Here is a 243,793-nt window from a genome sequence, read left to right on the forward strand (position 1 = left end):
TGCAAATACAAAATTTCCCATACCTGATATGAATAGAATAACATTGGAAAATGAAGTTGGACACATTTGAGGGTAAACGTGTATTTGGACATGAATGAGCCTCAATTGCAACTGCTAAATCACCGAAAGTTGTTATTATTGTTCTAAATATGTTCGTAGTTATGGTGCTATTTGCTATCATAGAGAAGCTCAGTGAATTTGAGCAATTCGTCGAATTGACGAAATACATTAGCAAGCCTTGAAAAGCGTGTCCGACTTTGTAAGCTACAAAAATAATACAGGTTTCGCTACTGAGGTCTTGAGGTCAATATGATCCTGACATCGTCCAGTTTTCCAGGACCTGCTCCTCCAATTCGGAAATGTTGCCCCGTCCTTGGCGACAACGAAAAAGTATTTGACAAAGATTTCTTATAGAACTATACTGCTGGGTGAGAATCCAGAATTAACTCTGAATGGTGTATATGGACCGTCACCTAGAACTGGTTTTTCGATGTCCAGTTAGAGAGCCACGGCTGTTAGTCAATAACTAATAGGCAAATAAAGAATTTTAAATTTGATGTTTAAAAGTACATAACACTCGAGCAAGGACAGCTACATCAAATACCTTCGTAATTGACACAGACACTTTGAGTGGTGGTTAACCTTGACTGCGAGTTACTTCACATGCAATTTAGCACGGCATTGAAGAACCAGCACTTAGTCGACCCCTCCAATTAAAAAAATACTAATTGAATTGGTGGTGAGAATTTATTGCCACTTAATAATAATGTAAGCTTTAATGAACTTATTAATAATAATTATCAATATTACTTCGTTATTTTTCTTTTTTATTGTGCGTCCTGCCGAATACGAAAAAGAACAACAGCAGCTTGGCAAACCATCTTTCTGGAGAAATAAAGCAACGAAGTCTATCGACCGTGTTCAAATCTTGGAACGAGTGCATTCGAGCGCTATCGGACCAAACCACAACAAAAATAATAGCCGACAAAAGGGAGTTCTGCGGGAAGATCGAAAAATTTGGCACAGTAAGAGAGCCCCTATAGTTTCACGAGAAGGAAAATTTCTGCCAAACTGCCATTTCCCATGCAGTTAATTCCAAATGGGGACTAAAACCCACGCCCTCAGGGTCGGTTAAAATCACCCAGCAAAGCGGACATGGAATTCTCTAAAAAGGTAGTTAAACCATCTGTACTAAAAACTGTAATTTCATCTTCTCAACCACATAAACCTCCTGGTGAAAATGGTTGGTTTAAGGCTCCTCGGGGCAAGCTAGCCTATTAGTAGTCAGTAATCTCACGGCAAAGATCAGTCAATCGTATCACCCGAATAATCACACACAGCGCTATAGCACGGTCCCAAAAGAACCAAGCAAAAGATCATCGTGGTGGCAAAGCTGTTCTCTGCATAGAGGCGAATGCCTGCGGAGCGGTAGTGGGATCGCCGAAATCCTTGATAGAGCCGCGGTGGAAGTCTCCTTTTGTGGGGTCTGGAGATATCTGATTGCGTAGCGAAAGAGGAGCTCCGACGTGGAGCGAACTGAGATCTCAGGAGCGTCGAGTGTAGCGCCCCCCAGGAGGGTGGTAACGTGACCGTTAACGAAGAGGTCTCTTGTACTGCCCGGGCCATTTACACCTGTTCTTGGCACACATGCACAGAACGTCATACGAATGAAGATAACCCAGTGGAAAAAAAGTCAAAACCACCCTATCTTTGCAAGGCAGAACTTTGTCATAACTCCCATCTTCAGATTAAGTTGTAATTTACTATTAACACAAAATGGATATCTATCTACAAGCGGCTGCTCCTGTAGGTAGGTACCGATTGCAAATGTCGTACCACGATAATGACTACTATTGGCCTGTCGCGATGTTATTTCACTGATTGGCATTTACATTGCCTTTGACCCAATTTTCGTAGTTCATTACTACTGTTAAAAAATATTATCAATTGTCCATTGGAATGATTCACGGATACTATTATTATTGATGCGTTCCTTTGATATTGTAATTATGTGACATTTGCAGGGGACAATACTAAAAACACTCTTACAGAGGTAAATAATAAAATATGCAATAGTTCAATGATTGGCAAAATACATCTGACCCAGAATTAGTCGCATACCTACACTACTAACAGTTCTGTAAATTGTTAATTAATCGAAATCCAAACTGAATAGACCTGTCACTATTACAATCATTATTTCAACCTCAATGTAAATGTCGCCCGATTACATTTCAATAAATTTATCCACGAACGAACTTTCAATAGGCTAATTGAGTTCGGGCTTCTTTATTTCCAATCCCAGGCAATTGATTACGCTAATTAACCAATCCCCCAATCGATTTTTGTTTAATTCTGCATTTACGGGAAACTGTAGCTGTTCTAAAACGGCTTCAGGCTTCAAAGGCCTGTAAAAACACCTGACCTAAATCCGACGCGTTCCGTGTTCCATTCGAGAACAAAACTAATTAAAAGGCGACCCTAAACCACTATTAACTGATATTAAGCCCAGAAATTACCGTTCTGTTTTTTGTCGGTTAAGTGTACTAACCCGCCCCTGACTTGAGTTAGGGGCAGTTTTTGCCACCCTAGTTAGTTAATGAAACGAACGGAGGTCGTTCTTTAAAAGCCGTATGCGGAAAATTATAATCTTTGTGTATGTTTCTAGAGCAAGACACACTATACGTGCGAGATAAACTCGAATTGAATATATGCATGAAATTTACTGAGCTCAGCAGCCGAGCGGTTGTATAACAGGAAAAACTGAACATGACAGAAGTTATGCAGATCCTGACATGAGGGGAGTCGTGTTTCATTAGATGAGGCACGTGTTTCATAAATATACATATGCATGAAAAGTCAAATGGCTTTCTACCTTCCTACAATGTTACAGGAACAATTATTATATTCAGCCGATACAGCAATCTAACAACAATGAGTAACTGTACAGAAAGATATCAGGTCTAATGGTTATTTGACTGATGGATTATAGAAAATTACCAGTTTTGAAAAAATGCACTTGTAGGAAGTTACAAGTGGAATGCAAAGCGTAAACCCAAAGGTCACTGCTAATTTTGAGAGCGCCGCAGCAGGGTTTTTCACTAAAAACATTATTGAGGTTTACAAGGAGTTTTTAAAAAAAGGGTGTAGGAATGAAGGGTGTAGGAATGAAGGGAGTGATTCTTTGGCCCATTTGAAGAAAAATAGTTCCTATTAACATAAGTCCGCAAACGCACTGTTTTCGAGATACAGGGAGTAAAAAAAAAAGATTTGTCCAAAAAAAACACGATCAAAAACAGTTTTAATTTTTTTTCCTTACTTAAATAAGATGTCCTACATGTCCACCAATCATTTGTACACAGAATTCACATTTTAGCCGAAAAGAAGCTCTTATCCTTTCGAACAGCCCCGGGTTTTATCTGATTGTTTGGCACTCATTTCCTATTCGCTGCTGTAGTTCATCCACATTATTAATTGACCTCGAATGTACCAGTTGTTTACCAGTTGTTGCCAATTGCCAAATAACATTTGCAAAATTACTTTTCCATGAACAGAAAGCAATAACGACAACAAAGCACAGCAACACCGGTATTTTTTTGACACTCTGCATCTTAAAAATAGTGCGTTTGTGGACCCATGTTAATAGGAACTTTTTTCTTAAAATGGGTCAAGGAATCACACTCTTCATTCCTGAACCCTTTTTTTTAACACCCTATATAATTTTGCAGTAAAGCATTTCAACCAACCTACAACAATGAAAAAAAAGTTTATTCCTTTTTTTTAAATTAACATGTACGAGAATTTGAGGTAGTCTCAACTCACCTCTTATGTACAAGATGTCCTCGAATTACGTGCACCTAACGACATCCGGAAGAAACGAAAATTTCCCGAAATGAAGAACCGAGTTAAAGTTATCCTGCTGCAAAAAGTCAGTGGCGTAGCACACATATTTCCGAAGTGTGCATATATATATATATATATATATTTTTTTTTTAATCAGTGAGAGATTTGAGAAATTTCATTGCTTGTCTGGTTGTTTTCACTTCTTTGCTACTAAATCAAGTTTGAAGATTCACGAATTTAAGCTGGGTCCTGTACAGCTAAAAAGCTATTCTCATATAAAACTTCGGTGGCGTATAAAGTTTTTTTCAGATATCTATTACTCAGAGTCTGCACTCGGCCCCCGACAAGATTGCTGGTCTCAGCTTCACTTCAGTCAAACCTCAACGTAAAAAGGCCCGCTTTTACCCCTAGGAACACAGACTACCATAGATGGACACTAATAATCGAAACATACAACTCGAAAACACAATCTCTGAGGACAAATTTGCAAAACTTGCGAACGGAATAAGCGCTTACAATAAATTCCTGTCATATTTTCGCCCAGAGCATCGTGCATTTTAATATTAGTTCCAGCAGAGATAGCTGCTACTACACACGAACATACCCAGTTCCCTCATAGTTGTTAATTTTTAGTGCCTTTATCTCCCTTAATATTATCCCGGGAAACGACGTTTATGTGTTGCCCTAATGACATTGCTAACATTAGATTGTACTATATTTTTTCATTGAATTTCCCCCCGAAATAATGTTATCCTTCCATTCCAAAAGTTCAAACTTCAGAGAGGGAACCCAGGATGTTGAATCAATGCTCCAGCCATGTTTGTTAAGTCAAGTACTCTCGATTTCTTCCCTCCATGATGGCGCATTAAAGACCAACAAACTTCAGCACAACCCCTCAGATTCTGTGATTGCGACCAGTGGTGGAACGCGCTGCTATTCAGGTTCATTTAATTTCTTGCCTGATTTCCAGACAACCGGTTTAACAAGATAATTACAAATTTCTTGACAGGCCCCTGATAATTCCCAATTTATACCCAAATTTAATGCTGGAAATTACTAAAAGGTTTGTACCTTCCTCCGCCCCTGGCCAACAAAACCAAAAAATAATCGCTTTGAATCGTTAGCAATTTCCCAAGCTGAGATCAAAACGGACCTGACATGAAAGGAAATTTTTTTGAGGGACCACTTCATGGCCGAATTCAGACTCGCTTGCATTCCTCTGTACGTGTCTTATTAAGTTTTACATAACAATGTGCCAAAAAACCTGGAATTACTGTCAACCTGATGCTACATAATGAGCACATGTGCAATAGTGAAAATACCTGCGTGCTTGAGGTGAAAACAAAAGATCCCTAATTAGTTGATAAGTCGAGTAATTAATTACCTTATGTCCTACAGTCCAAACAGTATTTTTCATCTGTTGATTAAATATTCAAAAGAAATAACAGACATGTTAGGCTGATAGGAGTTTTAGCCTCTGCTTCCAGGTAAGTTGTACAACTTATGGCTATTCACATTAAAAGTGTAGTTTATGCGGAAACTCTCATTAAAGTTAATTGCCATTCGCGATTAATAGCTTGTCACAATTTATAATATAATAAGTTTAAAATAGATTTGTGCGCCTTATCAGATAATGGAGATCTTTAACGAACCTAAGGCTGGAAATTTGGTTTCCTAAACCTAGCAAGACTGAAAAAACTGCCAATAAACTTTAAATGACTCATGTTGTCGTTGGTCGAGATTGCCTTTAAAGCCAGATGACATATCGCGTTTTCAACGAAGTCTGAAGAAGTGCTCCAGTTTGGTTATTATTGAAATACAGTGCTTCAGATCAGCGTGGAGCAGATAAGCTTAATGGGTTACATGTATTGTGTCTGTCTATATCGTCCGAGATGGCTTCCATTGATTAATTGTTGCACACAGCATTACACGGTCGAACGAGGAAGAATCCGCTGACTTTCGGTTTTTGACTTGCCTAAGGTCAATCAGGGTAATCGTATTTTATCTGAGAACGAAAATGATAGGCATGAGAAATGTTGAAGCTTAGCATATTCGACAGCTTTGGCCCGACCTAGAGCGGCCCGGGAGCAAAAAAGTCTAATAAACGATTATACATCCAGACCTCCATGAACAAAAGTGGTTAATAAATTTGGATTTTTTGAATTTTAAATTTGGAGTAATCCGTTCGGCTCTACATCACTAGATTGTTCGACTGCAATCAGCGTGCGGTCTAAATCCACCACTCGCTAAAAGTACTTAAACGTATTAGATTTATTGATGCAATATATTACATTTCTTCGACGAAAGGCTTACATTACCGGATACATGACCTAAATTAAAAATTTGAAAACAAAATAAAGATTCTCGCAGTCGCCTCGAACCGAATTTGGACCATAAAACACAAGCCAGAAACTGCGGAGCTTTAGCAGCCAATTTCCATGAAAAATGTCCGTGTGCATTCGTCCTAATATCACGGCGTTTCATCTAAAAGCATCGTAAATACCATTTATGTAAACGCAGGGCTGAAGGGATGCACTTTAATCAAAACAATTTTTAGCACAAGATAAATCACACCCAGCAATGCCACCATTTATATAACTCAATGCACGGTGTCAACTAGATTTGATATTGTGTTTGGTGCCGCGTAGAGTCTGGATGATGAATTATCTGAACTTCCATTTTTGATGCGACTGTATAGAATATGATATTTGTGCCAGACACAAATGGGTATAGATCCCGGTAATGGGCGCGGTGATTATGCTAATGTGAACGTGTTAAATACAATTAAGCCGAAGCTGGTTAATGAAACTGAATATTTGGCCTGGTTTCCCGCAATGAAATTAGCTGCATCGATGTGGACAAATCACCTGTTAATGGGCAGTCCAGCGTCATAATTCAGCTCCGTTGGTCAATAACTATTATCCCAAATAGGCTAGGGATAAATTTGTGTGTAGGAACGCTAATAACCAATGTTGAAAACAAATGGGTACCCATGGTAATCTAGCGTTATAAATATTTTCATATGCTAGTCGCTTATCCGCTTCCCCATCTGATGAATGAATTCCGAAAGATCATTAAAACCATCCTACCGTATCGATAAGTCAGCAGTAATGATAATCATCTGCGGCGAAAGAAAATAATTGCGAAACAGGTTAAAATGGCTGTGTTATTAGCGGCTGCGATCCTAAGACCAGGATGATTGTTCTCATTTGCAGCGTTTATTGTGTTGACTCGAAATTGGCTAATAAATTCCCAAATGAATAACTTAGTTTCGCCAGGTGGTCCGAGATATGTAAAAATTTTTATTTTTACGTAATCAAATTTTAAAAAATAGCAAAATTTTAGAAAAAGTGGCTCGAATTAGTTAAACATACGCGGTAAGGTCCTCACCCTCGAAAATTCTCTGCAGCTGTTAGAGTCGCCCTAAGTTGGGTCCCGGATCAGAGGCATGGGAAAGGCACGCAGATCGCACAGGTGGAAAGCGAAAACCCAAAAACTCAATGGCAGAGCTTTAGGAAGTGAAGGTACCTACTTCCATTACGTGGCTAGTTGCGAAAAAACATCCATTTAGTCACCGGTTTAATTTTTAAAACTGCCAAAAATGGTTGCTATTGTACGATTTTTTGGAATTCCTTAGCGGAGGACTGGCCATGGCCTGGATGCTAGATATTATCCGCAAAGCTAAGCTTTTCACTTGCGGGTGGATGAATAAAATAACTTGTTAATAACTAAGCTTTAGAGAATCTGCTTCCATTCCCGCTTATCGATTAGTCCTGGTGAGTGGAAGAAAATTTTCTATCGCATTTAACCCTTTTACTCCACCTCACCATGAAACTTTCCCCTCTACCGCAAGCCACTTTTTCAAAATAAATTAAATCAGTAAGGCCTGAAACTACAAGTCGCAAATTTTAAAACTTCCCATTTCGCATAATATGTAATTAACTATTCACATGGATTTTGGATTCATTATTAATTTACTGCAGTCAGGAAGTTATAAACATTCTAACAGGAAAAGTTGCCGTAATAAGGTACTACGTCAAAAAGTTTATTGGAAGCTGCCTGACTTAAATATATGAACGGTATTCTTGATGGGTTTGCAGACCACGACACAAATAGCTTTCCGCCTTAATTAATCTTTAAGGATCTTGCTGCTTGTTTGCTTTATAGAAAGGAGGCCAGGGAGGCTCGATGTCTAAAAAAAATCTTTTGCCAATTTTGATTGCATTCTTGCCGAATAAATACCAATTATTCGGTTTCTTTACATGTTACCTTTGTGAGCAAAACAGAATTTTAACTATTACTTCACAGCATTTATTTAGCAGAAAGTTCTAATCAAGATCCTTTCTTGTAATTTGCAATGCCCGAAAGTTTCGGTAGTTAATGTCCTACACAGGGTTTCTGAACGTGGAAATAGAAAATCTAATTCAATACTTCGTTTGAATAAGTGAAAAAAGTCGCCATTTGAAGCCATCGTAATTTATTTAACCAACGGTAGCTTTCGATATTTAAAGAAAGACTTTGTTAGCGCAGGGATAAATGCTATTTCAATTGTAAAGTCGGGCAAATGGGACTTGGGCCATAGAGAAGAATTTTATTTACTGTGGATTTATCGGGCTTTAATACAATTTTTATCGAAGTCGTTACATTCCGCTTTTTCCTTCGGTTTTCAGCCGGTCGTGATGACGGTGAATCGATTAAAAGCGATTGGATTTAGCATGCTTTTTGCGATGTTTCTGGACAATTTCGTGCCTGAAAAAAATCGGCGCGATTGGTGAATGAAGGATATTTAGACAAAAAGCCGGATCCGAAAGGAATTTATGGCCAAATATATCTCGGCCGTTATACTTTTAATGTAGCGTAAAGACTTAATGGGATAGAGGCCCGCGGGACTTTGGCCACCTAATATCATTAACGAAAACGGCTCTTTTTATGCCGCTTTTCCCTTAATATAGAGGTTTAATTTTTCTGCTCATTTGTCAGCAAGTTTTTGTGTTGATTTTTTTGCTGGCCGGCATTAAATCGATATGACTTTCTTCTGTTAATTAAATTCGAGTTTTTTTCCCGAAAGAAGCCAAAAAGGCTATTTTTTACCATCATTAGAACCCTGCCGAAAGACTTTATGTGCGCTGTTGGCCTGCATTAAAGTGGCCCATGCTTTGCAGGACTTCAGTAAAGTGGGTGGTTTCATAATAAATTGTCTTTGAGGTAAACAACCGAAAAGTTGTATTCCAGTCAGAGCAACTACTATAATAACTCTCCTGCTAGCATGATAACTAAAACATTCGTAAAAAGTAGCCTATTTAATCCTGCAGAAGTAGCGCTTAGTCTTCTACACCTCGTCAGACCTGAACGTTTCACTGCAAAGCCAACAATACCAGGAGCCCAACGCAGAATGATACAAACCTGCAGACGGTATCTCGCTCCATCCAGATTGCTGTCTGGTTCGTTGTTCGTCCAAATGATCAGGTTTGCAGGAACTTTTAGACTGATTAACTATCAAATAGCTTATAAAAAAAGTGGGGTAACTGCGAGTGGGGGAACTAACTAAAGCTTCTGAAAGTTCAGCGTTGATCCTAGTTGTATAGCAGAGGCTTCCTTGTCACAAACCTGTTCTGCCTTTCTCGAACTTCTCGACCAATTTCTGTAATTTGCGATTAACTTTAATTTAAAACATGGGAACCGGACTGGCCATTAATGGGAGAATGGCCGTTGTTAAGCTTTCCTCGAGAAAGCCCGAGCCTGGATATGTCCCTCAATGGATAGATTTTTACGTCGGTTTCAAATTTAAGCTTAGAGAATGATACCCATCCTTCTACGCGAATTTCTGGTGAATACTGACCACTCTTCTGCAGCCAATCACGTAACCGTCTGGCTCAACCTAACAAGCAACAATACATCGATCCAATCACTCTACGTAACATATGACACGTAGTGGCGTCCATTATTTCAAACCCATGAGTTATAGGCAATCCGTCCGTTAATTGGGCCCTGTTATTTAATCGTTTATTACTTGTTTGTTGTTCTGTCCGCTCTTTGTGCCCTATGCTTTGTCCAATCATGCTAATGTCCCGTATAATAGGTTAAACTGTCCTCTGGTTATTTATTTTGTATGCGAGTGCGTATGTCGATCATATTAGGACGGTCCGCCATTGTTTTCGCATTCGAATAAATTTTGTAGGATCGTTTAAATAAATTATTAGTTTAGGGAATTCCGATTGGGAATTTATATTTGCTAGACTCTCACATGACCTGGACCAGTATGTTTATATTCATTTATTATTCAGGATGTTTTAAGTGTGTCCACAAATTAAAAGTATTTACTTGGAACGCAAAAAGTAATGGAAAATATTAGGTGCTCGATAACATTTTAATAGGTAACATGAACAAAGCTTTAAATCATGTTATATATGGTCGTATATTACGGAAATCCATTGATGAAAAGCGCCTTCTGGCTTTTAATGGAAAATGGGGTATATCAACGAAGCTCCGGGACAATTTTGTGACAATTCATTCCGACTTTTAATTTAAATGTAAATTTAATCCTTTCACTGCTGGCAAATCCAATGCAATTTAAACTAGGAATCATTTGCCAGTGTAATTCAGAACGATAGTCATTTTTCTGACATTAAGCAATTCCATAATATTAAACACAAATTATGCTGAATTTTTCAATAAACGATTTTGATGTGATGTTTGATGACGATCCTCGGCATGATTCCCCTGCCACATTGAAGACAATCGATTTTCGTAGCGAATCGTAATCAGGACCGTGCAAAAAGGTGTAAATATTATGCAGGGCCGGGCACAAAGGGCCTGCCCACGTGTGTGGATTTAATTATAGCTTGGGACGTGCCGGCTTTATAAAGAAGTGACGATGCGACTATAATACACCGTACTATATTATATTTTTAATCGCAACCTCTTCATAATACGTGGGAAACTTTGGGAACTATTTACGCCTTTGGTCTCATAATTCCGTGCTTTCCGACGCCCACGCGAATTGAAAAGACAAGAGAGAATACTTATACAAAAGATCTTGTATAGCCCAGTTGATGAGGACGTAAAAATGTGTCTTCACCAAGCAAATTTAATCCTTATACGCCCATTTTTGAGAGTTGAAGTGAATAATAAGAAAATTCTGCCGGGTGGAAAAGCTTCGTGAAAGGTCGCACATACGATTTTTTTTACGTTTCCGTGGAGCTCTGTTCGGATTCATGAGGAGTTTTGAGTTTCAAACGAGGTATTTGCGAGTTCACCATTTTCTATTCTGAAAAACCTTGCACCTCCTGCAGATGTATATTTATTTTGTGTAGGAATTTTATTCGCGATGTTTGAGGCTTAAAAACAGATTTTACAGCTTGAAAGCGCGAGAAACCCAAAGTGGGACGCTATTGCATCAGTGCTCCCTTTATCGTTTTCGTTTCGGGGAACTATGGTTAAGTGAAAATGCCTCTTAGTTGCTATTATGATCTATAAGAGGATTTTTATAGTCTAAGCTACTATCATTTAAGAATAACATACCGATGAATGTAACCACAACTCTGGTGATCCAAGAACAGCGCTGCTTGAGGTTGAATATCAGAACTTTGACTACTTTCAACCTCCAAATCACCACAATATTTCCTTTCCCTCAGGTTAATTCAAGTGGCCAGGCGCCTACTGAGAAACGCTTATATTGATCTCCTGCCTTGAGACTGGGTTTCATTCAATTCTAATGTATATTATATTATATTATATATTATTTATGTTATATATTATTTATATTATATATATTTATATTATATTGTATATTGAATATGTACATGGTGTAACACATCATCATGGAGATACTTCAGGGAATGGCAGTACTCAGCAACATAAAAAAACGCTAATAGGTCAAAAACGCACCATTTTCGATGTAAAGGATGGCAAAGTTCCACATTTGTTCTCATATTCTGTGTTTTTTTTACGTATGCCTTGAGTTCATTTTTTTAAGTTCAGTGCACCTATTTCCTTGAAGACCCTCTACAACAAAATGTCAAAATCGTCAGTAGCCTTATACGGGGTGTTATGTTTTTTTGGGCCATGTACTATTTTGCACTTTTAATCTTTTTTTGAAACACCCTGCATAAATTCTGACGCCAGATTTAAATTTCTTCTTCCATTCTTTAGCTTTTTGATCTCATGCAGTATTTTCGTATCTCTTACCGTTTTCGTACAATTTGCAAAAATATCTATCCATGCAAATTAAGAATGTAAAGGAGGTAATGAAAAAGGTAATCATCCAGCTAAATTATCAACTATCTGAAGCAATTCATAACATTTAATCAAATTTCTTAAAATAAAAATAAACCTAAACGAAAACGAAATTATAAAAACTGTTGAAAGTGTCCTTTAAACAACGTGTAACTTTGCCATCCCGTATGTCGAAAAGGGCGCGTTTTTAGGGTCTATTTGCAGTTTTAATTATTTTTCAGAGTGCTATCAGCCCCTGAAATATCTCCAGGATGATATGTAATTTTACATTACACTCCGTATTTTCAAAGTAATTTGATTTGTGTTTGATGTAGTAATATGTATGAAAGTTGAAAAAATTCCCAGCAGCTAACGGCGTTGATTTCTCGAAAACAGGCCAAATAAACCTTCCACATCACAAAGTATCCACGTTTATACAGGTTGTAACTAATCGTAAACGAAACCCGGTACTTGAAAAGTAATCAATTTGAGTTTTGCATGCAGAAGTATGTTCGGTAAGTCAACAACGAGGTCCAAATTACACAGTTTAGGCACTTAACATTCAATGTAAACAGAACTGGCAGGACTTCGACGTAGGTACGGACGTTAATGACGGCCCTCGATAATACCCGGTATGGTTTGCAATGATGCGAACATACACGTTGAATGTATAAGTTGATGGTTTTCGGTTTGTTTGTCTTGTCTTGGATGGCACTCGTATCGGATTCGCAGATGCGTTGTCAAAGTTATTAAATGCCATTTGAGATGCCCATTGCTATTCAAATATAACGATTTTTTGCAGGAGCCACATTCAGTGCTACCGTCATTAGCATTTGAAGTGTTGAATAAACGATCTTAAAATAAAATTTCTAAACAGTTATTCGCGTTCCCTTCCCGTGCTATTCCGACAGGAAATCTCCATAAGACGGCCTTCCTTATCCTTCCTAGGTGCAAAGATACCTCGGCGCGCTATCCAAATATCCCGAATTTGCAATTCAGATGAGCGTGCACACTTCATTAGCTCCTGGAACAATCTCCAAATATATCAGGATGTTTTTGTCAGGCCCCATCTGTTTGCCTTTCCATCACCCCAGAAAAAATCCCCCTTCAATTTTTGCATATTTAAGGTTAGGGAACATCAGTTTCCAAACGAATTATCTGTTACGTTTAACGGTTGATATTACTACTGAGAGCATGAGTTATGGATGAAGTGGAGCTGATGGTAACAAAGTAGCTTAGTTCTAAGCCTAACCGGAAATGCCAAGAATCTTTGTATGATTTAGCGTTCAGGAGTACCCGGTTTGAATTAAACCCCTACTTATTTCGACAGTTCAGGCAAAGAAGAAAACCTACGAAATGAAGTTACTGAAATCGCCTTTAATCTTCTAGAAGCCATTATACACCGTGGAAATTTCTAAAGCTCATATTTGTCCAAGGCGTGGCCATATTCTAGCGGTAATTACGATCCGAAAGCTTCCACTTTCGAAGTTTAATTAGGGCGAAATTTGCGTTCCCAGCTTTAAACAAAGGAGGGTATTACAGTAAACATGTAAGATGCAAGAATGTGCACTCATCAGTTTGGCCCTTAACGTCTTCGGGATATTCCACAAAAAGTTGCTCAGGCGTTCCCGAATAAAAGAATCGAAGGGATTTTTGCGAAGACCAGATCGTAGGGGGCAATGTTGTATTAGCACTAAAGAATTTTTCTATGATTTTCCGCAATGGTTTTTAAGAGAATGTCTCCACTAACATAACAAGGATTGCCTTATAAGAGGCACACTCCTATTTTCTCAAACAAGGCCCTTAGAGCGTGTTTCAGGAAAACTGGGCCGTCATTAAAGCGTTTCATTTTGCATAAGCGTCATCGTTAAACCTCACATTTTACTGCAGAAAGCTCGAAGAGAAATTCGAGCCAACCTATTATCAGGCTGATTACCTAACTCACATTCCTATCACCACACCATTAACATTTCAAAACCCTGCTCTCGTTCGTCCTACACGTACATATGCATATGTTCCTCCAGCCATAGTAATATTTGCAAATTTATTAGAATTTAAATGACTAATGCCTTAACTCTCATTTCAAGTGAGTTGCATAATTTATGGTAGCTGCCTGGTACCGTCGCCATATTAAAATTCATTTCGCAACTTGTACCGTATCCAGTCGGCCACAATTAACACTGTTTACGTGGGTGACACTATCTGTGCCTAAAATCGCTCGAGACAAAGGCAAAGGGAGCTTTTTCCTATTTTTTACTCATATTATCTTACCTCATGGCAGTTGAAACATGCATTATGATTTGTATGGGTGCAGTATGGGGCACAGATATGCTGGCTACTTTAAAAGGAAATAAACTTCAAAGTTTCTAACATCGAAAAACTTGTAGATGCGGTCTCATGTGTCCCTGTTAGAATGAATGTGAGCCTTTAACTCGAGATATTGATGTCGATTGCACGGGCAAAATATCTTCGGCTAGCACTTTAGCCGAGCTAACGCAACTATGTCAGTTGCGTGTAAAGTGTTAAAAACACGCAAAAAGTATATGCAGTATATCACGGCAGCGTTTACACCTTAGGTGACCGCCTGTCAAATAGATAATATTTTGATAAATGGAGCTCACTGTCAACATTAAATTCGATCATGCATTTCGTGATCTGCATTACGGGAGCTGTTACGAAAGGATCTTGTACCAGCCAAGGCAGATAATGAAGTAAATGAATTGATCAGTCATTCCGGCAGATTTTTAAGTTCAACAAGTTATCTATTTGGGTTATGAATGTGGACACACATTCCTGAATGACTTTTGCTATTAGTTCCATGTAAATGTTCGGAGTTAATTTCAGCGAGAGCTCCCTACCTAGATGAAAACCGCAGAAGTAACGCTTTTACTGCCTAGGTAGCAAATGTGACACTTTACAGCCTGATTTTCGTCATTAATCGGCAGTAAGTTTCTTACTGTTTCGCTTAGTGAAACAAGTAACTATTGTGTCATTGTTGATTAGAAAACACGACCGACACACGAAATGGATGCATTTTGAAGGCATGCTTAAGAATGTATTTTCAGGTTTTTTTCTTCCGAAAAATTCATATCAGGTAAGTCTCTGTGTGAATAATGGTATATTGTTGGACGAGCTTTTAATGAAGCTTATATGAACCGGGGAACCCCGTCGTCCAGGTCCGACCGGGGGATTCCAGCCGCCCACATTATCCAGTAATCACTGAAAATTGATCCTGGCGTAGATGGAATGGGGGGATTTAAGGAAATGAATGTGATATAAAAAAGATATTAACAACGTCTCCAGTACCTGAAAGAATGGCTATGTTTTCTGCTAAAACTTTTTACCAATTCTCTATAAGCAAAACCTATAAATTTATTAGGCTCGGGGCAACACGTGTAGAAATTGGAATCAAAGAACCCTCTTGACATGGCGAATGCTGAAAATACTTGATCAAAACTGATGCAGGCTTTGAAAGTAGTAAAGTGTAGGGTTTCGATGTTTACAAACTTGGTACAGAACAAATCACCGTAAAACTTCAAATTGAAAGTTGAACAAAGAATTTACGTTAAACTTTTGCGGAATTATTGGAAATCGAACAAGACTGTCAGTTTCAGAATCTCAGAGGGCTCTTATAGGGTTTATCTAAAAATTTATAAAGATGGAGCACAGTTGCTGCGACTCCTCTAATATCGTGTGAGATAAAGCCTTACTCATCCACTTATTCTATAGATGAGAATATACATATTCCTCCAAATACTGAAAAATCAATTTTATGCTTTAAGAGCTGCGTGCAAATCACCAAAATATCCTCAGCAGAAAAACTGAATTAATTTTCTGTGACCATTAAGGGCTTCTTTCCTTCATATTCATGGTACTTTTGCGAAACTAAAAAATGGAAATAAAAATATTTATCGTTGAAAATAAATCTATTGATCAATTAACAAAGTTGATATCATCCTAACACTTTAATCAGGATCTAAAAGAGGATGAAAGCTATAAGAGCTAAAATCCTATGTTCAGTTGCTACAAATTGCCAGTTATCAATGTGTGCAAGCACAAATCCTGCTGAATTGTCTTGTTTCAGAATCTGCGCTTAAAATATAGCGAAACATTTATCTTTCGGAATTATTTTAAATGGGTTTCCTCCTCCGTGTTGTAGTTAAATACCTCGAAAGAAGCATTATTTCACCTCTAACATAGAGATAAAAATTGATATTCCTTCTGCATCGTTCCCCGGTAGCGAAATGCTCAACTACAGGTTCGAAATGTGGAAGAAACTCTGGCCAAATCATATTTTACGGAGTGTATCAATTTAGTATCTCCTCTGACAAGAATTCTAAACACCTTCTTAAACGGCGATGTTAAATTGCTTTTCATGCCTAATTTTCCCTGTTAGATTTGACTTGCAATTAATTAGAGAAAAAGTTAGTCATGAAATAATTCATATAGCATAATTCAGTTTCTCCCTTTATAAGCAGGACATGTTTCTGCCTTTCTTGTTCTCAATGTAAAACGACCGGAACATGCATAAGTCGTTTGTTTGCTGACTGGTTTCATGGTAAATCAGTTGCATGCCATTCCGATTTTATTGCTTCCAAGACAACGTAGATTTGGAATAATTGATATCTGAAACCCGCAACTGAATTGTGGAATGTGGTAGGCTCTAGCTAGACAATGGAAAGTTGTCTAGGCAAAGTGGTATGTAGGTTATCCATAAATGTCGACTAAGATTTTTCTAATTCTAATTTTTCCTTGTAGCCATTGATCGATAATCGTGCCTCCTTCCCCCCTTGCCTTCAGCAATCGCTTTGATTTCAACTTGTAAACGATTAATGACAATTTTAATTAAAACTAGGAAAGTGCCAATAATTGAACTAATTCCATTGAGGATTAAAATCGTTCGATCCCAAGTAATGCAATCATAAATCCATTCTGCTGTTAATTTAAAGCCGATTGCCATTTCTGGGTTAAATATAATGACGAACCAATTCTCATATGAATTATCTAAATGGCTGAATTCAACATACCTAAACCTTTTTTCAGAACTATTCCAATTACAGTCGGTAATTCCATGAAAGTTATCTGGAAATATATGTCAGTCTTTGTGCCTAATCCAGACGTTTATAGGCTATAAAGTTTTCGTTATTTACGTATCCTAAAATTGCTGGAATTGCTCCAAGCAAACACGAGTGCTAAGATATTACTAAGGTGAAGAACATCGTCAAGAATGTCCGGGATTTATTGAGCTTTAATATTACAAATTTTCACCTCTTTAAAACGTCTTACAGTCTTAAAACCATCAGGTACTTGGCACAGTTCCATTTTTGTTTTCTAATTAAATCCTATTAGGTCACAATACCCCAGGACAAAGGTGCCTGACTGATCGAAAGTACACGAAAATATTAATTACCTGTTAGCTGGTATAATTAATGATAATTAGAATCTAGGACATATCCGATACTATCGGGGCATTTGGAGTTGGGACCTCGATTGAAATCGGACATAAAAATGATTAAAATGATTGAATGACTGACATAATGGTTGCGGAAATATCAATTGCCAAGAGATAATCGAAAGTTATTTCTATGGGTGTGTTTCTGCTCTTTTGTCGCAATACCGATTTTGAATCGATCTGAAACGAAAGACTGGTTTTCGATTATGTTATTGCCGTAAGGTTGCTTGTGAGAGAATTCAATAATAAATAACTGAGGTATTCTATGACAAAGCGGACATATCAGAAGTTGCTTATCATTCTTGTTCAGATTGAAAAACGAAGGCAGAAATTTCATATATAGTTTTGAATAAGATTCCGCGTGTGATGGATTAAACGCTTTTGAGCACGAATCGTACGTCTTGTGAGGAAACAAAGATCCAACAATTTATTTCCTGCTGCCATTGGGACGAGCCGAAAGACAAAAATCCGCTAGATAACGCAATTGGATGCAATTTTTGGGAGAATGACCCCTAACTAATGGCATTATAATAATATATTTAATAGTAGTAAAAGCAATTTATTTTTTCGCAATAAATGCAAATTTAATCTTATTAGAAGATAAAGAATCTGCAGGTGATTGCTTGTTACACACCTGTCGATTTGAGCATTAGGGTGGGAAACCAGCCTAAATGTCTCGGTTAATTTTATTAAGAAGGTCAGCTAAAAATCAGCTCCCTAATGTCATAATCCAATAAGCATTCGTTATATTTCGGTTAACTTATTGTAATTTTCTGGCGTCGCAGGTCGGTATTCGAAGCATTGAAGGTCGGATGTGTGTCTGAGAGGCAGAACAGCTAAGAGAAAATTTGGTAATATCAGTGTGTGGGCCTCAAAAAATCGATGACATTGTAGAACCACGTGTTTCGGACTTATTTTGAAAAATAAGTTTTGTCAAAATATCAAACAAAATCTGTCAAAATAAGATTTTGACAGATTTTTGAATCTTAATTTGCCATCAGACTCGGCAGACACCTTCGTCTCAGTAAACCGATCTTAGAGCTTTCTTTAACCGAACCAGAGAGACATTCCAGCTCATTCAGAATATTTATGAAAAAAAATGGGTTTTTGAAGAATTGCGTTGGGAACCAATTAAGCCTGCAATTTTCTTTAGACCCTACACAGACTAATCCGGTCCAGTTTTTACTTGAAGACATAATTTCAAAGTCGCGATTTCAACGATCTCCAATCCAGGCGTAATTTCATTATTCTCGGTCCATGATTCGGATTAGTTCAAGTGGTTCGGGAAACTCACAGAGATATGTAGTACCTGCACCATTTTCATAAGTTCATTGCTGGCTATGCCTGTTATAACTTTAATGTGCACGACTCGAACCGTTGTCAAGATTAGCGACCGTCGACGCTAATTATACCACTTGAATCTAATGCGTTTAGCTATAATATTAAATCATCGAAATGAAAGCAACCTGCCCCGTACATATGATGAGGGTCCATGGCATTAATAACTTATGATACCATCTTACTTCCGACCGTCAGCTACGAAACAATAAACTGCTATAAATGGGACCGTGTGAGTTTCGGACTCACTCAATGTTCACAAAGACTACTTCAATTAGCTCTGGAACTGAATATGTTTCAATGTACAAAAAGTTGACAAATTGATTGCAATTTGTGCATTGTGACGCTATTGCAGGGCAGTTACCTACATGCGAATGCTTTTTGCAGTATGACTATTTAATAGTTGTTTAATAGTTTTTAATTAGGTCATACTTCTACTGCATTAAGATATAACAATAACGTTGCACATTTACATGGGACAGCCTTGATTGCGCTTTTATCGCATGTTGAATGAAGGACATTAAACAGTCACTTTTTGAAACTATTTTGGGACCAGTAGAATGTATTAATAGTCCATGAAAACATGACCACCAAGCCCATCCACTTAATCAAGTTAGATCCATTTTTTATCATCTTCAACCCCAATGCATGCAGATACGCGCAATAATATGCTCGTTAGTGTGATATGGTCCCCTTTTTATAAGGGAGCGCTAATGATTCCCTAGCCAGGCTGAGGGGGTTGATAATATCATTTTCAAATTTCCCCCCTCCACCATGCAGAGCAACGTGCTCTTAAATAGGATTTTTAATAATTTAAAGAACAGAACAGTCAAAGGAACTTAAGTCACGAACTTGCTCCGGTTTGAGACATGCCGCATCAACATCCCCACTTTGATATAGCATTTTTATTTTCGTTTCAATGTACAGGATGTCTCAATTAGTCATGGGCATGATTACAAGCCGGCGTTGAGCCTGTGTGACTTTTAGCGGCACGAGATCATGTTAAATTTGTCTCTTGTTAAAATTGTTCCAGCAGAGATTAAGGGTGGTTACCAAAGTTTTGTGACTGTCTCTTGCATAAAGAAACTAATTTTAGCTAAAAGTGTACGGCACTAAGGCAGCGATTTTACCAAAGAGATGGCTTAAAAATGGATGAAAGATTCAATAAAAGCTCGATTCAAAAGCAACGAAAACAAACTAAAGCGTTTGCCTTAAAGTTTTCGTGCTGGCATTGTTTTTACATGTTTCAACAGCTGTTCGTTTGTAACATAATAAATCATTTTTTATTTGCAATTAAATCTTCAAGTGTATGTTTGTCTATACACGAAGCGCGGCGGCGGCAAATGAACCATTTGTACAGAATGACAAATTGTCGGGAACTGTTTCATTTTTGTAAACGTCAAGGGTTATTAATACGGTTTTAAATTAGTTTTCGTAAATGTTCTGTTTTGTCGAGGCGGGGGAAAATGCTTCGATGACGTTTGTAACAATTTGCTTATTTAACAATTAAAAATCTTCGAGAAAAATGTAACATTGTCCTGACGTTCCACCACAGGAAAGAGAATCGAGTAAATCTGGATAAATGGATGAGATCTGCAGACCTCCACTCCGGAAGAACTGGCACGAAAAATTCTTTTGTAGCGGTCTTTTCTGTGGGGAGTTTACGTCATCATCAAACTGCTAACAGTGCAATGGAACAGCCGTAGCAGTTCCGGATTAGAAAAAAATATTTCTTTTAAATGGAAAAAAGCGTTTAAGAACAGCGGAGGAATTGGAAATAAAGAAAACTGAGTATTTGCCACTTTTTTTTTATAGAGGAGGGAAACCTTCCGAAGGTACCCGGTCTGGTTGCAGGGCGACCAGGTTATGTGGGATTCAGCCCTGACGGGGACGCCTACCCACTAAAACCCTCCTCTCATCACCCTGGACCCCCCTGGAACCGCCGTAAGGCATTAATTCAGGGGGGAGGTGGTACCCTTACTCTCTTCATGAGTATTTGCCACTAGGTAAAGACTGGAGACAAAATAAGTTAGAAAAAACAATCTCGCTCCGATCATCACGCGGAATCTCACTCCTTAGTCGTACAGAGCGTTTCCCAACTTGTTACATAAATAGCTATTATACGACTTTTCAGAAGATAGAATTATGGTTGCTTGGGCAATTTTTATGTATTTTACATAACGCAACTCAAAAACTAGAGGACATTCATTTCGAAATCAACCACGAGTTCATAACATATTCAATAAGAACAGTTATAAAAATTGTTACTCATTATTACTACCAGCATTAGCATTTTTTCAAATCTGAAGCATTTTTTTCCTTTGAACAAAGCTGCGAGCACTATCATTACCACGAGAAAATTATGTTATTGTAATACTAATACGAGCGAACAAGGTCATCTATTACGTATAACAATTAGCCTTTATTAATAGGCTGGGCAACGATCAAAAGACATTTTTATCGTAAAATATTCATTTGCAATTGCGCTCGATATAACTTTGCCTTTGATAACATCGACCATTCTTGGAATAGTAATAAACAACGACTGATTTAACTGAGGATAAAACGCAAATACCTTGGCAAGTTTTTATTGTGTGCATTTCTTACAGCAAATACCCTGAATAATCATAATAATTGGGCTGATTGCAATTTATGGTGCTCTACTGGGCGAAGAGTAGCCCATGGCACTGAAACTGCACCTCACGCACCGGATGTGCTACCGAAGATTCGAAACCTACCTGTAGATGCTCCGCAGATAAATTAGGCCTTTAGGCCCGCCGCACAGAAAGATAAAACTATTTTCATGCAGCTGCCATAAAGAGAAAATTCTCTACGTTAAAGCACACACGTTCATGTATAACGTAAATACCAATTCAAGCCCTTCATATCTAAGGCACTTGAGAGTTGTAGCTGGCAGAAAATTCAGAGGGTGGAAAACTAAATTTAGGCAAATGTAATAATAACAAAATTGTGTACAAGGGATGTCGCAAAAGGGTCCGCTCCAACTCTTTGAAGGGTTTGTATCAAAAGAAATTAGGTGCTTATGAACACAGACAGAAATTAGTTTCTCTGTGAAATTATGCCAGAATCGAGTTAAGTTCGTAACGCAATTGGACTTGTTTTGCGAGGGAATGTTTCCGATGTGCTTTAAATAAGGGGGAAAATTATTTAAAACACCTACATAACAGGAGGCAATTATTTGCCATTTTTCCCTTGCTTGGCAGCTTTCAGCAGCAAAGCAGCAAATCCCCGTTTTTATCGCCATTGAAGTGAGGGTGAAAACAGGAAAACAAACACATCTTGTCGCAAACATTCCATACGTCCTCTATGAAAATGTAATCCATTTTTTATCTCGACAAAACAAGTTCCTAATGCATTTTCCCCGTGAAAATGATGGAAATTTCTTTTCCCCTTAGATATGATGTTCCTCTAGGATTTGCACTCGCTTTTGCCGACGTGTGTATGGGAATAGAGCGGCTTTACACACAAACGTATTGCCGAGAAAATTCAATTGACAATGAAAAATCTTCTATAAAGGGAAAATGGCTCGAAGCGAATACCATAATCTCTCAGGTTTCGATAAACAAGATCCGCCTAGGTTCGGGTCAATATGGCGATTTATGTCGAGATATATAACACATTACTCACGTACTTACAGAAGATTAGTCAGGGCTGTCAAAGAACCGGCGGGAATGATTGTACCACGTTACCATGTTACGTAAAGGTAATTTTATCGGTAATATGATCTGTTAGCAAACTCAAGGTAAAACACGAATAACAGTTAATCGAAAAATAAATGAGGAACCCCCACAATTCGAAAAGCGATTGCGACCAACCAAGGAGACAAATAAATTAGCTTTTTGGCCTTAGATTATTTCGATATCTGCCCGCAGGTGATTCAATTTAATATATCACGAAGTACCTTGATCGGTGTATTAAATTTGCGGTTTAAATGCAGATGAATTCGGTGGTACACTCGATCTGAATAAATCGGGATTTTTTCTTTAAGTAATTACTTGCCATCTCCCGGCATCAGAAGGCCATAGCTTGTGATGCCCTTGGAGTAGCTGAAATACGAATAATCTCAGATGATTCTAGAATCGACTCTTCTAGGGTGTAAGTCACGTTGAATCCGAACTCATGAAACTCACTGAGGCCAAATTTAGCAAAAATCCTGATGGTCAGTTATTCCGTAGGGCTGGGTGTCCCAAAATCGACCCTCGACGCGACGATCTCGAAAACCACTCGATCGAGATACTGAATCGGTCTAATGAAGACAAGGTTGTGAGTGAGCTGGCTGGTGTAGGTGAACCGTTAGCTATTGCAGTGTTTAGTCAATTAATTTTAAAAACATACAGGGCGGCCACCATCTAATGGGCCAAAACGCATTTTCTCCTTTCGTGAATAAAGGAGGATCGGGGTTCTTGCGGTTAACTTAGCAGCTGGGCGTGTTTTCTAAAGAGAATGAAGAACTGGGCGTGTGGATTTTCCTGAACTTGGCTGACCCGATTGACCTGAACTAGCACTCGTCGATTAGATATAGTAATCTAGGGCGTTTGAGAGATGCACGCACATACAATTCCCTCAAGGCCGGCTTACTCAGTTTTTTGACATGCAGATAATCTAAATACACGGCATTACTGAAAACAAATTTCCCTGGTTGGAAAAACGATTATCATGTTCACTGCTCAGTGACTAGCCCATGACTTTTCTTCTTTTTTATTTCCGACTATTCACCGCTGAGCTCGCCTTGGAATTTAATGCAGAAAATAAAAAACAAATCCAGAATAACAATTATATAAAATAATTATATGTTTCCTCGGACGGTATTTTATTTAATCTTCGCGTACGTTCAGATCCTTTTAGATAAGGCGCTCTTACGTTGGGGCAATGCACAGATAAATCAAGAACGAGAGACTGCTGAAGAAGTGTATATTAAATCTTTACATGCAGGTTTTTGCAATTTGATTGTAATTCCTTAAAACACTTGAAGGTTATATTTTCAGTAAGAGGATTTCGATTGTCCTTTGTGCTGGGTAGACGGTTCCTGAGATATTAACATACAATGCCTGCTTGGCCCTCTCTGTCTGAATAATTTATCAGTGATATCAATAATATATTGATAATTAGTTTCTCAAAAGACTGATTTTCTTAACAATGCAATTATATGGGAGGAGACATGTTTGCCTTTTCAAAAGGGTCATTTACATTTTTGTATACCGAGTGCGCAGGGTGTCCGCCACGAAGACAATGGTACTGATTCTATTATGTGGGCAATTTTTTCGTCGATTCGATTCACCCCGTATATTTATTTAAGTTAATGGTTAACGTGGTCTGACTGAAGGTTATTGTCATGACAGACTGCATACGCCTATTTTGAATACCTAATACAACAATACAGGTGCTATATTTACTTTTGCGGTGCAAAATGTCTGTCACGAACTGTTCAATATCAAAACCTTGAGGAATATTGATTAGGCCTCAGGATGCCTTTCGATATTTGAAGTACGTGACAACTTTCTATTTCAACAGTAAATTAGATAAATGCCAGATAATGTGCTGGTAAGTTCCTACGCCATGCCACATTCGCACAATTACATGCAGCATTATTGCATCAAACGTGTTCTTGGATGCTGCAAGGCATGAGATTTGCATAAAAATCGAACGGGGTATTTTATCAAACAAGATAAATATCTCAGTATTTTTGCTTTTGTAATCAAAAGCATTCTCACCTTTTTGTCAAGACTCAAGATGTTTTGTTGCTAATATCGGCTAAGCTTTCTGTGTGTACCGAAGGGCAAACCCTTAAAAGCATACTCAAAGTCCCCTCTGTGAAACAATTTTTCCCCCGACAAAGTATGAAATTGCCCATTAAAACCATATTACGTTTTTAATTTGGCCTTCAATCAAAACACCGGCCTGTTTAATAAGGGACAAGTCTTAAATGGGCCCTTTTGTTTGCTAAAATGCGGCTGAAGTATGCAACCATGACGATACTTTTCTTGATTAACTTCATCGATAGTTAGGGCTTTTACGAAATTGCCTTTGTGTAAAAAAGTCATGTGTAGTGCTTTTTATAGGCATTTTTTCAGGCAATTTGAAATTAATTTACGGCCCATCTGAGGAAGCTGGAAAGAAACGTAAATTAGAGAGTTAATTTTTTTGTTTCAAAGAGAAACGAAGTAATATAAATCACCATCATGCGCAATCAATCGAGGATTGCCCGTACGTAATAGAATATTGGGAGGTACCGCAAGAAAGAACATACATATACACGTTTGTTGATATAGTTTTGGGTACTTCTAACCCTATGCAGTTAGTACAGCTAGCCCAGCTCCCCACCCCCTCAAATCCACATAATAATTATACATTCTCCATTAGTCTCAACCGTCTCGAGAATTCAGGAGAGGGGATTATGCGTCCCTCTATTCTCTTAAGGCCCCGACATCGACCTCCGGATAAGCCATTGATTCTCTCCCAATTTGCCGGACTTGCCCTCGTATTAACAGTCGGGCTCTTAGCTTACCCTGTAATCCAGTCGCTGCCTTATTGTAATTCTAGTAATGAATTAGTGGAGACACGGCTTTAGATTTGCTTTGTTTTAAGCCCTCCTCCGGGCGGGTTTCAACTTTTAATGTTGCAGGAAAATTTCCAACAGTCGTAATTCGCATACGAAGACATTTCGGTCCAGATAGAGCTTACTGCCCTGGATGGCACGTTAACACTAAATCCGTGGTCTTTATATTTGTAAACTGCACCCAGACAAAATCGAAACGGCAGGTTTTCAGGCATTTTGGAGCTTTCAAGCATTTTGAAGCTTTCAGGCATTTTGAAGCTTTCGGGCATTTTTGAGCTTCGGAACAGAAAAGACTCCGAGACTCCGCTTCCTTTAGAGTCTTTGCCGAACGCTTTAATTTATTCCCAAATACATTGTTGTCATAATGAACTTACTTCCTTACTATTTAAACATTTATGTTCTTTACAGCCATATTTCCCCGAATTTGCGACGAACCTCTTTGTAAAATCACTCCAGTCGGGATCAGACACACATTTAACGTCATGTCAAAACAATTATAGCTCTATTTTCCCTCAGACATTGCATTACTACTCTTTGACAGGCCGGATTAGTTATCCCGCCTCGTCCCTTGGGGGACACTTATTCCCGGTTTCTGGGATAAGCCCTTGATTCTGTCCCAAATTAGAGGATTCCCAGCAAGGACTTTAAGGTTCACCCCGGAAGCCCGTCCTTGTTTCGTATGCTACAAATGTACAACTTTCGTATAGATTAAAATTTCGCACACAGGAGTGTAATAGAAGCGATAAACATGTGTAGCTAAATTGAACAATAAACACCGCATCAATGTATCAAATTGACCATTATCCGCAGGGCTATCACTTTGACAGTCCACCTAGCTAATTATAAACCAATATGGATGCTTTTGTCTCGTGTGCGCTCGTGTATAGAACACCGGAGACAATTATCATATCTGCCATTAACTATTTGTCCCTGTTATCCCTTATTGGGACTCCAAAGGGTTTGTTAGTGCACAAAGCGCAGTTGGCGAGTTGTTGTCTTGGATTTGATTTCACTAATTACTATTGAAGCCAATTGGAGTCGGGAAACCAGTTTTAATTGTACTTTAATTAAAATAACATACATTCTGTCGATGACAAACAAATATTTTACGAACTCAGAGAACCACATCAAGAAGGTCTTCCAATAACCATTTTTACTCCTGCAGTGACGTTTCCATTGAATATTGTATCAGCACCATCAAAGACCCTGCGTCTGGCACGAACCTCAGTTCCTAAATTCGTTTCCTCTTTTGATGGCCGTTTCTTATCGTTTCTGGCGGAGTTTCGTTCGTGGACGTCCAGATCCATAATCCAGAAGTTGCAAAGCTTAGATCCGCAAGTCTGACAATACTGCACATCGGTTTGCTTTTGGCAAAAGTCTGGAGAGTCGGTACAACCTCTTCGGACTGCTGGGGTTCCCTTATCGTCGACTGTGGAGAAAAACACAATTTTTGGCGTTTTAGTGAATATCGGCGACTTCTTTAGGGATTTTTATGTCTTACTTTGGGTCAACGCATAGCATTTGGCTTGTGGTGCGTTGCAGTGACTGACTCTAGGCCGGAACTTCCGTTGTCCAAGTCTGCATTCGCTGCTTATGTCTGAAGACTCGCAGAGAAGGCACTCTAGAGCGGCTCCTGTAAGGATTTAGAGGTACGAAAGAAGTAGATATTTTCACATTTTTTCGTAATTTCTTTTAGGAGAAAAACGCTCATAGAGAAATAGGAAAATCCGATACACTTACCTAGATTTGCCAAGGCTATCAAGCAAATAACACCACACAGGAACAATTTTAGGTGGCCAGACATGTTGATCTGCTGCTTAGAAAACCCAACACTGACCATGGTCAAAATTAGAAGTCGTTAAAAACTTGAGCCCATAACTATGACGTTAAATCCCGTCATTAAACCTGGCCATTATAGGAACAGGTTTTAAACCAGAATTTGTTAATACCTTTGTTTTTATTACAAATTCTTAAATGTTAAGTGTGTTTGCTTCAAATACTGTAATCTATAAATTAGTGTTAATATCAGCTTATACAGGGTAACTCTTAAGTAATAGCGCACAGAGCAATGGCAGATTTCTCAGGTTAAAATATTGCGACATTAAACCTAATCCAAAAATTTATATAAACGAATATTCAGGGCATCAAGTAAAGTTAACTTAAAATAATATGCGAAAATGAATTAATTTAACAAATTATTGTCCCTCAGCAATCTAATAAACCATATGCTTTTTGCCAATAAATTGTTGTCTCATGGTGTATTAACACGTGTTAACTTGACTTTTTGTGCTGAAGACAATGTGACCCTTTACTTAAGAGTCATCCTGTACATAATACAATATTGAACTAAAATGTAAACTTATGTTTTCGCATGGCGGTTTCATGTGGGTGGTGGTATTTACGCCCAATACACGTGCCCTTCGAGGGATTTGAAGCAGCCCCGAATATGAATTAAAACAGAATAAACACGGGTTAAGGGACTAAATTGCCGCGGGCTAAACATACAGCTTATAGAGCAAATCTCTATTCGGAGGCGCCATGTAGTTTTGGATGTTAATGTATACTACTCAACCATTGAAATAACACTGAACAAATTATTCTAACTCTTCTGCTTGATGAATTATTCAGGAAACTCCTCAGTTACGACTCTACACTCTAAATGCTCCAAACTTGGCACTTAAGCAAACTTAAAATATTTCTCGCTGAAAATAAATCTTCTATTGAATTGTCTTGAAGTAATCCTGAAAATTTGATTATTTTCCCAAATTCTCACGTTCGCTGCAGAACAAGTCTGTGTGCCTAAATACGAGCATTTGTAACATCCTAATTAAATAAAGGATTTTTTTTGCTAAACCTAAAGAGACTTTCTCACGTCATTTCCGAACACCCTGTATGTACTTTCTAAAACTATTTGTGTAACCAGTCAAGAAATACATAATTTTATATAACGAGTAAGATTTTGCCGGATGAGAGAAACGAGGTTTTCATATATGATTTTGTCTAATTTTACTCAGCTATGAAGAAATCTTACGAAAGTGGCATACATTTGAATCATATGGGAATGGCATGAATCTGAGTATATTCAAGCTGCGTCTTGTGTCCGAAAAACTGAAGCAACCATTGCTGTTGCTGGTCCCATTGGATGAGTTATGAACGAAGGTACTTGTTTCCATTACATAATCAGTTACGAAATGAAAGCTGTTTAGTCGCCAGTTTTGATTAAAAAAGCAGTCACTGTATTTGCGAAAATTTGAAAAATATATTTACCTTGAAAGTAAGTTTATTTCCTGACACCTGGAATTACCATCTTATTGTCATTTTGCTAGAGCCCACAACGAAATTTCCTCATATACCTAAGCCACTTTGACACACTTCAGTAGACACCCAGTTTAACTGTAAACTATACATACCCGCTTTGAAGTAATGTAGGGTTGAAGTTAATCAAAACAAATTACATTTTGAGTTTAAGCCTCAAAAGCCGAAGGCTGTAGAGGAGTTTTGGGATTGGGCGCAAATATTTGCCACTATTGTTAAGATGGGGAGAAGTTGAAAGAATGATTACTAATTCTATTGTTATATCCCTAGAAATTATACTAAAATCGCCTCCTTTTAATGTGACCAAAAGTGGTTAAAAAATTAACAGGCGTTAATTTCACATTACGGCCCGTTGTCAGTAGCGACGGGCCGTACAAATATAACAACGCCCGCTGGTCGTAAATTCATTGTTTCCTCCATGGAAACCAAGAGTTAAATAAACAGTTCCGATTCATTTGGGCCCAAATCCATCTATCTAATTATCCTCATCTTATTAGCAATTATCATAATTTAAGAAAATAACATTTACCCTTTACTAAGGGCTTGGACAAACACCAAAAATCAGTAGAAAAACGAAAATACGCAGTAAACAAAAATGAACGAGAGGCGAATATCTAAAATGTGTGGAACACCGAAATTCCGTTCCTCAATAGCTGAGGAATTGCGATTTTTTTGAACGCAGCCTTATCATCATTCCTAAAGGTTGATCTGAGGTATGTAATTGGTGTTTGATCATTGTACCGAATTAAACCTGTCGTTTTTCTGCTGCTTTTCGTGGGTTCTGAAGGCCTTAACAAGAGCGTTCGTCCATGTAAAGAGGGAATTTTATTATCAGTTGGTTTTAACTAAGAATGGTGTTCAAATCCACAACTCCAACCACCTCTCCTTATGCGTGAGGCGTTATTATCAAATAACAAAAAAAGCGTCGAGACGATGAAAGTAATGGAAAACTTGGGGATGGAAGACTGGATGTTTTGTTTATTCCGGACAATTTCAAGTGAGTATTTAATAAACAGATCATCCAACGACCGATAGTTTCACCAAGATTAACCCCGCCCTCAAAAGGCGATCGCGATATTATCTCCTTTACTTCCTCTCCATCATATACAGTTACTAAAGCAACAAATCCCAATGGAGAAATTCAATAGCTCCGAACGGTTTCAGGGCAGATAAATCATCCATACGCCGACTAGACTAACACTAAGCAGTAACATCGAACCTATATTTAGGCAAATACCCCGAGGCCCTTCTAATATAAGGCGATTAACCAGTCATGGCAGCATCAAACTTGCCCCGTCTTAATATTTTACAAACTATTTGGTGGCTTCCATTGCAGCCGCAGGCCCGAAGTTAATCTAATAGGGAGTTTAGATCGAGAGCAAATATTAAAGGAGTTTTTGCAAGAGGAGTAATAGATATCTTTAAAAATGCCAAAATCGGACCTATAGGCGCTAAAATTTGAGTTGAAGTTTCTAGATGATGCCACAGTTATTACATAGAAAACCCTTAAGACAATTCGTGTCGTTTAACATGCTGCCTAGGAATGCATAACGTGGTACAATAGCCAGTTGCAGGATTACTTCCAATCCATATAGTAAAGGCAGGGCCGGCTTTAGTCAGTCTGGCGCTCAGGGCGAAATTTTTTGTCTTCGCCCCTGCCCCGAAGAAAAACCGCCGACCAGGAAAATTCCCCGCCCTGGCCGTCGCCCCACCTCGTCCCCCATAAGGCCGGTACTGAGTGGAGGGTAACCGAGATAAGGTTGTCTAAAGCGGTCCATAGTTCATTTTTAAAGTTCTTAGTTTTCTGTGCCTCACTCTCTATTGAACGCATGCGGAACATGGAAAATAAAACGCCAGCTCTTTGATTTGGGCATTACTCACTTTGCCTCGACTTCGAAGCGATATCTCTTTGATGTCGAAGCCTAAAGAATATTGATACTTCACAAATATACGGTGCTCAGATTTATTTTTTAAATAAATGATGCGTTGGCAATTTAAAAATCTGGAGTCTCTATACAGGGTGTCGCAATAACACCAAGAACATTTTCAGCCAGATTTTAAGTCCCGAAACGGCTCGCTACCTAAATACAGTGTGAAAATCTGAACATTCTTCTCAACGCGTTCTTTACAGCTCTCTGAGCCTTTAAGATAATTCGATTTGGGGTATTGACTTCCCCTAAGGATATACACGTCCGCGATTACGTTAAGTGCATAATTATGCTACGACTGAGAGTTACTTGCCGGAAAAAATAATTCGAAGAATAAGTGAGAAAAAATGGGGGCTTGCCAGAACGCAACTATCACCCTGTAGATTGTCACCATCCGTTGATACGTCACATCGAATGTTCCCTGAGTAGCATTCGCCACAGACTTGAGCTAAATATTTGATAAACTCTAGGAGCTAAAAAGAGAAGATTGAGAAGAAGGGAAAGTTGAAAATCCTGCATTTCAATAACATTTTCGCATTTATGTTTTGATAAGAATTTTTTTTGTTTTTTTGCCGTGGACTCTGTTAGAGCTCTTTGAGCGACATTTTGAGAAATTCTTGTATGTCTACATTGGGTCCGATAAAAACCTTCAGAATTTAAAATTGAGATTTCATTTCATTGTTAGCTTGTCTAACCAAAGGAGAAACCTCAGCTAAACTAACCGCACTCGGCCAGAAACCAGAATAAACTGTAGTAAAAGCGAAACAAAGCGCACGACACCTTAATTGTCGGCCATAACTTTGATAAACCCAGACTACAGACTGTAAATTACGTCGGTCTAGTTCAAGCCACATTTTTAGCACGTACGTTCGCCGGTAATTAAAATATAAATTAGCCCAGTAATTAGAGGAAGAACGGAAACTATTCCTTTGTAATGAAATTAGCGAGCTCTACTGAATTTTAAAAACGTGTATCTTTTCGTGGCTGAAATCGCTCTCAGACCTTTAAAATTATGAAAGAAGCTTTATGCAAGTTCACTTCTTTAGTTGTTCGATTAACAAAGCCTGAACAAAACATCTTAGTAACATGGAGAGCTGCATTTATAGGTGAGAGATGGCTCTATAACGATTCTACGTTTATCGCAATGGCTGAAAAAATAAGTCTGTATTACTGAGAATGGTAGGTGAAGCATCGAAAATTTTGAAATACTTGTTAGAGCCCTGTGTTTTCCTAAACGGTCGTCTCTGGAACTTTGAAAAAACTTGAAAAAATTTTGAAAATGCCAAAGTTTCTCGGAGTTGGGAGAAGCACACGAGAGCCTATGAGATATTCTTCAAGAGCTCAAAGGAGGACTCCTCAAACCTGGGGAAAAGATACGAAGAAAAAAAGAAACATTCAAAAAACACTTCTCAATCTAGGGCAAACTCTGAGAGCTGCCAAAATTCCGCTTAATACGTTCAAGATTCCCTTACACTTTCCGCTCTTAACATTTTTTAGTTGGAGGGTCTAGAAGTTTTTGCTTGTTTTAAATGCTCTATAATGGAACAGATTTGCCTTCAATCTTAGAGCAACCGATTTGTCAGGATACTGATTCAAATTCTTTCTTTCAGAATGCCGATTAAAATATGTTTTGGAAGCAATGTCGGAAGTACTATCATTTTGTATCAAACGGTTTATTAGTTTTTGTAAGACGTTTTAAGGAAAAATGAGGCCAAATGAGGTCATTTTACTGACTTCCAAATGGTATAACTTTTTTATAATTTAACCAACCTCGCATGTCTTATTCTTTACGAGATCCCCACGCTGAACATCCTGATGTTGGACACTACATAATATATGTATGTGGGAGTGAAAAATGTTTTTTTACCTTATAAATTTATCTATTATTTATATATTTACTTACTTTAAGAATACCACAAAAAATTAAAAATACATACTTACCTTTTCCTTAACATCCCTACTCCCACACTATTCAAACATTAAATGTCAGAGACAGTCATATGCTGCCCTCTGTCCGCTAAGGCCCGAAGTATTATAGATGTGGCTAGCTAACAATAAAAATTTTCTTCACCCGTTTTTTGTTTATCCGCGCGCACCATCTGTACTGCGGAAACTGTAGGACCAATCGCGCCGAACAATAAACTTAGCTCACTGACACCTAGATGGCAAAGCCATCGCTGAATTACATTCTTACGTTGTAATTTTCCTCCGCCACCGTCTTATGCGCTCCTAATGATGAAAAGAACCGAAGTTTTACCAACAAAGAAACCTACAAGTGCGAAAAAAATATGCATGCCGTAAAAGCGCATGAAGACAGACAAACAATAATTTGCAAATTGTGAAATTTTCCTCAGTGACAAAGACCGCTGCTAAAGTTCTTTCCTTTCAGTTTTACGGTTTTGGATTTTCGGAGTTTTTTGCAGATTTTTGGGTGGTTTGCAAAACTCCTCTTAAAGCGCAATGTTTTTCTTGTAGTTCGAAAACTAGCCAGTTAAATAACGCAAAATTCTCAAAAGTTCTTTTACATGCAAAGACTGAGGCAACGGGACCCGTTGAAGCCGGAACAACTTACTCAAGTAATTCATACACCCGAGCTTTTAGTTTTTTAATACAAAAATAGGTGGAAATGGCATATGATGCCACTTGAATGGAACAAGTAGAAAAACAAATTCTGCAATGGTATTATTAATTACACATTGCGTAGCATGATGATTACGTACGTACATATTATCTTTTCTCATGGGATCAGCAGTTTTCGTATCGAAGGAGCATTGAACAACTCTTTTCTATCCTGCTACCCTGTCCTAAAGACTGCCAAAAACTCTTACTAACCGCGTATTTTTCATACTTCGAATTCTAGCAGACATTCCAGAGAAAATGTTTCAAGGTTCCTGTCCATTGGAAAATCGAAAAGACTTTGTTATCGGTTTAATTCGGTCTGGAGAAGAAAGAAATCTACTTTCAATCAGGAAGTCGTGGCTGAATGATAATTGTAGTTCCGGTTTAATATTTATTAAGTATAAATAAGTGTAGAGAATTAAATTCGTTAATTAAAATTAAGAGAAAATTGGAAAAACAATGAAAAAAAAACTTAATCTCTCTTTCCCCAAAATTCGGTAAAACCCATAAAATAGGGCTGCGCCCTCTTTTGACTAGGAAACAACTCACTACCTTGTAAATTCAGCTATTGGCGTCGAGATGGTGCGGAATGCCAGAATTCATATGGATCTCTGAAAACCGTACGAATTCACCTTAAGCCTCTTCTGAGCTCCTGATAGAAAGGTGGAATAAGTTGAAACCTGACTTTTGAGGGAGCTTTCTTGGACAGGCGTGTAAAGGAATATATATATATATATATATATGACGATGAAGAAGAGCCTGTCTGACTTGTTTTTTGATTTGAAAAAAACGGAAAAAAATATTTTTATCGTTGAGTTAATTAAAGCTACTGGCTGAATACAAAAGGGTGCGAATAATTTTTTTTTTATTAAAAGATTTTTGACTTTGCTTTCATCTTCGACGATATGAATAATCCAAGGCCCAATACCAGCACGTCAGTTTTCTTTCACATTTCAAGTCCATCTGGCTCACAACACAACGTTTTAATTTTTTTATCATCACAGCTTCTGTCCTTTTTGCTCTCACCGAGAAACATAAAGAAACCCTACTATGAACATAAACCCGGCTTAACTGTGGGAACTATGTGGTTCAATTTAGGCACCTCCTGATCAGGATCTCATAAGACGCTCAGGCAAATATGTGCCGCAGACACCGGAGCGAGGTGGCATACACATATTTTTTCAAAATAATTTGGTTTTTATGATAAATCTTTAATATACCGTTTCTAGCATTCTTTTCCTAATACTAAATCATTGGTTTGCCGCTATGCGATATCTGCTGACTAGATAACTGAAGAAGTGATGGAAATAGACTAAGATTGTCATTAATGTCATATTACTAGTTTTTCCCTTGCTGGGCGCGCGCAAATTCTCGTCCAACAAGTAATAAACATGCAAAGGAGGACAGAAGAAATATTATTTAATGAGTGCTATCTGCCTATTATTATCGCTCGGCAAAGTTGTCTGTCCATGGAATAAACTGATTTATAAACATTCTAATTTACTAGGGGAATATAAGTGATCCTTAGTAAACGACTTTTCAGGCAATGAATCATAAAATGCCTTCTTTCTTTGAACAGGAAAGGCCTTCTAATTAGCTACTTCCCTAGTTGGGCTTCCGTTTTTTGGTCACTTACACACCTCAAAAGGACCTCGATGAAAGAAAAAGTCGGTTTTCTCTTCTAGTCTAGTAAAAGAAAGAAGTATTGGAGGATATTAAGAAGTATGAATAGGTCGAACAGACCCCGCCCATAGGAGGGTTATGGACTACAAAAATCGAAAAATACCATGGGGGGACTCGATACTTTTTAAAGCGACATTTCAGGATTCGCCAAATCGTCACCCATACATCGATTTATTTGGGTTAGCCCAGGTTACCTTTTTTTTGTTAAACTGAAGGATCATAATATGATGCACATAAATCAGTAACGATGATAGAGGGAGGGAGAGTCGTCGTCGGTGAACGAACGAGTGAATGAATGCCCAATATACGGCTCTCTAAGGACTTTCTTGTAGCAGGAGAGCAGAATAATACAGGGAAATAACACATATTGAAAATGCATATTGGCTCTGCTGCTTCTCATCGATCCTTCCTTGAAACTGTGTATGTAACACATGTGTATTAAGTTAACGAACGTTATGAAATACGATGCAGTTCGCACAATGCGACAAAAGCAACACTTCGTTGCTTTTGCACTCAAGCGGAACAAGTATTAAGACTTTTTATCGTTCCTTCATCGGACCTTTCTAAATCCAGAAAAATGTTCTATTAGACATGTGTTTCTAGCCTTTACAGGCTTTTAAATAATGGGCGTGCCGAGTGAACACCTCCCCCTGATGTGACTTGTGAGAGCTAGCTCTTCATCTGGTAATTTACCAACAGAAAATTCCTCCACCTTATTCTCTATTGTACCAATAAATAAATAAATCTAAACGTATGGAAGATTGTCATAAGCACAATCGAACAATATTGGAACGTAACGTTGGAAAGTGATCACTCAACCGCAGACGGTCAGATACAAAAAGTGTTTCTGCGCATGCGTTAAGTTTGGCAGAGTACATTGCTGGTGTACAAAAATTTGCTCCAATAAATATGCATCATATTTTGCAGAATATTTTCCGCAAGAAGTATTAGGAATGTGCATATTACTTGTGTGGTGCCGTGATGGTTCCAATACAGCGGTCATATTATGTACAGAAATTTCGTATTCCGGTATTATAAATTAAATTTTATACACCTTGCGCGCATGTGGAACACTGTTGGGCTTGACAGTCTTGACAGAGACGAGCGTTGACATGTCGAGGCTTTCTTAAATGGAGGTTCAATGGCTGATTGGTGTAAATGATTTTGCATTTTACTTAATTTTACAGAAAATTTGCTGGTTTTGATCAGGGGCCCGGAAGTTTTGTGATTGTTAGGTTTGTTTTTATTAATATCCGCTATGCCTTTGAGGCCGATTGTTCGTTTTGCCTTTTATTTAACTTGGGAATAACGTCTCACACATAAGCTGGGGTTGTGGATATTCACAGCTGAAGCTAGCTGAAAATAAGCTTTTATTAAAAACTCAGACGAAAATTCTGGTTAACGTATCGATGACAGATTCGTGTTTTCAGAATCAATGAAAAAATTAGAAAAATTCCAGGTCTTATCACTGAGGAATGACATTAGTCGCTGAAGTAAATGATTGGTATTTTATCATTGTAGACTTTCATAAATCAAATGTATGTTAATATCATTATCAATACCCATTCTCAAAGAAGTATTAACTCAAGGAAAGTGCAGATGTTTTTATTAATAAAAACCCATTTGTGGCCTCTTGTTCGGTGAGCATAGATAGCACACAGTTAACCATGCTTGAGGAAGAGGCGCAACTCACATACATAAAAAGAAACTAAGTACTGACAATTATTACTTAGAGTAATCATCAACATGTAATAAATTTAAAAGAAAATAAATTAAATTAATTACAATGATCAAGCAGCAATTGCTTACCTCCAACCAACTTATTGCAATGATAACAAAAGACAAAGAATTTTCAAAGCATTTCACATACTTTTTATACTCATAATGTGTAGACTTCAGTTTTGTTATTTTCGCTTTTTTAATAATTGATTCCTTAATTCTCCAGACTATAATAGATTCACCATCAAAATGTGAACAGGATTTTTGTCTGAGTCCTCAGTAAAGGGTGAATTTTAGTTTTAACCTAAAATAGTGTGCAATTCAACAGCTCCAATATCCCCTACTTGTGTGCGAGACATTAATTTAAACAAAACAAAAGAAAAAGTTGTTTTGTTGTTGTTTGTTGGACATATGAGAGATTGAAAGTAGCATAGTAGCCTTTTTCTGGCTACATTACCCAAGCTGTGCTATGCAAGATCAATAACAATTGGTGTTATGTTTGCCACCTGGTACACAGGGTTTTATAGCATATACATAAATTAGAAAGCTTATGACCACATCTATTTAAATCAGTAAAAGTGGTTATAAATGGCAATTGGCTTAATAAATACTCAAAATCATATTTCATATGCAGGGCAGAACATTTCATGACTCCATAGACTTAGATGGTTCCTTGGTCAATCAAAAGTTGAAAATGTCTGATACACATATACCCAAAACTTAGCATTAAAGAAATTGCTAGCTATTAAAGTTGTAGATAATAGTTCTTGGCCTTAATTTTAACTCTCCGTGTAAACTAGCAGCAATAGTATATTCAAACTTTTTAGTACACTTTGATATTTTATTTAATAATTTATTATAATATTATTAATAATTTTCAAAACATGTTTCTGTGGTGTCCACCTATGTCTTACACAATCTCTTGTCTTTGCCAAAAAAGAGCTAGTAAAATTCTCCACTTAGAGAAGTAAATGGCTCATCTGCAACTGAGCCGCATATGGTTTTATTTCTTATCTAATATAATAGCACCCAAACGTAATTACATATCCATTACTATAATATCCTTATTTTATCCTAAACCAAATTTCTCCTATTTCCTGATCCTCTAATTAACACATACGCAAATTTTGCTCTATGCTTGGCAGCATAATTTTTTTAGACGATCAAGGAGAACACCAGTCTTTCTCTCGTTCGTTATAAAATTAATACATTTTACTTTTTTACAAAATAGTGCCCCACCAAGCTTTGTTGATGTCATCTCTGTGAAGTTGAGGTGAAAGGAGAGAAGACGTGTAATTCTAATCAGGTAAGTTGCACCAACTTTGCAATTTCATTCTTTCAAAGCTTATGAGCATATTGAAAAAACTTGGAGAAACCTAATTCCCCTTTCCAGTACTATCAACGAAAACCTACTTCCCTACCCTAGAACTATACAAAAATTCTTATAATGCGGTGTATGAAGAGACAGGTTTTTTATTCTTAGTTAATGGTTAAGTTAAATTCTGACCAGATTTCTGGAAAAAGTTAAGAAGTTTGTAGTTATAGCAATTCTGGTGCTAGATCTTTCATCTGTATTAAGTCGGTTGTCATATGCATGTGGAACTCCGATTTCGTATTACTTTCAGGCACGTTTCTGATCTCCTGCTAGGTAGTTCTCCCTAATGAGTCCCACTAGGCTCTTTAATATAACCTATTCTGTATGTGTATGCCATGTAACTTTGGATTTCGCTCAGACGGTGTGTATCTGTGATGGCTACCCAACAGTATATATTAGTGCCTGTGATAAAGCAAAAATGCCTTACAGTCCGAAAAAACTATGTTTTACAGCACTAACAGATAAGTTAAATTTTTTTCTGATCCAAAATTATTGAGAAAATTTATAAAATAAAAATTCACATCAATTATACATTAAATATGTATTGCCTGATTAACGTGTAGAATGCCGCAAAGAAGCTGTGAAGTAGATATTTTCAAGAAAGTTCTTTCAATGCGCCATCTACATATGAGTATCCAAATTACCAATTTAAGTTCTATACGTGGTCTTGTGCGTTTTCTACTTAGTAGTGACGACTACTAGTAGCTGTTCAGCCTAGATGGCGCTAGCCATACAAACAACAGTATAAACAGGAATTCGAACGCGAATAACTTCATTGCTTACAGATCCTTTATGTTCTCCTGATCGAGTGGGATTTGAATGGACCGCCATACCACGTGCGTCCCAGGAAATACGGCTTGAATAAGGTGAAGGTTAAGGATTCGCGAATTCCATCAATTTAAATTTGGGCTGCGATAAAAAATAGATTCAATAAATAGCTTTTTCATGGAAAAAGCAACACCAGCGGCGTGGGCAAAAAACTGTTTTGGTTTGGTATTGATTGCAACAAGGGGGGATAAATTGAGAACCTTGGATGCGTATGTTTATGTTGATTTGGGGATTATCTACAATGTTGTGCGTGTTAATAGAGTCTTGTGGTGGTGGGAGATGGGTCTTAAAAAGGGGAAAATTAGTAGAACGTATTTGCAAAATTTTTTATAATAGGAGCTCAAAGTTATAATTTGACCATATTTTTTGTCTTCATGGCCGACCAGTTCAGGTACCTACGACATATCTGTTACCTCCCAAATCTCGAGCCCCTTAGAAGCCCTTCTCTTTTGGGAACTTCATAACCAAAATGACCGAAAACAAAAATATATAAATAAACATCTTCTGTCATATTATAGACGAGCATTCATAAATCCCAATTACGGAGAAAGTAATACCTCGATTACGACGCCCATGATGCTAAAGTAAGGAGACGCTTGAAGTCGCCCCAGAGACGACTCGTGAATTTAATAAGAAATTAATTGGGACGATAAAGAGTTCATTTTGTGCCGTGATTAAAGCCGTAATTGATGTGGCTGTTAAGGCGTTGCTGCTGAGACATAGCGGCTTCCGTGTTTGGCTTTTACTTTTTAGTTCGGCTATGAAAGTTTCAATTGTACTCAGTTCAGAGATTCGAATTTTACGTTATTGGCTTGAGTTTATAAAGAATGAACAACGGGACGTTTGGTCTGTGGGTTGAAAATCTGATGAATTGGATAGAGCATGGCCAAAGGTGGAAGGATTCTTAAATCTCTATTTCTAGTTCGGCATTTTCTGGAACGAAAATTGGTTTCTAACTTTCGTTGATGATAGGAATTTCTGATGGATCTTGTTATCTCTCTGCTTCCCTTTATTCATCTCCTGTTAGGCTTCTGCTCGTATTGTAATACTACTTTTAATTCCTTTTTTCGTAATCTTTTCAATTTGAATCTGCTGTTTTATTTTCTTTGGATTTTCACTTCACGTGCCAGTAGAGAGCAATGTTGGAGCTGCCCGAAGAAGCGTCCCAATAAATAAAAGAAGGAATGAGAGGTCCGCCTCAAATTTATAGAACATACATATTTAAAAAACATACATAAAAGAAAAGAAATTTGATTAGAACAATTTCTTCAGTATTCATTCGCTCTATCTGACATCCAATTCCTTGGTCGGTTTGAGATGATTTATGCAGTTGAACTGAACTTATTTTTACATATTCCAGTTCATGTTCGGTCAAGATTCTTCAGGCCCCGGAATATATCAAACCGTCTCTTCCTTTACAGGAACTCAGTTGCAAAAGTACCAATGCACCTCTAAAACACAATAAATGCCTTAACCTAAAATCCATGTTAGCCAGTTAAAAGCGAGCTTCCTTTGTGTGTTAAGTGTTTGCTGTTCTTCTTTAGTGTTTGCCAACTGCATATCTCTAAAACAGTGGCCTTCCTATTCAAACAAACGGGTAATTGTTTGGTTACCATTTGTTTTTACCTTTTCTTCTTGTGTTTGGTATACCTACGTTGATGTTGACGGCAAATATTTGACCACCTTGAAATACTTTGTAGTGTTAGTTGCAGGTACTAAAAATTAGTTGAGAGTTAGAACTATCGTGGTTTCGGATGTATGATAATGATGTTTTAACGTACAGTTATTTCCAGAATTCCTGAACGGCTCTGAGTTTTTACCGTGAAACGATCTGTTAAATATTTACCAGATCCCGGGAAGATTTAGTCAAAAGGAAAATTTATATACTGTTTATGTGCCACATCTCGGTTTCGGTCTTGCATCGCCCAGAACTGCTGAGCATAAATCACTGGCTTTAATTATATTGTTAAGGCAACTTTGTCGTTTATTTAAGAAAATTCAGAGAGTTTTCTTAGCTCTACCATAAAACATGTCATTAGGTTGAATAACACAGTTTATTATTATCTGCATTATTGTTAAGCTTACACTCTAGCCTTATGTGACATTGGTGCTAAATCTCTGCAACTGAATTGATATCATTGATCACTATTATATTAAAGATGAGTTAGATGGTAGTTCATGAGTTTCAGGTGAAAACCAGGGCTTCAGCATTGCGAAAACTGATGCTGCAGGGCTTAATATAATAAATAATGCACTATCGATGAATCCTGTTAAGCGTTCTTTTATTCAGTATTCCAGCTTTTCCTATTAATTATGGAATAGTTTCAAGCGCCGCTAACAACGGAATTATTTATTAGGTGGCTTACTGTGTGCTTTTAAACTGCACCTAATTGGCTACCGTGTTCTGACCACATTTTTCTTTTCTTGCTTGACCCCTCGGAAGGACTCCTGGTGCACTCTGTGGTTAGAGGACATGTCATCAACGGTATTAATCCAAAAAGGCGATGGTATCTAATAGTAATCGCATTTCATAAACTTTAAACGTCCATTCCTTATTCATACACTATTGAAACACTCGATTAGTATTTAACTATCAATTCATCTTAATTAAAAGCTATTAGGAGCCAATTCCGGGATGTTTTGGCTTTAATTACTTGTCGTTCCATAAATAAGTAAATAAATGGTAAACAGTTCTCAAAGATGCTTGATCCCAAGGTAAATGGCAGTTAAGTTTTATATTATATATTAAAAAGACGATTTACATAACAGTATGATAGTTAATTACAGAGCACTTGCTGGTAATTGCTCATTTTCTGTTATAGGTCATTCTAACGTTACTTGTAATTACTGCCAGAGGAGAGGAAAAATAATTTTTGGGCAGAAAGTTGTTTTAAAAGAAAAAATTTTGCTAAAAATGTTTGAGGTATAACAGAAACAATATTTTTATGTCCTCTGGGCGACTCTAAATCTTATGAAGATAAATTTGTTTTTATAAAGAGGTGTATGGCCATTTGCTAACCTGAACAGCACAATGAACACTTTTCGGCTTCTTCTTTCGAATGCACGAATATATGAATAAATACAAACCCTAATTACGAATTTATTTAAAGAAGAGGTTGCTCTCACTAATTCAAAACCATATGTTTTATTAGTTTCACGTTATTCTACAGAAAACTCCCCATCGATCCAGTGACTAAGCCACACTCCAGCACATATGCATATTATTTCTTTGAAGTTCCCATTTAATTAAAATTTGATTGGGTTTAATAGGGTTCATGAAACCAAGCTCTACCAGTTCATGGAATAAAGGAATAATTGATGGCGTCGTTATCTGAATTAAAAAGGAGTTAACGTTCATTAGCCATGCCGAGGCTCTTAGCTTAATCGAAAACAAATATTGGTAAAAAGAAAACTCAGGGATTAAAGCATCTGACTATTGTTATCAACATCAAAAATCAGCTAAGAAATTAAATAAAGTAAACAGCGTAGGGGGCAAATCAACAGCACTTATTCTTGAGGTTGTAGCGTGCGAAGAGGTGATATTTTAAATTTTCTAGCAAAAAGCAGATTGATATCGGGTATTTGTGCTCTGTTCTTTAATCAACAAAGCCATAATTAATATTCAACATTAAAAGCAACAAAGCACAGGAACCTTCAAGGACGTATAAAGGGTGCTTTGAGTGTTAAAAGCGTGTATTTAATATGCAGACCGTGGTGAGGAGCTACAATAAATTCGTGTTTAAGGTTTAATATGCTTATTAGTTTACGCTCTAAATTTATTACAAAAAAGGAGAGATGGGATCTTCAGTCTTAAAATTTGTGTTCTTTGATATGGCAAGATTCACGTGCAGTTCAGAAAGGAAATTCACACTAAATGGAATTTACTCAGACATTTGATAATGAGCAAATATGCAAAACTAGTCGTCATTGGGGACATTCTAATAGGGGGACGAAATCTTTCATAAGCGTTCTTATATTCTAGTTCCTCTTGACGTCAAGCTCCGCCCTTTTTCACAAATTTTATTCGCGTACGCCCTTGTTCCTCCTCAACGTTTCCTCACTCATTCATTTCTTATCTCGTCTATTCATCTGATTCAGTCTATTTTCCCATATTTCGATTTTTCTTTTATCGTACCAACCATCCCCGGACTCTTCACGCGGCAAAATATCAAAAGTATTTATGTCTTTCACCCTTATGGTTTCGTAAGGACTCAGAATCTTTAGTGTAAACTGTCGATGAAGTCTTAGGTAGGTCTTATTTATAGCAATTAACGTTGGATCTTTTCTACTTTTGTGCTAGGAAACTTGTCTATAGAACGTATGTAAGTGCGCCAGTCCGAGAGCGATACCTACATGCATATAAAGTATATGTATAAAGTTCTAGACCCATTTTTCGATCAGTAATCAGATCTTTAACGTCAATAAACTCTTAATGTAGAAGGGCGAAGAGATCTTCCTGAAGTGTGTGTTTTATCCTTTCAATGCAATGCTCTTTCAATCAAATGCTCACTCTATCTATCAACAACCTTACTACCCCTCTATTATATACTGGGTGAGATTATACACAGAGAATCGTGTTAAACTTCAAGAGCGTATTATACATGAAAAATTAATGTAAAAAACTGTTGTTATCCGATTTTCATTTGTTTATAAGTCATAGCGTAAATAAAATTAAAACATAAATTGAAAAAAAATTATAAATTTCATAAATTAACATTTTGGTTATCTTAACGTTGTGTTAATAAATATTCAATAATATCGCCATTGACTTCTAAACATTTTCTATTTTGTCTATGAAAAGCATTCGTTATGGTCCTGATTGTTTCATGTCTGTCTTTAATATCAGCTGTAGCATTTTAATATGTTGATTGAGTGCATCTAGATTTCGTCTGATCATACATGACAATTATGTGTTTTATCAACGCCGTCACGGGTGAATGTTACTTCATCCGTAAAAAGAATGATTGATACAATAACATGGTTATTATTGATCCATCCACAAAATTCCCTATGTTTAGCATAATCTTGCGGTTGTAGGTGCTGTACTCTCCGTACATGATGGGGATATAAGTTTTGTTCGTGGAGTGTGTTTATAACTTTTTTTTTGTGGAATGCACAATTGAGTGGCAATTCTTCATGAGCTCGTCGTTGTATCCCCTACTGGGTCCAGAATATTTTCTACCTCTTCCAAGCTTTGTTCACTAGACGTTCAGATGATGTTCGCAATAGGAGGTTTTCTGGTCTAGCACAGATTGTTGAAAGCTCGGATAAATACGTTTTTAGAAGGATGCCTTTGATGAATGAGGAAACCGTTGACAATATTCTTTAGCAGCAGCTCTAGCATTTCCATTACAAAAACCATAAACAAAATATATCGTGAATAACAAAGGTACTTTTATCGTAAATAAAACGCTAGTTAAAAAAATTATCTACGCTATAAATTGTAAACAAATGATAATCGGATAACAATATTTGAGTTTTTTTTACATTTATTTTTCATGTACAATACGCTCCTGAAGTTTGGCACGATCCTCCCGACTCACCCTGTATATGTTCAGATTAGTATATCTCGTCTACTTTTCTCGTTTTTTCCTCTATTTCTTTGACACGTTTCAACCACTCATGATGCACAACCTTTCTCCCTTGTCCATCTTCATCTACCACATTCTTCTTTTTTGCAAATTTGCAGGTTAGTACTGACCAAAATCATTTTTTGTTAACATTTTTTGTGTTAGTAGAGGATGTGAATTTATTGTTTAAACCCCATTTTAACTGATGAAATGAAATTCGCTCTGGCAATTTCCTCCACGAAGCAATCTAATACGAACTGTCAAATGCTTGTCTCCAGTGTCTCTTTAGCTTAAACGATTTAATCCCCGGAACGTAATTTTTGCCTCAGCTATTTCGCCGGAACGTATAGTGATAATGAGTAGTAAAAACAAAGCGAGCTCGGTCTTATTCGGACTGTTGGGCCTTTATTTTGGCTTAGTTGCATCCATTCCGTCGATTGTTGCAACAGGAGTAATCCGGAATTACTGGAGAGTGCACGATATTAAGTCTGTCCTGGAAATTCTGCCGAGAGTTAAATAATTAAATCTGCATTTTGAGATGGTTGAGATCGTGTCTCAGTAAACGCGGATCGAAACACAAAACTGAAATTAAAAACACATTCATCGAAAACATCTCAAGTAAAGTGAAGACAGCCGGAGATGTATTTTTGTTAACGTGCATATCAAATTTCTTAGAAGCCGAAAAATGTGGTCTCAATCATTGTTTTTCTTTTAACACTCCGCCGGGGAATTCTTTACTAATTGACGTCAATCATGTGAAAAACGATAGTCGAATAACTGTAGTGTTAGTTTTTAACAGTAATAATTAGAACCTTTTCAATACTATTAATTCATATGCGTTTTGAATTTTATATGATCTGGTTCCTGCATCAAGTCCATTTCTAATGCATAACACTGTAATTGGGTATATGCAATAATGTCCATACAATGGAGATTGACGGATCTCAGTTTATAATTGAAATACACCTGTGTTGTAATGAAAGTATACATTATTGATAGGAGCTATATTAGAATATGAAGGACATTTCAGAAGGCTTCAAATTGTATGAGAACATTCTTACTTATTTATGTAGGGACAGTAGAATATCTTACCCTCAATCGTACTCGATGTGCTATATTGTCCCATTTGCCATGTTGCTAACATGCGAAAAGCACTTAATAAACATACAGGAAAGCCTTGGAAATAGTCAGTAATATATCAAACAGTAAGAACCGAATACTAGCTTGAACTAGCAATATAAATACTAACCTGAGTTAACCTGAATTTCTCAAATTTCTGATACTTAATGCAAATAATGGATCAAGAGTCCATTACTTTTCGCACTATTCACATTTCATTTCGCACTTGCATTACATTTCGCATATTCTCATTACTTTGCGCACTAATATGCATTCACCAAGAGGACTTTTTACGTTAATCACATAGTCACACATCTTCCTATTGTATCATTTATTTTGTTTCGCTTACTCTATGATCAGTAACCTGAAATTCGCGTCACTAAAATAAACCGTTAAATTAATATTCAGTTAACGATTTTTCCAATTTTCCATTTCTCTTCTAGACGGGTCTGCTCTCCATCATTTTTCTTGTATAACCTCTTTGTCAACGACGAGTTTATGTTTCATCGGAGTGACATCATTTCAATGAATATATTCCGGACAAGAACATCAACTGTGTTCGTTCATTCCTTTTTTAATCCCGAAAAATTTCTGATTGAATAATTACTGGAATAAAAAACCTGAATATCCACCCAATTTCCCACCCGAAACCGACGGAACGGAAGGAATAATTTAGCGAAAAATGCACCTATAACAATTGAGCAAATAGCTCGATGAAAATTTAAAATGTGTGCACTTTAATTCGTCCATGGATTGTTTTACAGGCAGTTCGACGCTTTGACAATCTACCTTGAATAATTCACCTACTCAGCGCATACATCTCTCTAAAAGGATTTTTAGGTGCAGAGATGTATTTCTATACCTGTTATTGTAGCACGATATCTCGATCTATTTTAGAGGTGTAGAAGGGAAAAAATTCCCAAAGGTAACTGATACTTTCTCATGACACGCAGTGGAAATTTTGAAAGGCATTAAGTAATCACGCAGACAGGCGGAAAAATTCGGGACATTTAAATACCCTTTTATTGGCCACTACCAGAGTTTAGATCGTCGGATAGATATAAAGTTATTTTAGCTACATGCGATGAAAGGATTTTATAAATTGTCATGACAGTTTTGCTTCTCTGACCAAAACTGAAATCGTGCTGTTATAAAAACGTGTCTAAAGAGACCGCTGCAATCGTACAAAAGACAAAAACAACCCGGTGAAACGAAGTAATTAAAAAGAACAAAGTGGATCGCCATCAAATCAAATTTGAGTCACCGCATATACAATTGTGTTCTTTATAAGGATATCGACTATTTTCTGCTTGATTTACTAACCCTATCGCTCTTAAGACAGCAAAAAGTTTTCGACAGTCATGTCCATTTTACATGCTAAGTTGCCACACATTTCACGACAACTTTTTCAGTCACTCCGGGAACCGTTCATTCATCACCGTGCGGATCGTTTTTGTTAAGTAAATTAGCTAAAGTTGATCACAATAATTATTGTCTGCTTTTTACCCAGCTCGATAATTTCTTGCACTTTGCCCAGTGGAGCATAATGTAATTATTCAAATTTACTCCTTACTCCTTACTTCAATCTAGGATTTGTGTTAGGTTATCCACCCGTCTTAGATATCCCTTAACAGGACATATAAATCGTCCTTGTTTTTCCACATCAACCTTCATTATATAGACAGCAGAGGTCTGATTCATCAGAAAGGGCAATAACTGCTCCTCGCATAGAAATATTACTGCTAATTTTTTTCTTTACTGACAAATACTCATTCAACTTGCAGACTTCATTTAGAGTTTGTTCCGCTTAAGTATTCAAGATCTAATTCGGAAGGCCATACGCTAAACAAAATTCAGAACTTCGGAGAGTCGACTTCCACCCGGGGATTTAGAAATAAAGTTGCCACTCTGTCCCCGCGGACCCTGAACTGGGAAAATTTTATCTGCGAACTGTTGATATACAAATAAAAGTTTCAAACTTTAACTACGACAAAGTATTATGCTACACCTAAATTTAACGATATATATTCAAGGAGTTGGGTCAGGAAACTCTTTTAAAACTCCGGCGGACGGGGAACAAGTTCATCGTTCCATTGGGGAATTCCTAAATTTAATTTGGAGATGATCGTGTCTTGGTGTTAAATCCATAGGTGACAGGCATGGTATATTCTATACAGTAAACCTGAGTTTGCCGCCTGCCTAGTGTAGTAAATATCTGCCAAAGTGCTTTAAATTTCCAAATTTATTTACTGCAGCACAGAAAATTTTCATGTCATAATTTCATTTAATTCATTATTGTTATCATGCATTATCATTATTAATATGAATAGTTTCATAATTAACCCTGAAATATCATATTACTTATTATGCACCATTGCACTGAAATATACATATATATTATCTGTAGACTACTTAATATGCAGTAGGTGTTTTAACGTGCAACATAGGCTTTCAGGTGTTAAAATTTCAAGCCCACGTTAGCTTCTATTCTGCTGGAAATAAAGCTATGGAACTTGGCAAATGTTAATCTGCCACTGCTAAAATTTATGCTAATAAATCAATTAAGTCAACCAAACTTCCAAAGTCCTAGAAAATGCAAATTTTAAATCTGCCTCGAATAATTTCAAACTTCGAACCAAATATACTGTACATATATACTAACCTGGTGCTATTCTGTAACCTGAAGTGTAAATATGAGACTGTTATTTCAACGTTCCAGAGGAAGATACGGAAATCAAGTAAATGAATACTAGTCTTATGTACGATAAAAAGAAAAGGAGAGAAGATAATTTAACGAAACTTTCCACATTATAGAGCCGATATCCCCTTTAAAAAATTTTGCCTATAAGTTATGAAAATGCAAATATTTCCAGCTTTTCCAAAACAGCAGCATCTTGAAACGTGGTTTCTAAATGAATATTTACAACGTTATTTACATAACAAGTGCGGAAAGTGATATTTTATGGCACGCTGAGGGGTCAGAATGCTTGTGTAGTAATAGAATAGAATAGAATACTATGTTATAAGCGTAATGTACATTCCTGTCTTGCGCGCGAATATTGCAACTTCAGGAATGCTGAAAGCTGCGATCACGTAAAAGTGGCAAGTGTACTTTCGACTCATAATATAGACGATAGATCTTAATGATCGACCATTAGTTCTTCATCAAGTCAAATTGAAAAAATAATTTTAACCTTTAATTTTATTAATTTATTAAGACCAACATTTTATTTTAACTGTAATAGCAATTCTACTTTACTGCATACTGAATCTCGGGTCATCTCAATCACTATTCCACATTGAGGAATTGGAAAGAAAGCTTCTCTTCTTCATTTCCTAGTGGTTTTTACTACGGTAGTTTCTAGCTAGCGTCCATATTGCTGCTACATATTTTAATGCGCTGGTATCTTGTAATCAGAACATTCAAATACTCGTTTTTGGCACTTTTTGAACCATTTCTATGCTTGACGTACTGAGGTGTACTCACTCCTGAGCTTTAATTTTTTTCGCAGAGATCTAGCTCATATATCTTTTTATTTTTTTGCTTATTCGAACCTATTTGATATACCTGTATAAGCTGTAAGGATCCATGAAATTAAACTAGAAACTCGAAAGCCCTTGAGTTGATGTGTACAATCTTCTTATCTATGTTGTGTAGGATTGTCTTCAGCATCCCGAAAACTGTTTCGAGCGATAAATCTCATCTATTCCCCTTATACACTCACTTTCACATGAAATGCGCCATCCAGTAATAATAATAATTAAGTCTTGTAATTTTGGCAAAATAATGCTTCATAATAGAGTATCAAATGATCAGACTTTCAGTAAAAAAGAAAGAATGCTAGTGGTTTTTTTGTCATCGACCTATTAGATTTTTTATTTAATTGTAAATAAATAAAATAATATTTACATGGAAATATCAGTTTATTTTGTTGTTGAACTGTGAACAAGACATCTCAAAATGCCCCCAGTGAGACAGCGTCGAAATTTTTCCCACGTTTCGGATTTTGAGAGGACGAATTATCGGCATGAAGGAGGGTGGACTTTCTTTTCGTGAGATTGCCCGAAGAATGAATCGGAACCACACCACGATTGCGAGAATATGGTCTTCGTGGTCTGAAAAGAGGGTTCAGCGACATCGTCCAGCTGGACGTCCTCCCCGTAGCAGCAACGCACGTGAAGATCGACTTCTTAAACAGATGGCCATTGGTGATCGATTTCAAACAACAATGTCTGTTGCAGTAGATTGGATGGGAGCTCTAAATCGTCGGGTGTCGATGGCAACAGTTTACAGAAGAATTTCGTCTTTTGGCCTGCATTCATACCGCCCAAATCTACGACTGCCACTAACCGCCCAACACCAAGCTTCCAGATTGGCCTGGTGTCAAGAACGAATTGATTGGAATTATGAGTGGAACAATATCGTCTTCAGTGACGAGTCGCGATTTTGTTTATGGATCAATGATGGTCGTAGAAGAGTCAGACGATATCGAGGTGAAAGAAGAAATTTGCAATTTTCTGAAAGGCGCCACACAGCTTTAACACCTAGTGTTATGGTCTGGGGTGCGATATGTGTTGGCCGAAGATCTTCTCTTGTGTTCGTTCCAGGCACCCTAAATGCACGTCGCTACATTGACAATGTTCTGAGGCCAGTATTAGTACCTTTCATGCAAACTTTACCAAATGGCATTTTCCAACAGGATAATGCAAGACCACATAGTGCGAACATTACTCGAAGATACCTGGAAGAAGCAAAATTGGAAATACTGCTTTGGCCTGCACGGTCACCGGACCTATCACCCATCGAACATCTTTGGGATATGATGAGTCGCCGTCTTCGAAATTTACCGAGGCGTCCAAACAATGTGGATGACCTACGACATCATCTTGAGGTAGCATGGAATGAAATACCCCAGGAAGATATTGATCATTTGTTGCAAAGCATACCGCGAAGAGTACGTGCTTGCATTGCCGTACGAGGCGATGTCACTCATTATTAATTTTTTCATTATCAAATGTTGTATCTTTTAACTGAAAGTCTGATCATTTGATACTCTATTATGAAGCATTATTTTGCCAAATTACAAGACTTAATTATTATTATTACTGGGTGGTGCATTTCATGTGAAAGTGAGTGTATATTCTCTTATAAATAATATATGTATGTAGTAATTACGTTATGTTGCACGTAGTCATTGTATGAATTCGAAGATCATTCAGGAATTATTTTCACAAATAAACAGCATATTGATAAATGCCAGTATGAAACTCAAATATAGCAAATTTCATTTCCACCCCGACAACTCTAACAAGACTTAATTGAAGTTGCAGATAACAATCAGTTTGAAATTTTAATCATATATATTTTCACCTTATTATGCGATTAGCGCGTCAAAACCAAGGCCATTTTTCACTTGAACTATTACTAGCTTAAATACAGTTTGCCCAATTGTTACAAGTTCCCCAGTGGGGTAACACAATTTCTTCAATATTATTATTTATTTTCTTTTCTTGTCATACCTTTACCACAAAAGGAAATATTTCAGTAATGACCCAGGATGTAATAAACTTTTATGTAATGGTTTGGAAAAACTTCATCATGAGTATAATAGAGTTTTTCTGCTGTTTTAGAGCGGAAGCCTCTGACTAGTCGCGAAATACGAGTGTTATCATCTAAACCGATCACTCACGCAACAGGAAAGTAACGAACAAACTATAAGCTTTATAGTTGGCGAAGTTTTTGCATTAAGGGCCTCCACGTCGACATGCAAACATGGAAAGAATTTTTTCTTCCATTTGGCTAAAGATAAAAGTGCGCACTATTGGGGGAACGAAAAAATAATGGGGTTGGCGATATGTAAATCCCTAATGGCACACATTAGTTTACAAGGCTAAATAGGGATTATCACCACCATTTCCAACACTACCAATTGGTATAGATGAATTTAAAAGGTTTGGATATAAGAGCGTTGGACTCATATATCTCAATTAAAGTTAATCGAAATCTTATCAAATATTCAGTTCGGGATACAAGAATCTCCACTTACACTCCATCAAAGCCCCATCGAATCAATTTCCTGACTCTCGATGATCGTTTATCAAAAAGTAATTAAATTTATTTACACTCTAATAAAAACGCCATTTGCAGCCATTGGGCCAACACACGCCGAAGGAATAATATTAAAACTGGGGCTAGAAAAATGCCTCCCGCATATTACTTAAAAAACGGGAACCCCTCGACAATAATATCCGTAATAAAGGGCAGGCAACACGAAAAAATACTTCTGTAAATGATAGGAATAGGGGGAAGGAACGTTATGATGGAAAACACGTACTTTTCACGAAAATATGGCGCATCCTTATTTAGGACCAACCGATAGATCTAACGATGGAGTCTGCTTATTCTGGGTGACTCACAAAAAGACACTGAATCCAGAATAAATTGATTGCGATGATGAATCGAAAAAGAGATTTTCAAATTGACTTTTGTAACATCTTAGGGGAGTAATATCCTTAAAAAGTGTTTATTTTTTAACCAGATAAATGAGAGAAATGGTAAAATAACGTAACTAGTGGAAATCAAACATAAAACAGCTGCCATTTAATTTGTTTAATCAATGCAAGCAACTCAGTAACTTTCTAAATAACACCAGGTACAAATAGAAATATGCCACGAAACTGTTTGGACTTTTAGAGATTTTCATAGCTCACCAACAAGCTGAAAAATCTAAATAGGGCGGATTAATCTAAAAATCCAACAATATTATAAGGTTTAAAAAAAAGTTAATTTTGGGACTTAAATTTTTTAAAAGCAATTACGTATTATTCCATATAAAGTTAGGATGTGTCTTTAGAACCCAGCCACAGTGCCACCAAAACGCAAATCAAAATGTCAAATAAATTTTCTAGAATTGTCTGCATTCTATAGGCTGGGCCACTCTGTACTACGAAGAGTTTTATGAAGAGTTCAAATATGCACCGCCAACTCCTATAACATTGAACAGTTTTGAGACATTTGCTGTAATATCTCTAGCTTTTATGCTTTTCACCAATATTGGTGTATATATTTGGGAGAACTATCTTAGATATAAATTTGACGTAATAACGATTTAACTTTTATATCTCTATATATTACATATTTTTTGTAAAATTGAATTTTCGAAGCTCCATAACTTTGAATGCCTATAAAACGAAGTTGAAATATGAATGTTGCGGGTTTCGTTTGCAAAACTGTATACTTTTTCATAAAAAAATTAACATTTCAGTGAATTTATTAAATTTTTATTTTAGTCATATCCATTGGAAAAATTCCATATAAACAAACATTAGAAATTTTTATTTAAAATATTTAACAAATATCAAAAGTTGACGGCCGTACTATGTAGAGGGTTTGCAACATCAAGGGCTAAAGTTCCTATATTAAGAGTAGTGCAAAGTTTAGTTGATGTTCACGTGTTGATTTTGAACAGCCGAATTATTGTGTCTTGTGGGCTTTATTACTTCGTGTTAAATGTTTAAGTTTAAGCGAAGTGAAGTTGAGGCGGAGGGTGTACTTCACTCACAGATGAACTCCATTCTTAATTACTACACGTGCAACTTAATTATAATGGGTAGATAATAACAACTACCTATTTTCCCCGTTTTTGAATCATAAGCGTAATCATGTGGCACACTAATTTTAGGTTTAAACATGGGCTTTCCATTTTTAACGTTAAGCTGCTCGTCCCTTTGACGATAACCAAACACCCATATCGAAAATCCACCTGTAAAATTAGATCGAGCTGTCGCATGTAAGAGATAAAGTCCGTCTAGAATACATTAAAAAGACTGCCTTCTAAAAATTTATCCTCCGCACAATGGAAGTAACCCATTCAGCTGGTTAAAGTCCCCGCAAGCCGGCAAACATCTAAAGATGCATCGACTAATTCCGCCTATCTATTACATCTGGTAACTCTAATAATACCCCTCCTAATCCCAGTGTTTCTAAATTCTAAGGCATTTCACGTCCGCTTAAGTTGGGAGATTAATTTTTCAGAAATTAAACTGTATTTGACTTGACAGACGTAAAGACGACTTAAGGAGAAACCGACCGGCGTTTGAAAGAAAAGAGAGACACGAGATTGGAGTGTCTTTCGAAATGAATAATTTTGTCGGAATGAACGTATACATAGAGGAGTTATAACGGAATCATTGAGCCTAAAGTCTTCATTAACTTAAGCGTTTTGAGGAATATTCTATGGGGCACTAACAACGAGCCTGACAATTTAAATATCCATCAGACATCCACCACCGTACAATTAAACCACGTGGTTCTTCCGTTTCAACCCGGCTTCAACAAACAACAAAGCAGAGCTGATTATGGCTTTTGTGGTAAAAAAAGATAAATTATGCAAACTGGTGGGCGGTTACCAGTTCTCTTGTTTACACAACCTAATTTGGCCGTCATCGTGATCGTGGATCATTCCTTGATCATCTTGTTAATTACGGTACGTAACGCCGCCCTGGGCATATCCGTAGCTTGTGTTTGATGGTGGTCTTATGTAATTGTACAGGGTGTTCTACTGAGAACCCTGGGTCTTAAGAGATATAAGTAGGTTTAGTTTGCGTTGAGTTCTTCTCATTTCACGGCTCGAACTTTACTTTGTGTGTTTGTGGAGAGTAAACCGTTCAAAAACATGCTTGAGCTAAACATTTTCATGTTCTACTTTCACGGTATTACAGTCTCTTCATGAAGTTTTTTCACGGGTTTCACTAATAATTAATCTCCGTGAAACGGCCCCAAATTTTTACTCTTCGATTCTTCAACACACATCTATAACGCGATGCAGATTTAACGATGCCTGGAAACATATGCCATGCAAGTCTGCCCAATTAAAATGTGAAATACTCAAATTGAGAGCAAGAAAATCGTCTCTTCCCTCGCAAAATAAGTGAATGCCTGCAAGCAGGTTGGATTTTATTCAGATAGCTCGTAGCTATGCCATCACATTTAATCAGATTGTTACCATTTCATAGGATTGCCTCTACTCGCTCACGTTTCCTTTAATTACCCCCGGAGAAAACCCATGCTGCAAGTTAAACTACATTCAGGGGCGTACAATATCTTAAGTTTGCATACGAAAGGAATTTCTTCGTTTCTGCGTCGCAACAAATGGAGGCTATAACATGTTTATCAATACAACGCGAAATGGTGAGTAAAGCCGACACGTACAGATTCGATATCCCCTTTCAGGATATCAAGAGTCCATCACATTTCCACAGATGGATCCGAAACGTTGTTGAAAGATTTAGGTGTCGCAAAGTCAATGCGTTTCCATTTTGTTTGCCAGACATTTACAGGATTCCAGGATTTATTCGATATCATTTTGGAAAATAACTTTGTTTATCCGGCTTTTGGGGCACAAACCCTTCTGAATTTCTCCCTTTAGAACTTTTGTTATGACCCTGGAGGCAAAAGTAACGCCAAGTAAATAAAGAAGGTCAAGTCGTGAATAAATTTTACCTTGGATTTCAACATAACTCATACCTAAAATTGATTTACAACATATGGGTGGTCCGATTGTAATTGAATGTTGACCATACCCCGACCTCAAGTCGATAATTACAGGTTCCTGCCATACCTGCTGTATTCGGTCCGTGTAGGTCTCAAATTGCAGGATTAAATTCGAAAAATTGGCTGAAAATTAAACTATTGACACTGGAGGCAACAGTTTAAATTTTACCGATTTTTTTTGTTTTATTTTTAGCATTTTAACGGATCGAGTTTATCCGAGATCGGCGTTTAGACGGCATTAGCATATTGTGAATAAATATTTATTATAAATGTCACCAGTAACGGGTTTCCATAAAATGTTGCCCGCAATAACATTAGCGAACAGTGCTTCTAATAATGAATTTATGGACATTTTAGTTTTAATTACGAATCGAGGATATAATTTATATACCTAATATTTAACACGCGAACATAAATTAATATAATTAGTTTTGTACGGGGAGGGTTTCGATAGTCGACCTGCAGCTCAATGTAGTGAAGTTTTACTGTAGACTTTAAGTGTGGTAAAATTCGATGTTAAAAATATTACAAGAACAGGCGAGACATTGCACAGCTGCGAGCAGTTGCGGGCCAGAAAACTGAAATACTTTTACTGTTTTGGAAAAAGGTCGATTAAACACCCAATACGAATACAAACAGGCCCTTAGGGATTCGCAAAGGAAAACTGGAAGAAATTCTTTACGGGCATTATGCCTCTAACAACACGCACGTGTTGGGATCGGTGCACTGGCACGTCCACATGGGAACTGTACATCCATTGCCGATGAAACTCAGCACCTTTGATCCAGAGACACTTTCCAGATTTTCAAAGAAACGCCACCCCACTGCCGGTGACGATAAACTGCATGAGCTTCTTACTGAATACTAAAGAGGGTGATGGATCGGCATTTGAAGCAGGTAATCCTAGTCAATAGGCCTCTCCAAATAAGCCAGTCGGAACATTGGCCCAGACCAACAGTAGAGATTTCCAGAAGCATGGCATTTATATAACTGAATTCGATGATAGAGCGAGTGTTTCTGCAACGCTGGACAATTGCTCACGGTATGCGGCAAGCTAGGGGACATATAGTCATCCCAAATGCCTGAAAGGTGATCCTTCTCTTTATGCTTGGAACGAAGAAAATGATAGAGCACCGTCACTTCCAGTGACACTAAGATCTGATGGGCATTCCCGAAGCTCCTAGTGCAGGAAAAACTTTATTGCATGCCAGAATCCATTGCTTGGGACAACAAATCCTATCGATCCTATGAAGCTATAGTCCCATAGCCTAACGAGATCCAAGCGTTACACCCCAATAGACTTTCCGGCTTCATCAAGTAGACGGAACTACTGAAAGTCCACTTAGGCGGGACGTGACGGGTCCAACAAAGTAGCGTATACGTGCTAAAGGCATTTTCGTGCCTTCTGTCTTTCTCTCATTCATTCATTCATTCAAGGTCGATTAGAAGCGTTGAATTGACCATAAAGTCGGATCTGATCAGAAATGAATGAGTATGAAATACATAGAATTTAATCTTGGAAAAAACTGAAAGTTTTCATATTAAAAAAATATTATCAGTTATAAAACGCACTTCAGGAAATTTACCGTAAAATCAATCGCCGATATTTAATCTTATTCATATTGGTATATATTCTTCAAACTGGTCTCTAATTAAATTGGCGTGTACCAAGCAGCCTATTAGAAAGATTGAGAAATCCTCAATATATACTAAGTACTTTTCACCTACCAGTATATGGTTTAGACTCATTTCTTTATCGAATTTTTCTGATGATCGTCTTCGCCTTATTTGTGTTTGCTTTGGACGCCTAGGTATACCCTCCTCCCCCTCCTTATTTTTCGTTTATTTTTGTTACCAATTGCCACTCCATGTAATCATTCGAACTCAAACGGTCCTGAATTCTTGAAATTCGAATGAGACAATTGCGTATTCAAATGAAATCAAGACTGACAAGAACTTCATTCATTAGATATTAGGAATTCTTCGAAGTGCGATATTCTGACATTATTCGAATCGACCCCCTGGAATACGAGCTCGAATGATTGTTAATTCGTTAAAGTTATTTTCATACATTCCCTTCACTGAAATTTTATTAAGGTTTATTAATTATAATTTAATTTCGAAATGGAATGTTTGTTTCCTCGCAGAAACCCTTAATATTCAAATAATCCCCCGGCCAACTCTATCAGCCCAACCACACTTTTAAACGTTATTAAACTAAGCGAGTCCTTAACAAAGTATTTTTCAAGTTAGTTCAATTTAAATTCTTCTTGTAGTTGCCGAGGAATTCGAAATTCCGAGGAAATATTGAAAACATCCGATTTATTGCATACCGGATTTATTGGGGACTATCTCTCTGGCTTATATACGTATATGAAAGTTAACTATCCCTGGATGTTTGAAAGCACTAAAAACCGATCACGAGACAATAAGGAGTGATTATAAATGCCAAAATGAATTCGGTATACGTGGGAAAACCGAAATTACATTCCGGGACGTAATGATAGTAATAATGATGAAGCCATATCGGGAATATTATGGAGTATGGCCAGTTCACTAATTGGGCTAATTAGAGAAACGTGTCGTAGCCACCCTCCGTTTCATTTGACAACTTCACATGTGCTGGAAATTTATGATTTTAATAGTTCCAATAAATTACGTTTACACACTTTGGCTAACAAAAGCAATATATTGGTTCACGTATAAAGCTCTACAATTATTCGCGCGAACGAGTTCTCGATGTTTGGCAGATATTCACGTATTCTGGACCGGTCGAAATGAATTAAATACAATAAGGCTAAATCGAATTAGCAACGCTTATCTTCTTGGGAAAATGGCTCCCTTCATATCTGGTATTCTTTGCGAGTAGACAGAAGGGTTGGGTTCGATATGGGGGCGAGACCTAATTGAATAAGTCTGATAGAGCGACAGGAACGATAGGCATATCAAACGCGATACTGACGAATTCTATTATTTGATTTCCGATTTAATTGGTTTAGAGCCCAAAAGAGGGAAGTTTTGATCTCTAGCATTAAAAGAATATTTCATAATCGGTTATGCTGGCGGTTTACGAGATGAGTGTATTATACGTTAGAAGTCAAGAACTTGTATGAAGCTCAACTACATTGCTTTATAAAGCTCGACGACACGCACCTGATGCCTACAGGGCATTTTACCTTTTTGAGCCCTCTAAATAATAAAAAACGATCGCTTGGAAATGCTCGTTGAGGCATGTCTGTGTAAACAGGCAACTTTCTAAATGCTCTTATTGTTCTCCTAAGTTTGGGTTTCGCCTTAGGGTGAATAAAATGTTTCTTAAAAATCTAATATGGTTTGGGTATGTTTATGGGAGAGGGCACAAAAATTGAGCTAAGAAAGAAAAGGTAATACGAGGGCGTATAAGACTCTCGCGAGGATAAGAAAAATTGCTGATGGCACAGTATTAAGGTGCAAACAATGCTTATGGAGCATGGCATTTACATTATACTATACGTGTGTAAATGATTATTCAATCGCCTTAAACCGTTCCAAATATTCCCGGACACTGCCATAGCAACAAACAAATTTGCCCATGTTGATACCAGTGCAGTGGCAAATTGTGGTTCTTGGTCGATGGGAAAATAAAGAAGTTAAATTTGAACAGTGAATACAACTATGTAAAGCTAACGCTAAAACGTTCTTTGGAGTTTTATTTAAATAATAATTATCTTAATTATTATTTAAATAAAGTGTCTCGTAACAATCTGTTCAAATTGAGGGGAGTGTTCCACATTGGAAGTTTCTGAAAAGAGCAATTGCGCCTTACAAAACACTCCGCTGCGTGTCGTGTATTATAATGTGGCGCGTGCTTTAAAGGTCTTATGCGTTTGTATTATGATATACTATTATTAAATTTCTATAAGTCTCTAAAATATTAATAGGTTCTACTGCGTCCGTTATATATAAGTGCAACAAAATAATGCTATGGATATCGAAGAAATATGCAATATTCATGAAGTCAAATAATAATTATTCTATCAGATGGTCGAAGAACTTGACTTGAAAACAATTTCGTAACCTCCTATAAAATGAAAAGTGGATGCAGCAAAAGCAAAATGGGCAAAAGCAACGCTTTTATTGCGATCACAAAGTCTCCAGCAACTCTAGAGGAACTGATGGCAATCAAAATAAAAACCGTGCATTGTATTTTCATTTGGGTTTAAGCGATGGGCAATTCTTATTTAAAATTAAATATTTAAAGATATTAGAATATATCGATGTTTAAAAATTTTATCGTCCTATCTAACAAAGCGAAGCGAATGAGCTGTTTCATAGGAATTTATAAGCGAAGTACAAAGCCATAAGGGAAAGAATTACGGCATACTCATTTTATAGTTAAGCCTTAATGCTAGGTTAAACCGAAACCGTTTTTCCTATAACGTAACCCAAGTGCCCTAAATAAATAATTCAATCTTCCCGCTAATAACTTCATCCGCCGATAAATTAATACAGCCGAGAAAATCCACTTTTCCCAAGAATTCGATAATGAAATATCCGCTTTCAGTATTATTTAAATAAAATTCCAAATGCCTTTTCTTTTATTCGTCTTATTTTCAAATTCGTCCGGATAATTGCATTAAAATATCTCGAAAATACGCTGCTGCTGCTGCTGCTGCTGCTGCAAAGCTAACGAATTTTTCAGTTAATTTTCCCGGGACTCTTTCTTAGCCTTAAGTTTGGAGGGATTCGGTATTGCGGATTAAATTAAAAGGATAATAGCTACTGAAACTAATTCAGTCTTCCACTAGAATGAAGATGAAGCTTTCTAATCTGAAGACAGGGAAAAAGTACGATCAGTCTGTGCGATGTAATGCAAATAGAGTGTGTATAGTCAGCTACAAAGCTCATCCCGTGTTAGATCGCTGTTCAAACAAGTAAACAAGATTGCATGTTCAAATATATATGCACTATGACCTATTTCCACGAGATCAATAATCTATGTTGTTCACAATGTAGATAATTCATTTTCCATTATTGTCTTAGTAATTATTGTCAATTTGGCGATATGGATTCTAGGCTAAAGCAAATTTGTGTGTATCAGAGTTCCTGTTCACATAAATTCTTGATGCTGATATATTTTCTTCGAAAACTTATGAACATGTTTTTCCTTTAATGTCACTTTTAACCCATAATCTGGGTAGTATAGAACCTTACAGTATAAAGAACCCCTTCAATTTTAATTGACACTTATTTCAACGACATTAAGGCCTTGTCCGTCCGATTTTTGATCGATCGTCTCCTGGCCAAAATATTTTAATGGATACACACGGCTCATTGTCGCTTTAAAATTCCGATTTTACACGGATACAAAACGGGTGAACATACACAGAGTCTCTGAATCAGATACTGTCAAACATAATTTATTTAATAAAGCCAACGACATGGTGCCATCGAGGATGAAAATAGAGACCTATCGCACACAGGTTTTCCATGATATTTTAATGGTATACCAAAGGTAGATGCTTCGTCGTTCCTCTTGTCCAACATTAATTTACTTTGTAGATTCTTAGATTGACAGGATTTAAAGTAATTAAGCCGCTCTTCCCCTCATTTCTCCTAGGTTCACAGGCTGAGCTTAATAACTGTAATAACTATGCATACATATAGAGTCAATTTATGGGAATTTAAGCCGCACTAAAGGTCAAACTCAGCTTGTGGAACCTTAGAGAATATGGGGTTAAAGTTGTCATCTTGAGCTTTAGCTACATGCCCCTAATATTATTTATTCTTATTTTCCCGCACGATAGATATCATCTCTTATAATGAGGTATTGGGTAAACAAATGTAGTCCGTTTTGCTTATTCGTTCCAGCTGAAAAGATCGGTTGATACAAATTTGCGAACCGATTTGCGCCCAATTAAAGGCTATGTGATATGATAGCTATAGTTTTTCTTTTCTTTGCGAGTCAGTGTCCGCTTAAGCGAGGCGAACAGTGATGAATGTCTGATTTTATCTCTTTGGTTGGAAGTCCGGCATAATGTATTAATACGCACGCACCTAAAAAAGTCAGACAATGATGCACACAATGGAGGATCATACGCTCGATCAAGTGTTTCTATTTAAATATGTAATTTCTCAATAGGACCGACTACAAAAGCTTATTCAGTAAAGAATCTCGGATTGACACTCGGATACGCATCTAAATAAGCAAACAATAACCCAATAGGTGTTGCTATTTTCTATGTTTTTTTCTTTTTGTATACTTGTTACGCCTACCTAACTTTTTTACTTGTATAAGTTACAACGGATTATTAAATCACTGTTTTTTTCAAGCTTTTCCCAACGTTAGCCCCCAATTGGTTCAGAAAAAAGGGAAAAACCATATTTTATACAAACATACCTTCATTACACTTATATCCCTTTCTAAATACTGTTTTTAAATTTTTTGTAAACTTATGGAAAGAGTATTTTGGGGACATCCTGTATATTCCACCTCATTAGCTTTATCTCCAGAATAAACAGAGGCCACATTACTCCCCTTCTTTACTCTTCGTAAACTCACCAGAATGTTAAAATTAGACATCCCTGGCAATACTAAATTAGCCCCGACTTATGAAATTTAAACTAGACGATCCTTGTAAAATGGCACGAAACTGACCCTTTTAAGTTTTAAAAATGCCCAGAGCGATGAGGACGCAAGTCACGTCCTCGCATAGCTGCCAATATACGGAATAGCCGAGTGGTTGAAATATATTACTCGTTGCTCGTGGTCAAGAAACTCGCCATTTGAATTCACTTTTATCCCGGTATATCATGTCCGGGAAACTGTTACCTTCAGGAATAACTCCCGGGAGAAATCTGGAATGACCACAAACAGACTGTAAGAGAAGAGGGAAATCTATGTATAAGACGGATCGCTTTGAAAGATTTAGGACTCTCCAAGACAAACTGCACTTGTGAAATATTCATCCGAGCAAAGAGGGTTTTTGTTGGATGCAGTCACGGCGACACGGGCTCTGGAAAATGATGGACGACGTTTCCGGAATCCGGACAAGAGACACTGGTGTAATTTTAATAAGCCATTCTTTGATGTTAACTTTAGGTTTTGAGGCTGGCAGAGAATTATATATTATCAAACAAAAAAAGAGCAATGTTATTCACAATTTTGTCAAAATTGCAATTCATTATATATCAATAGCACTCAATCACAATTGCTTTTGTATGTATTTCGGTTAGACGTCATATTGAATTATGGTTTTAAAATGACAAACTTTCAAATCGCAGGTTTCATGGCCTGAACTAATCCGGGTATTGTGTGCTACCAGTGTGTTGTCTCTACCTAATAGGATGTTTTTTTGAAATCCAAGGCATTTGGTGAAATATATTTCATCCACTATTATTAGTTAAAATTATTTCACTGGCGTGAATAATTGGCTTATGATCACCAATCAGTTACAAAAGTTTCAGTGCACATATTTTGCTTATAATTTGTGAACTTATTTTTATATTATTTTATTGAATACGCTATATGTATATTGTTTTAATTGTTTCAGATTTCCTCTTCTCTATAGACAATCGGTTTTTCTTCCACGGTAATGGAAATTTAGGTGAGTACAATACCACTTTACCATAATTCACTTTTAGCTTCCACCATTTGTATCCAATTCTGCAGTTTTTATTTCCTAATTTATTGCATGATAACATCCGAACATCTGTCAAACATATCTTGGCACTTCGCCAAATTAAAAGTTTTAATTTTATTCACCGCAAACAGGGTATCAGAAGCATCCCTAAGCATTGTCAAAGGGGAATCGGGGCACAGATTGGCCGCGGCCATACACTACAAATTAAAGTTAATACTTTTTATGGGACTACGAATAAATCTTGTGTCTTTATGTTTTGACAGGGAGACAAGCCTCGATTTGCAGTTGTAATAAAGCGAATCAAACCTAAATGGGTGGCTTTCTATACCGGAGGACTTTGAGACTAACTCCAAAGTTCACAGTGGCGTCTAAGAATATTTTTCTGACAAAAACAAAAATTTTAAATAGAATTAGTCAATAGAGGAAACTACTGACCACTGTATCTGCAGGAACATTTTTTGGAAAAATTCTTTAAAAAACAATATCCTGCAATTATTTCCTATTTTTATGCAAACATCTATCTTGGTAAACTTACTCAGCTATAGATTTTCGGAACTTATTATGTTGAGAACGCCGCTGTACCATGATGCCAAAATTAACCTCGAGGGTGACAGATGTTTGCGTATAAAAAATGAAGTTCCCTTCTGTTTAGGCCATGTCTACTCCCCATGTGATACTGTTCTCTGGCTTAACTCGCCGTTTATTTGCAGATTAGCTCTGTTGTGCCCTTTTATTAAGGATACTTTAACATTAAATAGTGTGAGCAGGGGAATTGGGGATCAAAATCAAGCTTAAAAATAAAATTTGCTTCTTAATCCCTGCTCGGAATTCAACCTAAAATCAAATGAGCATAATGGTTGTTTATGTAATTTACTTAATTTTGAACAAATTTCGTTCGGCGAGGGCTTGATTTATAGCCCCGTCAAATTCGTACTCGATTTTATTATCAAATTAATGAATTTTCAAATTTATGCTCTCGGATTTTAGTATCGCGCCGTTTTGGGTGTTTATGCACACTATTAAATGTCCTTTCATGGGAACAATGCCGCTGATCATTAAGCAATAGAAGAAGACATTTTCTCAATTTTTTTTTAGCGTGTTTAGAGTAAGTCCTAAAAGCCTATCTCCCCTAATAAAAATGTTAATAAAACAAGTACTAAAGCGAGTCTCCTCCGAAGCGCCTCTCCCTTTAGACCTTCGCTCCGAACGTAACGCTGTAATTAAGCAAGTTCCATCATGGCGGTAATCCCTGTTAATGTGCCGAAGCGGCCGAAGACGTGACCGCAAACTCCCCGAAGTATCACTTGTTTCATTTACTATCGTTGATAAAGAGCTAGTTGAATAACTCCCGGATACATTACCTAAGAGACATTAAACCGCGAACTTTGCTTCGGGTGTCTTCCTCTACGTCCAGGTCTCTGGAGAAGTGTGCCGGATGATTTAAGTCATGCTTAGCAACTCCGTTTGAGATTCTTGAATGTGGTTTTTGCACTTTTAGCTGGAATGTTTAAAGGTGCCGGTTTAAGTGATGAAAATTTCGAGCACTATCTCTTAAGAAGCATAATTTAATTATCAGTTATTTGCTTCACAAGGCAAAAAAGTGGCACATTAACTGTAGCAGCCCCACTCAACGAAATGTTAGGTTTTCCATAAAAAGTTATTTACTTGCAGAATCTATTGATATCCAGAATTCCTGAGAATCTCTTATATATCCTCATGTACTCATATCCTCGTATTCGAGTTGGCTATGAAGGAAACTAAGGGAGTAGATTTGCATTTTCGTCTAGTAAAACACATCATTTCGTCGCTGCTTGAAGTCTATTATTATGCAAGCAGAGTAGTGAGAGTAGGCCATAGGTCATGAAATCTTCCTTGAACGACTGGCAACGATAATTGACATTTGCCAACATGCCATGGAACATAGAAGCTATTGTAGTTAGAACAACTCGCTAGTGTCTCTATCCTTTACTGCCTTAATATCTATTAACTTATATTAACTGAATGTCTAACGAGCTTCTAGGGAATCCTAGATTGTTTGAAATTCCTCAGACTTTCCCAAGGTTTCCGGATATTCATGGATTTAGTGTGCATATGGAAAATAACTGTTTTTTTAAGGAAAACCTAACATTTCCGCGAATGACGAGCCTTATCTTGACTGAAAAACTTTTTTGCGAGTTTTCATGAAATTCTGAAAGTCCTTAGAAATTCTTCAGTAGAAATATTTCATAAACATCAGGACTTTTTGTAGATGTGCAGTAGAGAGCCATAAACGCGAATTCCTTTAAGATATAAACATACTACTTGGGACTATCATTTGATAGAGATATGATTCTGACACTAAAACTTGCACTGAACGTGCTACCATATCCTCGGCAGAACAGTAAAAACTGTTATATTCTCAACATATTTATCTTTATTGCCATTTATAAAATAAGAAAACCTGTTGAAGAAGTTGCTGAAGTAGAACTAAATGCAACAAAAATGTGGTGCATGGTATCACTCCTGGCAAAGAATAATGGCTTTTAAATGGCACTTTTGGGGGGTGTTTTTGCAACTGCGGTGGCCCACAAACCCAATAATACCAACCGGACAATTGAAAGCGCAAATGCATTAGGCCCCACATGAATTGACTGTTTTGGGCAGATGAGCCCTAGGTTTGCACTGAGGTCGTTTATTATCCCCGAAATCACCGTTATTTAAACAGAGCCTTATACTCGAGCATGATACAAAGTTAAAGCAAATTGGAGCGAAACGTAATCACCATCTAGATGGCATATAAGAGGTATAAATCCTCGAATGTGAGCTATAAAATAGCCAGTATGTTAAAGATTTAACGAGGGAACCATCGGTAGCGTTTACCATAGGACATAAAAAGAGAATTGAGTTAATACAAGAACCCATAAAATGTAATTGCTCGCGGATTTTAAATGCCCGCCTCTGATTGAATTTTTCACTTAAACTCAGCCAGAGGCTTCTATAAAAATGCCTCTATATTACGGTACTTTATTGTTATTTTTTTTTGCCGCAACAAAGTCAAGAAGCAACACTTTGCGACTCGAGCTTTCGCCGGGAAACATTCCCAGAACGCTTTCATGTCAATTTGCAAAAGCAATTCCAAAAGAAAACTTTGTGCATATTGCATGGCGTTTAGAAAATCCTTTACAAGAGCAGACTTCAAAGGAGTGAATTCCTTTTTCGGACGTCCGACTACAAAGAATGCATTTTCGAAATTCTAGCAACGTCGAGCGGTCATTTCTGCGTGTTATTGCGGATTTTTATCAGTTTTAGTTCTGGAGTTTAAAGAGAAATTCGGTTTTCTTAGCGAAGCTCAATTTGAGGCAATAATTGAGTCTTTGTTCATATAAGATTTAGTTCATATAGCTACAACTACAAATGTTTCTTGCAGGAATGCGACATTATGAATGGACCCTGCCACCGTTCTGTAGCACAATTCCAATTTTTGTCCTGGGGACTTAAATTTATAAAATAACGTCATAGGGAGCCTTATCTCATAACGAAATCCAAATGTTATCAGCCTATTTAGATTAGAATGATATAACTATCCGATTTGAATATATGCATAAAAGATGAAAGGAGGGCTGAAATATGGTAAGCGCAAAGGAGATAAAAGCAATTTCGCTTTTTAAAAATATTACTTGGCAAATTGATTTAGTACGGTTTTGCGATACCAATTTACGGCTTGGAATTGGATAGGAAATTATGGAGGGCTTTGTTACTTTGCATAAATTATTGTTTTTCTTTTATTTGTTGCGATCTAAACCTTTTTATGTAGATTTGCTTCCTACTTTCTGTGGCATATCCTAAAAGCACCAACGGTATTCGATCGATATAAAAAGCCTCTAATGTGTTAGCTTTTCATATTAATTCCAAGGTTCGCGTGCAAAGTGGAGAATTTATTATACCAAATATTAGATACGTTTAAAAGGGCAAGTGGCAGATATACCGATAGCGGCGGAATGGCGTGACATAATCAAATTGAGGATATTTACTTGTCGACAGCTTTATAAAAGTTACATTACCTCAGTGTGGGCCATTATTAAAGCTCTCTCAGCTCGTTAATTTGACTGGATAAATAATGTTTAGCAGGATTTCGATATGAATTTTTAACGTTCTCCTTACCAAGTCAACATGATGCAAATTTGGCGGCACCATTCAAAAGGAAATTAACAAAAATCTCATCAAAACAGACTGCCCTTTTCACCCATATTTCAAGCTAAGTTATGTTAGCAGTTTTTAATAAAGACTGACGACAAACAGTAGAACAGCCACACAGTCATATTAAATTTTTCAGATCCTATCTCCAAATGCAGCAAAAAATGCGCATTTGCATACATATTAGAGCAGAAGCAAACGGCCTGTATGCCAACGGATTTCGAAGTGGAGATATTAGGGGCCCTAAAATTTTTAAATTTACTGTATAGAGGACGCTTTTCCTCGCAAAGTTTATTAAACTGCTTTGTCTCCATGATATGTGATGCGCGGGGATTTTTTTTGACAGAACTTTATAGTCGTTAAGCGATCTACAGGATATCAAAAAAGTCTGGAAAACCATAAATATTTTCTCAAATAGCACTTCCTTACTGAAACCTGGAAAGACCTTGGAAGAGTTAAACGTTTATAATGTCAGATTTTGATGATACTGATGTGGCAAAACTTCCAACTTCTGCTTCGCTAATTGTATTTATTAATTTTACGGGGACTGGTAAACAAATGCTAACACACGCGTGTGTTAGTACTTGTTTTCGCTAACTTTGTTGGTTGTCCCCACTTTCGCAGGTGGTCTGGGGAAAATAGTATATGTATAATACACCAAGGTTGTGAAGTGCATCATTATGGCCACAATGTAAAGTTTAAATTCCCGAGCGCGCAGCGCTGAGGGATCTAGGACGTGAGGGTTATAAGTATTTCACAAGCGCATTAATAAACTAAGAATAAAAACAACATAAACTTTCCTAAATTGAGCCAATAAAATCCGAAACAGAAATATAGCGCGTCTTGAATCATCAACATCAATGGTAAAGTTTCGTTCGACATCCATTTTCGTGGCAATATAAAACATATATAAAACAACAATACGGATAATTACGATATTTTGGTTTAAAAACTCTACTCCTTATCAACCTATATTTAACAAAAAATGCCATTAGTCAAACCTGAAATAGTTATTTGTGGATCAAATGCGCGAAATACTACTTGGCGGACGAGATCGAAAATTTTGTGAATAGGCGTGGCCCAGATCATAAATAAGATTTCACTATTTCACACATGAGCTGCCAACGATATTTTTTCTCAAACTAATGACTAACTAACTGCAAAATTAGCTTTTACATGCGACGCGGGTTTTTGACACTGTTTTAGCATGAAAAAATAGTAACACTGACAAAACGCGGCGCTGTAGATATTTTTGTTTTATCGTGTAGCAATACAAAAAAATTCAGGTTTAGAATTCATTCGAAAATGCTTTTTTGTGACCTCGCCCTGCTCGTCTCACAGAATTCACGTTCATTACCCAACGCGATGCATTTCCTTACTAGTTATGTATATCAACAATTTTATGGTTACTAGAGAAACAATATTAGAAATTTCAGTTTCAGTACGTCTAAGCACTTTGAGAAATTCGTAACACACATTAACACCCAAAAGCGTCAATTACTTGTAACATTGATGCGATGGTAATAATAAATATTCTACAATATTCATGTATAAACTCCTTTAAAGCTCTTACGTCTCAACAGAGTGTTTTGCAATGTATCGCGTGCCTTAAAGGCCTTCTTATACACTTACATTTAAATTTTTTTTTCTTTTCTTTATGGGTATTCAATGTGTTTCGATTTTGAGGTAGAATTTCATCTGAAATCTATGGTCCTTGTTCGCAGAATTTGTAAGCAGTAAAGAGCTTTATAAAGATGATTATTTAATTTTTTTTTACCTACTTTCTTTGTGGTTCCTTAATAATTGTCTCCACATCATTAGAGTTATGGTTTAACTTGTAAAAAAAAAAAAAATATATATATTATAAATTTTTTCAAAGAAATTAAATTTAAACCCAAAAATGAATACCACTTGAAAATTCCTAATTCTTTTTTTGCAACTACATAATTGTGCTTCTGGATCTTGGGAGATGCTCGTATCTTGGTAAATATATCCTAATCACCTCTCGATATGACACCGGATAAACTGAGAATAAACAAACGTTTAGGAGATCATATATCCAAAGAATAAAAACTATACGATTTTTCCTTTCACGCAATATATCGTTGCTTAACTAACCGCGAAGCATTCTTTTGTAAGGAAGTCACAGAAAGAAGAAAACAGCCCTTTATTTTCAGTTGCTGCTTTTGACATGTATCTCTGCCATGCACATGTATATAAAATGACCATGTACGTGGAACGAATGTCACGGGGACATTCCCTTAAAAATACAAAAAAAAAACAATATAAAACCCTAACGTTGACTTGATGCAAATTCATACCAGTCACAAAGTCTTCTAAATTCATTGAAAATAGTTGAGTTCTGCGAAGCTTACAGCTTATTTAAAATTTGGCTATAAGAAAAGCTAGGTAAACATCACCGCGAGGCAACATTTCATAGTTACAATATTAGAATGAAGGCATTCTTTAGAGATATAAGAAAGCAATTTCCCTTTTTCCAGCGAACAACCCGATGGCAATTTTTTACAAGCTCCATATTTGCCGGGAGTCGGTGTCACATGGATTTCTTGATGTTAAAAGGCGAGATTCAAATAAACGGGGGCAAACAGACACAGGGGTGAGCAGCCCTTTTATCTGGCCGTCTGGGGTGCGTCCGTGAAAACTTCAAGGGTACCGCGTGCTCTTTGTGATATTTTCTCGTTGGACAGTTTCGCTACTGCACTTCTGTCCTGCAGATTTAATAAAATTCTTCCAAAAGTATATTTTAGCTAGATCTAAAAACTAATATTAAAATGCTAGGAATACCTGGGTAAGGAGATGGGTCGACTGAGATAAACAAAAAGTTTAATAATTCAACCGTATATCTTGGTAGACTGTGCCTTGGTGAAACGATTTTTTAATGAACAGCCACCTGTACAGTCCTAAGATATGCAAGAAGGGTTTACTAATGGCATACTTTCTTTTCTAATCTGAGATCGGCTTTGTGCCGTGCTAACAAGACAAATGGGCTTCGATCAGAAGAGTCAATGTTGGGTGTAAAGCTAGATCACCTGAAGATAACTTTTAATTGATTGATTTCTAGGGTTCTCGGAGAAGGGGTGAAATTGTATACAGATGCTTTTGGAAGCCATAATATAAAGCAGCATATAGAATGTTCCCAATATTATCTGTCAAAGCAAAGTAATAAATATCAGTTGCCAAATTCAATAGTCAATACATACACCATTAGTTATCACTCCTCCATTTGATCTTATTCAAACGAATGATAAATAGCACAGGCTGCGAACAATGCCTGTGGCTTCCGGAAAAAATTTCACTTATTCTGCGTAAAGTCAAAATAGGTATTTAATGTTCACACGAGGGGTGCTACCATAGAAGCAAATGGAGTATGTTTACTGCGTTTGCTTGATCGGTGGAAGTAGAGTAAATGCCATTTAAAAAGAATTTTAACTCCTCGCAACTCCCCTCACAATTCTGAAGTGACCGCTAATGCTCAATGAGAATTCCTAGTTATTCCACAAAAACGCATCATGGGAAATATAAAAAGACGGTTCTAGATATTCTCTTATAAGTCAAATGATCTCTTGTTTTCTTTTCAAGGGCAAAATAACTGGTTGTATATTATAATGGAATCTCTTGAGATGAAGCCAGACTGTGGGATATATAGTTCATCGTGGAAAATATCCAGAAGCCGGATTTGCGGGTCATATTTCAAAAGGGAACTCCATGGAAAATGCAATATTGTCGCGATGTTAATTCAAAGCTAATGCAATAACTCCGGTCTGGCACTAAGTATGGCAAATTTCGCCACCGCCTGGAAAAGTTCCACGTTGAGATTCATGAGTCAATTTAGTTGCGCTGACAATGAAGCAGTGCCCGGGAGTTCATTCCATGTGGAATGCCGTTTGTCGACGATTTGCAAGTTGTCTTTTTCCATTTTCCCTAATATGTTTCGGTTGCCGTTTTTCATTGTCCCTTCGTTCGTTCAGGCCGAATAACTCGGATTTTTAGTTGGCGGATTTACGAATTTCTGCTCTTCACATAAAAATTTCCAGGAATTCCACCTTAATTATACTCGAATTAATTTTTAAAAGTCAAAATCGTGTTCTTGGCGAAATTATCGTATCAAATCTTAATAGAGCACCAAAACGGAATAATAGGCAATAAACTATGAACAGATAAAAACCCGTTGCTATGATTTATACACAATGGACTCGGGAAGAAGAATTTTTCTATATTAAATAAAAAATGGCACAGTCATGGCACCTCAGCAAGAAAGTACCACGCTTAAAAATAATTATCAAAATGATTGCGTCATCGCTTCGAGCGTGAATCTCGAAACGATTCAATCAAAACAATTAATGGGTGATTTGTTCTCGTTAAAGATTTATTTTCTTTGCTGGTGGGCTTAAGTAGCATTACGCGCCGAAGATTCATTTTAATCCACAAGAGTAAGTTTTTCTGGTGAGTGCCAGCATTTGCAGGGCTCTAAAACCAAGAAAAAGCTTTCTCTAAAGTCTCCTATGTTTCTTTTAAAAAGGTAAAAAAAAAGTAACTAAAAATCAATATATTGCTTAAATTACGGAGTGTGATCAATGTGACATGATAATGTGACATCAATGAATCGGACGTGGCCGTGGGATGCGAAGCTTGAAGCACCGTGAACATGTATTCTTTAAGATTTATTCTCATAATTCGGGACTGAAAAATAAAAGAATGTACAATTCAAAATAAACCCCCACATAAAAACAGCGAGCATATTACACTGTTTCCCTGTTTATCTACACGCACAATACGGCCAATCTCCCTTCAGTTACACAAGCAAACTTTGACGATATCGTTCCCGTTATTACAGACAACTTAAAAATTTATAGGACCGGAAAAACGTCTTTTTGGATAAAACGGCGGAACGCCAGTCTCCTGGAATTCATGTCTGTTTTATTGTTTGCCCTGTTCAGCCATGTTTGAATTGCTAATATTTTATTTCCGCTTGTCTTTTTTTCTGTTATCCACGAAAACAACCGATTTAAAATTTATGGACGTGTATATATGTGATATATTCTGAACCTAAAGACTGTCTTATAAAACTTTTCAGGCCCTTCGCTACTCCAGTTCTTACACTGTACAGGTCGGAACTTTTAAATTTTATGCGAAGCCAACGTCTTCCTATCCGTCAGTTCGCTTTCCATGGAAATTCCAATTAAATCAAATTTCGTTGAAGTGTTCCATCGTTAAACCGGATCAGAATTCGATGCCTTTGCCGCCGACGGAATGTGCCATTGTCATTCCAGTTAACAAAGGCTTTGGTTCAGGTACTTTTGCGGCATCCTGTAAACGGAATCCTGGAGAAAGCGAGCTTTGATGTCCAGCCCGAACGCGACTCCTCGCCCGTCCAATGTCCGCCCCCAGCGAAAACTAAGAGCAAAATGTTGTAGCATGAACTTTTATGTTCCTTACGAACTTGTCTGACAACGTTAGAATATTCCAGCTCACTTAAAAATACGTTTTTTACACACACTAATGGATTTAATGGATAAAACTTTAGACAAACAGGGCTGCTAAACGTTCGGACCGTGCTCTTATTAAAATTTACTGAGTAATATTATGGAATCATAAATAAAACAAGAACGTATTTGGGGGAAATTATTTTAGAAGCTCGTTCCTTCATCAGGTATTCATATAATGGAGAGATTTTTTTCCCAAGTTTCAGTTTCCGCAAAGTTTGCCCATTACCTTACGAAAATGGGAAAAAAAGTTCGGGTGTGTACGCGAATTTTTATTAACTTCGCGTTATTAATTCATAATTAGGCAGGAAGGTTCTTTTTAAATCTAAAACATCGTGCTTCCGTGATACGTGGTCGTAATGACCCATTTAGCAAAAACCAATTTATGAGTTTTTTCGCTGTTCGGAAACAACTGCAAACTTCGTAGCTTTGAGATTCAAAACAGCGTATGTATTTCCATTCTTCACGGTTGAATAAGTGAAATTTACGATCAGCGACTGCAAATCCCCAGTATGAGAGATTTAAGGAAACAATTTGCATTTTTATATTCTCAAAAACAGGCATCCCGCGTTGTTATTAGTCGCTTTTATTTCCCCAAGTGCTTTCCGAGGTAACCGAAAACACGGCTCGTAAAAATACATAAACGATGGAGAATATCCAAGTAAACGATGTGATAACGAAGTGATTTCTGATCCCAACGAAACTTGTTAGTATTGCCTTAAAAATACTTTAATTGGTGCATTTACAAAGGAAAGTAATTATTATTTTTTACCCACAATTAGTCCCAGTTTAACACGCTTGCTGCCATGCGAACACTTTCGTTCTAATTATCACGTGTCAAAATGTGAATTTGAAAATTTAAATTTTACACTTCTGAGTTATTTTTCAAATTAGGTGTTCATAAGTCCATTAAAAAATAACTAGAATTATGTGGCGCATTGCTCTCGACCTCGATCAAGGATCGCTTTTCACGTTTCCAAAATTTTGGGTTGAGAAAAATCCACCTCCAATGTAAATAAATTAAAACCCTTTCGTGTATCCCAAGAACGGTAAAGAGAGTTTTTCCCATTTTTGACAGCTAGGTCGAGTCTCAGCCGTTATTCGTATTGATAAGTCATGCTCCCACGTACCTTCCGTGCTTTTCGGCCTGAAATCTTTCCCAAACACCTATCCAGGAGTATGTGTTTTCTTTTTATTAATTGTCCAGGAAATTTCATACTTTGGCAATTTTTAATATTCAGATTTGAAATTCAGTTCGGATAGTACGAGATGGACGTTGGAGAACGTTCATGATCAGACTTCAGATATTAAAAAATGTTGCGAACTTCAAGATTTCTGGGGACACTTTAATTCAATAACCCCAAAAACTCTAGGAAAGGGAGGAGGAAAAGCGGCTACGGATTTTAGATGCCTTGGTAACCAAAAAAGTCTAAATGATAACTGACTCGTACAGTGCATAGAAAACAGACACATACTGACGTATACCTCCACAATGAAAGAGAACACTACAATCTACAGGGTACTCTAGAGTAAGTAATGAGTAAGTAATGAGTTTAATATAAATAGCAAAAGTATGCGAGTAAATTTTAATATAAGATTGCCGAAATGCCAATTTTCCTGAGAGGCAAACTAAATAGTGTGTTTAATTAATAGAGCCATTTAATCCTGATGCATGTAATATACTGAGCAGTATAATGTCTATACACGTGTAATTAAAATACCTTTATTACCACATACGTATTCTGTTTGTCCGCACACTCCGGTTTCTATGTATACAGCTTATTTGAGCGGAATGAACGTTTATTAGATTCCGCATTGCATTAATGAATTTCATGAGGAATCCCGGGCAATAAATTTTAATTTTCACGTCTGTTCCGTTGTATAATGCTTATAGAGATTTTATTCCGAAGATCACTAAATAAATGCGGGAAAGCGATTAACAGAGGGCAACAAACAGGCTGAAAGAGTATCTCTGTTTATCTAGAAAATGGAACAGAAAAGAAGAAAAAAGATAGACCAAAGCAGGGCAAACAAGCGATAGAGGGCAATTTGCCATTGATTGGCATAATTGAGGCAGGCTGATTGAAATCGTGGTTAAATAATGCATCCGTCAGTTTAAATTTTCTTTACGACAACGCGCAGATATAAAGAAAGTTCGATATCAATGTTAAGCTTCGTTTACACTAATGCTTGCAAAGCACACGGCAAGTGAATTTTAAAATTTCTTTAATATTTATTAATCGGAAAACTTTTGATCGAATTCATCGAAATGTATTTATTTGAATTTTTTAGCTGCAAGCCAATGAATGTTTAACATTTTGTTGTGAACCGGGCCTAAACCATCGAATGAAATCAAGTCAGGATGACCGGTTTCTGTCTGCTTGTTTATCAAATTGCTCTAAATTGCCGCAGTTTGTAACCAAATCATGATACACGATTTGTATTGTGAAATTTTTATGACGACATAATTGCCTTTGGAACGAATTGAACTTGGGTCGAAGATTTACATAATATGGTTCAATTTACACATGCGTGCTGAAGGTAAACGGATTTTTTAAGCCCTATTTTAATCACAGTTTAATGGGACGGTTTTATCCCGGTACTAAAAAAAGAACACAAGTTATTTTAGATGATAACGATGGTTTTATGAGTCTGAAACAACGCCGTTTAACGAGAGATTTATCGAATCAAACTCTTTGAAGTGCGAAGTTTTTGTTTGTGTACACTTTTTAAAGCGTGATGGTGCAATATATTGGGGTTACTTTCAGCTTTGAATAGCCAGGTTGAATTTTTATTTTTTCACAGTGAGAACACAATTATTTTCTAGAACGAACACACTTTGGTAGTAAATAAATACATAATTTTAGTTCAAATCCAATTGTGTGGATTTTTTAATATACGTATGTGTAAAAAGTTTAGAATTCACTAGCGTCACCCCCACATGGAAAACTTCTAATTTTTTTTGATATTTCGGGCCGAGCAGTGAGGGGGAAAATTTTTCGAGGGCAGTTGAAGGGCACACTAAGCTAATCATAAATTTATCCAAATATATAAATAATGGCAAGAATTTGAACGTGTTGAATGAAATACTGCGAGATCTAAATATTCCAAGTGCTATAAATTATAAAACCGGGTCCGTATATCAAATACTTGCCATTTCAGCATGCTACCTTAAAAATGCATTCGCGGCGTGCAAGCAGTCGGATTTTGCGCAAAAACAAAAACAATACTTAACACTTTTGAGACATTAATAAATTTACTCCCGTTTAATACTTTAATTTTCGTTTCGCACGAGACATTCTCTTTGCCGTCTTTTTTAATTTCGTTTGTTTGCACGAGGGCGTCAAGATTACAAATTGCTCGCCTAACGTCCATTTTATTCCACCAAATGGGAATATTAGGGGCATTGTTAATGATTAAGACCCTGTTACACCGAAGGCTGTTTAAATTTACCTTTGAAATGCAGGTGAAATTGGTATAAATATATGTATTGTTAATGGCATTCAATGGAAAATGTTCATATGTACTTTAAGGGGGTCAAAAAATATTTTAAAAAACACGAAATTAGCTTCAATAACCCACAATTTAATTATTTTTAGGGAGGCCCGCGCGCTACCAAACGAAAATTAAAAGTGGTGAAAAAAAATAACCACCCATTTTTTAAATAATTTTTAGTGCAGAAAAGATCCTCTTAGAGAAGATCTGTTCGTTCCCAATCTGAAAACATTGAGAAGGAGTAAGCACCCCGCTATTTTTAAATATCTTTAGATCTTTAAGATGAAGACAAAAATTCCTCGTAAATTCAGTTATCCTGTACTTGCTGTGTATTATATTTCAAGATTTTTGCGACCTGCAGCTACATTACCGAATAATATATTATAATTTTATGACTACATTTGAACCAATCTTGACAAGCGCGCACCAATTTCTTGCCCGAGGCCCTCAGAACTAATCTCTTAATTGCCCGTATCGCTGCTGATAACATACTCTACCACCTAAAGATCCCTATCTTAAAATCGTTTTCCATAGGAAATTAGCCTAGCTGGGAATTTGCGCTCCTGTCTAAATCTGCCGCAGACTTAATTAGTTGGCGTACATAATATGCACAACCCACTTAACGTTCCAGCTTAACGTTTACATATTTTATAAATAATTTAGGGAAAATGAAAGGGGAATTAGTTGCGCTAATTGCTCCTCAAAAACTCTGCGCACTATCTAATTATCGCGACAATGGAATGGACGGTAATTTAACTTGGTAATTTACGTGGAACATCTAAGCCAGTGAAATTAGGGCGCCGCTAAGCGATGTAGCTGACATAATTTTAAATTTCAAAAGGGCTATCAGAGTGTGAATATGCCTGATCAGTGGTGTAACAAACTAACACGTCGCGAAAAGATCATTTTTTGGCGTGGTTTTCAAGAACACTTCACGTTGACCCAGAAGGATGTTATAGACCAGAAAGATGGCGGTAAAACACTCTGGATTTGAGAAAGACAAGGGGAAATATGTAGGAGAAATAAAATTTAAAAACGTCTCCCCAGATTTGCGGCAAAGATCCCAACTTAATACTTGAGCCGAATGATGCAATGCGCTATTCATTTGCTACTACAAAGATTATGTAATGCAACATGACCTTGCCCATAACTGCACAAATAAAATAACAAAAGTACATTAACCTGATGGGAAGATATATCTTCGATGAACTTTCCTCTGCACTTCGATAACGTAGTGTATAACTTCTGAAGTTGTAAAATTCGACTCATACATGACGCTGTTAAAATTTAAGGTTTGATTTATCGGGAGTTTCCAGTAAGTAATTCAGTTTACGCGGTATAAACTTTTTATGGGGCGCTAACTTGGAAAAGTTCAAGTAAGAGTTCGTTTATGATTAGTAGAACTGCTCTTTCGGCATTCGATCGCCATATTTTATGTCCGCTTCATGAGAGATCACTTGCTACCGCGCGTATTCCAACGATTCGGACAATTCCTACTTCATGTAAAATTAGTGCCTGAGATCATTATAAATCCTTAAAAATATGGTGTGGGTCAATTTAAGAGACTTCCAAGAATCAACATTCTTCGTCCCTGGCATTTTTCTTAAATTCTTTTGACCACCTTGTCACCAAATTCTGTGGTACCCAAATATGCCAATAAACTGCGTGACGATTGAAATGCGGTAGCTGCCGGTCGTGTTGCCGGTCCCTTTGATATCGATACCGCAGCGTTAATTTACCGATGACTGACCATCGATTGCCTAATTAAGCCCAAATACTGATTTATTATATGTCGATTTGGAATTGCTAAGTTCTCGTTTATATCACAACTTATTGAAGAAAAAAGCGAAGCTTAATAGACTGGTCTCTAAATAGTCCTTAGAGTTGGTTGTGAAGCTTGAGCCCTGTCAAAACATCTTAATTAAGTGACCCTTAATTAACTCAGCGAGTGACCCAACGCACTATTTTAACTCACTCCCTGGGAGATTACACGCTCCATCTTGTTATTCGCTAACAGTTATTGCCATATACACAGTGCGGATATTTAATATTTTCGTCGATTATGTTAATCCAGAAAGAGGTAATGCATTTAGTAAATTTTCCCTTAAAACTACAAATAAGACGTCGCAAATCACCTAAATAAGAGAGAAGGAAAACTAAAGATCTTAACTCGTTACTACTCATTTCCGAGTTAGCTTTGTACACAACACAAACTTGGCAGGAACAGTAGTTGAAAATTCAGATCTAACAAATAAAGATCAGAGATTTAATCCTCCTTTCGCTTATACAATTATTCCGCCACAGGACTTAACTTCAAATCGATTTTTGCTTCAAATTTCAGAGTGGCTGGAGTTGATTAATGTCTCTTTAAGTATCGGAAACTGAATTTTTTCTATGCCTCATATATTAATGCGGATTTTGAATCTATCGACCATAGAGTTCTTTAATATACTTTTCATTATAATGCTCTGAAAATAAGTATTTCCCAGTTTATATCGAACAATTTTGCCATAATTTAACAAACTCTGCATCTTTTATGCTTTCCGAGATCGTAAAATGGCCACCGTCGAATATGAGATACCCTGCACAATGAAGTAAAGAATGGTAATGGCTATTTTTTTAACTGTAAACAAGTTGCGCAACAGTAGCAATATTCCAACCGCTATTTTGTAAAATGTAAATGGCACAGGGGCATTAGGTATTCCATTCGAACTGTATTTTCCACTACGCCTGATTGAATTTTGTTTTGTTCGCCATAAAATGATTTCACCCCGCGGTCATAACGTGAGCCTTTTGTGTATATATGTTTTATCTGCTCTTTATACCATTTTATGTCCCCCAAAATGTACATTCTAAGACTTTGCCAAAAAAAATGTAATATTTTTCACCTCCTTCTTTTCCCCCGTACATATTTTTCCAGACATCACTTTTCACATATGTATAACATTTGTGCAAGAAACCCTAGATTGACCGCAATAATGATGGATTCGATTTCTTTTTTGTGGCAAAGTTAGGGATGGTTGTTTGCGACATGTGGCTATATTTTCATGGGACATCTCTTTGTTTCGGACATTGACTTTCGAGTTAGTCATCTGAAAGCCACTTTCAGTCTATGATGGATAAACTTCATTTACATGGTTTGTCGATTAGTTGTGGCTTATAGTAAGGAAGGGTTATACAGGGTGTTCCAGAAACAATCGTACAGATGAGTATTACGTGCTAGGTGGCAAAAAATTGAACGGTTCAATCTAATTCAAAATTATGTAAAAGTTGTTTATTTTCATTCTACAGGGAGGCAAAGATTTTTTAGTGCTGCAAATTGGGAATAAATCTAGCAGTTTTTGATTTGCAGGCTTAAAATTGCTCTTAATGGGTTTTGGGTAGTCTACTATTAAAAATTTAGAGATTTATTCTTAATCACAGGATTTAAAAAATACTTTGAGGATCTGTACAGTGAAAACAAGTAACTTTTGTATAAGGTAAGTTTCTGGCTAGCGCAATACCTTAAAAATGACATCCAAAAAGCCGTCTTCCAGAATTCAGCAACTTCTTAACGCAAATGTCTATAATTGTGCTATTTTGTTCATATTTGTTCATATTTTGATCAAACCTAGAACGTTCGACAGAGTAGGAAATACAAGAAATATGCGGTTGATTATCAAAGGACTTTTTTCCAGTGCCATTTTAGAGCGTTGCAGTGCGCTTCTATAATGTTTTCTTATTCCATTGTTGTATTTAAACATTTTAATTGAAATTATCTTGTAGCACAAAAAAAAGTAACAAGATTAGGGAATTGCAATAAGCAACCCCATCAGCACCGGATTAACGTGACGAGACCCTCACTTTTGTCGAGGCTCAACAACAAAGAGAATAGATTGCACTGTAATAACAGCGATTATCTACTGTGCCTCAAAAGATCTAAGCAGCAGGATATCAGACGCCTTATTTGAAATTCTAGAACTAAGAGGGGGAATTCCCAAGTCTAGTATTTTTCAATTAGCACAGTTACGCGACAAATCTGCATAACTAGATTTTGATAGCTAAGAACTAGCTTCCTTTAGGGGCAAATATTGGAACACACAAACGTAGTGCGGCTTCGCTCCTTTGCATACATGCCTAATTTTATTATCTGCACATGCACAAGACTAAAGACGACGTGCCCGTAATTAGTGTTTCTTAAAGCAAATAACGGAGTAACGTTGCGTTTAAAATTGAATTCGGAATTTCGTATTCCCTTTGTGAGTTTGTTCACGTCTAGTCAACTGGAAATTTATGGGGATTCATATGAAGGAAGACTTAATAATAGGATTTACTTACTAAAGGTAAAAAGGAAATAATCACTCCTACTATATATGATTTCTTTTTTCAAATGAATTCTACCAAATAGCCAAAGATTTAAGGGAAATTGGGCAAAACTATCACCTAAAGTAGGATAGGAATCCAATGCGATATTAAGATCGATGCTGTGTGTATCCTAATGTAAACCCTTTACGCTTTCTTGTCACAAAAAACGAGAATGGGAATGACGATCAATTCTCGACACGTATCGTATGGCGAGGTATCATCAAATGTGTAGGAAGGGGTCCAATTTTGCAAAGCCTCTTAAGCTAGAAACAAAAACATATTGAGTTGAACAACCTAGCAACGCTTTCAGAATTGGGGAAACACGATATGATGTCGTAAGCTTCGATAATGAGGGGCACCAGAACGTGAGTTCAATATTCCATAAAATTTCTCTTTATTATGCCTCTTCAGGTGAACTGTGAAAGTGAAGGAACTTCTATAGTGTGATGAAGTCAGCGACGTCATCCTCGTTGATACTTTTGGTGATTTCTCCTCGTTCTCGGCTTGTGGAAATTCACCAGGAGTCTAAAGTTCTGATCACCTTTAGAGAACAGAGCTGTTTCCTCGTATCTCATGTCTTTCTCTTTGAGGTCAATTTCGGTTACTCACAAATACAGAAACTTTCCTTTAAAGACAGTTCTTCTGAGAATAACTTCAGTTAGGATATGTCAACTCAATAACCCATAATTTTTTTCTTCGGTCATTTGTGGGTATTCAAAAATTCGTAGTGAAGGGTCCTCTCTATCCTCTTTTACTATTATTATTTAGTACGAAATGGAAAAGTTGTGTGCCGACGAACATACATAAATGTAAGAAAAGTTCGTGGCAAGTCCACAAAAGAAATCGATCGTTCAAGTAGAAATTGAAAAAAGGATGTTGGACAAAACGGCGACACACGTTTCTACTTATTGGCTTCATGACGCAAGTATATACGAAATTCTTCTGCTATTATGAAATGCATCACAATGAATTAACTCAAATTAAGTCCAGAACATTCAAGCGCAATATTTTATTTACATTTTAACATTGTCAATAGATTTAATTTTTAGATTTAATTTTTGTAGAGCATTGCAATCAATACCGGAAACAGGGCAGCCACACTCTCATGGCATATCAAATGCAACATGTGACCTGTATTAACAACCAGCAGCAGGACATTTGGCATCGCTCCTGAACCAGCTTCCTGCGCTACATGCAGCAATTTCGCTTTTTGGATATGAATATCCGGTCGGACTCCATATTAATGGCCACATTTTGTCAAAATTTGTGTTGATAGTGCTCGAGCAATTAGGGTATAATTTGGGAGCACTCAGATAGGAAAAATAATTTGAAGGTGTCAGGCATATTGTTGTTACGTGTGCAGCAAAGGGAGAATCGACTCAACTAAGTATTATCCTTGCCATATAAATTTCCATTTCTGCCTCAATGAAAGTAGGTCTATGGAGTTTAGGTTTTTCTGATAAGCAGTAAAACCCAACATTTTCTCTCCGCCGATACGCAAACAGGCCTAAAAACCTGACCGCTCTAAAAAATTAAAACAGTAAAATTCCTCACCAAATTGCTGAACCTTTTATTTTCTGTTCAAATATATTTTAGAGCGCCTCTATGACTCAGACAATCCATTTGAGGAAAAAGTTTGCAACCCTATAAAGAAACAATATTTGAAAGTGTCTATGCGTATGGCATTAAAATTCGTCGCAAAATTTGGATTTCCTGGAAGAACGTGACAAACTTCTGCACGACAATATTGGGGCGGTATTTTGACAAAACAGATGTTCCAAATTTCACCCCATTTGTCGGAGAAGCTTGCAAGCTCTCACTTTAAGGCAGAGGCGGGTAACCACTTTCTGGTTATATATTTTTGACACTTTAACCCCCCCAAAATCATCATTGAACCTTAAGATACGTGGTATCAAGTTCTAGTAGATAGCGTAGGTCTTTTTTACAAAAGTACAGGAGTTTTTAACGAGATGCATTAATCGAAGATTAAGGCCTGAGTACAATACGCCACCCCTGTCCCAAAGGGACAGCCGCTGCCAATATTTTATCATTTTTTAATTTCGGAGCCGCCTTGGATCTAAGAGAATTTTAAAATCTTTCTCTCTTAACAGCTATCGAATATCTGCGCCTAATTAACTATTCTCTTTGATTCGTATTAGACCGAAGAACTAAAGTGTCTCGAAAACTGGTCGTTTGTCTTATAAAGGGCGATACCGATCGTCTAACTCAAATAGCTGTTAATGTTTAATTAAAAGAGTCGAACGAGACTAATGAGTAAAAATAGCCGAGTGGTAATGAATAAACTGTTAAATGACCTTATTAAGCTGCTGAAGAAGCGGTTATGTGTAGCGACAGCACACTTTGTCTGTTTGTTAAGATCGAAAGTTGTGATTATGGAAATGAGTTCTTCATTTCGTTCTTATGGACATAATCCATTTTCAATGTCGCTTTCCCTGTTTGCTGTATTTCTGATTAATGACACATACTGCACCATCGTTCATGTAATTATAGTCTGGAAGGACATGGCTGAATGTAGTGAGACATCAAACCCTTTCGGACAATTAATTATTTTTTAAATCAAGTGTTCCGAAATTTTTCGATATAAAATATACAAATAACTGACACATGATACAATAATTGACAGGGGCAATCCAGTTATACACAGATAGAAAATGATTTCTAAATATTTAAAATGTTTAAACTTGATCAAGTGTATGTCTAGGTTTTTGATACTCTAAGTCGTAGTAGAATGGAATGAAAATTATAATTTTTAGAGACTTGCAAGAGAAGTTTTTTGATTATGACTCATCTAATGCCATACCATTATTGGGTAACGAAATATATTCATGTTTCCTGCAAATTTCAAACATAAAATGAAGTATTATATCCCAGAATTCAAAGTTTTATGATACTGACTCGATTCAGGTCATCCCTAATTTGGATAAAGATTTCTAGATAGTTATCTAAAATAGTAAGCGGTGAGTTACAGTTAATATGTTTCCGATACCCTCCAGATAATTTTCATCAGCATCCGGCATACCAATTTAGACCCTCGTTAAGATATTTTATATGGGATAATATTTCTCCTTACGAAACCGTAAACAGTTAGTATCAGATTAGTAAATGAGAAGGAACTTCTGCAAATCGAAAATACAATGCAAATCTTGAGAATATGACAATTACTATAATCGCTTCTGGTTGGTAGTTTCATGGGAGTGGAAAAACAAAAACTAGAAGTTTTGAAAAACTCATCTCGCTCCTTGAATCTCTTAATGCTGTCCTATAATTTAAGTCCATTTCTCCAAGTTTAAAATAAAAATACAACTTCAAGCAGCCACATTTTACACCTGCCAACCCCAAAAGCTGTTGCATTAAAATAAACTTCTAGTTTAAAGGGTTTTAGTTTCCTTCCTTGACATTTTTAATTCCCCACCTTTAATCGTCCCGTGATTGTTGATAAAGCCCGGAATGTGTTTAGAGGATTCCCGTTCTAACGGATGGATAAACAAGAATCCGATAGGGCTTCAAAGAAACTAGATTTATGTATGTTTCTGTTATTTTGGCTACAGGCATTAGATTCTAGCCATCTAATTTCGTCACTTATTTATTTAAATTTAATATGCAATTAATACAAAGACGTTTAGCGTCAGCTTTAGTTACTGACAGGGGACTTAAAATAGCTTCACTTGGCAAGGAATCAAAACTGAGGATTTATCGGTCTTTTAATCTAAAGAAAGACAATTTGCAAACATCTGCTAAAACTGTACGGCTATTAGGATTTACACGTCCGCTTATTTGTCTTTGATAAAGATGGTGCAGGTTTTCTGTGTAGCTATTTACCTTACGTCTTTAGTATTGCTTTTGTGGTGACTGCCCGTGTGTGCAACATCCTGTCTTACGTAGGGGCTGGCCTAACCCTTCAAGACCACAAAGCTGAAACAAATTAGTGCCACACTCCATCAAGCACAGTCGAAACTAATTACCGAAATTTATGTCGGAAATTAAAAACATCCCCTCAATGGCACATGTGTGTTGAGATTCGACGCCACTATATTATTTGTCTAAATATTATTAAGCTACAGAATTATGCTTTCAAATCGTACCGGTGGCTCTAACAGAAACAAGGCATAACTTCGAAAAATTTGTTACTTTTAATGGGATACAAAGTGGAAACATATTTCTTGAGGGTTGTCGGCTTCGGAGGATGTGGAACATCCGATCTCAGGCAGATGCTCTCAGAGGCGTGCCCTCACTTCATCGAAAAATAAGTGCTATACCAATCAGTTGGGGCATTTAGGGCGCGCATAATTTGAGTAATCAAATTTCTGCCCGTTTATGCAAATAATAATAGTAATTGAGAATGGCAATTAGTTGAAAACTGAAGTTCAGAAAATTGCAGACGCCACTGGAGGGCAGATGCATAAAGGTGCATTCCAATCATACAAAATATGATAGAAAATAATTGGAATTTTTGACACCGCAGTTGACAAATTTGGTTTTCTATGCATGCTTGGTATCAGGAAATTTCAGTTTCATGCTTGTTAGCTTTGGAATGCGATATATTCTTCGGAAGTTATTAATTATTTCGCATTGCAATATTTATGACTGTGAAATATTATTTCTTGGTTATTTCAATTGAATCTATTTCGGTTGGCGTTCGAAGACTTGCCGAATGGAACTGCAATTATCGGAACTTAATTATGAGTTACACTCATTGAGTGTTTGAGAAACCATGTGTGGTGCGACGGGATGTGTTTTGAAAATGCTATTCCATGAATTCAAAACTAATTTTTTTATATTTTATATTATTTAAAACTCATTATTTATGTACATATATTATATACGCCAATTTTCTCTTTTATTTGTCGACAGGCTAAGTATTTACAAGTCTATAAGATCCAAGTTCATCTGGTTAACCTGGGGATCGAATCATCAGAGCGACCACGTAAATAAATGTCAAAAATAGGCACGCACCTACCCAAGGTGCAAAGATGTCTTGAAATGACTGGTCTCGTAAGAAGAGGTCCCACCAAAGCTTTGTGCGTGCTGCTATTTGCCTCCTGTCTAGGCCACAATCGGTAAGTGCACCCTACAGAATAGGATCTCTTCATTAAGAACGAGTGTATTCATTTGACCACTCTCGTATCTAACACTGGATAATTAGGTTGAGCGCAGTTCTTTTGATAAGTGATGGTTAATCAACCTCTTCGCAACACACTATTTCAGAGAGAGGATGTCAGACCTAGTAAAGTCCCGCAAAACCCAACTAATCTATGGACGATTTAGAAATCCAGTCCAGAATTCTCTGATTTTGAATATGAGTAGTCTATATTCAAAAGACCACAAAAAGACTGTTAAAAACGAGCCGATTCTGACCAAGCCCATGAGATTTTCATTTGAAATGAAACTGAGTTTTATGTATGGTCATTCGAATGCGGGATCTTCTCATTCCAACTGGATTTTATTTCTCTCGGCTGTCTTTTAAACCAACATCCGTTTCGTATGACTTTTCAGTCTGATCGTGTCTTCTCCAAGATTGAAGATGAATTAATGCCCATTGATGCTAATTTTAAAACTAAAACGAAACTCTTTTTCTTTTCCTTACAAAGTTCTTGGGTGAGACATCAAATAGGCAGTGTATCCATTATAAAGCGGATGTGACATCGCAGAAAACACCTAAACTAACAAAACCAAGTTTACTTTGCTAGTCAATCAAGACTGGCTTGTAATTTATTTGTAAATTTGTTGTGTAAATTAATCTACCTGTATTTACTAAATTATCGGTTTCATTATCGCAATGCATCAACAGCGTGTATTTTCGTATTTTGAGCGTAATGTTTAACATTCAAACAATTTTGTCTTCAGGTTGGTAAAAGGACAAAAGGATTGACTATGTTTCAGGTTGATAAAAAAACTTTAATGTTGTAATTTGCCTGTTAGATTTCAGCAGAAATAATACACATAATGGAAGAAATTCCGTTTGTGAGATAGAGGCATACTGGTTGAATATTTCATTAACTAGGGAGTGTTAATATTCTGCACATCATATATTTTTAGCTTCGTTTATTGTTGTTAGTTGCTACTAACAATTTAGTCATAACGAACATGAAATAACCAAATCGTCCGCCTTTTAGTAGTTTTGGGATTCTCAATGGGCACAAGGTGAGTGAAAGAGGACTGTTCAATTAAGAAATATAAATTAAGTCAACAAGAGAAAGAATACCACTGTTCCTCGTTTACTCCATTAAACATTTTGACATAATTAATCGGCCACTTTATTATTTAAGATCGGAATCTAAATTGCTGAGTGCTCCTCGTCCATTCTTTCTCTCGCTTATTATATTTTCGTGTGTAGGCGTCCTGACAGGTAAAAGCTAATTTGGAACACCTATTCCGACAGGAGCATCGCGTTTTATTAAACGATTTCCTATTCCGAGATAATATCTTCGCCTCGTTTCTTAAATTTGAATTAATTGTTATTGATTCTGTAGGTGGTAGTTCTGTAGGTTCTACGATCTACAATCAAACTCGGCCACGGTACAATGACTCCGCAACTGATTTATTTATATGCCATTATTTGCAGCTAAAGCTCGTAGCAAATTTAATACTCCCGTAATCTAATAGCCATAAATATCGCGTGGTTTAATATTGCTGCCACCAATTTGTTGGCCATAAGATTAAATTTATTGCTAGAGGAATGCGCGTCTAAGTGATCCGTCAATTAGTCCTCATTGAAGACAATTAAAAGATATTGCAAGAGCCGTCATGATGAATATCGAAGCTGATGAATTGGTTTATTGGCTTCAGCTCTCCATAGTCAATATACTTTAAAATTGTTTAACTAGTGTCATGAGAGTATTTTCCTTTCTAAATCAACAATTAAACAAACAATAACAAGCACGTTAACTCCTCCGTATTCTGAATAGATTCCGGTCATAATAAATTGCTCGTAGGGAAAACTTAATGGAAACATCAACCGCCTGTTTGCTCAAGACTGGCGCACCTTTGAACCTTAAAAATACGAATGTATAACAACATGGGTGTTGTGGGTATATCAAGCCTTGTAGAGCTTCAATTATACGAAACCAGGTCAGATCAGGTGGAAATATTTTTTAAATTTACAAATTTTCTTCAACATCATATTTAAATTCTCCGTCGATCAAAGTCATTTCTTGGATATATCACAATTACTGCAAATTACATACACCAATCAAGGAGCTACCTAGAGACACTTCTCTTGAGACGTTCCGTAAATTGAGAGGTCTCAATTAAATTGAGGTGAAACAATTATTCAAACTCTATATGTTTCTATGCTCGACTGGGTGGAACATACATAATGCGGTAAGGAGTGGCAGAGCTGGTGTACTAAAAAGGGATCACAAACGAAATGAAGTAGATCCACGAGTATCTTGTCTCGCCCACGATACTTTGTTTATGACTGCCCGCTTTATGCCAAAATGCACTTTGTCCTGTCCCGAAATGAAAAATCCTCCAATTTAGTTGGAATCGTATGCAGACGAAGTAAAACTTATTAGTGGTATTAACAAGAGGCCAAAATGAGGTCGTTTAGACACATGAGAATTCAGCAAAAAAGAGCGACTGCATTGCACAACAAGGGTTGAAAAAATTATGTACAATTTCGCTAATTAAATACATAAAGCCGAGGCCACTACATTCTATCATTTTGACTTTAATATGTTTTTCAACAAAATTAGAAGTAAAATAGTGCCCCGGCTTTGTGCCGGCAAATTTCCGGCAAATTTACTGGCCATTGAACTAAATTGAACAGTGGAGGGTACCATGACGCTAATTTGCCTTTACTTGAAGTTAAAAAATTAAATTTAAACATTATTTGTCTCAAGATTATAAAGGTAATGTAGGAGAAAATAAAACCAATTAAAGAAAAATCGTTAATCACAATTTTGTATTTTTCACTGAGGAATATGAAAACAACCTGAAACACATACATGGTTTTCCCTTTATAGGTCGATTTGCGTGCATAAGTGAATAAAACCACACACAGGGTGACAACACCGGTTATCCACAGGGCCATAAATTTTGACGATTTTAAAAGAGGCTACTGCCTTTATTCTCCAAACATAAAAATGGAAACTTATGGCTTTGCCATGACTTCGTATAACACAGATGAAACTTTTCAAGCTATCGTATACCCAATGGGTCTTTGCCCTTGTGCCTCAATTTACTCACCTAAATAATTAAAAAGTTTTGTCTCGCCGAGATGAGATTTGCTTTTAGAACGTTAAGAGAATCATCTCCTGCGTTACTAACTTTAGAGCACCTCGGCTCTTGTAATTTTCTTGCTGTACATTTAATTTGCTATTCAGAGCCTTTGGAGACGTTAATTAGGCTGTTCTCTTAAAGTGCAGAAACTACAGGTAAATGTGTATTATGACCATGCTTATGCGACGTTTTTCTAGATTCACTCAATTTAATTGGACTTAAATGGAGACCAAATTTTCCTAAAGGGCTCTAAAGAAACAATAATTAAAACATTTGATCTAGATTTTAAACTGTTCTTTAATTGTTATACTAGTTTAAAAGTTTTTTGAGACGAATCAGTTACGGGAGGTAATTCGGAGATATACTAATAACTTACTAAAAAATAATTCAAATGAAAAGATTCAGGGCCAGAAAAAATATAAACTATGGAAATATGTATACGCATTATTTATCAGAAAAAGAAATTTATAAGATCCTGAAATTATTTTTAGTACAGGGATTTTTAAGGAAAACCTCTCGTCTTCGTTTGGCTGGGAAAATTTTCCTTAAATTCGTATTCTCGAATAAATTGCAGGAAATAATTCAGACACTAGAGGTATTACAAGTGAATATACGTAAGAGAATGCATGATTTCCGAAATGCATGGTGTTAATGTTTCCTATCCATCTCCAAATATTTTACTGACTGTTGAGGGTATACAGCGTTAAACCACAAAAATACTTGTGAAAGTCTGCAGAATAATACTTTTTCTAAGATTACTAAAATTTCTGTTTTAATCCAAAATTCTTTTGTCTCTTATAATTTTTTTAAATTCAGATTGCAATAGTGTTTGGTGCTGTTTAGCTTTTTCTATTGATTAAGCTTAAGTTCCATATGATCTTAATAAAAAAAAAATACAAAAAATTGAAAAATCCACAGGATCACATGAATACAACGATCTATATCCGAAAATTATCTCAGTTGGTAACACCTGGTTAAAGAAAGTGACATTTTTCAAGTTAAACTGCTTAGTTAAAGATTAACGCAGCTCTTTATTCACTGGGAAGGAAGGAAAAATAAAATAATACACTATAGGTACTCCAGTAACCTGTCATTGTGGAGTATTTGGGTTATTATAGAAAATTTACTGCCACAGCGATATTCATATACTATGTATAAAATAAGGTAAGGTAGTAAATTTGCGTTTACGTCGAGTGAAACACATATTTTATTTTAACTTTTATGTCCTCGGGCGTAAAAATCACGAAAAAGCCCGCTAAATTTATTTTCAATAATGCATTTTACTTTGACAACATTTTTATATATCAAACATGCAAATTAAGTCAACATACAGGGTCAACGAGAATAATTCGCAAAATTTAGGGAAAAAATATAACAAATAATTTAATTTTATGACAGCTTAATAATCTCCGTGATACAAAAAATATTAATTGTATCTGTGGCGGAAAACCGTTTTGTCACACTTACATACATCAAGACGATTTTAAATAATGAAAAAGAAAGAAGTTGACATCCAAAAGAGATGTATAACAGATGAAATGGAAAAAAGTGTGACTTGCTACTGAACTCTTGACACCTCAGGAAGTCCCTGTTATTCAAGAAAATTTATTACTTGACCTAAAAGTAAGCACCTGCCCCTTAGAACAAGTTTCTCGAAAGCACCCGGATATTGTCCGATAGGTGTCCAAAGTGTGCAAATTTTTCTTGAGGTAGATTTGGAGATTGGACTTGCAAATTTGCATTTCTTCATTACAAACTTTCGACAGAGGGAGATGTGAAGACATAAAACCTCCTACTCTAATAAATCAATACCTCTTCTTATGTCTTAATTTGAATGTAATCCGAGGCTGTGTTGTTTTTTAACAGCTCTACATGACGGACGAGTCGTGCGAGAGATTAAGAGGATTTTTGGGACGTTAGATACTTCCTACAGGACAAATTTATTGATGGGCCACACGTGCTTAAGCGGATAACGCTTCAACCCAATACATTTGCCACATGGAGCTGCAGCACTAAGGATTTTGGAACTAAATTAAAATGGCTTTAGTACATATCACAGTTCCTTCGGTAGTCCGCTGTGTGGTATGCTACAACTGATTTATCTGCTATAAAAATCTTATCTTTGATTACTGGCTTTCCTTTCACGTCCATAAATAAACTTTTAACTGCAGGTCCCATCATCGTAAAATGATCTGGCGAATAAAAATAAAATAATAAGCGTCAATAAATTAAATCGCCAGAACCACTCAGAGTATTCAGGTTATATGGCTTTCAAGTCACTGCACTCGGTTTGAAACTAAACAGATAGCTGTCAGGGAGCTTTCGCTAACGCCACTTGAAGGGGTCTCGTCAGGGAATTTTCAAGTGGTTGTGAGAGAAATTTGATAAGGTGCGAAAGCATGATTCATTTTTCGAAAGTTTGGTCAGTGGCCCAAATGGTGGTTATCTGGCGTGAAGACAAAGGGAAAATGAGGCGCAAGTTCCAAACTTGACGCCACTAAATTATGAATAAAGTCATCAAACCTTTACCTGTTGGTGATATACCTATATATTATATATATAGGTATATTGGTCAACATATTTGTGTCCAATAAATAATTTTGTGTTGTTACACAAAATTATTACAGTGCTACAGTCGAAAATGTAGTCGGAGTTCAGAGTTTCACTCTAAAATCTATACCAAGACTTGCAATCTCAACTAACCTGAAAAAACAGCACTGTGAACTAATTTGAAGAAAATAATATTATGCTGTTACTATGTAAACTGATATTTTAGCTCACCGACAAAGTGTGGCAGATGAAAGGTGAGGTTATTAAAAAAAAATTCATATAGACATGTCCGATTTCAATTATTTAAAGACTTAAAGGTTCACTTCAAAATTTTCTATATATTTACTATTTATTATTAAAAATTACACACATGAGATAGTTAAAAGTAAAAATATCATAGCAGTTACTAAAAATGTTCTTCTGCAAAAATATATGCTTCACAACGACGAAGTAACGAATTTTTCACCCGAATCAATATATCTGGACAATTTCTTATATCCGCAGTAGTCGTCTGTACTCTGTCTAACAACTGCTCTCTAATGTTAAATGTCTCTTGGTACGCAATTTGTTTCATATGGCCCATAAATAGAAATCCAAAGGGGTTTAAATCGGGAGATGGTGGTGGCCATGAAACTGGACCGGTATTACACTATTATAATTTTTAATAATAAATAAGTAATATGCGGAAAAGTTTAAAGTCCTCTAAATCCTTAAATAATTGAAATCGGACATATTTCTATATGAAGTATTTTCTTAAAACGACCTCACTTTTCATCTGTCTTACTTTGTCGGTGAGCTAAAAAATCACTTCTTGTATAGCGGTACCTATACGCTAATTATTAAGGAAAAACTGCTCTTTCAATTAAGAAATAATTAGATAAGCTTCCTCGAAACTATTGTTGCTCTTTTAATTTCTTGTCTAAAACCTATTAGTGCTTCTACTGAGACTTCTGGCAGATTCTCATTCATTGTTCAGCTAGTTGTTAATGATGCAAATTAATCTACACAATAAAGCCCAGCAAGAAGCCCTTTTATTAATTTAACACTTTGTAACTGACATCCACACTAGTCTTTCAATTCTTCGAAGAGAAATATGCTTTCAATACACTATACAAAGGAACTAATTTCGCGATAACTAGAAGATCTATGTCATTGTACGAGCAACTGACAATACCAATGGGTGTGGTACCTTCTTCATTATAATTTCTAGTATAAATGTATTCTGTCCAATAAAATCGGCAGTCACAACAAAGCGATTTATACTGAATTGTCTTCAAGTCAATATTTTACATTTGCAAGAGATTGAATGGCTGAGATATATCCTAAACAACAGGTGAGCAATTTTTGGCTAAGACCATGACAAGCCATACATCAGCCCAGACACAATGGTATGTTTGAGTTTTCTGGCCGGTATTGCGGCTTTGTTAAATTCGGTAACAAAGAGAGGGAAGCGTTAAAAGTCAATGGGATCAACCGTGTCATGGTATGGTGATCCTGTACAATACCCAGACGATACTGATGGGAAGATCAGAGGCGGAGAAAAAAAATCATAATCTACTGCATTATTATTTTCTGAGTAATCTGAATGCAGAAATTAATTTAAATTTGGTCACATTTACTTTGAGGCTTGATTTGAAACCGCCTCAAATATATATTTTAAACTTTATAGTACCTCAAGCTGGGGTAATGGTATGTCTACGGCACTGTCTAGTGTCAACTAAAACGCCATTGTGCAATTCTTAGTTGTAAAAAGCTGAAATCAATCCATATGGGACAGGTGGTAGAAGAATTTCTTTTGATTTATAGGTTTTTACCCAGGGAAGTTAACCAAAATTTGGGATCCTTTATTTTGTTTGATTTCAATCGATTGTTGTGATCCCACACGCAAGCTAAGCACATAATGAGACATAATGGCCTATTGTGACCATGTGGTAAAATATGTCCAATTTTCTATAAAAAAAAAAACCACGCCTGTATGTTTAGTTGAAAGAATATTCGGTTAAAGTTGTGGACAAGGCATTGACAATAGAATCAGATTTGTGTTCCATGCCGATAGTATTTGAAATTATGCACAGGTTGGTCGAAAAAAATGTTGAAAAATAAAGGAACCCATTAAGGTATACTTGTTTACGATGAAACAAAATTTCATTTAGAGATTCACATTAATAACGGTTATTCGAACTGACAGTTTTGGGAAATCGAACCCACACAAGAAGATTACCACATCAGAACAAAACCGCTAAGTGTACGCATGTTTCTTAAAGTAAAAAATGGTTCAAATTGAAAAAAATCACGCCTCTCTCCCATATCAATCTTGTGTAAAACATTCTGACAAGCACTGTCCATCGGTCTCTTACAAATATTTGGACAGCAGGCTACGCGTCTCATGAAGTCATGCTTACAAACGATTTTTTTATTGAACGTCAACCTGTCAATTGTTTAATTCATTGCCGGGGAGGTCAAGGGTTTAACATTTTCGATGTTTCCTTCGACAGAGTTCGAACGCCCTAACAAAATTCATAATGAACGAGTATGAATTTTGATTTTTGAAATGCATGTAAATGGCAATGTGAAATGTTTCTCAGTACTGAAGTGTAATCTCTGCGATAATCATTGGGGTTAATCGAATTTTCTTGACTTCAAATTTCAAAAGATTTCGCCTGATTCTCGTCATCTTCATTAGTTATTCGTCATTTTTATGAAAATTATTAAAGAAACTTCAGTCGATGCAGTTTTGAGCACCTGGGAATTTTCAGAACAAAACCTGAGATTTTCTTCGGCTCTAACAATGATGAAATAATTTAATATAAGATTTTTAACGCTATAAGGTAAATTAATTATAATAGGCTTAATGTAGTGTGCATTTTTTCAATTAGCGAACTTACCGAGGCAAGAGGAGAGACCTATCTGCGGGTGCAAAATTGAAAGATAATTTTCTTAAATATTTTCTTGCTTGATGCCAGAAAGGAGACATTAATAAGTACCTTCAACTGATGCTACTGCACCATCTTCAAATTTTACGTCTTTGGATCTAATACCACTTCTAAGAAGAAATAATTACAGTCGTAGTATGTTATAATCAGAAAAGGTGGAATCCTGTTACGCGTACAGTTTATGCACTAACAAACAGCGCTGTGTCGCTTACAGAGAATTTCCAAGCGACAAGACAATTCTTTTGACACCCAGATCCAACGTCTCTTAACAATGTTTATGTAAATCCGTAAAGTTTTCGTTCTTGTCGGGATGTTGTACCACGACGGTGTGGAATCGTTTATTTCCAGCGTTGACAGCTTTGCGTAATTACGTAGGTCGAGGATTTTACCTTTTGGCCTTATTTTTTTATCTTTCCATTCGAAACATTTTGTGTCTAGTAGGAAAAATAACATTTTCGGCCGACGGCGAAAATTGACAGACGAGGCGTAGCCGAGGCTAGCAAGCATCAGAGATCGAGAGCATCATTTTCCTGTGGGATGCACATTTCATTTTCCACAGTTTAAGATTAATTTCAGTGAAAATTTTAAACGTCTATATGAGAAGAGCCAGACGTACGGCAATATTTTCCCGACCTGTTGTTTGTCCTAGTTGCAGAGTAAATGGACATTCCCTGCGGCATATCAGCAAAACCTAAACCTGGAACAATATCTTTTGTGACGTCAAAACATGCGAGAAAATTGTTACTTCTACGATTATTGCGGAAAAACCTAATTTATGATGGTAAACGAATAAAGTGACTCTCTAAATTATTAGGTATAACCACTTGCAAAACTACATAAATACATTATTTAATTTCATCTCAGTTTTACCTAATTTTGAAAATTAACTTCAGTCCTTTGAAGCACTGATTAGCGCCTACAACCTCTAAAACAACTTCCTGGTAAATCTAATTGCTATTTTCACAGGAATTTACGTGTCGTCTTAAAATTCCTGCAGATGATAAGTCTTGGAAGAAATAAGTGAAGAAGTCAACTAACTAACGAGACCCCCGTGGCCAGCTGTCGATACACACAGGCGATAAGCACCGGATTAGCACTAGCCGATTTCTTGATTCCGCTGGAGATTTGACCCTGTATATGACGGGATCGTGCCGTGTATATTTGTCAACCTCATTTGTTAGACGAGGAAAAATAACAACAAAAATGTAAACATAAGTGAGATTTTCAAGAAGCCATATTTATTATTCGCATCTCGAACATTATGGACCCTGAAAGCATTTTAAAACGTGTATCGTTGGTACGCGAGGCACTCGTCTTATTTCGCTTGGTCGAGTACGTACAACACGGAATTTTTAAAAACTAAAAGATTTTAAAATGCATCAAGCCCAAAAGCATGTGTACTGAATAATCCCCACAAATTTTTTGAATTAGAAAGTCATATGGTGATTTATGTAATTTTCTGGAGTAGAAGTTAACCGTAATATTTTTTTTTTAGTAGAAACTCGTATGAAACACTTGTATATTCCGGAAAACAAGCCACATTACCCGTTACCCTGTTGAGCGTAATATATGTCCTTGCTGACAACTGAAAATACCACAGAACTACATTATACATGAGAAGTGTTAAAAGTGGGATGCGACACGCACATTGCCACAAAACGTGAAGGTTTTTTAATGTCTTTCACGCCCCCATGTTCATTCAAATTTGGTATACTTTATTGCCGTAAAAAATCTCACATTATGATGCTATTATTTTTTAGGCAGTTAAAGCACATCATCCCCTATCAAAGTGCCCCAAAAAACATTTCCGCAAACCGCAAAACATCCCTCTAACTGGCCATGCAACTTATCAATCCCGATGTATAATTCATAACAAATGACACAGGATGACGTCTTCCCCTATGCTCCAGAGAATCCTGGGGGACCCATCGCGTATAAATACTAATAAAACTAGCTAGGGATGGGCAAGTACACTTGCAATATTTATCAGCAATTTCAGACAACAAGTAGAATTTTTCCCATATTTGATATACCCCTTGTGAAAATGCAATTTTTTGTCATCTATGGCACTGGCGGGAACTTTTCTCCTGCCGAACTTTGACTTTTCACATAAACGCGATTATATTCATTTAAAGTTTCTCTCAGGAAAAATTTAAGAGGAGCGACGAGGGAACTTTTAGGACAACACTGCCGTAAAATATGGATAATGTTCCAGGCAGGTACAAGTTTCTATAACATCCCGATAACAAAGTTTCTTCATTAATATCCTTACAGTCGTGTGTATGTAGGTGGCTTCTTATCGTTATCTTAAGGGGTTTAAAACAAACTATCGATATGGAGAGAATTAAGCCCGAAAATATAGTAAAGGACAATGAAAATTCCAGGCAAAATTCCGGCCAGTAAATTCCCAAATGTCACTCTGGTTGTGTCGCAGCTTTACGGGCCATTACCGGGACTCATAAAATTAGTATAAATTAAGGAAGAACGTGGATCTTGGATGCCATCGAGCCGAAGGACTGCAGACCGTGAAAGGGCGACATCTTTTTCAACTTGGAAACTCACCCCAGTTGTTGTTCCGGGTTTTGCCTTGTTTTCTCTTAGTTTTAATGGGATTTAAGGGTAATTTTTTTGTCCTAAGTGTCCGAGAATTTAAGGGAATAAATATCTGGTGGGCGCATGTTCGTGCCAGTCTAATTCGGTAAATTCTCAAATCATAACTCACGTTTAACGTAAAAATCGTTTCAAAATGTTGCAGATTGTTTCATTAACCGATTTCGATAGTCCATATCGTGTTTTACTCATTTGTCAGGACACCTCAGCTCAACCAGATTTGCACGTTACCAAAAATAAAGGGTTTTGCGCAAAAACATGTTCAGAAATTTGAAACTGCTTGTTTATTTATTTCCTCAGTTGAAATGCAATTTCCGGCTTGTCAAATATTCTCCGTCGATAATCTGTTTTGCATTAATATCCAAAATATATCTCTTTCAAGTGTTTAAAAAAAATTAACAATTGGGAACCTAAAAAACAAAGGAGGTACCATGACATATGGCAATCCTAAAGAAAACAAATATTTATTTTATTAATTCGAGCCCTCGACGAAAGGGGTGTGGCAACTTCTCTGAAAGGTACGAGAATTAATTCCGTAATACCACCCTTGGAGGTAGGACAGTCATTCAATGAGCTAGTTAACCCTTGTCATCCATCTGGTTCTCTCCTAATATGAGAGGGTATATGAAATTTGAGACTAGTGTTTTTCGGCGATTATAAACCAACTGGTAAGACGTACTTCATTACCTTTTGTGTCCATTAAATCATGCTAGATGAATGGGAATGACGATCTTATGTGCAATCATGTGGAGGGATGTATAAGAGTTTTTACATCAGAAATTTTTTTCACAACTGATTTTTCGCCGTTAGTCCAATTTACTGTCGTACTTCTTCCATTCTTTTCCAGACAAGTTGCAATAGTGATATAACCCTGACGAACTACATCAGATGTAGTTAGAGGCACTCCACGCCCAGCTAACAACTACAATTATGTTAACGATAGCTGCTATTTTCCTACCGACCTATAAATGCACAGTGCTGTTATTTGCAACTTGAAGAACAGTACTTATTTTAAAACGTTAAATTTTTTAAATGGCGTACAAACGGGGGTTCTTTGTGCGAATCCGGCATAGCCCCTGAAGCACGAAGCATTTCTGCTATGAAGCTTGAACATGAACATAAGACCAACTGCGGTTCCGACAAACAATTATGACACATTTCTTTATAGCAATTCGTTTCCGATGTGCCAATATCAGAAGTGACGAGCGTAAAAAAAGGACGACGAGACAGCATTTCTCGTTCTTTTTTCATTCAAATCCATAATCAAAGACCTTTGTTCCCTTTTTAATAAAAATCGGGCCCAACGTCGAAATGTCGAAGGCATAACGTTGGAAATAGACGAAATTATGCAAAGTGAGACATCCCGGAAAATAAGGTTTTAATAAATTTGATTAAGGGAATGTCCGGAATACTTATTGAGTAAACGACTGCGATTGAAGCTCGTGTATTATATTTTTTCTCTTCTGCCCCTTTCCATGGAAGTTTTCCGGGTAAATTGCCTTAAGCCATCTGCATTAGATCGAATTATAACAAGTGGTCTAAGTGAAGCAAGTATTCAGAACTAAAACCATATTTCAAAAGAACTTAAAGTCAAATAGATCTAACAAAAAATCCTAGTTCTCTACAGTTGGTTTACGAAGCTTAGAATTTTATGGCGATGAAAAGGAGTGAAAATTTACACTTTACACCTAAACCTTTAAAACACCGGCTAGGCTGACCGTAAAAGTCTTACATGCGGATTGATCCGGGGCTGTTTTTACTTTACAGCCCGAACACGTTTTGCTATAAACCGGAAAAGTTACGGATTTGACAACTATCTTTGATGATTAAATCGTTTTTGCACGTAAAGGTTTCTTCACCTACAGTGCAAGAATTGTTTTAATTAATCTGATGGACGGTGCAGGGTACTAAAGTCTAATATTATTGAGGAATCATTGCGGAAAGTTGTCTATTCACTTATTTGATTACAAACAGACGAGAAAGCTTAATAAGCAAACAAGTGAGTGCAGCACTAACTACAACAAGCCATTAATTATTTCAGAGCAATTATGTCAAATTAATCAATTGAAAGCTTTGATGTTGTTAACACACTCTGCGGATTTCTGGTCGATGTTATCGCCTGTTCCAGTTTAGATGTGCTGAGTTTACAAGGTAACGGTGTTTAATTCGGTGCTCATATTTTCTGGTTCAGTCCTTTTAATATATACGGTTAGTGTGTTTTATTTCCGTGGTTATGAGATTTTATTTTGCCTGCGTTATAATGAGTGCGACTATTGAGCACATAAATTAAAGACCCGCTAAGTTCACGTTCTTGTTCGCTATTTTTCTTCTGCCATTTTCTGGCTACAACAACTTTCTTCGAATCGATCAAGATCGACCTCACAGAGTTCCTCGAAGGGTTTGAATATTTATTAAAAATTATCATAAAAAAAATCTCAATGTGCTTCGCCTGAATCACATTTGAGGGATTAACGTTTTAGGGTGCCCTGCCCATATGGGACGTTATGCTGTTTCAACCAGCCCCTTGTGCCAGAATTAGTTGACTTCGTCAACCAACCCCAGGTGATAAATAAACAATAAGCGTTTGATAAGAACCGCAGAATATGCAAAAAAGTGAACACCCCAAATGCGCCTCGATCGGACCCTGTCGACAATTTTTGAACTTTACTAAGTCGACGAATATTACATGATCTGAATCGATGGTCAAAAGGTCATGAAGTTGCCTATGCTCATATTTTTATGGGACTAATAGTGTGCTAAACTGCTGGCCATCGAACACAATGGACCTTGATCAATCATGCAACTTAAGCTCATGAATTTTTATTTATAACCCTAAGTTCACGTTAAAATTGTTAGACGCGGGGAAACACGATTAGAATACCTTCATCGCCTCCCTGAGGTCTCAGTTTGAAGAATGAAAGTTATTTGAGATCTAAATTAACGGGAGCCATTTGATCATATATTGATCCTCATATGTTTGAATGCAGTAAGGTTTCAGACAAGAGTCACAGTTCTGTCTTCATTGTTTTAGATGGATTTGTCCAAGCTGAGGACACACTACATCGTGATAGATACTCCAAGATCTGCAGTCCATACGCATCTGTAGGGTGGCAGGTTCTAGTCTGATTCCATTGACCTCCTCTTTTAAACCTTTGAAGATGGGGAATGATGGTTAAGTTCATCATGCGGTAAGTCATTTTTCGGCAATAATTGTTGAAAGCAAAATTTGTTGCATGCATTTTGAAGAGCTAGAAAGGTATGTCTTGTTTGTTTTTGACCGAGACCCTGAGAGTGTACTGATGGGTGATCTAGCTCTCACCCCAAAGCACCCGTTTCACTTTATTCCTGTAAGTAAATGAATTTGCAAAATCTAGGACGCCGTTTCATATTCACTCGGCCACGTTCTGCTGACATAAAGTGCCGAGACTCATTTATTATTAAATGTCATAACTCGGAACATTTGGGGTTTACTTTTATGGTTCAAAGTAAAAGGTACACAGTTCGCTTTATACGACTGAAAAATGCGCCCGTAATCGCGGGGATGTTTTAGTTTCCAGGGCGATATGTGCCCTTTAAATTTTCAGGACCATGGGGCTCCTTCAGCGGCGACATTGCATTTTAAATTACATGCATATGAGTCAGCCGACGACTTAAGGGCTTAAACAAGCAAGAGTGTAAATCTAGTGGTGAGTTTAGCAGTTTAGCAGAATTTAAATACAAATAGGGAGACAGTTTGACTGTCCCCAGTATTATTTCGGCGTCGGATGAGTCCCAAGTGTGAAATTTAAAAGAGGGAAACTTCGTTCGAAGTATATCAAATTGTCAACGCAAATAAAAATACTGCGTCCCCAAGGAGTTGCCAAACTTTTGCAGGGATTTTTAGGATACAAATAGCTTCTAAACGAAGTTGTTAAGTATGAAACTTTTTACTTGGAAAAATAATTATTAGCCGGGATCAGTTTTGCGGTTGACTGCGCAATGCACTTGTGCATGCAAGTTCGACAATACTGCAACACGCAGGATACTTTATGTTCCCATGGAATTATTAATAGGTCGGATAAAAGGCTCCCCATACATATTTATTAAAATATGATGGGTTGGGGTGATATTTCAATTTCGACGGTATTTAAATTTAATATTTTATAACTTACAAATAAATTCCCTAATTTAAAATCAGATGCTGACGATAAAAGCACGACGTATAGGAAAACGTCAATTCAGTAAAAAAATTACGTAAATTATTAATTTGAACAATAGTTTCATTAATTTATGCTCTTCCTGTTTTACATTTTACGCTCAATTTCCGTATTACCCATTAAGTTTGATCCGAAAAACACTGATTTATTTGCAGCATTTAGTCTGTTTTATTCTGCGCTGAAATATGAAATATATCGGTCGATTTATATAAATTTTAATCACTGCGAATATTGCTAAGCAAATATGTGCATGATTATTAATAAAAACGATAAATCAACCCGTGAGAGCAAATAATGAGTTTTCTATCGTTTAGGAAAATTGTGTAGTTCGAATAATAATTAGTATTGAAGTATAGGACAGTTTTGAAGAGGGAAAACTTTGCTTTTTTTTATATTTATTTAATTTATTTAAACTTTACTAAACGATATAGATAAATATTTTCCCTCTTAATGGTAATCTCCTAGAGCTGAACTTCGTATAGTTTCATTTTGGTTCTCCTTTCCCTTAGGATCAGCACTCTAAAAGCGCGTCCAGTCTCTGAAACAAAACACGTTTTCTAGCTAAGTTATTCAACTTGTTAGAGAATATAGTGCATAATTATTACATGTAACTAAGTTGTATCCCAATTTCTAAGTTACATAATATCTTTTCTCTTATCCAATAAAGGTCGGTAACATCACAGAAAGTTGTAAAACTTTGCTGAATAATGGGAGCTTTACTCATAACATGTTATATAGAATTTGCCTATTTTGTCACTGAACCATTTTTATTAAATATCTGTGATAGATATATTGTTTGTAACATAGTTCCGACGACGCTGTATCGCCCTTCTTAAGAATGATGGCTCGTTACGGTCAAATCCATGTCTCATTTATCAAACTCAAGCAATTCGCCTTCAAGATTAGCTTTATCGAAAACGATATCGATGTTTCGGTTTGAAATTTTGGCTGTGAGGGTATTGCGGCGACATTTAAAATAAGTTCAAAAAATACATATTCAAAATTAATTTTTCAAACCATTTTTCTCGTATATTAGAGGTACCCGGACGATGTCTTAGTTAGTCATTTGGGAATAGTTGGTTGAGATCATTTCTGGTTGTTGCCAATTCAAGCCCGCAACCTATTCCTTGTATCTAAGCTGATCTAACTTCGTCTGGTTCCTAATTCCTTTCTTCCTGAAAACAAGTCCAGAGTATGTGGTCTATGTTGTTAGAACTACCCAGCAGTTCATGTGGACTAAACAGGAAGAAAATTCATGAATACAGTCAACGAACATGTTCAACTTTATAATAAATCCAAAACTTCGGCCATTTCCAACACGAGCTCGACAATTGCGAATCATTTGTTGGAAAATTGACACCAAGCCTCAATTCTGGAAAATCTCAGAGTTCTTCATGGATGAGATAAATCAAACAAACTTCATCTTCTGGAAAAATTGGAAATAACGAAGCGAAAAAAATACCAATATCAGAGTGTATCAATGATGTTTTCAATGTCGATTCACTTTAATGAATTTCATTAAATTGTTGAATGCATGAATTGAATTTTTATTAAAATATGTAGGACTGCTGGCTTTGGGTTCAGTTTTTCCGATTGTAGTCTTTTATCTTGAAGAACTAATTAGTTAATCTCCCAAAAATGTGGATACTACTCAATCAGTGGTCACGAGTAATCACACGAGAATCACTGCTTGATTAAACACAATACTTTAAATCCTTCCTCTTTGCTATAGGGACTCCCCTTTCTCTATCTATCTCTCTCTCTCTCTCTCCCTCTCTCCTAATCTCCAAAAACAAAGCAACGCATCCAGAAGTCTGGCTACAATCCCCAGACTAATTTAATGATTTGTCTGAACTTTCCGAGCATCTGGACAAGCCTGTCGTGTACGTGTACACTAGTTTGACTCAGTTCTTGTCCGAAGCTTGTCACTATCGAAGTTTCGGGTCTTGTCGTGCAACAAATTAGTTTGTCCTGGCCTAATACGTGCCTATTTGTCATATAAAGGGAACAACTGAGACGCAGGCTGTTCGACAGCTGAGGTCCAGAATATAAAAATACAGTAAAACTAAAACTCCCAAGCGCTTAGAAAGATATTAAACAGGAGCTGTTAAGGAGCGAAGTTTCATAAGCAGCTTCCCATGTAGGTCAAGTACTACACTGAGCTAATTACGTACGAAAGTTACTACTTGTTTGTACTGCGGGCAACTATCTTTAGAATTAATTCATATTTGCGAGTCTGGTTTATATCTACAGTTTCCAAGTGGAGTTCACTCAACTTATTACTTCATGCCTTTATCCGAAATGGCCGAAAATATGGGTCAGGTGTAATCTTGCGTTGTTAAGACCGGAAACTGTATATTTGATATTAGAGTAAAGCAGTGCGCGTTGAATGAAGCAGGCCGAGAGAGATAGAGGCTATTGTTATAGAGGTATTTGTACAGTAAATTGTCATATTCATTACTGCCGTACAGCTGGATTTAAACCCTATACCATATGTCGAGGGCTGGACCCTTTTCATCAGCGTGAAGTCAATTTATGGTTTATTGAAAACGGACAATTTGTGCCTCTTGGAGCTTTATCGCCCTAATTCGTTCGTGAGGTTCAATGCCAAGCAATTGGAGAAACACTGGTGACAGATAAATGCCTTGTATTGTATAGTAACTTAAGCAAAGGTGATATAAAAGGCCCCATTTGAGTTATAAAGCCCTTTTTCTTTGAATTTATTTAGGCTTAGGTATTAGCGACGCTATGACCCTTCGATCTTTAATTAAAAAAAAAAAAAATGGCAGTTGCTTTATTTTAATTTGGTCCTATCACAGTCAGGCCTTTTGCCTATCAAAAACTTTATTTAAAATTCCTAAAGTAAAACATATGAAGTAGTAAGTCAATAACCCCAATCCGCAGTAAATTTGCCAAATTAACAATTTTTATGGTGATGGTTCATGAAAAGGTGGCCACCCTGTATAAGAAATCCTTTGTCAGCAGTGTGTGCGATATTCGCAGTCAATTTTGTATCGGACCGTGTCCATTATGCTCACGGTCATTAATTTTATGTGGGTCCAGTCTTGCATTGTTCGATATGCCCGCCGATAATTAAGGGATGAGGGCGGTTGGTCAGTTTAGGGCTAATTAATTTGTCTACATACAGGCTATTTATAGAATATACCGGACGTAGGCCTTTGTTAAGATGGACAATATGTGTTCTTGTGTAGCGAAAAAGTTTCGCTTCCGCAAGAAAGACGCTGATTTCACGATAAACGGACCCACGTTGAAAGCTAATTAAGTCCTGTATAGCCCCAAAAAGGCAAAGGCACACCTTCCTAATCATGTTTTGTCTACAAGTGGCAGACAGGCCGACGTAAAAATATCTCTGTCTCTCCTTTAGTCAAACCGCCAAATTGTTAACCGGAGTCGAGAACACCGAAGGGGTGGTATAGGCCCATGGGTATTCTTTCTATTAGTCCCATCCGCCTTGATTACATTAATTTTTAATACGTGCTTCAAGAATATGACACGCCATTTTTATGTTTAATAAATTCAAACTTCATGTGCTCATCACATTCCTGAGAACAAATCATGTCAACATGTGAGTTGTCTGGGGAGAAAAGGAATCAGTCAGTTCCACATCAATCTTGACCGATTATTCAATCTGAGAAAAATCAGGATAAGAAAGGGTCAGTTCTCCCATCAGACCTAATTCCGAGTCATTTTTTACAGGAAACGAGGTCAAATAAGACATAAATATTTGATGCAAGCCGGTCAATCCCCGACATTTTGATAAAACAATACGATCTTATTCATCCCTCGGGAAATATGGAAGACGGTGAATTCCGGACATGATAAATTGCAGTCCAAGTTATCGGACTATCATTTTGTGTCGCCGTTCCAGTTATTTTAGCCATATCTCCTACGTAATACTCCAGATTTTTAAATGCAAATCCTTATAGAATACAATATCTCCTTAGTATGAAAAATTTACATAATAAGATTTCATATGCTGCTGCACTAAAGAGTTATTTATAGTAGATAGAGAAAGGGCTGACATTACAAAACACAAGTACTTCCTGCTCGGTTCCTTATGCCATATGCAAAACAGGAAAATTCGCAGACATATTGGGAAAATATAGAGGAAAAGTTCCATTCGAAACGACCGCGCGTATTATAGGATAATTTGGGAAAGTTTAAATTACTCCGGATTTAAAGTTGTTTATATAAAGCCGCAGTTAAAAAGATTTAGGTTTCGAGTTTCGAAATTTGGCAAACGTTTCTATTGGTACTTGTTCCTCCGGATATTTCATGCCGGGTTATTGATTAGAGCTTTGAAAAGTTTGAACGCTGCAATAGCCCCAAATTTTTGGTCTATGAGTTTATGAACTGGATTAGTTTTTGTAAAGAAGGGCGAACTTCGAGAAGAGCACTTTTTTTAACTCCATTCATCCCAAAAAATCGCGACTTGATTAAAAATTATATTTTCTATATGAGGTCATATTGTTGTCATATTGGGAATAAATGGAGTTCGAAACTGTAGTTCCGAATCCCGCTTAAGAATAAGGGTCAAAACAACAGTTTTTAAAATTAAATTGAATACCGCATTAATGCTGGCCATAAGCGATAGAAAGACACATAAAAGGTTATTTGACAACTTACAGTTTGAGAGTGCATGAGGCGTTATTCCGGTCCAATTTTTGATAAGTTGGAACAAAGTTAAAGGGAATCAAGGAGATATCCTTTTTGTGACCAGACCTCTTGATTATTCCACCTACAGTTGTCTATAAGGGTATATCAGTGTCCAAAGGGCATGTCCAATTATTATCGGACTATCTCTGTCGAAATCGTATTACGAAGGGTTGTTGGGAGAAACTAGGAATTTCTCAAGGATTAATATGAAGATATTCTGTCGTTTCGTTTAGTTTTGGTTTCTTTTGGTTTCGGTTTGTTAGTGCGGAAAGACCCTACAACTTCCGATCCTCAAACATATTTAATTTTTCCATTCCCCTATTTCATGTTTTAACGATAAATGAAAAGTTGAATTAAAAACGTCTTCCATATCTGAGATTTAACGAAAAAACCCGGAAAGCCAAGTTTCCTGCAAAACTCGACTTGCAGAAATTATATCGCAGAGGAATGCTTGTTAAGAAAGTTCTGGCAAACTTCCATTCAAGTATTTGACGTTTTCTAATAGTAGTTATGCCGAGGATTCGGAAAAAGATTTGCGTTTTATGTTTTTCTTCTTTTTAACCGAGTGACCCATTTACCACAAAAATAAGTTGCAGAAGAGGCCATAAAAGTATTTAATCATGGCAGTATGGAAAACTTTTGGAGTTAAATAAAGGAGAAATTCGTAGGAAACTTCTTGGAGTAGGTTATACTGTAACACTTATCACCACTCATGGATCTCAGGGGAGAATTTTCTGAACTTCGTGATTTCATATAGGGAAACCTTGAGAGTTTTGCGGTAGAAAAGTTGCCTGGAATACCTATACATGAAGATATCATTTCTGAAATTAGATTAGGCATTTTCATAATCAAATTGGAAGGCAGCAATACGAGTGCAAAATACCGGTTTTCAACACTGCAGCTAATGGAATAAAGCAATAACTTTACTTTTACTCGGTAACTTATTCACCCTTTCTAAGCGTGAACGCGTCTCATTTTATTTTTAATTTACTTCGGCTTTTAAGTGTAAAAAATGTACACGTTGCATGCTAATAACTTTTATATCAGCCCGGGAGGAATAACTTTAGAGCTGTAAATTAGTTGATAGTGAGAAATTCCTTTTTTCGGAAATTTTAATAAACTTTTATCACGGCGAAACCCTTTACGAAGCGAAACATTGTTTCGCAAACTAATACAACTTCCATCAGCGTTGGACGACCTTGTTTCTGTTGGTAACGTCATGTCAAATACCCGCAGGATTCTATTCCAGTTTCCATGCTTTAAAATTCCAGGTATCTATTGTGTAACGGACTTAGATTTTATTGTTTCGTTCTCTGGAATGAAAGCTGCAAACTTTAATTTTATGCATGCACATATGACACGGTCCCCGGAAACATTTCGCTTTTGCATTGATTTAAAAGCTGCTGCGTTGCAGAGATGAAACGGGGCAATATTTACATAAAAAGCGGAATTTTTATTGAAAACATGTTTAATTAAAGAATACAGAAAATTTTAGTCTATGCTTGATGTCTCAGTCACTTTGAATATCCTTGAACTCATAATTATAATTCAATTATTATTAAAATGACACAGGAAGCAGTCGTGAAGCCCTTTCGTTTACTGTCGTACCCGTTTTGTGGTTAATGACAATGATGATGGCTGTATAAATTAAATTAAATGCAACACAAAGAATAATGATGATAGAAAGGGTCTTTTTATTTTCTTTACCATTCTGTTTGTAACTACCAGTTTTGTTAAAAATTGAATATAAAATTTACCTTAAGCACTGAATTCCTTAAACATGATAATGGTAGTTTTTCTGTCAAAAAGTAGTTTTAAATTTAGCTCTTACTGGGATGTATGTACATATTCATTTAGTGGGAAGTGAACAGCCCCACTTTTTGCGCTTTCTTGTGCTTAATATAGATAACTGAATTTTGGCACCTCAGTTTTCTAAAATCTGACTTTTTACCGGTCCGACTATTCAGAGCTCGAGATTAATGGTCGGTTCGGAGTTACGTGGAGCCCCTACTGATCCATATCATCAGTTTCGGATAGTACTGAAATTAATATTTTGTTTTCCTAATTTCGAACTCAGTCTCTAGTTCTTTTAGTTACGTTTCTGACATCAGGAGAATCGACTTCCAAATCCTGAAGGTTTCAGTAAAACTTTGGAGTTTCACGAAATACCATTTACGTCAATTTAAGTCAAAATCAATAAATATATAAATAAATCTGAATCGGGTCATTTTTCCTGGCTTTTTAATCCTTTTTGTATCTAAATCGATCGAATGTTAATTTTGTGATTATTCCAAATGCATGTCTCGTTTGCAGGCTGGTTTTCAGCTTGTGCAATCGGAAGCTTGGGCGTGTCCTGTAAAATCCTTAAAGTTGATTAATGAGCCACTTTGGACAAAATATAGTTGTTCGTGTTACAGCTTGAAATAATTAGTTCTTGCCGGAATAGACGGTCATCATGTAGAGAATACGTCACAACAAATAATACAAAAACAAACAACTTTTACTTGCGTCTTTGATAAGTTATTAAAAACTACCAGTAAAGCGTCTATCGCTAAACCAACAAAACGACCAGAATTGTAACAAAGTACCTCTCCAAATTCAAAAAAGAGAAATTACGTATTACTTCCTTGAAAGATTTATGTTTCATTATGAGACATAAAAAATGACAATCCCATAGAACAGCAAAATAATTATTGGAAATAGTCATTTTCTTGCGGATGCCTTAATATTATCATACTTCCAGACAAAGTAATAATACATTCCCTTGATTGGATTCGATTTTTCCAGCTCAATAATATGCATGCAAGTCGAGTAGGAAAAGTAAATAAAACTGAAATTTGACACAAAGTTTAACAATGTATGTGCAGAAGTAATTTGAATCGTTGCATGCACCGTTTTTGGCTCTACTGGGAAATCATTCGACGTCACTTGTAAGAGAATCAATGCCGGAACGGATAACTAAACATCAAAGAACTTGAAAGTTTTATAGCTCCGTGTTTGCCTTCAATTTCCGCCCGATGATGATAACGTTTTGTTGATATTATTTATTCTTGTGGGACTCCACAAAGCTAGTGCCATATACTATAATCGAGGAAACCTAAAAAAGCCCTTATAAAGCTTTAATGACGCGACCATTGAACATATGCGAAATTATTATGCTTATTACCATCACGAAATTGGGGCTTTATTTTAATTATTTCCGGCTGCTTATTGGCTGCATTAAATTTTTTTTATTTCCAAAAAAACTGTGGAAACAATTAATGGGAACTCTTTTTCCCCATGGGGAAACAAGGGAGAGTGCGTTTCCGTTGCGGAATACATTCGGAGCTTACTACACAGTACTTTCGGCCAGAAACTTGGCATCAGACGTTGATCAAAAATGTGATCATTTAAGAATGTTTCACTAAATTCTATGCATGAAGAAAGCCGCTTGATTAAGCTATGTTTTAAGGAAATTACGAATTTTTGTTGCAACATGTATAATAAAGCCTCCCTGGAGATTTTCAAATGTCGCTGAAACTTGCGATCAACGAAGCATGAGCTGAACTAACTTGGGACATAATTTATGTGCCATTTTTGTCCAGTTTGGAAACTGGGACTAGGGTATATGCCACGGTGCTGCTCTCGCTTCAAAGGGATTATATGTTCTATACAGGTTTTACCTGTTTCATTTAAATAAAGGTTTTATGATCAGTTTTCTACAATCTTCAACTCTAATTGGAGAGAAAGTTCTAAATCACGTTAAATCCCTCGACAAAACGCACCAAATCAACCATTTTGACGACATTAGGATTTTTATAGCCGTCTTGTCAAAAGTTAATTATATTTAGTTGCGGCACATTAATTTTACGCCGGCTCGCTCCATTACATTTGTAATTAGAATGTGTAGATACGTATGAACCACACAGATGCCAACCAAATTAAATGTAATTCTTCGAAACCACAACAAAAATCTTAATAGTTTTGTTAACAATCTGTGGCGCCTCTCAATTTAGCAGAGACACCCGAGCAGATTAGAAAGATAATTAATATGACTTGATTCAATGAATTTTTGGAATAATATGATAACCACATTGTTGCCAAATATAACTGGAAGGCGTAGCAAAAAGGCGTTAAGCGCAACATATTTGAGATTTACGACGTAAAATAAACGGCAAAGCGCGTAAAAGGTGGCGGAAGAGATTATTTCACGCTCAGATCAAAGAGTTTAATAATGTCACGGTCCTATTTCGACTGGGAGTCTATAAATATGTGTGGCACAACATGGAGTTATTAAGTTGAAGTCTCTTTGGAATGGGTAATAAGTTGTGAATGTAGATTGCCAAACTTCCGCCTTTTCTGGCGTTATGGTAAAAAGATGGACGGATACGAAGAAGAAATTTTATTTTGGAAAACTACTTGTAATATCATAAAATTTTACATGGCATTCCTTAACTCATCTTGCGGCCATCATCACTGGCATGTGGATCGAATGATCGTTTTAAAGTTGTTTTGCGTTCCTTTCAAACCGAAATTCGCCACGAGCTATGTTTCATTAACCCGCACCTCTCTGCTCTTACTAGAAAAGTCGCAAATATGCCGAAGTTATCCACTTCAAAATTCGTACTTCATGCATTGAACTCTACTCACATTTTGGAATTTTTCGTACAATTTTTGCCACCACCGGACCAAGCTATTGAAAGCGCTAAATGCTTAAATTCATATTTGCAGATCAGTAATTAAGTAGAATTGCCCGCTCTAAGGGAACAGGATACTTCCCAAATTTGTGCAAGATTGTTGTCAAGGTAAAAGTGTATACTTAAATATATTATTTTAGGAATCGCAGTAACCTAAAACTTTATCCCAAACAAGAGATTCATAATTACTTTAGAAAATATTACAGTGTCTTGATAAACACAGTTTACACGGGGATAGAGCATATCCAGCGCAAGTTGAAACTAAGTATTAAAGTCAAAAGATTTTTACTGAAAAATAAGGAAAAAAATCTGCGAGTTTGGCTTTGTACATAAACAAACTACAATGAAAGGATCTCACGAGATGTTTTTTCTATAATTTTTTTTGCATCAATTTTGTCTCTTTAATATTTCTACCCGATCGATACTTGAGGAAAACTCTGATTTATAACACAACTACCAAATAATAAATACAATAATCGATTCATAACAAAACATAAAACGTTCAAATATCGCATAACACAGACATAGTAAAAAATTTTGCGAGTCATAACGGTGATTGCACGCCAATCTGTCTGGCCGCTTTGTGCATTTTCGTGGGCGGCGCAGCGTCGCGGACTTAAAATTAGTTTGAATTTAGCATTTAAAGATGTATTTTCTGGAAACGAAATCTAGAATACCAAACTTTTGTCATACAGTATTAAGCGACGATATTAAAGATACAAGATCAAAGAAGGAACGTTTTTAAACTACTGGTTTTATTTTAAGTCGTGTTTTTTAAATTGCTTATTTAAAAATGTTGGATCTAAAGAGATATTCTAAGTCCTTCCTGAAAATATCGGTTTTTCTAAAACCAAAGAAAAAGGGATCTAAAAACGAGAAATTCATTCTAAAGAAATGGACAGAAAGTCCTAAATGTACTGGATATTTGTAGATGCAGATTAAATTCTATAGTAAAAAACAGCTTTTATAATTATGCAGAGGAATAAAAAATACTTCAGGAAATAGGCCAGAATATAATTGGATCTAATCTAAATTAATACCTTTGAAAAACCATAAAAAGTTCTAGAAGGGCAGAGACTTCCAAACCCTTTGAAAGCCGTAGAGAAAAATATTCAATCACTATATAGAAAATAGAAAACAATTTGGAAAACCCTAAAAACACGAGCTTTAGAAGAAAAGAGTTTCCATATAAAAAGAAGGTGAAAAAAGATCATTGCTGAGAATAAATGTGACGCAACAAAATGGACGGGAACATCTTTAAAACAGAGCATTTAATGCAACGGAGAGCTTTGTAAAATATCAGACATAGGGCATGCGAAAAATGAGAAAAGTAAATGCATTTTTTCTGAACCTATGAAATGTGGAAAGGTGAGTTCAGTAGTTCACGTGGTAAATTATTTTATTTTGACCTACTTACGAGTATTTCGTCATTAATGTCCAGAAAAGGGACAAAACCGTAGATCTGTGAAAGAATTTAGTGGGTCCTTTAGTCTTTTTCTCAGTTCATGTTTAAACAACAATTCTTTACAAGTGTTTTTTTAATACATATGCATTTCTATGACGAATGCATGAATGCACCTCGATTCACCAGTCCCAAGTGCCAATATGCAAACAAGTGATGCTTCGTTCTTGCAGATGCAACTCACTAATTATAGTCACAGAATGCATAAAGCTACAAGGATCGCGAGAGCAATTTAGAAGCGTAAAGTAGCGATAATTGAATCCGTTATGGTGAGAACATTCGCCTGACCGGAAAACCGACAGCACAAAACACATCAAAGGAAAACTTGCATAAACAACGGTATCATTCACCGGTTGACATACAAATTGCCAAAACATTCTTTGTTATCGGTCTGGCTAACAGAAGCGGCGCTTTTTATGTCAGCCTGACTAATGACATAATTTGTAGCACTGTCCCGGACATTTTAAAAACACTTTTGGAATGTAGATGGTGATACCGATGCAAGAGAGCTATCGGTTTCCCATCCTTTAGAGAATATAACATTTTATGCAAAACTTATAGGAATCTTGAATACAGCTCCATCATCCCTGATGGCAGTATCGACTCACCCTCGTTTCAATCTTCGCATCTCCACTTAAGAATCTCAAAGCCAAGTGTTGTCCCTAAAGATGCTCCCTAAAGATAAACACTTTTATTCCAGACTCGATTATCATCTATAACCCTTTTATGGCGTGTTTGCCTTATCGGGCACTCCATCACGTGGAGACACCGAGAAGTTTGCCCTTTACGCCTTTGTTCCCCCGGAGGGCTTAATCAAATATATATGAATAGCTCCTTTGTCCATTAAAATCGAATTTCTCCTTTTGATTTATTATTTATTGATGTGGTAAACGTTTATTACCATCTCGGGCATGAATTTCCAGAAACTGCCCATCAGAAAATGGCAACTCAGTTGCATGTTTCGCCACACTTCTCTTACAACAGAAAATTCCAAGATAAAGTTATCGACTTTTATAACTTTTTTACTGCTTCGCTATATATATACATATATAAACATTATAAAGGTTTACTGTTTGAAATATTTAGCTCTTATAATATTATGAAAAGTTTATTCCGGAAGCCCAAACGGATAAAACTAAATGTGTGGAATAATAAATTCTGCTTAAATAAGAAATATGTATCATGGCGTGACTCAATTTCCATTTTATAAATCTGGAAGTGGGAGTAACACATTTGCAGGACTGACTGTCTCTACAGTTAAAAAAATCTATTCTTATCCCAACCTACGTAAAGATATCAACTGCGGTTTTGATTAATATTTCTGTGAGATAATAATCGTTATTTGAGAGGGAAATCTTCTTCATGGCAGTTATTGACATATCCAGAGGAAGTTTTCAGCCAAACAGAATTAAAAACCCATAAATTTAGCCAGAAATAAACATCAAAATTAGGTGTGAAATTAACTTGGTGTGGCATGTGCACGGAAAATGGAGTTTTCGTATGTTTAGCGCTAAGCTTCATATTTCCAGGTTAATACGTCAAGGTATTATTTACCCAGGTTATTCCGAATAGTCTGTAAGTTCCTGGGGGAAGATGCGAAAAGCTGGCGAGTGTGATAAGAGCTCTGCCATTTTCCAAAAATTAGGATACACGAACAATATTGCCTAGTGAGGGGTCACCACGGTAGTAGATCACTGCACTGTAGATATCATTCCAACCTACGTTATCTTTTATCTTATGAGATTGGGTGCTTTTCCGGAGTCGTCTGCTGAATGCCAGTTGAAACTGCTGAAACCAGCAATAAGTGGCAAATTTGGTTTCGGATGAGTCGTTTCAGGTCTTGTTATTGTTGTTCATCTGGAACTTGCAATTCTTCCCGATAGATTTAAAAGGGGTTGTATTCGTTTGAAGCAGGGAGGGTTTGACCCTTTCCTAGATTTAGATCTTTTCGGATTTGGTTGATAGTTCTTGGCACCGTTGATCAAGATTTGGCGGCTCTCAAAATTTATTTTGAGATATTTCGCGTAATCTAATTTCTAAAGAAACTTGACTGTCAAATTAAAGTGAGCAGCAATTCACGATCCTGGAGTAAATTCAAGTATATTAAACAAGGCTTTTGGGATTGTAAAATATTAAAAGTTCTCCAAATACGAACTTTGGAGAATAAATCATAACAATGTTAACAATAAGATTATTTCCCGAATACAAAAACTTTAATAAGCCATCAGAACGTTGTTATTACATCAGCGAAGAAATATGGCACCCGCTATTACTTTCCCCCATATCCTGATTTATAGCCTCCCACCTTAACGTGTTTTTATCTTTATCCAAATGCGAATCTCCTCCGACCACCAACCCAGCAATATTTATCATAATTATCAAGTACGATATTATCATAAGTATGATAAATACTTGGCAAATTTCTTTATTACTTTCACTGCTTTTGGACTTTTGAAGCACTGATGAATTAGCTTGGGGTTCAAATTTGCGGCATAAAATTCTGGCAACATGTGGAAAATGAGATCATATTATTTTTCCCTGTGGGTGTTCTTGCCAAATTTAAATAAATGTATTAGGTGATATTGGCCCTTACAAATTTAGGTAGGCCACATCTGATTTGTAAGCTCAAATTTCATTGCGCTACTGCACTTGGTAGGTGGTCAACACGCGACCGTGATAGTTCCACCATTGGTTCCATCAAATCTTTTACGTTATTTTAAGTTGGAAATGTTCGCTTTTCCGTATACCACAACATAAAACCATAGGATTTAATTACGATGGCTTAACTGCTCCCGGATGAGGCATAACTACTAACTGAAGACAAACAAATCATAAAAAGGCCATTACCAACCCCGCACAAAAATAAAATCCGGGTTTCATTGTCGTCATTTCGTGTCACACTAAAATAATACAACCACTAAATTTTTCTTATAAATAGTTACTTGCAGACCCAGAAAGTCATCTTTATAACCCCGAAATAAGAGGCTGTCATTCGGTTTATGGCCTTTATTAGATTTCCTGGTTTAAGAAGAGGGAAGTGTAATGGCAGCGATTACTCTTGATGCATGAGGATCATATTAACTAACAAAGCTCCCGAGTTTACCGAAGACTGAACACACAGAAAAGTCTCATAGTTTTTAAAGCGTTTTAAGTTAACTTTGCTTCGGGAAAATAAACGCTCTATAGTCAACTAATTAAAAACTGGTCTCGAATTAGAGTCCCCGAAGTTTTATTAGCTGAAACATTTTGTCAAATGGAAGTTATTTACGCTTGCCGGTTTTGCAATATTCGAGCAAATTGAAAACTATAAATTTGGATGAAATTCAGAATTCCGGATGGGTAAACTCTTCTGTTTGTGTTGATTTGAAAATTTGTCCTTAAATCGCTATTGTCGTGTTTATGTACTACTAACATTGTTTACACACCTATTTTTAATGCAAGCAAATTCTAATGTAGGAAATATGCATGAATGCGAATTTGAGGAGAACTTAAAGACGAAGAAATAGCTTGTTTCTCTTATTTTGTTTGGGAATAGCCCTGCACAGGGCCGGGCCGGCCTTAGCAAGTCTGGCGCTCTGAGCGAAATTTTGAATCACCGCCTCCGTACACCTAAAAAAAATCCTTGACCAGAAAAGTCCACTGCCCTTTTTGGGCTGTTCCCTACTTCGTCCCCCCTCCCTCCTAAGGCCAATACTGACTCCACACACAACTAAGGGTTGTTGGAGCGATGGAACTACATACCATTCTCAGTTAAAACTAATTGAGAATAACAATTTCCAGGGCATTCAAAGTTGCCTCTAAATTAGAATAAATTAAAATTGTTTCATTAAGGAATGTTTCCGTTGCGTACATTTCTAGTCCGAAAATTAGCTTTATTGATTAGAGACATCGAGAGTTTTCTCCAGGTTCAAGGAAATTATTCAAAGCATCATCTCAATAAGCGCAAATTAGGCCATTTTAAGGGTTCCTATTTTCTTTGCCAAATTAAGAGATGCCTTGTTTTGAGGAATAAACAGTGCTGTTTAATACGAAAGTCAACCAATTAGCGACATCGACGGTTTTCTTCAGACTTCAGAATATTATTGCTAGAGCCTATAACATAAGAAAAAACTAGGTTAATGATGATTATCGCAAATCGAAATCGAACTCCAAATATGACATCGTCGCGTTGCAGAAGAGGAAAAGCTGTCAAATTAAGTATTAACAGGTTTGAATTACGTCTTCGATTAAGCTGGGGGACAAATAGGTTTTTAAAATAAAATTTCAGTTTTTTTCGTATACTTACAAAGACATAGTAGTTTTTCACATTGTACAAAACTATATTCTTGAGCTTCAAGTCGCGCAATTTCGGCCCAAATTAACCGATTTTTGTACCTTTCACGTTTACCGAGATCCGCATGGTTGAGCTCCAGAAACGAACATCCTGTATTTTTCAAGTTAGTTTGCTACAGAAATGAAACGAGCATGAACTATACAAACCACACACATAACAATCCTCTGTTTCGCTATGTCAGGTATTGACACTGAAAACACTACACCACTGGGTAACATCTATTCTACTATTTGTTAACCAGTATACTCCCTATTATAGTATCTTATTCACTTAAAGAACTACTTAACTTCAGCTTCCTGGATTAGCACTGCAATTAATTCTGCTCCAGTTAATCAACCAGAAGTTGACTTTATCCCTCATGAAAACAATAAACTATGGCGCGTTCTTCGTATACACCAGACTAGACACGGTATAAATATAAACTCCTAATAACAGGTTAGACCTACAAATCCGAACGATGTTCTAATAACACACGTTGCACAATGTCAATATCATTATCCAATCAGAAATGTCTCTGCAGACAGAATAATTACAGAGTTGTCGGCAATTTATATCGTATTAAGAGCCTCGGACGGGTTTTTACCGAGCCGGATAGAGCAAGTTACTCCGCTCTGGGGCCGTAATCTAATTAGAGGCCAGCTGGACTTATAGGCCAGTTATTAAAATATGTTAACGAGCTAAGATTTCGCAGTTATTGTCCTGAGTAACAAAAGACCAGAGACATTCTGTACAGAGGTTGAGAACAAAGAGTCGAAATTCCTTATAGGTTCTTCATGCCATTTCACTAATTAAAAGTGTCTTTTACTTTTTTAATGCAAAATCCTATAAGGTCTCACACAGCTCCTCCGAAAAACATTGATGAATTAGTTATTTAGAGGGGTGGAAAAAGTCAAATTACTTTAATGGACACGTAGTACAGTGGGCCCACAAAGGGATGTTTTCGAAGGGGGGATCTTCTAGGGTGGTGCATTTATTGGCTTTGATCAGGTTATTAAATATTTAAATTCGCACCCACTCTCATTTCGGAATTAACTTCCATATTATCAAACCTTTCTAAAAACAAAGAGATGATATACGAACACGTTCATACAGGAATCTCATTGAAGACAACTGTAATTTATTGCGGAAAAACAACACACATCTTGATTCTAAAACAAACAACCCATAAAGCAGTCATTAACAACCCCAGTAGCTATAAAATGAGTGTTTTCATTTGCTCGCAGGCTAAATATAGTTTTATTAAATTTGGAAGTTTTCACACTCAAGCCAAATGTTTAATGCATTAATCTATAGGTAACAAAAGAAATGACTGACGTAGTTGAGAGATGAACATTTCCCTCAATCAGCGAATGTGTTCAGGTACTTATAGAGGCAATTTAGGTACCTAAAAAAAGGAATAGAGACAAGTGTTGTCCGACAGATGGAACATGCAAGGTGGTAAGTACCACACGTGCGTATTAGTATGAAGTGGAGTATAGGAGGTACTCAATTTACTGGGTACTGGTTTGAGCCATGTAACGTAAAACTCGAGTTTGTGCTTTTTTCACCATTGGTTGCTTAGATGAAATAATTTGACCTGTAATATGGTTCTTATGGTTTTGTGCGTTTTGTATGTTTGTAATAGATGTTCATTAATCATTAATAACAAAAATCACCAACCTACTACTGTATAGGATTATCCAAACTTGAGGCTCATAAAGAGGCTCTACATTAAGATGGTGGATTATACTCGGTGGCAAACACTCAATAAAACACCACTTTTGCAATAAAATTCTTGAAATTCTAAAAACATTGAGAAAACTTAAACTATCACAACCTACAATTGTCTGATGAGTGCCAGTAAGTCCAAAACCAGTAACTGCCTTTAATTTTCTATCCACTAAAATGCGGAACGTTCCTCGATACGGATGTAACTCCCTTCTTATAATACAATACTTTATACTACCTGGTATTATGATAATAAAAGGACCACTGGGCAAGTTCGCATCCAAAAACATGCTTCGAACGGATGACGGGAAATATTTAAAAATTCCTCTAAAAAGGGGGAACCATTAACGATAGTTACAACGCTTCAAATGTACCCTAAACAAAAGTTTGACCACCTAAACAGTTACCCCTGTAGATTTCACAGTATTCACCATCATTAGTTTTCACACCCTGTTGAGCATTTCAAATTCAACCCAATTATTCTGCCCCGAAACCACAAAACATCTATTGACCTTAATTCAAGAATTACGGTGGAATAAAACAGTTCATTTCAAACCGCCGTTGTCATAACTCATAAATTTCAGTCATTGTAAATTCATCGTTTTCAAATGAAAAAAAATCCGCTTCGTCACCTTCAAGTGAGCGGGAACCACTCTTCATGGGTTCTTCTGGGATGTTACTTAATGAGCATGAAGGCAGAGTCGCTACCACACTTTTCTAGTATGCATAAAAATTTACTTTTAGAGGAGACTTTTCACGTGGATATGATATTCTGATATTATTTGAAAATTAAGGTAAAATGGAGAAAAATATTTGTATCTTTAATCTTTATTAAGGTTAAAGTGAATGTAGAAGGGGGCTTTGATACGCCACTGGGAAAGAAACAGGCATGCACACGGATGCATCTGCCTTTTCAAAAGTCACCGTCAGTGCACTACTTGAGGCGTTTTAAAGCCCCGGGGTACCATTGTTGCGATTTACGCCACTTTTTGCCTTTTTCAAATTGGGGTTTTATAAGATTGTTTTCCCAGTCGGAGGTCCGAAGGGATGCCGATACTGTCAGAAGTGTACCTATAAGACATACACGCCAGTTGCCCTACTTAAACCTACACAACAAGGTTTTCAAATTCTGGGAAATGTGTCTAAATTTTATTTTTTTAAGGTGGTCACTGTGGGGTTATGAAAAGACCATTTCGGACGTTGAACAAATATTATTTTTGGTGGTGTCTGGAACTTTAACAGCTGTACTGCCTGGACTAACAAAAGTTTCTCAATTCAGCACCCAATTTAAGAAATCTGTAAATGTATATTTATTCTAAATGTAGAAAATGAAATCTCATGACGAGCTTTGTTCAAATAACAATTTCCACTGCATCATCCAGCTTTCATTCCGGATTCGTGAATGGGGCTTGGAACGCATCAGGAAATAAGGGAAGCAATCGATGTCTTTGACATTGACACAGGAAAATGCACGCATTGAAGTTGGACGATTAGATATCACTATTTAATTTGTTTAAGTGTCATTTTTGTTCTCTGATATGAGACTTTTTTGCATTTTTAATTTAATTTTATTTATATTGCTTGCGGCAGTTGGCCTACCACAGGTGCATTTTTCAAGGGAACTTCATTCTACTATCGTGTGTACTGCCAAGTACTAACTCTACAAGGAACTATGTGAAGTATTCAAGCTTTTCATTTTTAATGAGTCAGACAATTTTTTCTTGCTCAATGCGACTGAACTTTTACTTCATGGTATACGCATAGGAACCAACATACTCAGATCAGAGCCAGAAGCTTTCCAGTGTTTGATCTGTCAGCTACTACAATTATGCCACCATATCTCATCAGCTGTTAACGTACCTACTTATTTTTCAGAACCTCTGGGGCTCTCAATTCTAAAATCGATTTCCATAGATTGATCCCACCCACCGCTTTCTGTTGCCCCATCAATATTTACACAATCCTTTTGATTTCTCAAGGCGCGATGCTGTAAAATCTACATCCATAACACAATTTGAAAGTTGTTTTACAAACTGTCAACATCAACATTCCTAAGAGTAGTCTTGTGGCATTTTTTCGCAGTTCTGCTGCCGATGATAAAAGTACTCAATCCCCCTTTGCGACATCAAACTTGGAGAACTATTGATGAACAGTCACTTTATATGCATAAAGAATGCAACTTAAGACTCTTCTTTAATACATCGACAATGCATTGAAGATGTGGACAAGATCCAAACTCTCCAAACACATCCGATGCTGATTACTTCGAGCCACTGTGTGTTGTTGAGAAGTTCTCACATGCTCTCATTCATATTCACTCTCATACGGCTAATCTCTCAAAATTTGAAAAAAATAAAATAAACAACAGTTTGATGAAGATACGAATAGACACTTCCCACCAATTGAAATTCGTGTCGTCTGAGGATATTGAGGAAGAGGTCCTCGTATCTGAGGATGATGAGGAAATGAGGACTTTCAAAAGTTAAGGATGACATGGAAATAATAAACATTTCAGAAGAAAATGGATAAGCAACACGTGTTATTTTTTCAAAAGGTGGAAAGTTTAGAGTGGACTCCAGACACAGATTAGACACGTTCTGCTTCGTGGCTCATGTGGAATAATTACCAACATGCTTCTGAAAAAGGACGAGCAATCTCAGACGAGGGTCACAAAGATGGCCAAAAGTACATAATTCTCAAAGATACAGGCAAAATCACTTTCGAAGCTTTTTTCAAATGATCACCCTTTAGTACCATCACACTTCCAAAACCGACGACTTCTTAGTTTCAAACCTCGTTCCCTCATTTCACTTAATTCGGAATCTGTGACGCGTGATCTTTGATTTCGCCCATCAAAAACAATCTGGAAAGAACTTGAATGACATTTTGACAGGCTAGATGTCTGTTCCACGATACTATGAAAGGGGACGTAAAATTTCCGATTTTTGCACAGTCCACTGGAGTGATGAAAAACAGTCTGCGATAAATTGATTGTCTTTTTCCTTATCGTTCCAATTGGGCTCGGTCTTATCCCGATTCTAGGGGAGTGTGGAGGGTCCCCTAATATAGTTAGGAAACACGTGACATATTAATCCATCGGAATAGAAAGTAGTCAATTCCTGCAAACTGCTCGCATGGAAACTATGTTCTTGCCCAGTTATGTAAGGATATGATTAAAGGTGCAGACATGTAATTAATTGTGTTCAGCTAGTTAAACAAACAAGAATTTTTGTCGAGCATAGTTTGCTTCAGTGAAAAAGTCGATTTTTGGATTTTCTGCCCCATTTACCTTGCACAAAAATTTTATGTTCTCAACAAGATTACGCAAGGCTTATGTTGGTTTTGTATAATATTTAATCCGCTGCTATTGAGCTCAATCAATTTTAGTTTGCAATTATCTATTAATAAGGATTAGTAAAAGATTGTATCAAATTTAATTACAGGGAGGTTGTAATTATGGCTCCGAACAAGTTCCTGAGTCAATTCATAATTAGTAACCTGATAAGATTATCGTTCTTTTATTTTTTTCTTAACTCTGTAGGTAGTTCGCAGTCATTACGTAAGATCCAAGTTGAAGAGTTTTATTTATTATCAGAATGTTCCTCGTTTTCTTTATCCTGCAGCAAAGTGTATTGAATGGATTGTAGCATATTTATTACTCTAGAATTCACAGTTTTAGATGAGGTAAAATGTCAGCAAATTAATTTAGTGAAAGGTGCTCCTTCTTTTCAAATTTCTTATTGTTTTAAGTCAGATTGCCATCGGAGTAATTACGACGTAAAATCTCTTTGTATTAAAAAGTAGTCTCTTTGATCTCGCAGGGGTGTTTTGAAAAATAAGAAAAACTGACTAAATTTTTAAACTTTTGAAGCCCGCGCGCTCCGAAAGTTGGACCCTGAGCACAAATTAATTAAAATTAAATATAAAAGAGTTTTAAAAGTATGATGATTATACGGGCAACTGCGAAGCAATTTTTAAATGGCTTTTCAGCTGTTTTTCTTTCATTTGCCTGGTGCATAAATGAAGTTGGCGAACTAACTTTCGCTCTACCTTTACTGCAACCAGGAGGAACTTTTTCGTTCGCAATAAAGTTAATAACTCCGATAATTTGTCCTTAAACCGCGATGATAATTAAGGACAGAAACGCAGCAAACAATAATTATGGAGGTTGATCCTTTCAAAAATCATTTAGGCCGATGTTGCGATGGCCAAACAGCTCGAGCCTAACCATCGTATAATGCACAACAATTTTCAGCCATTTTTACAGGTCAAATTACATTTAAATTAGAGAAGTAACCGGCAATTATAATTCCATTAAAATTTATTTCAACTGCCACGAACATAATCAGATAGTAATTACAGTGTTAATAGGTATGTAAACTTAACTCTTCTTGTTACCGTTGCTGATGCTTTCAAGATTGGACGTGCCTCATTATGATCACCGGCCTTAGGTGAAGGCATTTCCTTTCTCATTGTTAGTGTCGAATTGTTGAGGGATAATTCCGTCTTATCTTTCTAAACTGTCGTTAGTCTCAAATATTTCCATTTAACGGAAACAATTATGAGATATTAGTGGTCCCATCTAGAGATTAAAACAGTAAAATTCTTCTTACTTGTGCTGGTAGTTTATTCTCTTCCCTTTAATGGGTAGGTTTGTCATAAAGTATACGATTGGCACTGGCTATAAAAATGAAATTTAGTGTGGACGAAATGCTTCAAATATAAATGTCATCTTAGATGGAAATATTGTCAATTTACTAATGATAAGTCTTATTTTTATTTGGACATTAACGACATCATGAAATATGGATATTGCCACGTCTGTAAAAGGTGAATAAAGCATAAAGAAATTTTTTTGCAAAACATAAATATTTCAGTGCAATTTGAAGCCGAAAACTCTCTTAATTATTGAACAACGAAATTGTTCGAATTCGATATTGTCAACGTGTCAGATTCTTCAAAGAGAAGCGTTCTCTGCATTCTTGTGCTTGATGATTCAAAGCTTGCATCGGTTCAGATTAATTCAAGCGAATTCCGAAATGGTGGTAAATACATGCACACAATTGTTTGTTGATGCAATGAATAACACACTAAAGAAAATGGTAGTGCACAGGGAGTGTAATGGAGCGAAATTGGCCCTAATAGAGAGAATATACAAAAGGACTTAAAAAATCGAAGACATTGTAGAATGGACGTTTTATTTATTTTTATTAATTAAATACAAAAATCAGGAATAAAGCAAATAAGAACTCGGGATATCTACTATTAGAGAATGACAAAAACACTGGAATAATGAAGGTCAAGACAAATAAACTACGAGGAGGGTTTAGATATGACCCGGAATTTTATTCTCAGAATCAAATGAATAGTCGTAACTGCAAATCCTTCTTAGCAATCTTGCATTGGACTGTCTAGAAGGCGTACTTAATGACTAAGTCACTTCAATTGTTATCATTTAGTAATTGTCAAAATGACAGAGCAAGCAGTTCATGCTTCCGTTTCGCATAATAATCAGATTTCTTGTGAATGAGGGTGCCCAACCAAATAATACTTTGCAAAGACTTCAAGCACAATATGGGGAATCCAACTTATCAAAAACTCAGGTGTTTGAATGGTGTAAAAAATTTAAGGAGGGCCGTACAATGATAAAAAATTTGTCGCATGCGAGGCGCCCGAAAATTTCAACAACACAAACCAACATTAACCTGATAAACACTATTATTCTTGCCAATAGACGAATTTCTGTCCGTGAAATATCACAAACAACACAAATTAGTGTTGGTAGCGTTGAGGAAATCATCCATAACTATCTGAATTACCGAAAAGTTTGTTGCGAGATGAGTACCTAGATTGCTGACTATAGAGCAAAAACAGAGATGTGTTGAAGTCTATACTGAGCTTCTCAGGCGATACCCAAATGAACGTGATGCATTTTTAAATTCTTTAGTCACCTGCGACGAAACATGGGTTCATCATTTGACGTCAGAATTGAAAAAATCAAGCCTAAAGTGGCACCACTCAAATTCTCCAAATTCGAAAAAAGCAAGGGTTGTGTTGTCGTTAAAATATTGGTCACCGTCTTTTGCGATAGTAATGGTATTGTTTTCGTCGATTTTTTTGAGAGAACGAAGTACCACTGAATTATTCTGATTTACTTACGCAAAAAGTAAAACCTGCATTCCGTTCAAAAAGAAGAAATTGTTCAATCAGAAACGTTACTCTGCTCTATGATAACGCCCGACCTCATATGGCCCAACTGACTACAAGTGTCCTCCAAAAACTATATTAAGGGGTTCTTCCCCATCCACCCTACAGCCCGGATTTATCACCATATGATTTCCATTTCTTTGGACCGCTGAAAGAGGCGTTGGATGGTTTAAAGTTTCAAAACAATGATGAAGTTGCTGCGTTTGTACATGAGTGGCTTGGTGTCAAACCAAAAACATTCTATAAAAGTAGTGTCCTTGTGTGGTTAAAAGATGTTGATGATCGCGAATGTTGTAAGGAACTCTTTTATTTTAATCTTGACAACTACTTAAATAAACTAATTTGACAAAAAGTAACTATTCACAAAATACTCTAAAAAATAATAATAATTGGTGGTTTGCCAGACCTACCTATGACAACAACCAGATTATAATACACCTATAAATAAACTAATTATTAATAACGTAAAACAGGTACTAACAATTAGCACCTGAACTAAATTACGTGCACCACAATACTCCCCCCCCAATAACGGAGGTATAATGTTAAGGGTATTAATCGTTACAATATAAAAATATAATTTAATTATGATTAATAATTTATACTTTAGCAAAACGTACGGTTTTATCTTTCTTCTTTGTATGGTGATGGATGATTGGTTGGTTGATAAGAGAATCGAATTGATTATTAATTTTTGGATCTTGTGAGATTAAAAATGCAGGTTTTAACCTATCCATGGAAATATTCACTTTCTTATCTCTGACAACAATTGTAAAATATTTGTCTTCACGTTTTTTAACAAGAAAGGGACCTTCATACGGAGGTTGAAGAGATCTCTTTATGGTATCATTCCGAAGAAAAACATGTGTACAAGTGTTTAATTCAGGAGTTATAAAAATTTTTCTGTTAGAATGATGAGTAGTTGGAACTGGTTGAAGAGATTGCATTTTTTGTTTGAGGGTTTGTATAAAAGAAGAAGGATGGTCAACGATATTGCTGTCTTGAAAAAATTCACCTGGTAGTCTTAACGTTGTACCGTACAACATTTCAGCAGGAGAAACTCCTATCTCTTCTCGTAAGGTAGAACGTAATCCGAGTAAGATAGTAGGTAAGATTTCTGTCCAGCGTTCAGTTGCATAAGCTTTGATAGCTGCTTTTAATGTTCGATGCCATCTCTCTACTTTGCCATTTGTATTCGGATGGTAAGGAGAAGAACGGGCACGTTTACAGCCTAAAATTTGGGTTAAGGATTGGAAAAGAGAGCTTTCGAATTGACGACCTTGATCTGTAAAAATTTTAATAGGGGTGCCAAAACGACAAATCCAATTGCTATAAAAGCAATTGGCAACGGTTTCTGATGATATATTGGTCATGGGATAAGCCTCTGCCCAACAAGAAAATCTATCAATAATTGTGAGACAATAAGTGAAACCGTTTGAGGGAGGTAAAGGACCTATTATATCAATGTGAATATCATGGAATCTGGAATCCGGAATTTGAATTTGTTTGAATGGGGTAACAGTGTGTTTATGAATTTTGGCTTTTTGACAGTTAATACAACAACGAGTCCATTCTCGGATATTTTTATTCATTGAAGGCCAAACAAAACGGGATGAAATAAGTTTTGTTGTACCTTTAATACCTGGATGAGAAAGATTATGAAATTTATTAAATATAGCTTGTCGAAAATGTTTCGGTATGAATGGGCGAATTCTAGAGTTACTATCGTCGCAGTAAATCAAATTTTGTGTATTAGGAACTTGAAATTGTTTTAAGGTAAGTGATGTAAGTTGAGGATTTCTAAAAATGTGTTGAAATTCTGGGTCTGTTGTTTGAGCTTTTGCTATTTCATCGTAATCTATGGAATTCGGAAAGGAAATGGTTTGAATTCTAGATAGAGTATCTGCTACAATGTTGGTTTTGTCACTTATATGAAGTATGTTGGTTGAGAATTGTGAAATGAAATCTAAATGTCTCATTTGTCTAGGAGATGCTTTATCAGATTTTTGAATGAATGCATAAATGAGTGGTTTGTGGTCTGTGTAAATTGTGAAAGGTCTTCCTTCAAGAAAATGACGAAAATATTTGATTGCTGAATACAGTGCAAGTAATTCGCGATCGTAAGTACTGTAATTACATTGAGTTTTTGAAAATTTCTTGGAGAAGAAGCTTAAGGGTTTCCATGAGGAATTTACCATTTGTTCTACAACTGCTCCCATAGCAAAATCTGATGCATCCACTGTTAAAGAAAGTGGAGCTGATGAACTGGGGTGATTTAATGTAGCAGCGTTTGCTAAGTCGTGTTTACATTCATTGAAAGCATTCACAGTTTCGTCAGTCCACTTGATTGGTGTTTTGTCATTTTTCTTACAGTTTTTGTGTAAGTCATGAAGAACACTTTGATGATGTGCAGCGTGAGGTAAGCATTTACGATAAAAATTGAGCATTCCTAGAAAACGTCTGAGATCTGAAATTGATTTAGGAAGAGGATAGTTTGAAATGGTGGATACCTTTTCGGGAAGAGGAGAAGAACCTTTTTCAGAAACTTGGTATCCGAGAAATTGAACTTTATGTTCGCCAAAAACACATTTGTTTAGGTTTATTGTCAACCCATATTGGTGGAGACGTTCGAAAATTGTTTTGAGATGCTCTTTGTGCTGAGCTTCGTTTGTTGATGCAATTAGGATATCATCTATATAAGAAAAACAAAAATCCAAATCTCCAAGTACTTCATTGATGAAGCGTTGGAATGATTGTGCTGCGTTTTTCAATCCAAATTGCATCCTTGTAAATTCGAACAATCCAAAAGGTGTGATTATGGCTGTTTTTGGAATGGATTCCTCTTCAACTGGGATTTGATGATAAGCTCTGATGAGGTCAATCGTGGAAAAAATTGTTTTTCCTTCGAGAAAATAAGAAAAGTCATGTAAATTGGGGACTGGGTATTTGTCTACCACAGTAATTGAATTGAGTCTGCGATAGTCTCCAACCGGTCGCCAATCGGAAGAGTTTTTCTTGGGAACCATATGTAGAGGGCTGGCCCAAGGACTATTTGAAGGACGACAAATACCTAAGTTAATGAGGTGTTGAATTTCTTGTTTTGCCAATTTAAGCTTTTCTGCTGAAAGGCGTCTAGGTTTGGAAGAAATAGGAAAACCTTCTGTGAAAATAGTGTGAGAGGTGCTATGTTTTAGTGATAAGGGAGTAGATGAGAATTTTGTAATTTCTGGAAATTGAACCAAAATGTCAAAATATTTGCATGAAGAAGGAATTGCATGAACTGATGATGTAGAAAGACAAGAAATTTTACCATTGTTTGTCAGATTAGTTGTGCTGTCGATAATTCGTTTACTGCCCAAATCTAGTATTATGTTAAAATAGTGGAGAAAATCAATTCCAATAATCGCATGATTTGTTTGTGCCACAATAAAATTCCATGTAAACGTTCTTCGGAGACCTAAACTAACTGTAAGAGTCTTGGTTCCGAAGGTGGAAATACATGTGTTGTTGGCCGCAAATAAGGTGTATTGAGATTGATTTTGTTGTATTTGAAAAGATTTGGGTAACAACGAAACATCAGAACCAGTATCTATAAGGAAATGAATACCAGTTAAAGGGTCTTTGATAACTAACCTGTGACTAATTATATTAATGTTTTTTTGTCTATCTTCGTTGGTGTTCGTGGAGATCTTCACTTGGCAGTCCTTTGTACCCGCGCCGTCTGCTGCCCAGGACGACGCGATCGTTAGTTTTCCTTCTTGTAATCACAAGGAGACACACACTTGCGAGCTTTTTCTTGGTAATTTTGATGGTACCAGCACCATGAAGAATTTTGACGATCTCTGCTGGGTGAATTGCGTCGAAATTTAGAAGATCTTAATTTCGAATGGGATCTGATTTGCCTCTCTAATTTATCCAAACGTTTAGTGATGTGTTTGAATTCTTCTGAAGATGTATTTTTGTTGATTTCTGTGGGACTGCTTGTGCATATCTCTGATTTGATTTGGGAAACTTGGGAAAACTCTATATCAGCAATTTTATCTGCTATATTCGCCACTTCTGATAATGGCAAGGAACATGCCGTTAAAATGGTCTGCATATTGTGAGGTAATCTCTGCATCCAAAGGGTTTTCAACATCTCTTCTTGAAGTGAAGAGCCTCCCAAACTGTTCATTTCAGATAGAAGTATGGAAGGCTTTTTGTCTCCAAGTTGAAGTTGCGAAAAAAGTTTCTTATACTTTTTTTCTTGTGATTCTACGAGGGCATCCAATACCTTTTGACGAAGGGTTTGGAACTTGTTGTTCATGGGAGGTTTAATAATTAGATCTCTAACACAAATCAAACTTTCTGTGTCCATAATTCCGATAGTAGTGTGGAATTTCAAGTCGTCTGAAGTCACTCCATTGATAAAAAATTGTGATTCCAATTGAGAAAACCACAATTCTGGATCTGTTCTACTAAATGGTGGAGCTTTAATGAAGATTCTAGCTTCTTGATCCATAGAGGGCTCGATGACGTTAGCTTCTGGCTGGATGGTTCTAGAACGTGGCATGATTGGATGAGATAGCTTGTGTTCTAGAGGGTTGATGCGTTGAGTTCGGAATCGGGGTCACCAATTGTCCTTGTGTGGTTAAAAGATGTTGATGATCGCGAATGTTGTAAGGAACTCTTTTATTTTAATCTTGACAACTACTTAAATAAACTAATTTGACAAAAAGTAACTATTCACAAAATACTCTAAAAAATAATAATAATTGGTGGTTTGCCAGACCTACCTATGACAACAACCAGATTATAATACACCTATAAATAAACTAATTATTAATAACGTAAAACAGGTACTAACAATTAGCACCTGAACTAAATTACGTGCACCACAGTAGCATTATGAAACTCTTACAACGATGGTAAAAGTGCACGGATTTAGAGGATGAATACGTGAAAAAATAGTGTAAAAATCATATATTTATTGCAGTTAAAAAAAAAGTATCAGCCAAATTCCGGTTTATATCTGAACCCCCCTTTTAAAAGGATCATATCTAATAATGTTTTTTTGCCGCTTTAAAAATATGATCGCCGATACCTCGGAAACCTAAAAAGCAATTTCAATAAAACGTAGCTGAATTTGAATGAAGAAATTAATACTCTCTATAAGCTGTGTTGTATTGAAATCTGAAAGACGTCCATTCTTCCTTCCTACCAGAGTGAGGCTTTACATCACTCACTCGCCCGTACACTTTGGTAGATGATGTAGAAGTTCCGGGGTGAATTGGCCTGCTGGACAACCAGACTTGACCGTTTCGAATTTTTGTTAATGAGGTAAAACTTGGTACTCAAGAACTATCTCCGAGTACACGTTTAATGGCTCTCGCAGCTCTAGGTATACAAAATCGTTTAGCATGTGTAATACGTTTCGTCACCGAACATCTATACACATGCCAGTCTGTTGTTTCGGGGAGGCTGTCAAGGGCATCACGTGACGGGTGGAAAGAGGGCTACGAGACAAAAGGGGAACGGTCTCCTCTTTGACGTAATTGATTAATCGTCTTTGACGGCGTATTTCGTTTCTAATGTAATCCGTCTTAGTTTAATTAGTGGTTTCGTTCCGAGTCAGGGTTCGGAAAAAAGCAAACATTTTAATGACTGTGAAAAACTGACATGGTTTTGCCTGAAAGCAGGGCTGGAAATGTGTATGAAGGAAGGAAACTAGCCCCGGAACTTGCTGCAAATAATTCCCGTCATATGTGAAAGCTCTGGGTGATAAGAGTCATGAAATTGAAATGTTGATTTATGACATCGAAAAAAGCTACACGCACGCCAATAAATGCCGTGTCTAATTACGTATTAAACAGGCGGACTCATTTCATTTTAAACAGTTTTTTGCGCACCTGAGTATTTGCATAGATAAGTTTCCCAGCTATGTGTTTTTCGCTCTGGCAATGTGCGAAACAGCAAAATTCCTGGGTTTTTCGGGCTTTTCCATGGCATTTCTGACTGAAATATACATAAACACATGCATCAAACAACTGCTCGGAAAAAGAGTTTACTCTATATGAAAAACCTTATTGGCTAAACTCACGTGGAGATATGCAAACGATTATTACTTATAACCAAAGAGGGAGTGTCAGGACGAAAAAATATCAATCTTAGCCAGGAAAAGAAATTAGTGTCTGTAGCATGGTATAGTAATTAATGACAAAAGAAAACAAGCTGGAAAAATAAACAAAGTACTTGCTTGACAGGCGAAGGCGGTGAGCAGGTGAATCTCGAATGTTAATTTGAGCATTTTGTCTTGGATTCATCTTCCCCATATTAGATCCATGGTGATGCAAGTATAGAATAACCAACCGGACCGAATTCACTTAATATCTCAGTTATTCGGCATATTAATTAAAGACTTCACACAATAAAATATATGAATTTTTTTGACTCCTCTAGAGCACAAATTTCTTCTCGTTTCATGAAAACCGAAATCCCTAACTTCCATTGAAATCAGAGACCTGCAATACATTACTGGGAAACTCTTTTCACTCGCTAGTCAGAAATGTAGCGTTTTTTATCGTGTCGCAAATATCAAATATAAAACAAATCAGTCTTGTGGAAGTCTCGGCTCTGGATCCGTACTGACTCTTATGGGATATGTGACATAGTGCACTCTAAAATGATTACACTCTCAATGATTTTTGCAATCCCATGTATTTCAGCTTCTTGTAATCCCTTCAGCACATCCTCAGCTTTGCCGTTTCAGCCTATTAGATTTATCCGGCTTATAAACGTCACGAGCCCCGAAGATCTGACCATCATCATTATCATGAAACCCATTAAGGGATTGTGGCCAAAAACCAAAGGAAAAAAGTCCTCACATTTTCAAAGCGATAAACCAGAGACCGAAACCAAAGAACTGAAATGTCTCTAAAGCCCATCCAATTGATTTACTTTTAATTAGATTAGCGGTTAGTGGAACAAGTCCCAGTCATTTTAGTGTGGCGAGTCTAAAGTCCGACCTTCGACGATTCATCGGTGACCACTCGAAATGTCAGCAGTTTAATTTTATACTCTATTTTTGCACCGATGGCACTTCTTTAAAGTTAATCGACGAACTTTCCGGGAATACTTAAAACAGAAAAGAAGGGACTTAATTTTATCGGAATTATTATATCCTCCAGTATGAGAGTTGCTCCTGAAATATTCCTTCTCAGATTTTATTAAAAGGCGGCGTGTCTGGCAAATTACTCAGGGAAACGCCAAGTCGCAATTCCCAAGCCAAATTGCCGAAGATTTTATACATTTTAGCATTTTACGGCATGATTGATTTAATCTGCTTTCCTTGGTTCGGATTCCGATTAATCAAAGAACTTTGAAATTAGGTAGGAATAAGGATTTTACGACAGTTTCCGCTTAAGCGATTATTACAGCTCGATTATTTATAAATTCAGACGTCTCCTTTCTTGAACGAAAGGCGATTATGCGAATAAATAAATTAAGTTGTGAAGTTCTTCCAAAGGGGAACTCCTTCAACTTCGGCTCAATTTAACTTAATTTCATAAAGGAAAAACGCGCAAAAAATTGAGTTACGGTCGTAACAGATTCCTGAAATTGGAAACAAGGCTTTTAGTAACAAACAGCTATAAACAAGAAACCGCAATTGCAGGCGTGCACTTGAACAAATAAACAAACTTTCAAAAGTAAAACAGATGTCTCGTCTTCCACTTATTTCCTTTGTCAATTTAGCAAAGTTGAGGAAAGTGCCTAGCTTCTATCTCCCTGGAATCGCTTTACGAGGCTAGATCTTGTTTCCAGTCAATTTTCCCTGTTTCTCATCGCAAACTCAGTTGTGCAACTCATAAGATTGAAATTATCCACCACAGCAATGTTTCTAAAAATTTGTCTAGATACCTTGATATTTCATTTAACCAACAAGAAAGAAAAACAGTGAGGTCCTTGCGACAGTTCCCTGTAGGACAAATGTTAGCTAAATCCCTGAGTCTGATTACATTGGGAAAACTCAACCTCTAAGTTATCTTTCCTCGGAGCTTTTTTAAATTAAAATATGGAAGTTGCAGCGAATAGGGAAATTTTATTAAGGATAAAAGGAAACTGCACAATTTTCTTGTCGGGGAACAAATTGTATTTTTGATTTAGCTAGTTGCATTTTAATGCATGTACCTGCAAGGAAAATAGCTTACTACTCGCCGGTCTTGTCCCTGAGAAATGTGTTTTCATTACCTGAGGATTTCGCTCCTTAAAATAGAAACTAGGAGAGTCTTTCTTAAAACACTGAAATTGAGACCCAGATTTTTACAACTGTGGCTTAACGAGGATTTATCGCAGCCCAGCTTCAGATGAACAAACACTTTTCTGTTTTATTGGGGTCGTATTTATGCTCAGTCGTAGGCCGGAGACGAGTGGAAAATTGCGATTTATATTTTTGCCTCTTAAAGAGAAACAATGGAGTCGTAAAAATTTGCAAGCACTAGAAATTACACAAATCTGCAAACTACAATATCTCATAAACATCCTTAATATTCCATTCAGTGGACTTGGTGCACTTTATCGGAATTACATTCCTCTCCGACACCATAACGCAAAACTATAAATATTTTATGGTGCCGAGATTGATGCAGGGGAGTCCTGCTAGCCTGCACCCTCTACCTATTTAAGAGTGCAGGAATTGTACAAGTCGTTTGTTAAATTGCCAAGGAAAATAGGCTCGGATTCTGGTAATAAAATCGCCGATGCCTGCTGCAAGGGGCTATAATTTATTAATGGTTCGACTAGGGGAAATATGCGGAAAATTGCCTGGAGGCTCTTATGAAAATTAATAGAATTCGATAGATATGTATTTTACTCCGCAATGATCCGTTTACTGCCTTATCAGGACAGAGGTCAGGGATCCTGCTTGCTAGGTCGTCCAGAACCTTAATAATCTTTAATAAAACGAGAACTCTCTTACTTCATAACTAACAACCTGACAACCCGTTTTGAAAAAACTAGATTTTGCATTCCCATGCAAACTGAAACCAAAACTGTCTGACGAATTAACTCAAATCTGCCCGAAGCAATGTGTTTTACCAATCCTCATAACTGACGACGATAACTTCTAGTTATCTCTTAGTTTATAGGGTAGTTTTATCCGCCGATCATAAGCACTAGACTGTCATAAAATATTTAGGTTTGGTGCAGCATTTTGGGGGTGTTTAAAGGAGGGAAGATTGCTTGACGCGATATGCATTTCAAAGTAAATTGTCTTGCTAGTTAATGTTTGAAGTTTTAGATGAGTCACAAAGCACTGGGAATGGGAAAGATACGATATCAAAGAGGGCTTCAAACTTAATTATTTTAATTTGCCATTATTATTTAGATTTATACGATTTTTAGAAGTTACATAAGCGTGTAATTGAGACCCTGAAAATGAAAGTGATGTGGTAATATAATCGAAAGATAAGGAAAATTCGGGGAAATTTGATCATTGGAATAACGGTCTTGTAATCGACCGGTCAAACAAATGGTCGTTGTTCGCAATGGAGTTATAAAACTCAAATAAGATCATTCAGTTTCTAAAACTGAAATGTTAATATCTTTTTGCTTTCCTCATTTTTCTCAATGCAGTCGAGGGAATTATGTTGCAAGTAATACGCAAATTATTAGGCGACCAACAACCTTTAATTAAGTTTAGACTTCTATTAACAATTCGTTATGCTCTCGATCATTGTTCGCCGTCATTAATACACTTATTCGACAAATAACTCTTAATTTTTTAACTTTTTAGAGTATTTAGCAAGTCTTCGAAATATCAAGCGTTAAGATTGTATTACTACACAATTCTCCGTTTTATGGCGTTCAATAGAACTTCAATTGCCACAATAACTTTTTTACCAAAACTTGCGTGCTTGACCACGTACCAGTAATATGTCCAGTTTGCCAGCCTGCAGATCCGCTGTCAGCAAAGCCACACAAAAACGATTTTAAGCCCCCAAAGCCTTCAGAATTCCGATGAATTTGTCTGAATTTGAAATCCTGTGTTCCACACTCATCGTACAAAAGCCGTTTGAGCTATTTTTATTGAATTTTAAATCCTCATACGTCAGTCAATCCCAGGTAGGGCTTGGGTGCAAAAATAAGATTTTGATGTCATAAGGGAATTTGGTTAGTAAAATGGCCGAAAAAATTGCCAAACCGGTTTACCTTTGGATCGTAGCGTGATTCGAACCTTTGGTTAACGAGTCAATTGTGCCATCTGCCCCTAATTATGTGAAAAATTGGAAAATTACACACTTTTTAGCTTAAATTTAGCCGTCGCGGGACCGAAAACCAAACAAACGTCCACTTTGTTCCCCAAATTAACGGTGTTTGTACTTCCAATTCAATCGCCCGGACTGCCATTGATCAAATTGCTTCATTATTAATGCTGACATGAGAAAACGAATTTTCGACGAAGATGCGACGTCCATGCTAAGTTCCCAAGTTTTTAACACGAATTTAATCAGACATTGCCGGAATAATGGGATAATTAGGTCCTCCACTCCTGATGCAGCAGGCAGATCTTAGCAAATAAGAACAGCGCTCATCCTATAATTAAAACTTATTCTTGAATAAGACAATTAAAAACGAAGTTATCTTTCACACTACACTTCCTTTAATGGATAATGTTATGGAAATGGAAATTAGTCTGCTTTGCCAGAGCTCGTCGGAAACAGTGACGTCCCCCGGCTAAAAGAGACAAAAATGTCTTTCAGTCTTGTTTTCTTTAACAGAACTACGAAGTTATTATCTGAATTCCACGTAACTTTTGACATTAGGTTAATACTGTACCTTGCGGAAGTGAATGTTAATTTCTCGGAAAGCTTAATTTGCTTCCTATGCGGTGGTACGTTACTGAAGCTGAGAAGGGTCACATGCAATTTGTAGGGCAAAAATTCCATTAAAATAATAGTAGTGTAAGTACCCTTGCGCCGACTATTTGCATGAAAACGTCTCTTTTACGAGGTTATTGTTCTAAGCGCGGAAAAAGTCCATTTCTATACTCCCAGCTAGCGTAAATCGCCCTTTATGGTTTAATCAACTTTTTATTAAACTTCCTTTAGGAAATACGACTTGTTTGTTTTCCTCGTGCATACATAGACCTTTTCCAAGCCTAAAACTATAATTGAGAAATTAAAAATGCATTAGTACTGTCAAGTTTTCGCATCGTGTAAATTGCAAACTTGCAGGTACGAAACCGGATATGAAGACAATTAACGGAATTCTCCAAGTAGGAAGCAGTCATCTATGGTAATTTAACAGCACTTAAACGAGTTATCTATTACGCCTGACGGGCAAAACCTTTTAGGCGATTTGCATACAATTTAAGAGGGATATTAAATCAGATAATAACTTTATGAAACAGGTAAATAATAATTGTTTTTTTCTATCTTAAATTCTCTCACTCTTTTTCCACCTTAAATAGGTGACTGGTGTGTTGGGAAGCTCACAGATCCTAAGTAAACAATATTGATAAAAACTTATTTGCTTATATGGGATCTGAAATAACAGCCTTAACCTAAACTCGCGAATGAAACTCTTCAAAATTTTCGCTAATTGAAGTTTTTTAAAATTCCTCACAAATTATAAATTTCTTAGAATTTTACACTCAAGAATCATGAAGGAACCTAACTATCCCTTCGGGAGAGTTCTCTAAATTTCTGACTTCAATAATTTGTGAAATCTGAACTTTCTTAAGCAAAATTCTCTGGATTTTCAACGGCTTGAAGTTTCTGTAATTTCTAAATTAACCGGATTGATCTGAGGGAATTGGACTTTGGAAAGAATTCATGCAAGCTAGACTGACCTTTTAGTCACCTAGAATTTCAACAGTATTAAGTCTCTGTAATTTCAAGATTACGCGAGTTAATAGTAGAGGAATTCCCCTAGATTTTCAATAAAAGAAAATTTCTGTAATCTTAAGTAAGCTCAGCGGAACTTTGATTGAGAGGTTTCTATAACTTGGTAACATGATAATCTCACATAAGCTTAGGGATGATTCTACACTTTTGAGATTAATTCGAATTGGTCATAAAGGAATTCACTCTAGGAGGATTTTTGCTGGAAGTTTGATGGGACGAATTGAAGGAGAATTCTTTAAATTATTAATAAGAAGAAGATTCTGTAATTTTGAGATTAACTTCAGCTAGCCTTTCACCAATCTTAAGTGATCCTAAAGAATTAAATATCATTCGATTTTTGATGAAACGGGAATTTCTGTAAATTCCACAAACCTGAATTGGCTTATGGGAAGTATTAGAATTTTTGACACGCAGTTCGTATCAATTGAATCGTCTCGAAAGCTACTTGTCTGCATTTTCGAGAGAATGAAATTTTTATAATTTTTGAATAACTGACGTTAAGAAAAACTAAAAATGGCATTGATGTGCATAATCCATACGTAGATACATGGAGAAATTTAATTAAATAGAACTGGAAGTTTTCGCGGTAGATACAGGGGCGGCTTTACCAAATCTAACGCCTTGGGCGAAATCTTTAATCAGCGCCCCCCTACCCCCAGGAAAAACCGTCGACCAGGAAAGTTCACCGTCCTTCCTGGTCTGCCGCCCTCGGTCGTCGCGAGGCTTTGCCCCCCATAAGGTCGGTACTGGATAGGTATAAGATCATTTTAATTGGGACCGTTTGCAGTATGTTTTTCGCACTAGATGCACTTTTATTTCAGGAGATATCAAAAGTTTGTATTTTAAAAGTAATTTAAGGTGTTTGAATTTAGGCATTTTTTTCCTGTTGGTAATGGATGTTTCTGAAACTATTGTTGATCCTCATCACAATTAAATGCGCTCTATCCAGATACATAATGAATCGCAGTATCTATATTCTCTATGTTCTATGCTTGATAATATCCCAACATAAAAGCGCTCTCCCCTAGCATCTCATTTTCTAAGCTTCTTCAAACTTGACGGACAATTCGGTGTTATTTTAACAGTTTTGCTAAGCCCTGAAAAGGCATAATAAGTTCTTTTGTTCGCGTTAAGTGGTCGCTTTGACGGAGGCGGATGTTCTATTATGATTTCATTTTCGGCTTTCGTACTCCATTCCAATAATATAGAGATGTAAATCCAGAATGCATGCACAGCTGAATTCGGCCGACTTTTAGCTTTGCCAATTGTCAAGTTAATTAAAAATGAAGTTTTGTATACGGTAATCTTAGAGAATTTTAACAGACAAGAAGATAAACTTGCTCTGGGTACTGCACAGTTTTGCTGGCTTGAATGGGCATGTATCGAATGCCTCCGCAAGTTATAAGACAGTGTGATAGAAGTTCAGGTTGCACAAGCGATTGTTAAACTGAGAGATGTAAAAAACGATACTGAGGCTTGTCAATATTAATAAAGTCATTCAAGCTTGTAATAATGGCCGATTGTGTTGTGTATGGCAGCATTTCCTGTGACTAATATTCAATCGTGTGGTTCACAACTTCATTTTCTATATCGAAAGCAATTACCGTCATTAAAACTAAATATGCGCATCTCAAATTACAACTCACTAATGTTTAAATTATGTAGTGTTATTGCGTGTTTATTACTCCTTTGTTGTTATTTTTCTCAAGCAGTATGCCTTGAACGAGTCTACCTACTGTGGCGGCATAGACCCAAATTCAGAACTAATCAAAGCGATTTCACACAAAACAGAAGGAGTGTCCAGAGACGATTGATTAGTAAAACCCCAGTGCAGTTCACCTGGTTCTCACGCAAAGTGTACTAAATCAAGAATGACCGTTTTTTCGGTGCTATAACTGAAGCTCGTTGGCCTTTGTTTCATGGGATAACACTGAAAGAACCTTCGCTAAACGCCCCATAGTTCCAATCAAAAGTTATATTTTGTGCTAGTTTGAACTCCTTTGATGTTAAATTATTTACATCAATTGCCCCAACTTTGTGTGTGGATACCGAGTCTCTACTCACTGCTTATCGGAACTTTGTTTATGTACATAAACATTTGTGTTTAGAATATTATATGAGCTCCTAATTATTAATGACTAAATAGAGAAAAGATTTGCATAATACACACGTCTACAGTGGTTTTCTGTTATCCAACTTGCTATTAAATTAAGATAAGTTTAGTGGTGGTTATAATCGAAAACATGATAACTATATATCAAGCGTGGATTTCCCAACTAAATGCTTCGCGACAAATTGCATTTTGAAACAAGTTTCGGCAAGTTCTATTACAAACCCAGATGAAGTAGTTAAGTTTCATTTAAGTCCCTGTTCTCGCCATATCCCTCCATCTTTCCCATCCGTTCTACATAACAGCCTTTGTCTAAAGTCTATTCCCACCAGACTGAGATTCGATTATTCACCGTTTAGCTTCTCTATCTCGAACATCCGTAATTAACAGGTATTCGCACTTAGCACGTCTATAATCCTCACAATTGATAACAGTTTAGCGGGAGTTGGCGAAGAATCGCCAAGTTTAGTCCGGCCCCGGATATTTAGACGATCATCAAGTTAAGTAAACTATGGGATTCCTGGTTTTAATTGAAATAGCCCAAGATTCGTTAATTATTAGCAAATGGATCTCTATACTAAGTCCGTGGTTTAGGCTAAGAGGAACCGACGTCAAACAATACCCAACAATTTGATACTTTGTACTACCACTCCCGCGGCTTTTGAAGTTTGATGAAAGCTGCCGGGAAGTTCCGATTAATTTAGCTTGGATTTAATGCATCATGTGTGCTTGTGGGGTTGCTGGATACAACTTATTTTCGAAGTGAAGAAGGTGGTAAACCTGGGCGAAAAAATAATATTTTCCACTGTATCGAACGAAGGATCCGTTAGGAGTATTATAGAAAGGTAGACAAAATGGGACATTCAAACTAAAGGCTTGTGACATCCAATTTTTGTGAAGTCTTTTAATTCTCTCTTCAGGAATGGCGAGCGCTCAAAATTTATTTCACAAATTCAGAAAACTACATGTTTTCTTACTCCATAAACAGACTAAAATGTCTGAATCAATTTGCTACAACATCTTTTAAGCCAAATGGGAGACCTTTCCCTCAGAGAATCGTGTCTTCTGGATGAACTAGGTGACGGACAACATTGCGCACAGCTTTCCAAGATTTTGCAACTTGGGTATTCCTGCTTGAAAACCTGCTTCTTCTATCCAGATGTTGTCTATTGTTCTGATGCTGTCAGCTTATCATCTCTGCTAAGTTCAACTTCTGAACGTGCAGAAAGGAGAGGTTTTTTTATTCCCAAAAGTTAATATCTTTGTTTACTATCAGATACGTCGGCTTTAAGTCGCGGTCAATTTAAGGATCATAATCGTGTTGACCACACGAATATTTGATGAAATCTTGATTTAATCCGGACTGTCCATACTTCGCATCGCCGTGAGTAAATGAAACCTGAACTGCAATTAATAAAAAGGATCTTCAAATTTAAAGCACGCAGAAAATGTTTATGTTTGTTTTTACCCGCCTCTGTGATAATCACACTGGCATATCGAAACCTGAAACCCGTTTAGGCGAACTTTCAGATGATAATTATCACTAAATTTATTACCCTCTGGTTCATCACTGGCCAAACCATCATCAAGCTTAATAATAGACCATTTAAGTTCAGAGGCGTGCTCTTTCAAGAAACATCGTGTTTGAAAAAATTGAGAATGTTCAAATTTCGACAATCTCTTGGGAGAAAGTATCAAAAATGGGTCGCAGCAGGCAGAAAAGTACTGTGAATTCATGCCTTTGCTAACTAGGAGGGAGTAAAATACTTTTTGGCCCGCCGCTGCTCTGGCTAACCAGAATCTCGTTTCGAAAAGAGAGTGATCATCCACTAAACACGGGTTCTCATGATTCAAATTTCGAAAATATGCCTCGACGTTATTATTTTCGTACCCAGCAATTACGGACCACCGCGATGAGTGCTCGAATATCTTCTTCTTCGTATTACAGGGGGAAATGCGTTCTCCATTGTGGATAATATGTTTATAGTTTCCACTTATATTAACCTGCTCAATGCTCAGTAAACCCCAAAATCTGGTTAACTCGAGTAAAACGTAACTGAAATCTCAGTTTGTAAGCAAGTTCGTATTTAATGGAGCCCCAGGTAAACGTAGTACAAACGGGAACGTTAAGGGAGTTCAATAATAAAGGATGGAGGAGATGGACATGTAAGCAGCTTTGAGGAGTTTTTGCGTGTGGCTGTAATAGCACAGATAAAAATTGCTTACAAAAATCAAGGAATATCCAGTTATCGGTAGATCTAAATTGATGAAATTGGAGTGGAATAGAGTGGTAGTATAGGGCCACGTTGAGTCTTTCAACTGCATCTCTGTATGAGTCTACAATAAGTGCAGTACATATTTGGTAGAATAATGCTTTTCCTGCCAGTACATCTTTTATGTAATATATGTATAGCAGTATAGGTGTTTGATTATTTTTCCAAATGAAAATATTAAACGTTGCTAAAACTCTTAAAAGCTAAGGTGCTTCCTGACCGACCGAGCCTCGTATATATATCCGGTCGGTAATCCGGATTAATCCCTTGCCTTCATAATTATTTCCTTTCCAGCTATATTAGATTTCATCAGGTAGAGTTATTGGCCAGTTGCTGTGTTTATCGACCATCCTTGGGTTACTCCAGGCCATTATCCTAATTTTTTTCTTCAAATCGCTGAACCAAAAAAATTTTAACTTCCAAAGTTATAAATTGTTCCTTTCGGTAAACAACCAGAGTTGCTACATTCGAGGAAGTGTCCAAGACCTTATGCGGATCTCATAACATAATTCCCTTAACGTAATGGTGTCCAGCGCTAATCTTATCGTCAGGTAACTCGACTAACACTGTTTACCGGCATCATTAATGATCCATAAACAAAGCTGGGATCTCCTTATTACCATTTTACTTAGTGTACGATTATGGGACATGCTTAGTTTATGGGATTAGGTTCTGAGCGTACGTTTCAGCTATTAAGATAAACCCACCATAACCATAATGTTTCGGACAGCGGCGGCACATTCACTGTTTTCATCACTAATCTTGGTAACACGAAATCTAATTTGTCCAGTAAACACATATTCTAATAAATGTCGGAAAGTACGTCCCTGAGCCGCTATCTTAATGTCTCTTGTATTTTAAAGGCAAGTGATCAAATACAAATAATTCACTTATCGCGAGCTGTCGCCATTACAGGGGCTTCGGTAGTTCAACAATTTGAGGATAAGATATCGCCCCGGCCCTTAGGAGCTGCGTATACCACCTTGCCGACCAGATTTAGTTACGTGCGACTCGTGGCCAGGTGGCTGACTGTCCACTACAAATGGAGCCTGAAGATATTTTAAGAAATTACATTACGCAGGGCGATGTTATTGCTTTTGTTTGTATTATTTTGCGATCGGTTGTCAAAGAAACATGAGACGTTACTCATTACATTAATATGGATACGATCGTGCTGCATGGTACTACAAAGAATTATGTTTTACATATAAGAAGTAATAAGCCCTCTTTGAATAAAGTATAGAGACGGCGATATGGGAGGTAATAGGAAAATCACATTACTTTCCTTAGGAAATCCGTCTTTAGCCTATATCTGTCGTAACAAGAAACAAATGACCGTAAGAGGATCTCCAATGTTAGTAGATATCAGGAATTTCTTAGTTACAAGAAAGAATAAAGTTGAATGCTCGTTTGCAGCTAAAAATTGATGCTGAGTAAGTTGAATAAGTAGGATGAAATTCCCATAATTCTACTCGAACATTCTTTACTGATATCACAAACCAAATCAATACAATAATTATTATTCGACAGAGGAATGATAGGAACAACAGATTGTTCTTCAGACACAATATAAAACGAGCAAGTTGTACTAAATTTATTTTCGACCCACGTTATAATGGCTACAATTGTGGTCAACAGACGATTGAGGGGCGCTATTACAGAAGGTGTATGACTGCGAAAGTTGGTTAACGCCTTTAAAGAGGTAGTTTGCTTGTTGGATTTGGAAGATTGATTGTGCCAATTGCCGAACTATTGAGAAAATAGTCTATCTAGGAAGAATCCAATCGACATCAGCAACATCAAAAGACTTTTCGCCACGGTCCTAAATTGATAAAGGAAAATAGTGGACGAGATCTATTCTGAAAGTGACCGTTCGCAGAGAAATGAAAGGTATTACTATAGTGTATAGAAAAGAAATAATGATACCTCTAGCAAGTTATGAGCCGTACACTAATATTAAATCCGTATCAAGCGCTCAACAATACAGCGAAACCACCAAGTATCGAAAAATATCACCGCGCATTAGAGTCGTTAGAGAGTCGTTAATTCTTCATCTAGTCAAAGTGTTATAAAAACAGAATTGCAGGTCAGTAATCGTGTCCCATAGTTCCTACAATGAACTAAATTACGCAAGAACATTTGTTTTCCGTTTGTTTGTTTTGTACACTTTGCATCCCTAATTCGTCACACTCGAATTATATTCCCCCCTCCTTTGGCTTCATCTCCCTCATGTCTGTATCATTTTCCACTTTCTTAATTTTGAGTAAAACATTAGTTCAAGTTAATACTCCCCAAATATTTCAATAATACATCGATTTTTAGATGAGACAAGGCTGAAAAATTGTAATGCTTCCAAAATTTGACGACAAAATATACGGGGTGAATTTTAAGTAGGGATTTTCTTTATGATAGGACATATATCTAAAAAAATCAAGCAAAATCTTTATGTAATATTAACATTTTCATATAACCACCCATATAAAAATCACATGGATTTAAGTCAGGTGATTTTACGAGCCATCTTATGGGTCCATTGCGACCTACCCACCTGTTAGGAAATTGGTTATTTAAAATATCCCACACTTTTTTCTCGTTTCTTCATACGCGCATATTTTGGTTGTTTTTTGATATTTTGAAAAAACGTTACATAAAGCTTTTACTTAGTTTTTTGAGGTCTATGTCGTGTTAGAAGGCAAACCCCTACATAAAATTCACCCGGATTGTCCCATTTTATTTTTCATTCAGTCAAATCACTTGTTTGTGACAAATCCAACGATTGAGAAGAACCAAAATGATTTTCAAAGCTTTTCTCTGCCAGTGTTTTTTTTGTGTAAACTTGTATGTTAAAATATTAACTTTCCTCTGATTTTCTTTAAAGGGCACTTGAAGGATTCGTACAAACATTCGTTGTCAGGAGCATTAGGAAAACATTTAAGAGCAAACAAATACTCAGGTTTCTTTTTGTGCCTGAGACAAACAATGTTGTAGTTTAGCAGTTGCTAAGATGTGTACAAATATTTGATTTTCAATTAGTTCGTCTGTGGATTTATAGAGAGACCACCCGCCACTTGAAACTTTTTCTATTTGCCCCTCGAAAGTAAGGGCCTTCTTTGAAGTGCGGTCATTAGAACTGACGTAACAATTTCTTAACCCGGTTCTCGCTTTATACAATAATGATAATAATTATTTCACTTCATTCTTTCTTAAGACAATAATACCATATATTAACAACTGACAGGCTCACGGCACTCGTTTTATTGTTTCATTGCTGTTGCGTTATGGAATCTTAACATGCTTTTTTACGGTTATGGCCTTGCTCAATGAATACTAAACTAAAGAATCTGATTAAAAATGCGTTTATATGAATTCGTAGCAATGTTGCGGTCGTCACGTTTCACCTGGTATTATTCACCGCAAAAATAACGCTGAACACCAGAAAATCATTTGAAGCTCGTACCAAAAGAAATAATAATAATTCTTTGGCTCCGAAATTAATCACCCCTTTTATGAATGCCCACTGTTACGAATTTAGCCAAGTTCAGTGCATAAACCGAGCGTTTTGGGTCGCGTAAATCATCTGAAACAGATTTATGAAACATTACGCGTGATGCTTAATTATTCCTATAAATCACTAGAGGCGCGATCTTCTGGAGTCTCGAGTGGTCTTTGGAGAAGTTTCTTTCGACAAAGACTCCCTTTGTTGATTTATTTTGTTTACATCGCCAAAAGTTAGTCGACGATTTACGAGTTCTCAAATCTTTGACGTTGACAACATCTGGAGAAATTAAAAAATTTCCTTTCAAGTGGCTTATTTTATTTATTTTATTCTGCCCGTATGCAATAATAATACCACGGAGGCGGCTTTTTTCGTTTATTTGTGGTTTAACTCTGATGCATTAGTCACAGACATCTCACCGGACCATAAATAGTCCTGAAACTCAAATTTGATTCTCATACTAAGAGATCTTGGTATCATCGAGGAAGCACGAACATTTAGAGAATCGAGCTCAGGCTCACAAGGAGAGGCTTTTTCCGATCCAACCCACACCTGTGAGGTTCACCATTCTGCACCCCTAAAAGTGTCTGAAAAGCAGTTCACCTATAGAGATAAAATTGTTGATTTCTAGTTTTTTCCAGAATTCTTTGCATATCACCACCCATTTTCTGTGTGGGTAGCGTTCTCGACCCTTTCAGTTTCAGGCTGTTCCTGTGGCATTCACCATTTTAAAACTATCGCTTTGTGTTTGCAATTGCAACTGCTGCTTTAAATAAAAACATTTAGTTCCTTCCTCTCCTAAATTCTAAAACGTCGGGTTCCTGTTCTTTTGTTAGTCTCGTGAAAAGAAAACTTTAAGTCGAAAATTAAAATCTTCGTCTCCACAATAGGGTACCTCAATCGATTAAGGAATGACACAGGTACAACAAAAACCGTGTTTCTAATTAGGGACGAAGACTTAGGGCTGTCCTCTTATCTCGTTAACTTGCACCTGATGAACTACGTTCATGTCCACTTTTTTGTTTTAGATAAAAATAACAATGAATCAAATTTTTTTGCTCCTTTGAAAGGATCTTCGGACAGCTGGGGAGCTCAGTAGTAATTAACACGGTGCTCATATTAAACAGAGCTAAGATGAAATATTAAATTTATTGACAGCAGACTAGGGGCTTGATAAAAGTACGGTCTTGTCTTAACTGTCCTGAATCTAAAGTTACCCAATAATTAACCTATCGAACCTAGAATGTCTTCCTTATTTGAAACACGATCCTATAAAGCAATACAGCCTTTGGTCACTGACATTACACGGCCGTTCCTAATTATTTCAGGCTAGTTTCGATGTTGATCTTCACCTGGTACCTTAAGAAATCCTTGACGAACGGTTGTTAACACAGCAGCTTATTCAAAAGTACAGTAAATCGCCTCTGGGACAGCTTAAATCCTCTATTTGAGATGGATCTTTGTCTATAAATATCGAAAATAATGGGATCTTCCTGCTTTGTAATGTTTGATTACACATACCATTGATTCCCAATTAGTTCCCTCTGGCCTATCCTAAACATTTCTCTGTTATGCTTACAAACATTACTGTGAAACGTCGCTGCAGCATATCCCTTTAGCAAATAAAATAGCAATTGTAATGTAGTGAAGAGAAGGAAATAGCGATACAGTGAACTATGATCCATTCGGCAAATTGCAATTTAATTATTGACGTTGGTCCGAACCAAACGAGATTCATTAGCCAAAATCAACACAAGTCATAGAATTATTTTTCCAAAATGCCGCAATTGTTCTTTGTCGTTTTGTGTTAATTAAAATAACAAAAGTTGCCATACTACAGTTCACATAAAGCATTTTTTCCTGCCGTTTTTGGCTTGGAAAAACAATCCAGGGAAGAGTCGTTTTGCTTTGTTTCTAATGTTTCGCGAAAAGCAAATACGAAGAAATTTAGTTTGGGAAACACGTGTGGCACCGCAAAAACTGTAACTTAACTCATTAAATCACGAGGCCTAGACAATAAATTACTGAACAAATACGTGGAATCTCAAATAATCATTATACGTGTTTTTGTAATTTTCGAACACATTTAACTTAGCCCGGAGCTTCTACGTGGGTATACGGTGTATAATTAACCCCGTTCATTTATGCTATCATAATTCAAGCTTTGTTTAAGGGCATCGTCTGTTTCATTCTTTGTCTTTTGTTTTTTCTCTTCTGTTTTGTTGTGGACCTGGCTTTTTTGTACAAAACGTTCTATTCAGAAAACAATCCAACAATTCCGATGGCAAAAATGAACGGTTAGACATGATTGTGGAAAACTCTTTAGGAAAATCATTTTACGAATTCGTATTAAATTTTGAATTAATGAATTTACCTGAATTTTAATCCCGCGCATTATTAACGGATTTTTACTTCAGAGGGCCTGAACTAATTAAAGTGTTTACCTTTCAAGGTAAAAATCATCCTCAGTTCGTACGTTTATTTGAATATAACGCCCGAATTGGTTTTAGGTATAATGGCATTAACCTTATTAGGCATTAAAGCCATTTTCCGGATTTTCGTTTAGAGACCAATCGTAACAATACTTTGAATATCCCTGGTTTTAGATTTTATTCCAAAACGGTAGTTGTTGATGAAGCTCGCATAAAGCCTTGTCCGAGTTGCTGTAAGTGCAAATCTCCATTTAAAGCGGGTGAAGGAGGGTTCCATGCAGGGTGTTACAAGTTCGAAGCCTTAGCATTGCTACCTCCGTAATCACAAAACATAGAAAGTCGGTTGGATGGGGGAAAAGCTTCGCATTTTAATTCGCAATAATATGCTGAAATAAAAATAAAAAGGGGATTCTTCTGGAGATATCCGAAAAAAACGACAAAAAATAAATTGTATCCCTTTATCGATGCAAAAATTCTACAAAAGAGTCCCAAATACATTTATTCTATGAAATTTTCTTTTGAATAGAACTTTAGTGAAAAAAAATGTGCTTTCTAGCGGTCAGTTCGGAAGCTTGGAAGTATTTTGCATAAACTCGCCAGTGTTCTCCTTATTCTCACACCTCTTCAGCCTTAGTAAGACACCCTGTACAATTGCTGTCTATAAAATTCTGCCAGATTCGCTTTTTTCCCGGCTATTATTAAGGCAAACTTCGTCGATGGCCAAAAAAGCGTAAAGCCATAGATGCATTTACCTGTAACAATTTTTAAACTCCATAAATCTGAGCTTAGCAAATCAGACAGATTTGGAAATTGTTTAATTTCGCTGATTTATACGCTCCCAAAAAGTAAATTCGGTTCCTGATTTATCGCAGCCGACTGCAGCCAGTTTTCGTATGTCGTTTTCGAGACATAAATCATGTACATTTAATAATCTTATAAAAGTTTCGCTCGGTAGGTGGCTGACTCGCTAATCGAATTTACAAAAATTCAATTTGCTTAAATCTCGACTCGACTTGCACCTTATATGAATATAAGTTTATTGGCAACACCAGTCCTTGGGGATTTTCCAAAATACTTGTGACATCGGCTGGGAATTTACTCCAACACAGAGCAACAATGGCCTTAAAACCCAAATATCATTGTTAGATTAAATTCGGCCTTTTCCATATTTCATTCGTTATCTAAAGCCGCGCTTAATATTGTGACACCCGTTCCGAAACCGTCTTCCAAAGGTGTAGTTATTTATGACATCGGAAAAAAGCTGTCCGACACCTTAAATCGTTTTGTTAAAAAGATAGGACAAACTGGTTTCGACTTAATATATTGACCAACGCGAGTCGAGAAAACCAATATCCCTATCTGTCCTGGGAGAGTCATTTGTCTTTTCGGGAGATAAGTATCTTTATGAGATTATTCTTTTCCTGCGAGGCTTAATAAATCACTCTCATCAGTAACCTCAAGTTCGCTTGGCTAATACGCTAAAACTACCTTTTTAGTCTGTATAGAAGCGCGGTGCTTTCATTGACTTAATTTCTGCACGTCCATGGCCCAAATTGCTAGGTACCATATTACCGAAGACAAATAAAACCAACAGTACTGCCCCTACCTAAGGGCCCATCAAGAGCCATTAGAAGCGATGCACCTGTCGAATCAGATTAACAATTTTGTGATAAATCAGCTGCCAGCGGCCCTCCTTTGTTTCTTTTTCCTGAAGAGGCCTCTTGTGTTTTTATGAGGCTCTAATGTGAGGGTACAAAGTGGTGCAACAATAGATCCTAACTGATTGGCCTGCACGGAAGGGTTGCTCGGAGTCAAAATATTGTTTTTTAAGGGCTGAAAAAATTGACTATAAAACATTGATGAAGAATAATTAGCTGCACTGTGAGTTGTTTCGTTTACCACCACAAACTAATAATTTTCAATCAATTTGAGCAAATATCAAATATTAAAATGTAATTCGCTACATGTTTACTCAATATTTTCCTGTGCTGCCACTGCACGATTTCGAACCAAATTACTTCCTGATTGGTATTGTAACCAGAATTAATATTAGGCCAAATATCAATTAATTCCCAAATATCCATTATAGTGTTTTTAATGCACCAGACAGTTCCCATGAGCTAAAACTGTGCTATTAATGGTCACACCGGAGAATGTTGATTTTTAAACTGGACGCTGAATAAATAGACGACCAATTAAACGCTGCTTTGAGTAATTAACCCTCGGAGTGCATACTCTATACGCCGAAATGCTAATTGAATACATACAAATTACAATCACACTAGTTTTAGGCAGGTTCGGCATTGCTGGAATTTATTAAAATCTTATGTGAATATTGTTATTAGAATAAAGACACTAGTTGTGTAATTCAGCCGAAAATTTCGAACAGGGACAAAAATGAAAATGCTGTGGCAAAGCAAATAAAAATGGATAAAAATAATCGCAGCGATCTAAATGTGAAATTGAATCGATTATGCTGGATATAGCATATTATGCACCAAGGCTGCATAATATATTATTACAACCCGAACGTCAATTTGAAATGCCGAAGCGCTCAGCGCTGAGGGATCTAAGAGGCGCGGGTCGTAAGTATTTCACAACCGCGATGTACATAGGATTTTTTCCACTACTAGATTTGATTAGATTTAAAAAAATGCCATAAACTTGTCCAAAAGAGACATAAATTAAATCCGGAACTCAAAAAGACAACGGGGCAATCGTAACATAATCTATCACGTCTCATTTAACATTAATTTCCATAGCAATCATAAATAAAGCAGCAATAATATGAAGACGATATTGTGGCCGACTAGCCCGCTAGGTAAATAATGAGCCGTATGCGTGCCGTTATTAACCTGTTATTCAACTGTTTTTGAAAAAAGATCAGAAAAAGTACTATACAGTCATTCGACACACGCAATAATGGTGCCTTTAAAGCTAGTTGTGGGAAAAAATTATTATTGAACATTGGGAAAAAACATTGCAAGGCCGAATTATCGGCATGACAATTTTTTGCATATAAACGTATATATACAGGGTGTTAATGAGTACGTGTTGCGTACTTATAGGGCATACAGGAGGATTGAAAACTGACCAACTTTTATTAATAAACTCATATTCGGAAACACACCATTTTCGAGACATGACTAGATTTACTAGTGATGCTCATATTAATCAAACACGGCAAATGAACCATCCGTATACGTGTTACCTCTATAATTACCTTGATTTTTTTTAAAGTAAGCTGTCATTCTTTTGATAGCTGTTGTCAGTTGACCGGTTGCATGACCACCACGCTCTCCCGACCTAACTCTCCTCGACTTATTTTTATGGGGCCATATGCAGAGTCATGTTTATGAGGCGCTGTTGGCGCGTATTATGGCCGCGACACAAGAAATACAAGCAAGACCTGGCATCTTAGAAACAGTATATCAAAATATGATACGTGGATGCAATGCGTGCATTAAGGTTGGTGGTCGTCATTTTGAACAATTATTGTAGTTATTAATAGATTTAAAAGTTTTTATGAGTATCATTTGCCGCGCTTGAGTAATATGGGCATCACTAATAAATCTAGCCATGGCTCGAAAACGGTGCGTTTCCACATATGAATTTATTAGTAAAAGTTAGTCAATTTTCAATCCCGTTGTATGCCCTATAAGTATGTAACATGTATTCATTAACACCCTGCACAAGTGGTTTCATCATGCTTCCGATTTGACGCAAAATTTCATATTGGTGGAGGTTCTTCAGAGGAATCCAATGCAGATATGGAAATATTTATTTGCCTCAAGTTTTTCAGAATAAAACAACTATTTAACCCTGATTCACAGTTATACGAAATATGTAAATGGTACAAAGTTTACTGGGATCACGGCAGTCGGTTGCCACGTCGATTTCTACATTTTTCTTCGAGATAATCATCTTAGTGAATCATCAGATAACTGTTGCCTTAAGAACTTCTTGTCAATAAAACTCTGGAACATATCACTTCTGGGGAATTAGCGGGCGTGCACTTAATGTATGTAGATAGACTAGATTTTCAAAAAAAAATTAAAGAGTTATGCCCGAGTTTAGATAAAGAGAAGTGGACAGGGTACAGAGATAGATATTTAATAAATGAAGTGTCAGATGGCCTTTGCTCGTGTTGTAATAAATTGTGCCGCCAGATTTCCGGATTAATTAGAAGAATGTTAATAAAGACTAAATACTCCTAGTTTCTACGTTACTTAATACACCTTGGCGCAAACTTATGCTTTTTTATTGAGTCTTCTAAAGTAACTTTATTCTCATTTTTCTATAATTTAATCATTGGCCTGGAAGACCGGATGAAATTCGGATCTACAAACAATTTTTATTTTTACAAATACATAGAGATCTAAACACAAACAACTGAGTGAATCAAACAAAACAATATTATTTTTTCAACGTTTTCAAAAATATTATTTCCACCTGGATTTGGTGCACCGGTTATTTTTCCTTTGGTACTTCGTCAAAAATGTAATTCGTTGAATAACATGCGACAATATAACACTACAACTCAATGCCTATTTAATACATGACAAGGGTGTACGGGTTTCAATTACCCCAATTGCCACAGAATTTATTTGCGTTTAGAGTTTCACTCTATGGAAAATTACCTCATTACAGCCATTACAAAATTAATACCTACATAAGTGAGTAAAATACGCGATTGTTTATTAGCTCATTTTGACGCCCTGCAGTGACAATGAGTGAGAATTTAGTGTTCGATAGTGGAAATGATGAATTTCGAATCTGTTGAGCTGCAATAAAGCTAATTAATCTACTCTACTGATGTTTTCGTCATAGCGATGCTAGGCCAGACTGCGACACCAACACAATCCATCTCTGCGAACTTCTGGGAAATTGCAACGTGAAAAACGATCATTTTAAATTCTCCGTCATTAATTTAATTAAATGTAAACTACTTTTCCACTATACGAGCAGAGTATAAACATCCGGTAGCGACGTAAAAAAATATGGCGATTCAATTTCTCATGAGGAACGACGACGGAATAAGTGTGGAACGCGTTACGTTTTCAGATGATAATGTGGAAGCAATTAAACTGGACAAACACGCGAATAAATGACGTCTCTAAATGATGTAGAGCACGTTTAGATGGCATTCCTCTACGAATGTGTTATGTCAGGAAGCGAGTAATCGATTACAGAGAAGTTTTCGGGAATTAAAGCTTGGAATAAAGGCCTTAATGGGCAAAGTTCCCTTAAATAATCTCGATGAAAATTTAGAAAAAAGCTCCCACCAATAAAATTTCAGTAAAGCGCTCTTTGCATATAAACCCTGCTCAACCGCACCTTCCACTGCCTTTCATCAGCTTTCATGAAACTGCTTGATTAAACTTCATATTTTCCGTGCAGAATTTACACCCCTAAATCATCTTTCACACTAAATTTTGCAACTTTTTAAATGTACCAAGTTCGGACAATTGATCAATAGGCTTTTCAGTGTGGGAGTTCCCTGGTGGTGAACGACCTCATCAGTTCGGCTTCCGCAGCTAGCTATCCACAAATATCATTCAACTCATGAATAATAGGTTTTAAGGATGGGCAGATTGTTTAGGTTTATTCAAGACCTTTTTCCAATTTGTAATCGCCCTACACATCACTCACCAATACACGTACTAATGGTGCGTGGTTGCTAAGTATGCAGAATTTTCGTTCAAATATGACTCCTAAATTGCCTGTCTATTTTAAAAGAGATTCTACCAGGTTTCCCTCTATTGAGGCGGGACAGCTTCCACTGGTCGCATATTAGCTAACAAACTGACCATCAAACGAAATTTTAACAAATTAATATCCTAAACTTAACTTTTTTATTGCCTAGAAAATTACAGTTATCAATCTACAAGTGTATATTATAATCCAATTATAGCCCTGCGATTATATCCAAGGAATAACAAATAAACGCTTTCGAAGTCTATGTTTACGTCGAAGGCCTTTCTTCCAGGAATGCTCAAATATAGTCTAATAGCTATTTATCTTCGGAGTAGCAGCATAATGAGACTCCATTCGATCCCTTGGGAGCGACAGGGGATTGGGGCAGAATTTTATAAATGTCGTCGATTCATTTTAAGATGAGCACTGAAGATAAACTAAAAGATGGTGTAAACGAAGCTCACAAAGTTATAAAACTACTTTTGAACCATCAGAATCCAAGAGAGGTCGGCAAAATATGCCTCCGGGGCCCATCTACCTGTTGTATGATGTTGTCTGACCGCAGAGACATGACGGACGTAACGATCTTCCTCAACGTTACACCGACTTATGAAAGAAACCCCGCATTTCATCTCGCGACGCAGTGTTTTTTTTTAAGGCAGCTCAATCTTCGATTTTTTCCATCAACACATGACTTTCATAATATTCTTCTACTTGAATCCATCATTACACTACAATTATTGTGGTCCACCCGACAAGGATTGTTTCGCCGAGGACTTGTCCTAGAGAAGTTCGCCATAAATCAAATCTGAAGAGCTTTATTGACTCACATATACAAACAGCGAAAGGTTGTTTGTTTATTTGCATGATTTAGGTTATACAAACACATATAACCCAATACACGTAGTATACACATGTAGCCTTAATTCTCTTAAGTGCCATAAGCACTTGAACTTGAGACTTTTTTAAACAGCTCTACCTATCGCTGTTTGCTAATTGGGTTCGTTGTTGTACCTACTCCTAGTAATGAATTAAAGTAAGTCATGAGACTTAGCCTTTTAGCGCTGTTTACGTAATACCGGAAGATCGTCGAAGGTCCATTTATTCAAATTGTTTTTGTACGTGTCTGAAGAAGCCATTATTATTTCCTCTGTTTTAAGAAAGGTCGGCCTTAAAGGAACCGACGCGGTAGGCGTAAGGAATATCTTGTCAGATACTGATCTTTATGGAATTTGGAACTCTGATGATGGAATATTTTACGATCTGAGAAATACAAACGGAATTTACCACAGGTGGTCAGCCTGCGGCACCTTCTCGTGGTCGCAACTGAACGTTCACGACGAGATCTTGAAACCAGTGCTAAGTTTCTCAATGCAGCATAGGAGCATTATGTAATAAAATGACTTAATAATTACTACTTAATTTACCAACAAATCTTGGTAAATAAAGTCGGAATTAACTATGTGTACCAAGTCACGGAATCTTTACACAAGATCTCGAATCAAATGGAATAAAACTCCGAAAAAACTCTGCACTTACACTTTTGCATAACACATCTACTTACGCAAGTAGTCTTTACGAGTACAGCTCGGTAAAATCAGTTTATGTTCACATGCGGTACCAGCCTTACGGGGGGTTAAACCAGGAAGGGCGGCGGATTTTCCTGGTCGGCGGTTTTTCTTGGAGGAAGGAGGCGGTAATTAAAAATTTCGCCCAGGGCTCCAAACTCGCTAAACCCAGCCCTGGTCACAATCTTACCTCTTCCACTTCGACAATGAGCAAGTCCATATATTTTTTTAGCTTCTTTTAACTAGACAGCTATTCTTCAAGTGCCTTATACAAATTTTTTTCAAAAATTCTCTTTTTCAGCCTATCTGGAAACTCATTATTTTCTAAGCAGACCAACGTGCTTTTTCATATGGCGCTATCGAAAAATTGGGGCTAAATGGCCCTGTAAACAAAGAGGAGATGGAATATTTGCGATAACAATGACGGCATAAAATATGTTTTTATCAGAATTTGCGCGTTTAAAAATTAATTCGACGTATGAATAACAATGGAACAATGATTGCAATCCCCTTGGGTATGCCTTGCAATTAACCTTAACTCACCTGAACCGAACTTCCATCATATATGTATATGAACGCATTTGTGATGGTATTAATTTATCTTGTCTGATAATTGCATTGGGACGAAGAACACACAAAAGTTTATCTCATTTTTGCACGGGTACTTGAAAATTTTTCAGGAGCCCTACTTACCACCGCAAATTTTATTTACTAATTTCTGAACCATTAAACCAACTGCCTAAAACATTTTGAACCATTTTATCCAGCAATTTAATACAATTTGGACGACATCCGATCCCGGGGCTCAAATGGTTACAATAATTTCGCATTTTGCCGGCGACAAAAGAGAAATAAGGCGATCGATCGTTCCTTGCGATATGTTTGTTTAGTACGACAATGGAAAATTAGGGGTTGTATGTTGTATGTCGGCCTCTATTGTTAATACGTCTTTTAGTGCTTTCATGTCTGTTTTGACCACTTTATTGCCCGAAGGACCGATTTCTCGCTACATTGAATTTCGGTACTGCTAATAACCGGGTTGCCAAAACGGTTTGAAACGGGTTTTTTCGCATTTGTCAGGAAAGCATCTTTGGCGATTTCTTTATGGTTTGGAACGCAAGTAGCTGATATAACATTAGTAACCCCGGGGCACAGGCTGAAAGTATTCAAGTGATTTCAACCGTCTTGGCAGCGGTTCCAAAAGAAAACTTGACGAAGACGTTAAAAAAATGCGCTATGCTTAACATGCCCAGTGGTGTTGATGTTACCCATAGGACTTCCATGAAATGGTCAGAACACAAAAATTCCCCAATGCCAACAACAGGTATGTTAATGGGCCCACTTTCATTGTCACTTGTGCCTAAAATGGGATTTGGTGTTAAAAAATCTAACAGAGAGTTTTAGTACTCATATAAAATTACCTGCACCGACCTGCTACATTTACGTATCTTTAGTTTAATCTGCAATCCGCAGGTTTCTTAATTAGTGACAATTAAAGCATATAATTGCATTTGATTATGGCACACCAAATTACGTGCAGTAATGAGGGGAATTTTTCTGTAGAAATACCGCTAAAACTCCTTTGAACACACAGCTATCTCGAACATTGCTAATGCAGTGTTGTTTCGACTTTTTCTGAGTTTTCGAGAGGTGTCGATAGGGTACGTAAAAAGATATCAACCCGACCGAAAAGGGCCTTAGGAGACATACGAGATCAATTTGAACATAATGGTCACTTTGGCGACTTTCGCACGTGACCGGAATACGAACCTGGCCAGTTTTCTGTCTTGTTGTTTGTAGCTTTTAAAAGTTGTGAAATCCTTTTATTTTTAGTTTGTGACTGGCCCTTATAGGAACTCTTATCGACTAATTCGACGCAAAATCGAATCCAATGCGGCCTCTGAGAAACGTTCTTTTCAACCGTCGGTTACAGAATTACAATAGCCTGGTATGAATGTCTTCAACTACCTGCATTCTTCTAAAGAAATATACTTAAAATTCGCATAAGGCCACTCGTGCTTGGTGTTTCTCACATAAAAATGAGCTTGCGGACAATGAAGCAAACGTGATTTTGTACAGCTATCTCATAGTGCATGTTGAAGATAGTAGACCGCTCTTTACAAATCTTACAAGAAAATCTTATAATTTATGACAAATCAAAGCTAACGCACCCTGAAAAGACATGATAGGTGGTACTTATCAGCATAGTGTTTTATAAACATTCACTAATTGTTTTAAGTCCATTATACGTCTGTAAAGACCGTGACTGGCATGATTCTCTGAATACACTCTACATTAACATTTTATATGGAGGCATCTTGATGGACTGAAGGCTTAATGACCTGCCCTCTTGGTGTTTGTTTTAACCCATGAAACCCAGTAAAACTTCTTTCAGATGTTGACAAATTCCTTATCGCGGCTATACTGTAAAGCCCCATAAAGATTAGGTACAAAAAGGCATTAAAATAGACCGCAAATAAGCCTTCGAAGCCCAGGTTTGGCCCAAAGTACTGGCGCCAGCACCTCAATTATGAAGAGAATTTTTGGTTTAAGGGCGTAACCTTTGGGAAACGAAGAGGGACAAGGCAAACAAAATTATGCTGGCTATCATCTGTCCATTTACTATTGATGTATAATCCACAGAACTTTATGCCGAGCTATTAATATGGGGTGAATCGGTGGGATTCGTTGTTTTATGAGTCGGCACAGGTTATTTGATGCCGAGTTTCGTGCGAATGGGAGTCGCCGTTGTCAGGAAATTTATACAGGGTGTTTCATATTTTAATACACAAACTTTAATCGTGTATTCTACGTTCGAAAATAACTCTAGTTTGCTAGATAAACTATATTCCAGAAACCATGCGTTTAGAAAATACAGGGTGTTGAAGTTTAATTAAAATAACATCAAAATTCCTATTTTTTGTAGAATCCTTTGAGGTATTTCAATAAAATTTTAGGGGTGTCTATAGCTATGGAAGGTGCATATTTTGCAACACTAAATGTGTAATTTTAGCCTTACCAGTGGAGCACACACCGGCACGTCACTGATTATTTTTAAAGAAAAAATGGTACGTCTCTGCGTTTTGGAATAATAATTTTTTTTTTCATTTTCCATTATATTCTGAAGAAAAAAACTCTTTTGAGTTTTTTCCGTGTGACGTCCCATTTTCGAGTAAAATATGACTAACTTTTTGTGTGAATTCTATTATTTGTGCTCATCTTATAAAACTTAAGAATGCTATTAAAAATTAAAATAATATTAAATTATTTTTATCTTATCTTAATAGAACACACCATTTCGGCTCTAAAGAGGTTAGAGTGCAAAGCTGATTATTGTCAGTTTGACATTAGAGTTCAATTTCAAATTCAACATCCTGTATTTCTTAAACGAATCATTGCTGAAAAATAGTTTATCTAGCAAACTAGGGGTATTTTTGAACGGAGAATACACGATTAAACTTTGTCTATTAAAACCTGAAACACCCTGTATATTGGAATTCTATAAAACCATACGCACAGTAAGTGTTTTTTATTATAGTATGCTTTTCATTATTCTGTTCTTTGGGTACAAAATTGAGCCAAACTTTAAATGTATAAAAACACTAAATAGGGGGGAGTAATTAGTATATTAGACACTGAGGTGAAGAGTGTTTTATTAGTGTTGAAAGATTCTTTGTTTTTTTGGTCACAAACTAACGTTTCATTAGGTCCATGTCAATTAAGAATTTTAAACGGTAAGTATCACATAAAAACCATTATCAGAAACCATCGTCGAAAGTTTTCTTCACTCTACGATAAACTACTGTTTTACCGAGACGCGCAGAATCGATGGTAACTATAATGTCGAGACATTAAGAAAACGTCCTACGATGGTTTCTGATAATGGTTTTTACGTGATACCTGCCGTTTAAAATTCGTAATTGACGCGAATCTAATAAAATGTTAGTTTGTGACCAAAAAGGGAAAGAATATTTGAGCTCCAAAAGCCTTTTAATGGTCGATTTTAGAGATTAAAGCAAGCAAAAGAAACCATAGACAGAAAAGAAGCCGGAAGTAGATGTAGCTAAAATAATAATTCCCAACGTGTAACGAAGTAAAGTCAACATTAGATATATGGTTGTAAATAAAGAAAATGATCGGTGTCCATTACCTGATTACTTGTGTACATAAACGAGTAATTGGCAGAAAACATAAAAATAAGGACTAAATCGAGGTGCTCTAATGCTGGGGCTCTTTATTAATATTTAAACATGTAATTAATGTTCTATATCAGTGGTAATCCTCAGATGATTAATGATTTTGAATACTCTTAGCGAAAATGTATGTAGACGAAGGAGAAAAATAATAGTAGAAGTTTCAACTTCGGGTGATTCTCAGGTATAGGAACTGAAATGTATGTTCAACGGAGCCAATAAATACATAGCCAAGATCAACTTATTGCTTATGATGTGACAACTTTAAGAGTTCAAGGTGATTCAGTGGGAAGCAGAAGTTTCTTGCTGAAGATAGAAGAAAGAAAGAAAACAAGACAATAGCGAGGAAAAAGAACATCGACAATGTTGAGAAAAACAAATTAAGAATTGAGAAGGTGTCAAACAGGAACAGCTACTGCGGGAGCTAATGTTCTAATCGGTATTAAATTACAGTGTTTGCTCCAACGTATTCTTGAGGGAAATACTTGACACCAAAAAGACTCCACTAGCTTCATTTATTATCGGAGAAGGTTGTAGACTCATGTTGAGAAACGTTCAATATTCCAGTGGACACAAAATTCCGGGCTAGAGGTAGTGGTACTCATCATACTAGTGCTAGTTAGTACTCATCAAAAGTGTAAATTTGGATAAGTGAATGAAAACATTCTGAGTTGTGTCTGGTTAAAACACCAGAAACCTACTTGTCCTCGGTGAACTCTAATCAATTATTTCAACGTCTCAGAAGTAGAAAATGTTTTGTGGAACCGAGAGTGACCAAACCTGGGCAGTGGCCATAATAAAAACAGAACATTATTGTGCCTACTTATACGATATAAAAAGTTAAATGAAATTCTACCTGATTTACAGACATTTATTTTTAATGGTCACACCTCCTCAGACAACACGTTGAAGCCAATGAGGATCATTTATATGTGTATTTTTATCTGCTAACAAAGCACCCATTACAGATAAAATGAATACACATTTTGATTTACAGTGCTCTAACAGAGTGTCAACGATAAGTTACCAGATAAAATACCTGCCGGTGATTTGTCAACACCTTTAGAACGAAACGTAATTGGATAAAACTGTTATCTGTAAGAGTTAAACAAAACAGGAGTTCGTGATTTCTGGTCTACTTTCGTTAGGGCAGCAGGTTCCTATTTTTCCATTTCATTAGGCATCAGACCGTTTTCATTTTAATTCCATCAAAGCCTGACCGCATCCACCAGCTCAAAGAAGAAACGATACGTTATTTGCTTAATTTGATTCGCTTCAGTGGGAAAATGTCGCCTTCTCGACGGGGCTTGATGTAAATTTGTCCTTTCGAGGCTGTAAATTGGATCTTCACTCTTGTTACTTGACAAATTCACACTTCAGCACCGCTAAAAACAACATTGACTCGATATAACCCTAAATCAGTCAAGTAGACGGCAGTAATTTTTTTAAGAACGAGGATTCGCTTTTTGCCATGCAGGTGGTCATGCGAGTTTTGCGGTGATTCGTGGATATTTTACTACTTTTTAGTGCTGGTGCACATAGACCTTCCGAGCTTTCCCCATGACCACCCTCTAATCATTTCTGAAGTTTATCAAATCCTACAATTTTTGTACACGGAAAAATCTGCACGACCGTGAAATATCTTTCAAAGGCCAAAGGGCTTCAAGGGACTCTCTTTAGAGCATCAGCCCCTGACTATACCTCCGTACTTACGTATGCGTAAAAACTACGGGCACGTATGTGTTCCAATAGCATTTTATTGAATTTAAATATGCCCTGTCACGGTCAAGTCTCATATAATATATTCAAAGGAGTTCAGGAACATTCTTAAGTGGGTATTTTCGAAATAAATTGGTCCATTTTGGTCATACAAATGAGGTCATTATTCGGCTGGGCTCATAAAAATGCGCGATTTGTGGCCGTCTTGGTTTTATGTAGTTCTACTGGAAAATAACAGGTTGGGCCGCGTTAATGTTTTTTTTTCTTTATTGCATAACCCTTGCACTTTTTTGAAAATTTTCTCGATTGACCTCAACAGGAAGACGGCCAAACCACCGCAAATTTCGTTTTGCATTTTTTCCAGCAAGGTTTTATAAATGGCAAAACAATGGAAGAAGAACAATTAAACAAGTTGAGCAGTGTCTCAGAACACGGCAATAGGTGTCGTGTAGAATTTACAATTCTAAATAGTCCCGCAAAACCACGGACACCGAGTATCGTGATTCCCATTGTCCCTATTAGCATTCGATGGAATTGGAGAGTTATCGGATTACAAAACATCTATCTGTGCATTGTGAATTTATAGGGATTACACAACCGAAGGTTACAGTTCTTGCACGATAAACAGAGTTCTGAGGGAAGCTCTTACTGTTTGATTATAACACTTTTTGAGCCTTTTTTTGCTTCATCTGGCACAATGCAAAGACTGAAATGATACCCCTAGCGAACTCGTTAAATTAGGAGCACACTGGCCTTAAGTAATGTCACGGCCAAGTTCCGGGTTGGTGGTGGTGACAACAAAGTTTTCCGCATATGCGAGTAGTCATGCGATTCGTGCTGCAACTCGAGGGGAAACAACTAATGGCTATTTATTGGATTTGGGGAAAGGGTTTGATTGAATTACTATTAGGGGCTGAGGAGAAATTTTAATATATGTAAATATCAGCCGTGACGGCGACTACATTGTACGAACAAGAGGTTCGTAAGAGCATCAATAAAATTGTTATTGGCAAACATGCCATACGTGTTATTATACTAAGAGGCCAGTCAATCAGACGGTCCATTAATCAATCATATTGGCCTTAAATTGATGATCATTCAAAGGATAAGTGAGCAATTTGGTAGACACACATCGCCGATTTTTACTGTTATAAATAGCATGTTTTTTTTATGTAAATGTGACATGTAGGGGTGTTCTGATTAAATCAGTGGCAATCACTGTTAAAGCTTTTCCATTGATTCACAACCGAAAGCTGTGGTTAAGTCTTCAATCAGGGCTCATACAGTGATAACAGATCGTTTATTTATAGTCAGAAGTTCAGGGAAAGTTAACGCATATCCTCAACTTAGGAAATTGTACGTTAATATCTTAAAAACTAAAAAACATACGATACGTCAATAATATTTAGATATTTCGGGAATTGGAAGAATGTCAATGCAAACAAATAAATGTGGATAGCCGAAGTAGCAGAGTTTCAAGACTTGACCAGGTATTGTTAACAAACACAGAATACGACCTCGATGTCCAAGATCAACAAGGGTATCGTAGCTATCCCAAGAGTATAGAGGAAATGGAGCAAGAAATCGAATCATTTATATTGCAGTCGATAGAAAAGATAGAAATTGTTGGGATAAACTAGTGGTAAAACCAAAGAGTGGCATAAAGAGCTAGAGATAATGAAATGTTTATTAAACTGAGACGTAATGGACAAAAAACTCAGGAGCAGCCAGAATACCATACTGAATGAGTATGTTTGTCGCAAGAATTTTTCCAAAAAAATTTAAATATTTTACCTTTTCATAAAATTATTTGAACTCTTTTCTATGAGATAAACGAAGTCATTGTAGAAGTTACCCTCGAACTAACGTACTAACGGAAGGATGCTCTTCAAGACGAAGTTTGAAACTTGACAAACATCCTCTCAAGGATCCAATTTTTGGGGGCTTGAGCCTTGGACATTCGAAGAGCACGTGGGGACATGACCAGCCTATATTGGGTGGACAGTCGCCACATACCACCTTTGCTAGCGCTCTTGCGAGTTTTGCCTTAAAACAGTGCAGAAATTAGTACGCAGACAGAAGCCAAATTTTCAATTATTCTTGCATAACTCGACGCCTCGTGCTATTATGGATCCAAGGCAACAATAAAGCACATCTGCGGTAGGTCTAACGACTGATCCTATGGCATTTAATCCTTAATCATTAAAAATGCGCCCATTACAATCCATTCAGTTACACTTAACAAGAACAAATAAGATAATTTGTTCTCGTTCCGAGAACAATATAATGCCATCTACAGCTACATCACTCCATTATTATTTAGAATGGCTTTATAAAAATATTTGCATACCATTTAAAGGGAAATATCATTCAGATCCCTGTCAATTGATAAGGCCGTTCTTTTGTAGGTGACTCACGCCGGGTCAGATTGAATTTTAAATTGGCGCACCTAAATCCTTTAAGGTGTTCCAAGTGGTTTCGTATGCCGACCATTCAAATGAGTTGCACGATTCGGTTGGTGCTACAAGTTTTTGCTAATAAATTGGATAGGAGACTTAATTTTAGTGGAAATACCTTTGTTACCGTTGTGAAAAACTATTTAAAACGAACGGGCCTAAATCCTGTTTGAAGCAATCAATATTGAAAGGTAAATTGATAATTTTTGCGACCAAAGTGCGTGGATCGATTGATCTTCCTCGGTGAGGGAAATTTCAGAGTATTTTTACGCAAAAAACGTACTCTCCTATTACCTACCAGTTGTGTCTTTAGTTGAGTTCATAATTTCTCTTCGCAAACTGGAGGAAGAAAACTAAAATCCAGCTCAAACACGTTGAGGTAGATTAGTCTTCTTTGTAGACGAGAATCCTTGGTAGTTACTGCAAAATGTATTATTTCCTAATGTCGTTTTCACAAGGAATTTCAATACAACAAATAGATTTCTTTGGCAAAGTGGAGGAATCCCTAGAGGATAAGTTGATAATTTTTCTTGATGATAACGATAATTTCTCTCTCACCATACTCAGGGCAATTTTCCTAGAGATTTACCACAATAGCAAGCTAACCACCCCACTGACTAATCGCTCTACTCTTCTGCTACTCCTTGTGGAGCATTGGGGAACCAGCAACCATTACAATTGAACTGAGAGCTGACTAATGGCCGTCAGCCTTCCCAGCACGTTTTCCCCCTGTGGTCAGGTCCAGTAGAGCACAATTTTACCTAGGGTTAGGTTCCTGGGGTTCATGACTTGAAGGTGCGCATGGAAAACTGATTAGGAGAGGCATATCCTGCCTCCCACGGTCTAGCCTCATGTTTAAAGACAAAAAATTAGATTCGATTTTAAGGAGAAAGAATATCAAAAATCTTCCCTTTTGGAGAGGGTAAGTTTTGTAAATTTTTCCTTAAAATGCATCTGGCCATATTGCTGTTTTCATAATGAGATCCCAGACGTCTCTGTTCTCTTGCAAATTAGTGCAAATTAAGTGAAGTTCCTGAATGTAAAATTAAGGGTAGGAGGGTAGTTTTCACTTAATTTGGAGTTTTTTTAATAACAATTCAATGGCCTTTGAGAGATCTTATTTTCTTAATTATACCATCGTAATAATAAGTTATTCCTCCAACAGCCGATTCCAAATTATTCCTGGAAGAGCAAATGGCACTTTCCTGCTGTAAACAGCTATATCTCTCTAAGAAGTTTATTTTTGTGAAACTATTGTGAAACCGCAATGTTTTTCTCTGGTTATTTCACATCACATTTAAAATCAGCATGTTCCATGGAACCTGTATCAGTGCCAAAAAGTGGGAAAAAAATGGAGGCAATTCACACATTCCGAAACCAATCATTCTGATATAATTCGGGGACATCGCATCGGTTCACTTTCCGAAAAGGTCGGCATTAATTTCGGTTACCGAACATTAATTTCTATGGGCCATTTAAATAAGGCTAAAAACCGGATTTCTGAACTCATTAGAGTGGTGTCGAGGCTTTTATGTGGAATTAATTAGCCTTTACGCCATATTAGTTTAATGGCTTCGTATTTTGGCTTGTTAAAGTGCCGTCGGTAGTCGGACGATTGTTAATTTTTATCGGCCTGCTAGGGGCCCGAGGAATGGCATTTGAGAACTTTGCATCTATACGGATTTCATGGAAACAAAGGGCCTAAATCACCTGCCCAAGATGTAGATGCAGAGTATAATACTTGATCTCATGGGGTTTCACGAAATTAAAGCAGTGATTTTCGTAATTCCCTTGTAAAAAAGGCAGTCAAGAACGGCATTCATAAGGACTTTGAGAATAGGATTAAATAACTCGAGCTTTTTAATATGGGGCCTTTCTTTTTGATGTCTTTGTTGAGGTTAATTAGGATGAAGTAATGATATTCTTTATGTTATTGTGCTGATTATTAAAGTTTGAGTGGGATAAGGCGGTGGAAATTTGTGTAACTGTGGTTTCCCAAGTTGGGTTACTCGATCCATTTATTTTCTTCTCAGTTTCATTATTTAGGCAGTCAGCCCTGACAAGAAAAAGTCGGTTTGTTTCACCACAGAAAGAAAATTGCATGGTTTGTGTAAACTACTTATTATTTGTATGGAGAGTATATTAAAATGGTAAAACTAGATTGAGAAAGTGTGAAAAAGACATTTTCTTTGACGAAGCAGCGGTGCGCTGCCCTTTGAAGGACTGGGGTTAGAACCTCAATTCCAAAAGCTATATAGAAATAGAGCTAAAGAACGTCACCTGATATGTTTCGCATTTAAAAAAAACAGATGTTAAGATAGCCGAAGGGTACGGAAATAATTGTTTTATGAAGCTGTGAAAAGTTTTGTTCGTTATTGCTTTCCACGAAAATTAAATTTTTAGGAAAATTTAATAAAATTCGAAACCTTAACACTCAGTATCTCAGCAACAAAACGTTTACGAATCTGTTCATATGGGCTGTCTGCCATATCTTTCGATGTGGAATGCTCGTTTTCGTCTTTTACACTAATTTTTGGAAAACTTGTATAGCAACTTGTCCCTTCTTCGACTATTCAGGTAGAAATCAGCGGGTCTAGGTTTGAAAACTTTTCGAGAGTCATCTTTTTAATATCCCTCGTCTAGGTATACCGAAACTGAAAGTTCTTAAACTCAACTTCAAATATGAGTTATTTCATATAGAGACTTTTGAGTACGCACAATGTTTGGAGACCTGGGTCAAGTGATATTTGAACTCGTTGAATCCTCTTATTCCAAATCTTCTGTTTAGATTCAAGCTTTAATATTAGGCCATTATCCGGGAAATACAATCAGTAGTTTAGTCAAAGGTGAGAGTTACTGAAAGTAGTCATTTTGTACCTTCCTTGTCTGAAACCAATTTAAACGTACATTTATCTCAAAATGCTGAATATTTTAAATCTAATAGGCGAAGTAGACTGAGATTATGATCATAGTGTCTTGAGAAGAGATCGTCTTAAGATAATTCCTTTAGTTTCTAACCCTTCTCGTCGCACTTCATCCCCCATCGATTTTCTTCTTTCGTTATTCTCTTACAGGCTCTACTCAAATTGCAATGTAAGACTTAATACAAATGTGCAGACTATCTGTCTCATTACATCGCTTCTTCCACCGTTTTTGCTTGACTGTCTTAAGGCAACTCCGCACTTCAATTTAGTTCTGTTGCACTTTGCTCTGAACGAACTTCGCTAAAACATCGACTTTTTGACTGCTGGACTATCTGGACTGTCCATTTACCATGTAATCTTACTTAACCGAATTCAAACCCACACTTCAACATTTAATGCAAGTATTTCATGCACAGAACAAAGTTCGTAGTCAGCGCCAGTGTGGGTTATATTGGCTCTAGTTCACCGCAACGCAATGAAGAATGCATAAGAGTCATCAAACGGTTCGTTTCTCACGTTATTAATGCACAAACACGCAATTAACATAATATAAAGATACAATGGGAGAGAGCCCAAATTGGAACCATCAACGAGGTATTTTGTAAGGTCAGTGATATGGTAATGTGTAATTGCTCGCATTATTAGGAAGAAAGGAGGCGGTGTCTCAGGTCCTCTCAGTGAGTGTCTGAGAGACTCTCGGAAGAATTTTAAATCCGAGAAAGAACTTTGATTCTTTATAAGAATTAGAATTTTCTTAGGAAGACCGAGAATAGTTATATGCTCAGTTGATAGTAAATAGTTGAATTTATATGTATACAGAGTGTAATATGTCATCATAGAGATATTTCAGGAGACGATAGTACTCTGCCAAATAATTAAAAAATGCTAATAGATACATGGTCAAAACCGCACCGTTTTTTATATACAGGTTGGCAAAGTTTTACATTTTTTAAAGGACATTTTTATAAGTTCTACGAAAATGGTGAAAGATATGAAAGTATTGTAAGAGACCAAAAAGTTAAAGAATTGAAGAAGGAATTTTAAGTTGATATATGAATTCATGCACGTTGTCTAAAAAAAGAACCAAAACACGATATAGTACATAGTCCAAAAAAACATAACACCCTGTATATAGCTACCAACGATTTTGACATTTTGTTGTGGAAGCTTTTTAAGAAATTAAGTGTACGAAACTTAAAAAATTTAACTCACGGCATACATGAGAAAAACGCAAAATATGAGAAATATATGAAACATTGCCACCCTGTATGAGGTGCATTAGCTATTTTTTATTATACTATTAGCATTTTTAAATTATTTTGCAGTGTACTATCGGTTCCTGAAATATCTCCATGATGATATGTTACACCCTGTATATAAAATTTAAAAAAAAACTTTTTTATTTCCAATGAATATTTTATTACTCTCTATTCTTATATTCTGAATTTAAATGCATTTGCTCAATACTAATTAAGAAAATTACTTGCAGATCTGAATATTAATAGTAAAAAGTCACTTTTTTCTGTGTAATATTGAGATCGATTAATAATCGTAGGACTCTCCCCGCGTTTTGCAAGCGATTACGGCATTTGGCATCAATTTCTCGAACTTGCAAATAGCATAGAAGATGTGTTTCAAAGGTGGATGATGTGAGGGTAAAGATCTTGAGAGCCCTGAAAAAGTAGCCTGGGCAGAGATTCGAGCTCTGAAGTTGTTCTTCCTGGAAAGCGATTCCTATAGCTCTTTTTGCAATGAAATTCGAGCCGTGGCTTTAAACTGTTTTAGCAAGGAATCAGCTTTCAATTCTACAGTATTTCGACATATCACCTAATCTACACATAGAGCGAAGAGAAAATGAAGAATCCACCGTTAAGGCCAGAACGAAAAAGGCAGTTTGAAAACAACTCGACTCTCCAACGACATTCTTACTTCTGGTTTACTTTGTTATTGGAAAAATTATGTTCTTGAGTAATAAAATAAACGGCGGCATTTTAGGTGAATAAATATGTATTTTTCGTGTAACAGCCGGCAATTTATTCAAATTTAAGACGACAGTTATAAGAGGGACAAAAGCGTTATGGTATTGCTGTTAAATGTCGTGCCTGCTTTCGTAGGACGCAACTTATCTGACGTTGTATTACCAACAGCCTTAATAAGAAAGAGAAAAGGAGATTTGTGACCGCTCCGCAAGAGGTAAGAACGCTTTATAAGTTATATTATTCGCTTAAAAAGAAATGCAAAATCGCGGAATTAATTTAGATCAAACTCTGCAGGAGAAAAAAAAGCAATTTACTGAATCTGGGAGCACACCTGACACTTCTGATTCAATTAGACCGTTAGCAAAAAATTCAATAGTCGAGAAACTTTATTGTCATCAGAAAGAAAAAACCTGTTTAATCGTAATAAATTTTCCTTGTTATTTTTCGGACCAATAACAGACATAAAGACAAGTCGAGCCTTCAAACAGAAATCAATTATAACAATAAAAAAAAGCGAAAGGAATTCCCGGTAGAAAATTATTAACTGATTGGTATAAGTGATTAGGAAGTAGGATATTTGAATGTGGACACATGATGGATCGGCAATAGAATTAGTTTTTTAAGCACCCGCTGGGCGAGGTGTTTGCCGGTTAAGACCCATGAAAATATGGGCGCTGGACAAAGTTAATTTCCAATTTAGCGGCCGAGGGCATCGGCAATCTGCACGGTAGGGAAAAAATTTGTAGCACTTTTACGGGCTTTTCAGCAAGCTTTTGGAGATTTTTCAAATTTTGCCTTATAAGATACTTATCGATCATAAACACGTTCGCAAGTAACGCATAAAAAAAATAAACAAACACCTTGTAACCCAAATGTATGTAAGTAGATTGCATGTGCCCCGAATCTGTGAGCCGGCATATACTACGTAAAATTGATGTATTGTCAGTGATTCTTCAAACGTAAATACTCGCTAATGTCTAAATTTGTGTTCTTTGGCAGATATCCCAAATAATGGTGAAACGGCTGAAGGGTTTAATTTCCTTCTAAACCTTTGATAATGTACATTTTAATATCCACACCCAGTTGTATTCGGAATGTGAAGTTAATTTCTATTAGCTTTTATTCAGGAAAATGGCCTTCAAATTTTAAATTATTACTATAGGGGTCGAAGTAAAATCACCTCTTTGTTTGCTGTTAGACGTGATATGCTATCATCGATCATGCGGGCGGTCTTTCATAATACGGCGATTTTAAGCTTAAATGATCTAAATTGGCTGCTTTCTGCGAAGAAGGGATTAGATTTTCTGAGGCCTAATTGTGATATAGACGTAGTGGGAACTTCAGAAGTAATATTGTCGCCGACTAACAAATGATCCCACTTCGTCTAAGATCTTAAAATATCACCCCAAACATGGAAGTTATCATGAAAAACTTCTCACGTTCCGATGGTCTCCCGGCGTTTGTGACGTCTAGCCAGGCTGATCATGAAAAACTTGTAATAAAAGTCGAAGGAAAGAGCAGGTGTTAAAGCTGGGGGGCTTAATTGAGATGTGTTTGACTAGGTGGCAACGAGCGCTCATAGTAGATGGACACCTAAGCAATCTGAAGCTAAAACATGACAGCAAAATAGGGGACGCAAGGGCTTCAACGAACCTCAAGTTTTTGGCATGTCTTCTGCCACTTAAGAAGCTACACTGACGGTTAAGGACAACAGTAGAAATTCTAGTTTGGAAAATCATTTTTAGATTAGGACGTTTACATGCTAAAAGGAAAAAACGATCACTATGAAAACAATCTCAAACCGCAGATATAATATAGGTCCATTCATCTTGGGGAAATCCTTATACTGAAAATCCCTAAAAGCTCCTATAACATCGAAAATATCAATCATACCTAAGTTATTCCCATATTTCTTAGATTTGCTTTCATTCGACAACTTTCTCATGAGTACAAAAAATGCGGAACTCACACAACATATCGGGAGCGATCAGAAAACATTCTAAATGCGTTGTACCGAAATTATATGGGAAAAACTTCATAAAATTTTATTTAAATCTGAAAGCATTTGAAGTCAAAACACATCAAAAGCCTGCAGAAATCAGCTTCAAATCAAACCTGTGCGAAAGTAAAAGTAAACTGATATTTCCTTCGAAATGTCAGGCATAACAATACCATTTATAGAACAATTGACCGAAATCAATTGCTATCTTAACTATGCATCTGGAATTTGTCGGAGGTTAACAAGGTGTATGACCCGAAGTTCAAAGGACCAATGTTTTTCTGCAGTTACTTAATAATACTGATTAAGACCATAATCATGTAAGTTACTAGACCATCAGATATCGTCAGGAGCCATTTTCAAAGCAGCGACATACGAACCGAGAAAACAAATTGGATCTGGCGAATCATCAAGATTTCGTTTGCTTAGAGACATAAGATCGAGGAAGCACCCTCGCTTCTGGGCCACTTCACACATCTACCAGTTTATAAACACTTGGCGCACAATAAAGAAACAAAATTAGACTCACACTCTTCTTCATTCCACCTAAAGTGGAATCGCACAAGATTTATTGCGCTTAGATTAGTATAAAAGGCGAACTCAGTGATGTCACAAAAGAAGATTATTTTTATAGCTGCAGAATGGATGCGCCAAACTTTGCTGAAACCATCTTTGAAGTCTACAAAAATTACTAGAACAATGGGGACTGAAATAAATTTACATGGGGGTCATGCAGACATGCAACGTGTGGGCCGAAGAGATTTATGGGAGATAGGCTTTAGGATTTTGTGTAAAGATTTTCTTTTAGGCCAAGAAGCGCAATGGCCATTGTGAGCGGGATTTTTATTTCCTGGTGTAGGTGGAGGAGCAAGTTGGTTTCTTCTCTTAATTACATCCTTAGGAATTAGAATTATAGACCATATGGGAACGTTTGACAGTCTAGTTATGTGTGAAAGTACATGTGCCAAGTTATTGTTTTGGTATATTATAAAAATGGGCGCAACCGTCGAGCAAGTCTGGTCGCGGAAAGACTAGTGAAAGCTGCCTAAAAACAGCATCGTTTAGCTGTTATACCATCACAATTAATAACCATTTATTTGCTACAAAAAGGGCTCTTGCTTAAGTCTGCTCCATCGAATAACCTCTTCCCTAACCTGCCCAATGTAAATCCGCCTCGTATAACCCAAATCGAGTGTCTAATTCGCTTTCAGGATTCGTTGTGATGCCACGTGGCCCCCTGTCGCGACATTAAACAATAACTACTCCGAACCCTCATCCATCATATCGTGGTTGGCCTTGGGGAAGATTAGGTGCTGACCCCCTGTGGCGATCAACCGCCACGTAAAGTGACATTTAATTTGTTTTGATCCGTGCGGCTTCTTCGTTCTTCGTCTTTTCCTTTTGCTTCGTTTTGGTTTGCTAAGCCGATGCATGAGTGATGCATTCCTCGGAGGATTGTTAAGTGGCTTGGGAATGAAACACCTACGGTCGTTGAATTTACTTATTACCCGGTAAAGGTAACTGGATAGAAATATGACGTCAATGTCAAGACTGACAGACTTACCTGTCATGCCAGACTAACCACGACAGCTAAATCTGTCAGTCTTGTCATTGACGTCACATGAACTTTTACTCGCCAAAATGATGGTCATATTTAAGGTGAGATGTCAATCATTGTGAGTTTCTTCTTCCAGATCCAGGGCCAGAATAGTATGCCACCTTCAGCTTGGTACTTTTTTATTATGAGGAAAAACTTTTAAAAAAGACACCGAGCAGGTGTGCTGGAGGCCGGGTAGTGTGGGATTCGCTGAAGCGCCTACCCACTGAAAACCTCAGGATTCCTGTTGGTCAAACCTGCGACGGCCCTGAATAAACATCAGAAACCAAGAGGCGTGTAAGGATTGGATTCTTGTATCCAGTTGTTAGTTTCCTCTTCAGCTTGGTAGAGGTAAGCGTGCACCAGGCTCATTTAACCTTTAATTGTGATATTTTATTTAATAAGCGAAACGTCTTTTCTTCAAGGGTTTTCATGTCTGGTCCTATCAACGGAGTTGTTTTCCCAATCAACATTTTTTCCAATCTGGCCATTCTCATCGATTTTCGACAACTTAAATCCCAAAGTTCGTTACTCCTCATATATTCCCTCTTCCTTACTCACAAATTCTCAAGTCATTTTTGTCAATTTTCCTTAGAAAGACCTCCAACCAGCATTTCTTACTTGAACTAACAAAGTAACCTTCACTTCATCATCAATTTATTAGAAGTGAATCCTAGACTTTATCGATTATCTACATTCAATGGCGCAAGGATGAACTTTCTCCATTAAAATCAATGATTCAGTTATTAAATTAAACTATGTTATAAACAGAGTAAGGAGTTGGGTTGTGATTGATGCTGCGTTTTCAGGATACCGAGTGTCGTCTTTCAACTGTACCTTCCCTCTTTGTACATTCAGATTTTAGTCCCAACAATGGAGATGTTGCGACTCACTACAAGAACGACGCTTTTCCCTCAAATTTTCTTTTAATTACATGGCCACAAATGCGAATCTTAATCAGTTAAAGTCAAGTTGAAATTACTGGGGATCCGATCGATATTCATGGAAACAACAAATCCGCCCCCGCCCATAAACCCCATTTTAAAAATCCAGACAAACAAATGCATTTTCTTTATGGCACGCAGTTTGCGTCGAAATAAGTTAGGTTGATAAATGGATGGATCGAATATTTAAATGTTAATAAGCAAGTTGTAGTAGTCGAGAGCGAGAGATAAATAAGATTGTTACAGGGTGTCCTGCTGCGACCGCCTCGCGTTTAGAAATGCTTCACACTTTCGAATCAGAACGAATTAGCTCCGTATCGTTTTGTAGGTAATTAATTTCATTTGCATGCTAATGGGTGTTTTGCTTTGATTGCGGATCAGGTAATGCCGTTCTGGTTAACTTTGCATTCTGCATGCATCAGCCGAGTGAATAAGAGGGGCCACTACCTGCTGCCAGTCAAAATTTTGCACATCAAACAACGTGTGCGGAGAATTCAAATTGAGAGTGTGTGGCAGGAACACAAAAAAGGTTCGTTAATCACCGTATGAAAATTGTGAATGACTCTAGGTATATTCGTACGTCTTACATCCCCATTAACATACCGTCTAATTTGCAAGGCAGATAGTCACAGAGAGTACTTTTAACCGGACAAAATATTCATTACGATAATAAAAACATGTTCAAAGTGACAGTAATGTGACAACTAGTTGCCGAGTCCGGGTTATACGAGACGAAAAAGTCTTCGTAATGTATTGTAATGAATGGTAATTTTAGACTTGAGGAGTACGCCTCCGTGGTTCTCAGTTTTAATTGATTTGCAATCGTTATTTGGGAAGCTCTAACAAATAAATCAATTGGGTAATGCTCGATTATTACGAGTCTCATTAATTTGCATATTTAATGGTGATTGTAAGGTGTCGGTATAAATTATGTGAAGTCTCGATCATTCGGAAAATAATTCCTAGTAAGAGTTAGAGAACTTCGCCAGATTTTCCGAGAACGAAAAGATTTGAAATATGTCTATAAGGCATGATTCCGGCCTTGCAGGGGGCCAGGACGGGGGCGGACATTCCTGATCGGTGATTTTTCTTCGGGGTAAGGGGCGGTGATTAGAAATTTCGCCCAGGGCGCCAGACTTATTAAGGCCGGTCCTGGTAGTTCTATTCTATTATTCAGAGAACAAAGCAAATAGTCTTTTTTTTTCGTTCTCAAACGAGCAGCCAATTTAACTATTGCTGAACAATAACAAAAAATAATTGCAAATTACCTATCGATTCTTAACCGATTACGATGATTAAATTTACATTTAATTTTAATTGTAATACAATAACAATAATTAACATCAAACAGATCGAAGCAGATGAGCAATAAATATCAAAATCAGTTAAATCATTTATTGGTAATTATTTTCGTTCCCATCACATCAGTAGGAAATTACAAATATTATTATACGTCGCAATAGAGATTAATGCGAATTTTTTGTTACGTGGCAGTAGTAATTATTAATTTGTTATATTTCTGTTTCGGGATATAACAGAGCACTAGCAAGTAATTTCAAAAATAATTTGTCAAGCCACACGATATATGAGTCTGAATAATGGTTGCAAATATTCACAAGACGGGGACAAGGGTTAGAACTCAGTCCAACGAACGAGCTAACTAAGAGGCATTGTGGACTCAGCCGCGATCTTAAAAACAAACACTCGAAATGATCAGCATGGCTCAGCACTACTAATAATGGAATGCGCATTAAACTTCTCATACGCACCTCCAAGAAGTTGAGCCCACTCTTGCGTAGTATGCAACAAACTTTTCTCAATCAGAAACTTCTTGGATGGTGTATTAGCGAAAAGCAAAAAAGTCTTAGTGATCGGTTTTGGTCTTGCATGCAATACAAGATCAAAACAAATCTAGCTAAACTGCAAGAAGTACAAGACTTGATTACAACAGTCTTAAAAGTCTTGCATTTTTAGAACATTTTCACATCACTCCATGTTTGAAATTTAATAAAGTTACCTTTGAAGCGGTAAGAAGTCGGGAATTTTGAAAACTGTGTCTAGGGATTAAAATTTTGGAAAATTTTTTAAAGAATTTTCGAAACATTTTCGAGAAGATTTTGAGAAATTTTAGTCCGAAAGTGCATAAGCATGTGCAAAAGTTTAGTTAACTTTGAGCATAAAATGCAAGGTAGTTTGAAATTTATTTGGTAGAATTTGAGAAGAGACGAAGTGTGGCAATTGATGAAATACAGGGTGTGCCAATATTCCACAGAGTTACTGTAGATTCCTGAGATCAAAATATGACGATTTAACCATATACAGGGTGTAACATAAGTAGGGGTTTCCCTTTTAACACGACATAGACCTAAAAAAACTAAGCAATATTTTTACATAAAATTTTTTCGAAATCTCAAAAAATACGCGTAGATGAGTTTCAATACATTTTTATATAAAATCTAAATCCATTCCTGCACAAAATAGTAAATTCAATGTAAAGGAAATAAAATGGCAGAAAATAAAATTATCAGTTATTATAAAAACGCAAAAAACATTTAATGTTTACTGTTTTTATGCAATTTACCCTCATCGCTTAAAAATGAGTCGTGAGGCTTAGCTCCAGGTGTTATTTTGATAAACTATCACTATTAAAACTATTAAATGGACAATGGCCCATAATTACTTGAATCGCGAATTGGCAGACATGTTGTTGATATTAGAGGAAAACCATCTTTTATAATAGCATGCACAGAGTCGTGGATAAAGTGAGCGACAATTTGTGCAAATGAAACCAATGGTGCCAATTTCGAACACCTTTTGTAGCCCGTCCCGGAGTGAGCAGTAGCTAAAGATATGGTACTTATTAAAACTTTCATAGGCGCATATTCCGGTTGTTTTTGAGATTTCGAAAAAATCTTATATAAAAATATTGCTTAGTTTTTTTAGGTCTATGTCGTGTTAAAAGGAAAACCCCTGCTTATATTACACCTTGTATATGGTTAAATCGTCATATTTTGATCTCAGGAATTTACGGTAACTCTGTGGAATATTGGGACACTCTGCATATCGTTTCTATTGCTGCTTAAAAAAAGGACGTAAATTATTGAGATTTCAATATTCTAAATTATAGGCATGTAAAAATCCGGACAATAGAGCATTTACCGACAAAATTTAATACATATTTCCAAATAGAGAAATTCTAGAGAAAGTATACAACTTAATTATACACTGTACAAACATTAGACCACATTTTTAATACCTAACGAACTTGACATGTGTTCGTATACCGTCGCGCAATGTATTCATATACGCTGGCTGTTTTAAAATGTGGGTCACATGAACTTTTGTAAGATAAAATTCGGATAGGAATGAGCAAAATCGTGAGCTTCTTGTAAACTCAAAATGTTCAATAAAGAAGAAAATATGTTGCCGAATAATAAATAATCACAAAGGTCTAAATAAAGTTGAAAAAAAAGTGATAAACATTTCGTATAATGCTCAACAGAATCGTGCTCATCAATAAATATTTTCTTGCTCAACCGAGCCCATCTCTAGCATAAGAAAAGATGTAGGCATAAAAATCGTTTCCCATTCAAGGTAGGTGCGTAATTGTTAAGAGACTTGAATGTTTATTGTGGGTTACCATTTACCATCTATTTATTTTTGTTTATAAGAATTAGGCAGCCCATTGTTATGTCTATCGGATGATTTATTATCTACTGTTGCACAAGTGGAACTCAGATTTTAAGCTCACAGAATGGTAGCCAGATAACATGCAATAGCTGCGCGATCGTCGAACGAGACATCTCCCTGTATAATATTTCAACCCTTTTGGAGCTGCAAATCTCCCTAAATGCAAACACTAAAGAGGGTTGAATGGTCTCGTTGCCACTTGAAACGTGGGCTGTTGCAGTGTTTGTTCAGCGGCAACGTTTGATCGGATTTTTTTTACTTCGCATAATATGAAGGTATGACCCTTTGTTACAATGAATAGGTCGTAATTTTTGATAGAATATCATATGCTCAGAGGTGGGTCAGGTATGATAGGTATCAACGAGGGGTGTGGTTTTGTAAAATTAAATTGGGGTGGCATTCATAGCAAAGCTGAAGCACAAGCTGGGTTTTGAAGTGTACTAGTTTGGCTTGATTCTTATGTCTAGGACGTTGACCCAGAGCTTCTTGCGATATGATTTATGTCCACAGAGTAGGTTTGCAGTGCGAATTATAATGCCAAAGACAGAGTCAGGGTCTCGTTTTACCAGCAAAAATGATGCTTTGATGTCGTTTAGACCATCCAAATTTTGGTTGGTAATTTAATTAAACATATCCAGAGATTGTTTGCACCATCGTTTGAGATAATGGAAATATCTCTTTATCAAAATTGAGCTATAATAAATCGAAAAACGTCTCAGCTGACATTGCCCGAACCCTCGATAAGAATGTTGTATCTACAGCCTTACCAAGACAGAGAAGAGGAAAGAGGAATTGGAGGAATAGCCACTTGCAACAGCTACTCCAGTAATACAACTTCAGTACAAATATAATTTTACATCGTCTAATTAAGTCTTCATGTGAAGATAAATAACATTTTCACAGATTTGGAGAGTCAAGTAAATTGTTTTGATTTAGTTTGCGAAATAAAACTTATTTCCTAAGTTATAACCCCTAATGACTTGTGGGGCTTTCCCCATAATAAATCTATGACTAGTAAACATCGACCGACGAGAACTTGGTTCTCTCAGTAAATTGCATAGACGCTCATTAGTCACGTAACAGTAATTTTAGCAACCAATTCTATCGAGGTCTTCCATAAACTGCAACGATGTTTTGTTGATGAGGCAACCAGTCATAAGCAGCATTGTAAAATTTCGGGAAAAGAAATTTGGGGGCTGAAAAGGACCTACGAGATGAAAGAACTAAGACCAGATGAGAACATTGGTATATACAGTAGTGGTCATAAGTAACGCAACTTTTTAAAATTTTATATGGTCTAGGCGGTATTGCCTCAATTCAAAATATGTTTTATATACGACTATTGACGTTTATGATGTATACAAATATGATAACAATTCTTGTAAAAAACTGAAAAAATGATTTGTTTGGCGTTAGACAAAAGTATAGCAACTTTGGGAATTTTGTTTATTCAATTCTCTCAGTGACTTGAAAGACATGATTTGTTATAGTATATATTTTAAGTAGATTGATTTCTTCCTTCACATTATGGGCCGTAGCAAACTATCTCTTCAGAACTAAGAAAGATTATAATTCAGCGAAATGAAAATGGGGAAAACAAGTTGATACTGCGAGAAGTTTGAGCTTGCATAAATCGTGTCGCGAATTGTTACTAAATTCAAAGAAACAGGACTACTGACTGCTAAAATAATGCTTTTAAGAAATGTTTTCCAACACAATAATTCCTCTAAACGTAAATCAAAATTTTACATAATGGTTGAGGAACCAAAACATTGAAATTTTATCTTGGCCCTCGCAATCTCCAGATTTAAACCCTATTGGAAACTTATAGGAGTACATTGGCAATCAAATACGGCACAAACACTGTAGTGATTTTATTTTAAAATGTGCAGTTTTATTGTAAATATTTCAATGATTGTTGGTATTAACTATAATGCAACATTAAATGCTAAAAAACGAGTGTTGAATATGTTTACACAACAACCCACCCACACACTGGCATGTAACTATAAAAACACTACAAAAAAATGTAGGCACTGGAATGCGAACTGCGTCCTCTATTGTAAGTGTACTTGGCTATACCCTACAATAAGCCTTATTAAAAACCACAAAGTTCGTTCCTCACGAGATACTCGTGTCCGAAATTCGAATTAATTTATCTTAGGTGGTCACTTTTTACATTTTTTATTTTATCATTTACATATAGTGACGCTCGGAGGTATCTCGTTACAATGGTGATGTTCCTTTACGACGTTGAATCAATTATTCAACCATTTGTGTAGAAACACACTCAGGAACGAGATTTTAAGCGCTATTAATTTCCAATTGTCTAAGAAAAATTGAAAAGGAATGGCGTTTTTATGGTAATATTTTGGGACATCATACCCGAAGAAGCGATAGAAAATTAAATAACTAACGGGAATCTATTTGTGTTGATATTTTCTCCGCAGCACCTTTTATGGCGACTCGAATCAAAAACATAAAACATTAACAATCATTAAAAGTAAATTAAAATATTGTGCCAGTTCTGTAAGTACGTCAGAGCCAAGGATGAGGGCAGGATAAACACAACTTTTACCTAAACAAGAGTGGAGAGGAGGAAAGTTAGCAAAACACAGGCTTTTAAAAATGGCTGAGTAAACAATCCATTTCGCTTCTGATGGTCTAATATAAGCAAAGTTGCTTTTCCAGCAGAAAGATCCATTAAGGTTTACATTAATATAAATCGAAGATTGCTACTTTTGTTTAGATAATACGGCCCGTATCAGTTCATTCTCGTTTCAGCTTTTAAGTCCTCGGGAACATTTAGTTTTGCTGCCAATTACCGCGGAATATTTGAACTTCAGTAAAAATAAGCTTTCGTGCTCATTCAATTAAGTTTTTGATTTTATTTCAGCTATAAACGTGAAGATGAAAGCCTGAATTTTATGTCAATGTGACGAACGCTCAAAAAACATGAATGAGCGTGAAGAAGAAGTAGGTGCCAAATTGAAGTAGTTTCGAATGAAAAATGAGCAGCGAAAAAAATTGTTTTCATGTGTCTTTGAGACTTATGGCTTTTGGGCACATTAATCATGCTTTAAAGGTCAATACAATACGTAGGCGACATAAGATTTCGTTAGCATTTTGAGAGATATCCAGAAATCACATTTTAATCTCACTTAATTTTTAAATGCGCAAATTCATTTTATGAGGTCTTTACTGTCATAAACATGAAGTCGCAGCCTCGATTTTTAAATCGCAACTTCAATTTTTGATCGCACCACTCGGAACAATGTTTTAATCTGCATAAAAATGACGATTTTACAGATAAGTTACATTAAACGAATTCATGGGAAAATTAAATTCAATATTACTAGCTTTATCAACAAAATACAGTGGAATAGAAAATCAAAATTTAAATGTCTCTGGCTCATTTCATTGTGAACATGAAGAGGGACCCGACTTGCACATTGCGTCATCAAAGCACCTGCTTGACACAACTGCACCATAGTCCAGAACATCAACTATGTTAGCCAGTAATAAACCTGTCCATTTAAATGAAATCCCCCGAAATATACTAACCAATTCTTGCGCCGAAAGATATTAAAATTCTATTAAAGAACCCGGTAATAAGCATAAGGTTCTGTCTGGCTACAAAGTTAGCTCCGAGAAAGGTGCCGCCAATTAAACTTGAGCCCTAAAATTTACGTGTTTCTGAAATCGAATTTTGAGCTGCATTCTACAGAGCTTAAAACAGTTACAGGGAATGTGAAATCTTTGCATGAACCCTGTATAAGCACACAAGCCGTGCGTGGCGAATTATAATTTTTATGCCACCGCAACTCTTTGCTCTCGGAGTCGTAGGGGTGGACTAATCCCGCATTTTTATTCCGGAGCCAGCTCTTCTTGTTAAACCTTTTTGTGTAAGCCCACTTTAAAGTTCAAATGCCCAACATGAAGTATGTATGATGCAACTAAGCCACTGTAAAGCCTTTTAGGTTTATTCGACCAAACCTCACGTAATTAATTTGCTGTTAGGACGATAAGCACCATTTGCTTTTTTCAGTCTAAGAGAAACTTAATCTAGAAGCATAACTGCCAATTGAAGATGAATTAAAAATGTTAAATAACAATGAATATGAAAGGTCGGCGCAAACTGGTCTAAATGTACAGCTAACTGAATAAGCTGAGAACTTAGTGGCATTTAGCTCAAAATTTTGGTAAGCTAATGATTGATATTTTTGGGGTGTTTTTCGCATACGTAGAAATTTCTACATTTCCATCACCAACAGTACTTCGATTCTCTCCCGAATGATTCCAGTAGGTTCTTTTCTCTCTTTGTTTGTCTCCTGCTTATTTTAGCCCTCTTTGTTTCAAGGTGTTTTCGTCTACCCTACTTCATCCTCTTCCCTTCTCGCTTTCCCCTGGTAGTTTCTTTCATTATTTTTCTCAACTGACTTCAAAATGTTCTGCTCTGTCTTCTGCCGTTTCTTGATCAATTTTAAAAACATTCTTTCCCTTTTCACGTATTTCCACCCCTAAATTACCATCGACAAACTCATTGCAGAAAATGTCTATATTTCTCCCATTTCTGTCATATTATTCCGTGTTTGTTTCTATATGTTATCCTCGTTTCTCGATTATTTCCTCTCTCTTTTTTCTTTCTTTCTCTTGCCTTCATAGCCTTCATTTATTATTGCACCAATATAATTATTCTCATTTGCCTTTTCGCAGGAAGAAAACGATTCATCTTTGCACCTCTTTCTGTCTCTCGGAAATAATTTTAAACTAGAACAAACTTGAGCTTTAAAAAACTGCAAGTAAATTGATCTTGCCCGAACATTAAAAGTTATACTAAATCTAGACAACCTCGAGCTTTGGAAAATAAGTCAGAAACTTACTAATCTAAATTAATAACCTGTAAGCCAATCTGTATGTGAAATTTTCACAATTTTGGACATTTTTAAAAAAATCATAAAACGACCCTAAACCACATCTCTAAAGGACCACACACAGGATACACTTTCTGATATGCGGTAGGGATCATTCAGGTTTCTTTGTAATCTGTATTACCGTTACGTGTGTCTCGTTTTTATAGGATTTGTTCGACACTTTGTGTATAACCGCCTAAACATCTAATATAGATTTATGGGGTGTTTTGACGTTAATTCGTGCATTTTTTGAGCACGTATTCCCCAAAGCCTATCGAGTCTGAACAGGGATAAAGCGTGGTTATGGATGGGCTGATTTCCATATGGACGAGACAGTTTTATAAATATGCAGTTTAAGCCTTTGTTTTGCTTTCAAAATATGTTTGAAGGCTCTTTGTTGTTTTTAGTTTGTGGGAAATGAACAACGGTAGATATTTGATTTAATGAGTATGTGTATAATCAATACGTGGTATGTCCCTGATATTGAATATTATCTGCTTTAATATACAATATGTGCGTATATCATCGGTAAAAAACGAATTAAAGTTTCAATACAGAAGGGACGCCAAACAGTATCTCAATCTACAGTGCATTAACAGCCAAGTTTCACAAGTGAGCAGATTTGCCTTCGAACTTTTGCAAAACGAGAAGAGACGAGACGCATGGGTAATGAAGGAGTGCGCTGATTTGAGTTAATGTAGCTCATAAGCAAACTGTCAGCAATACGGCAAAGTGGTTGTAACCGTTCCGAATTAGAAAAATTCAATTAATTTCAGTTTTTCTCTCTGGCTATAAAACTAGTTACTAGCAAGGCATATTTCAAAAAAATAAAAGGAAATAAATCTACTGGGTTTAAGTCGGGACTGCGTGGTGGCCACAAATGTTCACTACCCCGACCTATCGAGATGGAAAGTTTATATTCAAGATAGAAGAGTTCAGAGCATCAGAATTGATAAAAATATTGAAGTTATCGGTGCTGGCACGCTAGACTCGTTTACATCAATATTTTCGGAACACCCTGTATACTATAACTGCTGTATTAGTATACTAAAACTACTAAAAATGCAGCTGTGGCATAATAGCTCGTTGTTACAGTCGTGAGAAAGATTTTGCTCATTAACATTTTCAAAATTGTTTTTCACTCGTTGCGTGATTTAATGCAGGAATTACCATCATCGCCCATATCATAAATTAATATACAACCATTTATCAAGACTTTGCACACTCGTTCCCTGTAATTGATGCAATACGAGAAAAACAGAATCAAAAAGACACCAATTCTATTGTTTATAGATATCCAACCTACCAGAGCATCGAAACTGAAACAATGGGGTTAAAAACGAAAAAAAGCGCGTCGGAAATATCGCGAGGTCGACAATGTAACAGCCAACTTCCGGCCTAAACCCTTTACCATTGGCCAAAGCAACAGACACCGGGTACCGGCGTGGTACTCCTAATCTATCAAGATCAGAAAACGCATCATGGCCTCTGTTTCCGGTATTTGAGTATAAAATGGCCGAATTAATATACCTTCGTTAATTGGTATTCCGAAAAAATTACTTAGACCTAAGTCGGAGCTGCTGAAAGCTAAATTAGTACTCATGTAACCCCACTGCACAAGGGGGTTCTTCGGGCGTAACGAACTGCGGTTCAAGGCAAATGCAAGCACCAATGAAAAGGGTTTTTTTGGGAGAGAATCGTTTCGAAACCAAATGGTAGTACTGGAATATGAGGGTCATAAATATCAGTTAAAGTGATTGTTACGGTTGAGGATGACACCTTTGAGAATCCAGTTTCAATAGAGCAATGAAGTCGTGATTTATTGCTTGTGTTCGCCAGAGAAAACCTTGACCAAGCTGTTATCGCCACTAAACTGTATTAGACCAAATGTTGAATTTTTGTAAAGTGTGAGAAGATGGAGGTTTTGCTTCGATTTTTCAATTCGTTCATTACTCTTAATGTTATTTCATTTCAGTAGTTATTTCAGATTTTTTTCTTTACTAGTTTTAGTCTTAACGTCGTAAACTTTGAAAACTTGCCAATGGCTTGTGGCTGTAGAACTGGCCATCGCCACTGACCCTTAGGACAACATATAGTTACGACTTTGAGATTTATTCTTGTAGTGTGTACCTACTACTGTGCTCTTATGTACGAAATAGGTTAAGTGAACAAAATTGAGGGAAAGTTTTCTCTAAACTATGTAGGGGGCGACATTTGGAGAATTATGGGCGGCTCATATTCTAAGCAATATTTCAAAGAAGGGCTGACCGCATTTACAGGTATCTCAGCTTTCTCGTGCTGTTTATTTCAATCCGCCAAAAAGAAGCAAAAGCGCTAAACTTTCAAGCCACATTCAGTGTAAATATTAATTTTCCAATCTTTCGGAAACTGGCAAAACTACAGAATAACGGTTTTACAACCCAAAACGATCATTTCAATGTCTTTATTGTAGTAATATTTCCTTCCAACCGAGCGGTTTACCGTTGAGCAAAATTTGTTCCACTTGTAAATAAATACACTTTTTAAAGCTTTTATGTATCATGTTGTGTAGTCTCGCAATGGCCATGAGATAATTTAAGGGCTTATGGGGGCTGTAAAGCAATTTGAAGGCAAACCAAGGATGATTTCAGGGTGTCAAGTCAGTTTAGGTTTCGTGAAAAATGAACGTACTTAGTAATGGTTCTCAGTTGCCACCACGTTTGTAAAAGAGGTTTTATGTTCTTGGTAGCTTTGTATGCGGTGAGTAGGTAGCACGAGTGCACCGCTGTTGCCGCTCTTAGTTTTCAAAAAGATTTTTGTTCTTTACTAAATGGGCCTTGTGATCCTTGGAAATTTAACCTTTTGCTTTGCCGGCACATCCTTCCAACATCCATACATGGGTAGAAAAAAAATGAAGATTTTAAGATCCCAAATTAAGCTGAAGTACACGTCTAAACACGTTCAGTGCCGGCGGTACACACTATGTACCGTCGGGTTCCTCAAGCGGAGCCGACGGTGCACCGGCTTCTCGCCGCCGATGGTACACACCGTGTACCACTGACTTAAATTTATTGCAAATTACGGAATATCAATAACACGCGAATGCAAAATACAAAAATGCCAAAAATACCATTAATCTTGATAGATGCTACGAACACTGAAATTCAACCCAGCAGTGAAAGTGTTAAAAAAAATTATCTGTTTTTAAACACGCTCAGCTGGAAATCAAACCCGCAGAGCAAAGTCTATCTCAACTTGAAACCCACCACAGCAACATTCAAATGTAATTACCCACTCAAACTCCTCCGAAATTACTCAAACCCTTTATAACAATACTAAGAAAAATTCTCTTTCTGCATCCGACTCCATCATCTACAACCGCCTCTGGAGTTGCAGTCGACGAAGCCCCGAAATGGCTGATGGGCCAGCTTTGACTCAAATAAGTTTCATAAGTTTCTTGCGACGATATTAAGCGATCCCAGCTGCGAATTTAACGCTGGAATCCCTCAGTTTCAGCTGCCGACCGACGAAGCTGCGAGCCGATGAGTGGGTAATGTCTTTTAGAGTGGCAACGAAATAACTTTACTTGTCCTCGCCGAGATTTTTATTAAGCTGATTTGAATACGAATACGCGTTGGCTATTGTTTTTGGTCTGGAGAATTTAGCGATTTAATAATAAATTTGGAGAGCTTGTTTGAAGTAGGGAAAACAGACGAAGATTAATAAAATCGCTGATAAAAACTGCTCAAAGGGCATAATTCCCTTAAAGCTGGTAATTAAAGGCTGATTAAATTGCTTTATCTTTGTGTGAAGTTAAGTCGAAGAAGGCTTCAAAATGTTCATTCGTTTCTACTGACCTTTTTTATTTGACTTTGTCTCATCAAAAGGCTTTGTCAGTATTGGGTTTTACTATGGAATATTTAGTAAAATGAGGCGGTGAAACCGAGCTCTCCACCAGGTGTCGATCTGGATTGCATATGCGAATAATCTAGTGGTGATGGTCAGAGGAAAAATAGGAACATTCCAGAGACCAAAGCAAATCACGCACTAAATCAGATTTTCGCGGTTTTAACACTTGACACTGCCGGGTTGAATTTCAGTATTCATGGTACCTATCAAGATTAGTGATATTTTTGGCATTTCTGTATTTTACATTCGCATATTATTGATATTCCGTAATTTGCAACAAATTTGAGTCAGTGGTACACGGTGTGCACCACCGGCTTTTTACTGATGGTACACTGGTGGTACACACGTGCACCGTCGACTCCGCTCAAGGAAACCCGATAGTAAACAGTGTATACCATCAGGACTGAACGTGTCAAGTGAGAGGGAAATAAGACATGGGGTGAGTTATTAGGGAAAGAAATTAGTAAAAATATTGAGAAAAAGCGAATCCTGTCATGGGTTCATTCTGGTACTAGAAGTTCGCGCAAAAACTAAAATTCGTGTTCTGGATGTTACTTTTCCCATCGCCTTTTAACACATCAAAATCATTACTCTTTCGGAGATATCAACAGATGATCAGGCGAGAAACTTCTGTGTTTAAACGTTAATCGAAACGGCGCTAACGTCAGGAGATGTAGGCTTGGTGTTAGTAAATTAATAAGTCGAAATTTTCCTGTTCTATGAAGTTTAAGTTAAATTTACATAGGAGTGAATTTTGCTAAATTTTACATTAGACTTGTCATATACTTACATAAGTAAGAAGTTAGCGAAGTTGGCTTCGTGTAAAAGAGCCGCTGGGTTTCTTTCATATCAAAATTAAATGAAGCTCCCTGAATTTTGGTTGATTTGAAGGCGACGAAAAACAGAGTTCCAATTTATACCTACAAAAAAATACATTAAAGGTGTTTAGTAAAGCAGAAAGTCCTAACAAACAGAGTGAAATCGACTTATTATACCAAAAAAGTCCAAACATACATATATCCCGTGCATCAGTATAAAACAACGATTTAAACTAAATCGGACAGACAATTTGTATTAAGCTCATTTAAATACGAATAGAGCTAGCTATTGTTGTAGACTGGAAATTTAACAAGCTAATAATATATTTGAAAAGTTTGTTTAAAATAAGGAAAAAAGGAACGAAAACTAATAAAATCGCTAATAAAAACAAGTCAAATAGCATGGCTCTCTCTTAGACTAGTAATTAAAGACTGATTAATTGCCTTATCTTTCCTCTGATGAAAGGTTGTAATTTGCTTTTTTCCAGAGCGGAGCTAATCAATTAAAATAATTCAACATAGCACGGGAAAGCTAATTAAATCCCTCATCTTTTGCTATGGCGAGAAGAGTGATGAATTCTGAACAAATATTTTTCGGCTGTTGGTAAATAAAATTTTGACATGCATACTAAACGCGCCGTGAGTTTGTTTTCTAATAGTAAACATGAGCGAATTCGCTACACTTTGGCAAGCAATATGCCTGCCAGGAAACATAATATTCGCTCAAACTACTGTAACTAATCTAATATTCATGAACCAGTGGGCTTTAAAATCTTAAGACATGGGCTACAGGAGAGTACCGACCGCACTATAGCGTGAGCTAATTTCTATTGAACTTCATGATCTGTTAAGCAAGTACGTGGGGGGCATTCGCCCGTTTATGATCCAATATACGAGTGTACAGGGTGTTTCGGAATAGATGGAAAAAATTTTAATGGGCGAATCCTGAGCCAAATTTAAGACGAAAAGTCCGTATAAAGACATCTCCAAAAATGCCCAGTCTTCGATCTATAGGGTGTTAAAAACACTTTTTTTGTTCTTTTTTTAAATTACTCGTTTATTTTTTATCGAAACTTGCTCAAAAATGTGTACATATCATACGCCGAATGTTCCCTACAACCGGAAATTTTCGGACTTGATTTTATATACCGGGTGATGCGTGTTGGCTTTGGGAGATAATAAGAGGTACAACCTAGAATGAAATAACTTTATTATCTAAAAATTAGAGAGGACCAAGAATCGTGTACGTCTTGTGGACGACAAATCTTCAGACTACTCTTATATATAGAACTAACTCTAAGAAGAAAAATATACGATCATAACTGCCAAGGTGTGCATTTCTGTCGAGTTCCCCAAATGAATAGTTTATTGGTACGAATATGTGAAATCAATCCGCTTGTCTTTAAACGCCGCTAGAAAAACTGTTTATTATTAATTTGGATGACTTATGGTTGAGTATAGGATTCCAACAATGCGGATTGATGGGTTTTGAGCTCTCATTTATCAAATTTTTTTCTGTTAATATTTTAATTCTTCTAGACAAATTTCTGAAATCCGCGTTGAGTTTTCTCACTTTTCAGTCACTTGCAAAATTTCGCTTAAATCGATGGTTTAGGTCATATTGGCGCTAATAGCCAAGAGTGTTTACATCAATAAATTTAAGTATTATGATAAAGTAAGACCTAGTGAAGTAAAAAGTAAAGAAAAACGAAACTTTGCAAAGAACTCAAAAGTGAGAAAACTCAATACGGGTCTCAGAAATTCCTCTAAAAAAATCAAAACATTAACAGAAAAAAATGTAATAAATAAGAGCTCAAAATGAATCGATCCGCATTACCCCGTATATGAAATCAAAGTCCGAAAATTTCCGGTTGTAGGATATGTACAAATTTTCAGTAACTTTCGATAGAAAAAAAAACGAAAGGAAAAGTGTTTTTTAACACCCTGCAGATCGAAGACGAAGCATTTTGGGACATGTCTTTATATGAACTTTTCATCTTAAATTTAGCTCAGAACTCCTCGATTAAAATCTTTCCCACCTATTCAGAAACAACCTATCTAGTTACTGTTTAGCCCTAATTTTTGTAGTCCTTTAAACTGCTGGTCAATAATACTACTACGTCATTGTAGTGGCTTCAATGGTCTGGCTGCATATGTAGAATTTCACAGGGTAAAAATAAATAAAAAGCTCCGCCATACAAAAGGTGTATTTGCACTAAAAAGTATAAAGCCGAACGCCATTTATCCACTTGCAAGCGGTACCCTTTGGAGCTTTTGTAAATGTGCTAACGAAAATGGCTATTCATGGCGAAGGCTGATTGTTTTACGAATTTTCTAGGCTCGTATGTGTGTATGCATGTATTTTGCATTATACACGTTCTGTGGAACATATATTTTAATTGCCAGGATTTTTTGGAGAGAAACGCGTTTCTTTCATTGCGAAAATACCTTGAAATCCCTCGGACTGATAGGGCTTAGAGTTGAAGTGAGGGTGTCAGTAAAAGTAAGCTGAGTTTTATTAAACGACTGTATTCTTTGTGTAAACCCATAGGTTGAAGCACCAGACGGGACGGTATCGACACGAGAATCCAGGTGAACGGGACGTGCTTGGCATATTTAGCAACCAGGGTCGTAGCCCGTATGGGCTCTTTGAGTGAAGTCGAATGTGTACTTAGATAATGCAAGAATTTATTGCTAGGGCAACTTCCCCGTTATTATACCATTACGTACATGAATTACCATACCATTAGGCGAACATTATACAATACTTTTTACGTGTAACCATGTACATACCTAATGAAGTTATTTCTTAAGTGTTTCTCAGTTGAAAACCCTCTGATTTCTTAACTCTACTTTCCATCCGAGTAGAAAATTAATACTTTCTGTCGTTTTATGAACGCTACAACGTGCCACAAGGTGGCGAACGTCAAACCAAAAAACATTATTATAGAATTACTCAAAATTATAATAATCATTTAAGTAAACAAATTAATTTATGGCCGAGCGAGCTGCGAACGAATCCATATATGGGTGAGTCGAATAAAACCTCATTACCTACGCCTTACTTACAACGTCTTGTGTCCGATTTTATGCTAATTTATTAATAATTTAACTTTTAAGTCAAAATTAAATTACCCTAATCATCTGTTAAAAGAAATTTACGTCCGTCAGTAAATATTCAGACATTATCAGTTCCGCATTAAATACGTGTTACCTGCTTTATTCTACTAGCATTATAAATTCACTTGTTTTATGTTACTAGGACCATAATAATGGCCTCAAAACAGCGTCATAAAAAGTCTTTTATAATCAAATTGCACGTAAATCCACATGATGGTTGTAAATTAAATAGGATGTAAACCACGGTAAAAATGTTCGTGCTGTTCTTCAGATTTGAGCTAACCGCGACGCTGTGCATCTCAGTAAACTATCAAATTTTTCCACGGTTATGTGTCTTTCCACCTCCATGTGTCATAAACTAATATCGGAGGCATTTCCAGATCTAGTCAATAGTAGAGTAGGATCCTATCCAGGGTGTCTCAAAAACATATCGGCAAACTTTAAGGGGTGGTGGAAGGCATCAATACAAACTTTTTTTCTTAAATAAACATATGCCCACAAATGAGCCCTTTGAGTAGAAAAAGGGCAATCTGGTTTTGGTCATTATAGCCACTTTTTATTCATGTTAGACGTTGATTTATTGATAAATAAACGATGACTTACAGGAATTGTTCAAAATGTCGACTATTTGCTTCAATACAGAGATTGCACCGTCAGTTCATTGACTCGCGGATTCTATGGACTATTTCGGGAATAGCTTCTAGATGGGTACAATTGGCCATTATTCTTGCTAAGGAGTCTTCCTCATCAGAAGTAGGCGTTTCGTAGACCAAAGATTTGAGATAACTCCAAAGGAAAAAATCCAGGGAGTGGAGATCAGCAGAACGGGCGGGCCAAGGTACAGCACCTCCTCTTTCAATCCATCGGTACATGTCAGTAAGTTCTTCAAATAAATTAACGTATATATTTTATTTTGAGAGCATGTTTATTAAAGAAAAAAGTTTGTATTGATGTCTCCCACCACTCCTTAAATTTTGTCGATATATTTTTGGGACATCCTGTACTGAAATGAAACATTGCCTTAGGCATCTCACGGCCAATCAAAGTTAGGAGCTTCTAGGGCCAAAAAACGGGAATGTCTTAAAAGTGAAGCGTTCCGTGGTCTGAAAGCTCTTTTGAACGTAAAGCTCGTTGGAACAGTGACACGAGAATTGTTTGACTTCAAATAAGAGAAACATAAGGGTGTTTCTCGGCCCAACTACACGCTAGCCAGACAAAGAAGACATTTGAGGGCAAAACAGTGGTTAAGATCGAACAATAAAGTATATTTAAATCCGCTAACTTTTATTATTTTCAACTATTTCATATTCCTGACCATCATCGCTTAAAATTCCATCCAAAAACGTATATTTATTTCGTAACTTCAGAGGGGAAAACAATAATAATTCTTTCAAAATTAATAAGAGTTACTTTACTATGATGTATCTATTCAGTAATTAAACCATTCGGGGCTCAGTTAATGAATATTTCAACCGGCCAGAAAGGAAAATGGTTGTTTTATAATTTAAGAGGTGGTTTCGGGCAGTAATTAAAATATATCACCTCATGGAAACCGACAATTCCCAATGAATTATTCCGCCGTTGAAACAGATTAAAGATAAGGCAGGTATTTTGATTGATCGGCCCGGAATTGCCGTTTAGAGAGGAAATTATTTTTAATGAGGTTGTGATGTATGTTAAGAACAGGAAGGTTTTCGAAAACCTGTTATCAACATGGAAGAAAGGAGGCGTGCCTCGTAAGCATGGACGAAACAATGGAGTTCCAGATTAGATGATAACGCTTTAACATTTCCCGTTCTCTCTGTCAGCCACATATACGTTCCAGATGCAATAATAAAACTGTAACAAAAGAAGAGGTCCAATTGTGTCGTCTTTTACCAACCTCCCGATTGTCTTCTGGTAAAGTGATACATATAAAGATCCCAATCTAAAAGGAAATCGTTTTTTTTTTACTTAAGAAAACAACCAAAACGGTACAGTTCTTTCTCTTCAATCGGTCTGAAATAACAACAAAGCCGCTGAAAGATGGAGTCTGATAGATTAAAAAAAGATTAGTTTCTGCGATTGGAATGATCGGACACAAAGGTACGCAGGGACATAATTTTATTGGAAAGAAATTGTTGATTTTATCTTCTCTTTGAAAGTAGCAATTTCGTGAAATGTTCTCTTACAATCAAGAGAGTCGCGTTACCATGTTAAGGACCCTTGAATAAACAATTGGGTCTACATCTGCGTGCCCCATAACGGATCCCCGCATAGAACGAATTATATCAGGATATACAGGGTGTCTCATATATAATGAAAAATCCGTTTTTTAAATATTTACTAGTGGACTAAGTAGTTAATTTTATTGACGGGAAACCTAATCCATATTTATTTATTTATTTATTCAAACAGTTGGTTTTGATTAATTTAAGAATGCTTTTTTACAATATTTTTTTCTTTCATCGTAATGTGTTATTGATTAAGTTAAGTGAAAAACCAACTTCTAGAAATTAACTGAATTTCGCGTATAGGAAAATATTTATAGTATGTAGTTGATTTAAATATTTGAATTCTGTTCCTGAAAATATCCCAACTCAGATGTGTGTTATTACATCGAGCTAATAATAAATGGATGCATCTCAACTCTCAACATCTATTCAATAGTCGAAAAATATCATTATTGATGCCTAGATGACCAATGGAAGGACCAGAACTCAAGGGAATAGTTTTTTCAAATTAGTTTTTAAATTCATTAAAAAATCAGAAGTATTTTGTAGGCTGTGGGTACAGCCAGCAAAACATAGGATTCAGATTTTAATCAGGAAAATTTAATGAAAAATATATTTTTTTTAAATTTAATTTGAACTTTTATGATTTAAATATTCCTTTTCCTCATACAGGGTGTTGAACTTTTTTTTTTAATTTTGCTTTTTGCTTATACCTTCTGCAGTTTTTGTCAAATTTAAGCTGAATTTTGATCGCATACGTAACTTTAAAGTGAACATAATTAAGCTTTCCAAATGGTGCCTATAATCCAAGGGATAGTTATTTTCTTGACGTCTGGTCCCGTTTAACCATCCCAATCTTTTTTGTAGTGCAACAATGAACGATCATCTTTTCAAATGTGATATCTATCCTTCAATTTAACTTCGGTACAATTTAGAAACTCGTTTGGCTCTTACATTTCTTTCGTATCCGTAACCGTTTTCGAGAAAATAACAGACTGCATCACTTTATTCTATTCATTTGACTAAAATCGATCCCTCTTTCTGAATACTGCGGAATTATAAATACCTCCTTAAAACAAATCTACACTTTTGCTGTATGCCGCTAATTTAGATTAACTAGTAAATTATAGTGGTATTGACTATCTTGAATTGGGCAAAATTGTAAAAATCGCACGCTCCTTTATTCTTTATGCACAACAAATCAAAACAGAAATATACAAATTTATGAATTTCTTTCGATCCCTTCATAACTCAAAACAGATTTATTGATATGGCCGAAAGCCCCTTCATAGGGTGACTAGAATCATTATTCGCTCCCCCAGAAACTTCCTGAATGGATATATCTGACAACGGAAGTGGGAAATTAGATGCTGAAAAAACGGGGAAATAGACCATTGGTTTCACCCGCCTGTAATATAAATTGCATTTTTTAAATTGATTTTTTTGGTTCAGTTATCTGTCATATTTTGTTACTAAGATAATTTATTAGAATTCCAAAACTAATCCAATTAGAACTGAAAAAACAATTTTTTCGCAGTTGTCGATAAAACCGCTCTATTTTCAACGCTATATCAAACAATGGAGGGCTTTTTTGCTTTGTCGTTCAACACAAAGATTTAGAGCCAATATCGGTTTATTGTTCTGAAAATATTGATTTGCTCGCCCAAAAATGCTCAGTTACCGAAATATTTAATCCAATTTTTTCCCTAAATAAATTCTTAAAAACCAAAATTTATGAAAGGCAACCCACCTATTAAATTAAAAGTTTTGAAACTCGGTCCGGAAAGAGGACTATGAGTAACTTTAAATTTTTTATTATCCCTCGGCCCTTCTCTCATATAATAAGATCGAAATTTACCTAGACCTTTCTCTTCGTTGGAAGTCCCATTCTTGTTGTGATACTCTCACACCAAAAAGGGATTCCTATCAAGAGATTTTCTACCTGGCCTAACCTGAACAATCTGAAACGAGATTTTCGGATCGTCCACTCAATAAAAAGCAAATTAAATTAACTATGCTTGTGTGATTTCAGTTTAGGGACATATTTCAAATGCTTTTGATGGCTTACGAATAAAAATCTAAAGAAGTCAATTTAAAAAATGTTTTTATTCATAAATTAAAAGTATGAATGTACAATATCCAACAGTCTTTAATCGATTAAATTATCTATGTACAAAATGTATTTTACCTAAAATTAGTGACTAATAAGCGTTTAGAAATTTAAGTTTCATAAATAATTTAATTGTTACAAAAATTATGTTTGAGTTGTTATTAGTCTCCAAACAAAAATCGCGAACATGCTCGTAAGCACGTCTCCTGAATAAGTCAATTTAAATATTTACAAAATATATACAGTAATAAATATTACATAGTAATACACATGGTAATGGAATACACGTTAATTAGTAAATTCACATTTCATATTTATCGGAATAAATATAAAATTCAGCGAATATCATTATTACAATATAAGTAAACAGCCTTTTAAAAATTAGTAACTTCACATAGAATACTGTGAATGCATCCATAATAAATAATCCTCATTGCTACAGAAACTATAACCACAAATTATTATCACAAACAAGCTTCTCACACGAAATAGGTCCTAGATTGAGGAGGGGCATCTGGAATAGTGGAGTACACATGATGGGGCATCTCGCTTCTGCAATTGGGAAACTGCGAGTATTGAGGAGGCCTCCCGTCAATGGAAACGTAGCTGTGGTTCAGCTGTTCGGACCCGTAATGTTGGGAACTGGCACTTGACCCTTCATCCTCAGTACTTCTATTCGAATCTCCCCCTGACACGTAGGTGCTCTGTGTGGGGGTAGGAGTCAAGGTTGTATTATGCACTCCTGGCATGGCTTGGTACTTATACCAAGTATCTGTATGTGGCGGACTAGTATATCTGCTATTGTTGGTTTTGCAACGGATTTCTGGATGGGGATGTTGCTTCTTACGTCTGCCCGTGGCACTGCTGATCACGTCAGGCATAGCGTAACGCAGCTTCTCCCAGAATCGCCGCTCGCCCCATCTTGTTACTGTACAGGCCCTTAAAAGAGAACGCAGTTCTGGATCCATAGGTTCCAAAGGATCGCCACTGAGGACGCAGACTAGTTTGTGACAAAAAGACGTGCGAAGAGCTGCCTGGAGAGCTGCTCTAAACTCTGGTTTAGTCCACTCAGTGCAAATTAAAGCTGGAGAGACTACAAAGACCACCCTTCTAGAAGCATCAGCTGCCCCCACCATGGCGTCAGCCAAGTATGAGGCGCCATTCACGAGATGTAAATCTCTGTAATGGAGGCAAAGTGTGTGGCCTAATGTCTCTAGCTCAGGGGCAATAATCCTGGCTGCCAGTTCTTCATCTTTGTGGCTGTATACCATGTAGCAGTCATATAAATGGTCTCTATCGTCAGAGTTTTCATGAGAATCCTGGAAAATGCGGACTCCGTATTTGGAGTGGGCCCACAATCGCACTTCTTGACGAAAAACAAAGAGAATGGCAACGAGTAAACACACTACTATAACTGACACTAGGGTGGCAGCTAAAAGCGGCACGTAGCTGTCTCCGAGTAACTGATGCTTGTTCACTAGCTCGCGTTGCATTACCGACGTCGCAATTGCATTGTCCAAGTCATCGCACTTATTCAAGGCTTCCGACACGGTCTCGCCGACGTCCGAGCAGAGCATCTTTGAAGGGTCACCTCCGGATGACCAAATCCACGCATTTAGCCGACTCAAAGATTCGCAATCACATGACCACTTGTTGCCGTCTAACGACACTCGGGGCACTGAAGCTCGGGCTTCTGCCTGCAGTTGCCACGGCGAAAAGTCCACTATTTTATTATCGTCCAGCTTTAACACTTCCAAGTTATGCATGTTCCGGAAAGTTTGATTTCCCACGAAACCAATTTTGTTATGGTCCAAATACAACTCGTTTATGTTCTCTAACTGATCGAACTCGAAGCCTCGCAACTCCTCTAGTTTGTTGTCCTCCATGTGGAGTATCCTCAAGGATTTCGCCCCGTTAAAAGTTCGGTTGTGCAGCGCCTTGACGTTGCTGTTGTTCAGGAACAAAAATTCCAATTTTTTCTTGCCGATGAAAACGTGACTTCCCAGCTCCCCTAAGTCGTTGCCGTCCAGATAAATTTCAGTGGCGTCCATGGGGATTTTTTCGGGAACTTCTTTATAACCCGCATTGCTGCAATCCACAACGTTAGATGTCCATGTATGATCATGGAAACAAGAGCATCTATCAGGACAAGTCATTTCGCAGTCACAAGCATCAAAATCACAGCAGTGGCATAGGGCGAAACAGTGAGTTTGATATGGACAGAGAAAATTTGAGGGTTTGAGTCTTAGCAAGGGCTGCGGAGGGGCGCCTCTGGCGTGGGCTAACTCACAGGTCACGTCATCCAAGTCTAAGACTTGAGGGTACTGCCGTAAATTGCTCAAATGATTTATTCGCAGAAGCCACTCCATTTTACAGTCACAATAAAACGGATTGTTGCCAATGTAAAATTGCGGCAAATCCTTTTCGTCACTAACGGGGCTCAAATTCAACGCCGACAGATCCAAGTAGCGAATTTTATTGCCATAAAGTACAACTTTCTCCAAATTATTTTTATGAGTAAAAGAATTCGGAGCCACTGATGTAATTTTGTTGTGCTGCAGATAAAGGGTTTCTACACTGTCGGGAACGGATTTTTCCTGAATTTGTGTTATGAGGTTGAAACTTACATCCAACATTTTAATTTTCAATGCATTTCTTACATCGAAATAGTTGCCCAATTCTGGTATTTGGTTGTCGTGCATGTCGAGCCACTCAAGCCCCACTGGTAAATGGCTAAAATCAAACCAGAGCAATTTATTGGACGAAACATTTAGCCACACTAAGCTTTGCAAATTTGTGAAAACACCGCTGATATCTGTCAGTTCATTGGCATCCAACCTAATGGCTTTCAGTGTGGGATTACTAGCAAAGGCACTTTGTTCTACGTATTTAATTTTATTAGAAGCCAAATTGAGCACCTGCAAGGAGGGTAAAGTAGAAAACGCATCTCTGGAAACGTTTACAATGTGGTTGTCCACCAGTCGCAACCCGTATAAAAGGTCTAAACCTTCAAAGGAAGCGTTAGTAACGGATTCGATGTGGTTCTTACCCAAATCGAGGGTTTTTAAAAAGCGTAATTGGCCGATACCTACAGGTACGCCGCCAAGCATATTTCCGTTAAGCCCAAGGTCTTGCAAATTTGTCACGTTTTCGAACGATTTCGGATGAATGTATTCGATTTCGTTTTGGTCCAGTAGAAGTTGATTCAATGCATACAGACCAGCAAAATGGTAAGACTCTATGCGGGCGATCTTATTGTGGCTTAAAGTTAAAGCGTGCAAATTCTTCAACTCACTGAAAGCCCCTTCAGCCATAACACTGATAAGGTTGTGCTCCAGGTTTAAAATTTGAAGAGTGTAAAGGTCATGGAAAAGCGCACTGTCAACACGGTTCAACTGGTTGTGGCCCAAATTCAATACAACCAGCCTGACCAGACCGGAAAACGTGTCTCTGTTTACCCATCGACTGGTCAGCTCATTATGGGAAAGGTCAAGGACCCTTAATTGGTCTAGCCCTTCTAGTAATCCCGGTGCTAAGACACTTAAAGAATTGTTTTGTAGGTATAAATTTGTTAATTCTCTGGAAGATTGGAACAGCTCTGGTGGCATTGTCACTACGCAGTTGCTGGACAAGTTCACAGTTTTCATGGCATTTAGACCCACAAACGAGCGGTCTCCTAAAGTAGCAATGGCGTTGTCTTGCAAGTGCAGCTCTTCTAAGCTTCTTAGGGCACTAAAACCATTATCTGGAAGAGCTATTATTTGGTTATTGCTTAAATCCAAAATTTCCAGTCCGTTAACGCAAGCCCTGCCAGGCTCCAAAGGACCTTTTCCCCAGTCTGAGAATCCCAATGCTTGGATATCTTGCAGTTTGTTGCAAGTCAAATTCAAATGTGTGAGGCTGTAGAGAGGGCAAAACAAGTCTTGTGGGGTACTCCAAATATTATTGTCCCCAAGGTCCAAATATTTCAACTCACTAAGGCCTCTAAAGCTCTCGGTTTGCAGTTCGAGTGTCATGACTGACCACTCAGAATTGTGAGATCTCAGTGCAAGTTTCTTTAGATGTCTTAAATTCGCCATGGCACTAACGGGAATGTTGCGAATCTTGCAGTTTTCTATCCTCAGCTCTTTTAATTTACGAAGAGGAGCTAAGAAAGATCCATGCTTTGAGGTGTCCAGCGTGCTTTCAAAGAACAGGACATCGTTACACTCCAACATCAAAACTGAAACATGGTCCATTTGAGACTGGCTCAGATTTCCCATTAATTGTTCTGCATTGTTTATAGTCCTAATTTGGCAATAGAGCACCGGTTCTTCAAGCGTCTCCGGATCTTCTGAAGGCTGCATTTGCCAGTCGCAACCTCTCGGCGCGCTGGTCAAACTTCTGGCACTAACACTCACTAGAATTGTACTAACTAAAATTAACCGGTTCATTTTGAGTAGTTTTTCGGGTGAGCACTTCATTAGAGCAGCATCACCGATAACAAGAGCGGTCACAACACTTACGGCGTCGAAACTTACGGCGGTGTCTACGTTACCGCACGACGTGCGTCACTCACTGACAGCCGCTGAAAAACTAACCGACAAAACTTACGGACGAGCAGACTGTTGCATACGGCGGGAATTTGGCGCCGCCCCATTTTGCCCCCACCACCGATTTGTATCAGGATTTCAGCTGGTTACGATCGCTGTGAATGGATGATGTCACGTGGAGTTTTGATAATGTTAACAATGTGCAAAGTGGATCCCAGATCCCCCTCGCCCCCTTTAGTGGGAATTGTTATGTGTTTAGTAGCGGTGTTTGTTGATTATTCGCAAGTCAGTTATTGGCGGCTGTCCGGCCTATGGAACGAATACAACTTAAGTGTATAAAAGCCCAGATTTAGCAAATTTCTTAATTCACAATAATCTATTACCGCCGTGAAGTAGTTTTCCTCTAATGTTATGTGAAAACTGGTGTTTTTCGCACTAAGGAATTCCATGACATTTTGGAGACTTTCAACGGCACCTCAGAAATTGCGAAATAACCTGAATTACTTGCAGGAAATATATGGGAATATACAGTATTCCTTGAGAGAAAGACAATTTGATTTGCATTATATGACACTGAGAATTAGTATTTCCCAGCTAGTTAATTGTACTAAAAATACACCTTTCTCGTAAGAGCGCGGAAAAGTATACCACGCACAGAATAATACCATTTTTCGGATTCCTAATGAAGTTTAGTATCTAATAATTAAAAGTACAGTTTGGGTACCAAAAGATGCGCTTTCCAAACTTCTATGCTGGAAAACGCATGCATACTTTTCGGAACCAGAACTCGAACCCGTATAAAGCCATGAAATATGTTATTTAAGTCATGTAAAATGTATTAAGAAAAACAACGTTGCAGTGACGTCTTCTGAATTTATATAAGTCTGAAGCGAGAGCCTGAGATTTATATCGATTGAATAAAAAGTTAATGGATAAAAATATTATCAGTATATCAACAATATTTAAGCAGTGTATAACCTATTATCATTATTCTTAACGTGTTCTCCTTTATAAAAATCGCAACCACACAAATTTTCTCCTTCCCTTTGTAATACAGGCATTAAACTGACATAAAAAAGAGCATTTAAAAAGTTGAAAAAACCTACCATCGCAAGCACTCACAGTTAGATCCGATTAAAGCTGAATGATGTGCAACTCAATGCATAATAAAATGATAAATCATATTCAATTATGATTTTTTGAGAACCCCAGGACACCAAGGTAAACTCGACATCTTTACAAGGAGATGCGTCGAGAATTGATTTCGATCTTGTAATAAACATGCAGAAGATTGTGAATGTTCTCTCGCGGTTTTGGTTGATTTGGCACTAACCGCTTGTTGGTATCAGAATTTCTGATACCTACTTAGTTATATACAGTCTTTCACACAATAGAGTTATTCTCAGTATTCAAATCAAATGCAGTATTTTTTAGAATTATTTAGTGAAGTCGATTAATTAAGGAAAAAGTTGTGTTTTAGAGCCTATCAAAATGGCCGTTAAAGATTTATAAAAGCTTATCTACTTCCAGAGATATTCACGAAAGCAAAATTTTGGTAAAGTGTTTTTTCCTTTTTAGATGTATTTAAAAATAATTGACACTTTGTCATTTTGCCCTTTACCATGTTGTATTATCATCTTTAAACTAAATTCTAAACCTTTTTAATCTAAATTCAATAATACTTAACGATTAATTCCGTCTCTGCATCTTTTAGAATCTGCAAGATTCCAATATATCCATCACCAACTTGAACCATACTGTGGACAGTCCATACTGGTCTTAAAGGACGGGTCCAAAGGGATGGGAGTGGTCAAAGGTTTGAACATAACCATCAACGACCTATAACTTAACGAATAAATTTGTATTTATTTAAAAAAAACAAAAGGGGAATGATATTCTTTTCAATTATATGCATACAACGCAATAAAGCTAAATTTTAATTGGTAAAACTGAAGATGCACATTTTTGAAAATAATATTAATGACAAAATTGACAATAAAAACATGTTAAGATGAATTTTAAAACTAGACAAAATATAAAGCAAACTAACAAAACTATGTATCACTAGAAACTGTTTAACAATTTACCAGTAAAAATCACAAAAGTCTCTGTATTAATTTACACATTACACATTACTATAAAATGTGTAAATTAACAGATATTATATGTATGTTACATAAGGATATTATATACAATATCACTATATACGACTATACGCCATGTGCTAATATCAGCATGAAAACTAGATTTTAAACATTCTCATTACTACTACTTAAAACTTAGAAAGAAGAATTTTACAATAAACATTTATAGTTAAAACACACCAATTTTCTTCTAAAAATTAATTTCACAGTCCCTATTCATCTACCATCAAAAAAGTTAGTTTTACCAAAAATAGTTGCAGTTTCTAGAAGTTCTCGTACATACGCAGATTGTTGAAGATCGTTACAAGTTTGGATTCGTCTGTAGAGCACAGGACAGTCTAAAGAGTTACAATTAACTTGGTCCCTATAGCCAGTACAAGAATGGCATATCTGAAGCAGAATGAGGAATCGCTAGGTAATGTCTAATGTCATATGGTTATTTTATCTGTACCTACCACCAATATTTAATTATTATAATTAAGTTACGGGAAATGATAAGAGTCAAAAAGTGTAGCACTGATTATACTACCTAACCCAATTCAAATAGAAATGTTCATATTCAGTCCATTCTCAGAGTGTGGATCTTACCAATAATGTATTGTTGTAGTTTTGTTCCCATTTTCTTAATTTCTCCATAAGCACCAGAGCTGCCAGATGCGGCTTTTGACTACATGTCACACAGAGTCCTTCCAGCGTGGGTTCCGAGCAACATGCGCACATTTTCGAAATAAAATATTGTGAAATTGTGGTTTTAATTTTCGGAGACGTATTTGGAAGATACTGAGTACTCTTTCGAGGCATCTGATTAAACCTGAAAGGCGACTTGCTGAAAGTAGTTAAAGGAAATTAGGGCCACATTATTAATGTGGCACTAACCTTCGCATCAAGCTGGTTTCTATAGATGCCAAAAATCTGACTTTTTTAGCTTGCAGTTAAACTTAACAGCACATTAATAATTTTAGCCCTACAAGGGCAGTTTTATATTTCGTATTTTTTTCTTTACCAAATATTGACATCAGCACCGATGAGATTGAGGCACCGATTTAGAGGTGGAATAATGACTTTGGTAATATAATAGAGGGCATTGGGGCGCAGAGCACTGTCACTGAGAAGATCCTTTGGAGTACGTACAAGACGTATTAATGGTAATCCGGGAGGGCCATTCACTATAATGTATGGCACTCTCTCCCCGCTACGTGGTTCGTTGCGCTTATCAGTCAAGATCCATTTTCTACAAATTAAAATATATTCAAATATAAATAGTACTTACTTGTAGCTTTAATAGATACAGTCTAAGCAGTAGTAAGAAAGTATTTACTAAATTAGATTTTAAATAAACAGTAAATAAATACCGCGCAAGTTCTAAGGCAGGCACACATGCTCCAGGTCTGTATCCACTACTGCCCCTGTATTCTTTCGCGAAGGTTAGATCCTGAATGCTTGCTCTCCCAGCCTGAATCTTGCTGAATTGTTTTAACACGTAGTTCTTGATAATACTTACATTTTTAGTCTCGAATAGAAGGGTGAGACACTTTTGTAACATCTGAAAACAACATTCTTCACAAACATATTTCTGAATAATAATATTAAAACAAGAAAACTAAACTAAAGTGATATAAGATTTTCATAAGGTTATTCTTTAGAGGAGTTTCAGGAATACTTTATATTTTTGCTCCTTCTTACCTTTGAAACAGCCGGGCACCCATCACGCCTTACAGTTTCGATACCTTTAGCCTCATAGACTGGAACTTCATCGTCCGGACTCTCGTACATGTAGCCCACGTATCTCTTTTTAGTTTGCAAAATACATGGCTGGTACACCTTCTCCAATTTCAACTTCACAGGATCGGGATTATCTGCCGTGACAGCATCTGCAATTTGTTTGCCGATTTCAAAGGCCTCTTCTTTTGTTCTGCCGGGTACTAAGACGAAGAGTGAGTCTGTGTCTCCATAAACGACCTATCGATTATTCTAAATTTGAAAGATATTTGTGCGAGAGTTGCTATAGTAGTCACTAAACTATAGTTTCGGCATTTGGAAAGCTGATTGAAGAAAAATGAAGGACTGTTTCTGAACGAAACAGCTCCCTTGCTTAAAGACGCAAGAAAACCTAAAACTTGACCAGAGAATATATTAAAAGTAGAAATTACCTACCCTAGCTTCCCATTCAGTAGATTCCTCCACTACTGCAATAGCTCGTTGCAATGTCTCCCTGCCTTTGCTCACGACACTGTCTCCCACTTCCACACAACACATTCTCCCACTAAAGTTAGCAGCAGTGTAACCATAAGTAACGTTCGCTATCAACTTCAATCCAAGTTGTCTATTGTGCAACACTTTCAGCAAATTGTCCTCCCCTTTATTTTCTTTCATCGAATTTTTCACCATAAGTCTCGTGTCCAGGACTTCCTTCAACATTCTCGGCAAAATTCCCTCTCGAACTTTATTTTTTACAAACGCTACTCCACAGGGGGAAAAGTTCAGCAAATTCCTCTTACTGAGCTTTTCTAGCAGTTTTCTTGGCACTTTTAATTGGGTAGCTCCGAACTCGAAAGGGTGGTTCTGGCCTAGGTTGCCAACCCTTCCCACACAAGTGGTGAAACAATAGTTATAGGCTATTATTATTGAAGGATATAAGCTTTGAAAATCCAAAACTATAACTGGATCGGTATACATTTTGGATTCGGGCTCCATCACCAATGGAATAAATTCTGGAGCTTTCATATGAGCTCGCTGCTTGACGTCTGGGGACACAGGAACGAAGTTCAGAGGTTTGGCAAGGCGAAGCATCATTGATTCGACTCTAAATTGCGAACCCCTGGATAAAACTTCGTAGAACATAATTCCGAACAATCTGGCAAGTTCACTTGTTCGATTAATGAAATCTAATTTATGAAACAGTTCTAGTATTGTATCTACGCGCAGCAAGTAGTAACGAACTGTGCGGTGCCTGTAAAGATTGCTGCAATGATCCCACCAGAAAGTCAAATCTTTAAATGGGTACAAAGGGATGCGTCTATGCAGAATATGATACACTACTGACTCGAATGTGTAGCTCTGGACAGCGATTTCATGTCTCATTATTCTCCATACGTTCAGTACTATACGACCAATGATATTAGTCTCAAATTCCTGGTAGCTTAACTTGGACTTTCCAAATTTATGCAACTCACTTCTGCCGAGCAACGGCATCAAGTTTATTGATAAAACAAGCGCTCTTTCTATTAAATACCCCCAAGAGAGCATTTCAATCTCATAACCGGTTAATATATCTGCGTCCCACTTTCTAACTAACTCTACTACACTATATATTAAAGCTTCTTCGGTCTTTACATAAGTAATATCACAGTCAATTTCTAAGCCATAAAGGAAGTCAGCCCTGATCTTTTCCAGTTCTACGGGTAGGCTATTTACAGCTATCACGCCTCTAATTTTGCGCTTCTTTGGACTATTTTCGGGTATATCGTTCAGTATTGAGTAGAAAATTGCACCAATTTGGTCTAATTGAGGATCGGGTTTAAAATCGCCTCTAGTGCGAACATGGAGTTCCAATACCATAGTAGTTAGGTACTGATGCTGCTCCACTGCTCTGGCTGCATATAAATCTTGTACCGACTTTTCAAAGCCGAATGTGTTGTATGGAGTTTGACCACTGATTTGACAAGATTTATTCCCGGATTCATTTTTTGCTGGATGAATAATTTTTTCCTTTTCCTTCCTATGATCTATTACCGAATTCAAAGGTGTTAAAGGCGTTAAAGAAAGCTCACAATCTGAATCGCCATTCATGTTATTAGGACTATCAGGAATATAGAACACTTTCGATCGTCCTTCATGTGGTGTTGGTTCAGGTGAAGACTCTTCATGATGTGACATATTTTTTTCCCAATTTTTGACACTTCGAATTGAAGGTGCACTCTTTATAGGGCGGAGCACTACAGTTTTATTAGCACAATAAGCCAACTTCATGTTTTTAACATTATTTGCATTCCATTTCAATTTAACAACGTTCTCAATAAAATTTCTTCTAAATGCCTCTATTGCATTATATTGTGACTCGAAATCTGGTAAATGAGCAGCGATTTTGCTTGGAATGCGTAAAGTTCTTTGGCCAATCTCCACAAATCCTGTATAATCATCTGCATTACCATAAAACGGCTCTTGTTGTTGAATTTTCGGGATTTTATACTCTGTCAATGTTGCTTCTACTCTGGATCTTGTGGGTGCCTGCGGTTTACTAGGTTGGTTTTTTATTGAAGTTTGAAGTTCTAGTTGATATGGGGGAATATCTGAGGATAAACTTTGGCCCGAACTTGGAACTGAGCTATCAGGAGTAAAAATTGTAGAACAACCTTCTTTAGCAAGGAATTTCGAATTTAAATCATATTTCTCAGAGACGGTGAGATTGTGCTCATTTGGATCCTCGTTATCGGAAAATAAGTCCGTATCACCATATAAAGGGTCGCAGCTCTGAGAAACGTCTCTACAAGACTGAGTCTCTTGGACTGGAATATAACTTTGCTTTGACATTTGTGAGGTAGTAAGAGCTAATTTTAAGGAGTAGGTACACGATATGAACTCCTCTGTTGTGGTTTGATTTAATGAAGAAGTTGTTTGAGGAGAAAAGAGATTGTGTTTGTAGGGCACTTTCAGTGACTGATTGGCAGAGTGGCAGCTAGAATAAAGATAAAAAAATTATGTCAGAAAATTTGAATGTCGTTTGATCTGACGAATATTTAAAAGGGATCCCAGCTTCAGAATTAATTTTTAATGAATTAAGAGTCAAATTATCAATATTAAGTCACTAATTAATATATATTTTTTGAATGTCAAATATACGTATAGTCGGTAACCATCGTCGCCGACTGAGACTGTGCAGTTCAGCCGAAACTGACTCTGACAATATGGCAGAGTTTTAGTAACTACTTGCTAATCAAATCCAATAACCAGTTTAAAAGATTGAAGCTAACTCACTCTTTGTAGTTTCCAGGTATTGGTAGCTTGTTATCAGCAGGTCCTAATAGGTAAATTATCGTCAGTTGTGTCGAAACAATGCACTTAGCATACTACTCAAGGGAAACATTTAAAGCTTTTTACACATAAAAATACAATTGCAAAAGTTCAATTCGATTTCTACAATAAGAACTTGATAAAATTATTGACAAATTGATTGAAATTGAATTTTAAAAAATTGAAAAAAACTCGCAGGTAAAACATTTATATAGACATTTTAATCCTTTAAGAATATGCATTTAAACCCGTAAATATCTTTCTCACCTGAACCACACTTTGTCCCGTTTGGTGTATTCGTAAGAGTGATAGCCAATGAAGGATAAGGCGATGGACGAGGTGTCTTCCTTAAGGATTTCGTTTTCAAAGCGATATTTTGCTCATCTTCAGAACTAGAATCCATAGCTCCATCACAATTAATATACATGTTACGCATTGGAAGAGCCTGATTGATATTACGCTTTAGAGCAGTTCCAAAAATATCTAAAAATCAATAATTTCTTAATACGTGCGTTTATTTTTACGTATTTTTGGGATGATAATTTACAAGCTTGAATGAGAATTTCATTGTTTCCCGAGAGTAGATAGGTAAAGATGCAGTTTAATATTTGCGATTAGTGAAGTAATTTTTTTTAATTAATTAAAATCATCTGAATTACATGCATGCATACACTGAAACTGTAAAAAATCTAATAAATTAACTATCAACTACATCAAACTAAATATTTCATTTCAAACGTGTAAAATATTATTATATTCAGGGCGTCCTGCGTCGAGATCTCAATATTCCATGCTTTCTGAAAATGATGTATAAATTCATTAAAAACCAGTAATCATTTTTTCAAAAAAAGAAACCAAACATATCCGTTACGCTGGTAAAAAATAATTTTCTTCAAATCAGAAAAGAGCTTTACCTGGAATTACTATTCTACTTTTGAGACGGTAAACAAATTGTTATGCTAGAAGACAATTTTGCTGAATCCAGTTGTGATACTGTTAAAAATACTACTTTAATTTTAGCGGAATTTGTCAGGTAGGTACCTAGCGAAATTAAAGTATGCTTCATGGAAAAAATCAATATACTAATGCACATAAGCTATTAAGGCTCAAATTGTCTTATCTTAGCATTCCCGGAATATTGACAAATCAAATCAGGACGCCCTGTATATTTTGTAAAGAAATGTTAACATAGGCACATTAATGTAAACAATTAAGCAGCGTAGAACTAGGAAGCAATATATAATTTTACGCTAATTTGGATAAATTAGCGCGTGTCATTTGGTCGATTATTGGAAGAAAATATACATTGATAATTATACATACTTATATATATATATATATATATATATATATATATATATACTTATATTTGAAGCATAACATTAATAATGACCGAACTATCACATTGTTTCCATTAGTACCATGACCATTTAACCCATATAATACCTTCACCATTTCCAAAAGGAAAACTACTGGCGGAATAGTTGCCCTTTTCTTGCTCACTATTAATAAGTTTCGGAGTAATCAAAAACGGGCTTGAAAACTGTTTCTTCTCAATATCAAGGGAAAACTTGCGTTTCTCCTGATCACTAACACAACACGTACCACCTATTAAGACCTTCCTCTGTTTGAACCGGCTCATTTTTTCAATTTTAAAGATTTCTTGTTTGAGAAGTTCAAATTTGAAACAGTTTTTATAGTCAGAAATCAAAGATTTCTTGCTTCGGGAATATGATTGACCCGATTGAATTATGGGTAGCAAGTTCTGTGATGCGCTTACATCAATGATGTCGCAATTTTTCAACAAATGTAACTGTTCTTTTATTTTTCTACTGTCCTCAGCTACTTGATTTTGAAACCTCAATTCAGTCTCCAATGATGGCTTGTTAATTTTCACTTTATTACTGGGACAAATTGAATGGTTTAATGCAACGCATTCACTCCTCTCTACACGTACTACCAAGTGTTTTAATTCTACATTTTTGCAGTTTTTCTCTGATATTTTTAAAGAACCGCTACGAGTTCTCTTAACACCTCTTTTGCGGTTTAAAATTTTGTTTTGCAGTAAGGTTAATTTTCTGCGCGATTTACGCAAGCTTCTTTCATCACGTTCACCGGAAAACTTGAATGTATCACATAAAAATTTGGCTTCAGAATCAGCTAAATTTTTAGGAATTTGTATAGTTATTGGAGTACTTTGGCCACCATAGTATAGGAAATATGCAGTTAATGGTGTATTGATAAACAAATGAAGGTCAGGTTCGATATAGTTATGTGTAAGGTGTATGAGGCATTTCAACGTGGACTCATTCTCGGACACTAAAAATTAACACACAAAAATGGTTCAAACAAAACACTGTTAAAAATAATCCCAAGCCATGCGAAAAATCACACCGTTCTCCAGAAAATTGTTAAAATACTTACTTAGGAAATGCGTTTTGTAAGGTTTAACTCTAAACTTCGGTTTCACACCATGTGCCAATTGCGCAATTGAATTCTTTTTGATCACTTTCCCTATACTCAATAGTTTCCTTTTAAGAGTCAGCTGATTGACCCTAAATTTCAAGAGTCGCATGATTTTCTCAAAAGTTTCTTGCATTTTTGATGATGGAGGTGGTTGGTGCGGGAGGTGGTAGTCGTTAGTATCCACAGAGTGGGATTGATCAATATCTAGTCGACGGAGTTTTACTATTGGTGTGCATCTGGGTAGTAAGACATATGGTGATAAACTAAGTTTGTCTGGCGATTTTTTCGGGCAATTGTCTGATTCCTTGGTTGTGTGAATGACAGGTATCGATTTACCGCTATATTGCTGAGATGCGGTAGTCTTCTAGAAATGTCAATTAATATTTAATAAGCAGTTACTATTATTCTACAAGGAGTTACTAATAGTTCCTGCAGTTACAAACACAGAGATAAGAGGGATATAATTATGAATAAGGCTTTAAATTTACCGCCATTATTGATTCATTAAGATTTTCCTCAGTGAGATTTCCATCATCTGAGTCACTACTATAATGCTGTCCATCAGTCTGAGGAATCAAGGTTGTGTTAAAACAGTCCTCATTTTCATCACTGTCACTTGAATATTTGCCAGGATCCACATATGGCTTTACAGGAGTGGTAAGTAACTCAAGAGGCATGCTTAAGTCCAGATCATCTTCTGCAATTTCATCATTTTGTTCCAAAAGAGGCAGCTGGGATAACACACAGCCTTCCTCTTCAGCTTCAACAACCTAGAAAATAATTTAATCCATAAATATTATAAAACTTTTTTAATTATCATGAACCTTTTCTTCAGCTAGTTGTTCTAATATTCGCAAAAAAGACTGAGCATCTTGATCCAGACTAACATCATTGGATGTTAAAGTAATATCTAGGTTTTGATTATTTGACACAATGGTGTCATCCAGGGACAACTCTAATGAAGATGAGCCATGAACATCCAAGAGAGAGGCATTTTGAATATTTAAATCACTAGGAGTTTCAGCAGGATAAATTGAAACATTTGGACTGAGTTCCTACAATAACCTATGCAACAAACTGCCCTCTATTAATGTCACATTTCTCACTTTTTCAACTACATTATCAGTTGATAAGATAGCCAGTCTCTCTTTGAGAGCTTGCTGATACACCAAATGTGTCTTAGTAGGAGCGACATTCATATTTTTCAGTTCTAGAAAACATCCTAATTGTGATGTTTGATTGTTGTTCCGTCTCCTCTGTTTCTCATCCTCCCACAAAGTTGCAATGCCTGGATTGACTGCTAAATTTCCACTTAATATTTCTTGCTTATTTAAGATATTTTCTGCAAGAACATCTCCTTCCAATTCACACAAGGAAGTTTTTTGTATTGAGTATGGCAAAAATAAATCCTTATCAATATCAGTATCTGGCTTTTCTGGATTGAAACGAAACTTTAAGTTGGACATCACAATACTGCTCATGCCATGAAGGTTGTAGTCAATCATAAATTGAAGAGTAAAGTTCAAGTGGATTTCATGTGGTTGAAATACTTGGGCGAGGATGTTTTTGTTTAAGAGTAGGGCCCCAACTTTGAGCACCAAACTTGGGTTGTAAAGATAAATTTTTAGGAATTGGTGCTTCTTGGCATGATAGCCATACATTGGTCTAAAATTTGGATCACATTAAACTGAAAATTAAATAAATATATCAGCTTACATTCCAGATACCAAAGATATTTTATAAACATGCTGTGCATTGGAAGTGGCTTGGTTAAACTGTATATTAATAGTCTTATCAATAACTGCAGCTAATTTATACATTAATTCTTCAGGATTGCTCTTCCCGTCATAAGGAATATAGAAATATGGAAAAACTCCGTGGATATGAACACATATTTTTTGACCTAAAAGTAAAGAAAAGCATTGTGTTTTTATAAAAAGTTTCAAAAAGGTGAAACATTCAATATAAAAAGTGAACAAAAATGAATTATCAAGCTATAAAAAAATAGTCTTAAGTATTAAATTTAAACAAGTGTCTACTTACACAAGATGTTAATAAATGACACACCAAATCAATTGCCAGTATATTTTTAAAGCAAGTATAATTTTAAGTGTGACATTGCCATTGAGTGAAACATATACAATAAAAAATTTTCTGCTACCATTTTGACTTAAAAATACTTACCAGTTTCTGTAGAACCAAAACACCTTATTACTGGTACTTGACTAATTGTTGAGCTCCTAAATTCTGAATAAATCACATCTAAACCGGGAGTTGGTGCTGACATATAGTAATCCAATACCACAATTTTTACTGAATATGGCATAATGAACCCTGAAAGTTGAAATAAAAAGAAAAATATGTAAAGTCAATTTGGAGTTTAAATCAATAATTGAATAAGAAGACAACTTGTTTTAAAATCTCTTCCATACTTTTCGTCACTCTTGATCACAAACTCACCTATTTCATATTTATATCCACAAGAGAAAGAACTGAACTTAAAACTGGAACAATAAAATCTAGATTTATGATAAAACAAATAAACAATAACAATGATTCATTTTAATTAACTTAAAGAACTGTTAAAACGTAACAATTTTTAAAAATCCCGGAAATAACAATCGAGAAAACAATAAAACAAAATTAAAACCAAATTCAAAGTTTTTCTTCTGGGTTTTTATGGCGTCTCGTCGCGTTACCAACGTTCAGCCTCGGCAGTGTTAAAATGCGCTACACTTTCAGTTATAGTAATTTGGAAAAAGCCAGTCCAAACTGTTTTGGACGTATATGGATATAACTAGTCGCTATGAGAGCCCCGCTCCAATCTCTACGGGTCTACAGATATATACATATATAATGTTTTACTAAATAAATGCTGTAAAAGACTACAGGTCTAAGAGACATGTTCTGTCTTTGTTCACCTTACACAAAAGTCAAGAGATCTGTTCTGCCTTTGCCGTAAAGAATGTAGATTTTCTAAAATATATTCTTAAATTTGCAGGATACGCAACTTAGGATCTGGAAATATACGGGATATCTCAAATTTGATTCTCAATTCTACTGGAGGTCGGTATGGCTTAAATGGAAGCAAAGTTGGGTTTGTTTTGGCGTATTAATGTTCGCCAAAAAGGCCGTATTTCTAGATAAAATAAAATCACCATAGTAGTATTGTAATATAGCTCTTAATCAAACATTGAGCAGTGCGGTTATGTAATCTTAACCGTCCCGAATTGATAAAACGGATGAATTTAAGTTTATTCATGTGCGAATTATTTATTATATGAATTGACGATGTAGGGGACATTAAAGTTAGAAAAAAAAGCCCACCACCTTCGATTGGGTTTGAATCAACGACCACTAGTTTTCTGGGTTATCGCTAAACTATCTAAACCACCAAAGAACATTATTTCAATCGGCTCATCAGGGTACTTCTACAACCTAATGCATTGGTGGGAGACGTTGAAGGAAAAGGGATCGTGTTTACAATCAGAGATCGCTGCGCCTGAAGTTATGGGAGGATCAATTGTAGCTTAGTTAGTAGAACGATAAACCGGCAAGCTACTAGTGGTCGGCGAATTCAAACTCAATCGAAAATGGAAATTTTTTTATTATATGTGAATCAAAATTCACCCATAATTTGATATTCCAGACTTTAAAAACATTCTTTGAAATTTTAAAATATTGTTTGAAAGTACCTCCATATGCAGCTAAGTTCTCCCAAACCAATGCATCTTCAAGTCTTTTTTATTTACTATTGTGCTTTCGGTTGCAAATGGCTCGAAGCAGGTATGATCCCTTTCATGGGGCCCAAATACATACGTCCGTTTCGTAGAACTAAAAATGGTGCGATCCCGGTTCGAAAGACCAAAGGTGTTGTACTTCGCAAGCGTTACCGGAATTCGGAAATCTACAAAATGGCCGCCAAATTAATTATGGAGTGGACAATGACGATCGCACCACCTTGAATGCGCAGTTGCAGACACCCCCTTTCGCGCAAAAAATAACCAATAACCTTCTTAACTTTAGCTAAGGTTTATTAGTATTAAACAATAACATACGTTTTGAGATAATATCGAGAAAAACGAACAATGACGAGACAAAGCAAGTTACTTTCGAGACAAGTGGTGCTAGGTAAGTGTCTGAAACTGGGTGTTTGCCCTCACACCTAAACAAAAACATCATTCAAGGGACTGGCTAGGGTGGATGGCGATGTTGCCACATTGACTTGGGTTTCATAAGACACAAGTCCTAACATTCCAAACTTTTTTGACGTAGTTGACAAATTAGAGTGACAATTTCGGGGTTTTTTAGCTGTCATCTAACGAAATAGAGCTAAAAGCGAGGGAAACGATTCAACACATGAAAAAGTGTTTCTCATTTAAAAAACACACTGCAGAAGTAAGGCGTTCGCTAATTATCATCCTAAACGCGGTTTTTACATAATCATCAAATTCAGAAAATCGTTGCATCAATAACGTATTCCTTATCAACAAACCTGTGACCATCAAAACATTTCTGCATAATTTATGTTGTAGCTTTCAACGAAGTTTCTTTGGGCTATTAAACAACCATAAATAGCGGGGAAGAACGCTGTGGAGGCTAAACCTCTAACCTCTATTCCAAGAAGCCTGTGGGGATTTTTATTGCAATCGATTATATTATTGTATGCAAATTGCCCCTTGAATCTGCTTTAGAATACAAATTGTTGCGCAAACATGTTTTTAAATCTTAAAGACGTGTTCAGTTCTTACAGATTACATGATTTCGTTAATGGGTCGCTAACAGAAAACTTATTGGGGGTACTAAATAAACTCCCTAACTTAACTCCTAAAGAGGAGAAACCACACGCCAATTACATGAATCTTTTTAATACTGGTTTCTCAACAAAAAGTCCTTGAGGATCATCACGTAAAACAACTGATTCTTCCTGATATAGTACAGTACCAGTTGGCATACTAGTCCATTTTTGTCCAGCCTTCCCCTAGTTTGACGGTAATTCTTAAACAAAGACAACCAACACCCGATATATGAGATTTTTCTTTATCTGACCGTAAATAAATGTATGGTAATTCGAAGACCGTGACCAGTGGCCAGTGTTGTCTTGGGATCTAGTAAATGTGCTCGACGAAGTCAATCCGCTCGTCACTATGAAGCCGGTGTGTGTCTTCGTCCTTTTCCTCGCTATAGCGACATCATCTGTTGTATCAGAAACCAGGTTTAGGAAAAATGTTCGACAAGACTGTAAGTTTTGAATATTTAATTAAAAATATTGTTTATTTATGCATGAGGAGAAAGGTATAAATCCTGAGCTTTAGGTCTATTTTCTTCGTATCTTCTGTTGTTTACGTTTAGAGATTCTGTGTGGCCAGGGCCGGTCTTAGCAAGTCTGGAACCCTTGGTGAAATTTTTGATCACCGCCCTTACCCCCAAGACAAATCGCCGACCAGGAAAGCCCGCTGTCCTGGGCCGTTGCCCAGCCCCCCTCTCATAAGGGCGGTACTGTATGTGATACATTTCGCTTGATACAATTCAAGAAAAATTGGCGTCGTTATGGACGCTTAATCACAATTTGCAGAAATACTAAATTAATGTCTCTGGTTTAATACTGAATTTATTTAAATATTGAAAGACAATAGATGTTTATTGTTTACTCACTTAAAAAGCATGCGGCATTAACTCGTCTTTTCTGCCTTACAAAGCTAATTACTAATTCAAGGATATAAGGAAATAACGAATTATTCAGTCTAAACTTTAATTGGACTAATCAATTTGCATTATGAAACGTAAACATTTTATAGTCCATGAATGACATATACAGGTACACATGTGCACACAATAAATATAAAATATTATATGTATATGTGGTTAAATTTGAGAAATTAAAGTCAAGAATTCATCAAGGCTCAAATGTCTGAATTTCTGATGGCGAATTCGGGCAGCCGCACAAGTGTGCAGTCAATGCGGTAACTTCTCCGACGGTTCCTATTCTGTTACGACGTTTGATAATTCGTTAGGCAGCTACAAATAGCGCCTGAAGCTGGATTAGCGCACTGGTGCGCCCTGGTGTGGGTATTCACTGAGAGTGTTGTTGAACGAGTTTAAAAATTTGGCACGTGCCTAAGGAAATTTGCTATTTGGTGAATTTACCTCTTTTCCACTCTTTTTAAAATAAACATCTATATTCCATCGAAGAAGAGAATTTTTGATGAGTTGACGTAACATGCAGAGTTATACAGGGCATCCCGTAACTTCTTTTTTTTTTTTATATAGGGAAGGAAAACCTTCATAGGTACCCGGCCTGGTGGTTTGGCGACCAGGTTATGTGGGATTCACCCCCCTGAAGGGAGGGCGCCTACCCACTAAAAACCTCCCCTCTTCACCCTTATCCCCCCCCGGAACCGCCTCCTGGCATTACTTCGGGGAGGAGGTGGCATCTCCTCCGGCGTTGCAGCCCCTTGCCCACAGGAAGGGGGAATGGGAAAAGACTCCCCTATGGGGGGCCGCGGTGCCCATTTCGGTGTCTCTCTTAGTCAGCTCCCTGCCAGTCCGCCTACCGGCATGCCCCGGCTTTTGTCGGTAGGGCGTACCCGACACCGAGGCTCCGGTCCCAGCCCCTGGTTCAGGGAGCGCTCAAGCCCCCCCACCACGTCAAGGTGGAGACACGGGGGGGAGGGCATCCCGTAACTAATGGTACTCAATTATACCACAGATTCCTATATATCCTACATCGAAAAATAACTGAGAGAGAGGTGTCAAAATAAATATTTTTTAGACATTTTCTTGAGAGACTTTGAGAAACTTAAAAATTCCATTCACTTCGTGTTCTACACTATCAGGTGCTTTATTATTAAGTGACAATTGCAATCACAGCAACGCTGGCCGAAACTTTATGGCTATAATATTTTGGTCAGCAAATTTTATCGCCACAAAATTTCTGTTTATGTTTACCAATCAAATATTTAACAGAGGTGTCGCAAATACGCAGAATTTGAGTTACGAAATTCCCTTCGCAATACAACTTGTGCATAGAAAATTCATCATAATTTTAGCCCAATTCGTTCATGCAATGCGACTCAGAATAACACTCGTGGATTATGTGCACGAGTGCTTTTTCCATCCCAAATTCCTTTCATAGAATTTTGAATATAGTGGTTGTATCATATATGATTAAAATACTACCATAATGTCGATATAATTAGCTAGTACAAAGGTAATTAATACGGTGAATGCTCTCATAAACTACCAAACCAGTTCCACCTGCAGTTAATACCTTTGTTTATAAACAGTATTAATATTCCAAGTAATATCTCCTTCTCGACTATGTACTATATATAGCACATTCTTTCATTTCAATGCATAATAAATTATTATTTTTATAAAATATCTGTCTACCATCTTGTGGTTCTGTAAGAAAATCAGTACCTACTACTCTGACCCCAAAGACTTAGCAAATTTTATCATACGTCAACTTAACAACTTATACTTAATTTAAGTAATAATCGAACTCGAGTTTAATAACAATTGATAACAATTTGATAATTTTACAGATAAAATGTGTGTTGCCGAGAATCTCCTTGACCTTTGTAACGAAATGGCAAATCAGGAAACCAAGAGTACTGCCAAAATAATTTGTATTCCTGCCAGGGACAGGTGCGTCAGCTTCTTTATCAATTAATTAAAATTTTTTTAAGGTGTCTTTTAAGAACTCAATAAGCATTAAATCGTTCTCTCACATTCCATTGAGCTCATTACATTTCCACTTGCACGATAACTGGAAAAGACATATTTTGAACGCTGCTTTACAAATTGCTTTTTCCCTTCCTCGCATTATTACATCCATAAAGGATCGTGTTTCATGTTAGAGCTTATCTTAATCGGTTCGTCCTAACCTTTTCTGTAAAACTCAAGGCTGGATGCGTTATTTGTTCGCAAAGAGGCCTTCAGGTTGGCTCGGTGTTTACGAGAGCTCCGCGACATCAGATCCTCAAAAGGTGTCTTAAAGGTTCGATAATTGCCTAAGTTTTCGATGACTTTGTCGACAATAGTTTTTAGACAGATTAGAACAAAAGTTTTCTACTTTATAAAAGCTTTTGTTTGCAGCTCCTATTTGTAAAATAATTGTTCTTGAATTTGATAGGATGGAATGTATTGAAAAAATCAAAGAACGACAGGCTGATTTCTTAACTGTTGATCCTGAGGATATGTATGTGGCAAAAAATGTCCCTGACGAAGATTTTGCGGTGTTTGAGGAAATCCGCACTAAGGAAGAACCAGAAGGTAATGTCTAAGTCTTCACAGTGTCTAATACAAGGGCCAGTAAGAGAATTTCGGAAATGGCAAGAGATCAAACATTATCAAAGCAAATCTAAACCATCTTATAAACTAAATTACCAATTTGTTTATCCGGCGTTTCGTCTTTGAGCAAACATCACTAATGAAATTTTCTGAAGTACGGTCTTGATTTTTTAAAAGCGAACTTCGTTTGAGGGAACAGCAAACCATTTTTATGAATCCAATCTTGTATCCGCCTTAAGATACGGTTGCACTACGTTTTTAGTTCTTTATCGGAAAAAAATAATTGATACAGACCTGTGTTCCCTAAAATTTAAGACTAAAGTAATATTTAAAAATTATCATAAGGAGTACTCAGTATTCTTTGTCTATTTATTCGGTGACAAGCGTTCTCACTGAGGTAATGTGTACGGGGTATTTGTGAATAAGTTAATCACTCGGTATGATAATGTATTTTTTTTTTTTTTAAATTTTAAAGTTCGTTTTTTTGTAATTAATTCAAAATTCTTGGTAGGGTTTTGTTGGACTTTCCTTCGCACATTTTCCCCATTTAAACAAATCTGTATGTGGTTCCTACCATTTCTGAGGTTTTCACGGCCCTGCTTATATTGGTTATAGAGTAAAATTATTGATATAAGTAATAACATTATTTAGCCGAATTCCGATATGAAGCGGTGGCAGTAATCCACAAAGATCTCAATATTAATGGCATCGAAGGCCTTAAAGGTCTTAACTCATGTCATACCGGGGTGGGAAGAAATGTGGGATACAAAATCCCTCTCACTAAGCTCAAGCACAAAGGCATTATAGGCAATCTGGCTGAGCCAGACATATCTCCAAGGGAAAACGAGTTAAAGGCTCTTTCCAATCTCTTCAGCAATGCCTGTATCGTGGGCAAATGGTCTCCGGACCCCAAAATCAATCTTAAACTTAGTAAGCTGTTATTCTAGTGAATGTACTAAATACAACTAACATCTAAGACATTTATAGAGCAGAAATATTCAAATCTTTGCGCGCTTTGTGAACATCCAGACATATGCGATTATCCGGACCTTTATTCTGGGTACGATGGAGCATTGAGATGTCTGGCCCACCATGGAGGTCAAGTTGCATGGACAAAGGTCATATACGTCAAGAAGTTCTTTGGGGTATTTCTGTTAGACGATTTTTTTCTCACCAATATTACATTATCCCTTCATGAAGCTTCCAGTAGGAATTACCCCAGCCAAACCAACCAATGAAGACCCCACTAAATTCGCTTACCTTTGCCCTGATGGAAGTAGAGTTCCTACAACAGAAACTCCTTGCACGTGGGCCGCTAGGCCTTGGCAAGGCTATATGACCAATGCAGCTGTTGCCAAGTCCGTTGACGAGTTAAGGAGAAAGATTGAGAATTTGAACAGCATTGGAAGTAAAAGTCATGCAGCTTGGATGGAGAAAATTTTAGAGCTGAACGATAAGAGTGCACCTAAGGAAAATAAGATTATATCTCCTGGAGACTACCTAGATAAGGCCAATTATACAGATGTCGTGGAGAGAGATCATGGACCACCATTCAAAAGTGTTAGATTCTGCGTCACGTCGAAGGAGGAGAAAAACAAATGTCGTTCGCTAAGCCAAGCATCATTTTCCAGAAACATCAGACCCCGATTCGATTGTGTCCAAGGACAAAGTGTTGATGACTGTCTGGAAATTATCAGCAAAAACGGGGCTGATATTATCACTTTAGATGGTAACTTATTTTTATCATCACCAACCAAAATCTCACTAACGAGAATATTAATGGCTTGTAGGAGGTTTCGTGGATGTAGCAATAAAGAACTTCGACCTCAAACCAATCCTGGCAGAGCAATATGGATCGACTGGTGGTTCCTATTATGCGGTGGCTGTAGTGAAACGAGATTCTCATATTGAAAGTTTTGAAGATTTAAGAGGAAAGAAATCTTGCCATACTGGAATAGGCAGGACTGCAGGTTATAATGCTCCACTCTATACCTTGGTATCCAAAGGGCTAATCAGAGATGGAGATTGTCCTTATCCTAAGGCTTTAGCTGAATTTTTCAACGGTGGCAGTTGTTTACCTGGTGCTAAAAATTGGAAGTAGGTATTTACATACATAGTCATTATTAGTACATATGTGACAGAATATTGGATGACGCATCTAATTGCATTAGAAGAAAACCATTGCCAGTAAGAAGGGAACTGATACGGTAATGCAGTTTATTTGTTTTTCAAGTAACATTTCAATAATGCCATAAACCATTGCTGAGACCAGCAATGAAAAGTTTAACAAAGCTTTATGAAGCCACATCTTTTACTTATTTACTTGATGAGTTTACCGCGTTGTTTTTATTTTGAAAGTTTGAGAGAAGTTTTGTATCAGACGAGGAGCTAAACGTCTTTTGCAAACTCCTCAACGTTTCTCTTTACTCAATTATTTTTCCTTTAGAAGTAAAATATTTTAACAGCAAAGAGAAATGTGTAATAACCCCTAGTTTTTGTCCTAGTTTTAGGGATGACCAGGGAAACCTTGAGGTTCTTGGAGCAATGCCTAATTGTTTCAGACAGAAAAGAAAAGTTGTTATTTAAAAATGTTAGTTGGATTGGTTTATATTTTAGAGACTGAAAAATTGGACTTTTCGTTAATTTTAATCTAGTTTAAATAAAAAAAGCATTATTTCCATGTTGTTTTATGGGGTTGGGTCATGGAGTTTTACTGCGGCATTAGCTGGAATTGGTTTCAACGTTTTATGGAAGAAAATACTTTGTTTACTTACTTTAAATGATTTTCTGTGTAAAAAAATGACCGATTTTATTTCGTATTAAGAGCTTTCAAAACTTAAACCAAAGTCAATACCGGCGTTATGGGGCGGCAGACGTGCTAAGGCGGGTCCTGACCAAAGTACAAATCGTTTTTCCGTTTTGTTGAGTAATTTTCAATCCAGGTGATGTGATTTACTGATTTTGATTTTAAAGTTACTCAAAACTTAGTCGTTTTAATAGCAAATTCTTCATTACTTCAGGTACAACTTGGATGGCGCCACATCCGACAAACTTTGTTCGCTTTGTGGGGGTGAAGTAGACACGAAAAACTCGGCCACTAAGTGCAATTTTGACCAATCTGAGTCTTACAGCGGTTATACTGGAGCCTTTAGATGTGTTGTAGAAGGAGGAGGCGATGTAGCTTTCGTCAAACATGTCACTGTTCCTGGAAATACTGGCAAGTTTTTTTATTAAAGTTCTTTGTTTCAAGTGAGAACATTCAGAGACCAAATTCTCATTCTTTACATCTTAATTCCGTAAGTTTCTATCGGTCGATAGAAAGTTAAAAATATCTTCCTTCACGGTTGACTAATGGGAGAGGAAAATCTTTATCCAGGAAAACAATATACATACCCCCTAAACACTAGCATTTCGTAAATTAGGGCTCATTCAATAGAAGCTTCACGGTTCATTAATCAAAGGACTCTGATAGGTCACTTACGCATAAACGTAATGAAAATTAGCAATCGATTTTCGTAACTAGATCTGACATTAAAAAGCCCTATCCGATTTTCCAGGCCAAGGAACTGGATTTGAACCGTGTTCTTACATCTGACTGAGGCACAGTGGACCTTATTAATCGCGATTTCTAGCAGAAATTTTCTTAGTGAATCAGTTTTGATTTAACCACGAATTTTCATGGTTTTGTTTTTTGGTTTGGCGGGAATATAAAACTCGTTATAAGCTTTTGGATAGAGTAGGAAACTTAATAACTTTCTTAAGCCAATCTCGGGATTTTAAACTTTTAGATAACTTTGATCTAAAAATACATTTCATCTCTCGCTGTCTAGATGGAGAAAATTTATAGGCCTTGTTTGCTAGTTGAAAATTGGGCCACAGTTACAAATGCGCCCCTCGAGGTAGGATCGCTGATTTGCATCAGCACCTATTTAGGTCAGCTCCACAGTTTCCGATTATGATTACAAATTACAAGGCCACTGATGGACAATTTAATTCGAACTTGCTTATCAATTAATCATTCAAGGCTTGTTTTCCTGTTGCTGTTGAGGTGTAGCCTCCGTTTTCATCCAGCGTTCGTCAGAGGACATGGGATCCTTGTTTCGACTCCATATATCTTTCTCGAGTATTTTTAAAAGGCTTGCTATAAATCCCTGTTAATAGGGCCATTTTTTAACCTTAATTTGCAAGCGATTATAATAAGTCGTTTAAACTTTTTTGCCCATTTTTAGATGGCAACAACCAAGAGGCATGGGCTAAAGACCTGAAGTCTGAGGACTATGAGCTCTTATGCCCTGACGGAAATAGAGCTCCGGTGTCTGATTATGCACGGTGCTACTTAGCTCAAGCCCCTCCTCATATGGTATAGAATATCTCTAATTAAATGTATATCTTTTCTTCATGAATTTGATCAACACAGGTAGTGACATCAAATGAAAAACCCGACTCTTTGGTGGATGAAATCCGGAACGCTTTGATCTCAGCGAGTACCCAGTTCACTGAGAGACCTGACTTGTTCAAGTTATTTGGTTCTTTTAATGGCAAAAAGGATTTACTTTTTAAGGTGGGTTTTCATGTTCTCCTGATAAATAGACTTAATTTCTGGATTTTACTTTTAGGACTCCGCGACTGGTCTTATATCGTTTGCTGGTGATTCAGAGGTGCAGAAAGAATATTCCAAACTACTATCGGTGATCAATGCTTGCCATTAAAATCAGAAACATCTCACGTAACTATCATCAAAACACTTTTGATATTTTTGCATTTTTTATCTTTTAGTCTTAGTTTTTTTAAATGTTATTAATCTGTTGGTATTAAGATTTTTTCAGATGAGAGCTTTTAGTGATTATTAACCCGCGTTGTCTTTTATTAAAAGCGCCTTAGACGTTTTTGTTATGTTATTTTATTCCACACCATAATTTAAAACCTCACAATGCAGGAAAATCAGCTTAATTTCTTTTCCCTTCTACATAAACATGAATATTTTTGAATATTTTAAAGGACTTTTAGGGATTTCCAGTTCTTTTTAAAACATCGGTGATTATTTGCTAAAAATAGAAGTTTTCGTTAATATCAAAAGTCAAAAAATTTTTAAGAATTGTGGACATGATTTTGTTCTAGGAAACGACAATGCTCAAACATGCCCGTCTAGAGCTGCTGACCTTCGCAGTCACATGGCATGAATTGTAAATATAGCACATGTTGGGAGTAAACGAGATAAAAATGTATGTATTGGTTTCATCTAAAACTTAAGCAAGACCGAAGTGGTTTTAGCAGTTTTTGATGACTAAGAAACAAATGTAAAAGCTTTTCCAAAGCTTCTCTTCGTCGATGAGAAATTCTTGCAGTTTACGCAACTCCTAAACATTTTGTAATTTGAACTTCAGCCTTTGACCAATATTAACTGTGTGGTTATGGGTGAAAGATATCAAAAATTTATGTTTAGTTGCACCTTTCTAATGCTGAATTAGTGGAATTACCTATAATGTGAGTTCACGTCTAGAAAAATATTAATTCTGGAAAATTTGTAATGTAGACACGGTTCTTTGCTCAAAGGTCTGGAAAAATAAACTCTATTTTTGTTGTTCTTTTAGTATGCTTTCGCCTTTTGGCAAAGCAGCTTTAAACATGGAATGATAGTTGATAAAGGAGACAAATAAGGTTCCCATCGTAACCGCGATAAAGGAGTCTTCTTTGTTCAACTTTTTGGCGAGAACTTTTAGAGAAAATGAATTGGAATTTTAAACTAATATATTCTAAATGACAAACCTCCCTCAATTTAAAAAGCCAAGTGGAAAAATGCGAGTAATTGGATGGCTTCACTTATTATCTCGTCGTTCCCTTAAGGGGATTTGTGGTGCTGTTCTGGAAGCATAGCGCATGAAAAATTACTTTGAGTATGACATTTCAGAAATATTACCTACAACATAAAGAAGTTATGTATTTTAATAATAAATACTCTTAATAATGAAATATTGATTCTAATTCAATTGAAAATGGATACCAAACTTTCTCATGTTTGGCAATGGTGGTTGTAAAACGAGCAAGCTGTTCTTCTCCACATTTTTTTAATTTTAAATGCAAAAAAATCCGATTTCCGCTCAAATATTTCTGGCAAAAAATAACACTTTTATTCGATCAAGACAACTATGAAAAAGTATCGTAAGGAATTATCGAAATAAACTGAGATCTCGAGGCTTAAAGATCATGAAAACTGAGATATATGGGTCTAGGGATTTCTATAGGTAGACTGACCACAATGAGAAGCAAATAAACAATTTTCAAAAATTGCATAATATTCAAGATGTTATATCTTATATGATATTTTCTCCCACAAGCCAGGTTACGAGAAGCTCGCCTCGCAGTCCTGCTCTAAGTTACTGAAAGCCCAGTCAAAAAGCATCAGCAAAGCGCTCTAATTTTTCCTAAAAAGGCAGTGTTTTCAATTCTATGAGTTTTTGCGCCTGAATTTCTTCCTACTGTCCACACAACAGGACTAGTCGCAGGCTGTTATCAGTCGTTGCTTTGATTCCTGCGAGAACGGCTGAAAGAGAGAGCGATATCGTCACAACCGCGAACACCTGTAAGGTTTTTAGCGTGTTACCGAAGTGTTCTAAAGAATTGTTGGATTAGTAATTAAGTAATTATTTACTGTCGTGTTAGTTTGTTGTTATGTACTTTCTATAGTGGATGTTTCAGGCTCACAAACCGTGCGGTCGACATTAGAAAATAGAAAGTTCCGAAATTGGCGCCGCACCATGTAAGTACTTACCTATCTGTGAATTTTTATGACTTTCGAGAATAATTAATACCGATACTTAACTGTTGAATTGAATTCTATGTGGATGCAATAAATAATGGAATTAATTTACTGTAGTAATGACAAATTGCTTATTTTTAACTGATCTATTTGTGATTTATTCATAACAGATATTTCTTGTTTAATGCTTAGGTCCCTGAAAAGTGTGTACACTCCTTTAAAAAAATTCAGGGATGTTGTAGTTTTTCTCTGAACAGGTTAGACTTAATTATATCGAAATGTGAAGAAAATAGGGTGCGTTTCTATGTAAATGTGTCTGAAATGGTATAAGAGAGTTAGTTAAAATTGTGGTAAAATCGTCGTTCCTGAACTTCTGGCGCAATTGGCACGCAACCGTAAATATCAGCTTGACCGAGATTTAGACTGCGTAATTATTTCCGAGTTTAGTGAGATTGCGAATTGCAACTCTGAAATTCTTTTGACAATTCTGCTAATAATTGATGAATTGTACGAGATGGTAAAAAGCTGAATTTTTTTAATTTTAAGTCGAAATTGCAAAGTTGTGCCAAGGAAGAGAGAGCCAAAAAATATTAAAATTTCGATAAATAGGTGTGTGATAAAGAATGGACAATGATAAATCCTTCGGTGAAAGGCGAATACAACATGAACTAATTAATGTAAAAAAACACTCCAAGTACACTAGGTAATTTGCTATTTCATTATGTACATACTTCTAATTACGATACCTAAAATTTAATATTTACATTAGCAACAAAACAGGAATAACAGAACTACCGGAAAACTTGAATATTTTTTGCTAAATTGCTAGAGTCTATAGTGATAATCTGGAAGGATGGCTCGTGTCAGATAAATTCGTATTATTAAAGTATGAGTTTTTCAATTTCAGCATTTCATGGGATCCTAAGAGTAAATCTTATTAGGGAGAAACATATTGATTCAGGCTGCACTTAAATCTGACAATTTGAAGAGCAACTTGTGGAAAAAGCTCATTGATATCGAATTTCCGATATTTGCAACGAATGATCGATGGTCAATTTTTGAAAAGGAAAAATGACAGCGTGAAAATCCTACAAGTTATATTATAGAAGCGTGAAAACCATTCAACCATCTACTCTTATTACGTAGGTAAACTGCCAAGGATTTGCAAAAAAAATCGTGAAAAATGTGAAAACCATATAAAAAAAAGAAAAATCGCGGTCAAAACAATACACTCAGTTTATGCAGAGTAATACCCTTTTAAACCTTTGATCGACATAGACATACCTGGAAGAAGTTGAAGATGGTTAACCTTCTAATAAATCTAAATATGTTTTCTAAAAAGTCACGAGAGTAGTAATTATTAAAAAAGCGAAGCAAGTGACAATTCAAGTGATAATATCGTCATATTACTTGCTGTCCAAATAAATGTTTATGTATTTAAATTAATTTGGTTGCTACGTAATTGGTAACTGCAATGAAAGCTTCCGGTTATAAGCCTTTATAATTATGCAAAAATCTCGAGTGACACGAATTACTCGGATTTGCAAACATGTGTAACCCGATGGCAATAATAAGATACTCATGTTATTAAAGTTAACAAAGCATGAAATTTTCAATGTGCAAAATTACGTTATAGATAATCCAATAATAATAAAGTATTATTTTTTGGAAGTTTGCTAGGTAGAAGATTAATGAAGCCTCCGGAAGAGCTGTAACAAAGACTCCCACGTAATATATGCACCTACGTATTAGTCATAGTAACCAGAATGTCACCAATCGAGAAAGTTTGTCTCTTCAATTCGCCTACCTGAATCTTTCTCCCACATCAAAAGGAAATTTTCAAATTGCTGAAATCGAATTTTTCTCCTCGACATTCCCACACATAAACAAAATATTCAATGGAGATTTCACGCTCTTCCAAAATTGTCCTTTCTCAAAGTAATCTAAATAAACATACGTAGCAATTAATTTTCTGAGAGATTTAAACTTTTTGTTCAGATTTACTTTTGAAATCTTTTTTGAGAATTTTTGAGATTTTTTAGAAAGTTTTGAAATTTACCCAAGAAAAATTCACATTACAAATATTCCATGGAAACAGCCAAAATAGTTATCATTCCTAGCAGATTTCGAGTTTGAAGTAAGAAACCTCCCCTACTTAATAAATAGTTTCGACAAAGAGGTAGCGATTTTCTTTACTAAAGACAAAACTTCAATGAGTTCGCCAATATAACAAATATACAAGCGAAAAAGATAAAGTCTTCCCCCTATAATAAAATAAACCCCTTTCTCTATCTCTCTAGGGAGGAAACACAGGAATTTCAGATTCGCTCGCTTTTGTTTCCGTTTTATGAACTTGAAGAGCCGTAAGCACGCTGACATGCAATTACACAAGTAGGTTACAATGTTACAAATTTGAAATATTTTTGTAATCACCAAAACATATTTTTATCAAAGCACCTAGACCAAATTTGTGCGTTTTCTTACCAACTAAGCATGCAAGGGGCAATTACATCATGATGAATCTCCTTGAACTCTAAAAGTATATAAAATTTGCAATTAGATAACTTTATCCACCATCTCACAAGTCAGATATGTGCGATATGAGTAACATTATGAAAGTCTGAAAGCACGATCCAGAGAATTCTGAGCCTCTGTTATTACAGTTGCTGGAGTCCAACGAGAAACTTTCTTTTTCAAAAGGGTTTGCGAAAACGTTAAAAAGTCTCGACCTAGAGAAGTAAATTAGATGTTGGCGAACACTTTTTGCTCAAGTTATGTTGGTTTACCCCCACAGCAACAAGTGGATTGCAGGGAAATTAGTCTATTTTACGTGAAAAACTCTAGGGTAAATATACAGGCTGTAACATGTCATCATGGAGATGTTTCAGCGGGCGATGGTCCATTGCAACATAATAAAAAAATGGTAATAGATCCATGTATCACCTTCACGATGATGTGTTGCCCCCTATATACTTATTGGCTCCATCAAATCATTATAGACCATTATTTAAAACAATTTTAATACTAAAACAAAGCCTTTTTTCTTCAACAAAAAATAGTTCTTAGAATGCTAACGGTGCAAACACATTATATAATCTAATGCACATTTGATTACTCACAGCATTCTTCAAATGGGGATTTTGCAATTTAGCTGACACACGCAGGTCATATGCAACGTGCTTATGTAGAAGGCAATAATATTATTTTATTCGGTAATATAGATGATGATCTAAACAAATCGGTTGTTGAATGCATTCCGTTTAAATAATGGCATAAAGCACACGTGAGAAAAATGAAAATGCAATGGATTTCTTTCTACAGTCATAGCTGAGATGGGCTGATATATATTAGGTCGTGTAGTATGAAATGAGTAGAATTGAATTGAAACTTTAGTCATTTTTTTTTCATATGAAATGTTTTTATTGTCAATCGAAATATGCACCACCATTATCAATACACTTCTGCCATTTAACGGGAAGTTCATTGATTCCCCTGCTGTAAAAGCCTGCAGGCCGGGAGTCGATAAACTCTTGGAAGGCAGCTTTGACAGCCTCGTCGGAGTTGAATGTTTTCCCTACCAAGAAGTTATCCAAATTTTGAAAGAAGTGGTAATCAGTGGGTGCTAAGTCGGGTGAATACGGTGGATGACGAAGAGTTTCCAATTCCAACTCCTGTAGCTTGGCCAAGGTGACTTGTGCGGTGTGTGGCCGAGCGTTGTCGTGCAACAAAAGCGGTGCGCTTCGATTGACTAATCTTGGCTGCTTAACCGTCAGTTGCCTCATCATTTCGGTCAGTTGTCGGCAGTAGACATCAGCCGTAATCGATTCACCAGGTTTCATGAAGCTGTGATGGATGACACCTGCGTTGGACCACCAAACGGACACCATAAGCTTCTTTTGATGAAGATTTTTTTTCGCACTGGTATTGTCATATAGGATCCATTTCTCATCACAAGTAACAATCCGATTCAAAAATGGATCGTTATTATATCGGCACAACAAAGAACAACAAAGAACAAGCTTCGAGACGTCGTTCTTTCTGTATGTCGCTCAACTCATGCGGTACCCACTTGTCCAGCTTTTCCGCCTTACCAATTTCAGCCAAATGAGTCAATATTGTTTTTTTGGTTACACTGAATATTAACGATAATTCGTTTGCACTTTGACGTGGATTCGCTTCCACCACGCTTCCACACTTTCAGATAATCGTTATCCACTTGAGTTTCAGGTCGTCCACGTGGTTCATTTGTTAGGTCAAAATTGCCAGAACGAAATTTCATGAACCAACGAGATACTGTTTGCTGTGAAGTGACTTCAGTACCAAACACATCATTAATATTGCGAGCCGTCTGAGCTGTTGTGGTTCCACGGTGGAACTCATATTTCATTAACACACGAATTTCACTATTTTGCATGGCTGCACAAAAATTTTTATAAAAATAAAAGTTTTCAATAATTTTTAACACTTTAAACTCTGATCGAAAGAGGAAGAATGTGCCTTTTCCACATAAAAAAGTCAAGTCCAAATATAGATTTAGAGTGAAGTTATTCGCAGTTGAATGTGGCATTTCGAGAATCTACTCATTTCATACTACACGACCTAATATTACGTGTCATTCGTATTAGACTTTCGATGAGTAACTCACTTTCAACCAAAGTTGAAGATTTAGAATTTTGGTTATTTTATTCAAACGCTTTCGTATTTCACAGTTTTCCAAAAGATCTTCAAAATACATTCGGTACACACCAACAAACAAATATAAACGATCTTCAAACTCTTGTCGCACTTCTTCAAACATCTGTTGTGGAATGTTGCGACAAGCTTCTATAATTCTTGGCCGCAATACTTGAAAGCAATGTATAGAACTCGCGTACAGGGTTGTATAGAGTATTTGAAGATCTTTAAAATGGTGTGTCCCTTGACCCATGTTCCCTATTTAAGAAAAATGAAGGGATTGCCACCCCTGCGATATTGTCGATCGGGGATGAAAACTTTTTTCATTTTTCACCTTTCCTCTTCGCTTTAAGGTCGACATCTCTCAGCACTTTTAACTTCAGTTAACATTTCTGGAAATCTGGGAGTAGCGAATTTTTAAAAATGCACCGGCATATGATAATTAAAAAAAAATGAAAAAATGAAAAAATCAGCATCTTAATTGGTTGTTTGCTTAAAGACCCAAATTGCCAGGGGAAATTACCACTTTATTTCTCATGGAGGGAGCTTTAAAAAACTGAATGTACTCGGAGCCGAGTATTTGAAATATTGCAATATTAATCTTCAATATGTTACTACTAGTGCCCCAAGTCTACTATTTTATCAAACGTTATAGACATAAAGATATTCAATATTGAACTTATAGAGGAAATTACCATTTTACCTTTCCATCGAAATTACCTACCTGAATAATGATTAATGCGCGGTGGGTTAACTCGATGGAAAATCAATTTAACATATTCCTATTTGTGTTTCAAATTAGTGTTGCCTTTGAAAAATTGGCCCGAATGATTTATGGAAAATTTGTAATATCATAAACTGGGCTAAACTGGACCGAACAAATCCATATAGATTTTTCTGTGGAATAATAGTACATCGAAAAGCCACTTAATAATGTTTATGCAGTACAAATCCTGGACATTACTTCTAGTGCTTCAAACCTGTATTTTCCATCTAAAGTCATCTGAAATATTCTATGAGGATTTTCTGAAGAAAAATTTGCTTGAAGAAATTATCTGATTAATATTAGTAAAGTATTACGCAGATTGAATATCTTGACGGCAAAATCAATCCACCAGATCGAGACTAGTGTATCATCTTAGTAGGTATATTTCATTCAAAAGTGATCTGAAGTGGCTAATTTCTTCTATTTTGAGGGATTTTCTGAATATGAATAGTGAGGTTGATGCAATAGCAATTTACCATATCACCACCAGTGCTCCGTCTCGGGTTTTCTGTGGAAAATTGAGTAACTAATTCGATATGGGAAACACGAAAATAATAGCTCTTTGGGCAAGGATAACGTTAAAACTCAAATACCTAAGCCACCTTCCAGTGTTTCACCTAAATGAGAACAGTTTGATTTTACATCCTCGAAACACAACAATTAAATTTTTCTTTCACGGCAGGTGTTGAAAGACATTGATGCCGTGATTATTTGATTTACATGACCGGTTTGTTTAGCGAAATGCATGTTTAGGAATTCTGTTGATTGATTTATGGTCTTTTTAGTGGCGTAGCTACGCTTTCTCAGAGGAACATCATGACTGTGCAAAACGTTTGAACTCAGAAAACAATATTTTAAATACTTTTTAGCGACAATTCAACTCCTGATGACGCATTTATGATGCATCGTGAACAATGTCTGCAAGCAAAAACGTGAGTTCCTAACTACCTCCTTTAGCATCTACAAATTGCACCTTAATCCAGCGACACTCTCCGGGCCATCAAGACTGATCCAACAAGTTTTTGGTATTATTCTATTTACAGTAATCCAGTGAATATTAAACGAGTTTTATAACTCAGTTTTAAAGGAGCAATTTATAAAACTGTTTTAATTAGAAGGTGTCTTGATCATGAGCGTTTGCTGCTCTCTCACGGCAAGGTTTAGTGACTTTACGATCCTGGCGGAATAGGGAGTTTGAACCCTAAGACTATGGAGTTTCAGGTTGGGATTTATGCCCTTTAAGTTTCGGACATATGTGTACGTCAGTATCGATGTTATCGAAGGTCAGAAATAATACACTTTAGTTTCGTTGTAATGTGCCAGTCATTGGTGAGCGAACCAATAATTATTCAGAGTTGACACTATTAGTGTGTCATAGGTATTATTCATAAAACGTAATAATTTATAAAACCAACCTTCCTCTGAATTAGGGTTAATTAAAACTACTTAAATTAATTAACTGCTGTTGTATGTGCAAATACTAAATAAATGGTTCCTGATACCTTTAACGACCTCGCTACCTTCAGGAAACAAGGGTTTGCGAGCAATTGACCTACAAATAAGAGGAAATCAGCTTTAATCGTTTCAGACAGTTATTCCGGATATTTGTCTGTTTTTTTCTTATTTCATTGTGTTCTAAAGGAAAACAGCATGCATTTTTAACATCCGATATACGCGAGATATTTCTATTGTTGCGAATATTGGTTTTGAGTTGCTGACCGTAGGAGGAAGGTCATCTTATTAATTTGCAGGTTTGTCAGGTCGATATGTGCATTATCGCTCGTTCGAAGGCAACTCCTTCATAAATGATTCCAAACAAACTCATATGAATCAACGGTCGTCTATATTTAATGAGTAATGAACATTGGTTATTCTGATCTTGAGTAATGAAGAATATTTCCCCGCTATGCTAAATTCTCCATTTGAGGAATCCAATTATGAAAAAAATACAGCGGTAATTGCTCGGCAGGTACCGATAAATTGCCATCGGTTATCGATAAGTGCCCGGTAGGTACCCAATGTAGCAGTGTAAAGAACAAATTTAATTTTGGCATTAGTTTTCAAAGATGTCTCGTTTCGGGAGTGATCCCTAGGACAAAATAGACAAAATTGCTAGGGGGAGCGAGATCAAAAATACTAGAAATCATACAAGCTGTACGTATGGTGCCAATTTTTTTTATTCGGGAAATATTCCACTAAATATCATTCGTGCTTCGAAATAACCTGTTAGTTTTGCATTCACACGTGTTTTCTTTAAAAACTACATTCGTTCATATCCATATTTTGTTGAATGAATTTGTGTTTCACGCAAAATATGAAACTCGTGCAATTTTCAGAAAACATGCTTTCATGCAAAAATTTTCGGTAATTTTGATTGGTAAATACTAAAAAAAAAAAGTAAAGTCATCGTTGGTAAAAATTGGAGCGTGTACCATTTTTGCGATCTTTAATTAGTTACACATTTTAGGGCCAAATTATTAATATCCTGTTAACTTTAACAAGAAGCTAGTTTCCATAAAAATCAATCTGACCACCACCTATTCTTTATTTCTCAAAAAATCTCTATATGTTTGGTCTTCTTTCCTACTGATTCTCCACTCGCTCCCCTAAATAGGTACTCTAGCTCCCGGGCAAAAGACTTAATAAAAAATACCATATTTGAATACATTTCCAATTCGAAATAGCGGAAAAACGTTTCTGAATGCAAAAAAAAATATTTGCCTAGTCGATCTTTGGGAAATGTTTATAAGGGGAGAGTTGTAATGTATATTTCAAATCAGATAGATTGGAATTTTACATCGTTGATTTAAAATTGTTCTACATTGAATAAAAATACCCCATAAGTTTTATTGCTTAAAGAAAATAAATTTAGGAAATTTATAACTTAAGCAAAACCTAAAATGCCATTCGAGGCCAAATTCGTTTTATAAACAAATAAAACCGAACTAATTATAGGTAATTGCTTTTGAGTGAAACAACACAAACTCAATTACATAGCATTTTACTACTAAAAGAGAATTAGGTCAAAGAAAGAAAATTTAATTGCAGAAATCCCTCATGTAGTCAGCAATGGAAAAACAACCATTAATGGGTGACTACTCATGGAACACCTCATATGTTTACTCAGTGGACAACCAAAGCGGATGGGGAGGCCGGTACTTCTTTACCTATTTCTCCGAGTTCAACTCGCCACAAAACGGTCACTACATGTTGGAACTGACCGTTCTCATCTTCACCTTCATAGTGTCGATGTTTGCCAACATTTCCATCATAATATGCGTGTCGAGGTAAGCAGCAATGACATTCACTTTTTATTATAAAAATTGAAAATGCATTTGCTTTATTGGATTTCAGGCAGTGAACTAAATTATTGTTAATATCGCATTATAAAAGTACGTAAAGCGAACGCAGAACGATTAACAAACCGCTCTAAATAGTGCTCATCATCAAAGCGCTTGTTAATTGTACTATCGATTTTAGTTTAAATGCCGTTTGCTTGTAGCTTGTTTTTCACACGATGTGTAATGGCAGATAGAAAAAATGCACTGACATGTATAGGGTGTTTCAGTCGTCGCGTCCCTCGTCTCGTGCGAAAAACCGGAAGATGAAATTGAAGTTTTCTTGCGAAGTGGCAAAGGACTGCTGACTTGTTTTTATAGATAAAAATGCATTTTGTTGCTTTTCGATGACCGATATGATGTCATGGATAGTTTTTTCAACATGAAAAGCTGACCGAAATAAAATCGCATCGATTCCGGTCCACCAAGTTTTTATTGATGTAGTAGGTGGCGTCATCGGAAGTCAGCTTTTTGCAAATATTGCGAAAAAAGTGTGGTCACAGGAGAAAAAATGATTGATTCTCCGTTTTGAAAAGCAGCAAAATATTTCTTTTATTTTCCTACTCTTTAGTCGGGTTTTCGATTTTCTTATACAGAAGACGAGACATGAAACTTGAAACACCCTGTACTAAGGCCTAGGATGATAAATAAACTTCTATGAGAAGAAGCATATGGTGCTCGCTCAAGCTTTAAAAGCTTAAACAGCAATATTTAGCATTAAGCAATTTAATTTATGTAACTGCTTCTCTGTGAAATCCGGGAACGTATTTTTAGCTTCACAATGCATTCATACTACACTTATGTTTCGGCCATTAAAATATATCGTCATTGTCCGAAATGACCCATTGAAGACACAAATCACCTGGGTATTATAACTGTAATGAAATTCTGCGATTTATCTTATTAGATGCGCAGAAATATTTTCTCGTTGAACTAGTTTTGGATTTTGGATTTATGGGAAAAGAAAGCTATTAATTCGAAGTAATGTGTGGGTGTACAATCTATAAATACTATTTTTTTAAATGTAAATGTTGTTAACTGACGATGACAGAACTTGGGAAGACTAACAAACTTTTGCTTCACAATTTAAAAAAATTTGAGTCGCTAACAGGAAAATTAAGTATTAGTAACGTGATGTAAATATTTACATTTATGCAAACGGAGGTTTAATTTCGAAAATGGAATCTAATCAAAAATGTTTGAAATTTTCGTTGCATATAAGTAATACTCCAGCTTCTCGACAAGATGATGAGATGCTCATCTAAGATGAAAAGGCTCATTTTCAGAGCTATTCAACCCATTACAAGACAATTTCCGGCTTAAATCTAATTCCTCAGGCATCATTAGTTTAATTACTTTTTTTCCAGTTAAGCTAAATCTGAAGTTTAAATTGTAAATGATCTAGGATGAGTCTAAACCATAAAACTATTTAAATTAAAAAAGGGAAATCTGCTATTTAGTCAAAGTAGATTCCCATTTTTTCCCTTTATTTTCGATATTTTAAGAATCGATTAAATCGAAGACGAATTAAGATCAGTAGATTTGGCCAGCGGATGATGTCAGATTTTCGGTTGTGATTTTACCTCGTATGCGGTTTAGGGACTTGATAGCGCGTAAGTTCTAATTACGGAAAGAGATTTTTTTCCAGGAAATGATGGAAACTATACTTTATCCAACAGAAACAGCATAGTTTTGAAATTTTCTCGGTTTTATAGCAAAAACTTTAAAATTCTTTGTTAGCAGTTGGTTGAGACACGCATCGACCGACCGCACTTTGTGAGCCAACGGTATGCCCGTCGCATTCTCAAGAAATTTTTCCTTTGAATTTTAGTATAAGTTGCAGCCAAAAGCACAGTAGGCGAGTGAAATAAATTTAACCTGAAAATTGGAAAATCTGCTGATAAGAAGAGAAAAAACATAAACTCTAATGCAGTTCTTTGCGGCCGCCTGCATGTTAAAATCCTGTCCAGACTATATCTCTGCCTCTACCTCAAAAATGTTGTATTTAAACGCTCTTTTAGATCTGTGAGGCAGGAAGATCCTGAACCGTCCATGAACTTCTACCTAAAGTATAATTTCCATTATGATGGTTATTCTTTTACGAACTTCACGATTACTGAACTTATTAAAACTTCCATGAAATTATTACTTGCCTTCGGGCAAAGTTAGCTATTTTAATAAATTTGCACGGTTCAATAACCTGAGGTGGGCGCTCTATGCTTCATATTTTAAATGAGACCTAATCTTAAAGTCTTAAAAATCAGCCCACGTCTCCTTGTGTCATCAGGCTCCAACAAATCATATAACTCCCTCAAGTTACTTTAATGAATTTAACGTAGTTCAACAACTCAAAGAGCGTTCTCCTGGGTAAATATGCTTTATGTTTTAGATGTAAAAGTTTCGAAAAATCTTTATTGGGGTAAGTTCTAACGAGAGAAGGATTTCTCTTTAACTGCATTCAAGTTTACCTCCCTTCTTGATGAATCCCCAACTGATGCAAATACTAGAAGTGCTTCTGATCGAGGTTTGGATATAAAAAGGCGTATTTGATCGTGGATGTGGTATTTAAATTTGGTGCGTGCCAACCACCTATGAATATGTGTTCTGGGAAGATTGCTAAATGGAGTTAAAAAGGGGTTTTAGATTCGTTAATACAGCAACGATGGTAGCGAGCTTTAGACAGAAAGCCTCCAAAATCTAGCACGTCAGCGGTCCCTTCCGAAGGGCAAACGATTATTACATTTATACAGGCAGAGCTTTAGAATAGTTCTAGACGTAGATCGGTAATTTTTATTTCCCCAGGTTTAGCTACTTTTAAATTAAATCTTTAAAATTTTATCAATAAAAGTTCAACTTCGGAAAACTTATCTCAGTTACCCCTTTGGCTGTGATTGCAACGACAGACATGGTCCGTAAACATAGTTGTTTGTCGACTGTAAGTGCAATGAATAGGATTCTTCGCAGAAATATAGGAAGAATTCCATTTTTTTGTAATTCGTATAAACACAATCTGCGAAGGAGCAATGCTCAAAAGTAACCGGTCGGAAGTGCTGCAAAGAGCTTTCGCAAAGATACGGTAAATAATTCAATTAATCGAAGCCGTTGCATTAACTTCCTACTCGAATTCAACTTGATTTATTAACTAGAATCGATCTTTTATTTAATTTGAAACTAGTTTATTAGCGCAGCTAGGTCAATTGTTACGCAAAATATCTAGCAAAATTGACCTTTAATTCCAGACAGTGATACGTTGCCGTGAAACTTCCAGGACATTTTTCCAGCTTTGTGGCACTATTTTAACTTTAATTTATTAAAAGAACTCCCGAAATGGCACAGACAAAATCAGACCCATTTTCGCAATAAGTTTCGTGAAATATGGGTCTTAAGTTTCCTAAATACCTCGACCTCGTTTCGGAAACGTTGAATTTGACCTGCACAATTTGTATGCATTTACCCCATAAAGTGAAACTATCCCGAGGAAAATCTGAAACAAATTGTTCTTTAAGTGGGTTAGATAGCGCTCTTTGGGTTGTAATATGCATGACTTTCCTTTGCAATATCTGCGAAATGAGGAAATATTTTCAATTTGTTCGGTTGGAAGTTGCATTTCAACGAAGGAAATATCGTCCTCACGAATAGGGCCTACTTAAACTTGATTGCGCCATTCGTAAAGTTTAACTCGACGAGAATTTAAATGAGATTAATCGACAACCTTCAAACGTGCCAGCATTCATTAGAAAACATTGGCACGTTTTTGACACCCAATTAAAGGCTCCTTGAAATCGGAATTAGAAAATTTATATCTTGTTGTCCTTCGGTGCGATTTCAAGGCTCCAAAGCTTTTAGGAACATTAATTTTTCTTCCCGTTCTAAAATAACACTCTAAATTTTAACGAGGAATTTTTGACTGCGCGTAGCCCAACTAAATCATCAGCGGCATGTAACCGTATGCAAATTGACACCATATTTCCAGATTTCCAGCACACAATGCCATTAATGCGCATGCAGATTGTTTTGCTATGTAAACAACGGGCTTAAATTCTAGGTCCGTAGTTAAACGGGGCTAAGTACCCTTATTAAGGCCCAACAAAATGTATTTAGTCATAGGATAACGGCCCTTTAACCCAGATAGGAAGAGGAGATATCGCCTTGTAAGGGCCGTTCGGGTCTATTTTTGGATAATTGTTTCGGCCCATTGAATCGGGACGAGATTGTCTTGAACACATAATAATTCGGGCCCCTACGGGGGTTGCGATTAATGAACCAAAATCAGTTATACATTATACATTATTCTACAAACGGCACTTTGTAATGACCCGAAGTCCTCGACCCGAAATGAGGAAAAGGGCTTTGCCTGTGGGAATTCGCGGCTCAATGTCTGTCTGGTGAGGTAAGACTTTAAAGCCTGGATAAGGCAAATTTAGTGTCAAATGTGGGTTTAAGGTAGGTTTCTTTCTTGCATGTTAAGGTTATAGATGTGCCGTATAAAATAGAACGTAGACCATGAAAACTTATGACTCGAATGATCCCATTGGGAAATAAATTTTTTTGGGGACCTCGCAGCGAATATAAAAGCTCTGCAAGTTATGGGACATAAACGCTAAATTTCAATTATACTGGAGCCATAACAATGTTTTGTTTGTCTTTTATGTGAACGATCATTATATCATTAGCCCTGGGTTCGTCCTCATTTCGCCATTTATCTTTCAGTTGTTTCCTCTATGCATGATGTAAAAAGGGCGTTTTACGATAATAAGTATGTCTTCATTCAAGGCGGTGAGTCTATGCGGGGTGTTGAAATAACGGGTTTTTGCCTCGTTGCTCCTCGACGTTTTGGCTCTGTGTCTCGGTAGATTTCTTCAACAAATCAACCAGACTTTGCAGCTGTACTGAAACCAGCTGACAACTTTCCGAGATGTGCATGTTCAAACAAATCCATCTGCATTCCCGTGATTTCGTGGTATGCACATTCTTTGCGATGGCCGGAGGCGTCGATATTTACCCGGTGGGGCCACTCATCAACTGTTCAAATATTATATGTATTTGTTGGTAAAATGATGAAAAATACATAATAGCGATTGAAATTCTAGAAGCCTCTATTTGGACATAACAGCAACTAAGGCGTTATTAATCTGCGTATCATACAATTATAAATTATAATAAGAACTGAAACTTCCGTACTTTCAGTCTTTGTTTTTCCACGTGGAACGGCTTTATTCAGGCCTGAAGAAAAAGTTTTCAAAAGACCTCTTATTACGTCCCAACAAAATTCTGTTTACCTGACGAGATTTTCCCTATTAAGACCGGCACTCAAAAGATTATTTGTTCGTGGAGAGATAACGTGATAGGCAAATAAGGAAACCCTCCAAGGCAAATAAGTGGCAGGCCTAAAAATAACACCTCCTTTCATCTTGACCGACCCCGTCGCGATATAAGGAGAACATGAAATGAACCTGGAAGTTCTATTTATAAATAGTTTGTTGTGATTTTCCATATTAAGGGAATCCGAGTAATCCGAGGCTGCTTGGGCAGAGAGAGAGAGGGGGGGAAGAGAAACGGGGAGAAATTCGGCTGGGATGACCCTCTGACTCTGAACTAAAACATAAGTTAAGCACGTAGTGGAAAACTTAACTAGGTCAGTTATCCGGCAGCTACGACGCAAAATTCATATTTAAAGAAGTTGCAAGCAAACGATCTCAATTTGGAGAGTAAACGGAGAGACTCCATTGAATACTAATTTGACGTAGCCAGATGTGGCATCCAAGATAATTTCCTCTTGAAGTATTCATCACCAATGTTCCACATGAAACGTTCAAAAATAATGAGATGATTTAACTAAAGAAACGAAGGCGAGCCAGTTATAGAAAACACTCCATTACCAACAAAGTCTAAAAGGAAGCTTAATGAAAATATCATGTTTAAAGTGCGTTGGCAGTGAAGCTCAAATAATTTTTTACTATGATGAGTGCAAAGAACGGTAGTTCACGTTTCAGCTAGTCTGACGCAAATAATTAAAATTTTCATTTCAAATTACAGAAATAGATTTTCTATCACGACTGTTTTAATTTACCGCTGTGACTAAAAAAAGGAATTTACAAAAGTAAAGTAAATTAGCGCGAGGTCTTTCAGGGAAACCAAAATGGCGTACCTAAGCTAAAAACCATGTTGTTTCTTTGAAGAAATTTTAATGCACACAATTGTAAAAGCAAAATAGCGTAGTTTCAAACTCAGTTATTGTTGTAAGTGAGTAATTGACGGTTTCCACTGCGTGAATTTAAAGAATTTGTATCGCAGAACTAGCTTTTCCAAAATGCATCTGTTGCAAATAGGTGTTACAAGTACCACAGCAATTTCATTTGGGATCAAAAACCCCATTTCACCTACTCCTTTAGTAAGATTTCAAGTATAGCAGCATTTTTTGGCTCTTCTACATCACCGATCAAGAATATCTCAGACTTGGCTTCGACCTTGGTCTTAACGGCGCTTCATAGGATCGCTTCCATAGTAGAAAGTGCCTTTCAGTGCTTGTGCTGTACTTAAAGTTTTTTAATTAGGAGACTGCTGAAGTAGCTTAGAAAGTGAGCTTTAGTTGAAATTCATTACTCATGTTTATTAATGTAATCCTGGATGGTTTCAAGTTTGTTGTTTATTTCGTTCGAGTAGGAATAGGAGTAGGTGCAGGTACTTTCCAACCGTTTTTCTTTGTTTCACCGTCCTTTCCTACCTTTCGCTCATAGATTTGACTGAATTTACAACCAAGTGTAAAACTGAAAGAATACTCAATATTGCATTCTATTCATCTTTTCTTCTCCACAATGCACGTTGAGTCGATTATGCGTTAATCAGTATTAGAAGAGCTTCTCGCCAAGTCCTCCATGGCGCCATATGTTCGTAATATTTTCCACTCTATCTGCAAATAAACGAAAACAAGGATAAAGGTTAACATATTTGCGAAATTCGAATCTAGTTCAAACAGATGGGTATCTCATATCTCGTCATGCAACATGAGATGAGTGATGGGGGTTGAAGTTTCTATGGGTTTAAGCCCTTATTCATGCATTGAAGACGGCAGAATAAAAGGAGAATGATTGATCGGGAAACCATGCGAATAACGTGATAGAAAAGGTGCAATTAAAAGTTTGTAAGAGGCCCTATTTGCATAATCTTCCTTTTTCAGAGAGAAAAATTCCTTGATTTAATCCTGATAAACTCTAGGAAATTCTAATAAAAAGTTGTTGTCGAAAGCTTAGTAGGGAGTTAAATGCCGCCATCATTCTTCTTCGAGCTTTCTAAAATAAGAAAGCTAGACTTTGCATAAGCTTTCTATTAACGAAATTGAAAACACTACACCCACTTTAATTTGCCACATGCCTTTCTGTTTGCCGCCCCCTGATGGCCCATCTGTAGCGTCATCAGCATACCTGTAAAGAAGAACGTACGACCTTTACGCTCTATGAAAGCAGCGGAAATTACAATATTAAACTCTCCTTTATCAAAGTTCTCTAGACACGACGATCCACGGATCCACCTAAATGTCTGCAATAAAACTGTCTTGGAAGAGAATGACGGAAGTTCCCAAAGTGCTTAGAAACTTTCGGAGCGAGTGAAAACTCGGTTTTGTTTCACAATACTTCGCTTGGAAATTCTTCACAAATTTCGTTAAATGCAATTAGTCGTCACGAGCTGACATTTCCCCAGTGCCAAAGCTGTAAATTAGTGTATGCCTATGTAAATTACTATTGTTGATGCAATAAGCTTCACCAGAGTAGGTGTTTACTTTAAGGTAGACCCTCTCACAACAAGTATTTTGTGTTATCTTCTCAAAGAGGATTTAATTACGCGAAGAGGAGACGGTGACAACCCTGGAGACATGTGGGCGAAGTTATTTTTCTTTTTCCTACGTTGGGCTGTCTGTAATTTCGATATATATTTCATATCTTGTTTGAGTAATTTCGCCTCCCAGACCTGGGATTATGGATATAAATAGAAATCATAAAAATATAACCTAATCCCGATAATTAAAAATATCTCAAGTTTTTTCGCAATTAGTCCAGAGAATTTGAAAACTCTTAGCCCTGATATGTGTGAAAGTTCCACTCTTCCGTACCGTGTTTGAATAATAAAAATTATTTAGGAGGAAATGTTAAAGTTGAACCTAATTATATGATAACTGCAAATAGTAAAAGTCTCTCGGCACAAACGTCGTTCTGGTTTCCAGACAAAGTCAAAGCTAAAATGATATTTAAAACGAGGGTGGAAAAGTTTTTAGAGCTACTTTTTGCCAGTTTTTATGATAAATTTTAGTGTTAAGCTTTTATTCGTAATATCTTGCTTGTTAATTTCAAAAAACGAAAATTATGTGTTTCAAAGTGGGTTTTCGGGGGCAGATTATAGACCTCGAAGTACCGTTCTTGGCTAGTACTGATGGTTTGGCAGAGAAATGGGAAAATAACAAAAGCTTTTTCGGATTAATCAGGTCAGTTTTTCTTTTTTAGAGCACTAAATGTTAAGAAATTATTCTTGGCAAAAATTTGGGAGCTATCTATGCCAGTGGCATGACATGGAAGGATTCTTAATGGTCACCTTGAGTATGGAGGAACCAGAGGCGTGGTACAGCCATTTAATTTTATGCATGCATATTGCATATGCATTTTTTTATGCATTTAATTGTTTGCATGCATATTGCATATGCATATGCATAATTGTAAAATAAATATAATTTTTCGAAAATTTTACTCGGTAGAAATTCACAAGCTGCACCAGTAACATTTCATGGAAGGACCTTCAATAGCGATTAAGTAACAATCGTATGCATAAAAAGTAGTCTTTGCTAATGCTTCAGGTATCCATTTTGAAAATGCCGTATCTACTACACCAACGAAGTATTTATCGCTAAATTTTTCTTGGTACAAGTTCTCAAGCGACACTAATAAAAGCTTTTAATAATAGGATTTTCACCATCGATTTTCAGAAATACTTTAATATCAATTTATCATCTTGAAGAGGCAGTAACATGCTATGAAACGTCGATAGTTCTTGATAACTGAGGCTAAAGCTTTATTGACATTGAATTTCATTTTCAGGTATCCTGAAATGAAAACAGTAACCAACTGCTTCGTCCTAAACTTAGCCATCAGCGACATTCTCTTTGCCCTTACAATTCCTGCCGTGGCCTACACAAGAATCACTCAGTCTTGGAACCTAGGAGACACAACTTGCAGAATAATACCCTATCTTCAGGTAACACAAAAACTCACAACATGCAAATTCTAGTTTTAACAGGACACCTCTCGCCAGTTTCTTTCAGGTATTGTGCTCCTCTGGACCTTAGCTTTCATCAGTATAGACCGTCACCGATGTATAGTGGTTCCACCATACCGCTCCAAAATGTCTCCAGTTCAAGCCAATTGTACATCTCTCCTCATCTGGCTGGCCATCTCTCTGGCAGTGGTACCGGTCGCACTTTGGTTTAGAGAAATCCACACCGAAGAAGGCTTAAATATATGCACCCTAGTCTTCCCCAGATCTGACGCAGTCAATTATTCCATAGTGTTTATCATCACCGTGGTGTTTTTTGCGTGTTTTTTGCCCATGGCCCTGTTGGTGTATCACTACCAGCAAATCTTCCAGAAGATATTAAGCACGAAGAATGCTTGGTCAACTTCTTGTGTTGTAATAAGTGCTGTGGAGCTGAAAGGATGCAGCAGAACTCAAACTAGGAGGCAGAGCGAGTTGAGTATGAGTGACATCTTTGTACCGTGGCCCAGGAAATTCTCAACCCAAATGGGAAACTCTAATGGTTCCACGAGTAGACATGGTTCATTGTCTACTCAAGAAGAACTGAGGCTGAACAAACACATTAAAGTAGTTAGAATCCTGTTCCTAAATGTCATAGTCGTGCTAGTAATGTGGTTGCCAATCACTTTAGTGATGATTCTCATTCACGTTGATGGAAGACGAGAAAATGAGGATCACAACTACTTTCTACGTTCGCATCACTTCATATCTGCTTTAAGTGTAGCTTTATTGAATACCGTGATTAACCCTTTATTATATGGAGTACTATCGGATAATTTTAGGTCGTGTTTACTGAAAATTTGGTGTAAGCGAAGGATGATGGTTCTAGATACGGCCACCCCATCGAGTGGGAGACAGAACGGGAAATGCAAGCGGCCCAGCGCTTCTCTAAGTGAGAAAAGTGAGCGCAGTGATAGAGGAGATGGGGAGAGAAAATTGGGGATGGGGCTAATTTAATTTCCATGGTATTTCAGGCACATTTCAGTCAGTGAAGGTCTGTAAGAGTAGAAATGCAGCATTAATAGGTAAAGAAAATGTAAGCTATAATATAGTAGAAAGTTGTCAAATTATGGGGGGATAGTAATTTTAGCTTTGGCTGAAATGTGCACAAAATATCTAGTAGGTATCTATACCTAATTCCGATTATAATAATAATAATTGTATAGACTGGTAATAAATATATCTATGTAAGTAATTATTTTGAGATAATAAACATGTAAATTATGTATACATGCCTAATGGTGTTGTTATTGGAATCATCACTGCTTCCTGTCAAGCCGTTAATCCCAATACACCTCGTAACATTTAGATACATGTAAACAGATATTAGTCAATTATTAGATACTTAATTGCTATGGGTCTCTTGAATGAAAGCAAATTACTCAATTTCAGTATTTATATCGAATCAGCTTGAATCGATTATAAACACCAGACTACTAGGTATTTCTAGACGATTTGGCGAAGGAAACTTACATGGAATTACATCGAGGATTATCTTCTGATAATAAATTACTTGTTCTAAATCTAATCTATATCCTTTTTTAATTAGGCACTGAGCGATATAGAGTGCTTGCTTTCCCTAAAAATAAATACATATATGTATATACAGGGTGTTTCAAAATGTTGCTAATAGATTTCTACATTAGACTCTACTATACATTCACATGTTTACATGAAAAATAGGTAGCCTAATGGTTTTTTTTTAACCAAAATCAAGGATGATTTATTATATTTAGTTCAGGTTATATTGTTTTTGAGGTAAGTCCTATTCTCAAGGATAAGCACGACCCGACATTTGGAATAACTGAAGCTGAACATTTGTTGGGCAGCTGTGCTATGACCTATTTGGCTTACAGGGCATGTTTTTCATATTTTTGAAAGTGGAATTGTTATATCGAAAATGCAATGCACGCATTTTCCAAGCAGAGTTCTACAGCATAATCGGTAAAATTTATTGGACAAACAGGCACGGAGAGTTAGAGGCAATAAGCAATAAGGATATCCGTTTCAAACGCCAAACCACATTTTCAGGGTGGTCGTTTATCTGCATTTTACTTCTAACGATCACTTTTATATATATGCCTATAGCAATCTCTGGATATAGCTTAGGAATCAAGCCATAGAGCAACCATAAGCCAACTTAATTAGTTAAATTATTCTTTTAAAACGAAATAGCAAATATTCATCAAAACAGACTCTCTCATGCCTTCTCTCGTCCGACTGTCCTCCGGTTTCTCCAAATAATCACGTATGTCCAATTTGCATACAAGCCAACAAACCATAGCAAATTGAGTCAGATTTAACCTTAGAATAATGCAACACAAAGCACACACGCAAAATGCAAATAGTCGCATAACGCGGCGTATTTAAATTATGTAGGAAATCGGCCAAATTGTATGGTAATCTGAAATAGGTATCAATATAAAATAGTAAATGAGAAGTAATGTGAGCAGGTGAAAGTGTCAAAGAACGCCATAACGAAAACACTTTCACTCTTCGTTTTGTTTTTCGGAGACCCATATGGGCGGATACAATTTTTTTCCTTTAATTTGAGTAATTTTGAGAGCAAACGATAATTATAATTCGACTTTCTTGCATAAGCTAATTAGTTCCAAAACCATCAGTAACCCAGATGTTTCTGGGGTTCGAACCAGTTAAATAACCGTCTGCTGGACAAATAAACTGCTCACTGTTACAATGAAGTAGTGCAAATTGACCATTAAGCTTGTACTTTTTACATATGGAAATAGCCCAAAAAGAATGAATAGAAGCAACGAAGTTGTTGTGCTAGAGGGGCCGCTAAAGGAAAAACTTAAGGAGATGGAGAAAATTTGAAGAAAAAAAAATCGGTCGAAGACCGCAAGAATTGAGATGAGAGCAGCGAGTTTTAAAATTTAGGCAAAATTTATAATTATTTTAACTTCGCAGGGGCTTGCAGCAAAAGCCTCTTCTTCACTTTGCAACTCTGAAAGTTCGTGCTTTCACGTAATGAACCAGACAAATCCGTTATCTGTACAGACACATGGTGGAAATCACGTCCTTAAAACTACGAAGGATGTACTGCTGAGACGTGATGTCCTGTCATTCGGCTTCAAGAATAGTCTATGGCCCAACTTGCAGTAAATCTGTTTTTGGGATCTCTATGTGGGGATCAGCGGTTATTTAATATAGTATGCTATAACGGTAGCTATTCCATAACGCCGAAATTTGGGTCAGAAACTGCGTAAACATTGGCTGGGCATATACGGAGTGTAATATATCATCATGGAGGTATTTCAGGGGGCGATAGTACTCTGAAAAATAATTACGCAATGCTAATAGACCCGTGGTAAAATCGCACCATTTTCGATATACAGGGTAGCAAAGTTCAACATTTTTTTTACTATTTTGTGAAGACATTTTCAACAGTTTTCATAATTTTGTTTTGGCTTGGATTTATTTTAATTTTCAGAAATGTGATTAAATGTTACGAATTGCTTCAGTTACTTGAGAACTGAGCCTGATGATTGCTTTTTTCCTTACTTCCTTTTCATTTTTAATTTGCATCGACGCATATTTTTGCAAATTCCATGAAAACGGTAACAGGTACGAAAACACTGCAAGAGATCAAAAAGCTAAAGAATTGAAGAAATAATTTAAATTTGGTATCAGAATTCATATAGGGTGTTCCAGAAAAAACATAAAATTAAAAAAAAAATTGTTGTAGAAGGTCTTAAAGAAAATAGGTGTACGAAGTTTCAAAAATTTAACTCAAGGCATACGCGAAAAAAGACAAAATATGAGAAAAAATGTGACACTTTGCCACCCTGTATGTCAAAAATGGCGTGTCTTTGACCACGGGTCTACTAGTGTTGTTTAATTATTTTTCAGAGTACTATCGCCCCCTGAAATATCCCCATGATGATATGTTACACCTTGTAGACAAAAAGAAAAATTTGCAATCTAATATTAGCTATCCACAGAAAACGTAACAACGTTATAACATTGATTGACCTTCTATGATCATTACGAAACGGCATATTAGCCGTACATGATTTAATTACCTTATAGTGTCTGTATTAATTCGGCTTCATTTTTATTGCTTATTCATATGATTAATTATGTTATGTTACACACCCCAAGGCAAATCAGGAAATAGTGGAAAAAAGGACTTTAAAATTGTCGATTTGTGCTAAAAAATGAAGGTGAAATATCCGAGATCGAGATGCAGATATCCTTCTCCTCCCTGCATATGAAATCGATTAAGCAATAGCTACCTGCGTGTAAACAATAATAAAATCACGAATTTACCACAAAAGATTTATCAAATTCTGTCAAGTGCATCGCAATTTCCATTACCTAAGGTCATCGCTTCAAAGAATTTCTTCACTTTTACTATCTAAGCGGATAGGTAAAAGGTTAACGAATTCAACTATAGAATAAAACTTCTCTGAAGACTGTTGCTCAATAAGCAGTAACATTTTTGGGGCTGGCCGCTCAGATATGCAAGATAGAATTTTTCAATTCCTGCAAACTTTGATGCCTTCCAACGAGAAAAAGTAAATCTTTTTGGGTCAAGAAAATGTCTTAAGGTGAGTCGGTTCGATAACTGTACAAGAAAGAGGTGTAACTGATTTGTGACAACTACACG

The 243,793-nt window shown here is 36.6% G+C and overlaps 6 protein-coding genes across 9 annotated transcripts; 2 read left to right on the forward strand and 4 right to left on the reverse strand.

Moving 5' to 3' along the window:
• Positions 1-26,551: 26,551 nt before the first annotated feature.
• On the reverse strand, positions 26,552-27,264 carry LOC136416003 (uncharacterized). The gene is made up of 3 exons (XM_066400956.1): positions 27,165-27,264; positions 26,926-27,057; positions 26,552-26,853 (listed from the first exon to the last, which is right to left on the reverse strand). Exons 1-3 carry the CDS (start codon positions 27,262-27,264, stop codon positions 26,552-26,554), a joined length of 534 nt encoding a protein of 177 aa, XP_066257053.1.
• Positions 27,265-33,579: 6,315 nt separating this feature from the next.
• Tsf1 (Transferrin 1) lies at positions 33,580-219,217 on the forward strand. 2 transcript variants are annotated; one of them, XM_066400545.1, is made up of 11 exons: positions 33,580-33,584; positions 213,584-213,686; positions 214,174-214,313; positions 214,983-215,261; positions 215,319-215,476; positions 215,532-216,060; positions 216,122-216,428; positions 217,352-217,548; positions 218,561-218,691; positions 218,749-218,892; positions 218,948-219,217. In XM_066400545.1, the coding sequence occupies exons 2-11, from the start codon at positions 213,589-213,591 to the stop codon at positions 219,038-219,040; spliced, it is 2,076 nt and encodes a 691-aa protein (XP_066256642.1). In that variant the 5' UTR covers positions 33,580-33,584; positions 213,584-213,588; the 3' UTR covers positions 219,041-219,217. The 2 variants fall into 2 exon arrangements, with proteins under 2 accessions (XP_066256642.1, XP_066256640.1); XM_066400543.1 differs by lacking the exon at positions 33,580-33,584 and adding an exon at positions 211,093-211,277.
• On the reverse strand, positions 127,609-128,415 carry LOC136416004 (uncharacterized). The gene has a single exon (XM_066400957.1). It carries the CDS (start codon positions 128,413-128,415, stop codon positions 127,609-127,611), a length of 807 nt encoding a protein of 268 aa, XP_066257054.1.
• On the reverse strand, positions 191,862-196,446 carry LOC136415784 (toll-like receptor Tollo). Its single transcript, XM_066400583.1, has one exon. The coding sequence runs from the start codon at positions 196,345-196,347 to the stop codon at positions 192,364-192,366; it is 3,984 nt and encodes a 1,327-aa protein (XP_066256680.1). The 5' UTR covers positions 196,348-196,446; the 3' UTR covers positions 191,862-192,363.
• On the reverse strand, positions 198,312-208,634 carry DNApol-zeta (DNA polymerase zeta catalytic subunit). 2 transcript variants are annotated; one of them, XM_066400528.1, is made up of 15 exons: positions 208,221-208,390; positions 207,753-207,939; positions 207,143-207,701; positions 206,861-207,091; positions 206,525-206,806; positions 205,995-206,400; positions 203,838-204,053; positions 203,535-203,577; positions 200,715-203,235; positions 200,244-200,519; positions 200,062-200,103; positions 199,913-200,013; positions 199,564-199,791; positions 199,149-199,371; positions 198,312-198,950 (listed from the first exon to the last, which is right to left on the reverse strand). In XM_066400528.1, exons 1-15 carry the CDS (start codon positions 208,360-208,362, stop codon positions 198,777-198,779), a joined length of 5,631 nt encoding a protein of 1,876 aa, XP_066256625.1. In that variant the 5' UTR covers positions 208,363-208,390; the 3' UTR covers positions 198,312-198,776. The 2 variants fall into 2 exon arrangements, with proteins under 2 accessions (XP_066256625.1, XP_066256624.1); XM_066400527.1 differs by adding an exon at positions 208,497-208,634 and having other exon boundaries at positions 198,314-198,950; positions 199,913-200,103; positions 208,221-208,370.
• A 1,567-nt stretch (positions 219,218-220,784) lies between the features above and the next one.
• Positions 220,785-240,388, forward strand: LOC136415763 (free fatty acid receptor 4-like). Of its 2 annotated transcripts, none has more exons than XM_066400549.1 (5): positions 220,785-220,968; positions 221,016-221,088; positions 229,577-229,815; positions 238,950-239,106; positions 239,164-240,388. In XM_066400549.1, the coding sequence occupies exons 3-5, from the start codon at positions 229,598-229,600 to the stop codon at positions 240,118-240,120; spliced, it is 1,332 nt and encodes a 443-aa protein (XP_066256646.1). In that variant the 5' UTR covers positions 220,785-220,968; positions 221,016-221,088; positions 229,577-229,597; the 3' UTR covers positions 240,121-240,388. The 2 variants fall into 2 exon arrangements, with proteins under 2 accessions (XP_066256646.1, XP_066256645.1); XM_066400548.1 differs by having other exon boundaries at positions 221,028-221,088.
• The last annotated feature ends 3,405 nt before the right edge of the window (positions 240,389-243,793 follow it).

This window comes from Euwallacea similis, chromosome 21 (assembly GCF_039881205.1).
Source record: "Euwallacea similis isolate ESF13 chromosome 21, ESF131.1, whole genome shotgun sequence".
In the NCBI taxonomy this organism is placed as follows: domain Eukaryota; kingdom Metazoa; phylum Arthropoda; class Insecta; order Coleoptera; family Curculionidae; genus Euwallacea; species Euwallacea similis.

Excerpts from the sequence above, each read along its gene's own strand:
- LOC136416003 (XM_066400956.1), bottom strand. The coding sequence starts at position 27,264 with ATGGTCAGTGTTGGGTTTTCTAAGCAGCAGATCAACATGTCTGGCCAC. Across the intron at positions 27,058-27,164 it reads GATAGCCTTGGCAAATCTAG|GAGCCGCTCTAGAGTGCCTT; the intron begins GTAAGTGTATCG and ends AAATCCTTACAG. Across the intron at positions 26,854-26,925 it reads ATGCTATGCGTTGACCCAAA|TCGACGATAAGGGAACCCCA; the intron begins GTAAGACATAAA and ends TTTTCTCCACAG.
- LOC136416004 (XM_066400957.1), bottom strand. The coding sequence starts at position 128,415 with ATGCCACGTTCTAGAACCATCCAGCCAGAAGCTAACGTCATCGAGCCC.
- LOC136415784 (XM_066400583.1), bottom strand. The coding sequence starts at position 196,347 with ATGAAGTGCTCACCCGAAAAACTACTCAAAATGAACCGGTTAATTTTA.
- DNApol-zeta (XM_066400527.1), bottom strand. The coding sequence starts at position 208,362 with ATGCCATATTCAGTAAAAATTGTGGTATTGGATTACTATATGTCAGCA. Across the intron at positions 206,807-206,860 it reads AACAACTAGCTGAAGAAAAG|GTTGTTGAAGCTGAAGAGGA; the intron begins GTTCATGATAAT and ends ATTATTTTCTAG. Across the intron at positions 200,104-200,243 it reads GGTGCCCGGCTGTTTCAAAG|ATGTTACAAAAGTGTCTCAC; the intron begins GTAAGAAGGAGC and ends TGTTGTTTTCAG.
- Tsf1 (XM_066400543.1), top strand. The coding sequence starts at position 211,184 with ATGAAGCCGGTGTGTGTCTTCGTCCTTTTCCTCGCTATAGCGACATCA. Across the intron at positions 214,314-214,982 it reads CACTAAGGAAGAACCAGAAG|CCGAATTCCGATATGAAGCG; the intron begins GTAATGTCTAAG and ends AACATTATTTAG. Across the intron at positions 218,692-218,748 it reads CTCAAGCCCCTCCTCATATG|GTAGTGACATCAAATGAAAA; the intron begins GTATAGAATATC and ends TGATCAACACAG.
- LOC136415763 (XM_066400549.1), top strand. The coding sequence starts at position 229,598 with ATGGAAAAACAACCATTAATGGGTGACTACTCATGGAACACCTCATAT. Across the intron at positions 229,816-238,949 it reads ATCATAATATGCGTGTCGAG|GTATCCTGAAATGAAAACAG; the intron begins GTAAGCAGCAAT and ends TTTCATTTTCAG. Across the intron at positions 239,107-239,163 it reads GAATAATACCCTATCTTCAG|TTTCTTTCAGGTATTGTGCT; the intron begins GTAACACAAAAA and ends ACCTCTCGCCAG.